This window comes from Oryctolagus cuniculus, chromosome 6, assembly GCF_051225735.1.
Source record: "Oryctolagus cuniculus isolate XC-2025 breed Fujian yellow rabbit chromosome 6, ASM5122573v1, whole genome shotgun sequence".
NCBI lineage: Eukaryota > Metazoa > Chordata > Mammalia > Lagomorpha > Leporidae > Oryctolagus > Oryctolagus cuniculus.
Window position 1 is genome coordinate 82705147 of NC_142872.1, and position 288358 is coordinate 82993504.

The 288358-nt window shown below is 40.1% G+C and overlaps 1 protein-coding gene and 1 pseudogene across 1 annotated transcript; one reads left to right on the forward strand and one right to left on the reverse strand.

Moving 5' to 3' along the window:
* The first annotated feature begins 74905 nt into the window (after positions 1–74905).
* On the forward strand, positions 74906–197068 carry LOC100358507 (52 kDa repressor of the inhibitor of the protein kinase-like; annotated as a pseudogene).
* Positions 197069–215152: 18084 nt separating this feature from the next.
* On the reverse strand, positions 215153–250384 carry BPNT2 (3'(2'), 5'-bisphosphate nucleotidase 2). The gene is made up of 5 exons (XM_002710504.6): positions 249716–250384; positions 234884–235046; positions 233487–233582; positions 221692–221853; positions 215153–220767 (listed from the first exon to the last, which is right to left on the reverse strand). Exons 1-5 carry the CDS (start codon positions 250100–250102, stop codon positions 220496–220498), a joined length of 1080 nt encoding a protein of 359 aa, XP_002710550.3. The 5' UTR covers positions 250103–250384; the 3' UTR covers positions 215153–220495.
* Positions 250385–288358: the final 37974 nt, after the last annotated feature.

Below are 288358 nucleotides of genomic sequence, written 5' to 3' on the forward strand. Positions count from 1 at the left end.
AGCAATTTCTGAATTTACAGTGCCACATTATGACTTCAAGAGGTAAGGTATATTTATTTCTGACTGGAAAAGAAAGTGGTACTTAGGGGTAGGTATAATTAAGAAAGTGTTTTAGGTATAGACAAAGTAATTTAATTTCCATAAACTATAAAAGCAATTCCTGAGTCATTATTCCCTCAGCCACCAAGAAAATGAAAATGTATTTTACCAGCAGTGTGAAGTTTGGTTCTTGATGGCCCTCAGTGTTTTGTTTCTGTTTAAGATGTGCTTTTGATTCATTCATTTTCTCCTTTTAACCATAAGAGTTTCCTCTTGACAATTGTGGAGAATTTTCCTACATTTTCTGCATAGCGTACCTAATCCCTAGTCAGTCTTTTAATACCTCCACAGCAAATAATCTCTTTCTGAGGATGGTATAGACAAATAGGCTCAGCAGGATTATAAAAGGGCATTATTATTCAAGATATGAATATCATCAAACATTCATACCGGGGCCCACATTTTGGTACAGTAGGTTAAGATACTGTTTGCAATGTTGACATTTGACATTCCATATTGGAGAGCCAGTTTGAGTTCCGGCTGCTCTTATGATCTAGCTCCCGGCTAATATGCCTGGGAAAACAGTGGAAGATGGCCCAAGTAGTTGGGCCCCTGCCACTGATATGGGAGATCCAGATGGAATAATTGGCTCCTAGATTTTGTCTTGTCCCAGCCTTGGCTATTGCAGCCATTTGGAGGGGTGAACCAGTTGACAGAAGATCTGTTTCTCTCTCCCTCTCTCCCTCCTTCTGCCTTTTAAATAAATTAAATCAATTCTTTTTAAAAAGTTCATGGAAAATTTAATTAAAAGATAAGTGCATATTGGTGAAAAAAGTTTTGAAATTTATAAAAAGTTTCTTTAATAATATATAGTCCATGAAGTTTTTGAAGACCCCTTATATCAATAAATAAAGTTATGATTCATTTATTCATTCAACAAACACATATTTATCACCTAATATGAAGTAAATACTGTAGTGACCCTGAGGATATCTCAATCAGCTAATTGAAGACAAGTATAAAAAATAAAATCTCAATGAATGTGGATTGACAAATCCAACAATAAAAGAATGGCACCGTGTTAACATGGAATCAGGCATGATGCAGTATTCCAGAGGGACTGGGACAGTGATAACTGAGTGAGCTAGGCAGTGACCAGTTTGTATAGGTATTCACTGGGTAAAGACTGCGCAATAAGCACATGTAAAGATAGGGCAGCCTGCATCACAGGTGTAGATGAAGAACTGGAAAAGTTTTACGCAAATCAAGGACCATAAGAAAAATTCCTGAAAACATGAAGAATTTTATAGGTTGAATTGTGTCCTTTTAAAAAATCATATGTTGGGGCCAGCGCTGTGGAATAGGTGGTAAAGCCGCTGCCTGCAGTGCCGACATACCATATGGGCACTGGTTCGAGACCCGGCTGCTCCACTTCTCATCCAGCTCTCTGCTATGGCCTGGGAAAGCAGAAGATGGCCCAAGTCCTTGGGTCCCTGCAGCCGTGTGGGAAGGCCCAGAGGATAATCCTGGCTCCTGGCTGCAGATTGTCACATCTGTTCGTTGCAACCAACTGGGGAGTGAACCATCTGATGGAAGACCTCTCTCTCTCTCTCTGCCTCTCCTCTCTCTGAGTCAAAGTTCCAACCCCCAACACTTCAGAATGTGACATTAGGAAATAAGACTTTTGCAAATGTGCTTAGTTAAGATGAAATCATTAGGACAGGCCCAGTTCCCAGAGAATTGGTGTCCTTATCAAAAGGGAGCACTTGAACTGCACAGATAGATGTGCACACAGGAAGTACATCACACGGTGATCACAGTGACACTGTCACAGCCAAAAAATAGCCTGGAGGTGGAGAAAGGCCTAAGGTGGGTGCTGCACCGGAGACTTTGAGGAAGCATGGTGCTGATGACACCTTGATTCTGAACTGCAAACCTCTAGAACTGTGGGACAACACAAGCCTCTTTTAACCCACCCAGTGTGTGCTACTTTGTTACGGCAGCCCTGGCAAATGCATCCAAAATTTAAAAATGGTGATTTTACAAGTTGGATCAGACTCTGCAGAAGTCTTTCCTGATAGAGAGTAGAGAGATTTAAATTAACAAAACGTTCTCAAAAGAACTAAGAAAATTTCAATATTTTTACATCAGACCATAATGTGCATTCTACCTCGTTTCTTCTAAATTATCTTGAACAGTTTTGCATGTAATGGAGTGCTACTGGCAACATTCACTAAAGTTATCAAGTTCCTTTCTAATATGTTTGCAAAATGCCACACTTGCTTTTTGAAAGAGTGGAATAATCAAAAGAACAGAAAAGGAAAGCTTGCATATTTTTCATAAAGCTGTTGAAGCAGAGAAGGCTTCCTTCACACACTATTTCAATGACAGCATCACCAAACCAGGCTCAAGTAGTCAATGTCAGCCACAAATACTTTATGGTATTCTGACTCCCAAAATACCACTCCTGCCCATGTGCCTAGAGACGCATAACAGGGCACAAAACCAAGCCGATACAAAAGAAGTGAGCAGTTTTCACTTACATAAGGCAGGATTCCAGCACATACCTCATCTGTATCTATCACCAACATGTGTTTAGTTTTAACTGCTCTTGGTAAGATATGTGACTGCTAAAATGAAAGATTATAAAAAAAGATTACTTTGTGATAACCTCAACTTGAGGGTCAGTGTAACTTAGCACATTTTTTCTCAGTTCAAAATCAATGATTTTTTTATTCTCTGCTGTATTGTTTAAACCCACTGGCAAACACACTGTCATTTCTCCTTACAAACACTCCTTCTTTGACAATGAGAAATATCCTAGAAAGTAGAGTTACAGGATGAAACTCTAACTGTGGAGAGATTTAGAGACAACCATGGGGACAGGGGAGAAACTCAAGATGAGATGGAGCACTACTGAGAATTTTTATATAAAAAAAGATTTGACAAATAGGTGGCTTATTTGGCTTTGAATTTCTCCCCTATCATCCTCCCTCTATGAATAGTACTTTTCAAAATTACCTCCGTGTTGCTATATCTAATGATTCTTCCTGGTTCTCTTCTTACTTTGATCAGCTAGCATCAATTAACAGAGTTTGTTCTTCCTTATACCTTTAAATTCTCTACCCCTGGCCTGCAGAATGTCACATACTGCAACATACTGTCTTCTGTGCTGGATATTCCTTATCCCCTCAGCATCTAAATCCTGGCCACTATAAATCACCAAGAAAATGATGGCACACACAGAATGGGAAATTAGGCAGACTAATAAAAGATTTGTTCTAAACGTGTGGAGAGCTCATGGAAAGATGGGGGCGCTAGAAGCTCTTAACTGCCTTGGGCCTTAGGAGACAAAGGGAGGGAGAGCTGCTGGAACTTGTCATGAGCTGTAGCTATAAGAAAGGTTGGTCTTACTGAAGATTTTGGTCATTAGAGAGGTACATAGCCTCAGCCAAACCAGACTTGTGGGGAGAGAACTCAGAGCATCAATCCCCAATCACACTTTTCTTCTGCACTCCATACACCTGATTTGCCTTCTACTGCCTGTACACAATTGGAGATAAAGGGCAAAGGAGTGGGGTTGTAGAAGTGACCTTCGCAGAGCACAGAAAAAAATGGAGAAGGCTGGGAATGGGCTTTGAGGGAGAACAGAGGATCTAGTACCAGGTGGCCCATGTGGGATGCAGTCATCCTCATTTCCTCTCTACTCACATGCTCCATTGGTGCTCTCTTTAGTCTCATGATTTTACACTTCCATCGGTACACCAATGCCTCCCACATTTCTATCTCTCTTTCAAGTCTCCCCTGAACTCAAGTACATCCAATGGCCTGCTACATATTTCTACCTGGAAATCTAGTAGACATTTAAAATATACATGTAACAAATGTAACGAAGTCTCTCCCATTTTTCCCATAGCTGTCTCCAGCAATTTATATTTCAATTGCATGGATGAAAATGCCAAGACTTATCTTTGACTCCTTCTTCCCTTCTCACAACTTATCAACTTATCACCAAAACACAAGTTATGTAGCCCATCAGAAAGATATATCCACTCTTTGACCACATCTACCACCCCTACCTGGTTCAAAGCCATCATTTATCTCATGCCCAGTGGCTACATTTTTTGTCACCTCCGCTTCTAGTCTTACTTCTGTAAAACTATTTTCACTATACTAGTCATATCCAATTTTTAAAGCTTAAGTTAAATCATGTAAATTCTCTGCTCAAAATCCTCCAAATACTTCTCACCTCACTCAGAATGAACACTGCAGATAAATGGCCTATAAAGTTTTATATGAGCTTCTATAACTTCTCTCTTACTTACCACTCATATGCATGGATTTCAAACTTTTTTGCACCAGGATAAACCTGTCTTTATATTCAACTTTCCACAAACTTTTTGAGGTAACCTCATATCACCCAGCCACACTGTTTCAGAAATGTACTTTTTTCCCCCAGGTATGCCCCCAACTTTTACCTGCAACATTCTTATGCCCCAAGTCAATGCCTCACCATTGCCTAACTCACTTCCTTCAGTTCTCTGCTCAAACACCACTTTGGACTCCTCAGTCTGCTCTAGATCCCCATTCACTATCACTGAATACATTGTGATATTTTATTTATTCATTTTAATATCTAGTTCCATTTTTTATTTCTCTAAGCACCTAAGAATACAGAAAGACCTTGTTTACCAGTCCTGGGCAAGCCACTTACAGGGATCCATGGCTGAGAGGAAATTCAGGAAGTAACTAACTAGAGACAGAAGGGACCAATCAAGACAACAGCATCAAAGCATGGTGAGGGATGGTGTGTCACCACAGACTGTGCCAAAAATATTTTACATAGGAATTAACAATGAGATGGGTAGTCCCAAATGGACATTTGGCTTACGGGTGTTGCAGCCTAATGAATATCTAGCTACACTCCATCTGTTTGCTAATTGAAGCAGAATATTGGTGAGAGTATTCTTGACCAGAAAATAGAAAAAAAAAGTTTCAACACAGAAACTCCAGAACCAAAAGCAAATCTGAAGAAGAAACTCACACAGGAAGATGTGGCAAGTGAAAATGATCTTGTCTGAGCTTGGTGGCCAGCGAAAATGGAGAAAGCACTGAATTTTTGGCATCAGTGAATATCAAATGGAAATAGAAAAGTTACCTTTGGTTGGTTATGAAGTTCTTACTACTGGCTCAATGTATATTTTTTTTCAGGCGCATTTGACACAGATATTTGGGCAAACAGGTACAAATAGTTCTTACCAAATTATGTGAGAATAAGAAAATAGCTATTGTCATATCCACAACATTTGTGGGTACAGAATACAATGAGGAGAAACAGGAAAGTTGACAGGGACTGTGAAGATGATGGGGAAATAAGAGTCAATGGGTGTCATCACTATTGCAGGTAGTTTTGAACAGGAGGGATGTTATGGTGGCAGTATCACACTGGTATGGAGGAATTCTACTAGAATCAGATTGTATGTTACTAGTAGCTATCAACAGGACCAATAATATGTCAGTGGGTAAATTCACCAGATGACTCCTCTAAGCCTTTGGGAGGGAGTAAGAAACAAGAAGAAGCAACAACTTGGAAGTATTTTTCTTGTTATTATTGTCATTAAGGAATCCAAATATGTTGGGGATTCTACTATGGTAATAGGACACCTGTAGCATGAGACCTATGGCAGCAGAATGATACAGGTATAAACAGGTACAGGCGGTGTACCATGAACTGGATACCCTGTTCCATCACTACTATAGCCCTTTGTTCAATTCCATGATTTTGTGTAGTGTAGAAACATAACCTTTGTTTCAAAAACAAAGAAAATCCCTCTTAATTTCTAAAATATGAAGCCTCACTTAATATCAATTTTTTTCTTCTATCTTCATCTTCAAATTGATTTACCTTGAGCTGATTAGGCAACAAAATTATGTTTGTGATATAATAATAAATGATTAACTGTTTCACTTTACATGTGATGGTAATCTTTGTTAAGATTTTTAACAACCTACTTTATACCTTTTAGTATTTTTTGTTCTAATTAATACTATTGGTTGAACTCTGTAATTAACACACAATTATTCTTAGGTGTTGAAATTTAACTGAAAAGCGATCCCTGTTAAATATAAGAGTGGGAATAAGAGAGGGAGGAGATGTACAGTTTGAGACGTGCTCAATCTGACTTGCCCTAGTTGGTAGAGTTAGAAACGTGCCAGGGGATTCCAACTCAATGCCATCAAGGTGGCATGTACCAATGCCATCTCACTAATCCCAGTGATCAGTTTCAGTTCAGAATTGGTCATAATGATAGATCTAAGAGTCAAAGGGATCACATAAACAACACTAGTGTCTGCTAATACTAACTGATAGAATTAAAAAGGAGAGAACAATCCAACACGGGAAGCTGGGTACACAGCAGACTCATAGAATGGCAGATGTCCTAAACAGCACTCTGGCCTCAGAATCAGCCCTTAAGGCATTCAGATCTGGCTAAAAAGCCCATGAGAGTATTTCAGGCATGGAAAGCCAAGTACACTCTAGCAAAAAAAAAAAAAAAAAAGGGAGACCTAAATGGAAGATCTCTGTGAGTGACATCCCAGTGGAAAGAATGGGCCATCAAAGAAGAAGGTACCTTTCTCTGAAAGGAGGAGAGAACTTCCACTTTGACTATGACCTTGTCTAAATAAGATTGATGTCTGTGACTCAAGAGGCTTCCATAGCCTTAGCAACTCATGACAAGAGCCTTGGGTGATTACTGACGCCGTAAATGAGCGTCAGTTGTTAAATCAACAACAGGAGTCACTGTGCACCGGCTCCCCATGTAGAATCTCTGTCCTTAATGTGTTGTACTATGTCAATTAATGGTATAACTAGTACTCAAATAGTACTTTATACTTTGTGTTTCTTTTTGGGTTCAAACTGTTGAAATCTTTACTTAGTATATACTAAATTGATCTTCTGTATATAAAGGTAATTAAAAATGAATCTTTTTTATTTTATTTATTTATTTATTTATTTATTTTTTTGACAAGCAGAGCGGACAGGAGAGACAGAGAGAAAGGTCTTCCTTTTGCCATTGGTTCACCCCCCAGTGGCCGCCACAGCCGGCGCGCTGCGGCCGGTGCATTGGCGCACTATGCTGATCCGAAGCCAGGAGCCAGGTGCTTCTCCTGGTCTCCCATGGGGTGCAGGGCCCAAGCACTTGGGCCATCCTCCACTGCACTCTTGGGCCATAGCAGAGAGCTGGTCTGGAAGAGGGGCAAGTGGGACAGAATCCAGCGCCCCTACCAGGACTAGAACCTGGTGTGCTGGTGCCGCAGGCAGAGGATTAGCCTATTGAGCCATGGCACTGGCCTAAAAATGAATCTTGATGTGAATGGGATGGGAGAGGGAGTGAGAGATGGGATGGTTATGGTGGGAAGGAGGTTATGGGGGGATAAAGTCGCTATAATCCAAAAGCTGTACTTTGGAAATTTATATTTATTAAATAAAAGTTAAAAAAAGATTTTTATCTGATCACAATTTTATTTAGAATTCCCTCTGAAAAGGAGGGAACAGAAGTTAGGGGGTAATTTGGGACAGCCCTGGAGCAAAGAAAGCCACAGAACAAAAAGACAGGTGGATGTTTTCCTCTATTGTCTCATGTTTTACTTTTAACAGCCAATATCCTGACTGAATGTTTTTAATTGGAATCTAGCAAGTAGTATTACACTGGGATGGATTCTGAGAAATAAAACCTAAATTATCCTTGTTATAAATGTGTCTAATATTATTGGTTACTGAGTCACACACATAGACAAATCATTCAGGCTAAAGGAAGAATTTGATTATGAACATCATTTAAGATGGCAAAATAATACCAAAAGACCAATGAGATTCCCTTTTTCCTTAGACAGCATGTCTTACATGATAGATAATATTGTGCATTCTATGATAGCTCGGGATCAACAAAATCTTTAGATTACATTTTTCCTTATGGTTGCAAACAAGTGCGCTGTTTTACTGTAATTTAAGACAAATGTGGGCCGGCGCCGCAGCTCACTTGGCTAATCCTCCACCTGCAGTTCTGGCACCCTGGGTTCTAGTCCCGGTCAGGGCGCCAGATTCTGTCCCTGTCGTTCCTCTTCCTGTCCAGCTCTCTGCGGTGGCCTGGGAAGGCAGTGGATGATGGCCCAAGTCCTTGGGCCCCGCACCCACGTGGGAGACCAGGAGAAACACCTGGCTCCTGGCTTCAGATCAGCACAGTGCGCCCACCGCAGCGTGCCGGCCGCAGCGGCCATTGAGGGGTGAACCAACAGCAAAAGGGAGACCTTTTTCTGTGTCTCTCTTTCTCACTGTCCACTCTGCCTGTCAAAAAAAAAAAAAAAAAAAAAAAAAAAAAAGAAAAGACAAATGTGATATCGTTTTCCATTACATTTTCATCTCAATGTCTATGTTTCATAATATCTTTGGAAAATTTGGTAAAGAGTTATGAGAGGAGAAAGTGAATTTATTTAATATAATGCCACATATTTTAATGTACTTTTCATGCACAAACAGATTTGGGCAGTCTCCCCCATTCTAGTAGAGAACAGGACTTCAAAGACTTCCCATTGTGATGTTTCATTTTTATGGACAGAGGGAGAAAGGACTCAGATATGTCTCTTCATTTGAGATGATAGCACAACAGAGTAGACTGAGGACAGTTCCTGAGGTCATTCCTTCCTTTGGGACAGCCTAATGGAACCAGAGCCCACTGCAATTAGAAACTGCTTTATTAATTTTTCGTTACATCTTCTGGTATTTGGCAGAGTGCCTGTCATGTAGGAGTGTTTGCTAATGGATGAATGGATGAATGATAAGTAAAGCAGCCACCAAACAATTCCAGTCCTTTTTCATACCGTGCTGATACCAATACTCCAAACCCTGTAAGGCATGTACAAATATAGAGCTGTTTCGAATACACGACAACCTGTGAGTGTCTACCACAGCTAGCCAGGTGGCGAATGGGTCATGACCACGTCATTTTACCCACCAAATCCTTAGCTCTCTCACCTAATGGAAGAACGAGACAGAAAGACTGTTGGAAAGAGTGTAAAAAGACTGAAAGTTCCAAAGAGGTTAATGGTCATAGTCTTTCCCTCCAGGGTGGATTTACATTTGCAGGGATTTTAATCACCATATCCATGGCTCCTAAGGTCAGCCCCTAATTTTCAAGCATCTCCAGGCACTGGATTAAAGACTATGATTTTTCTTCTTGAAGCATTTAGTTTAAAAAGAAATCACTGTGTTCCTTCCTAATTTATCAGAAAATACTTGAGGAGAGTCTCGCCTTGTGGCCCATGAGTTATGAGGCCACTGTCTTGCTTAGCTAAAACGAATTCCATTTTCTTCTTTTCAAGCTGTAGTATATCTTCTTTCTCACATGTCAAATTAATCTTGTGCCTTAAAATTATGACCACCAAGAGGAAACTTAACTTGTTTTTATAAAGAACTTGCTGGACTAAACAAAGCGTATGTTTTCTTTGACATTCTATTCTGCTGCAGGATTGAGGATGCTGATATTTTCAAACCTATAAAACAAATTGTCACCTCCGTTTTAGGAACCTGTCATTGAGAGTAATGGCTCTGATTCCCATTTCACAAACAATGGTCCCAGCTAACTGGACCCGCTTATACACTGAGTATTGCCTTATACACTGAGTATGGCTTCTTTATATGTTGGAAGTGCTAGCTAGAATGTGTGCTGCTGAATTTTGCACAATGCAAATCACCTAGTGGTTTGGTTCTGTTAGCCTTATTTATTTTTATCTTTCTATTTGAAATCCTTGCCACCATCTATCCATTTTTTGTTAAGCGGTGCTTTAAAACCATTTTTTGTCCTGAACTCCTCAAAGATTCCAAAAATATTGAGTATGTCTTGCCTGAGGAAGAGTTTGACTGCTTTTCTACCTTTTATTTTTCAATTCTATAAGTGAGTAGATCTCATTGTAATGATGTATGTGACAGGAATATAAAAAAGAAAAGAAGACGAGTGCTCCTTCAGAATCCCACTCCATCACAGCCTCTCTCATAGTTAACACTTTGATACACAAACTTCCAAAGTATTTTTTTAAATTACATTAAATATATACATACTGCTAGCTTTTTTTTGGTTTATTTTTCAAATTGTATGCTTTACCCTATACTTTGTATAACTTACATTTCTTACTTCCATATTTATGCCTTGGAATGATCTCAAGTCAGACATGTATATCTATCTAATTTTCTTTAAGCATTTACTAGTATTTACTGGAATGAATGAGAGATATATCATTAAAAATACACTCATTTTCTTACTAACACATACTTTGCCCTCCTGCATGATTTTGCTATTAAAATATGCACACATCTTTACACACACACACACACACACATCTTTATACACATTCACATGTATTTCTTTGTCTTTTCAAAAAATTATTTTTAATTTTGACAAAGAATAATTATATGTATTTATGGGCATAATGCAACGTTTTGATATATACAAGTGTGACTGTTGGGTTTTTTTGCAGTCTTTTTCTTTCTAACATATAATACTTGTATGTTTTTATGAGATACAGTGAAATATTTCAACAACTCATAAGTGGTGCACACTGGTCAAATTGGGTAATTAGCCTTTCCATTTCCTTATAATTTCTTTGTGTTTGGAGCCTTCCACCACATCTCTGCCCATGCCTCATACAGTATGTGATACGCTGTTGTGAGCTGTTGTGTCACTGTGGGGTGGAACACTAGGTTCTTGTTTTTGATAGACATCATCTAATTGCATTCCAAAAGGCCATGCTAATTTATACTCTTATCGGTAGTATATGAGAGTGTCTGCTTTTTCATTTCCTTGCTGACACAGGATATTATTAATCTTTTAAAGTTTTGTCAATCTAGTGGGGGAAGAATCATCTCATTGTGTTTTAAATTGAATTTGAAATTAATAGTGACATCGATGATATTTTCATACCTTTATGAGACATTGTTATATTCTTTTTTAAAACAATTTATTTATTTATTTGAAAGTCAGACTTACACAGAGAGAGGAGAGGTAGCAAGAGAGAGGTCTTCTACCCGCTGGTTCACTCCCCAATTGGCTGCAACAGTCAGAGCTGTGCCGATCCAAAACCAGGAGCCAGGAACTTTTTCTGGGACTCTGATGTGGGTGCAGGGGCCCAAGGACTTGGACCATTTTCCACTGCTTTCCCAGGCCATAGCAGAGAGCTGGATTGGAAGTGGAGCATCCGGGACTCAAACTGGCACCCATTTGGGAAGGCAGCACTTCAGGCAGCGGCTTTACCTACTACGCCACAGCACCAACCCCAACATTGTTATTTTCCTTTTTGTAAATTGCCTCTTCATAATGTTTATTTGGTTGGTCCAAATGTTTTTTCAGTTAATTTGCTTTTAATGTTACCCATGATATCTTTTGAGATGTCATGCCAGTTGTTTCAAAACTAGGCAATATTGTAAGTCTTTTTAAATATTTTTAAATTTATTTGAAAGGCAGAGTTATACAGAGAGAGGGAAAGACACTCGGCAAATGACCACATCACATGGGACTACATGCTAGCCTGCCACTTTGGGTGACAGGGGCCCAAACACATGGGCCATCTTCTGCTGCTTTACCAGGCACATTAGCAGGTAGCTGGATTGGAAGAAGAGGAGCCAGGACTTGAACGGTAGCCCATTTGGGATTCCAATTTCCCAAGAGACAGATTAATTGGTTGCACCACAATACCAGTCAATGCTGTTCGACATTTTCTTTTTTATTTTATTTTTATGTTTATCAATACAAAGAGAAAATATTTCATATATTTCATAAGTACAATTAGTTTTTTCTAAGCCTAACTTATTTTTAAAATTCTCTTATATTCATTTATTAATTTATTTGAACTTACCTTTTTTGTGTACAGTGTTACATAGATATTTAAATATATTTTCCTTCAAAGCACAGCCAGTTGTTAGCCATTTTCTTTGAACAGTTGATCTTTTCCTCACTGATTTAAAATTTATCAAAGACATTGCATATTTACAAGAATCTGTTTCTTCATTTTCTACTATTCTCCACTGATATATGTTCTACTAAAATAATATATGTACTTTTTTTTTGACAGGCAGAGTTAGAGAGAGAGACAGAGAGAGAGGTCTTCCTTTTCCGTTGGTCCACCCCCCAAATGGCCACTACGGCTGGCGTGCTGCGCCGATCCAAAGCCAGGAGCCAGGTGCTTCCTCCTAGTCTCCCGTGTAAGTGCAGGGCCCAAGCATTTGGGCCATCCTCCACTACCTTCCCGGGCCATAGCAGAGAGCTGGCCTGGAAGAGGAGCAACCGGGACAGAATCCAAATCCCCAATTGGGTGCTGGCGCCGCAGGTGGAGGATCAGCCAAGTGAGCCACGGGGCCGGCAATACGTACTTTTAATTAGCGATTTCAAGTGTGTTCTTATACTTTCTGAATACATTTTTGCAATATTCATAAATTTTTGTCTTAGAAAAGTTCAAATAAAACATATCAAATTAAAAATTCTTTAGATTTTTTACTGTATTTAGATAAAACAGACATTTTATGAAAATTTGGGGGGCCAGCATTGTGATGCAGCAAGTTAAGCTGTCACTGGCCATGCAGAGATCCAATACTGGGGTACCAGTTATAGTCCTGGCTGCTCTGCTTCTAATGCAGTTTCCTACTAATGTGTCTGGGAAAGCAACATATGATGGAACCAATACTTTGGCCCCTGCCCCCAACATAGGAGATGTGGTTGGAACTACAGGCATCTGGGCCTGATGCAGCCCTGGCATTGTGACCATCTGGGGAATGATCCAGCATATGGAAGATTTCTCTGTCTCTCAATCTCTCTCTATCTCTCTTTCTGTCACTCTGCCTATCAAATAAATAAATAAATCTTAAAAAGGAAATTTTTGAAATTGGAATTGGAATCCCCTGGTATGATTCTATCTCTACTGTTTGGGGCAAGTCAGCTTGAGCATGTCCCAAATTGTACATGTCTTCCCTCTCTTATTCCCACTCTTATATTTAACAGGGATCACTTTTCAGTTAAGTTTCAACACTTAAGAATAACTGTGTATTAATTACAGAATTAAACCAATAGTATCAAGTAGAACAAAGGTGGCATGTACCAATGCCATCTCACTAGTCCAAGTGATCAATTTCAGTTCACAATTGATCATAATGATAGGACTAAGAACCAAAGGGATCACATAAACAAGACTAGTGTCTGCTAATACTAACTGATGGAATCAAAAAGGGAGAGAACGATCCAACATGGGAAGCTGGATACACAGCAGACTCATAGAATGGTGGATGTCCTAAACAGCACCCTGGCCTCAGAATCAGCCCTTAAGGCATTCAGATCCAGCTGAAAAGCCCATGAGAGGATTTCAGGCATGGAAAGCCAAGACACCCTGGCAAAAAAAAAAAAAAAAAAAAAAATCTAAATGAAAGATCTCTGCCAGTGAGAGAGTGAGATCCCAGTGGAAAGAATAGCTCATCAAAGAAAGAGGTACTTTTCTCTGAAGGGAGGAGAGAACTTCCACTTTGACTATGACCTTGTCTATATATGATCTGAATTGGCAAACTCAAAAGGCTTCCATAGCCTTGGCAACTCATGACAAGAGCCTAGCTTGATTACTGATGCCATAAACAAGAGTGTCAATTTGTTAAGTCAACAACAGGAGTCACTGTGTACTTACTTCTCATGTAGGATCTCTGTCCTTAATGTGCTGTACATTGTGATTTAATGCTATAACTAGTACTCAAGCAGTATTTTACACTTTGTGTTTCTATGTGGGTGCAAACTGTTGAAATCTCTACTTAATAGATACTAAACTGATCTTCTGTATATAAAGAGAATTAAAAATGAATCTTGATGTGAATGGAAGAGGAAAGGGAGTGGGAGAGGGGAGGATTGCGGGTGGGAAGGAAGTTACGGGGGGAAAAAAGCCATTGTAATCCATAAACTGTACTTTGGAAATTTATATTCATTAAACAATAGTTAAAAAGAATAAATAATTAAAAACAAACCAAAAAAAAAACAAAAAAGAAAGTGGTGATGAATTAAAATATGATTGTATTTACATCTACCAAGATAATCATATTTTTTCTCATTTAATCTCATAATATGGGAAATAGAATTAACACATTCTACAAATGTAGCATCTTCACATCCCTCAGTTAAACTCTCATTTGGCAAAATATACCATCACTTTAAAATATAGCTATGCTTAAGACTTTGGTTTTTATTTTTGATTTATAAAGAAAACTGATATGTTTTCCCTTTTATGCTTTCTTTTTATTTAATTTTTTTGGTTTCAGCTCTAATGATTATTCTAGATTCAGAAATGAGGTAGAAAATTCTGTCATTTTCTGTCTCTGGAATACTTAAATTACCAGAGATTTTCTGTTTCTATTCTAATCCGATGGCCTATTTTAGAAGTGAAATGATTTTCAGTCTTCTCTAATTTGTATTCAATTTCTACTTTCTATTGTTTCAAGAGTAAATTTCATCTCATAATAGAGCAATAACTATTTTCCTAGGAAATAATCCATTTGTTTTAAGCCAAACTTAATTGAAGCTATAATGAGGGATTGAATAAGTGGACACCTAGTATTCTTTGAAACTATATTATTGTGATTTTTACCATGCTCATGCTGAGCTTGTAGCAAAAATACAACTCAAAGATATAAATGTTTTCAAACTAAAATAGTTATAATAACTCAGGGTGTATTAATGTTGATAGAGTAAGTTAAATGTTGTGTCACTGCTGCATAATAGGAAAGATTCTTCATTTTTCTTCATGTATAAAATAATATTTTTGGACCTAAAACTCTATTTATTTAAAACAAAACCTTTGTAAAAACATTTATTTATTTGAAATTCAGTTACAGAGAGAGAAGGAGAGACAGAATTAGAGAGTTCTTTCATTTGCTGTTTCACTCCCCAAATGGCCACAATGGCCGGGGCTGGGCCAGACTGCAGCCAGGAGAAGGAACTTCTTCTGGGTTTCCCATGTGGGTGCAGGGGCCAAAGCACTTAGGCCATCTTCCACTGCTTTCCCAGGCTTATTAGCAGGGAGCTGTATCAGAAGTGCAGCAACCAGGACTAGAACTGGTGCCCATATGGGATGCTAGCACTGCACATGGAGGCTTAACCCTCTGAACTGCAGCCAGCCCCAAAATAAAACCTTTAAAGCCATGTGAGAATTTCTTATATACAGCAAGCAGTCATGTAAAAGAAATTTGAGAAAATAGAGTTACACAACATCCCAATTAATTTTGGAATTCAAAGATAAATCATATACATGATAAAAAAATCTAAACTCTAATATTGAGAGAAAAAAATTCACTCTTATAATGTTGAATAAAAATTAATAGCATTAAGGGGCTGGTGTTGTGGCATAGCAGGTTAAGCTGCCAGCTGCAATGATGGCATCCCATATGGGTACCAGTTCCAATCCAACTGCTTGCCAATGAGCCCAAGAAAGCAGCAGAAAATGGCCCAAGTGCTTGGGCCCCTGCACCCTCGTGGGAGACACAGAAGAAGCTCCTGGCTCCTTGTTTCGGTCTAGCCAGCTCTGGGAATTGCAGCCATCTGGGAAATGAACCAGTGGATAGAAGATCTCTCTGTCTTTCCCTCTTTCTCTGTAACTCCACTTTTCAAATAAAATAAATAATTCTTTAGAAAATTAGCATTAAATCTTAAATTATTATTTTTTCCACAATGAAGAATATTTTAACAGCCTGGTCTCATACTACTCCTGGTGCTTAATTTCCAAGTTTCCATTATAAATACATACATATATATATATATATATGTATTAAACTAGAGTAAAACTAAAAATGAAATACATTTTTAAAAGATTTATTTATTTATTTGAAAGGCAGAGTCATAGAGGGGCAGAGGCCGAGAGAGAGAGAGAGAGAGAGAGAGAGAAGTCTTCCATCTGCTGGTTCACTCCTCAAATGGCCACAACGGCTGGAGCTGTGCCAATCCAAAGGCAGGAGCCAGGAGCTTCTTCTGGGTCTCCCACAGGGGTGCAGGGGCCCAAGGACTTGGGCCATCTTCTACTGCTTGCTTTCCCAGGCGACAGCAGAGAGCTGGATTGGAAGTAGGGTAGTCGAGATGCGCCCATTAGGGATGCTGGTACTGCAGCAGCGGCTTTACCCGCTAGGCCACAGTGCCAGCCCTGAAATACAACTTTAAAGAGACACCTATCTCTTCCATGATTCAGTCATCCTCCTGAGCTCCATATAAGGCAGAAATGTTCATATATCATTTTATACTCAGAAAATGATTAATTTATAAGACTATAATGGAGATTCAAATCAATCTTATTCATTAAACCTCACTCATTAACAGGAAGTGTTGGCAGAGTATAGAAACATAAATATGGAGCATACCTAGAGGGACTCACAGTCTGAAGGAGAGCTAAGTACATAATTCCCAATTTTAACACCTATTATATTTCATGGGCTTTTGGTTCTATAGGGAGAGCAGAAGCTCCTGCCATATTGCTACTAACTAGGATGGAATGCTTATTATCATAGCATAATTTCCATTAGCACTTGATACCAGGTTTAGTAATCATCACCAAGTTCCTCTTAGGGCCTGCATATGCACAAATGTATTCATACATATAGCCAGAATAATAAAACACATTGTGTTAATCATTATTTTGAATGTATAATTTATATCACAAAAGGAAACAGAAATAAATATTATCTTATATTGGGAGAAAAATTAGCATTTTAATAGAGATCAAGCTCGAGTTATTTTAACTTGTAGTTATTAACTTATGTGACTCTAGAAGTTAAACATATTAATTTTTAAGTGCAGTTTTACATATGTACAAATCATTGTCATAAATGGTGCATTGGCAAGATCTCATTCGATCCTGAAACCATCCTATGAAACAGGTATCCTTATTTTCAGATAAGGAGACCAGGGATTTATGAGACCACATTATCTTTTCTGGGATTGCATAGTTATTAAGTGATGCAATGGGATTTTAACCAAAGCCTAACAACTAAGGCTTTCTACTTAGCATTTCCCTCCCACAAAAACCTGCTGAAGATGATTAGAACTGAAAACCATGTGAGTTGATCAGGGGTGTAAGCAGGGAGCTATGGAAGTCTATGGAAAGCAATGGAAAACAGAGACAAGGCTAAACCATTGTAGCAACCCCTGGCTCCAGCTTATGGCCTCAAATGAGAGATGTTGGTAGCCAATCTGATTGCTCTGTTGGATCATCTGTTCTCAGGCCACATCAGCCAGCAACCAAGCCCCTTTATTTTGGCCCTGGCTGAGTTTATGGAGCCTTGATAACACACAGATTCCTCCAAATAAAATTTCAAAGAACATTTCTGTTGCCTCAAATACACTCTAAAATCCAAAAATCCCTATGGCTGTGTTTTCTATGAGGGAAGAATAAACCAGTTTCAGCCAATGGAAGCCATTACTGAGCACAGGGCAGAAATAGAAAAGTAATATTCAAAAAGATGCTGGTAATTAACACAGTGTCTTTGGTTGAGAAAATAACATTGGGTATCTTGGAATTTGTTAAGAACATAGAGCTTAGGTTAAGTGTTCTAACGAAAGACAGGCATGGGAATAAGGAAATATGGGAAGGAACAGCTGTCTATTACAACCTGATTATAGTGATGGCAGCAAGGGTATTTGCAATGTTCAAACTCATTAAATTCGAAATACTAGACATTTGCAGCTCTTTGCATATCAATTATTCCTCAATAAAGTTGTTTTAAAAAGATGCAAGTGAGAGAATTTGATGCGGACTGGACTAAGCCAAATGGACAGTTTATTAGGAGAATAATCGCTCTCTTCATGGGTCTCAAGCAAACCTCAGGGAACAGGTTGCAGAATTCCTCTGCAGAGCATTCCACTGATGTGACTGCTGCAGTGCCATGCACACTCTGTTCTCTCTATTTCCTGGTTTAAGTTCTGCAAGAGAGAATCTGGGTGCCCAGGACCCCTGAGTACTGAGACCATTTCCCAAAAGGAGGAATTTATTTTGATTGGAGAATAGCTCCCAAGTGATGTCTACAACATGAGCATTTCTTCATTATCTTGAGGATTTTTGGTAAAAATTACTTTTTTTTTTTGACAGGCAGAGTGGATAGTGAGAGAGAGAGACAGGGAGAAAGGTCTTCCTTTTCCGTTGGTTCACCCTCCAATGGCCGCCGCGGCCGGCGCACCATGCTGATCCGATGGCAGGAGCCAGGTGCTTATCCTGGTCTCCCATGGGGTGCAGGGCCCAAGCACTTGGGCCATCCTCCACTGCACTCCCTGGCCACAGCAGAGAGCTGGCCTGGAAGAGGGGCAACCGGGACAGAATCCGGCACCCCAACCAGGACTAGAACCCGGTGTGCGGGCGCCGCAAGGCGGAGGATTAGCCTAGTGAGCCGTGGCGCCGGCCAAAAATTACTTCTAATCATGCAAATTTTAAGAAGAAAAATTCCTTTCTTATCAGATTACTAGTTATTCCAGACCTTGGAATAAACATGGCTGAAGCTCACTGCAGGGCATTTAGGTGATTTAAGGCAGCATGTCTGTGTGTCTCCTTTTGTCAGGTCATGGAATGATGTCCATGGAGGCTATTTCCACATCTAATTTTTCATAATTAACAGGCAATCTTAAAGTCACTTGGATCATTCAAATTCATTTGGGACTTCAACATCTGAGTCACCTAACCCACTAAGTAGGCTAAGTAGGACTTTTAGGTTGAATGGAGAGGTCACCATTACATTTCAGGAGATGCAAAATGTGAGGAAAAAGAATTTCTCCTCTTATCTCGTTCAAAGGATTACCCTCCCCGGTGCACAGTCAGACCTCCTAGAGATTCCAGAGTCCAGACCTACTTGGACTCATTCTGTACACATTTAAAATCTATGTTATGTGTGTTATAAGAGTAGTTGTTGGCAGGACAATACATAATAAGACAGAGTCTTGAACACAGATACCTTGCAGTCTAATAGAAAATACCAACACATGGACAGATAATGATGACACAGAAGCATATGTATTATAAAGGAACCCAAGGTAGTGAAGTCCAGCATACGGTGGGAGAAGGGATCTCCATGAACACTCTTTCTAGTGAAATAATAAATGGATAAAATTATACAACTACTATTTAAATTGTCTAGAAAAAGGCTTTAATAGTATATAGATAGTAGAGAAATATTTACCCAAGAAAATTCACTACATTGCATTAAGAACAGTAGGAATCTGTGGCATTTGAACCTTGATTTGTCCCTCCTCTGCCAGCTTGGTGTGATAGAAGCTCTACTGCAGACAGGCATGGTCAAGAGACAGTGCTCCCTCCCCCACAGCTTGTACTCCACAGTTACAGTTTCTCCCTGGGAGAAGTCCATCAGCAACTCAGATCCTTCCCTCAGCTGCATGATACAGAAACTTTATTCCAGGCAATCCCCACCTTGAGATCTGAATCTCCACTTTCCATCTGTTTCACTTCATAGGAGAGAAACTCTAACTTCAGAAGGCTGTGAATATTGTGCCTTGTTTACCTCGTCCCCAGATCGCTGCCAGAGCAGAGTATTCATACTGGGAATAAGTCAACAGGACTAAGAGCTAGAATCTCCACCTAGCACCCCACTCCTAAATCAGGGCTGTCACTGTAGGAAGAGTGGGCCTCTGTCTCTACCTGCAGCCCCTGAGCAAAGGTATAGAGATTAAAGTTAGAATAAAACTAGAAATAAAGAACAAAAGGAAATTTTATAAAACACAAAAATATGTAAATTAAACAACAGAATATTTAAATAGCTGGCATATCAAACGCATACATACATATGAGAAAATATTTTGAGATGATAGAAAATGTATATGCAGTGTGTCAAAACTAATGGCACATAATTAAAGCATGCCATAATTATGACATATAATAGTGGCACGTAATTCATAGCTATAAATACCTGTCTTCATAAAGAAAAGTGATTTAAGTCAATAATCTCCTCTCTACATTAAAACAAAAAAAATGAAAAGCACAGTGAACCCAAAACAAACAATAGGGAAGAACGAAATGAAAAAAAAAGAGTAAAGCAGAAATAAATGCATTAGAGGCTATAAAAACAGGAAACAAAACAACAAATGAATAATTAGAATTTGTTGTTTGAAAAAAAATCAACAAAATTTATTGAGAAAATTTTAACTAGGCTGACCTTCTATTCTTCACCCCCAAAAGCAACATATTTAAATTAATAAAATCAGGAATGAAAGAAAAAACACCACTACATACCATATAGAAATAAAAAGGCTTATGAGACTATACCATGTGGGCCAGTTTTCTGGCATAGCGGGTAAAGCTGCCACTTGCAACGCCGGAATCCCATACGGACACTGGTTCATGTCCTGGATGCTCCACTTCTGATCCAGCTCTCTTCTGAAGCACCTGGGTAAGCAGAGCAGGATGGCTCAAGTACACGGGCCCCTGCACCCACATAGGAGACCCAGATGAAACTCACGGCTCCTGGCTTCTGCCTGTCCCAGCCTCAGCCATAGCAGCCATTTGGGGAGTGAACCAGAGGATCAAAGATCTCTCTCTGTCTCTGCCTTTCTGTCTGTAATTGTGCCTTTAAAATAAATAAGTTTTTTTATTAAAAAAAGATTGTATTATGAATAACTCTATGCCAAATTTGAAAATCTAGATGAAATGAGCTAATTCTTAATAAACACAATTAAAATTAAATCAATAAAAAATAGAAAATCTAAAAAGAGATCTGACAATTACAGAGATTGAATTAGTAATTAAAAATACTTCTCACTAAGAAAAGCCCAGGCTAAAAAATTTATTCTATTAAGTCAGTATTACTCTGATTCAAAACCAGAAAAGTACATTAAAGCAAAAGTTTATTTATAGACCATGATTTGTTATGCAAAAATCTTGAACAGAAAGATGATAATACACTAAGTTCAGCAACATATTAAAAGGGTTATATGCCATAACCAAGTGATATTTATTCCAGGAATTCAAGGTTAGTTTAACGTAAACCATATAATAATATTAGTAAATGCAGAAGGTGTTGGGCAAAACCAACATTTTTATGATAAGACAACATAAAACAGGTTAAGAATAGAAGATAAATTCTTCCTCCTAAGAAACCACTTCTACAAAAAGAATCCACAGAGAAGAGACTTTCTCCCTAAGATGAGGAAAAAAAGATGTCTACTCCAACCATTCGTATTCAATATTATTTTTAAATGATTTATTTATTTGAAAGTCAGAATGACAGAGAGAGAGGGAAAGACAGATAGAGAGAGAGAGAGAGAAAGAGAGAGAGAGAGAAGAGACAGAGAGAGAGAGAGAGAGAAATCTTCCATCTGGTGGCTTGCTCTCCAACTGGCTGCAACAGCTAGATTATGGCCAAGCAGAAGCCAGGATCCAGGAACTCTGTGCTGGTCTCCCACATGGGTGACAGAATCCCAAATATTCAGGCCACCTTCCACTGCATTAGAAGGTGCATTAGAAGAAGCTGCATCAGAAGTGGGACAGCAAGAATGCAAACAGGCACTCAAAAATAGGATGCTGGTATCACAAGCAGTTGTCTAACCCACTGAACCAGAACATCAGAACTTCTAAAATCATAACTTACCATAAACCTGCAGTGGTTCACAGTGTGATACAGATATGAGTACAGATCAGGGGAACAGAACTAAACGTCCATTGAAAATGCCTTGCACTTAGCCCATTGACTTTGACAATGATACCAAATTAGTTCAAAGGAGGAAAGAGTAGTTTTTCAACAGATGTTGGGAAAACTGAAATTTCCCATTAAGGAAAAAAATGGAATTGGATTCCTGTCTTGCCTACACATAAAAAAAAAACTCAAAATGGATCAAGGACTTAAATTCATGGATAAAAACTAAAATTTCAGGATTCTTTAAAAAACATAGGAGTAAATCTTCGTAATCTTGAATTAAGCAAAAAATTTTCAGATACAGCACTAAAAGAAAAAGAAACTAAAGAAAAAATAAACGTTTTTGCTGCACAAATACAACTGATAGAATAAAAGAAAATATTAGAAAGCTATACACTGATAAAAGCTTTGTATCCATAATATGTAGAGAACACTTATGTCTCAGTAAGTAAATAAAATAATTCAATTAAAATTTTGGCAGAGGATCTGAATAGACTTTTTTTTAAAGATTCATTTATTTACTTGGAAGATAAAGTTACAGAGAGGGCGAGGCAGAGGTCAAGAGACAGAAGGAGATCTTCCATCTGCTACTCCACTCCCCAAATGGCTACAATGGCAGAAGCCAGGAATGTAGCTAGGAGCTTCTTCTGGGTCTCCTACATGGGTGCATGTCCCCAAATTAAGGGTGTAGAGGTGGTTATCATCCATCACACCAGACATCACAGTTAGGTGGGTCATCTGATATAAATTTACTTCCAATATGAAACTTACAAGACTGATTATAAACTTATATATACCTAAGTCATAAGTGGAAATTTTTCTGGCTTTCATCTGTATAAATAACTATTATAGGTTTTATTTATTAAGTTTTGTGATTAGGAAGAATGGGATTCTTATATTCTGACTTTGAAATATAAAGCATGATTCTAAAAATGTTCATTCTAAAGCTAGTCAGACAAAAATTTCAAACTGCACTTACTGTGGCATTGAGTCTAATGAGCCTGCCCTCTAGGATACAGAAGGGATACATTTGGAGAAATGGATGGCACACCAAGGGGCCTCTGAAGTCAGATGGATGATTTGATTCCTATTAACTGACTATTTGTGGTGTTTCAAAAATAGCTGTTATACCCAGAAGGGGAAAAAATTCTATTTAGGATTAACCTATGGTCATTTTAGTGAAATTACAACAGGTGGAGCAAAGTATCATGCCAATTGAAGTAATATGCAGCATTATTCTTTAAGTTATACTTCATTCAACTAATTATTAATGTGTATGAATTAATAAACTATATGATCCTAACTTTGAAGATTATGTATGCATGAATTAGGTAGTTTATAGAAAGCTTGCTGTTGGTCAAGGACTAAGTCTTAGAAGACAAGTGTCTAAGAGGCCAGCTGGATTTTCTTAGGGGCTTGGAATCCTGAAGCCCTGTCCAGCTGACAATGGTTTCCCTATTTGTACTATCTTGCAATGGGGATTTGTCGAGAGTTCCTGCAGAGTTCAAACTAATTGAAGAATTAAAACTTTAAGAAAATCAACCTCTACATGACCTCTCATCCCTTTTACCTCTCAGACACCATCCCTCCTCCAAACCCAGTTACGATGGTTTCCTTAGAGAAATGTTTTCTGATCACCCCATGCCACTTCCTGCTGTGGACACCTTGAGGATGTGCATCTCTGATTGCAGGAGAATGACTGGCCCCATTGGGATATCTTCCTGATGACCCCCTTCCCAGATGCTTATCCCAGTCAATGACAGAAGGCAGGGAGATGGAGCCTCCTCTGACAGGTTACTCTGGCCTGAGAACTATTGAACCAACCCTCCTTCCCTTTCTTCTTCACTTGGAGTTAGACTTATATGTCAGTCTCCTAATTCTCCCCGCTCCTCCTTTTTCCCAGTGAGGCTTTTGGAGTTTGCCTGTTGGAAAATCTAGATGGACACATCTACTGTAGATCTAATGTAGACTCTGATGGCCATGTTCTTCTCTGGCATCTAAAGTACCATGCATGTCAGTTTGCAATCGTATTTATTTGCATAATCGTTTGATTAATGTCTGTCTCTTTCACTAAGCTGATAAATCTAGAGGAGTGAAGACTGCGTCTGTTTTGCTGTCCAGTATATTCCATACATCTAGTTCAGTGCCTAGCACATACCAGTTGCTCATAGATATTTGTTCACATGAACAGAATCAAGTTAAGTATGATGGTTTATGGGACAGAGTGCAAAGGTATCAAACTTAAAGAGTCTGATCATCGCCTTGCTGTGATCATAGAAGGAAAATGAGTGAATAGCATGGTGAACATATCATAACAAATCTAATAAAAACACAGCTTTACTCACATTTAAATTTTTTTCAAAAATAATCTTTTCCCCCTTACCCCTCTTTCCTCTTTACCATGTGCTATTTCTTGTTCTCTCTCACTCAGATAGACCTTGATTTGAATCACAGCTTTGCTATTTTCCTTAATCTGTTTGAGAACTAATCCGTTATTTTATAATACTTTGGTTAGCAACAATGTAATTAGCAATGGTATATAGTATCTAACTCACCAGTTAAGACATAATGAATGCAAAATACTTACCACATGGCCTAACATAAAATTTTTGCTCAATATATGTTATGAGTACTTTTATTATCATCAATAGCATTGTATTAATAGATTACCGCATGCTCACACCTAAACTGGAATAACATTGATGAAACTTTAAGTTTGAAATTAACTTCTCTTTTAAATATTCACTGGTAAAGAAAATTCTTTGTAATTCATGAGCTGAGAATAAGAACATGAATTTACAAAGTAACGAGAGACTATCAGTTAGAAGATGAAGATAAAGGTCTTCTGATCACTCTAACTTCCAAAAAGGATACATAATATATCTTTAGGATCAAGAAATGATATATACAGCTCTCCCTTTCCTCAATCCAAGCATTCTTTTATTTAATTGGTTGTCCTGATATTATATCATTAGTATGCCATCCCCGTTAAACCTAAATATTCCTGGGAGTAGCAGCACTTTGAGCTCCTGGTAGCTGGAAAAGGGGCCATTTCCATCTGAGTCCTACAAGGGCTTCCAGAAACATCTCTGGACTGTGCCCATCTTCACCTCTTAAGGGGAATTGATTCTGGTTCTTACTAGTTCTGTGACTGGGATAACTGATTATAGCAGCAGCTCAGAAGTGATACTTGCAATAGAAAAGCTCATTCCTTAAAAAAAAAAAAAAAAAACAAAAACAAAAAAACTGTAGCCGGTGCTATGGCCTAGTGGGTAAAGCTGCCACCTGCAGTGCCAGCATCCCATATGGGCACCAGTTTGAGTCCTGGCAGCTCCACTTTCAATCCAGCTCTTAACATAGGTTCCACTAAGAGGTACAGATAAATTACCACTTAAAAAAAACCAACTATATCATTCAAGTAACCCCAAAATTAGAAGCACAGATCTATTGCAGTGTCAGACTTCTTAGAGTTGGCCTATTTCAACCACCTAACAATTCAGAGTCCTTTCTGTTGCATTGCAGTGCTGTCCCTAGGCTGTGGGAGGGCTTTGAACAGAAACACCTGTAAACACAAGTCCTGTCCCTGCCAAGGCCAGGTGTTTGATCCTAAGTGTGATGCACAACTGAAAGGGAGAATGTGTGACAGAAATTTCCAAAGGCTCCTTTGACTTTAGCATTGCTATGATTTTGTCCACCCAAGTGAATGTGAACTCACTACCGTCTTCTCCGGAGAACTTGGATTGCTGACAAGAGCATTCATTACATTGAAAACAACACATTTCCTCACTATTCCCTATGCCTTGATTTTACTTGTTGGAGTTACTCAAAACAAAATGAAATATTCTTCAATTATTTGGATACTGTTGCTATGACCCTCCCTCCAGCCATTCCAAGCCTTTTCTTCTCTTCCTTAAGCTAAACAAATCCAAGGAGTGCCGACATGTTCTAGCTGACTGATCCGCACATCTCTGACATCTGCCTGGGGGCACATCTTTTTTGCCAATATATTTTATTAAATGTACTTCTGAGAACCAAACACAATTCCATACATAATAGATAAATAAAAGTGATCAATCTCAATGGCAATATAGTTTTACAATGCATCTCTGAGCACATCTGTCAGTTCTCAGTTCATTGAAACAGAGACCACATAGATGATCAGCATCAGGTTAGCAGAAAGTCTGGCTAATTGCTCAGTTAGTGACTTACTCACTTTTTCTGTTTCCTGAGAAGGCCCAGATTCTGAGTCACAGCCAGACTGAACTACTTCCCGAGTGATTTCTCAGGGTGTTTTCTAGCAGAGATCTGGCCATGCCTGGAAACTTTAAACAAACTCATGCAGACATATCCAAATGAATTTTCTATAAGTTCAACAAATGAGTTGTAATTATTTAAACATATAGACCAACAGATAACATTGAAGCAGTCATTTATATCATGGTGTAACTGACATGCTTATATTGAGTACTTTGGGTACAAGGATGGGAAAAATTTTAAATCGCACACAAGAGTATTAATGACTATTACGCAAACTTAGGTCAAAAAGAAATTTCATACTTCACAGTTTCCATGAGTGGAAAAATCTCATATACCCTTACTATCCCTAACAATATTGATCCCTGTATAATAGATATATTGGATGAAATTGATGCACAGAATCAATTCTATTGATATACAAAGATAAATGCTCAATCAACATTTTCTGAATTGAGCTGTAATAGACAAATCAATCAGTTAAGTCATATTTACAAAGGATATTCAAAAAGGTAACAGAAAATGTATACTACAAAAATATGCATGAATTACAAATGGTTTTTCACCAAAATAAATTCATTTTAAAATTCTAATTCCATGAACTTTTTGAGGTACTCTAGTTATCAATCATCTTTAGAGGGAATTCACATAAATCTTGGAGATATGAAGCAGAAACAGATACTAGGTGAAAACACAGACCTTGAGTATGAGAATCCTGGCTTTATAAAAATATTTGACTACTGTGCGTTCTTTTCTATAAAATGAAGCTAATACGTTTCACTTATATTGACTGTTGTGAGGATTAAATTAGTGAGATGATTTAGCAAAAGCACTTAGCCAAATGCTTGGCAATGAAAGATGTTTAATAAACTGTAAGTTTTATGTGCAGTGAAACTGCAAATAGACAATCTGTTAGACCATTGATATTTTGATGAGAATGCTAAATAAACTCTTACTATATTTATCAAAAGAAAAAAAATCCAGCCAATTTTCCACTGGGAATTTCCTATGCTTACCTTAAGATGTTAAGAAAAACTATAACAATATGAGTAGTAAATAACTAATTTTACTATATGCTAGATGTTCCTCTAAGCCTTGCACATTTGATAATCTGGTTAGCCTAGGAGAAAGAATTCCTTAGTTATACCACTTGACTACTTCAGCTAATGTATAATAAAGCAAGACACAAACAGATACTTGATTTTTGGATTTATTTACTTATGTAGTGCATCTTGGTTTTATCTATTTAATAGTTTAGTAATTGTGCAGTTGCCCATTTATTTACCAATCTATTTAGTAATTTTATTTGTGCAGTGCATCTTAATTTTGTCTATTTATTAATAATGTGACTCTGATCTATGATACTAGAGATCTAATTGCTCATCGTGTGATCTTCCATATATATGTATATATATAAATCTTAATATTCTAAGATAAATTTGAATTAGATAGATGTAGACTATTTCTTGAGGAAAAAAGTATCTACTTATGAGATATCCAAAATGAGGAAAGGAAATGGGATTCCTTAGGGTCCCTGTACAAGATGAAATGATTCTTCATTACTTTTCCAGGGGATACTTCAGACTTTCAGATGCAGTCCTCATGCTGAGCCTCCATGACCAATCTTTTCTAAGAAGGCAAAAATATCACTAACAGGCAGGGCAGTCATTTCATTTCCAGCAGAGGAACATAAAGATAGTGTACTTGGAGATTACTTCCCATCCTGCTATAATTCTATTTTTAGTTATCATCAGGATTACAGAATATTAGTAGACCGAACTCAATGCTTTTTTCCTTCATTAAAAAAAGTTAAGCTTTTAAGTGTACAAAAGCATTTACTGTCTAAACGAATTCAAGTCCTGACTGTCCTGATAAAACATTCTATTACTGTATCCTTGTACCTAATGCTCTGCCTCCAGGCTAGACAACAAATTGGACAAACCACATGGATGATTCCAATATATGTGTCCAACAGTCCATATTCATGAATTCAAGGCATGAGAAATTGATAGATTCTGGAGGTAGCTTGTTCTAGTTCTTAATTAATCTATGGTTAAGATGCTTTCCGCTGCTTCTTGACAAACCTTATTTTAGGATAATTATTTCTCGTTCAGAGTTTCATTAACTTCAATACCAGTAGCTAAGTATTGGATGTCACTCTCTCATCCCTTCTCCTTATGCCTTCTCTATAGCAACCCGTCCTCTGAGATCAAGGCAATCTGTTGCACACCATCTTAGAGCTGCTTCCAATCTCAACTCTGTCTTACAGATAAGGCATTAGAATTTGCTGACCATATTCCACATAAAGATGAGAGTCATTGAACAGAGGAGTTTAAAATTAAGTGTGAAGTGATATGATTATGATAGCCTTGGTTCAATTATTACTAGCAAACCTACTGCTTCCTACAGGACAAACTTAATAGTATTCATTATCAAAATAATCCCTTGAGTCAACCCAAAATGCTTTATGAGTTTTGAAATGCTATATATCCTAATAGTGTCGAAATAGAACAGAACTCTGTAATGTCCTGGGCATTGGTTTTTGATATATTCAATGCTTTCAGAAAAGATGTTTGTTGAGGATCTATTACACCCTCAGCTTGTGCCAAGAAGAGGGAAAGCAATGACTAAGATGATCCCTGTACTTGAAGAGCTTGTCGAGATCTGGAAGAGGAGAGCAAATAAAGATATAAATAATTATACCATTACAGGACAAGAAAGTATCAGAAATGGTATAGTCACAGAGAATTTGGGAAGCCCTTTGGGAGAAGCCTGGTACTGCCTGAAGACTGAGTCAAAATCAGCCAGGCAGAGAGGGGAAAGCATCCCTGCCTGGGCAGATTGCTTGGGCAAAAGGCAAGGGCATATAAATGGCATGGAGAATGGGAGGAATCCAAGGAGTTGAATGGTACTTCTTTCATTTTCATTGTGATAGCTGCAGGGAATTATTGCAAATAGAAGAGGTCAAAGAGGGCTGAGTTGGTGATCCACTTAGGATTGGGTAATGAGTAAGGAGGAACTGAGACTGCTTCAGACTTCTACAAGTGTCTGGTGGTGGTGTGGACTTAACTAGAGAATATGGAAGCAACATATTTGGGAGGGAAATGCTTTCAAAATATGTTTATAATAAGGGTGGTACCCAGAAGACAAAAATATATATTCTGGCCGGCTCTGTGGCATAGTGGGTAAAGTCACTGCCTGCAGTGCTAGCATCCCACATGGGCACTGGTTTGAGTCCCAGCTGCTCCACCTCCAATCCAGCTCTCTTCTATTGCCTTGGAAAGCAGTAGAAGATGGCCCAAGTCCTTGAGCCCCTGCACCCATGTGGGAGACCCAGAACAAGCGCCTGGCTCCTGGCTTCAACTTGGCCCAACTCCAGCAGTTGCTGCCCTCTGGGGAGTGAACCAGAGGATGGAAGACCTCTCTCTCTCTTTGCCTCTCCTTCTCTCTGTGTAACTCTGACTTTCAAATAAATAAATCGGTCTTTAAAAACAGTATATATAACCATACGTTTGGGGGAAAGCTGTACAGAATTAGAGTTGTCAATGGATAGGTAGTAAAAGTGAAAGTGGGTGAGTACATGAGTGATGAGTAGATGGACCCTCAAGGGACCAACAAAATCTCCAGATTAGGTGCATGTTCACTTGTGTTTCAAGGACTGCCAGAGTTTCTTCAATAAAAAGACTTGTAGTAGAAGGACTTTGTGACTCCTCACCTCCAAAGATGTGCACATCCTAATCCCTAGAACCTGCAAATATGTGTAGGGTAGATTGTATGGCAAAGAGGAATTAGACTTGCAGATGAAATTGTAGTTGCTTGGGTTGGCATTGTGGCATAGCAAATAAAGCCACCACCTGAAACACCAGAATCTCATATGGGCACCAGTTGGAATCCTGGCTGCTCTACTTTCTGTTCAGCTCCCTGGTAATGGTCTGAGAAAAGCAGCAGAAGATACCTCAAGTGCTTAGACTCCTGCACCTATGTGGGAGACACAGATGGAGCACCTGGCTCCTGGCTTTGGCCTGGCTCAGCCCTGGCTGTTGTAACCACTTTGGAAGCAAACCATTGGATGAAAGACCTCTCTCTATATATATCCCTCTCCCTCTCCCTCTTTGTCTGTAACTCTTTCAAATAAAAATAAATAAATCTTTTAAAAAGAGAAGAAGAAATTGGCCATAGTGAAATTATTTACAACATGGGAACTGGCAACTAGTACAAGCCAGCATCATATTCAAAGAGCTGGTTGTTAACCAATTACCTCCACTCCCCATTGGAGAATACATGAGGGTATAACAAGTTAATGCCAAGTCAGTTCTGTTTTGCAGAAGCACAGTTAAAGCATATGTATATACTGTTGAGGCAAATTAAGATCTAGAATTTCAATGAGAATTTGTTTCAAATTGTTCTACTTGCTGTCTTATTTTATTTTTTAAAGATGCATATATTGATGAGAGAAAGGGAGATAGATAGAGAGAGAGAGAGAGAGAGAGAGAAATCCTCTATCTGTTGGACCTGTCACCAAATGGCTGCAATGGCTGAGGCTGGTCCAGACTGAAGCCAGGAGCCAGGAACTCCACCTAAGACCTCCAGCAGCCCATATATTTGGGCCATCTTCCACTGCTTTCACAGGTACATTAGCAGGGAGCTGGATTGCAGGCAGAGCAGCCAGAACTCAAACTAGCCTCTCAGGATAAGGGATACACATATTGCAAGTTGTAGCTCAACCTACTGTGCCACAATGCTGGTCACTTGTTTTCCTATTTAAATGAATGCCTCCATAAAGAAATAACTCTTTCAGAGCAGTTTTGATATTTTCCTTTAAAACAAGTTCTTTAGGAAAAGTAATAAATTAAACCACAAGACCAATTTGGTTCTAGCCAAGGCTAGATTTGTTTAATTTAGTAGTTTGTGATTGTTGATGGATTACCAGATCAACATCTCCCTGCAGCTCCAAAGAGAATCATTTTCTTGGACTCTATTTGTTGGTCTTTTTTTTATTGCTTTTAGCTAATTCTCATTCTAACTCCTTCTCTAAGAGACCTGATAAATTCTTCATTTTGTTTTTCTTTTTGTTAATGACTGTAAAGCAGAAGTCTAAAACCCAGTTTAGGGAATATAAAACTGGGAGTCTGGGGACTTTGGTGATAAATTCTACTGTGGCCCTAAGCAAATTAATCTATAATGTAATGTTTCCATCTCAAAAAATAGAAATAAACATTTTATCAAGCAATTATTTTATTTATTATCATCAAGCTATTTAGGAACACATTTTGTACTACATTCCTTGCAATATGAGGCAAAAATCAAATTACATATGACCTTAAGATGTATATAATATACTAAGGTAAATAAAATAAAAATAACGACACGAGCAAGGACACCTGGCACATAGTAAGCATTTAATAAATTGGAGTGCCTCTTATTTTATTGCTGTGATTCCAGTAAAGACGTATTTAACACTAGAAATGAAATAGATGTAGAATTTCCATTAATGTGATGTGTTATGAAATACGTGAAACTAACAGGTTGAGCAACAAGATCTCAATCTTGTTTTGTTACCAAAAAGCTGTTTAGCCTGGGACAGTTCATGATTTTAGGACTCCCTTCACTCAAGAATAAAGTGATTGTGATGGAAAGCAAAAGGGGTATGCTGGATATTCTCTTAAGTGCCTGTCATTGCTAACAGTCACATTTAGACTGACATATAGCTTAATATAGCAACTTGGTAAAGAACAATGGCCTCAACATCAAAGGACAAATGATTGTTAATTACTTAAATTATTACAGGCTACTTTACATATCCATGACAGTTTAATATAGTATCACTGTTAACTCTGTTTCCACAGAAATCTGGGGAGGGATGCATATGTTTCACAGGGTTTTGCCTTGGAGCATTCCTGGGCCACTTGCTGGATGGTTGTGATCAGTGCCTGAAGGTTGTGGTGTTAGAGTTGTCATTGAAACCAGCTATGTACACCTTCAAAGGTTTTCTGTTGGACAGCAACTTGCTGTTGAGATGGAGTAACAGTGTTTCATCCTGCCTCAAATAATTTTGAAAAGACACAAGATCCATGAAAGAGCAATTTGCAATGCACTGCAAGTAGGCAATGAATGATGGTAATTCCTGAAATGGGAAAGCAATGAGGCACATATTAACAATGCCCAACTTTACAACTGGAGAACCCTGGCAGGCTATGGTGCACAGAGAGGGAAGACAGAGCCTGGCTGACTCCCTGAGTAGAGATGGAGCTATGAACCTGGCAGAAAAGGCAGCTGGAATTGATAGGACAGACATAGAAGAGGAAGGAGAGAGAGAGGCTCAATGGCTTCCCCTGAAGTATTCAAGAGTGTTATGAACACTCAAGGCTGTGAAAAGAAACATCTGGAAGGATTGGAGGGAATATTACCCAGCCCAGCATCTAGCAAGTGTGGGAATAGTGAATAGTATCTGAAATGTGTGAGACTGCTAACCCTAACTCAGCACATTGACATGAACACTTGGGGGGTGGGCCCTGACACTCCTGGGGGGCCCTGACTCATCCATGATGAAATATTATTGTCATCCTGCCCAAGATTTAGGCAACAACTTTCCTACTCCAGCTAGAAACCATACAAAGGAATGAAACCCTTACACCAACTCTGCCTCTGTCCCCAGCAAAGACTGAGTAGAGAGTCTAGCATTCAACCTGCCCAGTCTGTAAGGAGAAGCCCAGAGCTATCACCACAATGGCATCAGAGGAAGATGAGAACTCTCAGCAAAAAACAGAAAACATAAAGATAAAAAAATGAAAAGTTTGTTCACAAAAAGTAAATCTAAAATTTAAAATGTTAATGGATGAGTTCAACAGCAAGGTAGAGAGGAAGGAGAAGAGAAACAGTAAAGAATCAAAGAACTAGAAGATGGAAAAATAGAAATGAATATGAAAAACAGAAAGAAAATAAACCAAAAAATTGAACAGATTTTCTATATGTGTATGTATATATATATATAACAAAATATATAACATTAATTTGTCATTAGTGTTGTGTTGTACCATGTTTGAAGCAGAAATTGAAAAGAAACTAAAAGGAGAAAGATAACAGGTGGGATTGAAAATATATTTGAAGATATTTCCCAAATATGGTAAATAAATAAGCCTACATGATGAAGAAAATGAATTTGTCCCAAGCAAGATTAACCCACATAAATACATACCAAGAAACATAGTGAAATTTCTGAAAACTAAAGACAAAGAGAAAAGGCAACCAGAAAGACATAATTTATAAGAAAATATAATTTGAACAAAAGCAGATTTCTCATCAAAAACCATGTAGTATAGAAGGAAGTAGCATATTTTTAAAATATTGAAAGAAAAGACGTTTCCAGTCCTAAATTCTACATCTAACAAAAATATCCTTCAATTAAGACAAGTTCAAGACAATCTTAGTCAAAAGTAATTATGAGAATTCGTTACTGATAAATCTGTAGTATAAAAGATGAAACGAATTCTACAAACAGAAATGAAATGATAAAAGGAAGTACCTTGAAACACAAGAGAAGAAGAAAGAACATAGACACAGCAAAAATATCTATAAATGCAATAGATTTTTCTTCTCTTCTTGAGTGCTTTAAATTATACTTCATAGCAGAAGAAAAATTACAGTACTATGTAACATGGTCTTGAGTACATGAAGACAGAATGCTTAAGATAATTATATGACAATGAGTGGAGGAAACATAAAGGGAATAAGGTTTCTGTGCTTCACTTAAATAAGTCAAAAGTCAATACTAGATGACTTTGATTAGTTGTGTATATGTAATGTAGCATCTAGTGAAACATCCAAAAAACTACACAAATAGATATATTCCTAAACACCACAGGTAAAATGGAACATATTTTTAAAAGTTTCCATCACACACAGAAAAAAAACAAGGAAAAAACAGAAATAACAGAAATTAATGGAAAAATAAAATGACAGTCTTAAGTCCTAATATTTCAATAATTACATGAACCATAAAGAGTTAAACTGTACCAATTAAAAAACAGGCATTGAAAAAATAGATGGAAATAAACATGACCAAACTACATGCTGTCTACAACAAAATCACTTCAAATATCACAGGTATGGGTTAGAAGAAGAGGATAGGAAAAGATATACCATGTAAATATTAACAATAAAGGAAAGCAGAAATGGCTCTATGAATATCAGATAAAGTAGACTTCAGAGCAAAGAAAATTACCAGGGAGAGAGAGGGGCATTATATAATGATGAAAGGGCCAATACACCAAAAACACTGAAGCCTAAATTGATGTGTATCCAAGCAACAGAACTTCAAGACCTGTGAAGTACAAAATGCAAAGAGACTAAAGGGAAAGATGGAAAGTCCACAATGATAATTAGAGACTTCATTCCCTCTCTCAACAATGAAATGAACCACCAGATGTAAAATCAACAAAAATAAACAATTCAACAATCAGCTTAACCAATAATCAATATTTGTGGAACACTCCATCCAGGAACAGCAAAATACACATTCTTTTCAAGCATTCACAGGACTTGTATAAAAATAATTAAAAGTGGTCAACCTAAAAATTTTTAAATGCATTTATTTATTTATTTGAGAGGCAATGTGATACACACACACACACAAGAAGAGAGAAGGAGAGAGAGTGAGAGAGAGTGAGAGACTCTTTTTGCTGAATCACACTCAAAATATCTGCAATGGCCAGACTGAGCAAGACTGGACCCAAAGCTGGTGCCACAAGCTAGAAACTCAATCAAAATCTTCCCTCTTGATGGCAGGAACCCATTACTTGAACAATCACCACTGCTTTCCAGGGTCTGCATTAGCATGGAATTGGAGTAAGGAGCTGGAGCTGGGTGTCAAGGCCAGGCACCTGGATATGGCATACAGGCATCTTAACTGCTACGGAAAACACCTGCCCCAACCCAGACTTCTACAGTTGGCAAAAATCATCTTTAAAACTCAAAAGTTGCTTAGAGAATTTTCAGGCATACAGAACCTGAAAGAATTTATCACCAGGAAACGTGTACTGTATGAAAGAATATACCACCAACAGCCTTTCAGTATTGAAAATATTAAATGAGGCCGCGTTGCGGCTCACTTGGCTAATCCTCTGCCTGCGGCGGCGGCACCCTGGATTCTAGTCCCAGTTGGGGCACCGGTTCTGTCCCGGTTGCTCCTCTTCCAGTCCAGCTCTCTGCTGTGGCCCGGAAAGGCAGTGGAGGATGGCCCAGGTCCTTGGGCCCTGCACCCACATGGGAGACCAGGAGGAAGCTCCTGGCTCCTGGCTTTGGATCAGCACAGCGCTGGCTGTGGTGACCACTTGGGGGGTGAACCAATGGAAGGAAGACCTTTCTCCCTGTCTCCCTCTCTCACTGTCTATCTCTGCCTGTCAAAATATATATATATATATATATATATATATATTAAATTAACCCTTCAGGTAGAAAGAAAAACCTGAATCTTCATAAAGGAATGAATGACATAAGGAAAGGCAACTATGTTAGAGTAAGCATTTTTCACCTATAATTTTAATCTAATTCAAAGATAATTATTTAAACAAAAGTATTAATGCATTATGGGGCTACAGTACCTGTAAAATAAATCATATGACAAATAGGATGGAAGACCTCTCTCTCTCTGCCTCTCCTTCTCTCTATGTATGACTTTCAAATAAATAAATAAATCCTAAAAAAAAAATAAACGATCTCAGCACCTTAAAAAATGACACAAATTTACAAATAAAATACAACATCCAAAATTGTGCCATGTGGAAAATGTTAATTTTAAAGAAAAAAATGCAAAAAGGTTAAAAGAATGAAATAATATATAACATATTACTATGAAAGGAAAGCTGAAACAATTATATTTATATCACTCCAATAGACTTTAGGATGAAGTTTTCAAGAATAAAATGGAGCATCCACTGTTCAAAAGGTCAGTTCATTAAGAAGACACAATGGTCCTAAACACTCATGCAACTAATAGTAAAGATGCAAAATAACTAAAGTAAAACTGACAAAACTTTCAAATGAAATGAAACATTGAAAACTTGAGTTGGAAATTTCAGCACCTTTCTCTCAATAACTGATAGAACAGGGATAGGTAGCTGGTGCAGTGTTTAAGATGCATCTCGAGACACCAGCATCCCATATGGGAGTGCTAGTGTTGAAGTCTTGGCTCTTCTTCCAATTTCAGCTTCCTGCTAATGTGGACCCTGGGAGACAGCAGGTGATGGATCAACTATGTGGGAGACCCAGATTGCATTCTGGGCTCCTTAGTGCAGCCTGGCCCAGACCGAGTTGTTATGGACATTTGAGGGATAAAGCAGGAGATGGAAGATTGGTCTGTTTGGATATATTTCTCTCTGTGTGTCTCTCTTTCTTTGACTTTCAAATATATAACATTTTAAAAAATGATTACTAGAACAAGTAAACAGAAAATCAGTAGTAATATAAGGAGCTTGAGCTACACTTTCTATAAACTGAACTTGTTGATAAACATAAATCATCTCATTCAATAACAGCAAAATAATCATAGTTTTCAAGTGTGCACAGAACACTTACTAAGAGAGGTTTTATAAGAAATGTTAACAAAGCTAAAGAGATTCAGGCTGCACAAAGATGTACTCTGGTTACAACAGAATTGAATTAGAAGTCAATTATAGAAAGAACTCTGGAAATCTCCCAAGAACTTAGAAACTAAATGACACACTTCTAAATAATCCATAGGTCAAGAAGAAATCAATAGGGAAGTTAAAAATAGTTTTTGAGTTAAGTGAAAACGAAAACATAATGGATTGTAATCTATGGGTTGTGTTCAACAGTTTAGTTTAGTTAGTCTGAAATCTGTAAAATTTGCTTAAACTCTTTGTAAAATATAGGCTAAAGTCTGTATTAGAAACAAAGAAAGCTTTCAAATTGACAACTGAGTGTTTGTGTCAGAAATTAGGAAAAGGAGAACAAATGAAATCCAAAGTAAGTGGAATAGAGGGAAAACAAGTGCAGAGGGGAGATTCATAAAAAAATAAATAAATAAATAAAAGCCAGAGAGAAGAAAAGAATAGAGAAAACCATTAAGATCAATACCTGGTTCTTTAAGATCAGTAAAGTTGGCAACTTTTAGTCAGAGAAATCAGAAAGAAAAAGAAGAAAGAAATTATCAACATCAGCTGTGAGTAGGGCGTCATCATTACGTATTCCACAACTATTAAAATGATAACTAATTAGCATGAAGAAATTTATGGGAATAATTTAGACAATTTAAATGAATCAGACTTGTTCCTTATGGTATAAATTTGCCAAGACTTCTCACAAAAAAATAGGTAAACAGAACAGCCCCCACATCTGTGAAAGTTGAATTAGAGGAAAAAAAAAAACTTTCCACAAAGAAAACTGTGAGCCCAAATGGCTTCACTAGTGACTTCTATCAGACATTAAAGGAAGAGGTCATACGAATTTCACATGAACCCTTCCAGAAAACTCAAGAGAAGGAAGTGCTGAGCGCATATTCTAGATGGCAACCATCGTTCTTAGACTCAAGTCCTGGCAAAGAGATAAGAAACTACAGTTCAATATACTTCATGAACATACAAGCAAATATAGTAGCTATTTTTAGTGAAAGAAACATAAAAATGTATACAGTTGGGTGGGTTGAATATTTTAAAACACCAATCAATGTAATCCACAGACACATACATTTATGTTTATGAATATCTTAACAGGTTCAACATAAACACTTGACAAAACTCTACATGCATTCCTAATTTAACAAAAAATGCTCATCAAATTAGTAATAGAAAGGAAGTGCTTCAACCTGATTTGTTTTGTTTTGTTTTTATTTTTATTTTATTTTATTTAATGAACATAAATTTCCAAAGTACAGCTTATGGATTACAATAGCTTCCCCCCCCACCCCATAACTTCCCTCCCACCCACAACACTCCCCTTTCCCACTCCCTCTCCCCTTCCATTCACATCAAGATTAATTTTCAATTATCTTTATATACAGAAGATCAATTTAGCATATATTAAGTAAAGATTTCAACAGTTTGCACCCACACAGAAACACAAAGTGTAAAATACTATTTGAGTACTAGTTACAGCATTAATTAAACACCTAACAGTAATTGTGTATTAATTACAGAGTTCAACCAATAGTTTTAAGTAGAACATAAAAAATACTAAAAGGGTAAAGCATTAAGTTCTCTTTTTTTCTTTTTTTGTTTGTTATATAGTTATTTCTTTTTATTTAATAAATGTGAATTTACAAAGTGCAACTTTTGTATTGTTGTGCCCACCCAACCTCCCTCCCTCCCGTGGCCCTCCCCTCTCCCACTCCCTCTCCCATCCCGCACTTCATCAAGTTTCATTTTCAATTACCTTCATATACTGAAGATCAACTTAGTATATACTAAGCAAGGATTTCAACAGGCTGCACTCACACAACCGCACAAGGTATAGGGCATTGTTTGACTAGTAGTGTTGTTTTTAAGTTTCATAGTAAAACACATTAAGGACAGAGATCCTACGTGGGGAGCATGTACCCAGTGACTCCCATTGTTGATTTAACAATTGGCACTCTTATTTATGACGTCAGCAATCACCTGAGACTCTTGCTATGAGCTATCTAGGCTATGGAAGCCCCTTGAGTTCACCGACTCTGAACTTGTTTAGTCAAGGCCGTATCACAGCGGAGGTTCCTTCCTCCTTTCAGAGAAAGGCGCCTCTCTCCTTGATGGCCAGTTCCTTCTGCTGGGGTCTTATTCACCAGGATCTTTCATTTAGATTGTTTTTTGCCACCGTGTCATGGCTTTCCATGCCTGTGAGACTCCTATGGACCTTTTAGCCAGATCCAAATGTCCCAAGGGTTGATTCTGAGGCAGGAGTGCTGCCATTCTATGAGTCTGCTGTGTGTCCTGCTTCCCCCGCAGGATCATGCTCTCCCTTTTAATTCTATCCTTCGTTATTTGCTTACAGTGGTCTTATTTGTGAAATCTCATCGACACATACCCTATCTTTTTGATCGGTTGTGTATTTATACTTATCACTTTACCAAGTGCGCTGGCATTGGTACCTGCCTCCTTGGTAACACTGAGTTGAAATCCCCTGGCACATTTCTAGTTCCACCATTGGTTGTAAGTCCGAGTGAGCATGTGCCAACCTATATATCTCCTCCCTCTCTTATTCCCACTCCTATGTTTAACAGAGATCCCTTTTCTGTTAATTTTAAACGCCTAAGAATGATTGTGCATTGATTACAGAGTTCAACCAGTGGTCTTATGTAGAACAAACAGAGCAACAACAACAACAACAACAAAAATACTAAAAGGAATAAAATAGTAAGTTGTTCCTCAACAGTCTAGACAAGGGCTGATCTTGTCATTGTCTCTCATAGTGTCCATTTCACTTCAATGGGTATCATTTTAGATGCTCGTTTAGTTGCCATCAATCAGGGAGAACATATGATATTTGTCCCTTTTGGACTGGTTTATTTCACTCAGCATGATGTTTTCCAGCTTCCTCCATGTTGTTGTAAATGCCCAGATTTCATTGTTTTTTACTGCTGTATAGAAAGGAAATGCTTCAACCTGATATATTTTTAAATCTACATCTAGCAACACACTTAATGGAAAAGGAGAGTGCTGTGCTATTCCTCTGTAATCAATAACAATACAAAGATATTTGCTCTTAGCACTTATATAAATGCAGCACTGTACAGCAGGTTCCAGTCAATCCAATTAGTCAAAATAAAAAGGAAGGAAGGGAGAGAGGAAGGAAAGGAGGGAAGGAAAAATAAAAGCATCCACATTGGAAAGGAAAAAGGAAAATTGTCTTTTTTTACAGAGACATGATTTGTATGTAGAAAACATGACAGGGTCTACAAAAAAGCTACTGGAACTAATAAGTTTCTAAAGTTGCAGAATGTAATATGACAATATAAATGGCATTTATATGTACTAGAAAGAATCAATTGGACTTTGGAAAGACAAACAATAGTATTTGTAATATCATGCAATAAGAATTCTTAGTAATAAATCTGGTAAAAGATGTGTAAGAATAAAATTTATTAATAGATTGGATGCAATTCCAATTAAAATACCGAAAAGTATGTTAGTAGAAAATAAAAAGCTGAAGCTAAAATTCACATGGTAATGGAAAGACTTATAATAGGTAAGACAACTTTGAAAAAGAAGAATAAAGTTGGGAAGATACTGCCTAATTTCAAGGTGTTTTATAAATGACACTAACCAAGACTAATTGTATTTCATGAAGATAGACTAATAGAATGCTGGAATGGAATAGAGAACCCAGAAATAGATCTATGTCTGTCTGTCTGTCTACCTATCTGTATTTTATCTATTATTTATCTATATATCTATCCATACATCCACATTGATAGCTGATTTTCAACAAAGATGCTAATGCAAAATTCAATTGAAAAATAATGTTTTAAATAAATGGTGTTGGGATTACTGGACTTCCTTATGCATATTGAAAAAAAAACAACAAATACTTTGATCAACTCCTCACCATATGCAAAACTTAAAATAGACCATACATATGAATGAATCTAAAATTATAAAATTTCTAGAACAAACCATGCAAAAATCTTTGTAATTGTAAGTTGGACAAAGATTTCAGCAAAAGACAAAGACATCTAAAGCATGGAACATGACATAATAGATTGATAATCTGTACTCCATCAAATTATTGACTTGTGACCTTAAAAAAAGTAAAACTAAGATAATAAGCAACAAAGCACAGTCTGGAAGAAATTATTTGAAAATTATAAGTATGATAAAATATTTGCATTTGATACCTAAAAAATTTAAAACTACAGAACATGAAAACAAATAGCCAATAAAAATGGGCAAAAGATTTGAACAGATATTTCAATACAGATTATATATATATATGTATATATACAAATATACAAACACATGAATATAAAAACAGATGAAAAATGTTAAGCATCATTAGTAATTAGGGAAATGCAGGAAAAATTAAGTAGACACTATCATTTCTCTTTGAGGATGACTAAAATTAAATTATCTATCAGGTTGTCAAGTAACTGAAACTCAGATAATTACGGTAGGAATGTAAAATGGTGTAACCACTTTGGAAAAGAGTTCGGTAATTTCTTTCTTCAAGATTTATTTATTTATTTAACAGGTAGAGTGACAGAGAGAAAGGGAAAGAGAGAGAGGAGCTGTATCACCCATCCTCTGATTCACTCCCCGATGGCTGCAAAAGGCAGCCTTTGGCCAGGCTGAAGCCAGGAGCTCAGAAATCCATTCAGATCTCTGTATGGGTAGGCAGCAGCCCAAGCCCTTGGGCCATCCTCTTCTGCCTTCACAGACACAATAGCAGTGAGCTGGATCAGAAACAGAGCAGTCATGACTCAAACCAATACTCCAATATAGGATGCTATGTCACAAGCAGTGGCTTCATCTGCTGTGACACAACACTGACCCCAGCAACTTCATAGACAGCCGAAAACACATCCGTCATATAATCCAACCATTCCATACCTAGGTATTTACTCAAGAGACATGAAAACTTGGAGCCACACAAAAACTCATACAAGAAATTTCATTCTAGATTTATTTGTAACTGATAAAAGTTGGAAATCACCCACATAATTCATTGACAGATGAATGGATAAATTGTGGTGTAATCATACATGAAACATTGATTAGTAATACAAAGGAATGAACTATTAATGAATACAATCATGTGGATGAATTTCAAAATCATTATTTTGAAGGGAAACCAGCTAACCTGAAGCCTGCTTGCTATATAACAATGTTTATATAAATTTCTGTAAAATGCAAACTAATCCATAAGAAAAAAGGCAGATCGATGTTTGCACTGTGATGATAGAGACGGGAGGAACAGTGAAGAGCTACGTTAGCAAGGAATTACAAAAAGTGGGTATGGATATATTCATTATCTTGATGACGGCAATAATTCTACATATATATGGAAACTATAAACATCATTAAATTTGTACCGTTTCTTATACATGTATTAGATTTGCTTAAAGTCATTTTATCAAAACTTTTTAATTAATTTAGTTGCTGACTGTAACTTTATTTTCCTAGCACTCTTGACAATGTCAAGTGGATTCAATAATGCTTATTAAAAGTCTATGATGTCTCAAGCACAATAAAGCCCAACAGATGGGATCCTCCTTTGGGTTTTATGGCTGCCTTTTCCAAATTGGATTTGAATCCTAGAGAAAACAATAATTAAAATTAATACTTGTTGAAAAGTCATTATGTGCTAAGAGCCTTTTAATCCTAACTTCTTTAATCCTCATGTCAACTCTATGAGGAATCAGTGCTATGAACATGGTACTTCTATTAACTTTGAGTGTTTTAACCCATTTTCTATTACAGTAACAAACTACTTGGAGTTGGTTACTTTATAAAGAAAAGATGCATAGTTAGCTCACAGTTTTGAAGGCTGAAGATCCAAACATGACGTAGTCTCTGGTAAGAGCCTCCTTGGCTGTGTCATAACATACAGATGGTGTCATGGTGGGCACACATGAGCAGTGACAGGGTGAGATCTCGGGAGAGACAGGAAGCCAGAACATGGGGACAGCCCAGGCTCACTCTTGTGTTGCGACTCACTCCTATGAGAACGACACTGATTCCCTGTGAGAGCAGCATCCCCAGTGACCAACCCTCTAAGTCCCACATCTTAGGGATCCTACTGGCTTGGTCACATTGAGGGCCCAGCTTCCAACATGTGAACTCTTGTGAAATGAACTCAAATAGCATACAAGCCATAGCATCATGTAGCTGACGAGTGAATTGAAGCACAAACAGGGTAAAATGCTTTTTTCAGGTCATAAATCTTATCCCGAGAAGAAGCCTGGCTCTGAAATCTGTAGTAGGTATTATTACAGTACTTTCAGATCATGGTTTGCAACAGCATATCTCATGTTATAGATCGAATTCCTTTCTGCTTATTTTTATATAAAGTTTTGCCTTTTTGTGTAGTCCCCCCAACACACACACACTTTGAGGAGTGAGACTATATTTTACTAATGAATTTGAAACACGTGGAGCTTTTTTCTGGCTATAAAATCTAGGAAATTGTTCTTTTTAAAGTTTATTTGTTTTTGCATATCTGAAAGACAGAGAGAGGAAGAGAGAGAAAGAGAGAGACCAATCTTCCATCTTCTATTTACTCCCCATATGCCTTCAACAATCAGGGCTGGACCAGACTAAAGCCAAGAGCCAAGAACTCAATCAAGATCTCCCACTTGGGTGTCAGGGACCCAAATCTTTTAGCCATCATCTACTGCCTCCCTGGGTGTGCATTAGCAGGAAACTGGGTAGGAAGTGGAAGTAGGCCTCAGTACTGACACGCCAATAAAAGATGCAGGTAATCCATGGGGGCCCTGTTGTTGTGCAGCTGGTTAATGCCCTGGCCTGAAGCGCTGGCATCCCATATGGGCACTGGTTCTATTCCCGGCTGCTTCTCTTCCGATCCAGCTCTCTGCTGTGGCCTGGGAAAGCAGTAGAAGATGGCCCAAGTCCTTGGGCCCCTGCACCCATGTAGGAGACCTGGAGGAAGCTCCTGGCTCCTGGCTTCGGATCAGTGCAGCTCTGGCACTGTGACCATCTGGGGAGTGAATCAGAGGATGGAAGACTCTCTCTCTCTGCCTCTCCTCTGTGTAAATCTGACTTTCAAATAAATATATACACCTTTATAAAGATGCAGTAATCCAAACTGTGGCCCTTGCTATACCATAATACCCTCCCTGAAACTGTTCTTAAATAATAATACAAGCATTTCAATGCTACTTGGTTTCCATGCTACTTGGTGGTTCCATGCTACTAGGATATTGTAGGTACTGATGGGGCACCTTATAGGAAGCCCCATTATCACAGAGTCCACATGGTGTACACTATAATCAGTTTTGATGCTGCCTATTGAATTCTTTATCTAGTCGATGTTAAGTATGTGATTATAAAGTAAATTGAGGGCCGGCGTCACGGCTCACTAGGCTAATCCTCCGCCTGCAGCACCAGCACCCCGGGTTCTAGTCCCAGTTGGGGCACCAATTCTGTCCTGGTTGCTCCTCTTCCAGTCCAGCTCTCTGCTGTGGCCCGGGAGTGCAGTGGAGAGTGGCCCAGGTCCTTGGGCCCTGCACCCAAATGGGAGACCAGGATAAACACCTGGCTCCTGGCTTCGGATCTGCGCAGTGCGCGGGCTGCAACGTGCCGGCCGTGGAGGCCACTTGGGGGTTGAAACAATGGAAAAAGGAAGACCTTTCTCTCTGTCTCTCTCTCTCTCTCTCACTGTCTAACTCTACCTGTCAAAAAAATAAAATAAAATAAAATAAAATAAATAAAGTAAATTGAAAGTATGTCACAGCAAAAATTAAAAGAAAAGTAAGAAAAGAAGGAGGGAGGGTGGGAGTGAGGAAGGGCAGGGTGAAAATTATCATTATGTTCTTTTTTTTTCTTTTTTGAAGTTTTCCTGAGCTTATTTGTCCCCAGTAGTAGTGACCATGAACTATCCAGAGCTCCACATTTTTTTCACATTTCTAAACTTTTATTTAATAAATATAAATTTCCAAACTACAGCTTTTGGATTACAGTGACACCCCCCCCCCATAACTTGCCTCCCACCCTCAACCCTCCCATCTCCTGCTCCCTCTTCCATTCCATTCACATCAAGATTCATTTTTAATTATCTTTATATACAGAAGATAAATTAGTATATACTAAGTAAAGATTTCAGAAACACAAAGTGTAAAGTACTGTTTGAGTATTAGTTATACCATTAATTTACATTGTATAGCACATTAAGGACAGAGATCCTACATGGGGAGTAAGTACACAGTGACTCCTATTATTGACTTAACAATTGGCACTCTTGTTTCTGGTGTCAGTAATCACCCTCGGCTCTTGTCATGAGTTGCCAAAGCAATGGAAGCCTTTTGAGTGCACTAACTCTGATCTTATTTAGACAAGGTCATAGTCAAAGTGGAAGTTCTCTCCTCCCTTCAGAGAAAGGTACCTCCTTCTTTGATGGCCCGCTCTTTCCACTGGAATCTCACTCAAGAGATCTTTCATTTAGGTGTTTTTTTTTTTGTTTTGTTTTGTTTGTTTGTTTGTTTGCCACAGTGTCTTTGCTTTAAAGTTGTGTATATGAAATACATGAAATCTGTTCCCTTTATATAAGCAAAAATTTTTAAAACGGTTATATTTGAATGAAATTTCAAGAAAACTGAAGGCTACTCCTTCTAGAGTTAAGCTCTCATAGCTGGATAATAAGTGTAGACAGAACTAGAACCCTGGTTTCTTACAAGAAAAAAAAAAAAAAGAAGAGAAGACAAAGATAGGAGAGGGGAGGAAACCTGGAGTCATGTTTGCAATGAAACATAAATACTAAGCTTGTGGAAAGAGCCCAGTAACAGGCAATGTGATATACCCTTGTGATGCACATCAACTCTGTTGGCTGCCATCACATATATATCCCATTTGATGCAAGAGGAGTTACATGGCTCTGTATTATATTCTGCTGTTATTGACATTAACTGAAAATCCGACCTTTAGACACGGAGCAGGATGTGCTGGTAGCAAATCATGTTTTGGTGAGTCAAGTTTGGCAAAAGAAATAGTTTATGCAAATTGGACATGTGCAAAACCTGGCTACTTTGTTTTTCATTTTAAACTGCACATAGGAAATATTTCCTAAGCAAATGTTTTTACAATAATGGTTTTTAAAGAATGCCACTCATCTTGTCTGAAAAGATCATTAAATATTAGATTTTTCTTACTGCTTAAATTACTAATATTGTTTTTTATGACTTTAAATCACACTTCCTGGTTCTTTATTTGCATCATTATTTTGTTTACAAGCATGCTCGCTTCCTAGAGTCATTTAAAATAAACACTATTAAATATAAGATATTGTTTAAGGAGCATGAAGAGAAAATAAATTGTTGTACAAAAAGTATAGTGTTTAGTATGTGGAAACAATTATTATATAATTTTGGATAGAGTAATAAAAATTAAAATTAATTTTAAAAATATACCTGGGGAAATCTGAAAGTCATGTGCAGAAACTATGATTAATAAATATTAGTGCTTATATTCAAATGTATGTAAATTATAAAACCAATGTGTTGTCTAAATATGCTTTAGGGGATTTTTACTATTCTTACTTTAATATTTAAAGTGGTATTCATTTGCAAATAACTATTTCTTTTGGAAATAAAATGAAAACTGAAAATCATCACTTTGTTTTGTAGTTCCAGAAAGTCATTCACTGTCAGCAAAGTTATTGGGTTGGCAGAGTATCCAGTGCTCATTCATTCTCCTTGACTAACTCCATTAGAAAGTGACACAGTGTTTTACTGCCAGATTCCTAACGTAATTCCTGGAGCACTCCAGGCAACCAAATATTTTTTAAGCAACCAGTACATGGTTATGAATGAGCATTCTTTTTTCATAAAGACATAAAATATTGAAGATGCAAATAGGTTTTTATGTCTTCTTTCAAGCTGTGTAGTTCAAGGTTTATAGCTTTGTGAAAGAATAAATTAATTTGTTAATTAACTTAAGTGTGTTACATTTTAGAGGTTTTAATATCTGTTTGCCTTGCCTGGGAGGGCCTATTGCAACTTGCAATTCTGTTTTCTGGTCTCAGCATCAAACAATTTCAATGCTCATTTGCATTATGAAACTAGGAAAGACAACAGCAAAACTGTCAGCTTGGTAATAAATAAAAAATCTCTGTATATGTATGTGTGTGTATATGTGCATATGTATATAAAAAATCTAGGATTGTAGGGATCTATGGAAATTATGGACAGGGGATGAGATAGATTTGGTGGTGTATGGAATCCCTAGGGAAAACAAATAACTGTTCTCTAGTCTTCTCCATGGACCAGCAAATATGGCTAGCATACAGACAGGAAATACTTAGAAATAATTTACTACAGTAATATCCAGAACATATAAAGAAATAAAAAATAACAAATGCTGGCTATGTTCAGATAAAAGGGTACCCTAACACAAATTACATGGGGATACAAATTAGTACAACTGTTATAAAAGACTGTTTGAAGATTCCTCAAAAAAAACAAAAATGGATCTACCATATGATCTAGCTACCGCACTTCTGGGAATATATCCAAAGGAAATGAAGTCAACATATGAAAGGAATGCCATGTGTTCTTTATCTGGTCATCAGTTGATGGACATCTAGGTTGATTCCATACCTTTGGTATTATAAATTGGGCTGCAATAAACATAGGAGTGCAGGTATTTCTTTCAATAGCAAGAAAGTGATGGAAGACTATTCAGCCATAAAAAAAAAAGAATGAAATCCTGTCTTGTGCAACAAAATGGATGCAACTTGAGACCATTATGCTTAGTGAAGTAAAGCATACCAAAAAAGATAAATATCATGTTTTCTCTGACTTGTGGTAGCTAATATATAGAGAAAAAAAAAAACCTTAAGGTACATGAGGGAAATTCATCTTTTGTAATTTGATTTTTGTTTATAGCCCTTGTTGATTTCCTGAAGAACAATGTTTTTTTTTTTTACTATTTACTAGTTGAACTCATTATTTAGTAGAGGTAAACTGAAAGTATGCTATAGCAAAAAATAATAGAAAAAGTAAAGGAAGAAGAAAGGAGGGGGGAGGAACGTGCCATTATATCCTTAGAATTTTATCTATGAGGGTCTGGCACTGTAGCATAGCAGCTCAATGACCCAAGTGTTTAGGCCCATGCTCCCATGTGGGAGACCTAGAGGAAGCTCCTGTCTCCTGGATTTCACTTGGACCATCCCTGGCCATTGTGGCCATTTGGGGAGTGAACCAGTGGATGGAAGATCTCTCTCTGTCCCTTCCATTCTCTCCTTATTCCTCTCTCCCCCTGACTCTATAACTCTGACTTTCAAATAAATAAGAAAGTCTTAAAAATTAGCCAAACAAGGAGAACAAATATGACAAAATTCCACTTACATGAGTAGTCAGATTCATAGACAGAAAATAGAATGGTGATTACCAAAGTTTGAGGAAGAAGGAAATAGAGAATTATTGTTTATAGCGTGTAGAATTTCAATTTCAGATGAAAAAGTTTAGAAGTTTGATTGTTGTGAAGATTGCGCAGCAAAGGAATATACTTAATGCCCAAAACTGTGCATGTAAAGCATTGCTAAAATACTAAATACTTTATAATATTTATTTTACTACAGTAAAAGATGTCTGTCATAGATACAAATTCCCAGGAATTTTTAATTCATAGTGGTCTTGAGAATTGCTGGTTTAGAGCAAATACTCTTTACACTTGAATATGTCAGTTTGAAATGAAAGGTTCCCAATACTTTGTACCAGTAAATTTCCTTTCAACAGTATTTTCCTAGGCTTTCAGTTTCTATCTGTGCATGTAAGGAACTTGAAAACTACCACCCAGTCCACACAACATACAAAAGCCTGAACAGACTGAAAAATTCAAGAGATCCCTTGTGATCTGTTAAGACAGGCGATGACCAAGGGCAAGCCACTGTCCTAAGATTGAACAGATGAGTAGATACAGGATGTCATGGTTAGCGGAGCAGAGCTTCATGAGCAGTAACTTCCCTAGGAACTGGGCTTGGGGAGGGGAACCTGAACTGTAATTGATGAAGAGTTAAAAATTTCACAAGACCCATTCATCGGGGCTACATCACCATTTTTGTGATTTTTTTTCCCACCAGGCTTTCTCATTAAATAGCAGAGAAAAATACCCTTGTTCCTGCTGCACACCGAGGGGAAAAAGAATGAATTTTAAAATATCAGACTACTCTGTTTTTCTTAACAAGGTCTGTCCTTAAGAGAAACCAGTCTACTGGACCAAACCTCATAGAGTATTAATGGATCCTAGCCAGCCCAAGGAAGGAAAAATACCCACCTCCAGACATTTGGTGCCACGGGAGGGGCACAAGCTAATGGGAAGCACACATGAAATCAGAGTTCAGGGGCACAGGCTCAATATGTGATTGATGTTTAGTCACAGGACTGTAGAATGTCTCCCTTCCTCCTAAACCTTGCTACCACGTTGTTAAAGATCTGGTTAGAGCAGTTTCTTTTACCCAAATATATCATGTTATGCTTTCACTAAAAAAGGAGGAATAGAATATCATCATGTTTTAAAAGGGTATCTACAAATCACACTGAATCTGTTAAAAATGAATTAAAATTTTAAAAAATTTTAAAAAGAAAAAAAAAAAACTTCCAGCCATACTAAAAGTCAAAAAACAGTTTCAAGACATACAAACATTGGCCAGTGCTGTGGCTCACTTGGCTAATCCTCAGCCTGTGGCGCCAGCACCCCAGGTTCTAGTCCCGGTTGGGGTGCCAGATTCTGTCCCAGTTCTTCCAATCCAGCTTTCTGCTGTGGCCCGGGAAGGCAGTGGAGGATGGCCCAAGTGCTTGGGCCCTGCACCAGCATGGGAGACCAGGAGAAGCACCTGGATCCTAGCTTCAGATCAGCACACTGTGCTGGCCGCAGCGCACCAGCTGTAGCGGCCATTTGGGGAGTGAACCAACAGAAGAAAGGCCTTTCTCTCTCTCTCTCTCTCTCTCTCTCTCTCTCTCACTGTCTACTCTGCCTGTCAAAAAAAAAAAAAAAAAGAAAAAAGACATACAAACATTGATTTGACTGTGACCAATAGACCTTCTTGCAAGAAATGTTAAAAGAAGTTCATGAAGGAGAAAGAAAATAATGGCAGTTGAAAATTTTAATCTTCATAAGGAAAGGAAGTCCATGGAGGGAGAAATAAGTGAATATAGAACAAAAACACTTATTTTTCTTATTCTTAATTGATCCTATAAATAATAATAGCAACCATGTATTCAATTATGCTTCTATGTAATTCAGTATGTATATTAAATTTACATATAATTATGTATGTTCACATGTAAGTACAGTGAATTACAGCAATGATACAAGGGACAGGAGGAAAGATGTAGTCTTACACTGAGTTTAAAAGATACTTACAGTATCTGTAAAACCACATGGTGTTATTTTAAATTGATATTGGATTTGTTGTCAATGTATATTGCAAACTAGAGAAATCATTATTTAAAATATATAACTATATGTTAAGAAATCAAAGAAAATGATATCATAATAAATGGTAATTTAAAACCACGAAAGATTGAAAAGGGGTGGACAACAAAAATAAAAATAATGAAAAAGGGAAACAAGCACCAATCTATAAGAAATGGACAAATCAACAGGCAGGAACTCAGTAAAAGCATGATTAAATCAAGTGTTGTCAACCACATGAATGATATCTATAGACTATTTTATCTCAAAAGAGCACCTTGCTACTGAAGTTCCCAAACATGGATTTCAGCTTTATTATTTATGATAAAAATGACATTAGGCCATTTGGAATGCCCTTTGTCTTATAAAAACTTAATAATCCCTAAAGTTTCTGGTTTTTATAATACAGAAGATAGGCATTCAAACATTTTTTTCTACTTCCATTAATTAAATTGACTCAGTCTAGCTTAGTGAAACAGGCAAAGGCCTTGTGAGTTAATTGAGCTTGCATAATATTTGGGAAAAATAAACTTGGGTTCTAGTTGTGAGTTTTCCATGAACTTCCTAGTAAATCTGTGCAAATCACCCAGTCTTCTTATCAGTTTTCACAACTATCCAAGAGAAGGTTGTGTAGAGTAGCACATTTCAAGTTTCAGTTTTCTGAGTACCCACCACTTCATAATTTTTGCCAGAGATATGTCTTATGTGTAGTATTATTTATTTAAAAGCTTCCTCAGAAATCTGAATATAACCCTACCATACAACCCAGCCATCCCACTCCTTGGAATTTACCCAAAGGAAATTAAATTGGCAAATAAAAGAGCTATTTGCATCTTAATGTTTATTGCAGCTCAATTCACCAATAACTAAGACATGGAATAAACCTAAATGCCCATCAACAGAAGACTGGATAAAGAAATTATGGGATATGTGCTCTTTAGAATACTATACAGCAGTAAAAATAAAATGAAATCTGGTCATTTGCAACAACATGGAGGAATCTGGAAACCATCATGCTGAATAAAATAAGCCAGTCCCAAAGGCACAAATATCATATGTTCTCCCTGATCGGTGACAACTAACTGAGCACCTAAAAGGAAACCTGCTGAAGTGAAATGGACACCATGAGAAACAATGAATTGATCAGCCTTTGTCCTGACTGTTGAGGAACAACTTACTACTTTATCCTTTTTAGTATTTTTTGTTCTATCAAGTGATCAATTTCAGTTCATAATTGATCATAACAATAGGATTAAGAGTCAAAGGGATCACATAAACAAGACTAGTGTCTGCTAATACTAACTGATAGGATTAAAAAGGAAAGAACAATCCAACATGAGAAGCTGGATACACAGCAGACTCATAGAATGGTAGATGTCCTAAACAGCACTCTGGCCTCAGAATCAGCCCTGAAGACATTCAGATCTGGCTGAAGAGCCCCTGAGAGTATTTTAGGCATAGAAAGCCAAGACACTGTGGCAAAAAAAAAAATGACCTAAATGAAAGATCTCTGTGATTGAGATCCCAGCAGAAAGAATGGGCCATCAAAGAAGGAGGTACCATTCTCTGAAGGGAGGAGAGAACTTCCACTTTGACTATGACCCTGTCTAAATAACAGCAGAGCTGCTGAACTCAAGAGGCTTCCATAGCCTAGGCAGCTAATGACAAGAGCCTCGGGTGATTACTGAAGCCATAAATAAGAGTGTCAATTGTTAAATCAACAATGGGAATCACTGTGCACTTACTCCCCATGTAGAATCTCTGTCCTTAATGTGTTGTACTATGTGAATTAACAGCATAACTAGGACTCAAACAGTACTTTACACTTTGTGTTTCTGTGTTGGTGCAAACTGCTGAAATCTTTACTTAGTATATACTAAATTGATCTTCTGTATATAAAGATAATTAAAAGTGAATCTTGATGTGAATGGGATGGGAGAGGGAGCGGGAGATGGGAGGGTTGCGGGTGGGAGGGAGGTTATGGGGGCAATAAGCCACTATAATCCAAAAGTTGTACTTTGGAAATTAATATTTACTAAATAAAAGTTGAAGAAAAGGAAAAAGAAAATAATAAAAAGTTTTCTCTATATCCATACATTCTGCTTAGCTTTGTTTTGAGAGACAGCATTCCTATCCTCTGCTTCACTCTCCCATATGTCTACAAAAATCAAGACTGGGTCAGGCCAAAGCCGGGAGCTAGGAACTCAATCCAGGTGCCCCAGAGTGACAGGGACCCAACTACTTGAGCCAACACCACTGCTTCTGGGGATCTGCATTAACAGAAAGCTGGAATTGGTAGCTGGAGCCAAAACTTGAGCACAGGTACTCTGATATGGAATGTAGACATACTAACGGCCATCTTAACTGCAAGGCTAAAGCCCAATAAAAATTTTAATTTCTTCTTTAAATGGATAATGATGTAACATCTTAGATGGTAACTAGAAAATATTTATTTTTAAATCAATGCCAATAAATCTTGATTAGCTTCTTATATCTGACAAATGCTTTGAGGATAAGATCTAATTTATTTTTATAAAAGAAGTTACAAATGCTGATAAAGTCTTTAGGTTAGCTCAAAGAACTTATTTGTGTCTTATATGAAAGATTAAAAATGAATAGCAAAGGAAATAATTTTTTCACTCTGTTTAAATGTTTATAATAGTAGGCCAGCGCTGTGGCTCACTTGGCTAATCCTCCGCCTGCCGTGCTGGCACCCTGAGTTCTAGTCCTGGTTGGGGTGCCGGGTACTAGTCACGGTTTCTCCTCTTCCAGTCCAGCTCTCTGCTGTGGCCCGGGAGGGAAGTGGAGGATGGCCCAAGTTCTTGGATCCCTGCACCCGCATGGGAGGCTGGGAGGAAGCACCCGGCTCCTGGCTTCAGATCCGTGCAGCACCAGCCGTAGTGGCCATTAGGGGAGTGAACCAAAGGAAGGAAGACCTTTCTCTCTGTCTCTCTCATTGTCTATAACTCTCTCTGTGTCTCTCTCACTGTCTAACTCTGCCTGTCAAAGGCAATAAATAAAAAATGTTTATAATGGTGGTTTATGTTTCATACATTGGGTGACCATTAACAATTCATTCAGCTCTAATGTTCTATCATGACTGTAGGGTTCAAATTCAGGCAAAGGAAATAAGAGAATGAAATGTTTTCCAAAGATCAGAGAGATCCTTTCTCCCTATCCCAATGCTGTCAAATGATACCTCAGACAACAAATTTAATAATGTGAAAAGAAAAATGTTGGTAGACATACAGAGAGTATGTTAAGTTTCTAATGATGTAAAAGATTCTGAAAGCAAAACTTCTTGCTGAGATGTTACGGATGGCATGTGGAATTAGCCTATCTACATGATGGTCTACAGCCAGAGCGTTTTCCCTAGGTTGGTTGAATTCATATATATTTCTGTGGTTATCTGAAATACTTTTTCCTTACAAGGAGAGGTATTTTTTTTTTGTTTCACATTCTTTACCTCTCAAAGGAAACATGCCAAAATCATTTACCCAAAAATGGACAGAAGTTGCCATTTTACTAGTCTCCAAATGTTATAAATGTAATCTGCTAAGGAGTAAATCAGCCAGGTTTTCTCTCATTCAACTTTGGGCCTGTTTCATGGGAATTGGAAGTCAAAACTCTCAGATTACTGATTTCTCCCTATTATTGTTGTTTTTGGTGCTACATTCTGGGAGTTGCTGTCTATTTGGTGTATCTCCAGGGAACAACAAGATGTATTTCTTTATCAGCCAGTACCTTGAGGAAATCTCATTATTTAACTTATTTAAACTACCAAATGTATATTTAATTTCATACTGACCTTTCTTATCTATTAATAAAGCTAAGAGGGGATTCTGTCATAGAGGCCAATGCAGGCCACTATTAAAAGATGATGTGCAGCAGAACCGATGAGTTCTCTGCGATTCAAGGCCTGAATCTGGATATTCTCAGAAAAAAATCAATCATTTACTCTTAGAATTCTGTGGAAATAGAATATCTGTGCAAATAGCAAATCTGCTATTTGCCACATGCAATATAAAAATTGCTTAGCATTTTCTGCAAATCAAAATGTTACAAATATATATAGACTTTATAATTATCTGTTTTAATCTAAACCTTGGGGGTCCTTGTACTATTACACTGATCAATCTTTTAGAATCTAATGTCACCTTTACCTGTTTTGACTCTCCATAATTTGCTTTCTCAAATGCCATGTAAGACCTTGTGACAAATTTCATTTTTTTCAATTGTTTCAGTTTATATAAGGTGAACAAAGTTCGTGTATTTCACATATACAGATTTAGGAACACAGTGATACTTCCCATCCTACCCTCCCTCCCTCCTGTGTTCCCACCCTCCCTCCTCCTTCCTTTCTAACTCTTTTAATTTATTTGATGATATACTTTGAGTTTATTTTATAATCATAAGTTTAACCTTCCATCAAGTAAAAATTCAACAAATAGAAGAAAAAAACACTGTTTCTCAACAGTAGAGACAAGGAGTGAAAACAGTAATCAAATCTCAAAATGCCAATTTTGTTCATATAAATTGCTTTTTTGTACTCTACTAATTACCACTGACCAGGGAAAACCTACCACATTTGTCTTTTTGAGAGTGGCTTATTTCACTAAATATAATGGTTTCCAGTTGCATCCAATTAGGAAAGATAGGGTTTCATTTCTTGATATGGCTGAGTAATGTTGCATAGTGTGTGTGTGTGTGTTTGTGTGTGTGTGTGTGTCTATATATATATATATATATATATATATCACATTTCCTTTACCCAGTCATTTGTTGGTGGGTATCTGGGTTAATTCCATATCTTATCTATTGCAAATTGCACTGCAATAAACATAGGGGTACAGATAACTCTTTCATATGATGATTTCAATTTGTTTGCAGAAATTACCCAAAGTGGAATCGGTGGGTCATATGGTAGATATATTTTCCGATTTCTGAGGAACCTCCATACTGTCTTCCACAAAGGCTATACTAGTTTACATTCCCAGCAAGAGTGAATTAGGATACCTTTTCCCTCACAGCCTTGCCTGCATTTATTGTTTTCTGATTTCTGTATGAGAGCCATTTTAACTGGTGTGAGGTGAAACTTCTTTGTGATTTTATTTGCAATTCCCTGATGACTTGTAATCCTGAGTATTTTTTCTTTATTTTTAAAAACACTTTTATTTAGTAAATATAATTTTCCAAAGTGCAGTTTATGGACTACAATGGCTTTCCCCCCCATAACTTCCCTCCCACTACCAACCCTCCCCTCTCCCACTCCCTCTCCCATTCCATTCACATCAAGATTCATTTTCAATTATCTTTATAGACAGAAGATCAATTTAGAATATATTAAGTAAAGCTTTCATCAGTTTGCACCCACACAGAACATAAAGTGTAAAATACTGTATGAGTACTAGTTATAGCATTAATTTACATTGGACAAAACATTAAGGACAGAGATCCCACATGAGAAGTAAGTGCACAGTGACTCCTGTTGCTGACTTAACTGTTTGACACTCTTGTTTATGGCATCAGAAATCTCCCTAGGCTCTAGTCATGAGTTGCCAAGGCTATGGAAGCCTCTTGAGTTCACTGACTTCGATCTTATTTAGACAAAGTCATAGTCAAAGTGGAAGTTCTCTCCTCCCTTCAGAGAAAGGTACCTCCTCCTTTGATGGCCCGTTCTTTCTACTGGGATCTCACTCACAGAGACCTTTCATTCAATGTTTTTTGTTTGTTTGTTTGTTTGTTTTTGCCACAGTGTCTTAGCTTTCCATGCCTAAAATACACTCATGGGCTCTTCAGCCAGATCTGAATGCCTTCAGGAATGATTCTGAGGCCAGAGTGCTGTCTAGGACATCCACCGTTCTATGACTCTGCTGTGTATCTGACTTCCCATGTTGGATCATTCTCTCCCTTTTTCATTCTATCAGTTAGTATTCGCAGACACTAGTCTTGTTTGTGTTTGACTCTTAGACCTATCAGTGTGATCAATTGTGAACTGAAATTGATCACTTGGACTACTGAAATGGCATTGGTACATGCAATCTTGAAGGGATTATATTGGAATCCCCTGGCACATTTCTAACTCCAACATCTGAGGCAAGTCCGATTGAGCATGTCCCAAATTGTACATCTCCTCCCTCTCTTATTCCCGCTCTTATATTTAACAGGGATCACTTTTCAGTTAAATTTCAACACCTAAGAATAAATGTGTGTTAATTAAAGAGTTCAACCAATAGTATTAACTAGAACAAAAAAATACTTTATGACCTAGTATGTGGTCAACCCTAGAGTAGGTTCCATGTACTGCTGAGAAGAATGTAAATTCGTTAAGTGTAGGATGAAAAGTTCTGTAAATATCTGTTAGATCCATTTGGGCTATAGCATCATTTAAATCTGTATCCTTGTTGATCTTCTGTCCTGTTGATCTGTCTATTTCTGAGAGTGGAATATTGAAGTCCCCCAGTACTATTGTATTGGAGTCGAAGTCTCCCTTTAAATCCCTTAACAAATCGTTTAAATAAACCAGTGCCCTGTAACTAGGTGCATATACATTGATAATCGTTATATCTTCCTGTTGAATTGATCCCTTAATCATTATGTAGTGCCCCTCTTTGTCTCTCTTAACAGTTTTTGTGTTAAAGTTTATTTTGTCTGATATTAAGATGGCTACACCCGCTCTTTTTCATTTCTGTTGGCATGGCATATCTTTTTCCAGCCTTTTACTTTCAGTCTGTGTGCATCTTTGTTGGAAAGATGTGTTTCTTGTAAGCAGCAAACAGATGGGTTTTGTTCCTTAACCCAATCAGCCAATCGGTGTCTTTTAACTGGACAGTTCAGGCCATTAAGGTTTAATGTGACTATTGATAAGTAGTAACTTTGCCCTGCCTTTTGCCAAAGATAAGTTCTAATATATGCTTTGACTTCCCTGTGATCTTTTGCTGTGAGGTTTCCTTCCTTTACCTTCTTTCATATTGATGACCGTGTTTCAGTGTTTCTGTGTGTAACACATCTTTAAGCATCTTTTGCAGGGCTGGACAAGTGGCAACAAATTATTTCAATTTCTGTTTGCTGTGAAAGGTCTTTATTTCACCTTCATTCACAAATGAGAGCTTAGCAGGATATAATATTCTGGCCTGGCAGTTTTTCTTTCTTAGTATCTGGGCTATGTCGATAGATTGGGTCAAGTTGGCGGAATAGGAAGGGAGCACACTAATAGTCTGGGAAGAGACAGTTTAATAAAAGTGGAGATACTGCCGGTTCAAGGAAGAGTTGGGGAAGAAACAGCAGAGGAAACTCTTCCGGAACTAGAGATTCATGGTGGACCTGCGTGGAGGGCGTGGGAGCCCATGGCTCAGGACACCAGCGGCAGAATCTACACACCAGTGCTGGAACACGAGGTGAGCCGAACCTCAATAGCTCGAGACACCGGCAGGAAAGCAGAAGGAGCCTAGAAGGAATGAGGCTTGAAGCCCCATGGGGGAAAGTTCACCAGGCTAACTAGAGGAGAGAGGAAAAAAAAAAGGGACCAGTACGAACATGAGTTTCTCTCTTTCCGCTCACCTCCCAAAGGTGAGTAAGACAAAGAGCAGGTGCCATTTTGGTCATACGTAAAAGCTGTGTGACCTCAGGGCTGTGCCTGCCCACAGCAAAGCAGAAAAACCTGACTCGGGCGGGGGGGTGGTGAAATAACAGATTAGTACCTAGTGAATGTGTGGAGCTAATGAACTGAGACTGTGAAAATAGAGACGGTGGGTGAGAGAACTCACAGAGTTCGTGTGAGTACTCTCCAGAGACTCTACAATTCGGTAACCTTGGCAACCCAGTGAGAGACTTCAGGAGAATTTGAGCCCACACTGAGGGCAGAACAGATTCCCTGTGTGGTCCTTGGAAAAGAGAAGACAAATATTATACCCACAGGAGCCAGAGATTGGAAGCTGACTACCTTCAATTACGCTCAGCTGTGTGGAATTACTTCCCTTCTGAATTAAAAAGAAAAAGAGAGAGAGCAATTTACCACACCTAACCTGGGAGTGTCACCTTTGGCACACCCTTAACCCTGAGGAACCGAACAGAGCTCTCTGGCCACACCCATCTCAAGCCTCTAAGGCTCCATCAAAAGCAGGCAGTCCACTTAATACATTCATAGTATAACAAGGAAAAAAAACACCACAGTGAGTATTTTTTCGTATGTCTGTTGGCCATTTGAATTTCATCTTTTGAAAATGACTGTTCATGTCCTTTGCCCATTTCTTAACTGTATTGTTTGCCTTGTTGTTGTTGAGTTTCTTGTGCTCTTTATGGATTCTGGATACTAATACCTTGTCAGTTGCATAGTTTGCAAATATTTTCTCCCATTCAATCTGTTGACTCTTCATTTAGTTGAATGTTTCCTTTTCAGTGCAAAAGCTTTTTAGCTTGACATAATCTCATTTATCTATTTTTGCTTTTATTGACTATGCTTTTGGGGTATTTTCCAAGAAGCCTTTGCCTATTCCAGTCTCTTACTGAGTTTTCCCAATGTTCTCCTCTAGCAAATTTATGGTATCATATTGCAGATTTAGATGTTTGTTCCATTTAGAACTGATTTTTGAATAAGGTATAAGGTCGGGGTCTTGTTTCATACTTCTGCACAGTGAGATCCAGTTTTTCCAGCACCATTTGTTGAAGGGACTTTCCTTTCTCTGGGGATTGATTTCAACTCACTTGTCAAACAATTACTTGATTGTACATGCATGAATTGATTTCTGGGATTTCTATTTGTTGCATTGGTCTACATGTCTATTTCTTGGCAGTACCAGGCTGTTTTGATTCTAATTGCCCTGCAGTATGTCTTGTAATATGATATTGTGATGTCTCCAGCTGTGTTTTTATTGTTTAAGATTGCTTTAGCTATTTGAGTTCTCTTGTGTTTCCATACAAATTTCAACATAATTTTTTTCTATATCTTAGAAAAATGTCCTTGGTACATTGACTTGGATCACATTGTTTTTGTTATGCAGACATTTTGATTATATTAATTCTTCCAATTCAAGAACATGGAAGATTTTTTCCTTTTTTTGTTTTCGTCTATTTCTTTCATTAATGTTTTGTGATTATCATTATAGATATGTTTCACCTGCTTGGTTAAATTTATCTCAAGGTATTTAAACTTTTAGTAGCTATAGTAAATGGTACTGATCTTATAAGTTCTTTCTTATCCATGGTAATGTCTGTGTATAGAAAGGATGTTGGTTTTTGTGTGTTGATTTTATGTCCTGAAACTTTACCAAACTATCTTATACATTCCAGTAATCTCTTAGTTGAGTCTTTTGGTTCCCCATATATATTGAATTTTGCCATTTTCAAATAGGGATAATTTGTTTTCCTCCTATCCCATTTGTATCCATGTGATTTCTACTTCTTGTCTAATGGCTCTGATTAAAACTTCCAGAATTATACTGAAAAACAGTAGTGAAAGTGCACATCTTTGTCTGGTTCCAAAGCTTAGTGGATATACTTTCAACTTTTCTGCATTCAATATGAGCTGGCTGTGGGTTTGTCATTTATTGCTTTGATTGTGTTGAGGAATGTTCTTTCAATAATAAATTTACTTAAGGTTTTTACTTTGAAAGGGTGTTGTATTTTATCGAAAGCATTCACTGCATCTATTGAGGTACTAATCATGTTTTTATTCTTCAATTTGATCTTGTAATGTATTACATTTATTGATTCACATATATTAAATCGTCCCTGCATACCAGAGATAAATCCCACTTGGCCTGCATGAATGAGCTTTCTGAGGTGTTGTTGGATGCAATTAGCTAGTATTTTGTTGAGGGTTTTTTACATGTTTTCATCAGTGATATTGTCTATAGTTCTCTTTCCTAAATCTGTTTCTGGTTTGAAAATTAAGGTGATGCTGGCCTTGTAGAAGGATTTTAGGGAGATTCCCGTTATTTCAATTGTTTTGCATAGTATGAGAAGGATGGAATTAGTTCTTAAATGTAACGTAGAATTCAGTAGTGAAGCCATCCAGGCTTGGATTTTTCTTTGTTGGGAGGGTCTTTATTACTGATTTAGTCTCCATCTTGGTTACTAGTATGTTTAGGTTTTCTATTTCTTCATGACTGGATTTTGATAGATTTTATGTGCCTAGAAATCTACCAATTTCTCCTAGGTTTTCCAATCTGTTGACAGATAGCTGTTTCTAGGTAAGTAATTCAAGGTGATTCTTTTTTGTTTCTGTGGTATCCATTGTAACAGCTCCTTTTTCATCTCTGATTTTATTTATTTATCTCCTCTCTGTTTTGGTTAGCTGGGCCAATAGTGTATCAGTTTTGCTTTTTTTTTTTTTTTTTCAAAAAATCAGCTCTTCACAGAATATAAAATGCTTGGTATTTTTAAAGTTTAATTTTGTTTATTTCTTCTCTTTTTAATTATTCCTTTCTTCTACTAATTTTGGGTTTATTTTATTGTTTTTTTTTCTAGGTCCTCGAGATGCACTGACAGCTCATTTATTCAATGCATTTGGATTTTCTTGAAGTAGGCACTAATTGCTACTAACTTCCCTCTTAACACTGCTTTTGCTGTATCCCGTACATTTTGATATGTTCTTTTGTCATCTACATTCATTCATAATCAGGGACTTTTTGATTTCCCTTTTAATTTCTTCTATGACCCATGATTCATTCAGGAGCATATTGTTCAGACTCTAAGTGTTTGCATATGATCTAGAGATTCTTGAGTTGTTGATTTCTAGTTTCATTCCATTGTGGTCAGAGAAGATGTATGGTATGATTTTGATTTTTTGAATTTGCTTAGAATTACTTTATGTCCTAGCATGTGGTCTATCCAAAAGAAAATTCCATGCACTGATGAAAAGAATATGTATTCTTCAACTGTGTAATGAAATGCTCTATAGACTTCAATTAGGACAATTTGGTCTATATTGTAGATTAGGTCCATTATTTTTGGTTGATTTTCTGTCTAGTTGCTCTATCCATTGACGAAAATGGGCTGTTGAAGTCTTCCATTACTATCGTATTGTGATTTATGTCTCCTTTTAGATCCATTAGCATTTGTTTTAACTAACCGGGTACCCTGGCATGGGGTCCATACACATGTATTATAATCACATCTTTCTGTTGAATTCATCTCTTAATCATCACTTAATGCCCTTATTTATCTCTTACAACAGTTTTTGTGATAAAGTGTATTTTGTCTGATATTAGAGCAGCTACACCTGCTTGTTTTTGTATTCCAGTAACATGGAATATCTTTTTCCAACATTTTACTTTCACCCTGAGTGTATCTTGGTTGGTGAGGTATGTTTCTTAGTAGGCAGCAAGTAGATGGGTTTTGTTTTTTAATCCATTCAGCCAGACTGTATCTTTTATTTGGAGAATTTAGGTCATTTACATTCAAGGTTACTACTGATTAACAAAAAATTGACCCTGCCACTTTTCCATAAATATTCCTACTGTTTGCTTTATATTTCATTTGTACTTTTACTAGGATTATTTTCTGCCTTCACATTCTTTTTTTAAAAGATTTATTTATTTATTTGAAAGGCAGAGTTACAGAGAGGCAGAGGCAGAGAGAGAGAGAGAGAGAGAGGTCTTCCACCTGCTGGTTCACTCCCCAGATGCCTACAATGGCTGGAGCTGCACTGATCTGCAGCCAAAAGCAGTAGCTACTTCTGGGTTTCCCATGTGGGTGAGGGGCCCAAGGACTTGGGCCGTCTTCTACTGCTTTTCCAGGCCATAGCAGAGAGCTGGATTGAGAGTGGGGCAACTGGGACTCAAACTGATACCCATAAGTGATGCTAGCACTTCAGGTGGCAACTATACCCACTGCACCTCAGCACTGGCCCCTTCATCCTTTCATAATGATGACTATCATTCTATATTTTGTGGGTAGTGCATCCTTAAGAATCATTAGTAAGGCTGAAAAACTGGTGACTAATTCCTTCACTGTCTGTTTGTTTTAGAAGATCTTTTTATCACCATTATTTATAAATGAGAGCTTTTCTGGAGACAGGGTTCTGGGTTGACAGTTTCTTTCTTACAGGACTTGGACAACATTTCTCCATTCTCTCATAGTCTATATGGTTTCTAATGAGAAATCAGTTGTTAGTCTAATTGGGGATCCACAAAACTAATCTGATGTTTCTCTCATGCACATTTCAGAATCATTCTTTTAAAGTTGGAAGTTTGACTAAAATGTGTTGTGGTGAAGATCTTTTCTGATCATGTTTATTAGGAGTTCTATGTGCTTCCTGTACTTCAATGTCCCTCTCTCTCCATGTTAGGGAAGTTTTCTGCTATTATTTTGCTGAATAGGCCTTCTAATCCATTCTCTCTTTCCACACCTTCAGGTACTCCTAATACTTGGATTTTGCTTCCTTTCATAGTATCCCATAAATCTTGAAAAGTCTTTTCAGTTTTTCTATTTTTTTCTTCTTTTTTGGGCTCTCTGAACTATTTCAAGACTTTGTCTTCTAGATCAGATATTCTTTCTTCTGCCTCACCAAGTCTGTTGTTGAAATTTTCCACTGTATTTTCTATTTGGCATTGTGAATTTTTCATTTCTTCTGTTTGATTTCCCTTCAATATCTCAATCTCTCAGGAAAATTTCTCATCTATGTCATGTACAGACTTTTTTATCTAATGAATTTGCTTCTGTATGTTCCTGAAGAATTTTGCTGTCATTCTTTTGAATTCATTTCCATACATCCCAGATATTTCATCAATCTCTTTATCTTAACATTCTTATAATGAAGTGTTCTGTTCCTTTGGGTGGAGTCATGTTGGCTTCCTTGTTCTTGTTTCCTGTATTTCTGTATTTATTTTTAGGCATTTGTGGAAACAGTTGACAATTTTCAAATAGAGAAAATACTGAATGAAAAAAGGAATGCTAAGAGTTAGGAGCTCAAGAACATAAAAAAAAAAAATCACTGAGCTAGGCCAACTAAAAATGCTCAAAGAACCCACAGAGCCATGATTAGTTGTTGTTGCTTTATTTCTACTGAATAGAAAATAACATAAGATGTATCCTTCCCATAATCTTCTTCAACTAAACCCAAGAGACCTGTCCTCAGGTGTTTTTATCCTCAATATTCATAGATATGCTAAGTGACATGGTCAGTGAATTTAAAATTAGCAAATTAAATAAAAATGTCCTTCCAGTTGTAGTAGATTCAACTCAATTTATCTTTTTTATTTACTAATTTATCTTGCAAAATTCAGTAAGCATCCCTCACATATCATTGCTGTAATTTAGAAGGGGTATTTTAATGATCCACGTGTTCTTTTTTGGCACATGTAAATGGCCTGCATAATTTCCAATTACACTTAAATTTATAATTTTATGGATATTTGCTGAATGCAAACTAATTAGCATAATAGCTCAAGTTGTCCATAAAATTAGAAATTATACTATCCAAACTTTTTGAAACTTGATAAAAGTGTTCATTTCTTCCAAATTAAAAAGAAATGATCTATGTCAAATAATGTGATGTTAAACTTTTCAGATCAACCCTATTCTGAAACCAAATTGAAAAACAAAAATAAAATCTATTTTTTTATTTCTTCTTTTTTTTTTTTTACAGAAGATCAGTTTAGTATACATTAAGTATGGATTTCAACAGTTTGCACCCCCATAGAAACACAAAGTGAAATATACTGTTTGAGTACTCGTTATAGCATTAAGTCTCAATGTACAGCACATTAAGGACAGAGATCCTACATGAGGAGTAAGTGCACAGTGACTCCTGTTGTTGACTTTACAAATTGACACTCCTGTTTATGGCATCAGTAATCTCCCTCTGCACCAGTCATGAGTTTCCAAGGCTATGGAAGCCCCTTGAGTTCTCCAACTCTTATCTTGTTCAGACAAGGTCATAGTCAAAGTGGAGGTTCTCTCCTCCCTTCAGAGAAAGGTACCTCCTTCTTTGAAGACCTGTTCTTTCCACTGGGATCTCTCCCTTTAGGGCTGATTCTGAGGCCAGAGTGCTGTTTAGGACATCCGCCATTCTATGAGTCTGCTGAGTATCTCGCTTCCCATGTTGGATCACTCTCCCCTTTATTTATTCTATCTGTTAGTATTAGCAGGTACTAGACTTGTTTATGTGCTCCCTTTGACTCTTAGAACTTTCATTATGATCAATTATGAACTGAAATTGATCACTTGGACTAGTGAGATGGCATTGGTACATGCCACCTTGATAGGATTAAATTGGAGTCCCCTGGTATGTTTCTAACTCTACCATTTGGGGCAAGTCAGCTTGAGCATGTCCCAAATTGTACATCTCTTCCCTCTCTTATTCCCACTCTTAGAAGCATTGAATATACAGCAAAAGAAAAAAATCCTAGACCAAAGAAGAGTGGGAAAATGGAATTGTGAGAGATAATGATAGGAAGAATATTTAGTCCGCAGGGCATTTCAAATGGAGGAAAGGGATTAGTAGAATCTGGGGTCTGTGTTAGAATGAGAGAGAAATCCTGGAAGATATACAAAAGACCCTCCCCACAGCTGGCTGGGATAATACAATACTTTTCCCCAGGGTGAAGGAGGATAAAAAGTGGAAATAAGCACATGAGCAGCCAAGAAGAAACCAACTGTCTCAAGTCTCCACCTTGGTTTATAGTGGATCCATGATCCAGACAAAAATCTAATGCAAATTCATGGAGAAAAGTATCTTCATGTTAAACTTGAAGTTATCTCTACATATCCTATTCTGAACATTTTCTTAAGAATAATGAGTAGTCCTAAGAGGAAATCTCATTACTGAAAACCAGCAAAAACAACAGAAAGACTTAAAAAGTTCTTGAGAAATTGTAATTATTAGGCCCAGACTGCAATGATAGTTGTGAACAAGAAAATTAAATGCAAGGTTCAAAATGTTTGCGAGAACATCTTGAACCAAGATTCTACTAATCCCTTTCCTCCATTTTGGGATAGTGGGTGAAGCCACAACCTGCAATGCCAGCATCACATATGAGCACCAGTTTGAGTCCCATCTGTTCTACATCCAATCAAGCTCCATGGTAATGCACCTGGGAAAGCAGCAGACGATGACCCAATTGCTTGATTCCCTGATGCCTATGTTGGAGACCCAAATAGAGTTCCAGGCTCCTAATTTCAGCCTGGCCCAGATCCAGCAATGGTAGTCATCTGGAGTGTAAACCTGCAGATGGAAAATCTCTCTGTGTCTCTCTTCCTGTGGCTCTCCATCTCTCTCTGTAACTCTGCCTTTTAAATAGATTAACAAATCTCTTAAAAAAGATGTTTACAGAAAGAAGATAGTGATAAAGAGGGGTGTACTACATTAGGAAAATACACACAGCTCTTAGGAAAATACTTAATAGGGAATAGCATCAGTCAAGATGTAGTAACATGGACTGGATTTATCATCTTGGATGAAACAACAACTTGACATAATATAAAAAATTCGATTGGCAGGTTTGACAGTAGACAAGCCCAAGTGAATGAGCTGGAAAATAAACGTGAAGAAATACTTCAAAGTGTAGTAACAAGAAATGAAAAGAAGTGAGACACATAGAAGCAGGTAAGACATGTAATGTAAGGAAAACAAATGTTTAATCATAATCCCAGCGAGCAGAGAGGAAGAGACGCAAGAAAAATCACAGTGCATTTTATAAAAATCTCTTTTAAAATTAAACTTCCTATTTTGAGAAAATTGTAGATTCAGATATAGTTACATCATAATATAGATAGATCCCCTATATAATTTTCTCAGATTATTCCAGTAGTTACATTTTACAAAACGATAGTACAATATCAAAATGAAGACATTTATACTGATACAGTAAAGAGCAGCTCCATATCACAAGGATTCTTCTTATTCTTTTATAGCTATCTTTACCTCCAGTTTTCTGACTTCCTGCAACAACTAATTTATTCTGTTTCTATAAATTGGTCTTTTTATATAAGTTTTATATCAAATATAAATTTTATACATGATGTTTTGAGGTTGGATTCTTTTTTCATTTATCATTACTCCCTAGTGTTTCTGTATATCAGAAGTTCATTCCTGGGGCCGGTGCCGTGGCTCACTTGGTTAATCCTCTGCCTCCGGTGCTGGCAACCCATTTGGGCACTGGGTTCTAGTTTCAGTTGCTCCTCTCCTACTCCAGTTCTCTTCTGTGGCCTGGGAGGGCAGTGGAGGATGGCCCAAGTGCTTGGGCAACTGCACCTGCATGGGAGACCAGGAAGAAGCACCTGGCTCCTGGCTTCAGATTGGTGCAGCGCCAGCTGAGGTGGCCATTTTGGGGGTGAACCAATGGAAGGAAGACCTTTCCCTCTGTCTCTCTATCTCACTGTCTATAACTCTACCTGTCAAATTAAAAAGAGAGAGAGAGAGAGAAGTTCATTCCTTTTTATTGCTAGGTAGTATTCCATTGTGTAGATGTACCACTGGCTGTTAACCATTCATCTTTTGGCTACCACAAATATACATGCTATGCACATCCATAAACAGATTTTTTGTTTGGATACAAGTTTTTATCTCTCTGTGATAATGCTTAAGGGTGAAATGTTATGGCATTTCCTTGTTTAGTCTTATAAGAAACTCTAAATTGTTTTCCAGACTAGCTATATTATTTCACATTTGCACCATAAATTTTGGTGTATCTTCACCAGCATTTAGTGCTCTCACTGTGTTTTTTTTTTTTTTTTAATTTTGGCTATTCTGATAGATATGTGATGATTTCTCATCCTGATCTTAATTCGCATTTCTCTGATGACTAATAATATTTTTGGAAAACAAAAAATTTTAGTTTTATTAGGTTTTACTTATCAAATTTTCTGATTACATCGTCTAGAAATTATTCACCGTTTGATTCATATTGAGTGGAAGTTTTTATAAGATATGAAGTTTGAATTAAAGTTCTTTTTGTTGTTGTTGTCTGTAAAATCTAATTCTTCTAGAATCATTTGTTAAAAATACTATCATTTCCTTCTCCCATTAAGTTCTTTTTGCACCTTTGTCAAAAATTATCTGACCATACTTGTATGGCATTTTCTTATTTCTCTATGCTGTCTCATTAGTCTTTGCATATTTTCATGTGCATCATCTTGATTACTCTAGATCTATACTTAACATCAATTTTAGATTTTATCTACTTTATTCTTCTTTTTCAAGTTTTTTTTTAGCTCTCACAAGATATGTGCCTTTGCATTAAAATGTTAGATAAAACATATGTGTAAATCAAAATATTTTCTAGAATTTAAAAGGGAATTACACAAAATTTATAGATTAATTTTGGGGAGAACTGACATCTTTACTATGTCAAAACTTCTTATTCATGAGCATGCTATGTCTCTTAATTTGCCTAGACATTCTTTGATTTATATCATCAACTTTTTATACTTTTTAGCATATCAGTCCTCTAACAATTTTTTTCAGATTTATATCTAAGTATTTCATGTTCTTTCATGTGACTAAAAGTGTATTGCTTTTTTTTAAAAAAAAAAGATTTATTTATTTATTTGCAAGTCAGAGTTACACAGAGAGAGGAGAGGCAGAGAGAGAAGTCTTCCATCTGATGGTTCACTCCCCAATTGGCCGCAATGGCTGGAGCTGTGCCAATCCGAAGCCAGGAGCCAGGAGCTTGTTCCAGGTCTCCCATGTGGGTGCAGGAGCCTGAGGGCTTGGGCCATCTTCTACTGCTTTCCTAGGCCATAGCAGAGAGCTGGATCATAAGCAGAGCAGCTGGGACTTGAACCGGCACCCATATTGGATGCTGGCACTTTAGGCCAGGGCGTTAACCCACTGCGCCACAGTGCTGGCCCCTAAAAGTGTATTGTTTTAATTTTGTTTTCCACATATTCATTATTGGATACAGAAATGTGATTTATTTTCATGTGTTAATCATATATCCTGTAAACTTGCCAAACTTGGTAGTTCAAAAAGTGTGTGTGTGTGTCTTTTTGGTAGATTGTTTGAAATTTTCAACATAGGCAATCATATCACTGACAAATAAGGAAAATTTTATTTCTTAATTTTCAATCTGTAAACTTTAATTTCTTTTACTTGCCACGTTGTTATGGTCAGATTTTCTAGTATTGCATAGAATAGGATGGTTAAAGCAGGCATCTTTGCTTTGTTCCCAGTACCAGTAGGTGTGATAATAGCTATAGGTTTTTTTGTAGATATTTTTTATCAAGTTGATGAATAGCCCTCTATTCCTGCATTACTGAGAGTTTTTATCATTAATGAATATTAAGTTTTGTCAAATGTTTTCCTTGTATCAAATTATATAATCAAATGAATTTTATTCTTTAGCTTGTTGATATGGTGGACTTCACTGATTGACTGTCCAATAAACTAGCCTACATTTATGAAATCCTGCTTTATCATTATGTGTAACTCTTTGTGCAAACTGTATTGAGTTTATTAATATTTTGTTGAGAATTTTTACATATAACTGCATCAGAGATATTGGTTTGTCTTTTTTTCTTTTTTTTCTTTTTTTGGTAAGGTCTCTGTCTAGTTGAGTTCAATGTAATAAATATTGGCATCTTAAATTAATTGAGAAGTGTTTCCTCCACCTCTATTTTCTGTAGAACATTTAAAAATTTTTTGTTAAATTTTTCCCAGAGTGCCAATTAGTCATTTCTGGGACTTGTTCATCTCCTTGACTTTGGGTGGTTTTGAAGATTTTGCTCACCACTTAGCCTTACTGCCCCAGTGATAGGACACAAAGGCATATTTATTAACTTCAACCAGTGCAACGTTGCTCAATTTACTTGATGTTGGTTGGAAGTACAGACTCAGTTGCACCTGGACCCTGGCAAGGATACAGAATGCTGCCTGTTTTTACAGGACCAGTAATTGAAGGTCAATGGCACACTTCCCCAGTAGATGCCACTAGTCAGTAAGTTACAGGAATGACCAGTCCATATATTACTCTGTAGGATGGGACTAGCTGTTAGGGTAGGCCAGAGGATCAACTTAGCTCTCACTTGGCCCTACTAAAATCATGGAGGTCATGGGGGTTATTCATTGGTATTTGCCTGGAATAGAATGAAAGAAATAATTAGCTTTTAATTATAGGAATCCTGACTTTTGCAGGAACTAATATTTCACTTAGAGGAGAGCAGACTGTGCCCAACATCTTGGCATCAGATGCAGAGGAGAAATTATTGAGTCATGCAATGAGACCCCTAGCACCAGGGGCTCTTCGAAATTCATTCATTCATTCATTCATTCCTCCAAGCACTCACTGCTGTAGTGCCATGTAGGTAATGGTAAGTGGATATTGTTCTAAGAATTCAGACAAAGTAGGGAGCAAAACAGAAGAAGCTTCTGTCTTAGTAGTGTTGAAATTCTGGAGACAGACTGTGAAAAAAGTAAATCAGCCAAGCAGGTAGCATGCTGGATGAATTGAAAGATGGAGGAAATGGAGGTAGAGATGGTGCTTATGAGAGGACTCACTGAGAAGGGAACATTTCAAAAGAAACCTGAAGTTGCTCAGGAAGAGCACTACTAGGTTGCCTGTGAATGAGCCTTCCGGCCAAAGGAATATGCAGGTGCAAAGGTTTTGAGATAGAAGCAAACCTTGAACATTGGAAGCATATCAAGGAGCCCAGGGAGAGTTGATTAGATGAATGAGCAGAAGATTACATGAGGTAGGTAACGGGAGGCCAGCTCATGCAGACCTGAGACTCCAGCAGGGAACTTGGATTTTCTTTGTAAAATGGAGAGTACCTTAAAAATTGTGAGTGGCCAATGGGTAATTTGCATTATGATGGGTTTACTTTGCAGTATTAACAATAGACTGAAGCTTGGGATGCTCCTGAAGGAATCTAGTGATAAGCAGTTCAGAGTGATGACAGTGGAGGTACTGGACTTGGTTAGATTCTAGATATGTTTGAAGGCAGAAGGGACAGAATTGGTCACTAAATGAAGGATTAAAAAGATTACTCCAAAATTTTAGGCATGAGCAAATGGGTTGCCATAAACTGAGGTGCAAAACATCACAGAAGAAGCAGGTGATGGAGGGCAGGTAGGGAAGAGATGAAGTCAGGTATCAGGGTGGACGCATCTCAGAAGTTCATTAGCCAATCAGGTGAATGAGTGGATACACAAGCTTGGAACATATAATATCCCTCTGTCTAACAGTGAAAATATAACTTCAATTAAAATGAATGCATTTTCTTTTCTCTTTTCTCTTTTCGAATCCTGCTTAAGAGAAGTTAATGGCTGACATGACTAATCAGACCTACATTTAACACAACAGATAAGTAATGCTTGCTTCAGAATTCCAGGGACTTACTATAGAAAAATGGCTAGAATTGCATACCTCAGATAAGGAAGGAATTTGTGACTACTAAGCACAGCACGAAAGGGACCACCACCTGGTCAGGAATTCATGGTCACTAACTGTAAACAGTTAAGCCTTAGCCAAATGGTCCACCACTAATTGTTTTTAAAATGGCTATGGGAGCAGACCTTGGGAATCTGCCTGACAACCAGCTCAGCCCATTTTCCTCCCTAACCTTCCCAAGGTCCCCTTTCTTCCAGTAAGATGTCCTGATAACTTTTAATTGGAGAGAAGCCATTTTTGAGACAGAAATGTCCACTTTTCTGCTAAGACAGCTAGCCTCCTGAGTAAACCTGGTTTCCTTGCACCAATTCTTATCTCTGGAAAATTGGCCTTCAAGCACGGAGCAGTGCAGACCTACTTTTCCAATATCAAAAGCTTTCTCCACTCAAGTGACACTTTGCTAAGATAACTTCAGCATATTTTAAAAAGTTACACTTGGGGACCGGCGCCATGGCTCACTTGGTTAATCCTCCGCCTGTGGCACCGGCATTCCATATGGGCACTGGGTTCTAGTCCTGGTTGCTCCTCTTCCAGTCCAGCTCTCTGCTGTGGCCAGGGAATGCAGTGGAGGATGGCCCAAGTGCTTGGGCCCTGCACCTGCATAGGAGACCAGGAGGAAGCACTCGGCTCCTCTCCTGGCTTCAGATCAGCGCAGCACGCCGGCCATAGCAGCCATTTGGGAAGTGAACCAATGGAAGGAGGTCCTTTCTCTCTGTCTCTCTCTCTCTCACTGTCTAACTCTGTCTGTCAAATAAATAAATTTAAAAAAATAAAAAAAGTTCCACTTGAATATCACAATGGGAGAGAATACTAACAACACAAATGTAAGGAAGTTTCAACTGTCACCTGGGAGATTTAATGTTTTATCAGAGCTGGATGGCTCTCAGTCAACCTCAGAAGACTGAGCAGGGCAAGGTCCCCTGGAAATGCTAGACTTGTGTCTGTTGGCTAATTTGCCGTGTTCTGAGTTTGTGACCAAACAGACTTTGAAATGAAGTTGGTTTTAAACCCTGTTTTATTGTATAATTATTGTTTGGCTTCCTGCTTTGAATACTACACCTGTCTCCCAAGACAAACTGGATGCAATTAGCCCTGAAGTTACTGACAATGAACACAACTGTCACATTCTCCATTCACTGAACACTGAGTTGGCAGGCTCTGCTACAGCAGGATAAGTTAATGTGTTAGTATCTTCAAGAAGGAAGAGGAAGCCTGTGAAGCAATTATCATCAGCTATGAAGCCCCATGTCACAAAAGAGAGATAACGAGGGGCTGGCATTATGGGGTCGCAGGTCGAGTAGCCCCTGTGACACTAGGATTCCTTGTCAGGGTGCCTGTTCACATCCTAGCTTCTCTACTTCCAATCTAGATCCCTGCTAATGGCACAAGGGGAAGTGGTAGACAAAGGTCCATGTAGTTGTGTTCCTGCCATCATTGCTGTTATGCTCATTTGGGGAGTGAACCAGTGGATGGAATATCTCTGTCTCAGTTTCTCATTGATTCTGTTTTTTCAAATAAATAAATAAGTAAGTAACTAAAAAAGAATAAAATTCTGACTTATGTCTGCTGAATTATTTCTCTTCTGCAGTCTGAGCAAAGGAGAGAAGCCCTCTGATTCCATCGCAAGTGTGCTGATTGTGATAGCTGAGCATTAGCAGAGATTTCTAAGATATTTTGCAGCGGGCAGTCATCATTGTCTCCTCATTTAACATCTTGATCTTTCCCCTTCTTTTGTTTTCCAGTGGAAATTGCTTTTGGAAGATGCATTAGTGTTCTATTACTGCCTTAGGAAATTAATTCTGACATAGTAGCTTAAAACTGCTCACATTTATCATCTTGTTGTTCTGTAGTACAAGAGTCTAAATTTTGTCTCACTGGATGAAATTCAAGGTGTTGGCAGTGCTACATTCCTTTAAGAAGGCTCTAAGGGAGACTCCATTTCCCTCTTGTTATAAGTGGAACTGCTTCCTCCCCAAATGATATGTTAGTCTTAATTCCGTATACCATTATCACAGAACATTACATTACTTAAGAATAGAATCTCTGTAGATGATCAAGTTAAGATGAGATTATTAAGATGAGCCTAGTTCAATATGACTACAAGCAGGTTCAAGGCAGCAGTGGTAGAGTAAAGTTGATACTCACAGGCAGAGCTGGGTTACCTGGAGGCTATCACTGGTCTTCTCTGCATTTCAGTTTTCTTGTTAGTTATAAAGGAACATCAGTTACATTTTGAGAATATCATCTGCCTTCCAGAGCTCTTGCAAAATACAAATTAGATAACAAGAAATGCACATTTTGAAAGATGTTTTGTATGTTAGACATTACATGTGTCATCGTCCTGTAAGCTCTCTAATAATGACAATAGTATTGCCCCTTGGTCCTCAGGGAAAACAGGAATTCCAAAGGAAAGGGAAGATACTCAGAAAAATGCAAACTCTTACTCTTTCAGTTTTTCTTAGAGTCAATTATGGTATTGAGACCCATTCTAGGAAAAAAAAGAGAAAAGAAGCAAGGTAATTATCAGTCAAGGGAGTGGAAGCTTCTTGCCCATGTTTTCACATCCACTCTTCGTGCTAGACAGCAGATGTGTCACTAATCATGTACAGTGGAGGAAGCCAAGTCTTGAAGTCTTGAAGTGTGCAGTGCAACAGCAGAGTCTGTCTGGCCCTAAACCCTTTGTATCCATCTCACTCCCTGGATAGCCTAGGGTAATCTCCGCATAATAAAGCTAAAAGTACACTCAGAGGAAAGCACCAAAACACTACCCTTGCCCAGAAAACTGAGTATGAACTCATAGCCTAGGAAGCCAGAGGTGTTTTTTTCAATGATCATTATCGGGTCTCGAATATTTAAAGATAGTGTATAATTCCCACATAAATGATCAATTCTCATATTCAATATTTCCACAGTGTTCCTCCTATAGTCAATAGACAAATGTTCCTTTCAGATAGACAGATCCTTTCACACACAAAAGAGTGCTATTGAAGCGTTCGTTCAAGCCAAATCCACTTTCAAGAAGAATGTTGATGTCTTCTGATGAGCACATATTTTTTCTTCTTCCTTTCATAATTAGAAGAGAATTTTTGACTCTCAGCCAAGACATGAGTACAAGGCAATGGAAATGCACCTAATTAAAATTCTCTTGGACCCAATCCATTTTCTTGGTCTGTTGCAAAACAAAGTATAAGTTGCAAACAACGTATCTTCCTGGTGATAGTGTTGCATCTTTTCTTCCTTTATATTGAGGGGATTATTTGCTTATGAAGCAATTTGTTTCTGATTTGATCAACCATAGTCTTGATAGTCTTGTAACCTGAACCATTTAATAAACTTTGCAAAAGCTTATCCATTTCACCTGAGACATGGTTGTTCTCAGTTACATATTTTTCATGAATTATTTTGGCATAAATAATTTTAGATGTCTCCAGAGAACAGAACTTCTCCTTAACTTTTCTCACTACATCTGTTTATATCCTGAATACCAACCTTAACAGTTTTTCCCTTTTCTATTTCACCCTCCTCCTCCTCCTTCATCCCCTATCCCATATACATGTTGCTGTCACTCTTCCCTCTTAATTCAGTTTCAGATACAGGCATTCTCTTTAGAGAACCCCATAGCCACTCCTCTTGTAGACTTCCTAAAACATAATGTTGTTTGTCACCACCCACATGCAGTCCACACCAAGTGCACCAACTGACCATCTGAATGTTTCTCTAACTCTGCCTCTATTCCATTCCTCCCACCAATGTTGTCATCGCTCATCTGTCATTGCAATCACCCCCTCATCTGTCTCTCTTTGCTCTATTATGATCTTCTCAAGTGTATCCCCATATTTTCCACACAGAGTTATCATCTAAAGAGAAAATCTGTTTAATTCACTCAATTGTTAAATCTGTTAGTCGACGTGTCACTCATACAGTAATAGTTTAAATGTTTGGAACCCTAAGACGAATATTCTGTGGAGGATGATGAATATTCTTTAAATTTTCAATTTGCTTTTTACAATTAATATTTTTCCAATTTAGAATATCTTTGTGTGTGAAATAGTTGTATGAAATCTACTTTGGAATACTGGGGGAAATTAAGATAGCTGTATTTCTTCATTCTTCATTTTACAAAAATCTTTACTATGTGTCTTTCAGGTTTATTATATCACTCTAATATCACCAAGTCTTTATAAAATCAAACTGGTTATCATCCAAAATCTTTACCACATTATTAAAAGGCTGCATCGAGTCCAAATACTCACTGATTCCTTTAAATCCTTCTGTACCTTTTGGGCCAGCCCATCGCGCTGATCTGAAGCCAGGAGCCAGGTGCTTCTCCTGGTCTCCCATGCAGGCGCAGGGCCCAAGCACTTGGGCCATCCTCCACTGCCTTCCCGGGCCACAGCAGAGAGCTGGACTGGAAGAGGAGCAACCGGGATAGAACCGGGAGTGCCGGCGCTGCAGGCAGAGGATTAGCCAACTGAGCCATGGCGCCGGCCAAGAAGTGAAGTTTTGTTTAGTTCATGGCTCTGAAGGCTGGGAGGCCCAACGTCAACAAGCTGCATCAGGTGAGTGTCTCCTTGCTGGTAGGGACTCTGCAGAGTCCCAGTGTGGCACAGGGCGTCACTTTAGCAAGTTTAGTAGATAGATCTCTTCCATTCTTCTAAATCCATAAATGACATTCCTAAGGGCTCTAGTCTCATGATCTCACTTAATCCCAACTGCCTCCTAGTGGCCCGGACTTCCATCATTAACATATGACCTTGAAAATTAAGTTTCCAACACAGAAATTCTGGGACACATCCAAACCAGTGCAGAGGCCGAGTTGGTCAGTCAGAGTCCAAACCAGGAAGCCTGAGATCCTGGCTCAATTCCTTTGTGAAAGGCAATCATTAGCCTAGCCAGAGAAGTTGTGCAATGTTAATGTCTGGCATTGTTCTTGTCCAAGGCACAATTGCTGACTAACACATTTTTTGTGACTGAGGTGACAATGTTGGCTGTTGTCCAAGCATTATCTAATGACTGTCTAGGTTCTGCTTTTCAATATTTTTTCTACTGTACCTCACAAACAGCATCATCATCTGAATCATAATTGTTGTTCTTTGTTTTGTCTTAAAAGGTGAGGGAGGAGGACAGGGTTCTGAAGATGACACAAAGTTTATAAACAACAATCGCACTACAGTGGATTTCTTGTTTAATCATCTAGCACATCATATCAACCACAACACAAGCAGCTTAGTGGAGGCAGGAGGAACATGGATCTTAAAAGGTAGAAGGGAATATAGCTTTATATGCAAATAAGAGAAATTTCCAGACATAAAACATCACTGAAGTGATGAGGGTATTTTGTCTATAATTTAAGTCAAAAATTTTGTTTAGGAAAAAGAGTTTAAGTAACTTTCGATTTTATTTCATGGATGCTATGCTCTCTTCCAATAAGCCCAAAGAGATGTCAGTTGAACTTTTTATCACAAACAGAAAATGTCCCCTGTCAGCAGCAGACAGTGACAATATTTCATAAATTGAATTATGATAACTACACATTGTTTATTTGCTTTCATGTGGTTTGTGGCTTTCCAAAAATTCTCACTGTCCCCCGGCTGTCCTTCGCACTGCCAGAGGCCATCCTGGCATCTGCGCTATTCTCTGAGTCTGCTGTAAGATGTGTTTCCTGGCCTTTCACCTGAAGAACATCCTCCTTCCACAGAACTTCGAGAATAAAGGAACCTCTTCACCAAGCTCTAGATGATTTCTTGAAATCTTTTCCAATCACATGGAATAAAAAACAATCTATGCCCCCATGACTCCAATTTTTCTTTTAATGTATAAAATATACAGAATTGGATGGTTTGGATTTTTTTTTCAAAAGGATTTTCTGAAAACATGTTTTGCATTAAAATTTGCTTTAATTTCCACATGAAGTTATAAAAATTTTAACAGTGCTTTATGACTGTCCTGTTACAGGAAATATAGGGTCAAATAAGAGATAGTACTGGAAAACTAAAAAAAATGATGTATTAGAGAATTTAAAACAGTTCTTTACAGGTAAGACTTCAATAGCTGTGGGATTTAAGTTCATTTTTAGGATGCAAGGGGTGGTATGGTGCTGCAGTCATGGCAAGGCCACTTGGAAGAGTCATAACTCTATTAAATGAATGCATTTGTGAATCTTTCCATTAATATCATACATTTAGTGTAGAGACTTATGACATAAAATACTTTACATGTACTTGATAGTTTATCATTCAGAACTGAAATACAATTATCACCATTTAATAGAAGCTTATCAAACTCAGCAATGTAGTTAGGCAGTAATGGTGCTGACACTGTGTGCAGGTCAGACAGCATGGGAAGCACTTCGGGCAGGGTCTCTGCAAACCTCACGGCTCCCTGCAGAGGGAGGAGCAGGTGTCACTCTCACCTCAGCCAAAGAAAGGCCCAAAAACTCACTGAGGTTATAGTGGTGGCGACTGTATGCTTGTTCCCACTTCAGTTTTTGTTCAGAAGTAACACGGAGGACAAAACATGGGAACTACGTCAGATTAATCTGTATTTGAATCTTTGCTTTACAATTTTTAAATTTTGTGGTCATAAGGAAATAGTGTGAATGCTCTGACCTTCAGTTTTCTATAAAAATAAAGAGAGCATTACCTCCTGTAAATATTTTATGAAGCTTAATTAAAATATGTTATTCTTTACATAACAAATATTCTTCATACAGTGTCTTTGAGATGTAATAAGAGCTAGCATGTCTTGAAATTTTACCAAGCATCTTACAAGATCATATCATTTAATATTAATAACCACCTCATGAATTGTATGTGGAGACTTCAAAACATGTGTGGAAAAATAGAATTAAAAGATAACAATTAAAACATAAGCTTTATTTCTCAATATAATCTCCATCAGGATCAACACCCTTTTATAGGCTCTGATGACAATGACTGAGTCCATCCCTGAAGAATTAAGGGTCCTGGAAATTTAGCCATCCCAATGCAGTCTTTTTTACATTACTAATGGAAAACTGAAAGCTCTTTAAAGATTTTTACAGATTGGAGAACAAAAAAGAAGTCAGAAGGAGCCAAATAAGGACTGCAAGGGAGGTACCTAATGACCTTCCATCAAAACTCAAAAAAATTGCTCTTGTTTGATAAAAATAACATGCAGGAGCACTGTCATGGAGAATGGCTCTCTGTTGACATGACCGGGTGACTTTCTGTTAAAGCTTTGAGTGACTCTCTAAAACACGCTCCTAACAAGCAGAAGGTATCATTCCTTGGCCCTCCAGGAAGTCAACAAGCAGAATACCATGTGCACCCAAAAAACAGTTGCCATGGCTTTTGCTTTTGAGTGGTACACTTCTGTTTTGACTGGTCCACTTCTCCCTCTTAGTAGCTATGGATTTGATTTTGATTTGTCATCTGGATTGTGTTGGTAAAGCCCTATTTCATTGCCTGTTCCAATTCTTGAGAAATAATGCTTAAATGTTCTTGATCCCACTTGCTGAACACTTCCACTGAAAACTCTGTTCTTGTCTGCAGCTAACCTGCTTGCAACTGTTTTGACACCCACAGAGCAGAAGGTTTACTCCACTTCAGGTTTTCCGTTAGAACTGTATAAGCTGAATCAATTGAGAAGTCTAGGGTGCTGGCTACTTTTTTTCTAATGTCTATTCATCAGTTATATTCAATAAGAGCATGAAAAGGATCAGTTTTTCCCTTGAAAATTATGTGAATGTTCTGCTGCTGCAAGATTCATCTTCAACATCATCTCATCCCTTCTTAAATTGAGCTATCCAGTTATAGACCTCTGATTTCTTTGGGGCATTGCTCTTACAGTTTCTAAGAGGAAAGCAATGATTTAAATATTCCTTTACCCAATTTTACCAGAGGTATAGTATTTATTCCTTCTTCAGCTTTATCAGAATTCATGTTGCTCTGATAGAATTTCCTTTCAAATTGATGTCTTACCCTTCTTGGTGTCTCAAAATAGATCCTCTTCAGACATTTCATAATTCAGTATAAGTTTATGTTGGTAAAATAAATTTTGAAATCCATGCACAAATTTTCCATGATATGCATTTCCATGAATATTTAAGGATTTATCGTATTAGCCTATTCAGGCTACTGTAAGAGAATATCACCGGCTATGTGGTTGAAGCAATAAATATTTGTTTCTCACAGTTTTGGAAACTAAGAAATACAAAATCAAGGTTCAGGAAAATTTTGTGGCTAGTGAGGGTCTATTTCCTTGTTTGTAGATGGTAATCTTTTTCTGTGTGTGTGTGTGTGTGTGTGTGTGTGTGTGAGAGAGAGAGAGAGAGAGAGAGAGAGAGAGAGAGAGAAATACAAGAAAGGTCTCTTTTTATGTAGACATCAATCCCACCATGAGGGATCTAACCCCATAACATAATCACCTCTCAAAGCCCTACATCTTAATACCAGCCATCACATTGTGGGTAAGGATTTAAACATACAAATTTAGAAAGTGGCACAAACATTCAGTCCATAACATCATTTTACAAGCAGCACCTGTGTTTTCCAGACACAGGATACCTAGACATACAGAGATGATGTAATTTGCCTAATTGTTCACACTGGTTTTTGTGGTAGAGACTTGTTTGAATCCCACTACATTCCAACACCCACGTGATGTATGCTCACACTACTACACTGTCCAGTTTCTACAGGGTTTGCATGCAGACTGGGGTGTTGGGCGGCATATCCTGGCTTTTTCTCTCAGTAGCTGCACAGCCAAGGGTAAGTTACTTAGATTTCTTGAAGCTCAGTATCTTCATCTGGGAACAGGAGAAAAGCATCAAATCTACCTTGTGTGTCTTAACTGGAGTAATACACATAAAATTATTAATGTAGTACTTACTTCATCATATGTGATAAATTAAGGTGAGACAACTAATAACATAAAATCAACAAAAAGTAGCAACCACTGTTGCTGGGACACCATACATTTTTCAAATTAAAGTCTTGCCTTTCTAGCTTACCCTACACTTCTTTGTAATAACTGGGAAAAAAAATAAAGTTTCCCAAAAAGATACAAAAGTTAGTATATATATTTGAATAAATGTACTCAAATTGGTGAGTTAATTTACATTCATAATTCAATACACAAATATGTGTATTATTCATTGTAAAATATTCAAACAACATATACACAAGCGTTGCAAAAGGTGACACTATCCCTTAACCACCCCGGCTTCCATTTTCTTTCCTAGCAATAAGAACTGTTCATTATGGAATATGATTAATCACAATTTGGGGGAAAGTGGAATATTGTCCTTTATAGTCTTCAAAATTTTTTCAAGATAACTTTTCAAATGATTACTCAAGTATAGCCAGCTAATTTTTTTCAGAAACTGACATTCAGCCTCCTGGTGAGTCAAAAAAAAAGGGCAGAAATAGAGGTTTCATTTTTCTCAAGGATGTACAAAATGTTCTCTTAGAGTTTCTTGTGAAAGTAATTCCATAAGTAGTCAGGAAGGCTCACATACAATCCAAACTTAATCATTATTGTTTCAAAGGCAATCCCATTCAAAGTCACTCAAGTTAAGATCACTTGCAACAGCAAAATCAAGATGAAATACGTGATAATCAAGGATGGCATTCTGAATGCTGATTTGCAAGATGAGCAGGTCTTCTACAACCCAACAAAGAGAGATTTCACTTCTGGTTTGAGGCTATAATCAGACATCATTGGCAGTATATGTGATGGGAGCATTAGTAGTGATGAAACACGAGAGTATTTACAAAAGTCCATGGAAAATGCATGAAAATAACATGTGTTGTGCAAAAATTTTCAAAACTAAAGTTATATTGAAGGCCTCTTCCACCTGGGTAGCAGGAAGGAATCTTGTGCCTGACTCTCCTTTGTTTCCCACTTTATCATCACTGGTGATAAGGCAGACAATTGTAATATAAATACAGAAGCAGCAACTATACTGGCATATTACACATGGGCGTTATGCTATGAAAGGCAGACTGTTAGCAGCAGGTAAAAGACTCATTTGTGTTTTAGATTTGCCTCACTGATGATTAAAAGATATACTAAGAGTCTAGGGATGCCCTTTCTTCTTGTGTCACACACCAGAATCAAAATGATATGAGGACAATTCCAAGTCACTGTTGAGCTGGAGCTGGGACCCTGGAGAGAGGATCAAACCATAGAAGAGATAAGAGCAGAAGAGGATGAGAAGAGGAGAAGGAGGATGATGAAGAGACAAGGGAGCACTGAACATATGAAAGGCATCTGAGATGAGGAAAAAATTCCAAACACTCCTGTGCCGCCCTCTGGACTTGGAGCACTCAGAGCCAGTTCATTTTCTCCCAGGAGTGGACTTGACCTCAGAGCATCACCCAAGAGCTAAATATATAGTATCCTTGCATCCATGATCCCTGTGGTCTGATCCTTAGACTGAAATGAGGGACAACTGATCTCTGTGTGTGGTAAAATGTAACAGTTTTTGGTGAGAAGACAAGGTTGAAAATTTGAAAGTATTGAAGAAACAGGCAAACCTACAACCATCTGGGCAAATATTTGCTCCCCAGTGATGGTTTATGTTACAGACACTTGATACTTAAGAAGAAAGAACCATGCTTAAGATGCAGAACCAATGGTACAAATAAAAGGCAAATGCATTGCTCATGGCTAAATGAGGTATAAGCTGCACCCCACTGTGTGGCAATGAATTGGGACTGTTTCCTATTAGAAGTCTAGTGAAGCATTTGCTGAGACACTATGTGTGCTGAAGGATTAGCATAGCCGGCCAAACTTCTCTCCTTAGAAAGGCCACTGGCAAGGTTGGCCCTTGGCTGGTGTCTAAAAACTTAGAATTGGGAGTGGTCCCATCTCTCCCTAAGTGACCATAAGAGATTCACGGTGCCTAAAGCATTTGCATAAACAAGGTGGTGTTTGTTGAACGCCTGCACTCCTTTTAGAAGTCTGAAGTTTGTGTGTATCCTAGGCAAGGGACCCACAAGATCATCCTCCAATAACAATCTTAAACTCTGAGTCTCTAATGAGTTTCCCTGATTGGTGATATTTTGCATTTATTGTTAACAGCTCATTTCTGAGTCGCATTCTATGTGACTCTACTGGGAGAGGACCCTGGAAGCCTGCACTTGGTTCGTCCTGACTTTGCCTCTCACTCTCTTTACTTTGATGACTGTGTTTTTTGTGCTTCTACTTTACTAAATCTCAGCCATGAATGCACCTAGATACTGAATTCTTTGGATCCTCCCAGTGTCTCACCAAATCTGGAGGGTAGTCTCTGGAAACCCTATAGCATTTAATCAGTAGAGGCGCTATATCTTCACAGCAGACAAGAGCATCTTTGGAAATGTGTACGAAAGAGTTTTTTTTTTTTTTTTCTTTCCTATCCATTTCCCCTTCCAAGAGACTGTGGTTCTACCTATGGATCAGCCAGTGTTCTCCAAACAGACAGAATCAATGTACACATGGGTTCATCAGGTTGGTTCACACCATTGCAGAGGCAGGAAAGTTCCATAGTGGGCTTGTATGACCTACAAGCTCACAAAAACTGGAAGCCTCAGAACCAGAAAAGCAACAAAGCAAGTTTCTCATCCCAGGCTCAAGGCCTGTTAGCCCCCTGGAGGGCTGCGGGTACAAGGCCCAGAATCCCAAGCCAAATTTTGATGTGCTGCAGCAGCAGCAGCAGCAGACAGGAAGAGTCCAGGAACAAGAGTTCCACCCTTTCTCCAGAGTCCTGCTCCACCTGGTCCACCAGTCAAGGGGGTGGTTCTCTCCCACAGAGAAGGAAGGCAGGGTTGATCAGATTTTCATATGCTAACTTTGAGGATATCTGTCTCCTGCTGGACTAAATGGCTCAGTTTAACTCTCTTTGCCTCTGAAGAGTTTCACTGCTCATGAAGAGTTAAAATTGTATATGTACAGGTGTCAAAAGTTAAGCTTAAGCTTACAGGTTTAAACCTTCCTAGTGCAGCTGTAAAAATAAAATAGTGAAGTAGCACCTTGACAGTAGGGACTCCATTTTGGAGCACTTGAGACTGCATTCTGGGAAAGCACCCCCCCCCCCCACCGTGAGACTCTGGTCTGAAACTATGATCTCAAATAGTCGGACAATAGCAGTGCACTACATCACCCTTGGCAACGCACAAAAACCCCCTAGCATGATTGCTCAAGCTTAAAAGTAGAAAGGTTGCACCTGGGTTACCTGGGCTAATAATGAAGATGTGATTTGTCTATGTCTTAAGATCATAATTGCTGATTGTAAGACTTTAGCAACCGCTTAGCAACCGTGTATTCTCTTCCCCTTCCCGGTTTTGCGGTTTTTGCCTTTATAAACCCTAACCTTTGGTTATTCGGGGCTGCTCTGTTCATGTATGATCAGACAGCCCCAGCATGCTGGATAATCAATAAAGCTTCCCCTTGCTGTTTGCATAAGAGATGTCTCTTGGTGACGTTTTTCGGGCAGTCGACTCTAACACTCAGACACAAGCCTGTGTCCCCCACTGTACAGAACTGCTCTGCCCCATATTTGATCTACTATAATAGTCAGCACACACCCACCATTAATCTCTGCAAATCACTAGCTCCCTCTGTTCTCTCCAATAAGGCAGAAAGGTGCCATGCCTAGTTTGTTTGTCCTTGGACTTCTAACATCAAGCACTTGCCACATTTACATTAGGAACTAAATAAATACTCCTGGAATAAATGATTATATAATGCCTTACTTCATGACCTATTACTGGCTGAAACCCTTGCAAGGTTATTTATTTATTTGCTACCAATAAAACAGAATCTCAAGATTGATTCATCATTACAGTCAGTCTCCTACACTGAGGCATTTTTTTTTTTTCACAGAGAATTTTTGAAGGGCAGATTGAAGGTTTGAATACTTTTTCAGAGAAACAAAAGTGAGCTGGAGTCTGTCCACAAAACTTACACTGTGAACATCATTTATTTTAACTAATTACTAGAGAAAGTCAGCATTGAAGATTTTCAGCTGTGTGAAGTCCAACTACTAATTTTTAAAATAAATGAAATAAGAATCTATTACAGTATGTATTAGTCTTACATTTAAAGGGAGAAGGATTTAGCTTTCAGTAAATTTAAGTTCTGGAGTTCTTTTTTTATGCCTCTAATGATTACAATTGAATGGCAATCAGTCTTTACAATGGGCCAGGCTCCCCCTGGAATTAACTCTGCACCGGGATCTAAGTCTCTGGTTAATAAACAGGATTGGCTTGTGGACCCAAGGCACTTTTTGAACCAGACAAACAGGACATGCATAGAAACATCACCTGTAGGGCCTTATCTATTCTCATCAGGTGAATTGTACTTGCCACCACTTGGGAAAAGCCTTGCCTTCTAACTCACCATACTGAGATATGGACAGAGTATGTGACATAAACATCTTTTATAAACCTATACCCAGTTCACGCAAACCTTACTCTGTGGGTTATTTCAGTTCCCTTTTGCTGTTTCATTTCTTCATTCAACATTTATTGGGTTCTGGTTATGACCAGGCCTTACCCTGGGCACTAGGACATAGTAATAAACAAGATAGACACTTTCTAAATGTAATGAGGCTTGCTCTGTAGTAGAAAGGACAAAGTAATTAAGTGGAAACTACACAAATGAATTTATAAAGAAAATTAAATAGTGTGATGTGAAAACAACATGACTTCTAAGATGAAACTTGAAAAAACAGCCACTTCACACAATGTACAGAGGAATACAGAAGAGGAACTGGTGCCCCCCTTAGTATCATTGTGTCCATCTCTTCCGAACATAATATTCCTATTAAGGTCTCATGGCTTCTACAGTAACAGAGAACAGCAAATTATACTCTAACCACAGGGAAAATTAAGTTAACCAGGCTGTGATTGTTAATCTTCTCAAGCAGTTGCTTAAGTATTAATTGATGGTGAGGGATCAGAATACAGAGTCGTGTTGCCCAACTCCAGGGAGAACAACCAGTAACTTAATAGCAATTTACAATCTAATAAAATTAAGTTTGATTTTCTATTCCAGAACCATAGTCAAATAATGCCTTCCTTTGCCACATTTAATGACATGTGCCTCAGAAATCCTGTTTATCATTACTGAGTTATTATTTCATAAAATTTATTGACATAACATTTCCCTAACATTGAACACAATCAGTTATAATCATGTAGGTTCTTCCTTCATATAGAGCCTCAACATTTTAGCTTGCATAAAATCACACAATCAATACATCAACAGTAAGATTATACAATACCTTGTTTCCACTGAAATAAACATTGTCATGAAAATCGGAATACATTATCTGTCATAATTTAGTTTTTTTCTCTGTTAGGAAACTTTTTCAAGAATAACCCCCCAGACTTCCAATTTTTATTTTATTTTTCTTTGGTGTAAAATGTGCAGTAAGTGCTGAGAACAGAAGGATCATACTCTCTTCCATCCTGCAGCAAGATACACTTCACTTTATGCCCAGAGGTTTTTCCCCTTATATGACTAGACTCATTTATATTATTTAGTCTATGAAAGAAAGGTAAAAATGAGGTTACTCTCCAATTTCTGTATTGTTTCTGTCACCTCTAACATTTTACCAGTCTTGGAATTTGTATCAACATCATTTTCTACTCAAATCTGCCTTAATATCTTAACACATTTGTTTTTTTTTGTTTTTTTTTTTTTTTTTAAGAATTCAGGAAACAAGTTTATTGGGGAATTCAAGTCTTTTTTTTTTTTTTTTTTTTTGAGGGATAAAAGTTTCGGCTTTTTTTTTTTTTTAACTTTATTTAATGCATATAAATTTCCAAAGTACGACTTATGGATTACAATGGCTTTCCCCCCATACCGTCCCTCCCACCCACAACCCTCCCCTTTCCCACTCCCTCTCCCCTTCCATTCACATCAAGATTCATTTTCGATTATCTTAATATACAGAAGATCAGCTTAGTATACATTAAGTATGGATTTCAACAGTTTGCTCCCACACAGAAACATAAAGTGAAAAATAATAGATGATTTTTTTAAATGATGATGAAATCAGAGCAGACCTATTGTCATGTTTAATCCCAGTGAGAGTCAAGTTGGGAATTGATAATTTCTTTCTTTTCTTTTTTTTTTTTTTTTTTTTTTTTTTTTTTTTTTTTACAGAGGATCAGTTTAGTATGCATTAAGTAAGGATTTCAACAGTTTGCACCCCCATAGAAACACAAAGTGAAATATATTGTTTGAGTACTCGTTATAGCATTAAATCTCAATGTACAGCACATTAAGGATAGAGATCCTACATGAGGAGTAAGTGCACAGTGACTCCTGTTGTTGACTTTACCAATTGACACTCCTGTCTATGGCATCAGTAATCTCCCTATGCTCCAGTCATGAGTTTCCAAGGCTATGGAAGCCCTCTGAGTTCTCCGACTCTTATCTTGTTTAGACAAGATCATAGTCAAAGTGGAGGTTCTCTCCTCTCTTCAGAGAAAGGTACCTCCTTCTTTGATGGCCTGTTCTTTCCACTGGGATCTCACTCGCAGAGATCTTTTGCCAGAGTGTCTTGGCTTTCCATGCCTGAAATACTCTCATGAGCTTTTCAGCCAGCTCCGAATGCCTTTAGGGCTGATTCTGAGGCCAGAGTGCTATTTAGGACATCTGCCATTCTATGAGTCTGCTGAGTATCTCACTTCCCATGTTGGATCACTCTCCCCTTTATTTACTCCATCAGTTAGCATTAGCAGGTACTAGACTTGTCTATGTGCTCCCTTTGACTCCCAGTCCCTTCACCATGACCAACTGTGAACTGAAACTGATCACCTGGAACAGTGAGATGGCATTGGTACATGCCACCTCGATGGGATTGAATTGGAATCCCCTGGTATGCTTCCAACTCCACCACTTGGGGCAAGTCAGCCTGAGCATGTCCCAAATTATACATCTCTTCCCTCTCCCATTCCCACCACCATGTTCAACAGGGATCACATTTCAGTTAATTTTCAACACTTAAGAATAACTGTGCATCAATTACAGATCTAAACCAGTCATATTAAGTAGAACAGATAAAAAAACTACTAAGAGGGATAATGTATTAAAGACCTAAATCTACGACCTGACACCATCAAGTTACTAGAGAACATTGGAGAAACCCTTCAAGATATTGGCACAGGCAAAGAATTTCTGGAAAAGACCCGGGAGGCACAGGCAGTCAAAGCCAAAATCAACTATTGGGATTGCATCAAATTGAGAAGTTTCTGTACTGCAAAAGAAACAGTCAGGAGAGTGAAAAGACAACCGACAGAATGGGAAAAAATATTTGCAAACTATGCAACAGACAAAGGGTTAATAACCAGAATCTACAAAGAGATCAAGAAACTCCACAAAAACAAAACCAACAACCCACTTAAGAGATGGGCCAAGGACCTCAATAGACATTTTTCAAAAGAGGAAATCCAAATGGCCAACAGGCACATGAAAAAATGTTAAAGGTCATTGGCAATCAGGGAAATGCAAATCAAAACCACAATGAGGTTTCACCTCACCCCGGTTAGAATGGCTCACATGCAGAAATCTACCAACAACAGATGCTGGCGAGGATGTGGGGAAAAAGGGACACTAACCCACTGTTGGTGGGAATGCAAACTGGTCAAGCCACTATGGAAGTCAGTCTGGAGATTCCTCAGAAACCTGAAGATAACCCTACCGTTCGACCCAGCCATCCCACTCCTTGGAATTTACCCAAAGGAATTTAAATTGGCAAACAAAAAAGAGGTCTGCACCCTAATGTTTATTGCAGCTCAATTCACAATAGCTAAGACCTGGAACCAACCTAAATGCCCATCAACGATAGACTGGATAAAGAAATTATGGGATATGTACTCTTTAGAATACTATACCGCAGTAAGAAACAACGAAATCCAGTCATTTGCAACAAAATGGAGGAATCTGGAACACATCATGCTGAGTGAAATAAGCCAGTCCCAAAGGGACAAATACCATATGTTCTCCCTGATCGGTGACGACTGACTGAACACCAAGAGGGAAACCTGTTGGAGTGAGTTGGACACTATGGGAAATGGTGGCTTGATCAGCATAGCCCTGACTGTTAATGAACAACTAAATATCGTAACACATTTGTAATACACTTGGGGACCTGGAGAGGGGAAGGAGGAGACATTTGTATTAATCAATTAATTGTGTATTTATTTGAAAGGCAGAGAGGCAGAAATATAGAGTTATCTTGCATGTATTGGTTCACTCCCCAAAATGCCCATAACAACCTGGATAGACCAGGCCAAAGTCCAGAGCCCAGAACTCAATCTAGGTCTCCCATGTTGGTAACAGGGACCCAAGCACTTGAGCCATCATATTCTGTCTGCCAGAGTGCATTAGCAGAAAGGTAGAATTGGGAGCTGAGCCAGCACTCGAAGCCAGGCACTCCAATATAGGATGTGGTGTCATAACCCTATGGCAAATGACTGCCTTTGGAAATACTTTTTTTTTCTAATTTTCACCCATTCCCAAGGATATGAAGGTAATTCCAGTCTTTCTGGTGAAGATATTTGAACTATCCTTGGTTCTCCCTCTTCTGCTCCTGTTCAGTTGTCATATACTATTCCCTCCCTGGCTGTCCTCTGTTGCCTTTTTCCTGTCTCCAATATTTCTCCTGTTCTCACACCTGCCATTGTCCTATTACAGTGTACATATGCCCCAGCTTCTCCTCTTTTTGCCTTCAATCTCCCCTTCAAGTCCCCTGCACATGATGGGAAAAAGGGCGAGTTAGGCCAGGAAAGAAGCAGCAAGATGTTGCCCTTCATTAAAAAAAAGAGTTGTTCTGAGAATTCAGGCAGAAGCAGAACTTTGAACCACATAAAACCATAGACATTCTCTTCATTTGTGAGTAAGTGAATGGTTAATCAAGAGGCTGTAGATGTCCCTCTCCAGCCCATTGACTCATTCTCGTTCTTTAAGATGAAAAATTCCAGTAGAAATTAAGTCACTTAAATTTGAAGCACCAAGTAATCCTATCTGGACAATCACACTGATATGTCACAATCCACAAAAAAATTAAGAGATCTTTGCAAAGGCAAGAGGAGAGCAATATTACAGCATTCATTCTAATTCAGACTGAGCCCAAATCAACGTTCTTAACCTTCCTTCTAAATCTTAGTGATATATGCTTCTTCTAAGGTTAGAGAGAACTGTACCTACAATCAGTTCTCAAACATGGTGGAGGTTGATTTTTCAGGCCATTTTCTCGACCTGTTTTTGTCCATGTCACTATTTGTATACATCTTACAAAAATATATAAAGCAGGAAATGAACATATGATTCTGAAAGATTTAAAGGTAACATAAGATAGGAATATATTGTTAAATGAATATTTGGAATAATTTACAGCCACTCGTCTTTTATTCATATTCTTCTTTATTAATGATAATTAACACTGGTTCAAAGTAATAAGTCATCAAATATATTTGAAATAATCAATCAGTTAGTTTTCCTTTTTGACAAGTTGTGTGGTTCAGGGCAACTCATTCTCCATCTATTATGTCTCTGTGATAGTGAGAAGAAAAACCATCTCTTTAAAAAAAAACATTTGAAAGGGGGAGAGAGAACGAGAGAGAGAGAGAGAGAGAGAGAAAGAGAGTGAGCTGTCATGTCAGCTTATTTACTCCCTAAATACCCACAACAGTCAGGGAAGGGCAGGGCCAGGATGAGCAAGGGGCTAGGAACAAAACCAAGGTCTCCCATGTGGTTAGAAGGAAGCTAATTACTTGAGCGTGACCACCGTTCCAGGAATCTAGAGTGAGGAGCCTTGGGTAGTATCAAACCCAAGCACTCTGATATGGACGTAGACATCTTCACTGGTATTGTTGCCACTAGGGCAGACTCCCACTCCAAATCTCTCTCTTTAAAGAGGAATTTCTGTAGATTTAAATATATAGAATATATTTAAATAGAACTTGGACAATTCAACTCTATAGATTTTTCTAGAATGCTAACATGAGAGTTGTAAATTTGCCAGTCACAACTAGGAAATGAGCTTTACCTCTTTTCAAAAAAGGAAGGAGATCTTAATTAGTTGCAGTTAGATGATGTAAAATTAGAGAGGAAAATTTTCTGTTAAAACACTGCTACCTGTCTGGGGAGCTGGGAGGTCCTAGTTCTGTGTGAAGGAAACTTATTTGTGTCCTTTGCCATTGAAGTTGGGGACATGTGCATAGGATGCTTAGGATAGATTTAGACAAGGCTGAAGGCAGAGGCAAGGTTGATGCTTCAAACCCCAAGGTGACTGTATGGGGGGATGGATTCTTTAAGGAGGGAATTCAGTTAAATGAAGTTATAGAATGGAGCCCTGTAGTACTCTGGTTGGGCTAGTACAACAAATTACCACTGAATGTGTGGTTTAACCACAGACATATTTTTCTCAGTTTTGAGACTGGAAAACCCAAAATCCAGGTGCCAGTTAATTAGGTTTCCAATGAGGACTTTCTAGCTTGCATGTGGCACCTTTGCACTATCTATCTCCTCAGAAGGTGAAGAGGGTGACAGCTCTGGTGGCTCCTCTTCTTCCCATAAAGACTCCAGCCCCAGTGGACTGGGGTCCCACACTTAGGATTCCACTGAACATTAATTGCATCCTTTCAGATTGAGTCTTCAAATCTAGCCATATTAAAGAATGTTGTGGTGGATTCGTTCTGAGAGAAGGAGCACGGCGGGCAGGGGGCGGGGTAGCAAGAGGCACGGAGTCACCACACAGACACGGGGAGTGGGTGAAAGCGGGCCTGAGGTGAGCAGCCTGCAGACTTGTTTATTTCAGTTGGTGCAGCAGCTTATATAGCTGAGGCAGCCAATCTGGTCAAGGGGTGGTTTATGCCCTAACAAATCACTGCCTGTTGCTAGGCAGGCTCCTTTGCCAGGTGGATTCCAAAGCCATTCCTGAGTAACTGACGCTCACTTGCCAGTGGCCATCTTGGCATGGCCTTCTCATTCTACCACAAAAGGATAGGACTTCAACAAGTAAATTTAGGGAGGGACACAATTTAATCTGCAGCAGGATCTGAACTGATAAGGTTCGTATTCTATTAAGAAGAGACAATAGAGAGTCAGTTCATTCTCCCTCCTCTCTCTTTCTCACCTCCTCCCTACCCTGATGCTATGTGCATGCTTTGAGAAAGGCCACATAGGAGTACAATAGAAAGCAAGGAAGAGAGCCCACACCAACAACTCAAATAGCCAGAACCTTGATCTTGGACTTCTATCTTCCAAAACTATGAAAAAAAAGTATCTTGTTTAAGCCACTGAGTTCATGGCATCTCATTGTGTTATCCCAAGCAGACTAATACAGATTTGAATGATATTTTTGTTGCTAGTGTTGAGTGCTGGCCATAGCTGATACTCCAGAGCTGGGCCATCTGTAATGCTAGTGCCCTCCACTCTCTAAGGTTCCTCATGGAGCACAGGTCCATCAGCCTCTCCTTGCTCTCATTTCCTGGCCCTTCCACACTAGCAAACACTAGTCCCTGACTCCACAGTCACCTGAGTCTCATTACTCTTCATTTCCCACTACCTAGGATATCTGATTTTAGGGCATTATGTTCTGATTAACACTGATCTATTTTTCTCTAAAGAGATATTTTTCTGTAATTTGAAATACCTCTGCGATATATTGTCTCTGATATGGATATTGACTTTCTGTGCTTCTGTTAAAACAGAAATGTTTCTCTTCAACCGAAAGGGTACCTGCTGTGAAAAGGGGGGAATGTGTTAGTCAAGAACACTTGAATTTAAAAATACTTCAGGGCGGCCAGCACTGTGGTGTAAAGGGTAAAGTCACCCCCTGCAGTGCCAGCTTCATGGACGCCAGTTTGAGTCCCGGCTGCTCCACTTCTGATCCAGCTCTCTGCTATGGCCTGAGAAAGCAGTAGAAGATGACCCAAGTCCTTGGACCCCTGCACCCACGTGGGAGGCCTGGAAGAAGCTCCTGGCTCCTGGCTTCAGATAAGCACAGCTCTGGCTGTTGTGGCTAATAGGGAAGTGAACCAGTGGATGGAAGACTCTCTCTCTCTCTCTCTCTCTCTCTCTCTCTGTGTGTGTGTGTGTGTGTGTGTGTCTCCTCTCTCTGTGTAGCTCTGCCTTTCAAATAAATAAATAAATTTTTAAAAAAAAATACTTCAGTATATTTTGAGACATTATCTCATTTCTGTTACCCATAAATAAAATCTATATGATTTGGAAAGGCCAGAAGAGACAACAGCATACAAGCATAGAAATAACATTGGTGTATCCGGACTGTGATTAATGCTAAGTTTCAGGGCCGGCAACGTGGCTCAATAGGCTAATCCTCTGCTATCCTCTGCCTTGTGGCGCCGGCACACCGGGTTCTAGTCCCGGTCGGGGTGCCGGATTCTGGCCTGGTTGCCCCTCTTCCAGGCCAGCTCTCTGCTATGGCCCGGGAGTGCAGTGGAGGATGGCCCAAGTGTTTGGGTCCTGCACCCACATGGGAGACCAGGAGAAGCACCTGGCTCCTGCCTTCGGATCATCTCGGTGCGCCGGCCACAGTGCGCCGCCCACGGCAGCCATTGGAGGGTGAACCAACGGCAAAGGAAGACCTTTCTCTCTGTCTCTCTCTCTCACTGTCCACTCTGCCTGTCAAAAAAAAAAATAATAATAAGTTTCAATTACTCTAAAACAGGAAACTAATTAAGACAAAGAAACATGGGAAATGTTGAACAGGAAACATGTTTTTTAACTGATACTTTGAAAAATGAATAGGAGTTTGAAAAAGGAACATAAGATAAGGTATCCTAGGGGAAGCAAACAAATACACCCATTCCTCCATTATCAGTGGGTCTGCTTCCTCAGATTCAGCCAATAGCAGATAGGCAGCATTTGGGAAAAATCGAATCTGCACTGAGCATGAACAGACTCTCTTCCTTGCTATTGCTTACTAACCAATACAGAACAAGTATACACATATCATTTATATTGTAGTAGGCATTAGAAGCAATCTAGAGATTTTCAAAGTATAGAACAGGATGTACATTTGTTACATGCAAACTATGCTGTGTGATGTATGGGTCTTGAGTCTGCAGGAGTCCTGGAACCAATTCCCTGTGGATACCTTGGGACAATTGTATAATTAAAAAACCAAAATGAGAAAATTAAAATAATTTCTTAAATATTTTAAGGAAAATTTTCTATATATGATCTCATCTTAAACATGCCTTTTTTTTCATTGAAAGCATTGATATTCTACTTGGGAACAGTCTACTAGTTATGTTACCAGAGAAGCAAGGGTTCCTGTCTTTGCGCAAGAAAGAATTCAGTCATGAGATAGAGAGTATTTGGAAAGCAAAATAGCAAGGTTTATTAGGATAGAGACATCCGTAAGAACGGATGGGCACCTCTGCAGACAGAACCTGAGAGAGAGCGCCTGGTTTACATTTAGGCTGGGGTTTTTAAGGGGATGGATCTTGCCTTCCTGCTTCTTCTCCTTCTTCTCTTCCTGAACAAAGGACTTGTTGGATGTAAATATGAAAAATTCCTTTCTGAGTTTTCCCCTGAAGTTATCAGACAGGGGAAGCCTGGCTGGCATTGGCTGGGTTAGAGGAAGGACCCCCTGGAAGGTCAGGATCCAGGCAGGATGTTTGAAGTGCAGATACTGGCCTGCACCTGGAAGGTTATCAGGATGACTTTGAGATGTGGATGCTGGACCTAGATGTCAATTCCTTATGCCTCTATCACACACATAAGCTCATTTCTGACTTCCTACCTAACAGTTACTGTCTATGTTACTTATTGCTTGCACTTAGAATTTTAGAGAAGGTTCTATATTTATTTAAAATATTCTTCTTCATGCCTTGTGCCACCCATATTTCTTTTGCTTCTATGCTCAGGAAATAAAAGTAAGGTTTTACATCACCAAGAAAGAGGTGGTTCCATTTGTGTTCAAGAAATTCTGACACCTGCTCTTGTCTTTGCTATACAATTGAAAATTCTTTTGATTCAAAGTCTAGAGAGACCTTGGCAAACTGTCTTAAATAATGGGAAGAGAAGGGTGCTTACTGTGAGAACAGATGACCACCAGACTCAGGGAAACGCTAAACAAGGTCCTAAGAGGAGCATGTCTTGCTCCACACTGGGAGGCTCCAAGGCCATGTGACTCAGCTCCTCCCTACTGGGAGGAGGCAGTGCTCAACTTCTGTTCAGGGCTTTTTCTGGTTCTCATGGCCTTTGCTTCCTCTAACTTTAGTTTCTACATTATGATATCTATGGCCTTTGTCTATGTCACCACTTTTTGGTTCCAACAGCCTTCCTGTTGATTTTAACTTGAATATTGAGAGTGAAAATCTGGCATTGCTTTTCATGTTTCACTAGGTCCCATCTTGTTGACTGTCCCCACTCCAGGGGCTACAGATGCTTGCCCTTTTCTGGTGCACTGAACTTGACTGTGGGTGGTAGGGAGTGGGAGTTGCCTGGCCTCAGAGGGTTTTCTCTTCAGCAGGGGCTCAAGAAATTACTTCACATGACAGGAGTATAGTCTGAAAAGTATCATGATTGACACCTTAGGGACAGGGACAGAAAGTGTAAATAATTAAGAGCTAAACTCAGGTTTTTGTCTCCAGGGTCTTAATTATAGAAGCCCAAGAGTTATCTGAAGAAAAATGTCAATCTACTCATTTATGTGCAAACTTCTAGCATCCTAACAGGATCACTTTCCAATTGAAGCTCTTTTAGATTTAAATTGAAGGTGTCCTGTGTCTCATTCTTAGCTGTAAATCTTAGCTGATATCAAGGACAGAGTGCTGGGTATCTGTGCTCTTTGCTTAAACCAAACTGTTTTTCTTAAATTTCAGAGGAAACTGTAGCAGTCCTTTCTTTTGCTATTCACCATATGTAGCAACGAGAGAACTTCAAGTTTATAGAACACATAATTAAGGCCGGCGCTGTGGCTCACTAGGCTAATCCTCCGCCTTGTGGCGCCGGCACACTGGATTCTAGTCCCGGTCGGGGTGCCGGATTCTTTCCTGGTTGCCCCTCTTCCAGGCCAGCTCTCTGCTGTGGCCAGGGAGTGCAGTGAAGGATGGCCCAAGTACTTGGGCCCTGCACCCCATGGGAGACCAGGAGAAGTACCTGGCTCAGATCAGCGCGGTGAGCCGGCCGCAGCGCACTGGCCACGGCAGCCATTGGAGGGTGAACCAACGGCAAAAGGAAGACCTTTCTCTCTGTCTCTCTCTCTCACTGTCCACTCTGCCTGTCAAAAAATAAAAAAAAAATAAAATAAAAAAAGAACACATAATTAAGTGATGTATATTTTGGTGCATACAAATTTTGAAATTCATGCATATAAAGAGTCTTTAAAAAGCTCATAGGAAATGCATATTGGGAAAAAAACTACATGTGGATTTCTAATTTCTTTTACACCAAAATAAACTTATCTCCTAATTTCATTTTTCTATAAACTTTTTTAAGTACCCTGGCTTGTTTTTGTTTTAATCTTTTTAATGGTTTAGTTTTGTTTTATATTTAAATTTAAGAGGAAGCCTACTGAATATATTAGTAAAGCAAACTATTTTTCATTTTCATTTTAGAAGCTTTGCATTGCTATGTAGCTGTGAAATTGGACATGAGCCCCTAAAATTTACACAAAAATGTGGCCCCTTAAAGTTCCCCAGAATTGCTATCTGGGATGCTACATGTGCTATCAGAATTTGGGGTGCCATAAGATTTCACCATATGCTTACTAAAAATCCACAATGTTAATAGGCCCAAGAGGGTTCTTGCTTAATATTTAGAGAAGAATTCTAAATACTGGCACAGATATACGAGGCAGCATGGTACATTTTAGGCTTTTATTTAGTGCGAGAGGTATCTAGGAAAGTGAGGGTTTAGTTCCGGTTGGAGAGAGGGGAAAGTCTGGAAACTGGGGCAGCGTCCATACCAAGCAGGGAGCAGGCCGAAAGCCACATGCAGCAAGCACCTTGAGCTGCTATCCATTTTAAGTTTTTATTTAGTGAGAAAAATGCATAGGAGAGTGAGTGCTTTATTAAGAGAGAGAGGTAAATCTGGGTTTATACGGAGCACCAGGAACCAGCCATGTGGAGGAGCATCTAGTCCAGGAAGCCTAGGGTGGTTGTCCCAAAGGCCATGCGCCCTGGAGGCGCAGGGGTACAGCAAGCCCCCTCCTGGCAAGAGGCCAGGGAAGAAGAGAAGGCCCTGGATACATCATGTCCTAGGCTTTTAACTCACTTCCAAAGGGGAGTGGTTAATTAATCTGATTGGCTGGTTGGCACCCAGGTGTGGCCAGATGGGGGGATGAGGTCACACAGCAGCGTGGCGAAGGCATGGTCTTCCAGCTCACAAATCTAACCCATTTTAGCCTGTATGCCTGCCTACTTCTGCTGGAAGTCCAAAAAATTCCATTTGAAATGGTAAGCTTGAATTCCCATACTGACTCTGCCACTAACATCCCCAGTTTCCAGGGCCACTCCCTGAGCCTAAGCTCCCTCAACTCTAAGCTTTTAGGAGTGGAAGATTGTAAATTCACTTGCAGCCTGGAGAGAGGAAATGGGAGAAAAGGAAAAACTATATAGTGCTCACCCTGTCTTCTTTGCAGTTCAGTTCCCTCACCAACATATAAAGACAGGGAAGACTTCATGCTCAGAAGCCTAGTAACTATTTTATAGGACACACAAAAAAATTTTTAAATCATTGCTGGATTCTGAAAACTACCAGACATAAAAGCTACATACTACAGTGGGTGTTTGGCTTAGTGATATACACAGGTTAGGATACCCATGGCCCACATCAGAGTGCTGGGTTTAATCCTGGCTCCAGTTTCTGACTCCAATTTCCTGCTAATGCAGACCCTAGGAGGCAGCCATTGTGGAAATTTGGAGAGTGAATTAACAGATGGGAACATTCTCTCTCTCTTTCTCTCTCTCCTTCTCTCTTTCCTTCTCTCTTTCTCTCTCATTGTCTCTTTGTCTCAAATAAACAACTTTTAAATAATAATAAAGTAAATAAGACCTATACCTTATGATGCTATTTATATTATAATCTGGGAAAGGCACAAACAGGGATAGATCAATGTTTACGATCATATTTAATTGGGAGATATTTAACTCCAAATGGTGAAGCATTAAGGAATTCTAGTGATAAGAAAACTTTTTTTAAAACAGTTTTTTGTTTGTTTTCTAGGATTTATTCATCTCATCTGAAAGGTGGAGTAACAGAAAAGAAGACCAAAAGAGACACAGAGGGATCTTCCCTCCACTGGTTCTTTCCCCAAATGACCATAATGGCTGGGACTGGGCCAGCCTGGTTTCCCACACGGGTGGTAGGAGCCCAGGCAATTCGCTCATCTCCCTTTGTCTTTTCAAGCATATTAGCAGAGCTAGATCGGAAGTAGAACAGCCAGGAATCAATCTGTACTCATATGGAATGCCCACCCCACAGGCAGCGGTTACCTCATTGTGCCACACCACAGCCTCAGGAGAACTTTTCTCTCGATGATGGTGACAGTTACATGGCTGAACACATTTGTCAAAACTCACAAACTCATACCCAGTAAGTACATTTTTATTGTATATTAACTATAAAGCTTAAAAACTCATCGCTGATCACTGTTTTTATTGTCTCTTGCTGTCAGTATGTTCAAATTCTTAATAGAAGCAAGTGTTGTGCAGCAGGTTAAGCCACCACTTGTGACGCTAGTTTGAGTCCAGACTTCCTGCTGATGCATCCTGGGAAGCAGCACATGATGGTTCAAGTGCTTGGGCCTCTGCCACCCATGTGAGAGACTTGGATATACTTGCTGGCTCCTGCTTCAGCCTGGCCCAGCCCCGGCTGTTGTAGGCATCTGGGGGGTGAACTAGTAGATGGCAGATCTTGCTGGCTTTCTCTCTCTCTCTCTCTCTCTCTCTCTCTCTCTCTCCCCTGTATTTATTTATTTATTTTTATTTGAAAGTCAGAGTTACAGAGAGGCAGAGAGAGAGAGAGTTCTTCCATCCGCTGGTTCATTCCCCAGATGGCGGCAACGGCCAGAGCTGCGCTGATCTGAAGCCAGAAGCCAGGAGCCTCCTGCAGGTCTCCCACGCAGTTGCAGGGCCCCAACGATTTGGGCCGTCTTCCACTGCTCTCCCAGGCCATAGCAGAGAGCTGGATCGGAAGAGGAGCAGCCGGGACTAGAACCGGCACCCATATGGGATGCCGGTGTTTTAGGTCAGGGCTTTAACCCACTGCACTACAGTGCCAGCCTCTCTCTCTCTCTCTCTCTCTCTCTCCCCCTCTCATTCTACTTTTCAAATAAGTAAGGAAGTAAACAATTAAATAACTAAATAATATTTTAAATTATTATTAGCACCCCAGTTTGGATGCACAGTGCCATGCAGTCAGTAATATCACAGCTAAGTTATTTTTTCTTTATCTTCAGCCAGATGGTTTCATATGTAGTGCCCTTTTATGCCCCCAACACTGACCTAATTTTTAAGACAGAATTTGCAATTCCTGCTGTTCAAGATAATGAAGTGGAACATGTCGCTTCTCAGGGTGCAAGTCTGGTTCACCAATGAGCATGCCCTTGGATGGCTGGCAATGACATGTTAACCTCAAGTGCTGCCAGTTTCCACTTGGGCACAGATTGGGTGCTATTACCACTGGTAAAACTGCTGATTAGCATGAAAAAGTAGCAAGACAGTAACCAATCAAAGGAAAGTTCTTTTCAGTATAAGTGAAGTAGGAAGACTCTTAAACTCACAGGAGAGGGTAGGAAACTTCCTTTGGGATACTGGCATTGTTCATCTGCACGTCTTCAGGGTCTCTTTGGTGAAGCACAGAGAGTGGATGCTGATTTTGCTGGGAGAAATTAACCACTCCCTGGAAAAACAGAGGGTAAAGGTTAACCATAGCTTGTGTTCTATCGCTCTACATAGCTGGCTTGTATTGAGTCAACGTGTTCATCATGGTGTTCTTCCATGTAATCAGCTGGGGCCTCTCTCCTATGTGTGGTCAAATCATGCTTAGATTTCTATCCTGATTCATCATGGGATGCTTGTGGTGATGGAGGGAGGAAGAAATGGAGGGAGGGAGGGAGGGAGAGAGAGAGAAAAGCTTATGACAATACAAATGAATATTGTTATTGGGCCCTAACCAGGAAACATAGCCCTTTTTACAATTGCCCTGATGAAGATGTTTGTCATAAAAATGGGTTTGCGGGTATTTTGCTTCTTCTAGATGTTTATTTCTGAAAGAAGTTTTCCCAGCAAAATGAAGTTGTGTGTGCTCTCCTACCATTTTTGACAGTTACATTAAGTGAAAATGACAGTGTTTATTAACCCTCTGGCCTCTCTCGGGGCTGTCCTTTCTGAATCAATTGCCATGATTTGCCAGGAGAACATTATCCTGATTGTCTGCTTTTCCCTGATTGTTCTTGCAGCACCAGTGAAAGCCTTGCCTTTGTGGGAGATAACAAGCCTCCGGGCAGTCCCTAAAACTTAGACCATTCAAAATTAATAGGATGACTAGAATACCAGCTTTTTCTCCTGCCCACCCACGGCAGAGGGTTCTAAAGACCCATGTAAATTTCAGCTTCTCCTCTCAGATTTTTATATAACAGATTTATTACTGTGACCCACAAACTGAAGAAAATCATTTCCTTTTAAATGACATTTACTTAAATAACTGAAATAAACCGTTTTCTGACTGCATTTGAATGGGCTTATTGAAACACAGCTGGTCTGAGGATGAATCTGACTTTTTGTTTGTTTTTGAGTTTTCATCTAAGTGATTGGGAATTCTTTCTAGTCCACCGTGGAAATGAGAGATTAATGTTTCACTTCATGCTGTGCTGGAATTGGTTGTAAAGGTGTCCCAGTTGGCAAAGACTAATGTGATGTGTCAGCTGAGGTCCTCTGAGAAACAGACATGAAGGCAGAGCTGGATCTGCAAAGCCTGTAGAAGGAACGCCTGGGAAAGAGAGAGAGAGAGAGAGAGAGAGAGAGAGAGAGAGAGGTGGAGTGAGCAAGGAGACTGATGTGAGCCTGACACCCAGGAAACATCAGACGGTAATGCTTCCCTGAAAAGCTTCAGCTAGGCTGATGGGGAGCCCTGGCTTAAAGGGATCCTGTACCAGGAGGAAAGGACCTGGCTCAGCCATTATGTCTTGTTTAGGCATTTGCTAGGAGCAGTTTATGGGAAATGTGAATTTGGCAATAGATCATGGCAAGTTTGAAGGGATGACAGCCATCAATATTGCAGGAGATCAGAGACAGCTGTCTATGAGCCAGAAAGGTCACATGCTATGCCATCATTTGAGTTAATCTAAGATGTTTCTGTGATATTCTTCCTTCATTAGTTGAACATGTCTTAATCTAAAGGCTCCAAGGAATCAGCTTAAAAGAAACAATGCTATATCTGGCTTAAAGCAAATTGGTTTTTTGTTCAAGGATTTAAGCCACATTTCAACAGAAACTAATTCTCAGGGTAATCAGATAGATCCATAAGCTTGAAGCATATTGACTACTTCAACCTTAACTGAAATCTATAGAGTTTATTGAACACAAGTTCTCTATGTTAGGGTATGTGGGGGAGTGAGGTTAATGCAGGTACTTAATATTGTTTCAGGTTTGTTTTATTATAGTTTTATCCCATTTACACAACAGTTTTGGGTGGGAATTCAGACAAATAACTCTCATGATTTGGGCTTTTACTCAGGACTGACAAGAATTAGAGTGGAGGATGCTTACATCAACCAAGACCAACTTGTTGGGTTGGAGAAATGGGCCGTGGGAGGAAAGAATGTCCAGATCAACCAATAACAAAGGGGTCAGTGAGGGGACTAAGGAGAGACCCATGTGCTAAAACTGGGGTTAGAGTGGGAGTTTAGTCACAGTCCAAGTACCTCATTGTCGCTCCCCCTCTTCGTGGAGGAATGACCCAGGACCCTGCGTTGTTCTTTCGTCTGCTCTGCCCTTCCCGGGTTTGCTGCTGGTCCTTCCCAGGTTGGCTGCTGATCCTTCCACCTCCGTGGAAGGGCGGCTCCCCCTGCCACTTTCCCCACTTCCGCGGGGGAGCGGCACACCACCGGCCGGCTCTCTCGGGGGCTGCTCAGATGTTATCTGGATGTTCCCTTCAGATGTTCCCGGTGCATGTTGTCTCTCTCCTTTATAGTCCTCTTCCACCAATCCCAACTCTGCTACCCACATGCCGAGTACGCTGCTCTCATCCAATCAGGAGCAGGATCAGCTCCTGCAGGTTATTGGTCGAACTGGAGGCAGCTGTGTAAAAGTTGTTTACTCCTCTCCCAGCGCCATATTGTGGGAGAGCAGATGCATAGAATAAGTCTTAATTCCAATAACTTAGTCTAGTCCGAGTCATGGCAGAAGTCGATTCACTGCATCAGATAAGAAACAATAGCAAACTACCCTAATGTGATACAGAGGGCCAAGAAGCCTGTTGTCTAAAGCCAAGGTCCATCTCAGTTTGCATTGGAGGGTACTTGGCAGAGCCATCCAGAGATGTCAGAGGAAAGTAGAATGTGGGAGAGGAACCAGAAAATCAGCACCTAACTGGATGCAGCCATCCACTCGTTAAGGTTACCAAAAAGTGTCCGTGCATCTTGGGATATGTCAGCCTTCATATATTACAGGGGTTTTTACAAGACTTGACAGGTGAAATTCTATTTATCCTAAAGACTTCAGCTTATTTTCAGTGCTATTGAGCACTTGCTGTGTGTTTCAATTGTCACAGAAATGAGTGATATATAGCATGCTTCAGTTACATGCCTGCCAGGTAGGCCAGACACATCACAGGGACCATGTGAATTTCATCATGGTCCCTTTTGCAGCAACCACCTGGCAAGGCAGAAAGGGCTTTGCCTAACAGTGTAGGTGCCAAAAGGGTTTGGGGGTAGGGAGTCAATAGGGAATTTCACAGAAAGGAAAGAATAAGGATTAAATCTAGAAAAGATTTTAAGTCTGGCGTGGGAAAAAAAAAAAAACTATGTATCATCTATCTCTTTTTATTTGGTATCTGAAAATTTTTAAATTATGTTTATTAACAATAACTCATACATATTTTTGAACGTAGTACAACATTTCCATACACATAGATAATATTTCCCATGATAATCATTTCCCTTTCTTTGACAATACTTTCAGAATAGATTGTGCATTCATAAGTTTAAGCTTTTCTTTTACTCCCCTGTGGCCCAAGATTGTGGAATAATGAGAGTTGAGTTATATTTGTTGAAACCAAATAATTAAAATTTATAAAGTTCTAATCAAAAACACAAAAGTTAAGTCTATTTTCCAAAAGGACATTATTTAAGGGATTCCATTTTTTTTCTGAGTATTCAGTGCAGCAGAAAAAAGAAAGAAGCAAATAACTATAAAATCATCTCATTGGTGAAGACATAAACTGGGTCTGTTACAACACTAACAAGAGGAAAATGGCCGTGCCCAAGAACTAATTTTCCAAAAGGATGTAAGAAAGATCTATGTGTGTAATGAATGCTTTAATAGAGTTAAAATACATATCTAATGATTCTCAGACTATAGTTAACCGAATTTGACCATATTATAGCAAAACCAATACGAAGTGGAAAAACAAAGGAAGCAAATTAATCAATAGAAGTGAAAAAACTACCTGTTATTGTTAGCTTGTATATTTGAAACTCAAGGAAACAATTGGTTGGACTGCATTGGGTGTGGCTATACCTGCTGGTTTAATATCAGAGTCTAATATCTTTTACAATGACATACATTTAAGTTTTCTTTAATATCCTTATCTCAAATTGATGTGGCATTAAACATTTTTAGTTTCTTATTAAATTAGTAAGAAATGGATTGATGGAAAGAAAGCAGAGTGTGGTAGGTCCAGTATTCACTGCGTAAAAGATGAGAAGGCAACTTTAAATGAAATAACAAGGGTTTCCTTTTGGTCTTAGATTCAATTACAGCTCCTCCCTCTCAATTCTAATGAGTTCTCCCAAGTAGATCACAGCACTACATAACATTATTTTCTTTCATTTGATATAGTAGTAGGTCCCTGTGCTACTAGGAAAACCTTAAAATCAAAAAAGTTCAAATGTATATTAAGTGTGTGTCTTACAGTAAACTTGACAGCACAGTTTGCAACAATGCAAATTCAGTCTTTCTCCCTCTTGGATTGTCATACCCTTTATTACATGAAAGAGTGGAGTAAGTAGAGCTGCCTAAAGGATGACATGCAATGCAATTCCCACTAACATCAACTCGTTGGACTTTGTGAAATCTATCTTTTTAGAAAAGGAATCTCTAAACTTTTGTATGATACAAAAGTACATGGGGATCTGCTGAAGATGCAAATAAGTGTGTCCCTTTCTCTCTTTGAGGACTCCTGCATCAAAGAGAAATTAGTCCTGGAATTGAGAACTCAGACAGTCATACACACACACACACACACACACACACACCTGCTCTGGATTAGAAAGTCTACACAAATTCCCTTCCTTAGTAAATTCCCTCATGCTTTCCTTAAACCCTAGACTAGGCTTCAGCATAGAAAATTTGTAAGAAACGTGCAAATTATCTGGAAAGACAATAAGACGCATTGTTTGGACTTCCAGTCTCCAGGTTTAAATAAACAATATAGAGGGCATTGTGATAGCTGGCAGGTGCAGCCCCAGAATCCACTTTGGAGATCATTTAAAGAGCATGAAACCTGGGAGAGATGCCAAGATTGAGAAAAAAGCAAATATCTCCCAATTTCAGGAGGGAAAGCAAGGGATCAAAATAGAAATCTCAGGCTGATGAGTTGAGCATATAATTTTTAAAACAACAATTAAAGAAAATGTTTGTGAGGAGTTAAGGAGGATGTGGAATCAATATGAACTCAATAAGAAAAAGATATGTCAAATAATCTCACCGTTTCTTTTTTAAGTTAAAAAATGAGAAGAATATACTTCTATTCCTGACAAAATGGCAGACTAGATGAACAAGAAAACTCTTCTAAGAACTAAATGCCTAAAAATACATGGACACTTCAAAAAGTTTGCGGAAAAAATGCAAGTAAAATATGTGCATTCCAGTGCAATTTTTAATCCATGCATAGTTTTTTCCACAATATTCATTTTCCATGAACTTTTTAAAGATGCCATGTATACAGATTTCAAAAATTTTTGCACCAAAACAACCGACAGAATGGGAAAAAATATTTGCAAACTATGCAACAGATAAAAGGTTAATAACCAGAATCTACAAAGAGATCAAGAAACTCCACAAAAACAAAACCAACAACCCACTTAAGAGATGGGCCAAGGACCTCAATAGATATTTTTCAAAAGAGGAAATCCAAATGGCCAACAGGCACATGAAAAAATGTTCAAGGTCATTAGCAATCAGGGAAATGCAAACCAAAACCACAATGAGGTTTCACCTCACCCCGGTTAGAATGGCTCACATGCAGAAATCTACCAACAACAGATGCTGGAGAGGATGTGGGGAAAAAGGGACACTAACCCACTGTTGGTGGGAATGCAAACTGGTCAAGCCACTATGGAAGTCAGTCTGGAGATTCCTCAGAAACCTGAAGATAACCCTACCGTTCGACCCAGCCATCCCACTCCTTGGAATTTACCCAAAGGAATTTAAATTGGCAAACAAAAAAGAGGTCTGCACCCTAATGTTTATTGCAGCTCAATTCACAATAGCTAAGACCTGGAACCAACCTAAATGCCCATCAACGATAGACTGGATAAAGAAATTATGGGATATGTACTCTTTAGAATACTATACCGCAGTAAGAAACAACGAAATCCAGTCATTTGCAACAAAATGGAGGAATCTGGAACACATCATGCTGAGTGAAATAAGCCAGTCCCAAAGGGACAAATACCATATGTTCTCCCTGATCGGTGACGACTGACTGAACACCAAGAGGGAAACCTGTTGGAGTGAGGTGGACACTATGGGAAACGGTGGCTTGATCAGCATAGCCCTGACTGTTAATGAACAACTTAATACATTATCCCTCTTAGTAGTTTTTTTATCTGTTCTACTTAATATGACTGGTTTAGTTCTGTAATTGATGCACAGTTATTCTTAAGTGTTGAAAATTAACTGAAATGTGATCCCAGTTGAACATGGGAGTGGGAATGGGAGAGGGAAGAGATGTATAAGTTGGGACATGCTCAGGCTGACTTGCCCCAAGTGGTGGAGTTGGAAGCATACCAGGGGATTCCAATTCAATCCCATCGAGGTGGCATGTACCAATGCCATCTCACTGTTCCAGGTGATCAGTTTCAGTTCACAGTTGGTCATGGTGGAGGGACTGGGAGTCAAAGGGAGCACATAGACAAGTCTAGTACCTGCTAACGCTAACCAATGGAGTAAATAAAGGGGAGAGTGATCCAACATGGGAAGTGAGATACTCAGCAGACTCATAGAATGGCAGATGTCCTAAATAGCACTCTGGCCTCAGAATCAGCCCTAAAGGCATTCGGATCTGGCTGAAAAGCTCATGAGAGTATTTCAGGCATGGAAAGCCAAGACACTCTGGCAAAAGATCTCTGCGAGTGAGATCCCAGTGGAAAGAACAGGTCATCAAAGAAGGAGGTACCTTTCTCTAAAGGGAGGAGAGAACCTCCACTTTGACTATGACCTTGTCTAAACAAGATAAGAGTCGGAGAACTCAGAGGGCTTCCATAGCCTTGGAAACTCATGACTGGAGCATAGGGAGATTACTGATGCCATAGACAGGAGTGTCAATTGGTAAAGTCAACAACAGGAGTCACTGTGCACTTACTCCTCGTGTAGGATCTCTATCCTTAATGTGCTGTACATTGAGATTTAATGCTATAACGAGTACTCAAACAATAATTTCACTTTGTGTTTCTATGGGGGTGCAAACTGTTGAAATCCTTACTTAATGCATACTAAACTGATCCTCTGTAAAAAAAAAAAAAAAAAAAAAAAAAAAAAAAAAAAAAAGAAATTATCAATTCCCAACTTGACTCTCACTGGGATTAAACATGACAATAGGTCTGCTCTGATTCCATCATCATTTAAAAAAAAATCATCTATTATTTTTCACTTTATGTTTCTGTGTGGGAGCAAACTGTTGAAATCCTTACTTAATGTATACTAAGCTGATCTTCTGTATATTAAGATAATCGAAAATGAATCTTGATGTGAATGGAAGGGGAGAGGGAGTGGGAAAGGGGAGGGTTGTGGGTGGGAAGGACGGTATGGGGGGGAAGCCATTGTAATCCATAAGTCGTACTTTGGAAATTTATATTCATTAAATAAAAGTTTAAAAAAAAAACAGACTTTTAGGTCTTTCAATTTCATTTTTCTATGAAGTGTTTGGTGCTTCCTTGGAGTATCAGATTTCATGTAAGAAGGAAAAAAAGGGCCATTTTTAAGTTTGGCTAAGCTAGGAGCAATAGAGAACAACTCAGAAGAAATAATAGGATTGCATTCAGCTAGAGACTGTAGGAACTGTGTTCATCTGAGGACATGTGCCTGGGTTTGGTGGCCTAAACTTTAACTTTAGCAGATAAACTACAGGTGAGCACTGATATGAATCTCAGAACTCAAGCAAGGAGGGAGGTCTGAGCAGACACTGCTGGTATGTGCCTCTTGAGATTCCAGGGAGAGATGGGAAAATTTCTGGATTCTTAATCACAAGGCAACTCTTGGGTTAGAATTCCAACTGCCTGTTTGACCTAAAATTCCCTCTATCAGAAATCTTGTGGAAAGTGTCCCTAGCCTGGGTGTTATACCAGGTGTCACTGGAAGCCAGAATTTCCCACTAGAAGCAATTCTAAACATAAATCATAGGAATTTTCAAAGGTAAAGACTAATCCTTTTTCTCTCTCCATGCCTTCAGGAACTCCTAGAACAGGGAAATCTATCAGAAATGAATAGATTCCTGGACACATACAACCTACCTAAATTGAGCCAGGAAGACATAGAAAACCTAAACAGACCCATAAATGAGACAGAAATTGAAACAGTAATAAAGGCCCTCCCAGTAAAGAAAAGCCCAGGACCAGATGGATTCACTGCTAAATTCTACCAGACATTTAAAGAAGAACTAACTCCAATTCTTCTCAAACTATTCAGATCAATAGAAAAAGAGGGAATCCTCCCAAATTCTTTCTATGAAGCCAGCATCACCTTAATCCCTAAGCCAGAAAAAGATGCAGCATTGAAATAAAATTACAGATCAATATCCCTGATGAACATAGACACAAAAATCCTCAATAAAATTCTGGCCAATAGAATGCAACAACGCATCAGAAAGATCATCCACCCAGACCAAGCAGGACTTATCCCTGGTATGCAAGGATGGTTCAATGTGAGCAAATTAATCAATGTGATACACCACATTAACAAACTGCAGAAGAAAAACCATATGATTATCTCAATAGATGCAGAGAAAGCATTTGATAAAATACAACACCCTTTCATGATGAAAACTCTAAGCAAACTGAGTATAGATTCCTCAATACAATCAAAGCAATTTATGAAAAACCCACAGCCAGCATCCTATTGAATGGGGAAAAGTTGGAAGCATTTCCACTGAGATCTGGTACCAGACAGGGATACCCACTCTTACCACTGCTATTCAATATAGTTCTGGAAGGTTTAGCCAGAGCTATTAGGCAAGAAAAAGAGATAAAAGGGATACAAATTGGGAAGATAAAGATCCCAGAACACTTAGAAAATGCAGCATTGAAAAAAAACACATTTTAAAAATGGCACCAAAAGATTTGGTGTCATGGCATAAACCCAGTCAAAGTTGTTCAAATGTTTCCGAGGAGAAAGTACATAATTTTCTTGAAAGACATTTGAGGCATTTTGTGTTCATTGATGGGAAGACTCAATATTGCAAAGATTTCAATTCTCCTCAAACTGATGAGTCAATGAATTTTGCAAGCACAATTCCAATGGCATTTTCCATGGAACTGGATAAGCTGATTCTATTAATAAGGAAAAGCAGAAACCCCTCACTCTAAGTAATCAAAGCATTCTTTAATAAAGAAAATAAAGCATTCTTTAATAAAGAAAATAGGTGACAGTAAGAATGTGCTTTCTAGAAATCAGAACTAGGAATCAAGGCATTGTGATACTGAGCAAGGGACTGGCCAATGGAGGAAACAGAGAGGCCAAAAATAGACCTCCAGATTGTTGAATTTGGATATATGCAGAGCTGCTGACCCAGCTCTGTAAAAAAAGTGATGCTCAGATCTACTAAGACAAAAACCTGAAATAGGAGTAGGTGTTTGGCACCTCCCTGCACTCAGGGAGACAGCAGATGATGGTTCAAGTACTTGGGTCCTCACCACCCAGACTGAGCTCTTGGCTCCTGGCATTACCTTGACTCAGCCCCAGATATTATGATGTTGTGAGCATTTGGGTAGTGAACCAGCAGGTATAACATCTCTCTCTCTCTCTCTCTCTCTCTCTCTCTCTCTCCTCTCTCCTCTCTCCTCTCTCATCTCTCTCTCCCTCTCTTTCTCTCTCTGTAGCCCTGATTTTCAAAATAAATTTAAAAAATATTCAACGAAAATAAACTAGTATCCAGAACAACTGCAGAACTTGTAAAAACTAAAAAGAAAACCAGACAACCCAATTGGAGAATGAGAAGCACACCTGAAAAGGTATTTCACAGAGGAAAAGCTACAAAAGACCTATCAACAAATGCTCAGTCCTATTAAGAACCCAAAACACACAAATGCACAAAAACAAAACAAAAAATGAACACAGTACATTTTACATCAGTCCCACTGGCATAAATTTAAAAACTAAAGTTTGGTTGGGTAGTAGGGTAACATGAACTTGAAAGCTTTACTATTAGAATGTAAGATGATACAGTCATTGTGAGATACCATCTGGCATTCCTTAGTAAGTATGAACATAACAATGCACCATAACCAGCAACTCCACTCCTAGTTATATTTGAAAAAAAAAGAACCTTCTTGTATGACAAGACATATATGTGACAATGTTTTTAGCATTATTCATAATAGCTAAAAATTAGACAAGTAGAATGCTAACCTGATATAATATATATAAATATATGGATATATGAAAAAAGCAAATACAACCACAAGCATCTGTACAGATGGTTCTAAAAATGTATTGGGTGGGAAAAAGCAAATCACCTAAAAACACACAGAGTATTGTGATCCCATTTCTGTAAACATTGAAAAATGCAACAATATTGTTTCTGGATGCAAACATAAGTAGGTGGTAAAAATATAATGTAAGTAAAGTTAATAATGAATACTGCATTCAGGATAGCAGTTCCCTCTAGGTGAGGGGGCGGGGTTGAGAAATGAAAGCATGAGGGCATCAAAGGTACTAGAACTCTTCTGTTTCTTACACGTGATGTCTGTTTACTAGTACTTCTTCAAAAAGTACCTCTGTGTTAGGTGCACTTTTTGTTTATGGCATTGCACAACAAATTTTAAGTATTATGTAGATGGTTAATATGTGAACATGCAAAAGGCATAATGCATGTTGGTGCTATTACAGACAAAACCCAGCAGTTGGATATATTTAGAGATAATAGGATTACTGACCTAAGAATATTATTTGGACAGTTTCAATTGGACCACAGGACTTTGTTCTGAGGCCTGAAATCCTCTCTTGTTCAGAGCTTGTGTTGGTGCTTTCTTGGGTGCTCTGCTCGCACCATTATCAAGACATTTACCTATAACACTGCAAATCTATGAGCTCTTGCAGAGATGAGTTTCCTTCCAGGACTGCTGAAATGTCCTCTGTTGCTTCATGTTGCAATCTAAGGCCAGGCTGAGGAAAAGGAGAGTAGAACATGCTATTGCCATTGAAGACCTAAAGCCATAGCAGAGGGTGCAGACCAGCTGGCCCATGTGCCTTTCAAGGCCTGCAAATCTTTTTTGTCTGGCCCAGCCAAGGCAACCATAAGCAGGACTCAAAATTCAATAAATATATGGCAGGCTAATTTTTAAGTTGATAATTATGTATGGCCAGTGAATGGTGTTATAAATATCCAACAATCCTTGGAAGAAAAAAGGTGTCCCATGACTGGGTGGACAATAATATGCATGGCGGTGATCTCAAATGTTTGAAATCAGTTGAATGAAAAGGCAAGGAGATTTATTCAGGTCTTGATACATTTCAAGGAGGCAGAACACAGACAATCATCAGAAAGAACTTCACCAAAATCTCAATTATTCAACGAAACTGAAAAAGGAGATGGTGAGCTTTCTAATAGTTTTATTTCATTCATGTTGACAACTCCATTGTGCCTAATTTTAACCCAGACTCTCAAAATTACCATTTTTGTCTCAGACTGGGAGTTTCTTGAATACAAAGGTAAAGTTTTATTTCTTTGTCATGTGTCTCAAGTTAGTATCCTGTGCAGCATATCACAAGTGCTCCCCATGAAACAGAACTGATGCAAGGAGTTAAGTTGATGCTGAACTACTTTGCTGCAGGAAACAATGTCATTTCTTCTCTTTTAGTGAAAATACTTATCCTTGGCTTATTCTGCTTCCAGTTTCTGCATTATATGCATGTGCCCTGATCACAATCTGGAAATTGTGCTGAAGATTGATAGAGAAGCTGTCTACTCTACCAGAAGAATTGGAGAAAGTCTCTCAGGGCTGCTAGAGAGACAGATGATAAAGAGGTTGGACAATTGCAGCTGCTGAGAAAGGAAAGATGATAGTTTTCAAAAGTGTTACCAAATGATGTCACTCTAAATGTTAGTGTGACATAACACATACATATTATTTCTCTAGCTCAGGATACAAATATGACATCATTTCTTACATCTTCAGGTTATTGTTCAAGTTGCCTATATTCTTAGTAAAAATTATAAAACCTTTTTATGCCCTCTCCTACCCTAATACCACAAGCAAATGCCAATGGAAAACAAAGCTACCTAGGAGCTTACATTGTGCTAATTGGGACTAAGGATGACCAGAAAGAGTCCTGTTTCTGAATAGAAGTTGCTGCTTTTTTTCCAACTTCTTGTTGGAAACTACTTCTGTGCAGCGTTGCAAAACTGTGTTCCTCTGCCTCAATGGTTGCTGGCCGGCACTGCGATTCACTTAGCTAATCCTCCGCCTGTGGCACCAGCACCCTAGGTTCTAGTCCCAGTTGGGGCACCAGTTCTGTCCCGGTTGCTCCTCTTCCAGTCCAGCTCTCTGCTGTGGCCCGGGAAGGCAGAGGAGGATGGCCCAAGTGCTTGGGCCCCTGCACCCACATGGGAGACCAGGAGGAGGCACCTGGCTCCTGGCTTCGGATCGGCGCAGTGCGCCTGCCATAGCAGCCATTTAGGGGGTGCGCCAATGAAAGGAAGACCTTTCTCTCTCTCTCTCTCTCTCTCTAACTCTGCCTGTCAAAAAAAAAAAAAAAAAAAAAAAAAAAAAAAAAAAAAAAAAAAAAAAAAAAAACTGTGTCCCTCTGTCTCAATGGTTGCTTACACTTGAATCTTCACCCATATCAGATGCTGTGCACTGTCTCCCCGAATGACAATACCATGCCAGGATACCTAAAGCCTCAGATGTGTAAGACTCTGCAGCATTCTATGCCAAAACCAACCCTGATCCTCTAACCTTCAGGACCATGATTGAGAATCAGGGTCTCTAGTTTAGCTGTCTGCCATTTATTGCTTTTTATTTACTTATTGTTATTTGAGAGGCATATATATATATATATATATAGAGAGAGAGAGAGAGAGAGAGCTCTCATTTATCAGCTCACTCCCAAAATATCAGTAGTAGCCAGGGGGCCAAAGCCAGGAACTAGAAACTCAATCCAGGACTTCCACATGGGTGACAGGGACTCACTATTTGATCCATCACCTGCTGCCTCACAAAGCACACATTATCAGGAAGCTGGAGCCAGATGCCAGAGCTCAGGCACTCTAATGTGAAATGTGGGCTCTCAACCAACATTCAAATTTCTAGGCCAAATGCCTGCCCCTTGCCCTGACATTTTTAAGCATATTTCATTCTAACCCACTTGGTGTATGCTATTCTATTGCTTCTTTGGTAAACCCAAAAACATAGTTTTCTGACTTTGAATCACAGGGAGCATTAGTTAGAGTCCAAATCCATTCCTTTTCAGAAAGCATGTACTCCCTTTGATATCACATAGAATATTTATCTTCTGGGACTTCTCCTTCATTTTCTCCAGGGCCAAGAGACTTTTTTAACCCACAAGCAACAAAGACATCAACTATAACATATCTTTCAGAACCTAAGGAGTACTGTTGGGCCAGGTGCCCCATTTCATCTCTATCTTGATTGGTAAATAAAGCTCAATGTGGCCATAACCCACATGAATAGGGTTTTTTTTATATGCTATTCTTGCCTGGTACCAAATGGGTGTCACCAAAAATAAACTCCATGAATTCAACTCCCAAAATATGGAATAAAGCGAATCAGGACTGCAGCTATCTTGGCTTGTGTTATCCCTAACAGTACTCCACACAGCACTTAATTTTTTTTCTCTAGCCTGAACATTCTTATTTTATTTTTCCAACCTTTAATTTTGAAAAATGAAATCCAACAGAAAATTTAAAAGAAAAGCATGATGAAAACCCATATGGCCTTCATCTAGATTCACTTATCCCTCCCCCAACTCTCTCCATCCCTCCCTCCCTCTCTCCCTCTCTCCCTCTTTCTCTCTCTCTCTTTCTTTCTCTTTTTCTCTCCCATAAATGTCTTTACTCGTACTTGAAAAAGTATGAGAAAAATGGAATTAAAAGACGTTTATTTTCATACAAAAATGAAATACAATAATGATTTTCATAACATTTATGTTTATGAATCTTTGGAAGAATCCCTGTAGGTATTGGTTTCAAAATCTTTTGCACCAAAAGAAACTTATCTTTTCATCCATTTTCCATGATCTTTTTGGTTCATATTTCCATGAACTTATATAGATAATGTGCATATTATTTATTATAGATATTCTTGCATAGGTTTGAGCTGAATCATTTGAAAATTAATTTCAAACATTAAAATATTTCATCTCTGTATATCTTACCTTATATTTTTTAAAGATTCACTTCTTTACTTAATCCAAAATTCAGAGCATTAGAGAGAGAGAGGGAGGGTAGAGAGATCTTCCATCTGCTGGTTCACTCCCCAAATTCAGACAATAGCCTAGGCTGGTCCAGATCAATGCCAGTAGCCATGGAACTCCATCCAGGATTCCTATATGGGTGGCAACGGCCCAAGTACAAGTGCAATGTTCTTCTGCCTTCCTAAATGTATTAGCAGGAAGCTGGATAAGAACTTGAGCTGCTGAGTCTCAAACTAGCATTCTTATACAGGATACTCGTGTAGCAAGTGGCAACTTGGGCTGCTGCACCACAATGCTGGCCTCTCTCATGAATTTCGTAAGACTCAGGATATAAGGCTGTAGAGTTGCTTCTTTCAGGAAATTAACATTGATAAATATCTTTACAGTCCATATTTAAATACCTTTGTTTTCATTTTCTCTTATATCCAATGAAGAACTTGTCTGCATTTATGTCTCAGGTTTCCCTAATCAACTGCACCTGTTATGAAATTCACATTATTATTATTACTCCAACTATTATGTAGCTTCATTGTTCATATTTTGAGAGCTTGGGGCTATTTTATAGAATGTCACTTTGTTTGTATTTGTGTAAGTATTTCTTGGTAATGAGATTCAGATTAGATATGTTTGACATATTGATGATATTGTTTTGGCAGTGCTATTACATAATTATTAAACATTCTCTTTAAATATCTTTTTCTCCTTAAATATCTTTAAGGCAGCTTTCATATCTCAGTAGATCCTTCAAGGATCTCATTAGGACTTTAGTGGGCCCTGGGCATTTTTCCCATTGTGGACTTCTTCCTCTATAAAAATATTAAAAATTATATTATACAGTGATATTGGTATAAATACTAATGTAGTCAGCCTCTCTTTGTTACTAGATACTAATTATACTTTTTTATTCTGACTTTAAAGAAATTAAATTTTTTTAAAAGATTTATTTACTTGAAAGGTAGAGTTACACAGAGAGAGAAGGAAAGAGAAGGAGAGAGAGAGAGAAGTCTTTCATCTACTGGCTCACTCCCCACCTGGCCGCAACTGCCGGAGCTGTGCCAATCTGAAGCCAGGAGCCAGGAGCTTCCTTCGAGTCTCCTACGTGGGTGCAGGGGCCCAAGGACTTGGGCCATCCTCCACTGCCTTCCCAGGCCACAGCAGAGAGCTGGATCTGAAGTGAGCAACCAGGACCTGAACTGGCATCCACATGGGATGCCAGAACTGCAGGAGGCAGCCCTACCTGCTGCACCACAGTGCTGGCCCCAAGAAACTAACATTGATGCACTATTTTGGGAAGGGTATATTCATATCATTTGACCATTTTTCAATTGGATTATTTGGAATTTTTTTACTGAATTTTTAAAAATTATTTTATTTATTTATTTGAGAGAGAGAGTTACAGAGAGTGACAGAGAGAGAGACAGAAGGTAAGGTCTTCCATCTGCTGGTTCACTCCCCAAATGGCCACAATGACCACAGGTGGGCCAATCTGAAGCCAGGAGCCAGGAGCTTCTTCCAGGTCTCTCACGTGGGTGCAGGGGCGCAAGCACTTGGACCATCTTCCATTGCTTTCCAAAGCCATAAAGAGAGAGCTGGATCAGAAGAGGAACAGCTAGGACACAAACCAGCACCCATAGGGATGCTGGCCCCTCAGGCAGAGGCTTAGCCAAATACACAACAGCACCACCCCATTACTGAATTTTTGAGCTCCTCATATATATGGACATCAATCGTATACCAGATGAATAGTCTCAAAAATTCCAATGTACAATGTCTCTGACTCTTTGCTGTGCATCAGTTTTTTAGTTTGATACAATCCCATTGGTCCAGTTTTGCTTTCATTGCCTATGATTTTATGAAACTCATTGCCTTAAAGCATTTCCTCTACACTGTCTTCTAGTAGTGTCATTGTTTTAGATCCTACATTTGTGTCTTTGATATATTTTGTATAGGGTGAGAGGTGAGGGTCAAGTTTTTATTATTTAGCCATGAAAAAGCATGAGATGCTATCATTTGCAGCAAAATGGATGGAACTGGAGGACATTATGCTAAGTGAAATGTTAGACTCGGAAAGATAAATACTGCATATTCTCTCTCATATGTGAAGGCAGTCAGGTAAGGAGCCAACCTCTTTCTCTGGATGACATCGGTACCCGAAGTATGGTCCCACCACCACTTGTCCTCCTCTATCGGTATAACCTACATCACTATTAAAATACGGACTTTGCAGGAGAAAATCAGCCTGCTCACAGTAGCAGAAGACTGCAGTTTGGCACAGAGCACTTCTCCTCAGTCAAGGCTTTCAGTCTGGAAATGATGCTAATGAATGCTGTTTGCCAACTGACTCTGTGAAGCCTTCCACTGGGGAAAGTACAGATGCATTGTATGGGATGGTCTGAAGCCTGTTTCCTCCCGACCTCATCTGAGCTGCCACTTGCTTAGCACTCCTCATGCCCCAGACCCTTGCAGTGCATTGTGTATCCGGTCATTTATCTCCACACTAGTTCCTGCTGGAGGGCTACCGTCATTCCTGTTCCACAGGGGAGCCACGTGCTGGAGACTGAACAGGGCAAGAGTGAAGAGGGCAAAGGATCAGGAACTTCTGTGTGCGAACTTCTCTTACACACACACGCACACACATACAGAAAGACAGAGAGAGAGAGAGAGAGAAAAACAGAGAGAGAGAGGAAAAGCACCATTCAACTTGTTTAATCCATTTCCTCATTTCAGGTGCTAGCACATATAAGGTCCCTAGAGATTCTTAGGGTAAATTTTCAAAGAAAAAAAAACTCTTCATTCAGTCTAATTCCATTACCTAAACACAACCGTCCCCTTCTCATTCTCAAACTTACCTGCAAAACAGTATGTTCTTACAGAATAGATATTCACAGGGCAACCTCTGAAAGCTTAATATATGCCTCTTACTGTCAACACTAAGTAACTTATTTAGTATGGGGCAGCATAAGCTAATGAAAATCACTTAAAAGGAACAGGAAGGAAACCTTGAAATACAAACAAATCTATAGCCTTAAAAATAATGAAGCACTTTTGAAATTGTGATGGGAAGTTGAACACTCCCATCATTATTTGACAAACTGCTGTTTCTTTGGGAAAGTGACCTATTTGTGGACTTGGGAGTGCATTTTGCATTCCCTGTGAGCCGTGGACTCAAAGCCAAGGCTGCAGTGCTTCATTCTCCAATCAAAAGGAGCAGGAGAGGCGAGGTTGATTCTGTACCAGGCGTGCGCCCAGGATCCGTCGTGAAGCTGAGATAAGAGCTGAGCCCACTCTGTAGCAGCAGCCAATTCATTAATCGGCTGCGGCTGTGGCTCGCCAGCCAACACACAGCAGCAAGTAATAAAAGAAAGGCTGTGTGGGCTGGCGGTAAAAGGCGTCTGAGGGAAAGGCTGTGACTAAGGCTCCACTAATCGATGGATCATCAGTGGAGCTGGGGCCGGAACGTGTGCCTCTCTGTGGAGCCTGCCGCGGTCACGCTCGTCGTCCCACTCCAGCTCCACAGCTCTGCCCCAGGACAGCATTTGCTCCACTCAAAGGATGGGGGCTGAGTTTGAGGACATCTAAGTAACGTTTATTTGGACCCCACGGTCTGAAGTACATGTATATGGTATGGATAAATACTGAAATAAATAATTTATATCAGATGACTCTCCCTTACACAAAACTCTCAACTAATACCCTCCCCAGGAGGTGGAGTTTAATGCCTCTCATTCTCCACTCTCTGCCGATGAGTTAAACCTAGTGACTCATTTCCAATTAAGAGTCAGGAAGGGAAAAATAGGAACTTTGCTGTGGAGAGACCTGGCAGACACTCGCTTCACCAAGGTTAATATCATCAGTGATGTCACACGGACCTCACGTAACCCCTGATACGATGCAATGAGAAGGGGACTTCACCTCTGTGAGATTCTTTGCAAAACCCTATTATCCCAGTCTAATTGCGAGGAAAACGTCAGACAAGTCCAGGTTGTCTGGGTATCTGGCCTCTCTAAGAATGTCAAGGTCAGGAAAAACAAAGAGATCTAAGAAACTACCCCAGACCAGTGGAGAGTAAGGAGATGTGACAACCAAATGCACGGTGGTATCCTACTGCTAGAGGATACTCCCAAACATTGTCAGAGTAACTTTTGTAGAACCAAAAACTGGATCTGTTCTACCAACATGCAGCAAGCCAGTTACCGGCACTGGAGTGATGGGAAAGAGTAGGAGTTTATTTGCAATGCACAAAGCAAGGAGTTAGGCAGCTATCACCCATTTCCTAGATTTGCTGAGGGTTAAAGGCAGTGAATTTTATCATTTAAAATAGAGGTTGAACAGTGAATGATCATTTCACGTTTGGGACTCTGGTTTGGGCCACAGCTTACATAGTCTTCCTGTGATTGGTCACTGATAGGGAGCAGTGTGGTTCCTTTGAATTAGCCTCTGTTGGCCTCTGGTCTATATTGGTATGTGTAGATAAGGTATTATTTTGTTTGCCCAGGGCCTGTGAGTTCCTGTGAAAGTCTCAGAATAGAGGCTGGCCCTGAGATGTTAACTAAAAGGACCATTTGAGTGTTTATGAATCAGGGTCTTGGCTCTGATTTTACCCTTGTGTCACTCTTCATCTAATGAGCAACTTCTTACAGAGAAACTGCAAGTTGAGAGAGATACTGAGGCCAGATAAAATCAAAGGCATTGAGGCAGGAGGTTCAATGCACAGGATCCTGGAGCAAAAAGAGGAGAGTCGTAGAAAATCTAGTGAAACCTAAACAAAGTCAGGAATTTACTTAGTAATGTTGTGGGGTAGGTAATCCCTGAAATACATTGCAGGGATCAAAAGCCCAAGCTGGGCTCAGAGAGACCCCCAGCTAGAATTAATCTAGGTTCTTGTATCCCCACATATAAGAATATAACCAGCAGACATAGATAGAAGTGAACAGAAAACCAAGATTCATGGAATGCAAAGGGATAGTACACACCCAGTTATTAGATGTGGGCAACCTCAAGAAAAGAATTGCCTCCCCCCAGGCAGAAGGCATCATTTTCATAGTAAGGATGGTGCTCAGGGCAGGGCCTAATTGAAGATCCAAGGAGGCAGGGTTGGAACGGTACACATGGTGGTCTCCAGGAATGTGTCATGGCATTAGGAGCATGATGGAAAGGGAGGCTTAGCTACGTGATGAGGGTGGGTGTGCCACGTCCTCAGCCGTACTGAATTGATGTGGAGGATGCCAGGATTCGGGCAGTGTGCATGGCTTGAGTGCTGGCAGTCTTCAGGGGCTTGTCCCTCACTGACTCCCTGCCTACCTCATATCAGTGGTAATACACAGGGGCAATGTCTTAGTGTTGATTAGTGTACTGTGGTAATGTTAGATCTTTCAGGAAGTGACCACGCAGAACTCTTTGAAGTATCATTTCAACTTTTCCACAAATGATAGAGGAGGAAAACATAACTTCTCCTGTATCCTTCTGAGTTCTCAGCTGGGACCCTGTAACAAAACATGGATTAATAACAACAGATGGCCAGAGCTGCAGCTCACTAGGCTAATCCTCTGCCTGCGGCGCCGGCACCCCGAGTTCTAGTCCCGGTTAGGGCACCGGATTCTGTCCCGGTTGCCCCTCTTCCAGGCCAGCTCTCTGCTGTGGCCCAGGGAAGGCAGTGGAGGGTGGCCCAAAATGCTTGGGCCCTGCACCCACTTGGGAGACCAGGAAGAAGCACCTGGCTCCTGGCTTTGGATCCGCGCAGTGCACCGGCCATAGCTGCCATTTGGAGGGTGAACCAACGGAAGGAAGACCTTTCTTTCTGTCTCTCTCTCTCACTGTCTAACTCTGCCTGTCAAAAAACAACAACAACAGAAAACAAAGGAAAGATTGTTAACGTGTGTACCTCACAAGTATGCATGAGATGTACCTACAGAAAATAAGTAAATCTCAAAGAGATGGCTTCAAACTCCAGTTTATATCACATCCACATTGAATAGTACAATTTTGGAGAAGTGAGAAGACCAAGAAAAATGACTTCAGGTCTCTGCTGTGCACAAATTATGAGAAGGCAAATAAATAGGAAACAGATGGTAGATGAAGGTCATTTAGTAAAGTTTGTTATGTTGAGTCCCTTCCCACAGTCTGATCAGGGTCTATAGGTGCCTCCTGTGACCAACCTTTGTCCTTCCAGGTAGTGAAGGGGGGAGAGGCACCTTTATAAATCTATGTTCTGCCTTTAGACAAATAGGCAGAGGATACAAGTTTGCCTTTTATCTGCTTTTTCTCAATTTCCTCTAGCTCAACCTAGCCATTATGCCAACATGGCATATCTCTTAACCTGAAAAATCCAAATTGATTCCCAAATAAAAGTATTTAATAAAAAAAAGAAAGCAAAACCTTACTAGTCTCTAAAAAAAGAGTATGATATTATGGCTGTTTATTTTCTATAATTCAAGATGTATTCCCCTCCTGACATTTGACTCATGTTTGCAAGATGCCATTTTAGTTTCTAGAGTGTTGAAGCTGTAATTCTTCCACAATAAAAATGTTTGCTCAAGCAAGTGACTATTGATAATCTTCAAGCTGCTAAGGGCTGCACAGGCATGAGATTGGAAGGCAAGCTGAATGAGCCTGCAGAGGGCAGCCTAGGCAACAATATCCTGACAGAGGCTGGTGGTCAGGAAGGCAGGAGCAGGCACAGGGCCACATAATGCTAGCCTGTTCTGGCCAGCGGACTGTCTCCATCCTCCCAAGTAACCTCAAGGGACAGAAATAGGCTAGGGGACAGGTAAGAAAAAAATAGGGAAGGCAAATTGGTGTTCCCAGTTAGCACATCAATCTCATGTGCATAGAAAAGATATTCACAAAGTTCATTAAAACTGTATATTATGAAAAAATTCTGCATCGATTTCAAAATTTTTGCAGCAAAATAAACTTAAATTTAATTTGTATTTTAAAAAGTAATTTTGTTTAAAACTCTGTGTTTCAGCCGGCGCCGCGGCTCACTAGGCTAATCCTCCGCCTAGCGGCGCCGGCACACCGGGTTCTAGTCCCGGTCGGGGCGCCGGATTCTGTCCCGGTTGCCCCTCTTCCAGGCCAGCCCTCTGCTGTGGCCCGGGAGTGCAGTGGAGGATGGCCCAGGTGCTTGGGCCCTGCACCCCATGGGAGACCAGGAAAAGCACCTGGCTCCTGGCTCCTGCCATCGGATCGGTGCGGTGCGCTGGCCGCAGCGCGCCGGCCGCGGCGGCCATTGGAGGGTGAACCAATGGCAAAGGAAGACCTTTCTCTCTGTCTCTCTCTCTCACTGTCCACTCTGCCTGTCAAAAAAAAAAAAAAAAAAAAAAAAAAAAAAAAAAAAAAAAAAACTCTGTGTTTCTTTTAGAAATATTTATTTACTTATTTTCATATATTTAGGATGCAGAAAAAGATAGAGATCTCCTTTTTTGGCTGATTCACTTTCCAATGCTCAAGAAAAGCCAGGGCTGAGCCAGACTGAAGCTGGGAGTGCAGAAATTAATCTACGATGGACCCAAGCACTTTAGCTACAATATAGTGTCTCCCATAGTCCACATTAGCAGGAATCTGGATCAGCAGCAGAGCAGATGAGCCTCGACTCAGCCAATCCAGGCACTTGCAGGTCTCCCAAGTGGCAAAGTAGCTGCAGCACCAAATGTTCCTTCCTAAACTTATTTTTTAATTCAATGTTTCCAAGAATACTAGTCCCCTAGTAAAACCTTCCCTGCTCACCTACCCCTAACATCTTGACTCTCCCAATTCCCTGGAAGCCTGTTTGTCCACCATGCAGACCTGCACAGCCTCCTGCCTTGAGAGTGGCCACCAATGTCCTAGCAAAGAAGGAGGTGTCAGGGTTTGCAGCTTCTGCAAAGGCTGTTGGATGAGTCTGATTCTGCAGCTGATACTGAAGTGAGTTTAGCTTCTTGGGCACTTTAATGTAGTACTGTACTTTATCACATATCGCCAGGTTAATTTGTGAAGGTTTAGCAAAAGAAGCACCATTTTAGAGCACTATCTGTCTGTAAATTGGAGCTACCGATTTATAGTAGATGGTTTAGAACATTTAGAAGTTGGGAATTGCTTGATCATTGAAATGATGAGCTCTGGTAGCTGAAAAATGGAATATTCTGGCTTGGGTTTATATTATGAAAACAAAAAAGCAACTCAATTTGTATACGAAGGATTTAAAATGAAAAATGAGAAGGAATTGAAATCCAACTATAGTAAGCCATGTGACTTAAGCTCTTGCTAAGTGTAAATGCAGCACAAGTGTCAGGCACTGCTTGCCATAAAGGACATCCCAAGGCAGGGACATTGCTTGGAAGAGCACATATTTTCTATAAGTATAATGATATTGCAGGAGGTTAGAAAGCAAGACTGAGATATGAAATAATTTGGCACTTTCCTATCATGGAGTCCTCTTTCAAAATGAAAATGTCTATCTTCATTCTCCCTCATGGATTCCAGTAATGAATTATACATTTTTCATGAGAACTGAATAGGTATACAGATAAATATCTTCCTAGGGTGCAAGTGAAAGAGTGGAACTTGAATTGCATTATGAGTTTTCTCCATAGGAAACTACTCTAAAACAAGGATTCTGATGATCTTTATATGTACTTAGGAAGGCAAACATTCTTGAATAGCATTTTCAAATTTGTCAGGAGAGAACAACTCAAAACTTATATAAGTTTCTTTTTCATTTAAATAACTCCTTTTGAAATTACATTGGGTCTGTGCGTCTGAACAATTCTTTTGTGTGGTCAATGGATTAGTATTTTCTGGAAAGCTATGCAATAAAAATACCATCAGTGTATGACACTATTGGAAAATTAAAAAGTAGGACTTTGGTATCCTGCAAAGAAACAGGTCACAGTTTCCTATCCCGAGAGGAGGATGTGAGTCAGAACACCTCCATTCCAGCCATTCTGTTTCAGAGCTGTGGCACTGGAGTCAGACAACAATTAGGAAGCAGAAAGATATGACAGCTTGATCTGTCATTTCCTTTGAGGCAAAATTACTGCTTCCGATATTGGAAAATCATTGTGTTTGCTTCTCTTCCCTCTGGTGTTCAGAGGGTCTTTAGAGCAGTTAGCCTACCTCAGTGCACAAGAGGTTGGACCAACATACAAAAGAGAGAATCTTGGTTTTGCATCTCAGGCAGTGAAGAAGTCAATTTCTAAAACTCTTAATTAAATCACAGTTGGACATTACAATGTGAATTTCTTGTCGCATTATACCCAATAGAAGGAATAAGAAATCCAGTGGAGGGTGGGTATTTGGCTTAATGGTTAAGATGTTTGCATCTCATATTGGAGCTGGTAGTTGATATCTGCTGCATGGCTCCTGGCCCCAGCTTCCTGCTAATGCAGACCCTGGGAGGTAGCAGTAATCCACATGTAATTGGGTTCCTGATACCCACTTGAAAGATCCAGATGGCTCCTGGCTTTGGAATTTGGGGAGTGAATCAGAGGGTAAAAGAGCTCCAGTTCCCCCTATCTCTCAAACAAAAACACAAACACAAACAAAACCAGAAAAACAAAACACAAGAAATCCAGTAGAAAAATTTCTCCTTTACCTATCACTACCCTTGACTCTTTTGTCTACTAGGTAAACTCTTGAGCTGTTGGTGCTCCTGATGTAAGCATCTCCTCAATAAGTGTGGTTTTACTGAGATCTGGAGTAAAATGATGTAGTTAGAGCCTGCTTGAATGGAAAAGTTTAATCAGAATTCATGAACATCATCATGCCCACTAGCATTACACAGATAGGGAATTAAATATCTCAAGTTCAGGTCACAATGGAGCTTTTTCAGTTTTATATGAGTAAAGTCTCTCTCCACAATGCAACAGATTATTCCCTCTCCTTTGTCATATCTCACCATGAACAATCCACTTCTTATATTTGGGAATACAAACTACTAATTGGAAAATAAAGTAAGAGCACATTTTTGTCAGTTATTGTAGTATTTATTCTGGTAGTTACATCTACCATGGGAGACACTGACTATGCAAAATTGTGCATATGCATATAATTTTTATTCCTTTTCTCAGGATCATTGATTCTGTGACTCTTCTGTGTACCAAAGTTTGTGTAAATGAAAATTTTTCGGCACAGAAGATCCAACTAATTGTACAGATTTTCAGAAGGTCCTTACATCAAAGTTCAGGAAGTATTATTTTCAGATATACCTATAATTGTAATTTGCTTTGTGCCTATGTATGATATGTGACACACACATGTATGACATATTGGCATATGTATTTTAATGCTTATTTATTTAATTTATTTGAAATGGGAAGAGAGAGAGAGAGGTGGGAGAGAGAGAGAGATCCTTCATCTGCCAGTTCACTCCCCAAATGCCTACAACAGCAAGGGCTGGGAAAGGCTGAAGTCAGGAGCCCAGAACTCCATCCAGGAATTCCACATAGGTGGCAGGGACACAAACACTTGAGTCATCATTCGTTTCTTCCCAGATGCATGAACAGGGAGCTGGATTGGAAGCAGAATACCTGGGCCTCAAATGACACTCCCGCATGGATGCAGGCATACCAAAGTGGCAGGTCAGCACTCTGTGCCACAACACTCGCCCCAAGCTAATTGTTGAAATCCTACATATCCCATTCTTCATACTGATTTCATTCTGAGTTATTCTCTTTATTCCTTCTGAAAGTTCATAGTTAAGGATCCACTTTAGGTACATTTGGGGAGTAATGGCTTACCCGTTACTTCAGGAGAAATATGGAGGTTGAAACAGACTAGGACTACCGCTAGTGTTTGCACCCTGTTGGTTCACTGTGAAACACCAGACACAGTGCCTGCATTCGGCAGTTGTGGTGATCTGAAGATCAACATTCAAAGCCAAGCTGCTGCTCTGTGTTCTAACTGGGACACAGCAGAATGTAGTCAATAACAGGAGTGGGAGCCTGGCTGCCTTTTCCTAGCCATCTTCAGGGGACACACTTTTTGCTTGTCCTGACCTACAGGGGCTGCCTGTCTTCTTAGAAACCCAGACAAACCCAGTCAGGTTCTGATCTGGTATCTTCACAGAATAAGCTCTTTGTGAGACACAGAGCAAGCATTCTTACTCTGCTCCCAAACCACACACTACTCAGTAGAATACATATGCAGAGTATTTACCAGAAAACAAAATATAATTAGATAAAAAGCATTATTATTTGACAGATATTACTGGTTTTGCACAATATTTTATCTAACATGGACTATATTTCTTGGTCTAAAATTCCTTCTGTTAGTGACATTTATGATATTTTCTGTAAGAATTAAGAAGAAACTTGCAGCACAAATATAAAATATTGGTTGGGCAGTTGGCCTAGTGGTTAGGACATCTGCATTCTGTATCAGAGTAAATAGGTTTGCTACCTGACTGTGGCTCCAGATTCTAGCTTCCTGCTAATGCAGACCCTGGAAGGTACCAAGTGATGGTTTGAAAAATTGGGATCTTGTCACCCATTTGGGACACCTGGATTGTGTTCCTGATTTCTGGCTTCAGCCTCCATCCAGAAGATAGAGGCTTTGTCTGTCTCTGTATCTGCATCTGTCTCTCTCATTTTGTTGTTCAAATTAATAAATTAACTAGTTAAATTTTACAAGTATAAATTGAGACAATACTAAAATGAACATATAAATAAATTTAAATACAAGCTCTGTAAATATACTAAACTTAAAGCTAATTTACAATTACTTCAAAAACCCTTTTAACTGAACTTAAAAGACAGGATATTCATGATTGGAGCCAACTGCAAATAGCATATAAATATATAATTAAATATATTTAAAAGAATGCATTTCAAATTTATAGACTCCAACCCAGCAATCATCCTTTCTAAAGCATAATTCAACCCTATTTTTTATAATTCTTGGAACTGTCCCTCATTATATATGAATTGTTCCATAAATTACATTCAGTGATCCCAAGCCCACTCTAGAAGGTCTAAAGAGGAATTAGCAATTCAAATGGTTTTGAGTATATCACATATAACTTTGATGTCAATTACATTTATGTAGAAAGGTATTATAATCAAAATACCTTTGAGGAAAAAATGTTCTTGGCACAATACTAAACACATAAGAGCTGTTCTAATTGTGTTTAATATTTTTGGCATGGTATCAAATTCCTGTGGTATTGAAAAATTACAGTGGGAAATCTTTATTCCAAAGTGGTTGCTAAAACAAATAAAGCCTATACACAGCAGACTTGCAAGTATTGCTGTACTTAGATGTGGAACAAACTGCTTCCTCAGCCAGAGAGGAAGATAATGATCCAAGCTAAGCTCAGCCCCCAGTTAAGAATCAAGGGACACTGCTAGCAGGACACCCAGTACCCAAAGGAAGCTGCAAAGTCAGGTGCAATGCAAGCTAATTGTTCCCCCTAGGAAACAGTAAATGTGTGGCATCAACATCAGGGAACACAGCTGATAGTAACACTCCAGAACCAGTTATTAATTTGTTGGTTGAATTATTTAGTCACGCATTCAGCAGATGTCATTTGAAATCTTACTGTTTACCAGACATTATGTTGATGCTGAGAGATATCACTATTTGCCTTAGGAATATTTCAGTGTAGTGGGAGAGAAGACAGCCTTCAAAATATGGAGTAGGCCATTAAGATGCCACTTGGGATGCCTGCAATCACATATCCAAATGCCTGGTTCAAGTCCCAGCTCCACTCCTTTCCCAGCTTCCTGCTGATGTGCACCCTGGGAAGCCAACAGATGATGGTTCAAGCACTTGGGTCCTTGCTATCCATATGGGAGACTCTGATGGTGTTCTAGGCTCTTGGCTTTTGTCTGGCCCAACTCTGGCTGCTGTGAGCATCTGGGGAATAAACTAGCAGTTAGAAGATCTCTCTGCATTTCTATCTTTCTCTCTGATGGCTACATAAAATGAAAATCAATAAAAAATTTAAAAACCTACAATAATATAGAGTACTAAGTACCATGAAAAGACATTGCTTCAAGTTGTAGCATCCATGCCAGCATGAATGTCCTCTCTTAAACCTGGCAACAAGCTGTAAAAAGCAATGATTCAGGCACCTACAACTTGGATCCAGGTCTGACTGGCAGTCAGACCATTCAAGGAGCAACATAAGAGCCTGTCTTAAAGTACTGCTTTACCTCGCAGCTCTAGCAGGCTGTGGTCTAAAGTTCCCATAAGAATAACAAGGGCTGCTTGCTGAAATGCCAGCCACAATAATTGCTACAATTTTTAAGCACTGCTTGTGTATCAGGAATTAGGCTAAATGCTTTAAAAGCATTATTTCACCTCATGGCAAAACACTGTATGAGGAATTTATCATACATGAATCTTACTGCTAACAATCACCCATCTTCATTTTCTAGATGGGAAATCAGAAGATAGATGAGTTTTAATAATGTGCTCCAGCTTGTACATGGCAGATGCAGGATTCACCCTTGGGCCTGTCAAGTGGTAAATTTCCCTCGTTAGATTGCATTGTGTAGCCAGATAGTCCTGACTGAGATGATTAAATCAGAACCTGGGGTTATAGAGCCAACTGCATTCAACTTCTAGAGAATTCAGGAGAAATGAGGCAAAAGTAGATATAGCATGTGTTTAGCATCTCTGATTCAATGAATAATAATAATAATATTAAAGGGGGTAAAATAGGCTTTACATAGCAGCACCAACACAGGTCAGTATTTTAAAACCTGTTGTTATCATTTCATATAAAATTTAAAAATGTATATTTTGAAACAACTAAGAAGAATATTGAGAAAAAATGTTTCCATATAGAACACCCATCCAGTAATGTTCCTACTCTGAGTAGATTTGAGTTTAGAAAATGCATTAATAGAAATAGAACAACATGGCATAAGAGTAGTGAAGAAAAACCTAGAAGTTAATACCAAGTTTTAGCTCTTTGGGAGAATATTTATCTGTGTTGTTCATTCCCACTAAGGAACAAATACAAAATAGGCAAACCAGGTGAAAAAAAAACCTGTTAGCTCAATTCCATACAATAATTTGATAATGAACTTTTACCCTGTGCTAAACAAAATGCTAAATAAGATACTTAAAGCTCCATTCCAGTCTTCCAGGTGCAGAGGAGCCCATGCAGGTACAATCACCTGATGTCTCCCAGGGTTTGCATCAGCAGGAAGCTGTAACTATGAGTAGAGCCAGGTATTGAACCCGGTCACTCCAAGAAGTTGCAGATATCTTTAACTTTTTTTAATATTTATTTATTTGAAAGGCAGAGTTACGGGGGAAGGGGTAGAAGAAGGAAGAGAGAGAGAGAGAAAGAGAGAGAGAGAGAGAGAGAGAGAGAGAGAGAGAGAGATTTTCCATCTGCTGGTTCACTCTCCAAATGACCACATGGCCAAAGCCAGGAGCCAAGAAGTCCTTCTAGGTCTCCCACATGGATGGCAGGAGCCCAAGCCAATGGGCCATCTTCCCCTGCTCCATGGGGCAACAGAGACTCAACTACTTGAGCTAATGCTTGTTGCTTCCTAGGGTCTACATTAGCAGGAAGCTGGAATTGTTAGCACAGCCAAGACTCTAACTCAGGTACTCTTACATGAGATGCAGACATCCCAAGTGGTATATTAACCACTAAACCAAATATCTACCCCCAGGTGGTTTTTTTTTAAATTACTATGTTTACTCTCTATGGTGGAACATGACTATAAAATTTAAAACAAACATAACTAGTTTATTTGAACAAGATAATCCATGTTTACAAATGACTGGTCTCAACAATGAGGATAACAAAATTAGTTGGATTTTCCTACCAGCAAGCAGCAGGAGTGAATTAACTGTAGATTAAATGATCCATATTATTCTTGTCTCCTACAGCCTACCCTAGCAAGCAGTCATTCTCATTAGATAGTTGCTTGATTGATTCTCATTAGATAGTTGCTTGACAACTATGGCTGACTACCCTGTTGGCCAGGGTATCCAACCTTCCAGAGCATGTCAGTCATCAGTTATGACTTGTAGTTACACTGGGGTAGCAATCAACCTCCAAATCTCAGTAATTTAAAACACTCATGTTTATGTCCACTATAGACCTGCCAAAGGCTCAGCTCTGCACAGCCTTTAGTACAGGATCTAATTTGCTTCAGTAGGCACTGTCTTGAAATGTGTTATTCAGCATTAGAGAAATGCAGATCCCACACTGGCACTTAAAGCTTTGGTCAAACACTTTGGTCACACTATTTGGTCAAGTAAGTCACACAACTACACCTAACAGGATAGAAAGTGCCACCCTACAACACTTCTTGAAGGGGAATCAGAAATATCTAGTGAACTGTGTAAGTAACTACCACACGGAGTGGAATCATTTCCCCCTCACTTTGAAGTGCATTCTGGGATGATCTAGCTTAATCTCCTCCCAGACCTAGAATTTGTATAACAAATGATGCTGTTTTCTATTTTCAAGAGAGTTTGCTCCTTCGGCCTGAAAACCTTCATTTCACCACAAAACACACCAAACGATTTTAACTCCTCTTCGAGCATAAGGAAACAGGTCACCTCCTCTACCAGGAGATCAGAGCGTTGCCAGGGAAAAGGATTCCTTTCATTCTTCCATGATTAACCCATGAATTAGAAAACAAACACAGTTATTATCTCACAGGGATATTCTGCCATAATAAATTCTCTATAAACCTTCTGAACAGTTTTACAAAAGCTCCACAAGATACCATATGAAGCTTACCAGTTGTCATCAATACAAGACAATTTTAATTTAAAAATAATTCTCACATCCTTATCAGTGAAATACAAAAAAGAATCTTATATTTTGGATTTCATCAACTCATATTTTCACATATAAGAACTAGTGAATATAAACATATTCTGTTTATTTGTTTGAGGCTTGTTCTTACTTGAGGTAGTATATACTGTCGATTTAGTCACATACACTCAATTTTAAATCCCTGTTCTGTTCCTTAATAGCTAACTTAGCTTTCAAAGTTACTAGGGCACATTGAACCTCATTTTCTTCCCTCAGACAACTGGAATAATAATCCTTTCCTAGAGGGTTTGAAAAAATTAAACAAAGCGATATTTGTAAGACTGTTGGCACCATGCCTGGCCCAATTCACAGTCAACATTTGGACTTCTCTCTCTTTCCATTTGCTTAGGCAAGACTGTGCTGCCCTGTTCAGATTGCATCCTGAAATAGGATGCCTAGGATGTGTACTTCCTCTTTCAACTAATCATGCAGAATAATGAGTAATTAGGGAATGTAAGATTAGAATAAACAAAATTCCTGAAGACATTTGGTTTCCAGAATGCCAGTAATTCAATCCAGAAATTACTTCTGTAGCTTGTAAAGTCCCACGTTGTTTGTCTGGAGTTCTTGCACTGCGTGCGTCCCCTCAGATCTTCATAAATGACAACCCATAGGAAGGTCCAGCTTATGAATCAGGACTCTGTAATGACCTACGTGGATTCCTACTGCTCTTTCTGTGTGAGGGGTGACCAAGCGCCCTGAACACCCAGGGAGAGCTCCATAGTGCTGAGCTCCCTGCAATGATTGCTGTTTCTTATGCCTAAGTCCAGCTGTGTCTTTACCCTGTCTCACACCATTGGTTTATATTCATTCATTCTTCCTCTCTTTTTCTATCTCATTTTCCGTTTCCTTCTTATCGCCTCTTCTTTTCTGGTTCCTAGTTAAGTGTGTTCTCTCAATTTTTTCTCTTGCCATTTATGCTTCCATAAACTATTGGTCACATATTCCACAGCATCGTCTACTCACCCCTCTTCCCACAATGTGCTATTTATCACCTATTGTGACTGTCAATATTTGCCTTACCTTTCAGTTTTATATAATCCCAGAATCAGAGGCCATCTTCTATCCTGCCTATGTGAACCTCCTACAAAAGCCTTCAAAACCAGCCTTCTTTCCCTGAGAGTCTGTCCAATGGGGAGAAACTTTCTTCAGGGTGCCATTCGTGGCATTGTTAGAGAAATCTAATATTTAGGAAGATGTTCTGTACATTCTTTTGTAAATGTGTCTCCCCGTTACTTCTGCTGACTGATCTCAGTTGCATATTTTGGAGCCCTCATTTTCATGACAGTATTCTCAATATCTGAAAATAACAGTATCACTTCCATAAGTCCCCTGGTGCTGGGGAAATGCATATTCATTTTTTTCTCTTACTACTTTGGCTTCTAATGATAACTGATCTAACTTTTCCTTATAAATTTGTTTTTCCTTGGCCCTACTTTTTCACCCATGTTCCATTCTCTGGCTCCCCACACCACATGCTGAAATAATTTATAATGTGTGTCTATCATCCAGGAAACTTAATATGATTTCAGATCACAAACAACCCAAGTCCAATGCTTTTTGACTGTTTCCTCCAAAACAGAACATTACTGTACAGGTATCCAAAGTCTGAAGACCAAAATAGACAACAGACAGATCATAGATAAAAATAGAACACTAGTGGCACAGTGGTTAAGCTTCTGGTTGAGACACCCCCATCCCATATTGTAGTGCTTGGGTTTGAGGCCCAGCTCTGCTTCTGATGCAGCTTGCTGCTGATGTGCACCCTGAATGACAACCTGTAATGCCTCATGAACTTGGGCCCCTGTCACCTTCATGGGAGACCAGATTGGAGTTCCTGCTCCTACCTTTGGTCTGGCCCGGCACTGACTGTTGTGGGCAGTTGGGGAAAGAATTAGGACATGGAAAGATATCTCTCATTCCACATCTCTGTTGCTCTTTCAGATAAATAAGTATAAATATATATATGTACATATGTATATAGATAGAACTCTGACTCACAATCTGCAGCACCCAGCCTAGAAAACCAATCCATTATCTACAGTAACCACGTCAGGAAGTACTGAGCAATGCACAAGTCTGACTTGTAAGAAGTCAGATGTCTTTCTCTATCTAGTAGTCATCCAGGAAGCCAAATCATAACATCTATAATAATAGCAGCAAATAGCCAAAATATGATCAATAATTGGCAGCTTCCCTCATTTTTGCCCCTGTGTACAATTCAGGACCAAAAGACAAGCATGCTCCCCTGCCTGTCTGTGTGATGTCTACTTCTAGTGAACCACTTTCAGTTTCCTCTGGCTCACAACCTCTACTGGAGACACATGTGAAACAAATCCTTTCTCTACTATGAACTATTGTCCCTCCTCTGACTGACTTTTGAGCCTGAAGTGCTGAGATTTGAGTCCAGTTCAGCTTGTATTCCTCAATACAGGGTACACTATGCTTCTGTTGAGTCAACAGTGTGGGATTGACCCTGAGAAGGCAGCCTTGGAATTCTGCATGGATATAAGTGGAAACTTGGATTCAAGGACCAGTATCAAATTGGGAAGGCAAGAACCAGCATTAACACCGTGTGAAAAACAATAAAAAAAACAATGAGGTTGATCCTAATTTTTAACAGCACTAAAAAAAAAAAAAACCTTTGGTATTTATGCTATCACGCTGAAGGCACGACTTGCAGGTGTATTTACATGAAGAATGTCATCAACTGCAGAGTCCTTATCCTTTATTTTTGCCTCCCCCATCAAACAGAGTACTGTCTGAGCTGTGTTGAGCTGTGGCAGTGATGGAAAGGATGCATGGCAGATAAAAAGCATGCACTGTTGGTTGACAATAGTTATCTAACATATTTTCCAGATGCGTAGGCAGAAAGTAGTTAAGTGACTTACCAGTTTTCATAAAATAAGTCAGAGACAGAACAAGGAAGAGAACTCAGACACTTTATATTGTCAGGACTGGTTTCAGGTTTCCTAGGCTGCAAGATCAACGTGACAGCAGATAACCGAGTCAAAGGAGAAATATTAAATGGCATCACTTTAAATTACTTTTAAATTTATAAGGAAGCTATAACAAATGAATCTTTGTGACAGAAACAAATTAAAATTATTAAAAGAGAATAGCTTTTATCCTTCCACAGAATTAAAGTTTCACTGACAGCAATGTTCTCATAGAATTTTCTATTTGATTTTTGGTGACTTAATGGAATGAAGTTATGATGTCAGTCACAACAGTAAATGCAAAAGATAATTAGAGAAGATAAGTATAAAGGCAATTGCAAAGATGAAGAAGTGTAGCCCAGCAAGGTTTCCATAAAGCAACACAAAGAATTATAAATACAATGAAGCAAATTTTTCATTGTCACCAATAGAGTATGCAGGTGAGATCTTATACTGGAACATAGCAAGTCATTAAGCATCCAGGTTTCAACATCAGACTATACCTCCAAGTCTCTTAACTCATTCCTTCATCACCAGCACTTCCTCTCATTTCTCCATATAACACACAGTTACAGGTATGGGTAGATATAGTATTGATTGAAAGTATACAAAGATTCTGTAGAAGCCAATAACATTCCAAGCTAGAGGCGCCTGTTTAGCTGTGTATACGTTTCTGTCTGTACCTGTGAGAAGCCCTAAGTCCTTGACAATAAGGTCATCCTGTGAACTTCTAAGTGTAAATCACACAAAATGGATGTCATTGATGACTTGCATCTGCAAATACATCCCACAAGCTTGGGAATATTTCAGAATTCAGGTCAACAGAACTGAGATGCAATTATTCAAGAGTGACTTAATTAAGTTACACCCATCTTGGAGAAAGACTGAACAGATGGAAAGACGTTAGCTGGGTAGAAATGGCAGCCCAGAGATTCAACTCAATCACTGAATGGGACAGAGGATGGTGGCTGGGGAAGTATGGAGATCCCAAGTTAACTGTCTTCATGGGCACAGTGGTTTTAGAACCTGACACTGTTCAGCCTTTGAGTCAGGCAACAAACTATCCCAATACCCTCCAGGAAGATTGCTTTGATCTTAGCCTTTCAGGTACTAGTCAGGTCAGGTCAAGCCTCCAGTTCAACAGCTGGTGGTATTTCTCATTGAACATTAATACATTCCATTTTGGTGAATTTCGTTAGTACGAACTAGCACCTCAAAGTCAATTCGTTACTGGAATATTGACAATATCAAGCTTTTCAGCCTACAATACTAAGAGCCACATCTTTGCACAGAATTGAACTCACTAATTTAAAGCCAAATTAAAAGTAGTGCTTGGGGCTGGTGCTGTGGTGTACTAGGTTAATCCTCCGCCTGCGTGAAGAAATGATATTGAAGATCTAGAATGAAACACATCAAGTTCAAATCCTAATTACATCATGTACCAGATATAGGATATCAGGCCAGGTGTTTAAATAACCCAAGTTTCAGGTTTATCATATCTAAGATAATAGTTCCAATAGTATCAACTTGGGACCTTGTAAATATTCAGTGTGTATCAGATTACTCACAAATACCTCCTAAGCTTAAAATACTATTTGTCTACACCGTATTGCCTATCTGTAGTTAGTTTGGCAGCATGAACACTGCCTTCTGGTGTTCATGCTCTTGTCTTGGTCATGAGCCCTTTATGTTTGGGGCATGTTGTTAACTGCAGCCTAGCCCACCCTTGACTAATCACAAATCAATTTCAAAATCTCTGAGTCCCAGTAGTCCTCTTTATAAGACTCTACATGTTGAATGGCACTTCATAATCTTTTGTAATCACTCATGACTCAATTTTATTGACTCTGTTTCCAGAGCAACAGTACATCTGCACCTTCTCCAGCCCATACCCCTACCTTGTGTTGTACTTATCTGATTAGCTGTATCCTTCCAACATCTCTGGTTTGGAACACAGCTCATTGAATTAGAAGCTGTCTCATTCATTTTAGTACCTCAGTCCTGCCTTGCATATCATAGGGTCCTGAATAAATGTATTGAAGAGCTGAATAAGTGAACGAATGCCCGTTAAGAATATTGTTGGAGGCCAGCGCCACGGCTCAATAGGCTAATCCTCCACCTAGCGGCGCCGGCACACCGGGTTCTAGTCCTGGTCGGGGCGCCTGATTCTTTCCCGGTTGCTCCTCTTCCAGGCCAGCTCTCTGCTGTGGCCAGGGAGTGCAGTGGAGGATGACCCAAGTGCTTGGGCCCTACACCCCATGGGAGACCAGGAGAAGCACCTGGCTCCTGGCTTTGGATCCGCGCAGTGCACCGGCCATAGCTGCCATTTGGAGGGTGAACCAACGGAAGGAAGACCTTTCTCTCTGTCTCTCTTTCTCTCACTATCCACTCTGCCTGTCAAAAAAAAAAAAAAAAAAAAAAGCCGGCACCGTGGCTCAATAGGCTAATCCTCCACCTTGCGGCGCCGGCGCACCAGGTTCTAGTCCCGGTCAGGGCGCCGGATTCTGTCCCGGTTGCCCCTCTTCCAGGCCAGCTCTCTGCTATGGCCCGGGAGTGCAGTGGAGGATGGCCCAAGTCCTTGGGCCCTGCACCCACATGGAAGACAAGGAGAAGCACCTGGCTCCTGGCTTTGGATCAGCGCGATGCGCTGGCCACAGCGGCCATTGGAGGGTGAACCAATGGCAAAAGGAAGACCTTTCTCTCTGTCTCTCTCTCTCTCACTGTCCACTCTGCCTGTTAAAAAATAATAATAATAATATTGTTAGGTCATCCAAATTCATTGTGAAATTTTAGAAAGTTTGAACTCATTCTGGTTTTGGAGATTCTTGCATGTATTTTTAAGTGCAGTTTATGCTGCATACGTATTCATTTTTCTCTCTTACCGTTTGGTTTTGTGATTTTTCTTCCTAGATTTTATGTAATTATTATAAATGTAAGGTCATTTATATGACTTTCCTAGGGTAGGCATCTGACCTAGAAGTTGGCATCCTTCCTGGGACACCTGCATCCCACATTAGAGTGCTTAGTTTTGAATTATGGGTCCATTTTTGATTCCAGCTTCCTAATAATGCAGCTTCTGGGAGGCCATGGCGATAATTTAAGTAGTTGTGTCCTTGCCACCCATGTGGAAGACTTGGATTGAGTTCCCAGCTCCTGGCTTTGGTCTGGCCCAGCCATGGCTATTGTGGTCATTTGTGGAGCGAACCAGAACACAGTGGAACTGTGTCTACCTCTGTCCCTCTCTCTCCCTCTCTCTGCATATGTGTCTATGTGCCTCTCAAATAAATAAAGTGAATACATTGAAATTTTTTAAATAAAAATAAAGTTTACTTTCTTCAGCTGCCTATGCTGTTTCTGTGCAGTTCCAGGCACTGGTGATTATAATTCCGTCTCAATAACGCTCCCTTCCTCTTAGATATTTTCTACAATGTCCGTGCCTGGGAAGCATCTGGGATGAGCTGTTTGGGCTGTTTGGAGGACCAGTGTCCCTTCCTCCTTCCCGGACAGAGGAGTTTCTTGGGTGAATCGGCCTCTGGCAATGCATAATGGGAGCTTGAGAAGGCTAAGGTTATCTTTTTCACTTACTCTAGACTGCCCGTCCTGCTGCCTAAGGGAGAAGTCCAGACCTTTGAAACTTGAAACCACCCTTCTAAAGACTTGTGGTGGGCAGAAACGCAATGTCTGCTTCCCCCTAGCCCATCCTTCTCCCTGACTGTGCCTTCTGTGTCCTTCTCCCTGACTCTCTCCTGTGTGCATGGGTCTCTGTGGGTCTGTGTCTCTCTCTCATCATTGTCTATTTCTGTCTGCCTCTCTCTCTCCATCTCTGTCTCTCTTTCTGTTCTTTCTTCTCATGCCTCTTTAATATCCATACTTTCATTCCTATGTTCCTTTAAATAATATGTTTCTGACATCTTTTGACTCTTGTATTCTCTTTCAGAGTCTCTCACCATAGAATCATGTCAGCCTTTTTATAAACTTTGAACAATCTGTTTTTCCAAAGTTTAGACTGCACATCTGACTAAGCCCACTGTTTCATTTCTTCACTGTTAGGGATTCCAAGATGACTTGCATTCTCCAAGGTTCTGTATACCTTTTACTCCAACAGTAAATACTTTCTTACTGGTTAGGATTAAGCACAGAATACAACTTTTTCTTCTTGCTTCCACTACCTGCTGAGAAATGAAATTGTCACTAAAGAATGACACACATTCTACTTTCTGTGGAAAGTCTTAAGAGTTGGAGCTATTCCTCACCACTATTTCTTGCTTTTGAAGCAGTTGTTTTGGGGGAGAATAAGATTCATTCTCTAGAATTTCTAGCTAGCCAGGGGGGTCTGTCTTTTTTTTTTTTTTTTTGACAGGCAGAGTGGACAGTGAGAGAGAGAGACAGAGAGAAAGGTCTTCCTTTGCCGTTGGTTCACCCTCCAATGGCCGCCGCGGCCGGCGCACTGCGGCCGGCGCACCGCGCTGATCCGATGGCAGGAGCCAGGAGCCAGGTGCTTTTCCTGGTCTCCCATGGGGTGCAGGGCCCAAGCACCTGGGCCATCCTCCACTGCACTCCCGGGCCACAGCAGAGGGCTGGCCTGGAAGAGGGGCAACCGGGACAGAATCCGGCGCCCCGACCGGGACTAGAACCCGGTGTGCCGGCGCCGCTAGGCGGAGGATTAGCCTAGTGAGCCGCGGCGCCGGCCAGGGGTCTGTCTTACATATTCACTTGGTCACTAGTTTCTGCTCCCTTTTTTCTACAAATCAATGTTTTCTATCCTTAATTTATGACTCTCTATAAGTTATATATATATATTATTTGAGAAATATGGTTACTCCATTCTATTGCAGCTGTTTCTTTTGGCTAAATTTACCCGTTAGTTGTCTTATTTCCATCATGAATTTCATGCCATCATTAGTTAAAAATGTTTAATTTCTAGATTGTGAAACTACTTGAGGTCAGGATCCATGTGATCTTTATTTTCATATTTTCAGAGACTGGAATGGTGTTGAAACATATGCAATGCGAATTCATTAAACTGAACTGGAGTTTCTGGGTATACTCCCAATTCCAGATTTCTTCTAATACAGACCCTGCGAGGTGGAAGTGATGGCTCAATTACACGGGTCCCTGCAACCCATGCAGTGGCTTAGATGCAATGCAGGGCTCATGACTTAGGTCTTGCCCAACCCCAGCTGTTGTGGACATTTAGGGAGCAAAACAGGGAAGTGGTCCCTTTCTGTCTGATTCTCTGCCTTTCAGATAAGTAAACAAAAATAAAATAAACTGCACTGATGTTTGTTTTTCCATGTTTAATTAAGTCTCACTACACACTGTGCATAGATATATAAATACTTGAGATTTTAAGTATATTTCAAATCTCCTGATTTCTCCTGAAAATGATTTATTTCACATGTATTGTGATTTCTAGTCCACTAACATGATGAAAACTGAATTGTAAAAACTCTGCTCTATTCCATACTTTTCTTGGGGCTGTGTCTGAGTGTCCAGGACATACACACAGGACCAAGGTTGGAGTTGGACATTTCCCTGTTTTCTGGCCACATCCACCACCTACTTGATCCTGTGTCAGCAGTGTATGCTACAACATCTCCCCAGGAAACCATTCAGATGTGGAAGTCCCTGATAGCATGTGCTGCCCATGGGTACTTGTGATTCATTCTGCTGCTCACAAACGTTGCTTCCAGAAACTCTGAGATTTCCTGAAAACACAAGGCAGCCCCTTCTTCTGCACACCTGGGAAACAGGCATAAAATCTTCTGCTCTCAGATATCAAAAGCATCTTGGACTGAATGTTTTTGCCTTAGGACCCCACCAAGCCTGGTTTTCCCTAAGTCTTTCCAGCTTTTCCCTCTAGCTCCAGAAAAAATTTCCTGGTCTTAAGACTCAAAGCGTTCAGGGTTTCAAGGAAGTACATGAAAATTTGCTTCTTTATATGATCTATATGATCTTCTCTCCCAAATGTTTGTGTTTTCTCTATTTCCCTAGATGCTTAGGCTTGAGATATTCAAATCTATGAGGCACTTCTTTTCCTTAGCTCTCTACTGTCACATTTGTCTTCTCAGGTAATAAACTGAGGACGATCTCACTGCATGCTGGGAAGAAAAGGCAAAGTGGAAAATGAAGACAGCTGGAGGGGGACATAATACATAAGTGTTTTCAAAATTATCCTCTTTTTCCTGGCTCACTGTATCTGCCCAGTGGTTTCAGGGCCATGGTGGGATCCCAGTAGATAGTCCCTTATAGTCCTGACCAAGAAAGATGATGTGAGCAGTGCTTGCTTGATAGTTAGGTAGACTTCAGTCCTCATGGACAACAGAGCAGTGAATAAGGCAGCAGTATGAAAGGAGTGTGAAGGAGAAGGAGTTCCACTATTCGTAGCATGTGTCAGTCTCCAAGATTAGCAGCTCTGACTGTCACGGAGTAGGTGTCACCAGATCTACTTTGTCTTTCTTCCTTTATCAAAAATGCTTAAGATCCAATCTGATAGTCTTAAAAACTACCTATTTCTAAATAGGTATTTCTAAATGCCAAATACGACACTTCAATCACTGTTTTTAACGATGTTCATTGCATGTCGAATGCAAGGCATAATATGTACTCAGTTCTCAGCATGTGGGATAATGAGGCAGACTGAGGAAGGGAAAGTCTGCCTTCTCCACACTCGGAAGGGGGCAGAGAATAGTCATGACAACGTGGAGTGAGAGGAGCTCCGAGACAGTCTGACCTGTGTAGGAACATATCAGGTAGACTAAGAGAATATTTCCAATCTTCATCCCAAGGGTAGTGCAAGCCTCTGCATCATTTAAGCTCAGATTAGTACAATCACATGTAGATTTCTAATAGCTGATCTGGCTGCCTGCAGAAAGCAGATCGGAGCACAGCACCAGCACAGGGGATCTGAAGATCAATCAGGAGGTAATAGCAATGTCTATGAGGAAGGGTGCTGGCCAGTCAAGGGTGGAGAGCCAAAGATATTTGGGAGATCAAATAATCAGGATTTAATGTTTGAGGGATACAGAGAAGCTTAAGGAGGGAGAAGGAGTCCCTTTGGGAATCACTCTTTTTTTTTTTCTTTAACAAAGTTAGACAATGAGAGAGAGAAACAGAGAGAAAGGTCTTCCTTCCGTTTGTTCACCCCCCAAATGGCTGCTATGGCCAGCACACTGTGGTCAGCATGCTGCGCTGATCCGAAGGTGCTTCCTCCTGGTCTCCCATGCGGGTGCAGAGCTCAAGCACTTGGGCCATCCTCCACTGCCTTCCCGGGCCACAGCAGAAAGGTGGACTAGAAGAGGAGCAACCGGGGCAGACTCCAGCGCCCCAACCAGGACTAGAACCCAGGGTGCTGGCGCCGCAGGTGGAGGATTAGCCTAGTGAGCCACGGCGGCGCCGGTGGGAATACTCTTTTTTTTTTTCTTTCTTCGACAGGCAGTTAGTGAGAGAGAGAGACAGACAGACAGAAAGTCTTCCTTTTTCCATTGGATCACCCCCCAAATGGCCGCCACAGCCGGCGCGCTGCGCTGATCCGAAGGCAGGAGCCAGGTGCTTCTCCTGGTCTCCCATGGGGTGCAGGGCCCAAGCACTTGGTCTATCCTCCACTGCCTTCCCGGGCCACAACAGAGAGCTGGATTGGAAGAGGAGCAACCGGGACTAGAACCCAGGGTGCCGGTGCCACAGGCGGAGGATTAGCTAAGTGAGCTGCAGAGCCGGCGGGTATCACTCTTTTGTTATGTGGTTTACTTTCCTATAGATCATGCCCATGGCTGCACACAATCAAACAAGCACAAGAAGTCAGTGGTTTATAATTTAGGAAGATAAAAGGACATATATTAAAAAAAAAAATCCCTAACATTTGTTGAACAATTAGAAAGTTCTAAGAAGCTTTGCTTCTTAAAATTATCTCAGGAAGTCGATACCATGCTAATATTCATTTCATAAGTGAAGAGACTGAGACAAAAGGAAATGAAATAACCTAGACAAGTCATACTCCAAAATTCGCAACATGTAAGCAATATGAGGCAAGTGGATTTACATTGGGATGTTACAAAATAGGAGAAAATCCATTCTAACTGGAATGAATGGTGGAGTGACAGCTAAGAAACCCCTAATAAGATAAGAAAACTTTGAATCCACTCTTGAAAAACAATGGCATCCACAGTAGGGAAATCACCTGTTTCTTTCACAAAGCTGTTGGTCTAAGAAACGTTTTTTGAGCTCTACGTATGGAACAAATGAAAGACAAAGTGGTAGGAGACAGAGATTTCCAATTCAATTTGCCTCTGATGGCTGTGCATGTGTGGATGAGTCACAGGTCTGTGGTAATGAAAAAGTTCTTGAAGATTAACTAGGCTGTCTACAGTAATAGTGAACCAGGAGCTGATGTCTAAATAAGCCCCTTCACTGTAATTTAAATAATAGCAGAGCAAAGAAGAGAAGAAGAACATTATTTGGGTAAATGTGACAGAGGAGTTAGTAGTTGTCATACTGGTCATGTAAATTCATTGGAAAGTGAAAGAGTGTGGTGAGCAGTTTGCATATTCATTTTATTACCCTGTATTAGTTTACTAATTGTCTCTGGAACATTAGCAAGCATTAGCTTTGGCTCTATATGGCCTAATGAACACTATGGTGTCATTTGCATAGGATTCAATTATTTATTAAATTCCCTAAATTCCTCCCCTGACAATGTTAACAGCAGTGACATGGAATGGAGGTGCACAAAAGAAGTTAATTGGAAGGAAACTAATATGAAAGACATTCGTCCCAGCTTCTTCCTTCATGGACTTCCTGTCTTCCTTTTCCCTTTACTGTAGTTTTCAGGATGCATTAGATCTTCCCTGCTGTTGCCTTTAAACCCACTTTGGTCTAGTTCTTCAGGCTCTACCATTCTCTGTTATTGAAGGGTACTGGGAACCTGAGAACAATCCAATGAAATAGCCCTGGTCAGCCACATGCTAACAGGAAGTCCTGTTGCTATCTTCAGTGGTCTTTCCCTAGCATCTAAAAGAAGGCTGGGTATGTGGCAACATGGCAAGATCTTGATATTTATTGCATGAATCAATAATGAATGAGTTTTTCTCTCTTTTTGAGTTTCTTTCCTTAGCCTCTCTTTTTTGAATTTCTTTCTTTTTTTTTTTTTTTTTTTTTTGGTCCTCTCTTCTTCCATCTTCCTTTAAATAGAGCCTTGATTTCTTTGTGGAGCTGCAACCCACACTAGCTGAACATTTTACATGGTTCTTTCGGCAGTGCCAGGTCTCAGCATTTGGAGAACAAATCCCCCAAGCTTCTCTCTCTCTCTCTCCTTGATGTTATTATCACTATCATCATCATGATAATTACTGTCATCTTTATACTAGTAATGCCATTATCATCTTTCAAATTGCAAATGTCTGGTATAAGGAGTTGTCATTAGATTCCCATTCTACCTGACACCAGATCTCATCTGTGCCCAGATTTTGCCCAGTCCTTCCTTTACCATCGTGGGACCATCGTTTCAACTTCTTAAAAATAATTCTGTTTTCTTTATTTAGAAAACAGAGAGACAGAAAGAGAGAGCTTCCCACTCACTGGTTTACTCCCTAAATGTCAGCAACAGCTGGACTAAGCCAGGCCAAAGTCAATAGCTAGGAGCTTAATTCAGGTTTTGCATGTGATTAACAGGGATTCAGCTGCTTGAGCATTACTGCTGCCCCATAGGATGTACATTAGCAGGAAGCTGTAATTGGAAACAGAGTCAGTACTCCAACTCACCAATGTGGGATCCAAGTATCTAAATGACATCTTAACCACTGCAGCAAATACCCAGACCTCCATGATTCATCCTCACATTACCCTTGCCCTTGCCTACATCTTCAGTAAGCATTACTGGTACAAGCACACTAAGATTTTAACAAGTCTCTGGTCTTTCCATTCCATATTCCAGGAATTACTTCTTTCTAGAAAATTCCCTGAGTTACAATATTTGGTTGATATCAATTGAACATAAAGTGAATTTCTAAGTCCTTGATGTGATATTCAACATCTTAGCGGTGACTCAAATGTCTACCTTTATTTCCATAACTACAACATACCACTCTAATTTTACAGCTCCCGAAAATGTGTATTACAGTTTTCTGCACCCTTTATTCAGATTATTCCTTCCATATTGAAGATGACATATCATATAATACGCAAGTGGAGTGCAAAACTCTACCAGGTAGCAATTAGACCTCATACAACTCTGTCCCTTCTTGGTACTAATACAATACTTTATATGGAAGAAGAAATTTGTTTATTAAGTTGGACATGAAGAAAATAAATAAAAGGAAAGTAAACGTGGAGAGCATGAGCTTCTATCAAGGTATCATATTTTATGTTAAAGATGACAATTTCAACTTTTGCAAAAGATTAAAAGCAATAACTAAAGAGCAATAGTCAAATCAGGTGCATCTACTTACATCAGGACAAGTTTAAGCTTTACAATCATTTAGCATGACAAACTCAGGCAAAGCTAATTTCAACCTGGATGAATGTTTCCATTTCAGAACTTTAATCTAATCAAGCAGAGTAAATTAATCAGAAACATCTGCCTTGTATCAAGAAATGCCTTGATCACTAAACTAGCTTTAATGAGACAAGCAACTAATTATATTATTCCTCTGATACAAAACAAGGAAAGGTTAGGCTACAAAAGGGATAATTTGCTTGAGTGTGAGAAAACACAGATAATGTGCAAGGATAATTCAACCATCTAAAAATTTACAGATGACCTTTATAATTAAAGGTATAACATAGTACTCTTTTAGTTAATTTCCCTCTTTATTTTATAAGACAAAACCAAATCAAACAAAAAAATGCTTCTTCTGGAAAGTTTAGACAACACAAGCAAGCCAAACTAGAAGCACAATAACAATCCCACTGCCCAGAGAAAACCATGCTTTAGATTTTGTTGTAGTTTTGCAGTTGTTGTTTGTCTTGTCTTTGGGTGCAGTGTGTGTATGTTGTATAATTGTGCATTTATATGGTCATATATTCATTCTGTGTATATAATAGATCATATTATAAAAGAATAGTTCATACTCTAAATCTTTCCCCCAACTTTATTGAATCTTTCCAATCATCCCTCCATATTTAGGTTTTTATTCTCTTAAGCTGTATTATATGACCCATAGACAACAAACTCTTCCTTCCCTCAAGTCTGAGACTACTGCCTTCTTCCCACCTCTGGAACACATGTACATTTTATATTACCACAATCCATGTAGATATTTTTAAATCTGCAGATTATAAAATTTACATCAATTACATATATATATATCATTTGACAATTAAGATCAAAAGATTAAAGTCTAAGTATATATACATATAATAGACATAAATTATATAGCATATATATGAGTATTGTTAACAATTGAGTCACATATGTTATATAAAGAGAAAAAATAGCTGACAGATTTAACTCATTAACTTGTAACATAAGATTTTGCAGCTGTGAAGATACTTCAACAAGTTCATGAAAAAATGGAATTAAAACATGAGTTAATTTTGGTGCAAAAATTTTGAAATCCACAAAGGGCCTTCAAAAAGTTCATAGGAATTTGCATTATGAAAAAAACTATGTTATTTATATGTTATTTGTTCATTTTCAAATGGTTATCTTCTAGCACTATTTTTATTTTTCATCTTAACAATTTATCCCAGGATTGTTTCAAATTCTTAGTTTCTATTAAAAGCTGGTGATCTCGAATAATTTTTCCCAAAAGTTTTACTAATTATTCTAACATTAACTTTTAAATTTTTATTCCACAATAATTTTTACTGAATTTTATTGATATTTGTCTCAATCTATTTGAATTGCTTTATCTGTCCTTTGAATTGCTTGTCCCATTGCTTTTTTATCATGATACCTTATAATACATTTTCAAATGACAGGAAATTATGCCCTACCCGTTTTTGTCTTCTGTAAAATTATTTGGCATTTTAGACTCACATTGTGATTCTTTTTATACTCTCATGAAATTTTTTAGAATGTAATCCAACTTACATTAAATAGGTTGTTTAAAATGCACATAGAGTAACATTTTTATAGAATTAAGATTTCACATTTAAGAAAGTAGTATGTCAAAGATTCTAAGATGGCAGATTTGAGAGTGACATGCTATACTGGGGTAAGGACAAATAGTGAAGAGAAGAGTGTAGGAAGTGCACTCTCACGCGAGAACTGGAGAGAAAACCACACTGGAAGTCTTGCAGGAAGAGAAAAAAAACAGTGTTGACCTGTGTAGAGGGTGTGGATTTGAGCAGATGCTGTGGCCAAGAGCCAGAGTGGGAAGCAGTTCAGAGATGGAGTTGAGACCAAGCTGCAGCAACCCATGGTGATAGACCAGGAAGAAGAGCATTGTGTGGGTCTGGACTATAGCCCTTAGGGCTGGTGGTTGCTGGTGGTTACCTGCATACAAAAATGGAAGAGGAAGGCGACATTTGTTTACCTTCAACTTCCCCAAAACAGTGCCCGTTGCCCAGCTGAGAGAGAGCAGGCACCATTTTGGGTTAGGACAGCAGCTACAGAAGCCTTTGTGCAGACACACAGCATCTGATTGAGATGGGACACCTAATCAGCAGTGCCAATGGCAGTGGTGGGCAGGCAGCAATGTTTGGCCAGTGGCTGGTGTGTGCACGTGTAATCTGGCGATTCTAGTGGGAGAATGGTCCTCAGTCCCCACTGACTTTGAGCCTAGCTGGAAGGTGGCTAGGCAGCCGCGTGTTATGGTGGGGCACCTGTACCCTCACAGGATCAAGACACTTAGGCGGAGCTTCTCTGGGGATATCTGCCACTCTGTTGACTGGATAGGCTGGAGGAACAGAGAGAAATATCTGGACCTGGTGAATCTGGGAGCTTTGTGTGCTGACAGTATAGGGATTTGGTGGTTACATGAGAAGGTACAGGGTGTAGCTAGGTACTTATATCTACCACAACCAGTTTGGGTGTTACCCTAGATTCTCACCCCACCCTGGATCATTGATCAGAGCAGCCCGGCCACACACACCACACACTTCTTGGCATTTACTAAAAGTGCAGACATTGCACTAAGCCACAGAGGTATAACTCAAAGATAAAAGCCATCCAAAGAAAAAAAAAAAAAAAACAAAAATAAATTGCACAAATGCCTAAAACCAACACAGAAATTCAAGAAATGAGAATAAGGAAGACACCATGATCCCCCAACCAAAAAAAAAATAACAATATTTCCATATTAGAATACAAGGATGAAGAGATTGAGGAAGTTCCATAAATGGAATTCAAGAAATTAATCATAGGATTACTCAAAAGCAATCAGAAGCAAACCCATAATCTAAAGAAAACCATATATGACATGAATAAAATTTTACCATGAAATTTATATTTTAAAAAGAAATCAAAATGAAATATTAGAAATGAAGAATTAAATAAATCAAATTTTAAAAAATGTGATGGAAAGCCTAAACAGTAGACTTAGTGAAGCAGAAGAAAGAATATCTGAACTAGGAGACAAATCTTTGGTAATCTTACAGTCAGAAAAAAAAAAACATAAAACAAACAAAAAAGCCAAGGAGAACACAGAAAACTGAAAAACACTATGGGAAACCTGTGGGACAATATCAAATGACTCAACATATAGGTCTTAGAAGTTTCATAAGATATGGAAAGAGATAAAGGACCAGAAGGTCTATTTAGTGGAACAATTACAGAAAATTTCTCCAATTTGGAGAAAGAGACGTCCAAGTAAGGAAGCATATAGAACTCCTGACATGACCAGAAAAGATACTCACCACAACAGATTATAGTCAAAATTTCCACAGCAAAACATAAAGAAAAGATTCTAAAATGTGCACAAGAGAAATGCCAGATTACACTCAGAGGATTTCCAATTAGACTCGCAGCTGATTTCTCATAAGAAACCCTACAGGCTAGAGGCCGGTGCCATGGTGCACTAGGATAATCCTCTGCCTGCAGCACCGGCATCTTAACATCTTAACATCCAAGCCATCATAAGGGATAGCTTAACATTTGCAAATCAATCAATATGATACATCACATTAACCAACTGAGGAACAAAAACCATATGATTATATCAATAGCTGCAGAGAAAGTCTCTGATAAAATACAACATGCTTTCCAGTAGAAGATGGCCCAAGTCCTTGGGCCTGTGTGGAAGACCCAGAAGAAGCTCCTGGCTCCTGGCTTTGGATTGGCCCACCTCCAGCCATGGCAGCCATTTGGAGAGTGAACCAGTAGATGGAAGACCTCTCTCTCTCTCTCTCTCTCTCTGCCTTTCCTCTCTCTGTGTAACTCTGACTTTCAAATAAATAAATAAATAAATCTTTAAAAAAAATAAAGTAAAATATTACATGCTTTCATGATGAAAACCTTAAGCAAATTGGGTCTAGAAGGAACATTCCTCAACATAATCAAAATAATATATGAGAAGCCCATGGCAGTACCCTATTGAATAGGGAAAGCTGGAACCATTCTTGCTAAGATCTGGAACCAGACAAGGATGCCAATTCTCACCATTGTTATTTGATGTAGCCCTTAAAGTTTGCCCAGAGCCATTAGGCAAGAAAAATAAATCAATGAGATCCAAACTGGAAAGGAGGAAATCAAATTATCCCTATTTGCAGATGACATGGTCCTATACATAGGGTATCTAAAATACTCCTCTGAGAGACTATTGGAACTTGTAAAAGAGTTTGGTAATGTGTCAGGAGATAAAATCAACACAGAAAAATCAATAGCCTCTGTATACATAGACAATGTCATGGATGAAAAAGAACTTTTATGATCAGTCCCATTCACAATAGCTACAAAAAAAATTCAAAGGTTGGAATAAATTTAACCAAAGATTTCAATTATCTCTACGAAGAAAATTATAAAACACTAAAAAAGAAGTAGAAGTTATTAACAAATTGAAAAATCTTCCATGTTCAGGGATTGGGAGAATCAACATCATCAAAATGTCCATATTAGGATATTCTTGTCTCATAAGTTATAGCTATGACTAAGTGCTCACATTCTTGAGTTCTTCTTTAAAATTAATTGTTTCTCCAAAAAAGAATGCTTAAAAAAAAAAGAAAGTGAAATTAACTTCAAGATGTAATTATAAGTTGAAACATACTTCCAAAGGATCATGAGGAAAAGAAGCTAAAATATTTGATACACAATTTTTTTAAAATTTTTCCACGTTTTTATATTTATTTTTCATCAGTTTTTTTAACTTTTATTTAATGAATATAAATTTCCAAAGTACAGCTTATGGATTACAATGGCTTTTCTCCCCATAACTTCCCTCCCACCCACAACGCTACCATCTCTTGATCCCTCTCCCATTTCATTCACATCAAGATTAATTTTCAATCAACTTTATATACAGAAGATCAATTTAGTATAAATTAAGTAAAGATTTCAACAGTTTGCACCCACACAGAAACACAAAGTGAAAAATACTGTTTGAGTACTAGTTATAACATTAATTCACATTGTACAGAGATCTTTCATTTAGGTCTTTTTTTTTCGCCAGAGTGTCTTGGCTTTCCATGCCTAAAATACTCTCATGGGCTCTTCAGCCAGATCTGAATGCCTTAAGGGCTTATTCTGAGGCCAGAGTGCTGTTTAGGACATCTGCAATTCTATGAGTGAACAGGCCTTTTTAAAAAAAGAAAATTCAAATGATCAGCAAACACTTAGGAAAATGCTCAGGATCACTAGCCATCAGGGAAAAGCAAACAAAAACCACAATGAGGTTTCACCTCACTGTAGTTAGGATGGCTCTCCTACAGAAATCAACAAACAACAAATGCTGGCAAGGATGTAGGGGGAAATGTACTCTGGTCCATTGTAGGTGGGAATGTAAACTGGTAGAACCACTGTGGAAGACAGTATGGAGATACATCATAAATCTGAATATAGATGTACCATATGACCCAGCCACTTCACTTCTGGGAAGTTATCCAAACCAAAAGTGTCAGTACGTGAAAGAGTACCCCCATGTATCCCCATGGTCACTGCAGCACAAATCACAATAGCTAAGATATGGAATCAACCCAGCTGTCCATCAGCTGCTGGCTGGATCAAGAAATTATGTTATATATACATTATTGAGTAATAATCTGCTGTAAAAGAAAATGAAATCCTATCTTTTACAACAAGATGGTCACAACTAGAAACCATTATACTTAGTGATATAAGCCAGTCCCCAAAAGACAGATATTATATATTTCCTCGATCCAAGGTAACTAATAGAGTACCTGAAATATAGTGTATTGGACTGAAATAGACATTTTTAGAATTGATGTTTGTTTACAGCCCTTGTCTCCTCCATTGAGGAACAGTATTTTGTTTGTTCTTTTCTCTTTCTCTTCATATTATTTCTTTAACTCTTCTACTTAGAGTAGGGTTAGTATACAATCACTAAGTGTACTAAAAATAGAGCATTATAAAAATTAAGAGTGGGAACCTGAGTGTGAGTAGGAGCAAGGGTTGGAGCACAGGTGGGAGGGAGGGGGTAAGTGCCACTAAGTTACTAAATCTGTATATATGAAATATATGAAACATACATAACAAATAAAAAAGAAAGAAATATGTCCTCCACATTCATTATAATTTACTTTTTAATATTTGTTTAGTAAAATTTACCATTTTATTTATAAATATCAGTTTTCTGTTACATTTATTCATGTATATATATATGTGCATATATTCTAATTCTTGGGATTAGAACTGTTTCTGTTTGTTCTCACCCATTTTCATATGTGTGCCGGGTACTTCTTTTCTTTCAGGAAAATGTGAAATGATTGCAAATACTTGTTGATATTCATTCTCCAGCCCCATTAAATTAGTTGGCATGAGCTTCTAGCATATGTTGCCAAAATTCAGCTATGGCAAATTTTTCATTTTCAAGTAGTTTTGTGGCTTTAATAATGGTCCCCCTAGCTGAGTCTTGGGTTCCTGAGTAGCTGGGCTCTTTGTTAAGAGGATTTCCCACCCTTCAGCCACTCAGTTCAGACATAGCCCCAAGTTCAATCCTGCGTTCCTCGTCCCATGCCAATGGTTCTATATACTTTCTCTCATCTTGTCCTAAGAACCCTGTGGGACTGGAATTAATGTTGTCATTCTAAGGAGAGCAATCTTTGATTCAGGAGATTCTTAGGATCAGAGTTTTTTTTTTAAATAAGATAATTTGGAGATTGTGTTCATTGTCTCAAAAAATAGGCAGAAGCACTAGGAGATTAAGAGTACCTTAAGTTCTTTCATGGGATTTGGCTTTACTTAAAGCAGATAGCTTATTCCTAAGAGAAGTTTGAGAATTGTGTGTGTGTATGGGGGGGGGGGGTTCTAAATTTAGGATGTGTTCTCACAGAAAATATGCAGCATAAATTTTGCCAGTTAACAATGGCATCTAGCTCAAGTGCATTATAAAGAGGTCTCTCACTCAATTACAAACAATTGGCATTCTATTCTTAACTGTGATATTTGTTTATTGAATAAATAAATACTGAAGCCTATTGATCTTCAGTAAAAACCATTCTTGTAAGTGGCAAATTATACTGCTGTATTCACTTTATATCTCCAAAGCTTAGTGAATGTGTTTTTAATATTTTATTTTATAACACTGTGTTTTGTGTATCATATTTTAATCATCATCACCAGAGACTGAGTATGAAGGATTGGAGGACCCAGTTGTTAGCTTAGAAATAGACAAGCTAAAATGTTCTAAATTCATGAATATACAATAGAAGAAAAGGAGTCAGGAAGGGTTTAAACTAAAGATACTATTAGATTTCATTAAACATCTATCAACATTAATAATGAAACATCAAAGCGCTTGGAACAATTGGAGAACAAGGAACAATAGGCTCACCTACATCATGTAATTTCAGGAGCTGATGACATCTATCTAGTTTTTCTAAATTCTTATCATACAGATATTGATATCTGCCATTTCTGTTGCTATGAAGCAGTAAGTTAACATAACTGAGTGTCTCTGTGTATTAGAGGCTCTCAACATATATGTCCTCCCTAAATGACTTGGGATCTAAACCTCACATGACCCTTCTCTGGGAGTGGAGAGGGAAAGAGTGAGATACCTTTTTGATTTTGACATCCCATTAGTCTAAATGCAAGACAGGGATGCCAACTTTAGGACCAGCCATCCTGCCCCTTTTCCATGTTTGTGAAAAACAGAAGTTCTTTGTTTAAACTTCAGCTAAATTGCAGAGAAACTACTTATCAAGATAAGCCCTGAAGTTCCATTTCCAAGGGAAGGCTGGGCTCACGTTGGAAGACCAAAGGTCTCATCCATGGAAAGCTCGTTGTTGAGATATGAGCACCCATCAGATTATCCAAGCTGGTGACTCAGCGGTGTCTGAGCCACTCAAGTAGGTGATTACCACACTCACCAACATGGCCATAGTCTCTAACTGCTCTGAAGGAGCCTTTGTAGAGGGGGCTAAGGTGCAAGGGAAAGTGTATAGGCTGGGAAAGATGGAGCTCCAGAGGGATGTCCAACATCTCTGAGCTTCCCTGGGCTCCCAGGGAATGAGAAGAGCCAAGTGTTGCCTGAGAGACTGCATCAATGGAGAAGTGGCTGAGAATCAGCTAGGGAAATATTTGTGCACAAGAACAAGGACCCTGAGACAGAGGCTCCAGAGTTCCAAGGCCTGCCAGGTTCCAGGCAGAGGACATCACTACACAATGCAGGTGGAGATGAGGACCAAGTCCAAAGAGGGACCAGAAAGAATTCTCTATAGTTGCCCGCATAGAGAGAACAGGCAATGGACTACACTGACACAGGTGGCTGGGTGAGCCCCAAGCCATGGTTCCTCCATGCCACTGGGGTCATATACAAAGGGGTATAGGGAAGAGGCAAGAGAGAAGTTTTGCATTGAACTGAGCATTGAACTTTCTTTGTTAATAAAGACAGTTTAAACCTAAAATGATTATCTTGAAATGGCAAGATTGACTTTTACCATTAGAGGAAGTGGGGGTTTCTGAGCTAAATTCAGTTCTACTAAAATGAAATTATAAAAGTTATATGTTTGCTCTGCATTTTGGTCATGAAATTGTCCTGACTACACCAGATCAGAACACTCTTTCTTTAGTGGAAAAAGTTCTATGATATTTCCAACTCATCAAAACCACATTGTTGAACTTCAACAATCTCTTTCATTCCCTTATTCGACAAATATTTCTTGAGCAATTGTTGAGTGTAAGTGTTTGCATCCTCAAGATTAGGGACATGAAGTTGACAGAAAAATAAATAGTAGGTCCTGAGAAGTCCAACTTAAGAAGGTGCAACTGAGCACAAAGGAAGAGTCAGTTAAACAACAAAGAGGTACTATTCAGAGAAGGCTTCTGGAAGGATGATAGGCAGGAGAAGAAGAAGTGGAAAGAAGAAGCAGAAGAAGAAAACAAGATGACAACTGGTAGTTAGCCAGTGGGCACTCATTCCAAAATAGCATTGCAACTGTTGAGAAGTGGGCAAGGCAGAAGCAGAGGTGGGGAAGTGAGGTGTTTGGGGGAATAAAAGAAGCATAGAACAGGGCCCAGAAAGCAGAGACACTGCTTGTGATGTTCTCCAAGGAGATAGCTGTGTAGTGCCAAAGGGCAGGGAGAGTAATAAGGAGCTGGGTACATACACAGATCTCTCATGATCCTTACCCAATATTTAGGAGTTTGACACTTTAAATAAAGGAATAAAATGAGCCATCCTCAGGCAATGTAGAGTATGAATCAGTAGCTATTTTAAGGCAGTAAGGAAGACTATTCAAGGGAGTTTTCTAGTAGGGCAGAGATTAGGTTCAACTCCAAATCCAACAAGAGGAAATTGATAGACAAGGAGAAAGATGTGGGTCAGAGGATGGAAAATTACTAAGAGGAAGCATCAGGAGTTAGGAAGAATCTACCTAAACAGACCTAAAATAATTTTTCTAAAAGGAGGCCAGGGTGAACAGACATCACCTGAAGGATGGAGCAGGGTAAGAGACTTTGACAGGTGCAGAGGATGATCAGAGTTAGAGGTGAGAAGTTCCAGCTAAACAGATTTAGCAGGATTCTGGCTAGAGATACCCCACAGAAGGAAAGACACAGGAGTCCAAGGTGGGGCCTAGTCAAGAAAGGAGTTCAGGGGCCATCATTGTGGCATAGTGAGTTAAGCTGCCACCACTTCCAATCTAGCTCCTTACTAATGCACTTCAGAAAGCAGCTGAAGATGACTCAAGTGCTTGGGACCCTGCAAACATGTGGGAGACCTGTAAGAAGCTCCTGGCTCCTGGCTTCAACCTGGCCCAGTCCTGACTGTTGCAGCCATTTGGGGCGTGAACCAGTAGGTAGAAGACCTCTCTCTCTCTTTCTCTCTCTCTATCTCTCTAACTCTGTCTTTCAAATAAAGAAAATAAATCTTAAAAAAAAAAGAAAAAGAAAAGAGATCAGAAGAATGTGACTAGTTAGGTTAAGGAAAGAATCTCATTACTACAATTATGCCCCATGTCATGTTCTTGCTCCCAGGACAGGAAATATCACTTTTGCAACAAGCATTGGCTGCCATAAATGGGCACTCACAGTTCCTGCCCCTTTATTTATTTTGGCAGAAACTCTTTGCAGACAGATCTTGCTGTTTGGGCTTGTTTTATGAAAATGGTCTATTTTTCTTTAGAGATATTTAGTTCATTTCCAATTACATTAACAAAATTGTACAAGGTTTTTTTTAAAAAAAAAAACTTTTTGTTTGCCTCGAGGAGTTTTGAGACTCAAGTTTTCTAGTTTCTTACATTGAAGCAATCCCAAATATTGGTAACACAATGGATTGCAATGTCTAGTTTCTAAAATAGAGAGTAGTTGGAAAATTGTCAAAAATGGTTGTGGAAAGTTTGCACTGTTTCCGCATCTCATAAACTGGCAATTAACTGTGCTGTGCTACAAGGTGCTAGTAGACTCTAGAATGCTTGGATTGTTTCTTTCATATCTCTTGTCCTTGAGAAATAAATAAACTTAGCAAAAAGAAAAGCAGCCACCCTAAAATAACTGGGAATAAACTAGGAAAACAATATTCTCCATGTGTTCAAAGTGGGGAGAGTAATAAAGGGGCGAAAGGAGTGGGTTTGTCATTTTTGACACAAAATCCAAATATATATTCAACTTGGTTTCTTTTAAATATGGCAGACAACCTCATTTGTTTCTAAGAACTTTCTAAATCAGAATTTGAAATAACTCTGCTAATAGGACCAAAGAATACCTCTGCACTTTCTGTGAAATGAATAGCTTACAAAGCAATCTAAAAATACAAGCAAGGGAACTACCTAAGGTTCAAAACTATTTTAGGATGATTTAGAAAACCACTTTATATGTAAATTTTGTTCCTAAACACTGAATAGACTCATAAATTATCCACTTCCTGAAGTATTTACTTGACATAGGGTTTCCCCTTCTTACACTTTTGCATCTTTGCAGAATGTGTTTAAGGTACTTTCATGTAATTAAATGAAAATTCTTAATATTGTAAAATCGGAAATTTTCCCTTATCACACTGATCATCATCAATTTCACTTTGCAAATAATCTGCTGCAATAGCAAACTAGGCTGTAGAGGAGTAAGTAAAGTCAGGTGAGTAAATGAAAACTTGCCCAGGTACCAAAGGATTCTATTGTGTGCCTTGAAGCAGGTGGTCAAGGAGGCACCAACTACAGCATGGCACTGGCCAGTTTTAAAATAAGTGCCATGGTAATTGTTTTGTACAGTGGTCAAGATGCCACTAGGCACACCTGCATTCCGCATGGTGGTGCTCTTGATTGCAGTCTTCTGCTAAGGTGTTCCCTGGCAGGTTAATGGCTCAAATAGTGGGACTCTTGCCACCATGTGAGAGACCTGGATTGAGTTCTTGGCTCCTGATTTTGTCTCAGCCAAGCTCCAGCTGTTCCAGGCATTTGAGAAGGGAACTAGTGAATGGGAGCCTGCTTTCTCTCTATGTTTCTCTCTCTCTCTCTCTCCTCCCACTCATTTGTCTCTTTGCCTTTAAAATAAATTAAATAAAATAATTTTAATTTTTTAAAGATTTTATTTTATTATTTATTTGAGAGGTAGAGTTACAGACAGTGAGAGGGAGAGACAGAGAGAAAGGTCTTCCATCCACTGGTTCACTCCCTTGCTGGTTCACAACAGCCGGAGCTTTGCTGATCTGAAGCCAGAAGCCAGGAGCTACTCTCTGGTCTCTCACGTGGGTGCAGAGGCCCAGGCATTTGGGCCATCTTCTGTTGCTTTCCCAGGCCATGGCAGAGAGCTGGATCAGAAGAGGAGCCGCCAGGCCTAGAACCGAAGCCCATATGGGATGTAGGCACCACAGGTGGAGGATTAACCTACTGCATCACAGGGCTGGCCCCAATAAAATTATTTTTCAAATGTCAACAGATGTAAGCTATTCTTGTTGAAAATAAACTCCTTTATTCTGTCAAATTTTGGACTTTTGATAAGTGATAATAGTTTCCCACATTGCAATCTACTGGTGAATCACAAAATGTCAGTGCTGAAAGGAACTGTGGGTGGAGATTATTGGGTAATGTGTTTACTTTGTGGCATGAATGGTATCCCCCCAAGGAGATATATCCACGTTCTGATCATTAAACCCATAAATATTTATGCAATATGATAAGACAATGACTATCACCATATATATACAAAGTGTAATTAAATTAAGGATCTTGAGAAAAGCTTATTATGTTGCCCCCTAAGTTAAAACACAAGGGTCCTAATAAGAAGACAAAAGAAGATGATTATACAAGCAGAAGAGGAGGCCATGCTAGAGCAGAGGATGGGAGAAGTGCAGATGCAAGCTAAAGAATGTGGCAGCCTCCAGAAGTGGAAACAAACCAAGCACAAGGTACCTTCCCCTAAAGCTCCTAGAGGGAATATGACCCTGCTTCCATCTGCAGCTCTGACTACTGCCCTACACGAATGTAAGAGGATTAATGTGCAGTGTCCAAAACACCAGTTTGTAGTAATTTGTTATAGTGGCTTTAGGAAACTAACACTATGGTCCATTTCACAGGAAACTGAGGCTTAAAGAGGTCACTGCCTCAAGCCATGCACCTACTTGTGATGGATCAGTTGCAAACCTGGCTCCCTCCATCCAGGAGCTCTGATCAGCACCTGGAGGCACCTCCTGCACTCCCATGACAGCTGTCCTCCCTGACTTTTCAACCACATTCCACTCTATTGGTCTTGCCATCTTTTCTTGAATCCATGACATCTAGCTCTTAGATTTTTTTTCTCCTCTGACTTCTTTTTGTGTCTACTTGCTTCTTTTTGACTTTTTTGCTTTCTTTGCATGGGCATCTTATATGGTTCACCCCAAAAACGCTGCCAGTCTCCTCTTCCTGATCTTACTTTTTTCCAGAGTTCCTCATTTGATTTCAAAGTTGCATAGACTTCCTATAACATTCAGGGGTGTTGTAACAACCTTGATTTCTTGTTGGAGCTCTTATCAAATTCTGTAACCAATTACTGGATGGCTGCTGTTATTGCATGGATGTCACGAGACTTCTCATTTATAATATGTCAGAAACCTGCACTTCTTCCTTCTCTACTTCAATTGTCTGTTCCCAACCTGGAGATTTTATAATCATTGCTCCCCTAGCATCTGTAAGCTACCTCCCAGATTTTTAAATTTCTCTTCCTACTAGCTACTGCTCTAACATAAGATCCCACTAACTCTAATGCAGAAAACTACAGTAAATAACCTCTCTATTTTTTTCTCTCAATCCCACCATTTGTACATCTCTCAGATAAATGTCCTATATTAAATATTGCTGTTATAGTGATTCTCCACAAACAACACATGTTTTTTATTTAACAGTTTTGTGGTTTGGGAGTCTCACAAGGTGTGTGAAGAGAGTTGTGTTCCTTTATTGCCTTTTCCAGCTCCTAGGGGCTGCTTACAATCCTTGGCTCATGTCCCCTCCCTATAACATCTAAACCAGCAATGTTAGGCCAAATTCTTATGTTGCCATCTCTCTGGTTCTCTTTTATGCCTTCCTCTTCTATCAGATCCACTATGATAATCCAGGATAATCTCTCATCTCCAAATCAGCCAGTCAGAAACTTTAATTCCATCTGCAACTTTAACTCCCCTTTGTCACCCCCAGTTTCTGGGCTTAAGTCATGGACACCTTTGGGGGTCATTATTCTGCCTTCTACACCTTGTCTCTGTGCTCACTGCTTGCTGTGTTGTAGATATTGCTTGAGTGTGTCCCTCAAGGATTCATGTGCTGGAAACTCGACTCTCAATGTGGCATGCTGAGATGGTGAAAACTTTAAGAGATGGAGCTAGTGGTAGAAAATTACATCATTGTTGGAAGAGATTAATGCTGGTCTCACAAAGGGAGTTAGTTATTGTAAGAAAAGGTTATTATAAACCAAATGCTTTTTTTCTTTTTCCTGTCTTTCAAATGTTTAAAAAAATAAAGAAAAGCTTGTGGTCATCATTTGGCATATTGGTTAACATACTGCTCAGGGACGCCCCCACTCCTTACCAGAGCACCTAGATCCAAGTCTAAGCAATACTGATTCCAGCCTCCTGTTGCTGCACACCCTGGGAGTCAGCAGGTGATGACTAGGTCCCTGTCACTCACTCCCTGTCACTCATATGGGAGACCTGCATTGAGCTGCCTACTCCTGGCTTTGGCCTAGCCCAGCCCAAGCTATTGCAGGCATTTGGGGAATGAATCAGTAAATGGGAGATTTCTGTCTCTCTGTCCCTCCTCTTCCCTGTCTCTCTGGGACAGCAAGGTGACCCCACATGTTCAGCCCTTTCTGCATGTGGCTTTCTCCCGCCCTCTTCTCCATCACACTGTGACACAGCTGAAGGGACCTTCACAAATGGCCAAAATGATGAGACTACCCAGTCTTGGGCTTTCCACCTCCAATTCTGTTAACTATATAACCTCTTTTTTGAATAAAGTATTTAACCTCAGGTGTTTTGTCATGGCAACAGCAAATAGACTAGTATGACTATGCTGAAATAGTGTTGTCCATAATTTAATGTCTCTCACAAAAGCCTCTTCACCGATCTCTCTGATCGGGCTCTCCCTTATCCCCAGTCCTCCACTCTGCCACCTGTTATGGATAAGAAGCACAGGATTCATTCATCTACTTTTCTGTCTCTTCCCATCCATTGCTTAGGATTACCCTGAGTGCAATCTCATTGGCCTGCCAGACTTCCTGACTTCCTTCCACAGCCACTGGTCCTGCCACACCTCCTGCTACTCAGGTACACTTACTACTTCTCAAGCATATTACTTACTCTGAACTTTTTCTCCTTCCTGGCATACGTATCACCTGGTTCACAAGAAGTTTCACCTTAAAACCTACACACACTATGATCTTCTCTTTATGAATTTTTCAAAACCTCTCCCAAACTCACCATAATTATTTCCCTATAGATCATGCATTCCTTATTATTATATTTGCTTATCTATTTTAACAATGAGTACATTATTCATTCATCCATCCTTTGATTCACCTGTGTGAATTCATGTTAGTTCAGCATCTACTATTTGCTATAATTAAAAATAAGTAGATGACAAGATCCTTGCCATCAGGAAGAACAGTTTCTTGGGAAGGCAGACTTCTAATCCAGCAAAATTCATAATTCCTATGTTGAAATATGATAATGACAAAGATAAAGCAATTCTATTAACAAAAACCTCGCTCTGAGGTGGTAATAAAACACTACTACCCTGAAAAAAAATAGCATTGGCAGTACAGAATACAGACAGATTAATTTTGAGGGGACATTTAAGGAAGACTTCATAAAATCATGACATTTAGGCTGACCCTTAGAAAATAAATATTAAATTCTAGACCTAACTGAGGTGAAAAGATGTGCCTTTCACCCTTGGCAGGATTTTGTTAGATTGAATGTGGAATAAGAAGTTGGAAATTTGGAATCCGTTAGGGGGTGACCATTAAGTGGGAAATAAACTTGGAATTGACTAGCAAGTACAGAAGGCTGCTTTTCAAATATAGGATTTAGCCATGCTCAAAAAGTAGCATATAGACAGTCTACAATGCGTGTTGGAAGAGAGTCTATTGTGCAGGATCCTGGTCTCTATGTCTCACCCAGCAATCAAAATCTCTGCAGGTAAGGCTCATAAATGGAGCTGCTTGATAAACTGTAGCAAACTGCAGTTTCAGAGTCAGTGAATAGGAGTGAATACAGAGGAACACGAGAAGAAAGTTTAATTAAAACAAATGAAATGTTGCCTGAGCTACCCGTATTTGTCAAACTCATTCAATAAATGTTCATTTAATAACAGTGAGGTCATGGGCATCATTCTAGGCATTACCCTTGGCTCAGTTATGTGAATGATAAAGAAAGCAGTTCTCATCTCAGAAAGTGTCAGTTGCAACAGAAAAAAGCATGAAACAAGCAGCCATAAGGAACTACAAACTACAATGTCTTTGATAATAAGTGAAGGGTGGGTATTCTGTGAATATGCATCACTGAGATGTGACCTGACAAGGTTAAATGTGAAGAAAGCAGAGTATGATGGTTCAGGGACCAGAATTCATGCAAAGGGAAGATCAAAGGTAAAAACCAGAAGAAATAGCATTGGCAATGCAGCTTCTCAAATTTGCGGGGTTGACACAACGAGAGTAAGTGTAGCTAAATGCTAGAATGTAAGGAGCAAAGTGAAAAGAGATGATGCTATAGAAACAGGCAGGAGGCAAATTCAGCAGGGGTTGGGTTCCCTGGTCTCTTGGTTTGCAAGGATGAGGGGTTTTCCAGGATATGGGTCTTTCAACTCTAAACTCGGGAAAGTCCCAGACAAATCTAGACAGGTTTATCACCCTTAGCTATAGTAAAAGTATTTGAGTAATAAGAGCAATAGGCTTAAATTAAAGCATCCTAAGTAAACTCTAATATTTGATATAATTTAAATTTCCCAGGGCCTCCCATATTTCTGGAAGGAGACTTGATTGGTTGGGGGAAGTCAGAGAGGACATCCATAGGAGGGAACTGCTGTCCTACAGAAGATTGTGGTTTTTGTACATAGCTGGTAGCCATGGAGATGGAAAGAGGTGAGTAGATTCAAGACAAATCTTGAAAGCAAAAGAAGTTGCTGGTTCCTTAAATGTGGGAATGAGGGAAAGGGAGGAATCTGGGTTGAGTCTGGTGCTGCCTCTACTTGGGTGGGTGACAATCAGGAAGCCACAGTGTTAATTAAGGGAGAAAAAGCACTTTCTTGGGGCTCTCAGGAAGGCAATTGCAGAAACAAATCTGGAGCTCCGAAGGGAGGTGGGGCTGGACTAATCACAATGGAATGTGAGCAATTCTCTGGACTCAACTGCCAGCAACCACAGCCTCATGTCCCGAGCACCATTCTCTGCATGTGACTCCAGTACTTCATCCTTCTAGGATTCCTCTTGTGAACCATATCCATATTTTCATCTGCATTACCTGGCTGGGGCTGAACAACTACCCTGTCCAGCCTCACGTCCTCCAGGTCCACAGATATGGTGGCTCTTGCCTGGGGTAATACAAGTTTATAGGCCACCAAAGTAGGACATCATAATGAGGGCTCAGTAACCAAGATCGGAAGCCCTCCTTCACATTCTGTCTTTCAGCCTTAAAGAAGGACAGGGTAGAATGCAGCAAGAACTCATTTCTTGGAAATAGGCATTCGGCCAAGCAATTAAGATGCCTGAATCCCGTATTGAAGTACCTAAGTCTGAGTTCTGGCTCTGGTTCCTGATTCCAGTTTCCTGCTGATGCAGACTCTGGCAGCAGCGTGTGGTGGCTCAAGTAGTTGGGTCCTTGCCACCTATGTGGACGACCTGGATTGAGTTCCCAGTTTTGTCATGGCTCAGCCCCAGCTATTGTAGGCATTTGAGGAGGGACCCAGTAAATGGAAGCTCTCACTCTGCCTCTCTTAATCACAAATAGTAATAATAATAACATAATAATACTAAAGAGAATTCATTTGTAACTTTCAGAATTTTGTGATTTCAGTGTGACCCTAGGCCACAGGTGGATAGCAGGATACTGAAACTGAATGTGCATGTGTGTTTTATGGACTCTCCAATCATCATTCTTATGCCTAGTTTTCCACCAGAAAACACAGATGAATATGATTTTTTGGGGGAGGGGAGGTTTGCATAGAAACAGAATGGAAGCATGTCCCAGCCTGCTTTTGGAGACCAACCTCATAGTACCAAGGAAAAAATAATTATGAATTCTATCGCCTCCTAGAGTAGCTGGTATTTTAGATACCAGCTCAAATAATACCTAAATGGTTTCCAAAATAGTTGTGTAGACATAATCCTAACCCGAATCTGGTTCCTTTCCTCAAAGTCTTCTCCTCTCCCCATCCCCTTCTTCCTACTGCCTGTGTTTTGCTCGAAACCATGATCACCATGGTATCCTGGAATGAAATTAATTTAATCAGTACCCATTTGTGCCTACTTCCTGATTCTTCTCCCTGTCTCCCCTATAAGGTTTGTCAGGGTACAGACAGAGAAGCGGAACTCCTGATAAGAGCTGCCTGAAGACCCCATTCTTCAAATGAACTTTCAAGTCCAAAGGTTACCCTGTGGAAATTTCAGCCAGAAGAAGAGCTTTCTGACTAGTGAGATAGTCTCCATGTTTTTCAATTCTAACTTCAGGTTTTTCTAATTCAATCCGAAATGCAATGCATGGCTTTTCTGGTTGAGTATAGGAAGAGCGATGCTTCCCCTGTGTGGTGGAGTTTGATATTTCACTCTGTAGAATCCAGATTTCCATGAAGCTAGGGTCTTTTTGCCTTTTTACTAGTCAAACATCTTATTTGGTGAAGCAGTAAGCCTTTTCACTGTTACATCATTTTAAAATATGTTATCTCAAAAACTAAAAATAAGAGAAAGGGAGAAGGAAAGAGGATGGGAGGGAGCAGGGAAAGTGGGGAGGGAAGAAGGGAATATCATTATGTTCTTAGAATTGTGTCCACAATTCACACTGAATCTGTTAAAATTAATTTAAAATTAAAGTAAATAAATCAAAGAAGTATTTCACCATTAAAAAAAGAACTCAGCTTCACAGGCACAACATAAGGGAGGAAGCAAACAATGTCAAGAGATTTACATTTTTATTTTAAACTACGCTGATCATAATTTTATCTTTTAGGCAAAAAGTTCAATAGTTATTTTATAAAGGCCTTGGAGAAAAATTTCATTTGCTTTTCTTCTGAATTTCAAAAGTCAATGAGCAAATTTTTATAATTAAAAAAATAGACAGTGTTTTTAAAAAGTTATATATTAGTCATACAATGCACCAGGGAAAGCAATTATAAATTCATATATTACTCCAGATCTTCTATTTAATGAAATAATTATAATTAAAATAATATTAGCTATATAAGTAAAATGAAGTTTCCACTCATTGGAAATAATGTGTTCATGCTCCTTGGTTTATGGTGAGGTTATGTCCCAATAAGCCCATTATAAACTTAAAGTATTATAAGTTAAAGTTACACTGACTCCATCTAACCCATTTCCCATCTGAGCTGAGCAGCACAGTGCCTTGTAGAGCACGGGTTGTTTCTCTCATGATCACGTCACTGAGTGGGAGCTGGGATCACTGCACTACTCAACATCATGAAAAAGGTTTGGATCACACAGAGACAGCCCAGAGATAGCCTAGGAAAAGACTACATTTAAAATTCCAAGAATAGTTTTTACTGAATGTGTATTGCATTTGCACCATCATAAAGTCAAACCACTGTAAGTCAAGGACATCTGTATGTGACTCCAAAAAATGAAGCTGAGTGGTCCTGGGAATGAGGCCAGCATCCACTAACAAGGAAGTCCTCCTTCAGAGCTTCTGGGACTGACAGCAGGATGGAGGGCCTCTCAGGTGACCTAACCTAAGACACAAGTTATGTGACAGGAGCAATGTTAACCAGGGTGGGAGAGGGGATTGAGGGAGAAACACAGAGAGACACACAACTGTCTCCGGCCTTGCTTTCTGGGCCAGCAACACAGGAGTCCCCTGGGAACTTGTTGGAAATGCAGTATCACAGCCCTACCAGGCTCTCAAGACTCAGGTATGTATTTCAACAAGGTCCCCAAGTGATTCACATGCAGTGCAGTGTTTAGGAAGCACTGGCCAGAACAGCTGAAATAACGGATGCTAACTGTCTTAAGTCTATTTTCTGTTGTCAATAACAATACCAAAGATTGGGTAAGTTATAAAGAAAAGAGGTTTATTTGGACTTACTTTTCTGGTCCAAGGTCAAGGAACCATAGTTGGTGATGGCCTTGTTGTTGGCAGAGTTCTGAGGTAACAATGAACATCACATGGTGAGGGACAGGGAGTGCACACATATGTGTGTGGATTTGTTCTAATCTCTCGTTTCTTATAAAGACACTAGGATTCAAACATAGGGGCTACACTCTAATGAATGATCTTATCTAATCCTAACATATCCTGAAGACTTCTCCTCTAAACTCCATCATCCAAGCCGGCGCCGCGGCTCAATAGGCTAATCCTCCACCTTGCGGCGCCGGCACACCGGGTTCTAGTCCCGGTTGGGGCGCCGGATTCTGTCCCGGTTGCCCCTCTTCCAGGCCAGCTCTCTGCTATGGCCAGGGAGTGCAGTGGAGGATGGCCCAGGTGCTTGGGCCCTGCACCCCATGGGAGACCAGGAAAAGCACCTGGCTCCTGGCTCCTGCCAGGATCAGCGCGGTGCGCCGGCTGCAGCGGCGGCCATTGGAGGGTGAACCAGCGGCAAAGGAAGACCTTTCTCTCTCTGTCTCTCTCTCTCACTGTCCACTCTGCCTGTCCAAAAAAAAAAAAAAAAAAAAAAAAAAAAACAAAAAACAAAAAACAAAAAAAAACAAAACAAAACAAAAAAAAAAACTCCATCATCCAATTAAGTTGCCACTATTAATATTTCACTTGGGTATTAAACCCCAACATTAGGTTTGGAGAGGACAAATCATATTGAAACCATAACTCCTTGTGGCAGGTCTTCGGTCTATGATTGAGACACTGGATAAGATGCCTATGTTCCATATTGAAGTGCCTGGTCTAAATTCCCTGTCTGGTTCCTGATTCCAGCTTCCTACTAATGAGGCTGCTGTTAGGCAGTGGTGATGGCTCAAATAACTATATCCCTGATACTCATGTAGATTTGGATCGAATTCCCTTCCCCTGGCTTCGGCCTTGGCCTATTCCCAGATTTTGCAGGCATTTGGGAATGAGCCAGCAGATGGGAGAGTGCTTTCTCTCTCCTTCAAATTAAAACAGAAAAAAAAAAATTGATACTGAGGCAAATCCTTATTAAAAACAAGGAAAAAAATCATAGCACCCATCAACTGGCAAAAAGTGGTCAAAGTAAACTACCATGGTTAAAATGTGAGTCATAGACTAAAAGAGATAAAAGTAGGCACGCAAGCTGCAGGTGAGATGGAGTGCAATATATTTCCCAAGGAAAACATGCTGACTTTTTTTTTAAGATTTTGTTTATTTAATTGAGACTTAGAGCTACAGACACAGAGAGGGAGAGACAGAGAGAAAGGTCTTTCATGTGCTGGTTCACTGCACAAATGGTCGCAAAGGCTGAAGCTGGGCTGATCCAAAGCAAGAGGCCAGGTCTCCCACATGGATGCAGGGGCCCAGGGATTTCTATTGCTTTCTTAGGCCACAGCAAAGAGCTGGATTGGAAGAGGAGCAGCTGGGACACAAAACGGCACTGACATGGGATGCTGCTACCACAGGTGGAGTGCCAACCCAAAGACTTTAGGAGTAGCAGAAGCAAGGATTCATTTACTTAGTGAGGATTTATAATTCTCCTAAGCAATCCTATAAGTCATGATAAGAGTAATAGTAGGAATAGCGGTAAATATCCTAATATTGATAAACATACACTAAGCACTAAACACTACTGGACCCTACACTCACGGTTTTATGCACATTGTTTAACTGAGCTCTGATAACAGCAGTGAGGTAGTGAGAGTAGTACTATGCCCCAGACAAAAAGCTACTAAGTAGAGAAAGCAGAATCTGAAGCCAGGATTCTGAGTATAACATGGGCTAGGGCAAGTCTGTGCCAGAGACACATTAAACTGATGAAGCAATTCTCAAACTTCAGTCTATATTTGAAATATGCTGAGAGGTTTGCTGAAATACAAATCGTGGGACCCCAATACTGAACTTCTGAATCTGATGTAAGGCTATGAGTCTTTGTCTCTTTGTCTCTTTTTGTTATTCATTTATTTGAGAGAGAGAGAGAGAGAGAGAGAGAGAGCGCTCCCATCTGCTGGTTCATTCCTAAATGCCCTCAATAGCCAGAACTGAGCCAAGGCCAAAACTTGGAGCTGGGAACCCAATCCAGGTCTCCCATGTGGGTGGCAAAATTCAACCAGCTGAGCCACCACCACTGCCCCCTTGGATCTATTTCAGCAGGAAACTAGAGTCAGTAGCCAGAGCCAGGAATCTAAAACAGCCTCTTCAATGAGGGACGTGGAAATCCTAACCAACAATGTGAAATGTCCACCCCAATGACCATATATCTTTTTTAAAAAAACTTATTTTTTTTTTTACTTTTTTTTTTTTTTTTTTTTTTTGACAGGCAGAGTGGACAGTGAGAGAGAGAGACAGAGAGAAAGGTCTTCCTTTTGCCAGTGGTTCACCCTCCAATGGCCGCCGCGGCCGTCGCGCTGCGGCCGGCGCACCGCGCTGATCCGGTGGCAGGAGCCAGGAGCCAGGGGCTTTTCCTGGTCTCCCATGGGGTGCAGGGCCCAAGCACCTGGGCCATCCTCCACTGCACTCCCTGGCCACAGCAGAGAGCTGGCCTGGAAGAGGGGCAACCGGGACAGAATCTGGCACCCCAACCGGGACTAGAACCCGGTGTGCCGGCGCCGCTAGGCGGAGGATTAGCCTAGTGAGCCGCGGTGCCGGCCAAAAAAACTTATTTATTTATTGAAAGGCAGAGTTACAGAGAGGCAGAGGCATTGAGAGAGAAAAAGAGAGAGAGAGGTATTTCATCTGCTGACTCACTTCCCAAATGTCAATAACAGCCAGAGCTGGGCCAATCAGAAGCCAGGAGCCAGGGGCTTCTGCCTGGTTTCCCACATGAGTACTGGGGTCCAAGGAGTTGGGTCATCTTCTACTGCTTTCTCAGGCCATTAGCAGAGAGCTGGATTGTAAGGGGAGCAGCTAAGACTTGAACCAGCACTCACTTGGGATTCAGGCACTGCAGGTGACAACCTTACCTTCTACTCCACAGCACCAGCCCCATGATCCTATATCTTACAAATTATTTCCAGGTGTTTCTGAGACACAGGAAATACTGCCTCAATAATAGGAGAGAATGTCAGTTTGAATGTATCTCGTAGATTGAGTTTACAAGGGAGTTATTATTTGCACAAAAAGTCCTACAGTTAAAAGATGTTTGATGGGCCCTGTGCTGTGGCACAGTGGTATAAGCCACTGTCTGCAGTGTTGCAGTGCCAGCATCCCTTATGTATATTGGTTCAAGTCCCAGCAGCCCCACTTTTGTTCCAGCTCCCTGCTAAAATGCCAGGGAAAGCAGTGGAAGATGGCCCAAGTCCTTGGACCCCTGAACCACCTGGAAAACCCAGAAGAAGCTCCTGGGTTCCTGTCTTCATCCTGGCCCAGTCCCAAACATTGCTGCCATTTGAGAAGTGACTAGCAGGTGGAAGATCTGTCTCTCTCTTTCTCTCTCTCTCTCTCCCTTCCTCCGTCCTTCCCTCTCTCCTCTGTACTCTATCTTTCAAATAAATAAATAAATCTTTAAAAAAATATATTTAAACATTGGTCTTAGCTTAACATTCAAAGTTCTTCACTCTCTACTTCCAGGTCCCACCTTCTATCATGTTTAGCTTAGGACACAAAATTACACATGACAGCTCTTGTTATCCTGAGATTTGAGAAGCAAGGAGGGAAATTCGAGGACTTAATGATATTGTGTGTTGAGACTTTTGCAGCAGCCCTCTGTTAACATTCATTATTGTCTATGTGGGTTTCTTTTATGGAAAGGAACATTCACTATCATTTTTCTAATATTCAATTTCTCATTTTTAAATTCATTGAAATCATTCCAAATCCACTCATACTGTTTATAAAAAGAATACACAAGATATATGACTTTAATAAATAATACATCTTGAAGTATTTAAAAAGCAACTGAAACTTACATTTCTCAAAAGTAAAATATATCAGTTGCTCATACATGCTCGTAATTTCTTAAAATCAAAGGAAATACTCAAAAGATACTATAATAACGAAACACTTTAGTTGCACTAAAACTATCTCCAAAGTGCTGCTATCATCAATTTACATATTTTTTCACAAATCTATTCCATTCTTTCCAAAGGTGCTGTGATGAGTTATGCTGTATCTCTTCCAAAATTCCTAGGTGGAAGTCCTTGCACCCAGTATTTCACACTGTGACCCTGTGTAGAAATAAGGTGGTTACAGATGGAATTAGTTATGATGAGGTCACACTGGAGTAGGGTGGCCCCTTGTCCAGTATGCATGGTGACCTTATGAAAGTGGGACATTTGGACATAGGAGGCATGCAAGGAGGACACGGCTGATTCTACCACAAGGCTCAGGACTCCACAGATTTCCGGAAAGCCACCAGAAGCCAAGAGGCCTGGAGCTGATTCTTCCTTGTAGGCCTCTGTAGCAACAAACTCTGCCAACACCATTATGTTGAACTTCTTACCTCCAGACTGTGAGACAATGCGTCCCTACTGTCTAAACTCCCAGCTGATGGTACTTTGTTAAGACAGCCTGAAAAAACTGGTGTAACACTTGACTCAAGTTATCCAGAGGAGCCAGGGGCCAGGACAGAACAACCAGAGCATTAGGTATTTGTTGACAACTGATGGATGAGTCAATGGAAATGAACAAAATATTTATTTCCAAGCAGTAGATGATAAGGAGATCCTCTTGGAAATATTGGATATGTACATGTGACTCAATGTGATTCTACATTTTGGAGGTCTCTCACCTTAGAAACTACTGACAGAGAAGGCAACAATAGTAAATAAACAAATGAGTAACTAGATTTTAAAAATGTATTTTAATTTCTCATTATAATGAAAAAATATTTTGATGGGGATTTTTTTCATCTTTTCTAAAATTTTTGTATTTTGAAAGCAATGAAAACTTCTTAAATGTTTTAATTGCTTGCCAACTTCAAGGACTTCTTTCCTTTTTACCTTGGTGAATGGCTTTTCCCAGGAGTGTCCTCTTAGAGTTCTCGAAGTGCTACACATGAATTCATGTTCTCCTAAAGACAGGCTGGGCTGCCTCTCAGGAATTTTGGTTTCCTACTTCCCCTACTTGATATGGGCCTGTGTATCTTAATTTTTATTCCAGGTCCTTGCCTCCACAGAGATAAGAATTCAAAACAGAGGCATCCATTTATACATATAGCATAATAAGCGAGAATATGATTTATTTAACAGTGAGAGGAAATACTACATTCACATGTATATGTGTGCCACAGCATGTGGAGAAATGCCCATGAGTGGATCAGAGGGTTACTTAAAGAGAGACAGAGAGAGAGAAAGAGAGCAGTACCTCCAAGTATGGTCTATGGTGAAATGAGACATCTTCTTAATCGCATAAACATACAGAGTGAGTCTTAACATGTGTCCTGGTCCTGGATGAGGCACAGGTGCATCCTGGAAAGGTGGACATATGAAGCTGACAGTTAAAGAGATAAACATTACATGACAGGGCTGCAAGAATTCCAGCTCACCTCAGCCTGTCTAGTTACCACATACCATACTTACAGCTCCTTCTGTGATTATTTTTGCCTTTAGATTAAAAATTGCTAAATCAATTTGGTCTGAAAAGTTATGACTTTTTTTTTATAACCTCAGTCTTCCACTAATAGTGACAATCATCCCAGGTGTCTCGTCATCCTAATACAGTAAATTTGAAGCATAGCCTTTTGCTGACAGAGGTCAGGTCAGATGGAGCTCAATCTAAACCTTTTATTTATTTGGTTCACTGAAATCAGGCTGTTTCTTTTCATCCCTAAGATTTACAGCCAGCTAGAGTACTTGGGGCTTCACATTTTGCACTGGCCAGGGTGGGGGTTGGGGGTGCTGGCACACTCACACCCATACTACAGATAAATACAAAAACAATGGACCAAGTTCTCTGCTCACAAGAATCATGCAAACCTGCAGTGTTTGCCTTCAGTGTTTCCCATTACTTTCTGCAATGCATCTGCTACCATCAGGCCCCAAATGCCAGTAGGATGCACAGTAGATTGCTGCTTGGGATAACAGAAAAGTAGTTTTGCTTTGATTCCTGGAGGCCCACAGAAGACAATGACTCAAGGAACTTGGTAAGGATATATGTTCTGAATGTAAAAGGTGCAGTGCAATATTTGAAAATGGATCTCTTGCCTTCTGCAGGCCAACCTACCGCAGAAGAGCGAAGACAAAGAAATGGCCTGCAGGTGAAGTTGAAGATGCGAAGCTGTGGCTGTAGAGCTCAGATGTGATTGAGATCTAGGATTCCACTAAAGAGGAGCATGTGAGAACACTCTGGCTGTCAGGTAGTCTTCAGAGATGGGCCCTGACTGGTGATGGGTGAGGTCTCTCACCTCACCTCACAGGTGAGCTCTGACTGGTGATGGGTGAAAATCCCTCACCTTGCTTCATAGATGAGCACTGATTGGCTATGGGTAGTGGACGCTATGCATTGAATATGGTTTAAATGTTTCCCCCAAAGGTTCATGTTTTGGAAGCTTTATCCTCAGCATGGTGTTGTTAAGAGGTGGTGGGACCTTTAGGCAGTAGGGCCTTATGTGAGGTCCTGAGGTCACTGGGGTTGTGTCCTTGAGGGATTATATAGTCTTGTGGGACCCAAGTCAGTCCTTGATGTCCCTTTCTCTCTCCAGCTTCTTTTATCACTTTATGATTTCTCCCTCTTACACCTGCTCCTACCATGATGTCATTTTCCATGTTGTTCTCACAAGAGGTAAGCTGATGATGGCTCCATATTCTTGAACCTACAGATCATGAGATAAATGAGCCTCTTTTCTTTATGAAGTACCCTGACTCAGGTATTTCTTCATAGTCACATAAAAGAATACAGTTCATCTCATTGTCACATATGAATCCTTGGGTTTTACCAGCTACTGTTTCCTCTGCCCAACCTCCTTGCTTCTTCCCTTAATAGATGCCCCCTTGTCTACAGATGAGAACATATAGGTAGAAACCAAACCAACTTCAGTTCTTTCCATGAATGTTCTGTAAAGTTCCAAGGGGAAGCCATTCCATGCATGTGCTGTCTGTTGTAAGAATGTGGATCTGGACTCACTGACAGCCATTTTGTGTGTAAAGACAGTCTATGGAAGCAGAGAATGAATGCACACAGCTTTCATTTTCATAGCTTTTCACTCACTGCCAGTGAGTGAGCTAAGGGAGAGAGAGTGAAGGAGGAGGGAGATGACAGCTTCATTTGAACAGTCAAGTCTCTCATTCCTAATCTCATCTTTCTCAGACACTTCAATGAATCCTTTCCTGTTTATATAATTTGAGTTAATTTCTGTCTTTTGAAAGCCAGAGAGTCCAGTCTAATAAATGCAGCATTAGATAAAAGCCTTTGGATCAGAGAAGCACTCTCAAGGATTCAGAGAGAGGAGGGAAGAAAGAGTACATCTTTCAGGCTTATGTAACTGGTCCAAGATTGTTCCATATTTTATCCTCACAATAATGCAATGATTGGTGTTGCTATTAGGCCTGTTTATAACTGAGAACCTTGCCTAGACCACACAGTTAATAAGAGACAGATGGGTATGAACACCCTCACGAGAAGCCTTCAGTGGACTTCCAGATTCAATACCTTGCCCTTGACTCTGAAGACTCCTGACACCTGCCTCTGACACGGGTCAGTAAGGAGCTGTTCCTTGAACTATTGAATTAGATGTAGGCCACTGGTTTTGTGGATCCAACCCATCACTCATCAGGCTCCAGGTTGAGGGCACCCCACCATGATCAGAAATCCAGCTCTTGCTGTTTGAGGAAGTATCATCTTGTTGTCCGACAGACCTTGCCATTTTGAATGTTTCCTTTTTTTGAGATAGGTTATCCGCTGAGGTTTTCAAGGATGCGTGTGGTTTGCATTCCAAAACAGCTGTCTGACATACTGAAGAGCATTTTATCACTGCTGTGGAGAGAAAAAAGTGATTTTGATAAAGATCCTGCTGCTCTTGTCCTATGCCAACCTATAGCCCACCTCCCAAAAACAGCTGCTTTAGGCCAAATTACATCCACTTTTAAAAATATTTTCCATGACAATGTTCTCTTTGAAAAAACAGGTCTGGTTCTCTGCCAACTAGAAATTTGATGTAACCAAAGATCTTAATCCAGCCAGAGACCTAAATTCGCTACAGAGAGAAAAACTGGGGCAAATGTGCTGTTTGCATTCCTACTGTGAAATAAGATCTGCCCCAGGGCAGGTCTGGGAAGGACTCCCACCAGAGCTTGGAAATCTTGTTTCAGGGTAGGAAATCCGGTGTGAGAAAGAGACCACTGTTTGTCAGTGTGAGGAGATGGAATCCTTAGTTTCCTGATGTTCTCATGTTAATCTCCAAAGCTTGACTGGCAGGCAAACAGCAGGGACGACGGGGAGGGGGAGGAAGGGCTGAGAGTTCTAGGGACTAAGTGAGATCACGTGAGGTGCAGGCTGCCATCAGCAAATTCCCTGTGATTCATAGTTTTTCCCCATGTGCTCCAAACTCTGAACAACTTGAGCAAGAGAAGTTAACATTTTTGGAATTTACAAAAAAAAGGTCAGATATTATCTCTGAAATACCAACTTGTATCCATGTTGAAGCTCCTTGAAGATGCTGAAATTATCTTCCTGATAAACAGACTTAAAGGGGAATAAGAAAATAGTCCCTGAAGTTATTAAAGAACCAAGGTATTTGAAAACTGTTAGTGTGATGGGCACTGGGTTCTAGTCCCGCCTGCTTCTCTTCTAGTCCAGCTCTCTGCTGTGGCCCAGGAGGGCAGTGGAGGATGGCCCAAGTGCTTGGGTGCCTGTACCTGCATGGGAGACCAGGAGGAAGCACCTGGATCCTGGCTTCAGATCGGCATAGCTCCGGCCATAGTGGCCTTTTGGGGGTGAATCAACAACGGAAGGAAGACCTTTCTCTCTCTCTCTCTCTCTCTCACTGTCTCACTCTATCTGTCAAATAAAAAAAAAAAGAAGAAGAAAACTGTTAGTGCTTTCAAAATACTAAAATTTTAGAAATAATTTTTAAAATAATGGTCTACATATTAATGCTCCAGAGGTTACATCTCTAATGCTTTATTTGGATGTAGAATAGAATTCTCTGTTATACATATAATTGAATCAATTGGATGAATTTTTTAAAATCCAATTATATAATGTCCTCATTTTGTGTATCAATGGCTTCTAAGATTATAAATCTCCAAAATGGATAATCATATTTAGTTGAGGTGCATGTCTGTAACTGATAAATTCTGGGAATGATCCTTCATGTTTGCTGCTTAGAAATAAGAATTTGGATTACAGGGAAGCAGCAATGAAAGTGATCTCAGTTCTTGTCTCACACAGAATTTCCATGCAGACAGGTACCATCTTCATGTTCCATCTTGTCTTGAGGAGCTTCTTTTCCAGAAACTCCAGGCCCTGAGCAACGACCACCTACAGGTAGCACCCAGTCTAACTGAAGACCACTTTGCCATCATCAACGTTCCCTAAAGAACACAGTATCACTGACTAATAGAGGGAGGGCATTGAGCACTGCACACCAACCAGAACCAGCAACTTGCATGGGAAGATAGTAAAAGGAAAGCAGAGGAAGTGTATTCCACAGGGAGAGTAGGAGAGAAGTTTGCAGTGGAAATTCCACAGAAAGAAGAGTGATGCTGGGTCGCACTGTGGAAACTGCAGATGTGAAGTAGCAAACAGGGACACCACACAGGATTCCTGTAGCCCTGGGCTGGAGGAGATGCTAGGTTCTGAGAGTGAGGTGAGAGCAGACTGCAGCAGCACATGCTACAGGTGACAATGCATGAGGAAGAAACTTACAGACCACACTGACTGTATCCAGCCTAGAGTCCTAGCAGTGGCAGAGGATCCACCTAATCCAATGAAGGAAAAGCACATTTCATTCTCCCCATCCCGCCAAAAGGGCACCTGGCAACCAGAGGAGGAGAAGGTACCATCTTGACACCAGTAGAGGTTGCAGCAGCTCTTGCATATGTAACCACAGGATTTTATCAAAGGGAAAAATCTGTATTTCCCGCTGACTTTGAGTCTGACTGGGAGGGTTGGCAGGGGCTGGGCACTCCTTTAGGGTTGTGAGGTGCTCCTATATTCTCAACCTATCAGGCTCAAATCTCTAAGGTGGAGCACTCACAGAAAGCTGACTCTGGGAACATTTCCACTTTCTCCATAGATGGGGCAGTATCACAGGCTGGAGAGAGGATCCTCTGCACCCTGTGACTGTGGGAGCCTTGCAGGCTATTGCTGTGGGAATTCTATGACTGCATAATAGGACATAGGGTATAATTGGGTTTCTGGGCAATCACTATGTCTGGAATCAGAGGAATGGAACTCCCTAACTGCCTGGGGTGGGTCATTGCAGGGGATTCCCAGCTCATGCTGAGGTCTGCACAGATCCTTTGTGTAGTATAGTTCATGAGCCAGTGTGGTTGAAGGTTGTATCCTCGGTAGGCTAATCTTGGGCACTGATAACCTTGAAAGAGTGTGGTTGTGATGATGGCAACAGATCTGATCAGACACTTCCCACTGCTGACAATAAATTTACAATGCCTAACTTCACTGTCACCCTGGATTCTAGTCCCACCTTTGAGCACTGACCAGAGGTCCCTGGCCACATTCAGCACGCACTTTTGGGTACTCATTGAGGAGCAGGCACTACACTAAGCCACAGAGGCATAGTTCAAAGATAAAACCCATCAGTGGAGAAAAACAACTAATGTTTCCAGAATGTCTTTTAAAAATGTAGAAATGTGAAAAACATGAAGAAGGAAGACTGCATGACTCCCCAAAAGGAACATGACAACACTTCAACATTCGATTGAGAAGACAAAGATTGATGAAATGCCTGAAAAGGAATTCAAATGAATGATCATAGGATTAATCAGAATCAATAAGAAGAAAATTCATGAGTTAAAGAAATCCATACATGGGAAGTGAGATACACAGCAGACCCATAGAATGGCAGATGTCCTAAACAGCACTCTGGCCTCAGAATCAGCCCTAAAGGCATGTGGATCCGGCTGAAAAGCCCATGAGAGTATTTCAGGCATGGAAAGCCAAGACACTCTGGAAAAAAAAAAAAAAACTAAATGAAAGATCTCCGCTAGTGAGATCCCAGTGGAAAGAATGGGTCATCAAAGAAGGAAGTACCTTTCTCTGAAGGGAGGAGAGAACTTCCACTTTGACCATGGCCTTGTCTAAATATGATCAGAGTCAGTGAACTCAGGGGGCTTCCATAGCCTTGGCAGCTCATGACAAGAGCCTAGGGTGATTACTGAGGCCATAAACAAGAGTGTCAATTTGTTAAGTCAACAACAGGAGTCACTGTGCACTTACTCCTCATGTAGGATCTCTGTCCTCAGTGTGTTGTACATTGAGATTTAATGCTATAACTAGTACTCAAACAGTATTTTTCACTTTATGTTTCTGTGTGGGAGCAAACTGTTGAAATCTTTACTTAATGTATGCTAAACTTATCTTCTGTATATAAAGAGAATCGAAAATGAATCTTGATGTGAATGGAAGGGGAGAGGGTGTGGGAATGGGGAGGGTTGGGAGTGGGAGGGATGTTATGGGGGGGAAGCCATTGTAATCCATAAGCTGTACTTTGGAAATTTATATTCATTAAATAAAAGTTAAAAATAAAAAAAATAAAAAAGAAATCCATACATGACATGGATCAAACATGTTCTCATGGGATAGAGATTTTGAAGAGAAATCAAACTGAAACATTAGATATGAAGAATTCAGTATGTTAAAAATACAGTGGAAAGCCTTAACAACAGACTAGGTGATTCAGAAGAAAGTATATCTGGCTAGAAGACAAATATTTGGAAATATCTGTAAGACTATATAAAAGAAAAGGATATTAGAAAAATTAAAGGGATCGGTGCTGTGGTATAGCAGGTAAAGCCGGCACCTGCAATGCTGGCATCCCATATGGGCACTGGTGCGAGTCCCAGCAACTCCACTTCTGATCCACCTCTCTTCTATGACCTGGGAAAGCAGTAAAAGATGGCCCAAATCTTTGGGCCCCTGAATCCGCATGGAAGACCTGGAAGAAGCTCCTGGCTCTGGCTTTGGATCAACATGGCTCTGGCCATTGCAGCCAATTGGGGAGTGAACCAGTGGATGGAAGACCTCTCTTTATCTCTCTCTGTCTGCCTCTCCTTCTCTCTCTATGTAATTCTGACTTTCAAATAAAATAAATAATTCTAAAAAAAATTTAAAACAGTGTTTGAGACTTATGGCTTACTATCAATCGACCAACATATGGGTCTTAGGAGTACCAGAAGTTGGGCCCAGCATCATGGCTCATTTGGCTAATCCTCCGCCTGCAGCACCAGCATCCCATATGGGCACTGGGTTCTAGTCCCGGTTGCTCCTCTTCCAGTCCAGCTCTCTGATGTGGCCCGGGAGGGCAGTGGAGGATGGCCCAAGTGCTTGGGCCCCTGCGCCCTCATGGGAGACCAGGAGGAGGTGCCTGGCTCCTGGCTTCAGAGCGGTGCAGCACCAGCCACAGAGGCCATTTCGGGGGTGAGCCAATGGAAGGAAGACCTTTCTCTCTGTCTCTCTCTCTCTCATTGTCTATAACTCTACCTGTCAAATAAATAAATAAATAAATAATCTTTAAAAAAAGTTTTACCTGATGTTGAATCAGAGAATAGATTCAAAGGCATAATCAGTGAAATAATAACAGAAAACTCCCCTAATGTGGAGAAAGAAAGGAACATCCAAGTCCAGGAAGCACATTAAATTCCTAATAGACATGACCAGAAAAGATTTTCTCCATGTAACATGTTACAGTCAAACTTTCAACAGTAAAACATAAAGAAAAGATTCTAAAATGTGCACAAGAGAAACATCAGACTACTTTCAGAGGATCTCCAATTAGACTCACAGCTGACTTCTCATCAGAAACCCTACAGGCTAGAAAATAATGGAGAGACATAGTCCAAGTCTTAAAAGAAAAAAAAAACTGTCAACCCAGAATATTGTACCCTGCAAAGCTCTTATTAATGAAGGAAGGTGAAATAAAGATCTTCCATAACAAACAGAAATTGAAAGAATTTATCACCACTTGCCCAGCATTAGAAATTATGCTTAAGGATGTGCTACACACAGAAACACAGGAAGATAGTCATCATTACGAAATAATGTGAAGGGAGAAAAACTCCTAGTAAAAGTATAAAGGAAATCCACCTCCAAAATACAATAGGAATATTTATGGGAAAAAGTCAGGGCCAAGTAGTTACTTATTAATAGCAAACTCAAACTTAAATGGCTAAATATTCCAATTAAAAGACACATACTTGCTGAATGCATTAAAAAACAAACCCATCTACTTTCTTTCTGCAAGAAACACACCTCACAACAAAAATACAGGCAGAATTAAAGTAAAAGGATGGAAAAAGATACCCAATCTAATGGAAAACAAAAAGAAGCAAGAGTAGTAACCATCCTAAGATCAGAAAAAAAAATAGACTCTAACATAAAAACTATTGAAAAAGACAAAGAAGGACATATATAATTTTTTAAAAAGATTTATTTATTTACTTTAGAGGCATAGTTAGAGAGAGGTGTAGTTACAGAGAGAGACAGAAAGGTCTCCCCTCCTCTGGTTCACTCCCCAGTAGCCATAACAGCCAGAGCTGGGTTAATCCAAAGCCAGGAGTCAGGAGCTTCTTCTCAGTCTCCCACATAGGAACAAGGGCCCAACCACTTGAGCCATCTTCTGCTGCTGTCCCAGGCCATTACCTGGGAGCTGGATTGGAAGTGGAACAGCCGGGACTCAAACTGGCACCCATATGGGATGCTGGAATTGCAGGCAGATACTTAACCTACTATACCATAGCACTGGACCTTGCATATGTAATTATTAATAGATCCATTAAACAGGAAGATGTGACGATAATAAATCTATATGCACAAAATGCCAGGGTAGCTGGCCCACTTTCATCATTGGACAGATAAACTAGAGAAAATCAACAAAGAAGCAACACAGCTAATCTACACTATAGACCAAATGGACCTAACTGGGAACATTTCATCTCGCAGTTGAAGAATATACTTTCTTTTCAACAGTGAATGGAAATTTCTAAGGGTAAATCATTTGCTAGGACATTAAGCAAGTCTTGGTAAATTCAAAAAAATTAAAATAAAGCCATGTATCTTTACTGACCACAATGAAATGAAGCTGGAAAATAACAACTTAAGAATCTCTAGAAAACATTCAAACACATGGAGACTGAAAAGCATGCTCCTGAATGATCAGTGGGTCATAGAAGAAATAAAAATCGAAATCAAAAAATTTCTGAAAATTAATGAATATAATAACATACATTATCATCACTTATGAGATACAGCACAAGAAATGCTAGGAGGGAGGTTTATAGCAATTAATTTCTACATCAAGAAATTGGAAAGGCATCAGGTAAATGATCTAAACATGCAACTTAAGGCCCTAGAAAAATAAGAACAAACCAAACCCAAAGCTATTAGGAGGAAGGAAAAAGTTATAATTAGAAAAGAAATAAACAAAATCAAACCAAGAAAAGATACAAAATACTGAAGAAATGAGGAGCTATTTTTTTTGAAAAAAAAATATTGGTACACCATTGATCCAACTACTTCCTAAAAAACAGGGGAAAGAATACCCAAATTAGTAAAATCAGAGATGAAAAAAGAGATGTTATAATGCATAGCAAAGAAATTAAAAGAATCATCAGAGTTATTACAAACAGCTACTTAGAAGAAAATCTAGAAGAAATCAATAGATTTTAGAATACATAAAATCTACCAAAATTGAGTCACGAAGATGTAGAATACTTTAACAGACCAATAACAAAGACAGAGATTGATATAATAATAAAGAACCCCCCAACATAGAAAAGCCTGGGACCAGATGGTTTCTCTACTGAATTCTACCAGACATTTAAAGAACTGATTTCAATTCTTCACAAACTATTCAAAACAATTAAAAGGAAAGGAATCCTCAAAAACTCTTTGTATGAGGCCAGCATAACCTTAATACAAAAACAAGAAAAAAATACAACACAGAAAAGATTTATAGACCAATATTCACAATACATAGATGCAAAAATCCTCAACAAAATACTAGTTAATTAAATTCAACAACATATCAGAAAGATCATTCACCCAGATGAAGTGGGATTTATCTTTGGCATATAGGGGTGGTTCAACATATGCAAATCAGTAAATGGGATACATCATATTAACAAATTGAAGAACAAAAACTATATGATTATCTCAACACATGCAGAGAAAGCATTTGATAAAAAAAAATCTTCTCATGATAAAAATCTTAAACAATTTGGATATAGCAGAAAGATTCCTCAAAACAATCAAGGCAATATACTCAAAGCCAGCATCATATTGAGTAGGGAACAGTTGGATGCATTTCACTAAGATCTGAAACCAGACAGGGATGCCCAATTTCATCATTGTTATTCAATATATTCCTGGAAGTTTTATCCAGAGCTATAAGGTAATAAAAAGAAATCAAAGGGACCCAAATTGGAAAAGAAGAAGTCAAATAATCCCTGTTTGCAGAACATGATCGTATTTCTAGGGGAACCAAAAGGCTCAACTAGACACAATTAGAACTCATAAGAGAGTTTGGTAAAATTGCAGGTTCTGGGGCTGGCATTGCCCTCAATGACCACTTTGTGAAGCTCATTTCCTGGTATGACAACGAATTTGGCTACAGCAACAGGGTGGTGGACCTCATGGTCCACATGGCCTCCAAGGAGTAAGAGCCCTCAAACCACCGGCCCCAGCGAGAGCACCAGAGGAGGACGAGAGGCCCTCAGCCGCTGGGGAGTCCCTGCCCCCACTCAGTCCCCACCACGCTGAGAATCTGCCCCTCTTCACAGTTTCCATCCCAGACCCCCTGGAGGAGGGGAGGGGCTTAGGGAGCCCTACCTTGTCATGAAACCATCAATAAAGTCTTCTGCACCCAGAAAAAAAAAAAAAAAAAAAAAAAAAAAAAAAAAATAAAAGCAACACACAAAAATCAATAGCCTTTATATGTACTGACAACACTATGTCTGAGAAAGAATTTGTAAGATCAGTATAATTCACACTAACTACAAATAAATTTAAATACTTTGGAGGCCAGAGCCGTGGCTCACTAGGCTAATCCTCTGCTTTGTGGCACCAGCACACTGGGTTCTAGTCCCGGTCGGGGCGCCGGATTCTGTCCCGGTTTCCCCTCTTCCAGGCCAGCTCTCTGCTATGGCCTGGGAGTGCAGTGGAGTGTGGCCCAAGTCCTTGGGCCCTGCACCCGCATGGGAGACCAGGAAAAGCACCTGGCTCCTGGCTTCGGATCAGTGCCATGCGCCGGCCGCAGTGCGCCGGCCACAGCGGCCATTGGAGGGTGAACCAATGGCAAAAGGAAGACCTTTCTGTCTCTATCTCTCACTGTCCACTCTGCCTGTCAAAAAAAATTTTTAATACTTTGGAATGAAATAAAAAAATCTTCCATTTTCATGGATTAGAAGATTTAACATCAACAAAATATTCTTACCACCTAAAATAATTTACAGATTCAATGTGATCCCTATCAAAACATAAAGGACATTCTTCTCAGATCTAGAAAAAATGATGCTAAAATTCATATGGAGGCACAGGGGATATTGAATAGCTAAAGCAATCTTACACAACAAAAACAAAGTTGGAGGCATCACAAATACTAGATCTCAAGTGTACTATTGGGCAGTTATAATCAAAATAGCCTGATACTGGCACAAACATAGACATGTAGACCAATGGAACAGAATAGAAACCCCAGAAATTAATCAACACATATAAAACCAAGTAACATTTGAGAAAAAAAAGCTACTCAATCCCTAGAGAAAGGACAGTCTCTTCAAGAAATGGTTCTGGGAATTCTGGATTTCTGTGTGGAGAAGTATGAAGCAGACCCCTACCTTACACCTTATTCAAAAATCAACTAAAAATGCATCAAAGATCTAAATCTATGACCTGAGATCTTCATTGGGGAAACTCTGCAAGACATTGGCCTAGGCAAAGACTTCTTGGAAAAGACCCCAGAAGCACAGAAAATCAAAGTTAAAATAGACAAATGGGATTACATCAAGCTTAGAAGCTTCTGAACTGCAAAGGAAACACTCAAGGAAGTGAAGAGGCAATCAACAGAATGGGAAAAACTATTGCAAACTATGCAACTTATAAAGGATTAACATCCAGAACCTATAAAAAAAGCTTAAGAAATTAAAAAACAACAAAATAAATAATAAAGTTAAGAAATGAGGAAGCATATACATAGATATTTTTCAAAGGATAAAATTCAAATGGCCAACAGACACCAGAAAAGATGCTCAAGATCACTAACTATAGGGAAATGCAAATCAAAATCACAATGAGGTTTTATCTCACCCCAGTTAGATAGGCTATCATCCAAAACTCAAAAAATAATAAATGCTGGCAAGGATGTAAGTGGAAAGGTACCCTAATACATTGTTGTTTGAGAATATGAATTAGCATAACAATATGGAAGACAGTATGGAGATTCCTCAGAAATAGATCTACTATATGACCCAGATACACTATTCCTGGAAATTTACCTGTATGAAATGGAATCAGTATATGAAAGAATTATCTGTACCCCATATTTATTGCAGCTCAATTCACAATAGCTAAGGTATGTGGGTGATATAGGCTAACACCTGAGAGGATGAAAGGATTAAGACACAGTAAGCATCAGTCAAGTCAAGAACTCTGCAGGTGCACACAAAATCCATCCAGCCTCACAGCTGCAGCTTCCCTGCACAGCACCAAGGTTGAGTTGTTCATGAGGAACTATGGACACAGCTTTGTAATCACTGAACACTACGATTAAAAGAATCAAATAAGCTTTTGGGAACCAATGTGTTCTCCCGTTGGCCACATAATAATTGAAGGAAACCCGGTTCTCTCATTTTCACTTTTCTTTCAGGTGAGAGTTAGTTGCCGATCTGCATTGCTGCCCTCTAAGAGACTTTAGTTAGCAAACATCCGTATTTTTTCTTGTGCTGAGAAGAGCTATTCTTTGGGGAATAAACATCATGAGTTTCAGTTTGGCAGACACTTGGACTGCTTTGCTCACTCTTACTTTTCCCTCACTTTTTTTTTTTTTTTTTTTTTTTTTTTTGGACAGGCAGAGTGGACAGTGAGAGAGACAGAGAGAAAGGTCTTCCTTTACCATTGGCTCACCCTCCAATGGCCGCTTTGGCCGGCGCACTCCGCTGATCTGAAGCCAGGAGCCAGGTGCTTTTCCTGGTCTCCCATGAGGGTGCAGGGCCCAAGGACTTGGGCCAGCCTCCACTGCACTCCTGGGCCATAGCAGAGAGCTGGCCTGGAAGAGGGGAAACCAGGACAAAATCCGGCGCCCTGACTGGGACTAGAATCAGATGTGCCGGCGCTGCAGGTAGAGGATTAGCCTATTGAGCCATGGCACCGGCCCTCGCTTTCTATATCATGGTTCTACAACTTCCCAGCAGTGTGACCTTGGTCTTCATGTCTCAATTGTTTTTTTCTCTACAGTAAGCCAGCAAGCATGTCACACTACTTCCAAGGGCTATTGAGAAGAGTAAATGAGACATAGAATGTCCCAAGCTTGGAATAGGGTCTGCCATGCAGCAAATACTCAGTTTTATGACTCCTGGAACCAGACTTTCCTCAAGTACCCCACAGCAAGGTACCTATATTGAAATACAGAACTAGCAGAATCTACGTTCCCTTGCCAGATGCTTATAAAATGTGCCCAATGGATATTTCTCAGGATCTGAGGAAAGCACACACATTTTCCAGATCAGTTCTTATCATCAATTACTGTCTCTTGCTCCAGCCAAATAAACCCAGGTTTGGGACACTTGCTCTTATCTCATGGCTGGGTAAGAGATTAGGGCTCCTTGTACTTCATTGCTTTGCCCAAGATACCACCCTTTTAAGGCAGTAACCTGGAAGATGGGGAGCCCTTTCATAATGAATATTTGATCTACCTGTTTGCGGGAGACACAGGGATCCTGAATGGCAGATTAGCAATTGTTGGGAAAGAATTTAAAAAGGATTTTTAGCAGAAAATAACTGAACTGACCTTAGCTACGCCCAATCCAAGAATGTATTAAGTTGGGAACTCCCAGTACCTCAAGAAGGGCAAAAACAGAAGCCAGCAACAAGGCACAAATTATCCTGTGGGACATTGAAGAAAGACCCTGGAGCTACTGTTGATGGTGGCACAGGCACACACAGTCCACCAGAGACTACCTTTCAGAATTCTGCTGGGTTCATGTATAGTGGATTGCTTCACTGTCCTCTTCCCCTTCTATTCTTGGATACCATGCTAGCTTGTTATGTCACTGCTCTCCAGGTTGAAACCACATGTGAAAGCTACAGAGTCCAAGCCCTGTTCAGTATCCTGGTGGCAAAGAAGACTGGAAGCAAGAGTTTCTACTCATGTGAAGGCAAAGCAATAAGCAGAAAAGGTGTGATGCATAGCTCCAGGCAGCAAAGAAGCAAAATAAATATCAATAAAACGAATGGGCCCTAAGACAGCCTTCCAAAGTCCATTGCGTAGCAGTAACATAGGTAGAAATATGCTCAGAGTCTTATAAGAAGTCTCCAAGTGGGCACCGAAAAACTTAGGGGACTGGTGCCCCAAAGGACATAGCCAGAAAAAAAAAGATTGCGACAACCTAACTCATAGTGGGATTTCAGGACACTTCAGGCAAAGATGTAATAAGAACAAAGTCCAAGTGGTGCAAGTTTGGTGCAGCAGTTAAGATGCCACTTGGAATGCCCACATTCTGTATCCGAGTACCGGGGATTGACTACTAGCTACCCCACTTCCAATGTAGCCTCCTTCTAATACACACCCAGAAGGAAGCAACTGATGGCTCAAGTACTTGGACCCCTGCCACGCACATGGAAGATCAGGATGAAGTTACATTCTCCTGATTTCAGCCTGGCCCAGCACTGGCTGTTGTAGGCATTTATAGAGTAAACTCGCAGATGGAGCATCTCTCCATGTCTGCCTCTCTGCCTTTTTTTTTTTTAATTTTTAATTAGTTTTTAACATACTCACTGTGCTTTGTGGATACAATTCTTTTTTTTTTTTTCTTGACAAGCAGAGTTAGAAAGTGAGAGAGAGAGAGAGAGAGAGAGAGAGAGAGAAAGGTCTTCCTTTTTCATTGGTTCATGCCCCAAATGGCCGCCACGGCTGGCGTGCTGCAGCCAGTGCACCATGCTGATCAGAAGCCAGAAGACAGGTGCCTCTCCAGGTCTCCCATGCGGGTGCAGGGCCCAAGAACTTGGGCCATCCTCCACTGCACTCCCAGGCCACAGCAGAGAGCTGGACTGGAAGAGGGGCAACCGGCACAGAATCTGGCACCCCGAGCGGGACTAGAACCCGGTGTGCTGGTGCCGCAGGTAGAGGATTAGCCTATTGAGCCATGGTGCTGGCCAGAGATAGCACTATTTTTAAATTTACATTACAGTGAAAAGGCTTAATACTTCAACAAATAAGAAACTGAACAAGTGAAAAACAAAAAGATCCTAGTTTAGTGAAAATATAGACAAAGGCTATAAACCATAATAGAATGGGAAAATGACCATTCCACCCATATATAGTACATTTTAAAATAATCACAGATAAGGGGGCCAGCACAGTGGCACACTGGGTTAATCACTGTGGCGCTGGCATCCCATATGGGCACCGGTTCTAGTCCCGGTTGCTTCTCTTCCAGTCCAGCTCTCTGCTATGGCCTGGGATAGTAGTGGTAGATAGCCCCTGCACCCGCATGGGAGACTGGGAAGAAGAATCGGGCTCCTGGTTTCAGATCGGTGCAGCTCTAGTCGTTGCGGCCATTTGGGGAGTGAACCAACAGAAGGAAGACCTTTCTCTCTGTCTGTCTCTCTCACTGTTTGTAACTCTACCTGTCAAATAAATAAATAAAATATTTAAAAAATAAATTAAAAAATAAAGTAATTAAATTAACTGAAATGTGATCCCTGTTGAACATGGTGGTGGGAATGGGAGAGGGAAGAGATGTATAATTTGGGACATGCTCAGGCTGACTTGCCCCAAGTGGTGGAGTTGGAAGCATACCAGGGGATTCCAATTCAATCCCATCGAGGTGGCATGTACCAATGCCATCTCACTGTTGCAGGTGATCAGTTTCAGTTCACAGTTGGTCATGGTGAAGGGACTGGGAGTCAAAGGGAGCACATAGACAAGTCTAGTACCTGCTAACGCTAACTGATGGAGTAAATAAAGGGGAGAGTGATCCAACATGGGAAGTGAGATACTCAGCAGACTCATAGAATGGCAGATGTCCTAAATAGCACTCTGGCCTCAGAATCAGCCCTAAAGGCATTCGGAGCTGGCTGAAAAGCTCATGAGAGTATTTCAGGCATGGAAAGCCAAGACACTCTGGCAAAAGATCTCTGCGAGTGAGATGCCAGTGGAAAGAACAGGTCATCAAAGAAGGAGGTACCTTTCTCTGAAGGGAGGAGAGAACCTCCACTTTGACTACGACCTTGTCTAAACAAGATAAGAGTCGGAGAACTCAGAGGGCTTCCATAGCCTTGGAAACTCATGACTGGAGCATAGGGAGATTACTGATGCCATAGACAGGAGTGTCAATTGGTAAAGTCAACAACAGGAGTCACTGTGCACTTACTCCTCATGTAGGATCTCTATCCTTAATGTGCTGTACATTGAGATTTAATGCTATAACGAGTACTCAAACAATATATTTTACTTTGTGTTTCTATGGGGGTGCAAACTGTTGAAATCCTTACTTAATGCATACTAAACTGATCCTCTGTAAAAAAAAAAAAAAAAAAAAAAGAAATTATCAATTCCCAACTTGACTCTCACTGGGATTAAACATGACAATAGGGCTGCTCTGATTTCATCATCATTTGAAAAAAATCATCTATTATTTTTCACTTTATGTTTCTGTGTGGGAGCAAACTGTTGAAATCCTTACTTAATGTATACTAAGCTGATCTTCTGTATATTAAGATAATCGAAAATGAATCTTGATGTGAATGGAAGGGGAGAGGGAGTGGGAAAGGGGAGGGTAGTGGGTGGGAGGGACGGTATGGGGGGGAAACCATTGTAATCCATAAGTCGTACTTTGGAAATTTATATGCATTAAATAAAAGTTTAAAAAAAAATAAAGTAATTACAGATCATTAAAAATATAATAGTGTATATAACATTTTAAAGCAATTGTTTGACAAAGATATAAAACAAAGTTTTACAAAACTATATTTGCAGCAATACTGATACACAAAGATGTTTCATTTTTTCTTTTGTCTTCTTTTGTTTTTTAAATTTTTGCTCCCACATATAAGGGAGAACATATGCATTTGTCTGTCTAGTTTCAGCTTATTTCACTCAACATGATGTCCTGCAGTTGCGTTCATTTTGCTGCAAATCATAGAATTTCTTTTTTATACCTGAATAATATCCCATTGTGTATACATATCACATTTTCTTTATCCATTTATCTGATGATGGACACCTTGGTTGATCCCAAATTTTGGTTATTGTGAACAGTGCTGCTATGTACATGGTGGTACAGGTATCTCTTTGATAGACTGTGTTCATGTCTTTTGGGTGTATACCCAGTAGTGGAATTGCTGGATCATATGCGAAGTCTATGTGTAGTTTTTGAAGAAATCTCTACACTCTTCCACCGAAGCTGCACTAATTTACCTTCCCACCAACAGTGTATGAGTTTTCCTCTTTCCCCACATCCTCACCAGCATTTGATCCTCTTTGTTTTGGGTATTAGCCATTCTGACAGGTAGGAAGTGATATCTTATTGTGGTTTTGATTTGCATTTGATGGTTAGTGATATTGAGTATTTTTACATTTTTTTTTAGCCATTTGTATATCTTCTTTTGAGAACTGTCTACTGAAGTTCTTTGCCCATTTCTCAACTGGATTGGTTGCATTTTTATTGTTGAATTGTTAAGTTGCTGATGTATGTGGGATATTCATCCTTTGCCAGATAGGTGGTTTGCGAATATTTTTTCCCATTCTGTTCAATGTCTCTTCACTCTATTGATGATTCCCTTTGCTCTGCAAAAGCTTCTGAGTTTAATATAATCCTATTTGTTTAGGTTTGCTTTTGTTTCCCATGCTTTGAGGGTCCTGTCCAAGAAGTCCTTCCCTAAACCAATGTCTTGGAGTATTTCCCCTTTGTTTTCCAACAAGTTTTTAGTCTCAGGTCTTTGATTCATCTTGAGTTGTTTTTTGTATATGGTGAGAAGTACGATTATAATTTCATTCTTCTACATATATAAATCCAGTTTTGCCAGCACCTTTTGTTGAAGAGATTACCCTTACTCCATTGTATGACCTGAGTACTTTTTATCAAAAATCAGTTGGTATATGTATGTGGTATTCTAGACAGTTCCATTGCTCTATGTATTGGTTTTATGCCAATACCATGCTATTTTATTTACTACAGCTTTGAAGTGTGTGTTGAAGTCAGATATTGTGAAGCCTCCAGCTTGATTTTTCTTGTTCAGGATCTCTTTGCCTATTCTATATCTTTTGGGTTTCCATATGAATTTTGGGATTTTATCCTAGTTCTGTGAAGAACATCATTGGTATTTTGATAGAGATTTCATTGAATCTATAGATGCTTTAGGTCATGTAGATATGACTAATCCATGAGCAAGGAATATCTTTACGTTTTTTGGATCCTTGATAATTTCTTTCATCAATGTTTGATAATTTTCATTGTAGAGATCTTTCACTTTTCTAGTTAAATTTATTCCTAAAGATTTGTGGGTTTTTTGGCTATTGTGAATGGGATATCTTTTGCTTTTTCTTGTGTGTTCATCATTATTATAAAAAAGCTACTATTCATGGTTTTTGTATGTTCATTTTATAACCTACAACTTTACTGAATTGGTTTTTCAATTCTAGCAGCTTTTTGGTTTCTAAGGTTTTCCATGTACATCAAATATGCAAATATGGATAATGTGAATTCCTCTTTTCTAAGTCTCTCTGCCTTTCAATTAAAATGGGAAAAAAAAATAACAACAACAAAGGTCAACATCCAAAGGTCATAGGCATGAGTTGCCTCAGCAAAGATAAGAGTGAGACAGAGAATAACACTTAGACCAGATGGCTGTTAATAGTGTCAAGATGAAAGCAAAAGGAGAAGCGGTGTGCTCTGAGTGTAACAGCACGTAAGTCCCAACAAGCCCCAACAGAAGACTGGCAAGTGTGGAAATAAACAAAGGCCCACCAACTGAAAAAAGTGAAGACCATCAATTCTGCCATCACAAAGGAGGAATCCACCATCACATGTGTTTTGGCAGAGAGTCAAAACAGGAAGAAAATGTAGACAGCTTTGTAGTGCAGAAAAAGGAAGATTTCCAGGTTTGAGGTTTTTGGCCTGAGGAAGCTGGAGATGGCCAACCAGAACTAGGGCATCCTGCTTGACTGGATGGGGGTACAGGTACTCAACCCCAGATACTCTGATATGGAATGAGGGCATTCCAAGTGGCATTTTAACTGCTTTACCAAACTCCCACCTCTTGGCCTCCATGTTACATTTTTGTTTGCAGTATCCTTATATTCCACAGTGAGCTATGTTTGTCAGGGTCTTCCTCTGGTTGCTGGTCCTAAATTGGAAGTAGGGACAAAAATTAAGCAAGTTGCTAATTATCAATCAAGACCTGGCCATTTGGACCTAACTGTTAGAGACTTTATTGTTTAGAACCCTGGATTGTTACTAGAAAAACAATCTAATCTGATTTACAGCAAGCTAGCTTCCCGGGTTGTTTACTGTAGATAAGGGGTTGGTTTCCTGGGCAAGTTGCTGTGGATTGTGCTTTCTATATTTGGTCTGGCTATTGTTCATGTGTATATTCAGTCTCTCACCAGTTTAACCTTTTGTGAAAAAAAAAAGAAAAAGAAAAAAGCTTTAATTTTTTCACTTAATAACAATTATTATCAAAAAAGACACTCAATATTCCTATTCTTTTAAAATTTTTGAGACTTGTTTTGCAATCTATCATATGATCTATTCTGAAAAGTGGTATATGTATTTTTTAAAAGATTTATTTTATTTATTTGAAAGACAGAGTTACAGAAAGAGATAGAGACAGAGAGAAAGAAAGGTCTTCCATCCACTGGTTCACTCCCAAGATGGCTGCAATGGCCAGAGCTGCACTGATCCGAAGCCAGGAGTCAGGAGCTTCTTCCAGTTCTCCCGCATGGATGTAGGGGCCCAAGGACCTGGGCATCTTCTATTGCTTTCCCAGGCCATAGCAGAGAGCTGGATTGGAAGAGAGGCAGCTGGGACTTGAACCAGCGCCCATATGGGATGCTGGCGCTTCAGGCCAGGGATTTAACCCACTGTGCCACAGTGCTGGCCCAAAAGTGGCCTATGTGTTGTTAAGAAAATTTGTATTTTGCAGTTATTGGATAAAAACTTCTGTAGATGTTTGTTAGGTCCAATTGATCTAGGATGCAATTTAACTCTCCTGCTTCTTTGTTGATTGACAGGATGATACATCAATTTCTAAAAGTGGGGTGTTTAAGTTCCCAACTATGACTGGACTGGAATCTATCTCTCCCTTTAGGTCTATCAATATTTGCTTTACATATTTGGGTGTTCCAATATTGGGGACGTTTATATTTACATGATTTATTTCCTCTTGTTAAAGTAAATCCTTTAACATTATATAATGACTTTCTTGATCCCTTTTTACTACCTTTGATTTAAAATTATTTTATTTGATAGAATTATAGCTATTCTTGCTTTTTTCTTTTAAGATTTGTTTATTTGAAAATCAGAGTTATAGAATGGCAGATGCCCTAAACAGCACTCTGGCCTCAGAATCAGCCCTTAAGGCATTACGATATGGCTGAAGAGCCCATGAGAGTATTTTAGGCATGGAAAGCCAAGACACTCTGGCAAAAAAAAAAAAAAAAAAAAAGCCATCAAAGAAGGAGGTACCTTTCTCTGAAGGGAGGAGAGAACTTCCACTTTGACTATGACCTTGTCTAAATAAGATCAGAGTCGGCGAACTCAACAAGCTTCCATAGCCTTGGCAACTCATGACAAGAGCCTAGGGTGATTATTGACACCATAAACAAGAGTGTCAATTTGCTAAGTCAACAACAGAAGTCACTGTGCACTTACTCCCCATGTAGGATCTCTGTCTTTAATGTGTTGTCCAATTTGAATTAATGCTATAACTAGTACTCAAACAGTATTTTACACTTTGTGTCTCTGTGTGGGTGCAAACTGTTGAAATCTTTACTTAATTTATACTAAATTGATCTTCTGTATATAAAGATAATTGAAAATGAATCTTGATGCAAATGGAAGGGGAGAGGGAGCAGGAGAGGGGAGGATTGCGGGTGGGAGGGAAGTTATAGGGGGAAAAAGCCGTTGTAATCCATAAGCTGTACTTTGGAAATTTATATTTATTAAATAAAAGTTAAAAAAATCAGAGATATAGAGAGAGATGGAGAGGAAGAGGGAGATGAAGGGGGGTAGAGAGAGAGAGAGAAAAAATAGAAAGGTACATATTCCATCCATTGCTTCACTCCCGAGATGGCTGCAACTGCCCAATGCCAGAAACCAGGAGTTTCATTCAAGTCTCCCATGTGGGTGGCAAGAGACCAAGATCTTGGGCCATCTTCTGCCATTATCAGGGGGTTGGACCGTAAGTGGAGCAGCCAGGACATGAACTGGCACCCATGTGGGATGCCAACAATGTAGGCAGAAGCTTTACCTGCTATGCTACAATGATGACCCCTACTCCCACTTCCTTATAAGTTCCATCTGCATTGAATATATTGCTCCATCCTTTAATATTTGGTCTAGAAGTGTGCTTTTAGAGGTGAAGTGAGTTTCTTATAAACAGCATATACTTAGAATCTGTTTATTAACTCATTCAGTCACTGTCATTTAATTGGAAAATTTGATCACTGACATTTAAGGTAATAATTGACAATCATTGATGGGAAAAGTATTACTATTGCCATTTTGACACTTTTTTTGTTTTTAATGTAATTCTTGTACTTCTTTTTCCCCAAAATATAATCTTCCATTGTGATTAACTGATTTTTCTCTAGAGCTGTACTTTGATAACTTGGTTATTATTTGTGGTATTGGTATGTGTAGATTCTGTTTTGTGGTTACCTTGAGGCTTAATAAAATCTTTTTGTGGCTATAACAAGCTATCTTGAAATGATAGCAACACTGATTATATAAATATGAAAAAGACATAGAAAAAATAGATAAGAAATCCAAACAAAACATTCGACATCTTTGCTCTGTCCCTCCCCACATTTTGAATTTTAATGTTACATTTGACCTCTTTTTATATTGCCAATTTTTTAATATTTTAGTATAGTGATTATAATTTTAGTCTTCACCATAAAGATATAAATGATGTACACACTGAATTTATAGTATTATAGCATTCTGAATTATTATGTTAATATGGTTCCTCTTACCAATAAGTTTTCTACCTTATGATGTTTATTAGTGGCTCTTTCTTTTAGTTTCAAGAACACCCTTTAATATTTCCTGTAGCAAAGGACAGGTGCTGATAAATTATATCAGCTTTGGTTTGTTTGGGAATGTCTTTAACTCTTCCTCATATCTGAAGGATAGCTTTGCTAGAACAGTACTCTTGGCTGGCAATATTTTCAGTTCAGTACTTTGAAAGATCGTTCCTATTACCTCCTGAACTGTGGGGTTTCTCTTAGGAAGTCTATGGTCAGACAAATTGAGACTTTTTGTAGATTTGAGAATCATTTCTTTATCTTTAACCTCGGAGATATAGTTTATAAAGTGTCTTGGGGGAGACTTGATTGGGCTGAATTTAATTGTTGATCTTTGACTTTTCTTTTCCTTATATAGTTTTATCTTTCTTTAGGTTTGGGAAGTTTTCTGCCATTATCTTTTTGAATATACTTTCTACCCCCTTGGCATTCTTAAGTCCCTCCTTGAATTCCAATAACTCAAATTCTTGATCTTTTCGTGCTGTCCTGTATTCCCCATAACCTTTTTTCATTCTTCTTGATTCTTTTTTCTCCTCCTGCTCTGTATTTTCAAATAGCAAGACTTAAAGTTCAATGGTTCTTTCTTGTATTTGATCTATTCTGATACTAATGCCTTTTATCATGTTTTTAATTCCACTGTCTATTTTTCAGCTGAAGGACTTCTGTTTGATTTTATTTACTGACTTCCCTCTCTCTATCAAATATCTCTGTTAGACTATTGAATCATTTCTCTGTGTTTGCTTGAATTTTGAAGAGTGTCCTTAAATCTTCTATTTTTGAAATCTTCACCCAAACGCTTAAAATTTTGATTCCTAGATGGGTGGTTTGTGGCATTTTATTTTGCTCCTTAGGTGAGGTCATGGTTCCTTGGAAATTCTAACGCTGTTGTAGTATGATGTCATGTGCACATTCCTGGATTAGTTCTAGTGATCTGCTCTTATTTGTGGTCATCCTTCTAGAAATTCTGAGCAGTGTGTTCTGCTGCTGAGGTGGGTTCACTGTTCAGTGAGGTACCTACTAGCCACCGGAGGTGCTGGCTAGGATACAGGACTGCCCAACCAGGACCATGGGACTCCACTGGGCACTGACTCAGATCCGGAGACTTTCTATTCAGGCCTTGGGAAAGGGACCATTCAATTCTGCTTGATGCTGGGTTTTATCAGCCTGACAATGAGTTCCAAAACAGTCTGTTGATCTCTTGTTGTCTGTCTAAGGTTGTGGGAGGGTTGGAAACGGCAGCTCCTCAGTTGAGTTATACCTGGATCTCACAGTCACCAGGCTCTGTGTAATCTTAGGTGGGTATACCAGGCTCATGAGAGGCTGGTGGTGATACATGCAAAAACAAATATGTAAAGCAGGGCACTAGTCTCTGTCTGATATTGGATCAAACCCAGAGACTCCTCCTAAGATCCTGGCATAGGATGGAAATTGTTGGGATCTTCCTGTTATGGGACTTTACCAGTCCAATACTGTTGTCCAAGATGCAGTGTCTTTGCTGCTTCCTACCTGCTCAAGGCTGGAGGAAGGTGATAGACAGCCTCTCGGCCCTGCATCCTCTGCAGCCCTCAAAGATCTGATAAATACCCTCCAGAGTCACCAGAGGAAATTTTAACTCCTTCATGGTTTCTAGCACTTTATTTTGCCAAAATGAGCCTGATCCATCCAAGGACAGGTCTCCACCTGATGCCGGGCAGATCTAGATGCCCAGTCAATGAGAACCAGGTGGGTGCTAGAAAACTTTGGGCTTTCTCAAGTGTTGGAACCAGTGCAGTGGGTCTGGATTTGCTGGATTTGTGTCCCAGGGCATAGTCCTAGGCTTCCTCTCCTAGCCTTTCTGTCAGACTGCAGTTTTGTTTTTCTGGTTTTTTTTTTTTTTTTTTTTTTTTTTTTTTTTTACAGGCAGAGTGGACAGTGAGAGAGAGAGACAGAGAGAAAGGTCTTCCTTTGCCGTTGGTTCACCCTCCAATGGCCGCTGTGGCCGGCGCACCACGCTGATCCGATGGCAGGAGCCAGGTGCTTATCCTGGTCTCCCATCGGGTGCAGGTCTCAAGCACTTGGGCCATCCTCCACTGCACTCCCTGGCCATAGCAGAGAGCTGGCCTAGAAGAGGGGCAACCGGGACAGAATCCGGTGCCCCGACCGGGATTAGAACCCAGTGTGCCGGTGCCGCTAGGAGGATTAGCCTATTGAGCCGCAGCGCCGGCCTCAGTTTTCCTTTTTGTCAGTGGGTGAGGAAGAGGTGGCAGAGGCTGCATGGCTCCATATTCATTTCCATATCCATATTCATGGATAAGGAAGGGCCTGAGAGCAGGGTGCTAGTCTGACTGAATTTTTTCTCTATGGGCCTGGTACTGTCTTCCTCTTCCTAGTGGCAGGCATCTTTCTACACTGTTTTACTTGGAGCTAGGGGATGGGTGATACAGGCAGCTCTTTCCTTCTTGCTTTCTTCAATGTGACTTTTCTTCTGATGAGGCACTATGGTCTTGTATCTGGCTTCCACAGCTCTTGGGAAGGTGACTTGGTGTGTGTATAGCTGTTCACATTGGTGTTTCCACTGCAGAGGTGTTGCTGGATCCACTTATTCAGCCTCCATCTTGGCTCTGCCTCTACTCCTTTTATTCTTTTACACTTGGTTCCCAGTGTGGCAATGCTGAGGCAATGAAAACCTTTAAGGGGTGGGGCTGTGTGGGAGGTGATCAGGTCACTGGAGGCACTACCCTCAGAAGGGAATAATGCTGTTCTCATGGGATCCTAGTTTGTTCCTGTGAGAGTGGGCTGTTACAAAAGAATAAGCCTGGCTCCTGAATCTCCCTTGCTTTCTCTCTGACCACATGCTCCCTCCCTCCCACACAAGCTCCCATCATAATTCCATGTATCATGTTGTGACACAGCCGTGAGCTGAGGAGATGGCCAAAATCATGTTCATGGACTATAACTTAAATAAATCTCTTCTTTAGAAAGTACCCAGCTCCAAGCATTTTGTGACATCAACAGGTAAATGAACTAATGAAGTTGGAAATAATGGAATCCTGAAAATCAGAATAGAATCCTATTAGCTGATTCTATTGAAAATACAGATCATGTACCCCAAAATTCCACCAAGATTTCTTTGCCAGTAGAAACATCCTTATGATTGTTGCAAGAAGAGTTTAACTTCTCCTTACCTGAAGAACCAGTAATGACCTTCACTAAGTCAACTGCTTTGCAAGGGACTGCTAATGTTCTCCAGGACATACTCCCACCATTTCCCTTTGCTTCAAAACCTGTAACTACATTCAACTACTTGGAGCCCCCAGAAGATGAAACACAAAGTATGATACATGAGGAGATGCAACACATGTGAACCTAATTTGCTAATTTATATTGACAGAAACCTGTCCTACTCTTACCCTTTAGTTTTTATCCTCAATTACTTATATGGATTATAATTCTATATAATGACTTTTCTTATAATTTAGACTAAACAAATTTGGGTGTCTTCTATGACGATGTGTGTGAAATGATTAAATATCAAACTTGGCTGAACTTCAGCAAGCAGAAAGGGCATTTGTTCCCTCTACAGAAAGCATCCACATTTCTTCCAAGACAACAGCAAACTTGAACCTAATGTGAAAGAATTGCTGCCACCCAGGAAGCTGGGAAATTCAAGCCTCCGTTTTGTAACAACTTAAAGCTGAAAATGGATCCTAAAGAATGAAGGAAGACAAGGAGAAACAAATGCTGCTGCAAGGCTGAGAAAAATGAAAGGAAAGGAAACCATTCCAGGGGTGGTCAGAAGCAGGCAGCAGGTTTTTCGCTGGAAGAAAGCAACCTCCTTTGAGTAGTGAATGCACACTCTGAAATGATTCGGCTACCTACACTCTGAGAAGCTATGAACATTCTGCAGTCAATTAGGAGGCAGGAACTTTGGGAGACAAGTGAAGCAATTCTGACCCCTGTGAGATGTGGACCAAATGGAGTGCACAGATGAGGCTTCATGGCGTCAGAAAACTTAAAAATGTTAACAATAGCTAACTTTTATGGGTGATGCCCGACGTCGTGATTAGGCTTATGGGAAAACAAAATTATCTTCATTTTTCAGTTAAGAAAACTGAGGCACATGGCAGATAAATCACGTGTTCAATGTTACACAACTGTAAGTGAAGCTACGTCATCTGATTTCTGTGCTGTGTCCACCACTGCAACGCAATGCCTCCTCAAAGAAGAAAAATGTCCCTGCACTTCCCCAGAGGTTTGCTGTTAACAGTTCCTTAAGAGATAATTAAGAGTTCCTTAAGAATAATAATTTTAATTAGAATGCCACCAAATAGCACTCGTGGTTGTGGTACATAGTAACCTACACTGCCAAAAGCTTGTGCAATTCCTGCTTCATAAGGTGGAGAGGATTCCAAAGTTATTGTTGTGTTCATGAATTCCCAGATGGACTCACTTCTCACTGTTGTGACTTATCAGTATCTAGATGGTGCACCTCATGAGAATGTTTTGGACTGATCCAGTGCTCTGAGTCTCAAGAGCAGAAAGCAGTCTCCCTTCCAGAAGGGAAGGGATGTGAGCACTTGGCAGGTTCAGCACATAACTGGTATGTGCTATCCTTCGTCTTGCTGCCCAGAAGTCATTATGTCTTGATTTTTTTTTTTTTGACAGCTTTCACCTTAATCTTTGCTTTCCTAAGTATATTTTCTATGTCTAGTACATCCTAGACTTTATTATTCACTCTCTCTATTTAAGCAAATCTTATTTCCCCAAAACTTTCCTTCCCCTCCCCACCTCCTCCTGGCAGCCCAGTTGCCTGTCAGGGGGAAGGAAGGAGCCAGGCCAGCCCACCCACTCAGCAAGACTGTCGCACGGGAAAAATGTATTATTAAAATACACGTGATTTAAAATACTTAGTCATTTGGAGTGTAAGGAAGATAGGACATTTTAAACTCTAGACTTCTGTTTCCTGAAGATGAACCTCTTCTGCTTTAATAATTTGTGTGAACTTAAGTTGGACAGCGAATTTAAATGCTCCTTACAGAGTAATAAAAGGTAACAGTCAAGTTAGAGCTTGAACTCTGACATTTGTGCAGGTAGAATAAAAGTATTTCCAGCCAGAAAAGAATAAATTTATTTTGTCAAGAAGGAGTGCCACTGTTCCCCTTCAGGTCACCATAAGTCTTGCAGTTTGTCAGTTACTGAATTCAGGGGGAAGAAAGGAAACAAAACAAAAAGTCTTCTGTGAATGCATCAGGGCAAAGAAGCTGAACTTCCGCGCTGCCCCTAACTGCACTCAGAAGAACTCGAAGTCCGATCGGGCCTTCTTCAGATTCCTGCGGGATCCAGCCAGATGTCCAAAGAGGGTGGAGAATTATAGGAGAGGCAACTTAGAAGATAAAGCACCTGATCACTTAAACATCATGATTGTGTGCCAAACACTTTGAGACCTCTGTGATCTGTAGAACTATATATTTTGCAGAGACATCAGAAAAGGGAAGGATGATTGAGTTATTTTATTTCTCAAAATTAATTGAAGCAGGTACTTGTGAAGTCACTGGGAGTCCTTATGGAACCGTTCTTTGAGACAATGCAATATTAACAACATTTGATCTACCAGTCATGTGAACAATCCTCACAGTAGACACAGAAAACAAACAAAAGAATTGAATGAAGATGAAATCAGGACACTGAAACAGAAAAAAAAAATGATGAAATTTCTGAACAGGAGCAAAAACATAAAGAAACAAACAACAGCAATGTCCAGAACTCCAGTGCAGAAGAAGGGGGTGATGAGCAAGATGAAGACCTTGTACCTTTAACCTTGAGGAGAAAGAATATTTCAAATCTTTATTTGAAATTTTGATTCCTATGGGCAAACAAAATATACCTCTGGATGGACACGAGGCTGATGAAATCCCTGAAGGTCTCTACTCCTGATAATTTTAAGGCTCGGGGGGAGTGTGGGATGAATTCTGGTAATGAGGTCCTGAGGAAGTGCTTTGGAGCACAGACCTTAACTTGCTGTTTTCCAAGGCACAGCAGAAGCAGATGCAGGAGGGCTGTGAGAGCTACCTTCCGGAAGAAACACCCGGGGAAGTGAGGGACTCACTTCTTTTCCATTATCACCGACGATGTAGTGGACATAGCAGGGGAAGAGCACCTGCCCGTGTTGATGAGGTTGGTTGATGAATCTCATAACCTGAGAGAGGAATCTGGGGGCTTCCTGCCTCATGAAGCTGGTGCAGAAAATCTGGCTATGAAATTGCACACTATGATGATTGCAAGTGGGGATTAAATATGGAATACTGCCATGGCCAGGCTTACATTGTGTCCAGTGGATTTTTTTCGAAAATGAAAGTTGTGGTTTCTAGACTTAACAGAGAAATATCCCCAAGCTATCTACACACTCTGCTTTTCCTGTACCTTAAATATATGGTTGACAAAATCAGTGCCTGTTTTGGGAGTATCAGTTGCATTGGGAAAAACTAAGGAAGTTTGTTCTTTTTTTTCCATGGATCACTGTCGCTCCCCGTCTTCGTGGAGGAACGACACAGGACCCTGCGCTGTTCTTTCGTCTGCTCGGCCCTCCCCGGGTTTGCTGCTGGTTCTTCTCGGGTTGGCTACCGACCCTTCCACCTCCGTGGAAGGGCGGTTCCCCCTAGCCACTTTCCCCACTTCCGCAGGGGAGCGGCACACCGCCAGCCGGCTCTCTCGGGGGCTGCACAGGTGTTCCTTCAGATAGATGTTCCTCTGAGATGTTCCTGGTGCATGTTGTCTCTCTCCTCCTTTATAGTCCTCTTCACCAATCCCAACTCTGCTACCCACACGCCGAGTACGCTGCTCTCCTCCAATCAGGAGCAGGTCCTGCAGTTTATTGGTTGAACTGGAGGCAGCTGTGTAGAAGCTGTTTCCTCCTCTCCCAGCGCCATATTGTGGGAGAGTAGATGCATAGAATAAGTCTTAATTCCAGTAACAGTATAGTCCAAGTTGCTCCCCACAGATCACCACAACTGATTCTAAAACTTGACAATGTAATTCCCTTTCTTTTTCAGAACAGTGAAGAAAAAAAGCAAAGAACTGAAGGAAATTTGCTATTCTCAGTGGACATTCAGGCATGATGCTTTTGAAATTCTTGTAGACCTTCTGTACATATTTATTTTATGCATGGATGGTATAATTAGTGACACAAATATTAATAACTGTACTCTGTAGTGCAGTCACAGATTTTGATTTCATTGTTAGCATTGTTGTTCTTAAAGCTGTCTTATCCTTTACAGGAGCTCTTGGGAAAAATCTTCAGGGGCAAACCTCGATGTCTTCTTTGACCGCAGTCCCGCATTCACTGAATGAAGTGATGGAAAGTATGATAGTATATCATGAATTTTGGTTTGAGGAAGCCACAGACTTGCCAACCAAGTTTGATATTCAAAAGAAACTCCCTGGGAAACTCCACAGGTCTCAGCAAGGCAACCTGGAGTCTCAGCTAACTTCTGGGAGTTACTATAAAGAAACCCTAAATGTTCCAATAGCAGAGCTCATTATTCAGGGACTTACAATATATTCTCAGAGCAGCACCTCAAAGCTCTTAAATGGTTATCTTTGGTACCCTTGGCCATGGGACAGCTGAAATTCAGTACATCAGAGAAGCAATATGCTGACATGTACAGAAGTGACTTACCCAATCCCAACACTCTCTCAGCCAAGGTTCAGTGTTGGAGAATAAAATGGAAAAACAGAGGCCAAGAAATGGAGCTTCCGTCCACCATTTATGAAGCTTTCCATCTTCACAACATCAATGTTTTTCCTAATGTGTATTCCTTACTGCAGGTGTTGTGTATTATTTCTAGGATGAAGGTGGAAAATGAGCACTATGAAAATGAACGAAAGCATCTCAAAGCATACTTAAGGAATACTTTAACAGACTGAAGGTCAAGTAACTTGGCTTTGCTTTATATAAATTTTGATATAAAACATGATCTAGATTTAATGGTGCATCCATACATCAAACTCTACACAACTAAGTTTCCCACAGATAATTTAGAACCCATTGGAAATACTTGAGACTTTAAAAATAGACCTTCTCAGGGCCGGCGCCGTGGCACACTAGGTTAATCCTCCACCTGCGGTGCTGGCATCCCACGTGGGCTCTGGTTCTAGTCCTGGTTACTCCTCTTCCAGTCCAGCTCTCTGCTGTGGCCTGGGAAAGCAGTGGAAGATAGCCTAAGTGCTTGGGCCCCTGCACCCGCATGGGAGACCAGGGAGAAGAACCTGGCGTCTGGCTTTGGATCTGCATAGCTCCGGCCAGCTGTTGCGGCCATTTGGGGAGTGAACCAACGGAAGGAAGACCTTTTTTTTTTTTTTTTTTTCTCTCTCTCTCTCTCTCACTGTCTGTAACTCTACCTTTCAAATAAATAAATAAAATCTTTAAAAAAATAGACCTCTTGTATTTGATATGTGTGGGCCACTGAATCAATGAGTATCTTTGTCTGTAAGCCTGCCATTTAATGTGTTAGCCATTGATAATCTAATTATTGAATGGCTCCTGTTAAACTCCTGTGTTTGGATGACCTCTTTGTTCTTCCAGAGGGTAGCACTGGAAGTGCCACATTCTACTTCTGTGTCTGGTAGTGGGACTCTGGAATTATTTCAGTTAAGTCATATTAGACATAACATTTACTACCGCTGTGGATCCAATTATCAGGTTTGCATTAGCAATGTTTTGAAGAAATAAATTTTCAGGATGTGTGGGAGGAAGAAAAAGATTTTAAGAAATTTGCAATGAAGGCCACAATTAACCTTTGACTAATAAGAGTTCTGATTAATATGAGTTGAAAATCTGAAATGGACAATTACCCAAGAGAAGTTAGTGATCTTGCTACACAAGGATTTAAGTGTAAATTTTGTCTTGATCAAATGATTCTGAAGGGAATAAGTTAACACCATTATTGCTCCACTTCTGGATATTGCTGTTTAAATTCCTTTGTTGCACCTACATCTTTTTTTTTTTGACAGGCAGAGTGGACAGTGAGAGAGAGAGAGAGAGAGAGAAAGGTCTTCCTTTGCCATTGTTCACCCTCCAATGGCTGCCATGGCCGGCGCGCTGCGGCCGGCGCATCGCGGTGATCCGATGGCAGGAGCTAGGTGCTTCTCCTGGTCTCCCATGGGGTGCAGGGCCCAAGCACTTGGGCCATCTTCCACTGCCTTCCCGGGCCACAGCAGAGAGCTAGCCTGGAAGAGGGGTAACCAGGACAGAATCCGGTGCCCCGACCAGGACTAGAACCCGGTGTGCCTGTGCCGCGAGGTGGAGGATTAGCCTAGTGAGCCTCGGCGCCGACCTGCGCCTACATCTTTTTAGCAGGTTTATATTGAACATTTGTCAAATGGTCAAGACATTGCCCGAGGCCATGGATACTGAAAACTGACCTACCTGTATTCTTCTTTTCCTGTGACTCTATTGCCTAGTCTTGATTTATAAGCAAAACCTGGAAAACCTACGAAAAGAAGTGCTTTATGGTTTATCTAGAAATAATACAGAAAATATTGCTTTTTTTGCAGAAAATTGATTTTTCATAGTTTATTTGAATCTAAACAAAATGTGAATTTGGTTTAAAAATACATTTTATTAGATTATATATGCCTAATCTCAAAATGTGCATTAATTCTCAAAATCATGATCATCAACTTTTAGTCATATAACATTCTTCATCATGCACGGCCTTAAAGGAAAACAATAGTGGAAATTGTTAAATGGCCACTATATTTGTAGATCATGTAAGTTTTTCCTTCTCCTTTTCTCATGTTTCTTGATAGCCAAGTAATAAAAGATAAATGTTTATAAAGATGATTAAAATAAGAATAAATGTTACATCCTAGAGAATGTGAGCTCTCTTAAACTAACTTAAAATTTTGTTGAGATGATTTTTCATTGCTCATGATGCTTATTTTTAAAAAAAAAAAAAAGATTTATTTATTTATTTGAAAGAGTTACACAGAGAGAAGGAGAGTCAGAGAGAGAAAGAGGTCTTCCATCTGCTGGTTCACTCGCCAGTTGGCCACAACAGCTGAACTGGGCTGATCTGAAGCCAGGAGACAAGAGCTTCCTCCAGGTCTTCCCACACAGATGCAGGGGCCCAGGATTTGGGCCATCTTCTACTGCTTTCCCAGGCCATAGCAGAGAGCTAGATTGGAAGTGGAGCAGCCAGGACTCAAATTGGCACCCACATGGGATGCCAGCACTGCAGGTGGTGGCTTTACCCGCTACGCCACAGAGCCGGCCCCGATGCTTATTTCTTGAAATCAAAATGTACAACACCTGCAAGGAGTCAGGAAAACAATGTTCATAAATAAAAGAAAAAATAAACCAAAGAAAATTTGCAGAAGTGACAAAGTTAATGAAATTATCAGATAAGACTCTGAAACAGGTAGTATAATATGTTAAAGGGTTTAAAGTAAAACAGGAATAAAATCAAGAGACAAATGGAAACTATTAAAATATAACCAGTGAGGGGGCCAGCACTGGGGTACAGTGGGTTAAGCCACTGCTTGTGATGCTGTCATCACATATGAGAGAAAATTTGAGTGCCGGTTACTCCATTTCTGATATAGCTCCCTGATAATGTGGCTTGAAAATCAGCACAGGATAGCTTAAGTGCTTGGGCCCCTGTGCCCATGTGGGAGACCTGGATGGAGTTCCAGGCTCCTTGCTTCAGCCTATCTCAGCCCAAGTCATTGCAATAATCTGGGAAGTGAACTAGCAGATGGAAGATTGTGTGTGTGTGTGTGCGTGTGTGTAATTCTGTCTTTCAAATAAATAAATAAATCTTTAAAAATAACCAATGGAAAAAATTAGAGCTAAACATGGCAATGTTAGGTTAAAGAATTCTTGGATAGATTGAGCAGTAGACTCAATACTACTATAGGAGCAACAGAGGGCAACAGAAATAAACCAGAGTGCATGACAATAAAAATTATCTAAACTGAACCACACAAGCAAAAGATTGAAAAAAGTAGTGAGAAGAACTTCAGTGACCTCTATTAATCAGTTTAATTTAAAAGTAATGGCAGTATCAGAAGGAGAGGAAAGAAAGGACTATTACTTGAAGAGAGGATAAGCACAGGTTTTCTTATCATAAATCCTGAAAGTCAACCAAAGTCAAATGAGACATATAGAGATAAACTAAACCAATGCAATTCCATGATAAAGAGAACACCATCAAGCATCCAGAAAAAAAGGACAAGTTACATATTGGGGATTATGTCAAGCAATACTCTCAGCTTCCTGTCAGAAATAATGCAAACCAGAGACCCATAAAAAGAATACAAATTTTTCACCAAAGTAGCTATTACTTGATTCTTGTTTATAGCCTTTGCCTATTTTTCTGCTGATCTACAATCTTTACTTTTTATTTGTTGAACTCTTTATTCAGTGAAACCGTTAAGTTTTTGATTGTAATGTAAATTTTTTTAAAGATTTATTTTATTTATTTGAAAGACAGAGTTACAGAGAGAGATAGAGACAAAGAGAGAGGTCTTCCATCCACTGGTTCACTCCCCAGATGGCTGCAACGGCCGGAGCTGCGCCGATCTGAAGCCAGGAGCCAAAAGCCTTCTCCGGGCCTCCCACTCAGGTGCAGGGGCCCAAGGACTTGGGTCATCTTCTACTGCTATCGCAGGCCATAGCAGAGAGCTGGATTGGAAGAGGAGCAGCCGGGACTAGTACGGGCACCTGTATGGGATGCTGGCACTTCAGGCCAGGGCTTTAACCCACTGTACCACAGGGCCAGCCCCTGTAATGTAAATTAAAAATGTTATCTCAAAAAATTTCAAAATTCCATGTATTGCATATTCTCTCAGGACTCTGTCAGCTAAGTGCCAGTGACCCCAGATTAATATATCCCTGCTTTAAATGTCTCCTATGCTTTAGAGCTACGTTTTGAAATCCATAACTTTAACTGAATATGCCACATGCTCCTCAAATTCAGTACATTTAAATCTAAAGCAATTCCATTTTAATACTCAGCTGCTTGTGAGGTCCTTAGCTTAAATAACTTCTATCCCCAAATCTACCAAACAAGAGAACAGATATTCTCATCACTCACTCTTTTTTTTTTCACACTATTTCTGAAAATTTATAACTATAGCTACCAGGTGACTCTTCAATGTCCCTTTTTCCATTTACACTGGACAGTTTTGGACTCTATCATGAAATTCTATAAAGAGACCTTAAACTTTGTCATGTGGTGGGACTAGAATTCTCTTTCAAAAATAAGTTATCTTCCTAATTGTAAACAGTACATACTCAAAATGAGTAAAATACCTATAAGAGGTTCAAGAAGGGAACCCTGCAAACCCAAGGAATGGATGGTGACACGGAAACTGAAAAGTGATCGAAGTGTTTGAGGAAAAGAAGAAATAACAAGGGGAAAAGAGTTTCTGGGATGGATTAAACAACACAGCAAAATCTAGCCACGTAGGCATTTGGACATGGCAGTTCAGTGAGGCTGAAGTAAGAAACGTAACAATATTACATTATCTAACTCTCCTCAGATGCACGTAATCTGATTCCTCACTCTTAAGTACACACATCCCATTTACCTTCCCTGGAGCCAGATGTTGAAGAGCCACTGTGTTTCTTATGCCCCTTTTACCGCCTTACCTTCCCCAATCTTGACTCTTCCAAGGACTGCTTGCTTTCCCACAATCCGGGACAAAAGCTGATCCAATGCAAGCAGAGACGTATAGGAGCACAGGGGACCACAGCAAATGATGCTGTGAGTTGAGCTTATGTTTGATTTCAAAGAACAGGAAATCTTTATTTCACATCAGGGTATATGACAGCCACAGCCACAGAATCACCATGGGCAAGCCACAGAGTGATCTGTACCTCCAGAACTAAAGAGTACTGTGCAATCAGCCCCCACCCGCAGCCACGGAAATGCTTGGTATTTTTTGGGTTGATGGCATGGATTTCAAATGGATGCCAGGGAGTTAAATTTCCCTCATCATGTCAACAGAGGTTAAAAAAAAAAAAGGCAATGGGAAATTAGATAAAAAAGTATACCACTCACTCACTAACTTTTCCTGAATTATGTATTTAGAATAACAAATACAATTATGATATATTTTAATGTGATTCCACTGCTATGAAAAGGCCTTAAGACAACATAAAACCACCCATCTCAAAGCCTAAAGCTTAATTGGTTGAACTCTGTAATTAACACACAATTATTCTTAGGTGTTTAAATTTAACTGAAAAGTGATCTCTGTTAAATATAAGAGTGGGAATAAGAGAGGGAGGAGATGCACAGTTTGGGACAAGCTCAAGCTGACTTGCCCCAAACAGAAGAGTTAGAAACGTGCCTGGGGATTCCAATTCAATCCCATCAAGGTGGCATGTACCAATGCCATCTCACTAGTCCAAGTGATCAATTTCAGTTCACAATTGATCATACTGATAGGTCTAAGAGTCAAAGGGATCACATAAACAAGACTAGTGTCTGCTAATACTAACTAATAGAATAAAAAAGGGAGAGAGCGATCCATCATGGGAAGCGAGATACACAGCAGACTCATAGAAGGGCAGATGTCCTAAACAGCACTCTGGTCTCAGAATCAGCCCTTAAGGCCTTCAGATCTGGCTGAAGAGCCCATGAGAGTATTATAGGCATGGAAAGCCAAGACACTGTGCCAAAACAAACAAACAAACAAACCCTAAATGAAAGATCTCTGCAAGTGAGATTCCAGTGGAAAAATGGGCCATCAAAGAAGGAAGTACCTTTCTCTGAAGGGAGGAGAGAACTTCCACTTTGACTATGACCTTGTCTAAATAAGATCAGAGTCAGTGAACTCAAAAGGCTCCCATAGCCTTGGAAACTCATGACAAGAGCCTAGGGAGATTACTGATGCCATAACGTGGGAGCCCACAGTTCGGGACATCAGCGGCAGACTCAACACACCAGCGCTGGAACGCGAGGTGAGCCGAACCTCAATAGCCCGAGACACCGGCAGGCAAGCGGAGAGAGGAGACTAGAGGGAACGACCCCCGGGGGGGGAAGTTCACAAGGCTAACTGGAAGAGAGAGAGAGAGAGAAAAAAGGGTGACTAGTACGGACACGGGTTTCTCTCTCTCCGCTCACCTCTCAAGGGCGAGCAAGACAAAGAGCAGGCGCCATCTTGGACATACGTCATAAGCAGAGAGACCTCAGGTCTGCACCGGCCCTGAGCCTAGCAGAAAAACCTGACTCTGGGCGGGGCGAATTAACAGGAGATTAGGACCTAGTAAATTTGTGGTGCTACTGAACTGAGACTGTGAAAAAAGAGACGGTGGGGGAGAGAACTCACGGAATTCATGTGAGCACTCTCCAGAGACGCTACAATTCCATAACTTTGGCAACCCAGTGGGAGGCTGAAGGAGAATTTGAGCCCACTCTGAGGGCCGAACAGATTCCCTGTGGGGATCTTGGGAAAGAGCTTCTGATCTCTGGCTCCTGTGGGTATATCATTTGCCTGCTAACTACCTCCAACTTCGTTCAGCTGTGCGGAATTACTTCCCTTTTGAATCAAAAAAAAAAAAAGAGAGAGAGAGAGAGATTTACCACGCCTAACCTGGGAGTGTCACCTTTGGCACACCAAACAGAGCTCTCAGGCCACACCCATCTCAAGCCCTAAGGCTCCATCAAAAACAGATAGTCCACTTAATCTAGAGTCATAGTATAACAAGAAAAAGCACCACAGTGAAGAAACCAAATATCTCCAATATGCCAAATAACAAACGCAAAAACCGAGGTAATAAAAACAAGGAAGTCACCATGATGCCCTCAAATGAAAAAGACACCCCAATTCAAGATTATGAAGATGATGACATAGAAGAAATGCAGGAAGCAGATCTCAAAAAATTGATAAGAACATTAAGAAGTTCTCAAAAACAAATTCTGGAACTACAGAAATCCTTAATGGACAAGATAGAAAATCTCTCTCGTGAAAATGAAATATTAAGGAGGAATCAAAATGAAACGAAACAACTAGTACAACAGGAAACTGGGATAGTGACTGAAGTGAAGAATTCAATAGATCAAATGAAAAACACAATAGAGAGCCTTACAAACAGAATGGGTGAAGCAGAAGAGAGAATATCGGACTTAGAAGACAGAGAACAGGAAAGGATACAGTCAGACCAAAGAAAAGAAGAGGAAATTAGAAATCTGAAACATATTGTCGGGAATCTTCAGGATACTATTAAAAAACCCAACATTCGAGTTCTAGGAGTTCCTGAAGGCATGGAGAGGGAGAAAGGATTAGAAGGCCTTTTTAGTGAGATATTAGCAGAAAATTTCCCAGGTTTGGAGAAGGACAGAGAAATCCTAGTACAGGAAGCCCACAGAACCCCTAATAAACACGACCAAAAGAGATCCTCACCACGACACGTTATAATTAAACTCTCCACAGTGAAACATAAAGAAAAGATCCTAAAATGTGCAAGAGAGAAATGTCAGATTACTCTCAGAGGATCTCCAATCAGACTCACAGCTGACTTCTCATCAGAAACTCTAAAAGCTAGGAGGGAATGGCGAGATATAGCCCAGGTACTAAGAGAGAACAACTGCCAGCCCAGAATATTATATCCTGCAAAGCTATCATTTGTGAATGAAGGTGAAATAAAGACTTTTCATTGCAAACAGAAATTGAAAGAATTTGTTGCCACTCGTCCAGCCCTGCAAAAGATGCTTAAAGATGTGTTACACACAGAAACACAGAAACACGGTCATCAATATGAAAGAAGGTAAAGGAAGGAAACCAAGGAAGGAAACCTCACAGCAAAAGATCACAGGGAATTCAAAGCATATATTAGAACTTATCTTTGGCAAATGGCAGGGCAAAGTTACCACTTATCATTAGTCACTTTGAACGTGAATGGCCTGAACTGTCCAGTTAAAAGACACCGATTGGCTGATTGGGTTAAGGAACAAAACCCATCTATTTGCTGCTTACAAGAAACACATCTTTCCAACAAAGATCCATACAGACTGAAAGTGAAAGGCTGGAAAAAGATATACCATGCCAACAGAAATGAAAAAAGAGCGGGCATAGCCATCTTAATATTGGACAACATAAACTTTACCACAAAAGCTGTTAAGAGAGACAAAGAGGGACACTATATCATGATTAAGGGATCAATTCAACAGGAAGATATAACAATTATCAATGTATATGCACCTAACTACAGGGCACCAGTTTATCTAAAAGATTTATTAACGGACTTAAAGGGAGACTTAGACCCCAATACAGTAGTACTGGGGTGTCGCTCCCCCTCTTCGTGGAGGAACGACACAGGACCCTGCGCTGTTCTTTCGTCTGCTCGGCCCTCCCCGGGTTTGCTGCTGGTTCTTCCCGGGTTGGCTACTATCCCTTCCACCTCCGTGGAAGGGCAGTTCCCCCTGGCCACATTCCCCACTTCCGCAGGGGAGCGGCACACCGCCGGCCGGCTTTCTGGGGGGCTGCACAGGTGTTCCTTCAGCTAGATGTCCCCCATAGATGTTCCTGGTGCATGCCGTCTCTCTCCTCCTTTATAGTCCTCCTCCGCCAATCCCAACTCGGCTGAGTACGCTGCTCTCCAATCAGGAGCAAGTCCTACAGTTAATTGGTTGAACTGGAGGCAGCTGTGCGGAAGCTGTTTACTTCTCTCCCAGCGCCATATTGTGGGAGAGCAGATGCATAGAATAAGTCCTAATTCGAGTAACAGTCTAGTCCGGATTGCTCCCCACAGATCCCCCTTTCTTTTTATTTTTTAGCGTTGATACGCGCCTGTCTTCGGTGTCCCGCAGCACACACTCTGCTGTACTTGCTAGAGTTGCCACAGGCTCTTATAAGTCCTATCAATCAGGAAAACCGAATCCGGGTCCTCTCTTCGCCATTGTGAGGAGGTTTTTAGGCGCTGATGCGTGCCTGTGTTCGGTGCCCTGCAGCGCATGCTCTGCTCTGCCCGCAGGGGACTTACAAGACCTATCAGGCAAACCGAATCCAAGCCTTCTCATTGCCTTATTGTGGGGGAGACTTATTAGTGTTGGTTCGTGCCTATCTTCGGTGACCTGCAGCTCATACTCTGGTCGAGCTTTGCTGGCGCTTACCGCCTTAAATCAGGCAGACCGAATCCAAGCCTCCTAATTGCGGTATTGTGGGGAAGCTTTACTGATGTTAATTCGTGCCTGTCTTCGGTGACCTGCGGCTAGCCGCCCAGGTACTCATCGCCTCACTAATCGGGCAGACCGAATCCAAGCCTTCTAATTGGCATGTTGAGGGGAGGCCTTATTTTTCTCTATTTCTCTATCTCCGGGCATTTCTATTTCTCCCATTTTACTTCTATCTTCCAGCATTCCTATTTCTCTCACTTTACTTCTAAAACTTCTGTTTCTCTTATCCCCGCAGCTTCCCGGCACCTCGCCCTGCCGGCAGCTTCACGGCTCCGCGCAGCTTCCCGGCGCCTCGCCGCTTCCCGGCGCCTCGCCCTGCCAGCGGGCTCCGCCCCGAGGCTGCTTCTCCGCGCCTCGCCGGCTCTGAGCCGCTTCAGCCCGCGCCTCATCTGCGCGGCTTCCCGGCTTTGCGCGGTCCGGGGTCTCCACGCTTAACCCTTTCGCGTCTGAACCACGGCCTACGCCAGCCCCGTTCCCTATCTACTCACGCCCCGTGCTCTCTCTGCACGCGGCGGCTTCCGCGAGTAACACAGCGTAGCTTGCGTCTCCACCACTAGGATTCAATCCAAGTTCCCCGGGCTAGCCTGGCGAATTCAACCCAGCGTACGTCTCCGCCCCACGATTTGGCTTCCCGTCCTTTGCTCCCCGGGCTAATCAGACGGATCCCAATCTGGCTTACGTCTCAGCTTCTGGTTTCAGCTTTTCGCCCCCTATTCCCGGGCTAACTTGAGAACCCCAAAGTGGCTTTCGTTTCCGCCTTGGCCTGCCCCCCGCGGCTTCAATTTCCCTAACATTTTTCTCTACCCGGTATGTTTCCCTAAGTTTTCTTCCAACAATATTCCTCCCTCATTTCTCCTGGCCTCTCCCCACAGTCCGCGTCCGAGTCTGTTTGTTCTAGCTTTCACTTTCGCTTTCGACCTTAGAGATTCCTCCCAGCTTCCCCCCGTAGTCCGTATCCGAGTCTATGCCTAGGCTTTCAATAGCTTCTTCCGGCACCCTTTTCGTCCGGCTTTTCCCTAGGCTGTTTGCTAGTCTCTCTCTCCGGTAATTTCCCTAGGCTGTTTGCTAGTTTCTCTCTCCGATATTTTCCCAATTCTTCCCGTTTCTTCCCTCCTAAGTTTGCTATCCGTCCTAGGTTTCCTATCCGAGCTAGGTTTCCTATCCGTCCTGTGTTTTCTATCCGAGTCAGGTTTCCTATCCGAGTCACGGCACCATTATGTCGCTCCCCCTCTTCGTGGAGGAACGACACAGGACCCTGCGCTGTTCTTTCGTCTGCTCGGCCCTCCCCGGGTTTGCTGCTGGTTCTTCCCGGGTTGGCTACTATCCCTTCCACCTCCGTGGAAGGGCAGTTCCCCCTGGCCACATTCCCCACTTCCGCAGGGGAGCGGCACACCGCCGGCCGGCTTTCTGGGGGGCTGCACAGGTGTTCCTTCAGCTAGATGTCCCCCATAGATGTTCCTGGTGCATGCCGTCTCTCTCCTCCTTTATAGTCCTCCTCCGCCAATCCCAACTCGGCTGAGTACGCTGCTCTCCAATCAGGAGCAAGTCCTACAGTTAATTGGTTGAACTGGAGGCAGCTGTGCGGAAGCTGTTTACTTCTCTCCCAGCGCCATATTGTGGGAGAGCAGATGCATAGAATAAGTCCTAATTCGAGTAACAGTCTAGTCCGGATTGCTCCCCACACTGGGGGACTTCAATACTCCACTCTCAGAAATAGACAGATCATCCGGTCAGAAGATCAACAAGGATACAGTAGATTTAAACGACACTATAGCCCAAATGGATCTAACAGATATATACAGAACTTTCAATCCTACAGCTAAAGATTTTACATTCTTCTCAGCAGTACATGGAACCTTCTCTAGGATTGACCACATACAAGGCCATAAAGCAAGTCTCAGCAAATTCAAAAGAATTAGAATCATACCATGCAGCTTCTCAGACCATAAAGGAATGAAGTTGGAAATTAGCAACTCAGGAATCCCTAGAGCATACGCAAACACATGGAGATTGAACAACATGCTCCTGAATGAACAATGGGTCATAGAAGAAATCAAAAGAGAAATCAAAAACTTTCTGGAAGTAAATGAGGATAACAGCACAACATACCAAAACTTATGGGACACAGCAAAAGCAGTGTTAAGAGGAAAGTTTATATCAATAGGTGCCTACATCAAGAAATTGGAGAGACACCAAATAGATGAGCTTTCAATTCACCTCAAGGATCTAGAAAACCTACAGCAAATCAGACCCAAATCTAGTAGGAGAAGAGAAATAATTAAAATCAGAGAAGAAATCAACAGGATTGAATCAAGAAAAACATTACAAAAAATCAGCCAAACGAAGAGCTGGTTTTTTGAAAAAATAAACAAAATTGACACCCCATTGGCCCAACTAACTAAAAAAAGAAGAGAAAAGACCCAAATCAATAAAATCAGAGATGAAAAAGGAAATGTAACAACAGACACCACAGAAATAAAAAGAATCATCAGAAATTACTACAAGGACTTGTATGCCAGCAAACAGGGAAACCTATCAGAAATGGATAGATTCCTGGACACATGCAACCTGCCTAAATTGAACCAGGAAGACATCAAAAACCTAAACAGACCCATAACTGAGACAGAAATTGAAACAGTAATAAAGGCCCTCCCAACAAAGAAAAGCCCAGGACCAGATGGATTCACTGCTGAATTCTACCAGACATTAAAAGAAGAACTAACTCCAATTCTTCTCAAACTATTCAGAACAATCGAAGAAGAGGGAGTCCTCCCAAATTCTTTCTATGAAGCCAGCATCACCTTAATTCCTAAGCCGGAAAAAGATGCAGCACTGAAAGAGAATTACAGACCAATATCCCTGATGAACATAGATGCAAAAATCCTCAATAAAATTCTCGCCAATAGAATGCAACAACACATCAGAAAGATCATCCACCCAGACCAAGTGGGAGTTATCCCTGGTATGCAGGGATGGTTTAATGTGCGCAAGGCAATCAATGTGATACACCACATTAACAGACTGCAGAAGAAAAACCATATGATTATCTCAATAGATGCCGAGAAAGCATTTGATAAAATACAACACCCGTTCATGATGAAAACTCTAAGCAAACTGGGTTTGGAAGGAACATTCCTCAATACAATCAAAGCAATCTATGAAAAACCCACAGCCAACATCCTATTGAATGGGGAAAAGTTGGAAGCATTTCCACTGAGATCTGGAACCAGACAGGGATGCCCACTCTCACCACTGCTATTCAATATAGTTCTGGAGGTTCTAGCCAGAGCTATTAGGCAAGAAAAAGAAATTAAAGGGATACAAATTGGGAAGGAAGAACTCAAACTATCCCTCTTTGCAGATGACATGATTCTGTATTTAGGGGACCCAAAGAACTCTACTAAGAGACTATTGGAACTCATAGAAGAGTTTGGCAAAGTAGCAGGGTATAAAATCAATGCACAAAAATCAACAGCCTTTGTATACACAGACAATGCCATGGCTGAGGAAGAACTTCTAAGATCAATCCCATTCACAATAGCTACAAAAACAATCAAATACCTTGGAATAAACTTAACCAAAGACGTTAAAGATCTCTACGATGAAAATTACAAAACCTTAAAGAAAGAAATAGAAGAGGATACCAAGAAATGGAAAAATCTTCCATGCTCATGGATTGGAAGAATCAATATCATCAAAATGTCCATTCTCCCAAAAGCAATTTACAGATTCAATGCAATACCAATCAAGATACCGAAGACCTTCTTCTCAGATCTAGAAAAAATGGTGCTGAAATTTATATGGAGGCACAAGAGACCTCGAATAGCTAAAGCAATCTTGTACAACAAAAACAAAGCCGGAGGCATCACAATACTAGATTTCAGGACATACTACAGGGCAGTTGTAATTAAAACAGCATGGTACTGGTACAGAAACAGATGGATAGACCAATGGAACAGAATTGAAACACCAGAAATCAATCCAAACATCTACAGCCAACTTATATTTGATCAAGGATCTAAAACTAATTCCTGGAGCAAGGACAGTCTATTCAATAAATGGTGCTGGGAAAATTGGATTTCCACGTGCAGAAGCATGAAGCAAGACCCCTACCTTACACCTTACACAAAAATCCACTCAACATGGATTAAAGACCTAAATCTACGACCTGACACCATCAAGTTACTAGAGAACATTGGAGAAATCCTTCAAGATATTGGCACAGGCAAAGAATTTCTGGAAAAGACCCGGGAGGCAGAGGCAGTCAAAGCCAAAATCAACTATTGGGATTGCATCAAATTGAGAAGTTTCTGTACTGCAAAAGAAACAGTCAGGAGAGTGAAAAGACAACCGACAGAATGGGAAAAAATATTTGCAAACTATGCAACAGACAAAGGGTTAATAACCAGAATCTACAAAGAGATCAAGAAACTCCACAAAAACAAAACCAACAACCCACTTAAGAGATAGGCCAAGGACCTCAATAGACATTTTTCAAAAGAGGAAATCCAACTGGCCAACAGGCACATGAAAAAATGTTCAAGGTCATTAGCAATCAGGGAAATGCAAATCAAAACCACAATGAGGTTTCACCTCACCCCGGTTAGAATGGCTCACATGCAGAAATCTACCAACAACAGATGCTGGCGAGGATGTGGGGAAAAAGGGACACTAACCCACTGTTGGTGGGAATGCAAACTGGTCAAGCCACTATGGAAGTCAGTCTGGAGATTCCTCAGAAACCTGAAGATAACCCTACCGTTCGACCCAGCCATCCCACTCCTTGGAATTTACCCAAAGGAATTTAAATTGGCAAACAAAAAAGCGGTCTGCACCCTAATGTTTATTGCAGCTCAATTCACAATAGCTAAGACCTGGAACCAACCTAAATGCCCATCAACGATAGACTGGATAAAGAAATTATGGGATATGTACTCTTTAGAATACTATACCACAGTAAGAAACAACGAAATCCAGTCATTTGCAACAAAATGGAAGAATCTGGAACACATCATGCTGAGTGAAATAAGCCAGTCCCAAAGGGACAAATACCATATGTTCTCCCTGATCGGTGACGACTGACTGAACACCAAGAGGGAAACCTGTTGGAGTGAGGTGGACACTATGGGAAATGGTGGCTTGATCAGCATAGCCCTGACTGTTAATGAACAACTAAATACATTATCCCTCTTAGTAGTTTTTTTATCTGTTCTACTTAATATGACTGGTTTAGATCTGTAATTGATGCACAGTTATTCTTAAGTGTTGAACATTAACTGAAATGTGATCCCTGTTGAACATGGTGGTGGGAATGGGAGAGGGAAGAGATGTATAATTTGGGACATGCTCAGGCTGACTTGCCCCAAGTGGTGGAGTTGGAAGCATACCAGGGGATTCCAATTCAATCCCATCGAGGTGGCATGTACCAATGCCATCTCACTGTTCCAGGTGATCAGTTTCAGTTCACAGTTGGTCATGGTGAAGGGACTGGGAGTCAAAGGGAGCACATAGACAAGTCTAGTACCTGCTAACGCTAACTGATGGAGTAAATAAAGGGGAGAGTGATCCAACATGGGAAGTGAGATACTCAGCAGACTCATAGAATGGCGGATGTCCTAAATAGCACTCTGGCCTCAGAATCAGCCCTAAAGGCATTCGGAGCTGGCTGAAAAGCTCATGAGAGTATTTCAGGCATGGAAAGCCAAGACACTCTGGCAAAAGATCTCTGCAAGTGAGATCCCAGTGGAAAGAACAGGTCATCAAAGAAGGAGGTACCTTTCTCTGAAGGGAGGAGAGAACCTCCACTTTGACTACGACCTTGTCTAAACAAGATAAGAGTCGGAGAACTCAGAGGGCTTCCATAGCCTTGGAAACTCATGACTGGAGCATAGGGAGATTACTGATGCCATAGACAGGAGTGTCAATTGGTAAAGTCAACAACAGGAGTCACTGTGCACTTACTCCTCATGTAGGATCTCTATCCTTAATGTGCTGTACATTGAGATTTAATGCTATAACGAGTACTCAAACAACATATTTCACTTTGTGTTTCTATGGGGGTGCAAACTGTTGAAATCCTTACTTAATGCATACTAAACTGATCCTCTGTAAAAAAAAAAAAAAAAAAAAGAAAAGAAAAAGAAAAAGAAATTATCAATTCCCAACTTGACTCTCACTGGGATTAAACATGACAATAGGTCTGCTCTGATTTCATCATCATTTAAAAAAATCATCTATTATTTTTCACTTTATGTTTCTGTGTGGGAGCAAACTGTTGAAATCCATACTTAATGTATACTAAGCTTATCTTCTGTATATTAAGATAATCGAAAATGAATCTTGATGTGAATGGAAGGGGAGAGGGAGTTGGAAAGGGGAGGGTTGTGGGTGGGAGGGACGGTATGGGGGGGAAGCCATTGTAACCCATGAGTCGTACTTTGGAAATTTATATGCATTAAATAAAAGTTTAAAAAAAAAAAAAAACCCTGAGTTAAACAGGAAAAAAAAAAAAAAAAGAGTGTCAATTTGTTAAGTCAACAACAGGAGTCACTGTGCACTTACTCCCCATGTAGGATCTCTGTCCTTAATGTGTTATTCAATGTGAATTAACGCTATATCTAGTACTCAAACAGTATTTTACACTTTATGTTTCTGTGTGGGTGCAAACTGTTGAAATCTCTACTTAATATATACTAAACTGATCTCCCATATATAAAGAGAATTGAAAATAAATCTTGATCTGAATGGAATGGAAGAGGGAGCAGAAGATAGGAGGGTTGCGGGTGGGAGGGAAGTTGTGGGGGGGGAGCCATTGTAATCCATAGGCTGTACTTTGGAAATTCATATTTATTAAATAAAAGTGAAAAAAATTGTAAAAAAAAATGTTACCCTGAATCCTATAAATATGTACAATGATTTTTAATAAAAATGTTTAATGTTTAAAAGTAAAAAAATATTTTTTAAAATGGCCTTGATATGTACCATGATCTTCAATAAAAACTGTAGTGAGAAAAAAAAATTAGTCATATGCTTCCTCCAGCATTCAAACAGGTCTTTTGTGCCTCTGTATGTACCAGCAGCCTAGAAAGGGAGGCTGTGTGTAGGAGTGCTAGTGAACTCCAGGCTAGCAACACACACACATTCCCAGCTGGCACAGGGATCCTCTCCCCATCCCACCACCTTCACACTCAGCTCTGTCAAGGGGCGAATGTCCATCTATAAAGCAGACAAATACTTTTTCTGGAAACACTGAGAAAATTTAACAGAATTGCAGAGAAACCATGTAGCCTCTGAAAAGATCAATTTATTTTGTGGCTTGAATATCTGTCCCCTGAATTCAAAGATTTAGCTCTCAACATCTTGAAGGGGTGGAAACTTAATCCAACTATCGTGTTGAGTTAGCACTGGGGCTTTTGCTAAGTGAGTAGATTGGATTGTTAGATTCCTGGTGGCCTTATGAGCCCACACAGCCATTCACACTGCCTGTCTCTTACTGTATAATGCTCTGTGCCACTTTGTGCCTCTTTGGAACTCTGACAGCAGGAGACTGAACCAATGGGACTGATGGGGCCTGCCTGGTCTTGGACTGTGCACCTCGGGAACCATAGATAAATAAACTTCTTTCCTTTATCCAGCCAGCCAGTCTCAGGTATTTCATTATAGTAATTAAAATTTAAGTAGGGAAACAGAAGAAAGATATTGTGGGCAACAAAGAGCAGTTGTCAACAGCAGTAGGGAGACAATTCATTTGCCAGTGTCAGAATGAAAGTGTCTTGCTATTCTGAAACTTGCTCTATTGATCCTCAGAGGAAACCAAAATAAAAACTATCTTGAGATTGTATGATGTCCATTATCTGCAAAACTTGATTATCATTCTCAGACATTTTATATTACTACCTCTCTACAATTTCTTTTCTTTTGCTCTCATTTCCCTATCTCCATCTTGCTTTTAGAAATCTAATAAAGGGCTCAAATAATAGTTGTACTATTTGTCATGTAGATATCTGTTCTCAGACTACTTATGTACATTGAGAAGCCCACAAAATTAAGAGTTCAAAGCAGATGCATCCACAGAGACACAACACAGGATACAGGGTACCAAGGGCTGGGAGTTGAGGAGAGAATGGGGAATCACTGTTTCAGATGTAGTTTCTGGGCTGGCATTGTGCCGTAGCAGGTAAATTTGCTGCCTGTGACATCAGCATCCTGTATTGGCACCAGTTCGAGTACTGGCTGCTCCACTTCTGATCCAGCTCCCTATGAAAGGCCTGGGAAAGCAGCAGAGAATAGCCCAAATGCCTGTATCCTTCTGAGAGACCCGGAGGGAGCTCGTGGCTCCTGGCTTCAGTCTGGTCCAGCCCTGGCCATTGCAGTTGTTTGAGTGAACTAGAGGATGGAAGATCCCTGTCTCTGGTCTCTTCCTCACTTTTTAACTCTGCCTTTCAAATACAATAAATCTTTTAGAAAAATAAATTTTAAAATGTTTCTTCTTGGAAAATGGGTAGTAGTAATGGTTATACATCATGAATGTACTTAATACCAGTGAATTGTACATTAGAAAATGTTTAGAATAGGGGATGCCATCATGGTGCAACAGGTTACACTCTGCTTCTTCTCTCCTTCCCACCCCCACTCCAGTGGCTCCGCTTACAATACAGCTTCCTGCTAACAATAACGTGCCTGGGAAGGCAGAAGATGGCCAAAATCCATGGGCCCTTGTCATCCATGTGGGAGACCAGGATGGAGTTCCCGGCTTCTGGCTTCCAACTGGCTCAACCTTGGCTGTTGCAGCTGTTTGGCAAGTGAACTGGAAACTGGATGATGTCTCTTGTCTTTCCCTCTCTATGTTGTTCTGCCTTTCAAGTATAACTTTAAAAAAGAAAATGGTTATAGTAGTAATTTTTTGTGTCTTAACATAATAAAAGGAACAGGGAAAAAAACAGATGCAGCACACCACCTCTCTCAGACATGACCAATTTATTCATAGAATTCAAATTTCATTTGGCAAAGTTTAACCAGGGTAGAGTTTGGGACAATTATGTTATTGTAAGCAATCACAATTTCTACAGTTAATTGACCAAGGGGTAGTACCTGAAGGAAAACAGAAATGTATCAAAAAAAAAAAAAGTGTACATGGTGATAATCACAAGATAAATATTTGCAAATGAAACAAAAGAAACCACCAGCTCCTATAACTGAGGCGAATCAGGACACTGCTAGTAGTCAACCTTCATGCAATTTAGTTCCACACACACTAAGCACCTAAGAAAACCCGGTCTAAGTAAGTATCGGGAACAGGAAGGCTCTAGTTCTATCACTTTAAATGTGTGAAAAATGTATCCTGATTTCAATTTCTCCCATCTTTGCTGGCCTAAGAAAAGAACTCATAGGAAGTAGGGATAAGTTTGAAGAGGAAGGGACACAGGAAACACAATTTCATAGTTTTCTTTTAGAGTTTTGTTTATATACACGTGGAGCTGCTCAACATTGCCATAGGGGAACAACGAGGCCACATAGCGCCAGTGTTCATCATGGCAGAATAGGGCTCTTCTGTTAGGCTAAAAATACTAGTTTTGACTACTGCCAGTAGAGGGCATTAAAGAGTGGTTGGAAATTAAAAGTTTATGAGTGCTCCTTTAATACTACATAAAGGATGAAGAAGGCTATAACAGCTAATCTAGGGAAATAAGAGAAAATAGTTTTTGTAGGTTAATTGGTCTAACGATGCACTGGGCTTTTTTCCTATTTAAAAGAACACAGGGGGTGGAATTTATTCCTAGAGAAAAATTTACTATGTGTATATATAATATACACCTCAAAAATAATTTTAATGGACATACTAACCAAAAATCATTTTCTTTTTTATAATTCACACAAATTACATGAATTCTACCACTTCAGGAAATCCTTACAAACACAATACATAAAAAGTTTTAATATTATTCATCATTAACTTATAAAAGTTTGGCTTACATTATCTCAAAGAAAAACTTACAAATCTCATTTTCCAACAAAATTATTTCACCACCCAACTTTAAAAAGAAAAAAAAGTTAACCAATGGTCAATTGGAATGCATATTATCTGCCAGGCTTTGATGAAACAAAAAGACACAACTTACAAAACCATCACATCATAAAACCCAAACTTCATTTCGAAATATATAGCTTGATCTCCTTGCCCTTCCACACCCAGAATCCTCTACCCTCTTAGAAACCGTTTGTACACAACATATTGTATTTTTAACAGTAATAAATAATTCATATAGTCATGAATAAATACCAATTTTTAAAATCCAAATGACTCTACATGACTGGGGAAAAGGTACGGCATCACATACTGAAATTATTTATTTAAAAGTAAAATTTGTAAAGATGTGATCAATCCTAGTTTTATTCATTGAAATTAACAATCATGATATGGAGTATCATTTCAGACCTATTTACATCAAGACGCCAGTTCTTATAAAAATGTACTTTAGTTGAAAATGCTAGATTATGCAAAAATAATTTCATATCAATTTTATTTAATATTAATGAATTCCCAACTCTAATATTAAAAACATTAAAACAACTTAAATTTTAATGGCAAAAAGTTCCTATTTTCCCCACCTATTAAAAAAAGGTTTTGTTTTCCCTTATTAACATACAATGCCCTATTGTTAAGGCACAACTTTTTTTAAGATAAAAACAGAAATCATAGATTATGTTTACTTTACACAAGGGTTACAAGACAAACTTTCTGTGGGCATATAAATAAATACATCTTAAATTCAACCAAGATCTAAAGTAAAAAATGAAAATTCATTGTTTCTATCTAGAAGCAATCAACACACAGCCAAGACAGGTGGCTGCAGTTAGGATAACGCAGAGAGTTCCTGTTTTAACCTGTAAGACTGTCTTACAAAGGACATCTTCAAGGTCTAATCCAAGACAGGAAAACTGGAGTTTCTTTTCTGCAGTGGCACTCCACCTTCTGCACTTGGGTTAATCAGAGATATGTCATCTTCAAAGCCTGAGTAAAATCCAGATTTTGAATTTATACTGAGACAAGAGCAGGGTGCTGATGCTAAGGGTTAGGTCAGATGCTTCTTCTCATCCTCCCTGCCCCCCTGCACCCAAGCTCCTCCATCTTCCTTCCCAACTCTTTCTTAGCCTTGGCCCAAGCACCCTTCCTGGAGTGCAATTTACAAAATACTCAAGGAAAGGACTCAGCAAATGAGAATCTGCACAACTGCTACTTTACACATGTAAATCAAGATGCTTTTATAACTTCATTATGCATTATAGACAATTCACTAGAATATTACTGGTTTAAGATTAAGATGGACTAAAATTGGGGTAAGGATACAATCACATACCAAAGACAAGTATGACCATCTTGTAGGCCCTTGTAAACTTAACTAAAATGGGGGATATAAATATGAAAACAAAAGAAAAAAACAAATTTCCTCAAGCAGGCTTACCTATCCAACTCTAGTTTTTATATTTACATTCGTGAGAGATGCGTTGGAAAAAAAGCTTTGTAAAGACCAAAGTACTGGATTAAACTTGAAATGTAAAGGGTCATTACTCTGAAGCCTATCTCCCTTCACAAGCTTTGAGAAGACAGTCAACTAGCCATTTGCCAGGAGCTTCATCAAGGCCTCAGTTCTACTTCAACATTTCAGCAGCCAATCACAAAGAAATGGTTACATGAAAGAATCTGGGGGTGAGCATATGGGCTGAGAAAGAGAAGAAATAAAAGAATATTAATGAGCAAGGGAGATGTTTGGACCAGGGTAGAGGGGATGAAAAGGGACTAAAGATGGGGCACTCAATGGATACCAAGGTTACTGATGGCACTGATTTTACGAAATGTGATGCAAAAAACTCAATTTCAAAGGAAAATTAATCTTCCAAATAAGAGCAAAGATGAATGAAAGGAAAAGGGAAGAGCAGAAATTGGGGTGGTGGAAGTTATTAGTAAACTGTACCTATTCTGCAGCTTTAGAAATAGTTTTATATAATTTCAGGAGGTATTATATGCCTCACTCATGAAGGTGTTTTACTGGTATGTTCTGTCATAATGTCTCATATAAATAAATATAAATACTGTTTCTTGTACTTGAAATAATTCTGTAATGTTTACTGGCTCTTACAAATAAACAAAAATTTAAAAATGAAGTTTCTATAAAAGCACTGATAAATCATTAATAACTAGATTATCCTAACAAATTGTAAAAATAAGTTATTTAACTCTCAGGCCAATAGCTTAATTTTTGCACACAACACACATCCTTCACATATTTAGTTATATAGATTAATGAAATTAAAAATAAAACCAAAGCAACCATGCTTGCTCATATGAACTATTTTTACCTCCACTAAATCATAAAATTTAAATATAATATTAAAAAAACCCTTCCAATTAAATTCCATTTCCAACTTGCCAGTCTCATTTCCCTTTGATTGAACTACAATTAAAACAAATGCTTACACCACAGGACTTGGATAATGGAATTTGTCTTTTGCTCTCTCTCCTGGGAAAAGGATTTCCTCATCTTGCTGCAAAGTAGAAATGAGATTCTTGATATTCTTTTCAAAAAACCCCATGTCTGTTTAGATATCAAGTGTTCTAACTACCCAAACTGAATGTTCAAAGGCCTATTGTAACAAAGCCTCTGCCAATAACAAATTTGTGATCCTTTGCTAGAGACCAGAGGAAACCTTGGCATCATACTAACTTTAGTTCAATAATGGGGAACTGAAGGGCATTGGACAGTGTAACACACAAACGTAAAGTATGCACATGCTACCAAGCTAGAATGTGCACTCTTCAATCAATTTTATTTCCACAATAGAAAAACAAACGGAAAGTCGTTTTAGGGTTCAAATAAAAAACAAACAAAAAAAAAAAAAAAAGAAATCATTAGAAATCCCTCTCCTTATCGGTGTATTAAGGAATATAAAGCCATTAAAGTCATAGAAAATAATGGCATTGATTTTATATGAAGCTTTCAGATATCATATTGAGAGAAACCACACATCTCAATCAAAGATAGCTCATCAAGATAAGTTCTCATCACGGCAACACAGGAATATTTCATCATCTTTTTTTCCAGATTCTTCAGGCTTCACAGAAAAAAATTTCACAAGAAAGTAACTTTAATTTTCATTACTATAATCTAAAGGAAAACTATGGAGTATCAAAAGTTACTACTTTGAGAGTTTCACTGGGTCCTAAACATTTATTAGTAGTAAAAGCAACCATGGCAAAAGCAACTATACTCACTCCTGATAGACAATCTTCCACATACAAACCTGGCAATTTTTTAAAAAATTACTACAACAAATTTTCTGAAAATAATAAAAGCTAGTTCAGTCCACATTGTGTCAAATAACTTTCAATTATAATAGAATCATTTATAATCTTACAGTGTCTTATAGCATTATTTTACTCCTAATGAGAAATGTACCAAAATTATAACCCTGAAACTTTAAACCAAACCTTCCAAGTTAAATATTAAATGCTGGTTAGGAGGGGAAGGATAGAACCATGCATCTTCCATAGGGAAAACAAAAACCTATAGCAAGATGGCAGAAATGTTGAGCCCATGGGTACAAACACATTTTTTTCTTTATAAAACAAAACACATACATACACACATACATAGAAATTATGATTACAATGGAAATCATGTCTATATTTTCTACAAGCTGGTGAATTTGTTATTAAAATTTCAAAGAAAAAATGATTTAAGCTTTTTCTATTTTAATCCATAGAAATATTCAGTAACAGATACAGCATTTGTTGTATATTAATGAATGTGTGGTTTCTTGTGCTTTCTATCCAAATTAGGAATAAAATTCCCCAATTACCTTATTGTCAATGAGATATAATTGTAAGTTATATTAAACATCTACACAAAATCAATCCTTCCTTCAGCCCAATTCTGTATGAAAATACTGACAGAGTGAAGAATCATGATGTTGTGTGAAAATGGTGACTCAGAACAACGTAGACTCAGCTATAGATTTTAATTCACAAATATATATATATTTATATATATATGCGCCTTGTGTATGACAACTGTACGAAAATAGTCTCAAAAATAAAGACAATACTTGAGACACGAAGCAACCCATTTTCCCTGATCTTTCATCCTATTATAGGGAAAATAAGTCTCTGATGCTTCATAAATACTTTAAAAAGTCCGAGATGGCCTTAACCATGCATAGTCTCCACATATCCCTTGATGCTTCCAGTGTGTTTCAGGCTAGCCTTTTCCACTCTGGAAGAGTTGTACCCTGTAATCAGTTATGCTTATTTATGTCCTGTCTTTTCTAGATCTGGTAGTTTTCTGATCAGAGCCTGGTGGTTCATTCTGATGCTAGCAAGCAGTCCCCCTTCAATGCCGTCTGAACCGGTGTAACTAATTTCTTCACCATTCAGAGTGGTCATATGCCCCCCAAGGGCTTTTAAGATGGCATTGCCAGCACATATATCCCACTTTTTGATGTATGTCACATGGATATATAGATCGGCTTTTTCTTGATTCTGGTCAGGCACATCCAACAGTGCTAAAACTTTATAACCTGAAAGATAAACATAGGACTTGGGTTATTGCTCAAAAGAGCAGGAGCTCACTGCAACTGCTCCCTAAGTTTAAAATTATTTCCATTTAAAAGCATTTTTTTTACAAGTAACTGTAGAAACACTAAATTCAAAGAACAAAAATGTACTGCAAACTAACTTATTTAAGCAAGTCTCAAGCATAAGCTACTATATGCCTATAATTTTATTTTAAAAATATGTTATGGTTATTTTATATGGAATGCCACATTCAGTATGTGCCATTTCCTATGGAATGACATCTTATACAGAACTATGGAATGACATGTTATACAAAAGCTAGACATCAGTAAGTTTCACTAAAACCTCTAAGCAGGTCTGAGTTGAAATACGAGAGTAAAAATTAGTACTATCACCCTAATTACTTTTTATAATGAGGTAGGATTTAAACTTTTCCTTTTTTTTTAAAAAAAAAATAAGGAAGGTAGATACATGCAATTAGCAATTTAAACTGCTGGGGCTAAAAGTTAATCATCATTACTGCTCCCTTTTTTTACTGTGCTGAAAGATGTTCTAGCACAAGTGTTTTCTGATCATAATTTGGTATTTTCATGCAGTAAAACGCTTCTGACCACTTGAGTCAAACCCAGACCTTAGGTTGTTTTTGTATGGGCAGATCTTCTCTAGTATTTGAGTATGGGAAATTACTGTTGTGAGATTGCTGAGTGTTTTTACCTCTTTTTTTTTTTTTTTTTTTTTTTTTTTTTTTTTTTTTTCTGAAAAGATAATCAGTGTCACTGAAATCCCACCCCAGAGATTACCTACTTTGAAGTACACTATTTCTTTTCACTTTCTCCCAAAGCATGGGACAAACAGAAGAGTCCCCTGACATAGCCCTGACCATGCCGGGAATATCATCTGGGAATCACCATGCAGTAGGAACATACCAGCACCACCAGCAGCGATAATTGTAGTCTGGTTTCCAAAAGTCTGAAGAGCAACTTGCTTGACCATCCCTGCATGGGAGCGAGACACAACAATCCTTGGCGTCTTCTCATTGTAGGAAGACCGGGCTTTTACATTTGAACCACCATCTACCATTGCCCAGGCTGAAAAGGAAATATCATAGCCATTAATAGTACTGAAGGTCTAAAATACAAGTTGTTCTCTTTGGAATTCAAAGTACCAAGTGACTGAAAACATGTCCTCATTTATGGAATTATTTTTTTCCAAAACAGAGAGTATTCCCAAATAAATATCCTGCACGATAACCTCTATCTCGAAGTCTGATCCTTGGGGAACCCAACATGTGGCATAAGCACAATGAACTTACCTGGATAATTCAAACTTGAAATTTGTTTTTTCTCCTTTACTACCTCTACTTCAGATACACTCATGGCTTCCATTATGTGCCTACTGGCTCAATCTAAGTGGCTTTATAAACAACAACAACAAAAAAAGTTATATTTACATATCTTTTTTATTAAGGAATAGAAAAGGAAAAATAGAATAAAATTTTGCAAGGAAGGAGACCCCAGAGATGGCTTGAGATGTTTTCCTGGATTTGGAAGTTTTCTTCCCTATCAAACTAGACAACAAAACAAACAACTTAGAATTATCCCAATTAGATTGTTCTGCTAGCAGTCACTCACTATGGGACATAATATAATCCACTAATACTAGTCATGAAAGCAGGCACATCACCAGCTTATTCCTGGCTGCTGAAAAAAAGCTACGCACCATCTGGGTTTCTAAGTTCCCCAAGGATGAATCTCCTAGTCTCCTCTCCTATCTCCTGAAAATCATGTACAGCAATAAGGAGAGCCAGTGTACACACCCATGATCCATACCTACAGAGAAAGCAGGAGACAGAGGAAAACTAAACACAAATAGGTGAGAAAGGAGGGCAGGAAATACCACACACCAAGAGAAAAGAACAGTGCTGACCCAGTGTGCGGATTACAGCATGGGCTTCACAGAGGTGCCCAGAGGTTGGAGAACTCTTAGCGGTGGGAAAACTCAGACAATATCGACCACGATTTCTTCCCAGAAGAAAAAGGTCCCATCTAAAATGGGAACTACTGAAAGTAGGCCCAAAACCTGGCAAAGCATTCAGAGGCTTGGAGAAGACCTGGGATCAGTAGTGTGGGCTAAGATTCAGGTGATGATACAGGCCATCCTTTGGGGTAAGGCAGCAACCAGAGCTGAAGAGAAGAACGGTTTGAAGCTTTGAGCCTTAGTGAAATGAGATTTGATCAAAGACAGAAGAAATCCGAAAGCAAAACAGGATGCCTGATAATCAGATAAAGTCTTCCCCACACTAATAGAAAAGAAAGCTCCTGAAAGGCGAATTATCCAAATCCCCTTCTTGCTCCCATGTAACAACCAATCCCCCAGTAATTGGCCCAAACACGAAAAAGAAGTAAAAAGCTACAATGTCCACTGAAAAATATAAACATAAAATGCAGATTAAAACACTTCAGGATAGTCAAAAATTTCCACGAAGCCGAGAAAAACTATGAATTGCTCAAACAAATAAGCAGGGAGGATATTTGGTGTAGCAGTTAGGACATCTCTTGGGATGCCTGCATTCTATACCAAAAGCCTGGGTTTGAGTTCTGGCTCCACTCCTGATTCCAGCTTCCAACTAAGGAACACCCTGGAAAGCAGAGAGCTGTGGTTCAAGTGGCTGGCCTTCTGTGATCCATGTGGGAATTCTGGATTGCGTTTCTGACTTGGCCCAGCTCAGGCTGTTTTGTATATCTGAGGAGTAAACCAGCAGATTAAGGATACTTGTTTTTCTTTCTCCCTGTCTTCCTACCCCTTTCTCTCTCCTCTTATTCTCTCCTCTCTATGTCCCTGCCTTTCAAATAAAATAAAATTTTTAAATAAAAAAAAAACAAGCAATATGAAAGAAAGCAGCAAGACTTAGAAAAGTTGGCCAAATTTGATAGGAAGATGTGAAACAGGAATTGATATAACACACACACACACACACACACACAAAAAGAATTAAAAAAAAAGGACAAAATCACTGTAGACTTAGCACTAAATTACAGGATAAATAAAGGACAAAAGACCTGTTCAGAAGTAAAGCAAAGAGAAAAGTAAAAAGTGAAACAATTAAGCAGATAAAAGAAATCAGACAGAAAGTGATGGATACGCAAGCCAGTGAAAGGGTCAACATATGTATGTAAGCAGTTCCTGAAAAAGAAAATGAAATTTATACACGGAACTAATCTTTACAATTACAGCTCCAGGAAATGTCCCTGTAATAAAAGAGGACCTAAATGTTTACACTGAGAGATGTACTGGGTATCTGGGAATCTGCCCAAAATGTCAATTCTTGTATTCTTGACAGAAAAATTCTGATGTATCTCATAGTTTTCGCTATTTAAATTCTTTGCCATTTTTTCTGTGCAAAAAAACTAGCCATTCAGGTTGATATTAGCCTTTTTGCCAACAAGATTCAACACACACACATATATGCAAATGCACACACCAGCTCAACAGTTTCTACAAGTTAATTAAGATAAAGGAGTGTACAGTGGGTTGAAGAGTGTTCTACTGAAATTCATGTCCACAAAGGACCTTCGCAGTTGACCTCATTCAAAAATAGGGTTGTTGCATATGTAATTAGTTAAGTTGAAGTCACACTGAATTAGGGTGGACCCGAAATCCAATGACTGATATCCTTATAAAAACAGTATATGAGATGAATATGTGAAGACAGAGGCACAAGAAACTGGAATAATGTGACTACAGACCAAGGAATGACAAGCATGTCTGGGGTGCTTTCTTTTCCTCTGTCTCCCTACCACTCTGCCTTCCAAATAAATAAACAGTCTAGAGCCACCACAAACTGAGAGGAAAGGTTCTTCCCCTAAGCCTACAGAAAGATCCTCTGGATACCAGATTAAAATTCTGTTGTTTATGTCACACACTAAGACACTAATACATGCATGCCAAAGACTATGTAATGAGCCAAGTTGTCTTTCAAGACTCTCGAAAACAATTTTTAACATGTACTCAGGTAGTATTTATGCCCATAAGCTAGGTCTCCTGAAATGACTGATTAATCAGTTGGAGGGCAAGCTTTCGCTAACCAAGTGATAACTGAGAGAGCCTTAGTAAAAGCAGTTATTTACATTGAATAAATCTGTGGATCTAAATGGAAATCAAAGATGGGAACTAAATGGAAGAATGAAATGTGATGTCATCTCATGGTTGATTGCTATGAGCAAGAAGATACCATTTAATTGTTGCTTATAGTAAAGAATCAACAGATAATGTCAAAAGGAAAGGATTATACAACAGTATCAAAAGAAAGGATATAAAAAGTTAATGTGTTAATAAAAGTGAGCAATAAAAAGAACAAATTTAACTTCAAAATAATAACTGTATGCTGTTTGAATATATAAAAACCTTTAATTCATATGGATATTTTTAAAAAAAGTCTTCAGGGCTGGTGCTGTGGAGTAGCGGGTAAAGATGTCACCTGCAGTGCTGTACTCCATATGTGTGCTGATTCTAGTCCTGGCTGCTCCTCTTTCAATACAGCTCTCTGCTACGGCCTGTGAAAGCAGCAGAAGACAGCCCAAGTCTTTGGGCCCCTGCACCCGCGTGGGAGACTCAGAAGAAGCTCCTGGCTCCTGGCTTTGGATGGGCGCAGCTCTGGCCATTGCAGCCAATTGGTCAGTGAACCAGTGGATGGAAGACCTCTTTCTTTCTCTCTCTCTCTCTCTCTCTCTCTCTCCCTTTGCCTCTGCCTCTGCCTCTGCCTCTGCCTCTAACTCTGCCTTCACATAAATAAATCTTAAAAAAAAAAGGCAAACTCTTCTCTGAAAAAACATTTGTTTCCCCTAGAGGTGGTTTACATCCCATCTTCTTACTTTGAAAACTGGTAAATAATGGAAAAATTAAGCATTTATACTGCCTTTTTAGAAGAAATAACATTTCAAAATAAATTCATAACTCCATCTGATGTAGAAATTTTTCTACAGAACTTCATCTAATATACATAGAAAACACAACAGAATTAGAAAAATCTCATTATACAACATCTTTAATAGATATTAGCACTATCTCATGAAAGGTTTTATAGAAAAAAGACTTCAAATGACACCAAAATATTTCTCCAGATTGCCTGCTGATAACAAGAAATCAAACAACTTATTCACTTGAAAGATTTGGTCATGACCACATTAACCATCTGAGTACCATTAATGAATGGTGAGACAAAGATATTCTTGTATGTCACATAACACACTGCAGCAGGAAGTACATAATGCACACCTACAACGTATTCTTGAGAGAAAAATTCATAAACTCAATCCAATCAAAGCTTCAAATCTAATTTGCATATTTTAGGAAAAAGAGGATATAAAACAAATTAAATGATACCCTGAGGAAACAATCACACAAATCTAAAAGGCAGAACATTCCACAGGAGAAACAACCTGTTCTCAAAACGTGAATCTCATGAGAGGAAAAGTGGTCCTGGAGGATGTTCTAGATTAAGAAATTTAAAATAATCAAACAACTATAAGAAATGTTTGTGTCTTGGCAGCTCATGACAAGAGCCTCGGGTGATTACTGACATCATAAATAAGTGTGTCAATTGTTAACAACAGGAATCACTGTGCATGTATTCCCCATGTACGATCTCTGTCCTTAATGTGTTGTACTATGCTAATTAATGGTAAATCTAGTCTTCAAACAGTACTTTATACTTTGTGTGTCTGTGTGGGTGTAAACTGTTCAAATCTTTACTTGATGTATACTAAGTTGATAACTAAAAATGAATCTTGATGTGAATGGGATGGGAGAAGAAGTAAGAGATGGGATGGTTTGCGGGTGGGAGGGTGGTTATGGGGGGGAAAACCACTATAATCCAAAAGTTGTAGTTTCAAAATTTATATGTATTAAATAAAAGTTCTTAAAAAAATAAATTCTCTTTTAAAAAAAAGGGGGGGGGGCCAGCGCTGTGGCTCACAAGGCTAATCCTCCACCTTGCGGCGCCAGCACACCGGGTTCTAGTCCCGGTCGGGCGCCGGATTCTGTCCCGGTTGCCCCTCTTCCAGGCCAGCTCTCTGCTGTGGCCAGGGAGTGCAGTGGAGGATGGCCCAAGTCCTTGGGCCCTGCACCCACATGGGAGACCAGGAGAAGCACCTGGCTCCTGCCTTCGGATCAGTGTGGTACGCCGGCTGTAGCGCACTGACCGCGGCAGTCAGTGGAGGGTGAACCAAGGGCGAAGAAAGACCTTTCTCTCTGTCTCTCACTGCCCACTCTGCCTGTCAAAAAAAGGGGGGGCCGGCACCATGGCGCAGGTTAATCCTCCCCCTGCAGCGCCAGCATCCCATATGGGCACTGGTTCTAGTTCCGGCTGCCCCTCTTACGATCCAGCTCTCCGCTGTGGCCTGGGAAAGCAGTGGAAGATGGCCCGGGTGCTTGGGCCCCTGTTCCCGTGTAGGAGACCCGGAGGAAGCTCGCAGCTCCTGGCTTCGGATTGGCGCAGCTCCGGTTGTTGCGGCCCTTTGGGGAGTGAACCATTGGATGGAAGACCTTTCTGTCTCTCCCTCTCACTGTCTGTGGCTCTACCTCTCAAATAAATAAAATCTTTAAAAAAAAAAAGAAGAAAGAAATGTTTGTGTCTTAACTGAGTCTTAGTAGTAACTAACAGCTAAAAAATGCACTTTAGCAACAACTGGGAAATTCTGAGTATCAAGTGCCTTAGGGAATAATTTTTAATTCTTATGTTAACAATACTATTATTATGTAGAAATATTTCCTTAATTTTTAGAGATGAATATTCAGTATATAGGAATAAAATTTTATGAGCCTTGTTAATTGTCTTATAAGTACATGGGCATTTTAAAAAGCAGCACAAATATAAAAACATCATCATCTGTTACAGCTAAAGAAATGTGAGATTATTCATAAAAGGTTTTTTTTTCTTTTGGAATGAGGAAGACAAAAAACCCAGAAACCCTAACATTGTTTATATATGTTCAAAATACAAGGTTTTACTAAGAAGTGAATTTACAATGCTTTATCTGTAGAGGTCAGTCTTGTGCAAGAAAATGAGTACTTAGATACTACTAGAATAATTTTTAGATAAGAATTACTAACTTAATGTTTTTGAAAATGTACTTCTTGTTATATAAATTCAATGCATTCATCTGTAACATCTGGATGGACAAAGTTATTTCAAGTGCCTAAAATAAAATTGCCAATAGTATGCACTTAAATGACTACTGATGATGAGGTAAAAGTGGTAAGGTCAACAGCAGCCATACAATGTGTTTATTTTATTGGTAAGATATGCTAAAAAAGCCAAGTGGAAAATAAAAAGTAGTTGGCACACTGCTGCACAGACTTGACACCATAATTTATTTTTAATAGCTATAAATTTCCACTAATACATTATACTTACTTTATACATTGTTTCTTAAACAGTACTGTTACTGTATAGAAAATGTCTTGAATTTATATACTACTTCATTAAAATACTAATTGAGTATCTCTTGCTTCCAAGAATTTTAACTCAGGCAATTCATTCTAATTAAGTCTGAAGAGAATTTTGATCAGCTTTACTCCAATCACTGCCAACAACAATACTATTTAGTTCCTATTGTAGTCAAGCATAGCTAAATTCTGGTAAATATGCAATACTGTTCCACTGGTACTCTGCCAGCATCAATACAGAGTCTGAATCTGCAAACAGTCCAAAAGGAGGGCACAAGGCAAACAAGTCTTCGATTCAGGGATGGAAGGTCCACCCACACAAACATTTATGGACCTACTTACTCTTTTAGAATGTTTGCTGACTAGCAAGCATTTGTATGTTCCAGCATACTAAGCAAGCAAGCTGCATCATAGAAAAATGGGCACTTTATTACCAACTTGGAAAGACATTTTTGGAAACAACTTGTTCCTAAGTGCTTATTTTAAAGTGTGTAGCCTAGAGGTACTGGGCACATATTATTACAGAATAAGGTATTTTAAAAATGGGCATTTTATTATCCTTATTCTGCCCCCTTCATATGATTAGATGTGGAAAAAAAGACTTAAATGATGTGAAATCTATTTGCCTGCCTAATATCAATTTCTTCTTTATTTTCTTCATCAAGTTTCTCAATTACCTTTGGAGTAGCAGGCTCCATTTGCCACGTGACATCCAGTCAATGAGATGATATAGAGATTCAATGGGCGAGCTTCAACTTACTCTTTTACTTTGGGAAAAAGTCATGATGGCTCTCTACCACTCACATGGTAGACCAGGATATGAGTCCTTGGCTCCTGGCTGACACAGTCTTTTGGGAAGTAAACCAGTATATGGGAGGGCACACATTTGTTCTCTCTCTCTCTCTTTCAAATACTTAAATAAAGTTAAAAAAAAATTATCTGCTGGACCCATCTGCTGATCTAAAAAAAAAGGATAACATCTCTTCCTGTCATGTAGCTATCAAATTCAAATAAGAAAACATTAAATATTGCAAATTGTTGAATACGACACAAAAATTAAGAATTATGGAATTCTTAAGTAGTGTGATACACTAATCTGCATAAAAATCTTGGGGCTGATTCCGCCACTAATTTACCTGGATGACTTTGAGGAATGCACTAAGTTCTTCCGTATCATTTTCTCATCTGTAAAGTGGACGTACTAATTTTAAGTATGAGTTCCTCCCTCATAAGTGACACTGAGTTTACAAGCAAAGCCATACTTCAATATCAACTTTACCCATTTTTCTTGAGTGACAGAAATCCTGAAGTTTAGTCTGCATGAGCCACTATTTCAACAAAGTCTACATTTCCTAGTGTCACTTGTGACTGAGTTCTACCTATGTTTTGATCAATGGGATGTGAAGTGAAGTAATGCATATAAATTACAATTCGAATCCTTAGTGGACATGACCCCCATGTCTCCCTTTCTACCCTCTCAATTGGTGGAATACAGAGGATGTGCCGAGCCATCCTTAATAGTACAGAGAGGGAAGAAAGAGCACAGCAAAGAACCTGCATGCCCAGGGGTCAGGGAGCTGACCTGGGCGGCTCACATACAGGACAGAGAAATAAACCATTTTGTTCAACTTCTTATACATTGATATACATTACAATCAGCTTAAATTACCAGCCTAACCTGTACCCTAACCCTGTCAAGATCAAAGGAAAACATGTGAAAATCACCCATAAGTCATAAAAGGAATTATATGCATATAATTATTTTATTTTTTTAAAGATTTCATTTATTTATTTGAGAGAGAGAGCTACAGACAGTGAGAGGGACAGACATAAAGGTCTTCCATCCGCTGCTTCACTCCCCAAATGGCTGCAATGGCCAGAGCTGCGCCTATTCAAAGCCAGGAGCCAGGAGCTTCTTCCCAGTCTCCCACGTGGGTGCAGGGGCCCAAGGACTTGGGCCATCTTCTACTGCTTTCCCAGGCCATAGCAGAGAGCTGGATCAGAAGTGGAGCAGCCAGGACTAGAACTGGCACACACCTACTGTGCCACAGCACTGGCCCCTACAATTAATCTTAGGGCACAGTATCATAGCAATGTTATAAGCCCTTCATAGCTTTATCAAACTGTCAGCTTCAGAAACTATCTGAGGGGCAGATGTTTGGCATGGTGGTTAAGATGCTTATATCCCACACTGGAGTGTCTGGGTTCCATTTCTGCTTCAGATTCCTGACTCAAGCCTCCTGCCAGTAGACCCTGGGAGGCAGTAATGATGGCTCAAGTAGTTGGGTCCCTACCATTCACACAGGAGATCAGAATTGGGTTCCTGACTTGCAGCTTCAGCCTTGGACACTCCCTGGTTGTCACAGGCATTTGGGGAATGAAACAGCAGATGGTATCTCTATTTGTCTCTCCATCTCTCTGCCTATCAAATAAATATTTTTTTAAAAAAACAGCCATCTGAATTATGAAAAGGAGATACAGGTCAATTAGCAGATATGAGTCTGAAATGCAGAGTCAATACTTAAGTATATATTTAGCCCATCTCAGAGCAGCCTGCATTTGGGATCCACAATTATTTGGCAGAGCAAATAATCTTACAGCATTCAAAACTTAACCTTGTCCCTCTGTTTCTTTCCAACTTGACCACTGGTCTTTTGGTGCAGTGTTGGTCACACCTGAGAAACAATGGGGATGGCTGGAATAAATGACAGCTGAACAGGATGCCAGGTGTGTTAGTTTCCTAGGGCTGCCACAGTAAGTTACCACAAATGTGGCAGCTAACAACAAGAGAAATTGTTTTCTCACAGTTCTGAAGGCCAGAAGTCTGAAAGCCAGGTGCTGGCAGGGTTGGTTCCTTCCAGAGGCTCTGAGAGAGAAGAAATTCTTTTTATTTATTTATTTATTTTATTTTTGACAGGCAGAGTGGACAGTGAGAGAGAGAGAGACAGAGAGAAAGGTCTTCCTTTTGCCATTGGTTCACCCTCCAATGGCTGCCGCACCACGCTGATCCGAAGCCAGGAGCCAGGTGCTTTTTCCTGGTCTCCCATGTGGGTGCAGGGCCCAAGGACTTGGGCCATCCTCCACTGCACTCCCTGGCCACAGCAGAGAGCTGGCCTGGAAGAGGGGCAACTGGACAGAATCTGGCACCCTGACCAGGACTAGAACCCGGTGTGCTGGAGCCGCTAGGCAGAGGATTAGCCTATTGAGCCGCAGCACCGGCCAAGAGAGAAGATATTCTAATACTTCATGCCTAGTTTCTGGAGGCTGCTAACAATCCTTGGTTTATTAAAGGCACTAATTCAATCCCTGCTTCTACCCTCATACTGTCTTATCCCACCTATGTATATCTGTGTTTTTCCTGTTTAAAAAACAGGACACTCATTGGTTTAAGGGCCTACTTAAATCCAGTGTGATTTCATTTTGAAACTTACCTAGCTTTCTGTGTTTTGTTCTACAGAAAGATACGCTGAAGTATTAACCCAGAACCTCGGAATCTGACATTAATTGGAAACAGGATCATCGCAGATGTAATTGGTTAAGATGAAGTTATACTGGAGTAGGGTGAACCCTTAATCCAAACATGACTGGTGTCATTATAGTGAGAGAAGAAACATAGATGAACAAAGACACACAACACAGAAAGAAAGCCATGTGGTAACAGAGGCAGAGAAGCGATATGTTCAAAAGTCAAGGAACTCTATGGGCTGCTGGCCAATTAACAGATGCTAAAAGAAACACACAGAAGGATTATCCTTTAGAGTTTCAGAAAAAACATGGCTTGGCCAACACCTTGATTTTAGACACCTACCCTCCACTGTGAGAGCCTACACTACTGCAGTTAAAGATACAGAGTTGGGGCTGGCATTGTGGTACAGTGGGATTAAGCTGCTGACTGTGATGCCAGCATCCCAAATGAGCTATGATTCCAGTCCCATCTGCTCCACCTCCAATCCAGCTCCATACTAAAGTGTCTGAGGAAGCAGTGGAAGATGGCCCACATGTGGGAGTCCTGGATGGAGTTCCAGGCTCCTGGTTTTGGCCAAGCCCAGCTGTGGCAGCCATTTGAGGAGTGAACCAGGGATGGAAGATCTCTCTCTCTCACTAACTCTGCCTTTCAAATAAATAAATAAATCTTTAAAAAAGTGTAGTTTGAGGATTTTGTTTTTGATTTTTGGTTTTTGTTTTTTAAATTATGATGGCAACCATAGGAAATCAATACAGGGATGGACGTGAATTTGGAGAGGCATTACTCAATCAACTATAACGGGTCTTTAGAGCTGTTTTCAACACTGGCAAAGTGGATATTATTATTTTGTCATCTCAGAAAAGAGTGGAGCCAAGGGCCACATAATCTTTACCCTCTATTACTGATGGGAGTTACCACTTAAAAGTATAACAATTCCCTTCAGATTGTCAGCAATGCTGCTTACACTGCTGTTTCCCTCTCCCTCACAATCCAAATGGAGTGAACTCTTGGCCAGAACTGATCCTATCACTGCTATCTGAAAACCATAGCTGTCCTCTCTGCCAAACTGCAATGTAACAGCTGCAGTGATACCAAAATGGTGTCCCTGTATCTGCTGACATGGGCAAGGCTGTGGGCAAAGCTGCTCCTGAGCTGAATGGGAAGCTCCTTGGCATGGCTTTCCATACCTTCACTCCCAGTGTGACCACCCTGGATCTGAAATGCTACCTGGAGAAAGCTATCGAACATAACTGCATCAAGGAGTCTGGAAAAAAGGGTCTGAAGAAGCTCTGGAGGACGTCTAGGCCTATCCGACGAGTAAGCAGACTCCTGAGGCTTTTTTAGTGAAACCCACTTCTCCAATTTTGATACTAACACCCTTAACTATAATAAAATCAAGCTCATTTCCCCATGACAACAATTTGGCTAGGGCAACTCAAGAGTGGCTCTCAGCAGCCACAAAGAATCCAAAGTACAAGAGCCCTGAACCTCATCCCCAGCAAAAACATTAGATAAACAGGAATTCAGCTATAGGGCAGTTTGTGCCCACTGGTGCCCTCCCACACACTACGAATGTCTCACTTCTTTCAACAATATCTGTTCCCTAAACAGAGTTCAGAAAGCTCTGCTTTGTCATGTATTATCAGTACACATCAGAAAATCTTCACTGTATCTTGGGAAGAGGTGGGGTTAAGGTAATGGAACGACTTCAATAATTAACAAGTTACGCATGTGACTCTGATATGATAGCAAATTGTATCAATAAAATTCAATAACATTAACTTCTGAACACTATTGCCTATGTCATACCTGTATATTCAGAAAAGGGTTTATGTATGACTCCTAGAACAGGTTTACCATTTACAGCTACGCACACCATAGTAGTGACATACTTTCGCAGATCCTCTGTAAGTAAAACAAAACAACACACAGACAAATGTCAAGTAATGTGCATAAATTCAAGATACAATGTTATACCTTATTTCATTCAAATTTTAAGTGCAGGAAGTTTCAGGAAAACAATATCCTCAAGCAAACAATGTTTAGGCATAATAGCCAGTTTAAGGGAGTAGCTAGCAGGTCTCATTCTATAGGCAGATTACCTACATTATTAGCAGCATGTCTTTGGGAAAATGACTTAAATTCAATTTCCTCATCTGTATAATATAAACAATAATTAAGTATTCATCTTTAGGTATAAATTAATTTTTAGTTTCAGTAGTAAGTTTAAAAATCAGATTAGGCAGCTAAAACAGTCCCACTTCACTAAATGTTATAATATGACCAGGCCAGTCTAATTTAGGGAAAAACTTTTTATAAACAAACTCCTTAATATTCCATATTTTTATTATACACTTCTGTAATGCATTACTTATAATTTCAGTTACTTTAAGATATATATCTCTTACATATATATACAAATATATTTCTTACAAATATATGTACATATGTACATACAAATACAAATGTATATATATCTTACATATATATGTATATACAAATACACACACACACACACACACATACTACTTGTGCCTTCTCCTTGATTTCCAGATAGTTGACTACTGATGAGTATTTATGATGGTTCAAGTTCAGTGCATAAACACTAGAACGTAGGGAGCTTACCATATAGTAGAACAAACAAACAGGTAACTTTTACATATTTACCATGAGAAAAGAGAAAACACAAGAATTAGATATCTCAGGGTAAGTAACAACAACAGAGAACTCACAGAAATTAAAACTGAACTAGGACTAGCTAACAAGAATGGAGAGGGGAGGTAGAGAATGTAATACTATTTTCTACCTACTTGCTTTCTGAATACCCAGGATTTACTACTGTGAATTTCAAGGCCATACGGACATGCGATAACCTAAATTCTCCATACCTGAGGTAAATATTATATTCTGGCTGAATAAATTTTCTCAGTAACAGGTATCTAATAGAAAAACCATTTAGTTGCTACTAATAAAAATGTTCCTTCATTTAAGAATCAGTGAGCCAGAAATACCCACAGGAGTATGCCATAACAGAGTGGTCTGAGGCTTAAAAAGGTTGCATTTATCAAGGTTTCTGTCGCAAAAATCTAAGTGGAAAAATTTTCTGATACTTGCAAAGTATCTACTACCATGTACATACTCTGCTTCAGTTCTAATTTTCTAACATGAAATGGCACTCTAAAGTCTGAGATTTCTTTTAAAATCACCTGTATATTCCTGTGTGGCATCCAGTGGGTCAATCCAGACAGTAACACTTTCTGCAGGTACCTCTTTAGAGGTAGTTATTTCCTTCAGTATATCCTCAGGAATCTTACGATCCCACAAGATAACCTCCTGATCAGTTGCATCCACATGTTCTTCAGTATTTATCTGCATCGAAAAAAAATCAGTACTTGATAAAACATTAAAGAGAAAACATTTCAGATAAAATCACATAAATGGAAAGTAATTTCTCATTTTTGTTTATTTAGAGGTACTTTATGGTCATCTAAATTCTACTTTTGTTCCATAAGGAAAAAGAAACCTGGAAACGACCAAACAGTAATCAACACTAGCAGATCATCAAATCTAAATACAGATGAAAGAAGAAATCAAAAGGGATGAAAGAAGAAATCAAAAAGTACACAATGTACTCAATCTTCTTTTTTCCTATACTCCAAAAATGTGTCACAGGATCAGGCGGTGAGGTCACATTGTCTACTTTTCACTTAGTAATGAACAAAATTAAAAGCATACACAATCTGACTTACCATAAAGATGAGTACTTTTTATTAGCATCCTGTCTACAAAAGAATAAACTGTATATTCCTTTAAACTAGAGATTTCTCAGCCTGGACACTAATGACAGCTTGGACAGTACAGGTCCTCATTGTAGGGCTGTTCTGTGCACTGCATGATGTTTAACAGTATCTTCAGCTACATGCCACTAGATGCTAGCAGCACCACTCTTTAGAAGTGACAACCACAAGCATCTAGACTGCCAAATATGCCCCTGCTCCATGGAAAATCACCACTTTAAACAGTAGGCTTCTTAATGCATACTTTAAAATGGCAGCTTTTACTCTGAAACCTCAGAAAAAAACAGCATATCTCAGAATGGACTTCAGTTTCTTTTTTTTTTTTTTTTAGATTTGATTTTTTTTAAAGATTTATTTATTTATTTGAAAGACAGAGTTACAGAGAGAGAGGAAAAAAAGAAAAATCTTCCATCCACTGGTTCACTCCCCAAATGGTCACAATGGCCAGAGCTGGGCCAATCTGAGGCCAGGAGCCAGAAGCCTCTTTCGTGCCTCCCATATGGGTGCAGGGGCCCAAGTACTCCGGCCATCTTCTGCTGCTTTCCCAAGGACTTTAGCAGGGAGCTAAGCAGCCAGGACTCAAACCAGTGCCCATACAGGATGCCAGCACTGCAAGTACCCACTATGCCACAGCTCTGGCTCCAGATTTTTTGATTTGAAAGGCTGAGAGAGAGATCTTCCAACTGCTGGTTCATTTCCCAAATGGCTTCAATAGCCAGAGCTAATCCAGGCCAAAATCAGAGGCCAGACCTCCATCTGGGTCTCACACATGGGTAGCAGGGGGCCCAAGTACTTGACCCATCCTCAATTGCTTTCCAAGGCACATAGCATGGAGCTGGACTGGAAGTGGAGCAGCCAAGCCTATGAGATGCCAGCACCACAAATGGCATCATAGTGCACTGCACCACAATACCAGTCCCGATGGCACTTTATTACCTTATTTGGACACTGCCTCATCAGAAAACTTCATTTATCAGATCACAACACATACACACAAGAAAAATGTCCCCGAAATGTAGGCTTCACTTAGGAACTGACAGCCTAAGCAGGACAAGCCTCCTTCCAGGACAAGTCATCATATCGTATGCCAAGTGATGCCATGCCTAGACCATATGATGCTGAGCCAGAGTAATCACTGCACTGACAGTGAATGAGGAAGCTGCCACCAACAGGACAAAACCCCTACAACTTACAGTAATCTCTGGAATGCTCCCTGAAACATCCCGAATTCTCACAGAGAAGGTTATATCAAACCATTTAAATCATAAACTATTTCTTAGCACAGAGCACAGTAAATACCCAATTCATCAAATGCTGCCTTTATTAATTCAACAAATGTTTATTGATTGCCTACTATATACAGACACAGTCCCAGGATCTGAAGTTTGAAACAAAAGTATCTGCTGTTGTGGAACTTAGATTCTGGTGGAGACAAACAATACACAAGATACCTAAGTAATACCCAGTATGCTGGATAGCAGTAGAGAGAAAAAATAAAGCAGGGAGGGACTTGGAAGTATATCATTGGAGAGGAGAGGAAGAGTAACTCTTTATGACACGTGGCTAGGATTATTCATAACAAAAAATTGCAAACTACCTAATATCCATCAATTGATGCATGGATTAAATATATTATAGTACATCCATATGATGGAAAGTTACTCAGTCATAAATAGCACTGAAGTATCGATTCATGGTCGAGCACAGTTGAGGCCCTTGCTTTGTGAAATCAGTAAGACATGACATAAACAGTATGAGTCTATTAATGCACAATACCCAAATAGGCAAATCTATGGACACAAATTAATGGTTGCCTGGGTTAGGTGGTGGGGACGAGATGAATAGCAAGTAGGTAAAGGTATATCACCAGAGTGATGAAAATGTTCTAAGGAAAGCCATCACTGCAAAGGTGGTATCTGAGTGAAGACCTAAAAGAAGGGAACCTGGCAAGAATCTAGAAGAAGTGCCCTCCTACTCACCAATAAACAAATGCAAAGACTGAGGTGAGAGTATACCTGGTGTGTTAGAAGGCCTCAAGGACAGGATGAGCCAAGGTGAAAGGCACTGGAGGTGAGGACCTTGTAGGCCAACAGACAGGTGCCATCCATCATCACCTCTACTGACAATGTGCAGCGGTGCTAGTCATTGCAATAAGCTAAAGGGGAATGGAGGGTGTGTCTGAGGAATATGAAGATCTGAAAGGAAGAAACGAAGCCATAATATGCAAGTTGGTGGACTGAGCACTGAGAAAATCCAAAAGAACTCACAGATAAATCATAGAATTAAAAACAAAGTTGCTGGATAGAAGATAAATATTTATCAATCAACTGATTATAGATTAGCAACCAGTAGTTATTTAATTCTCTAAAAAATAGGAAACCATTTAAAGGGCGAGCATTGTGGCTCGAGGGTTAAGCTACCACTTGTGATACTAGCCATCTCATATCTTTCTCTCCCTCTCCCCTTCCCCCCTCTTTTTCTTTCTTTCTCTGTTGCTCTTTCAAATAAATCTTAAAAATAAAAGAAAACCATTTGAAATAACAGAAAGAAAGTACTTGGGAAAAGATTATGCAACATGTAATACATAGAGAAAAATTAAACTATTAATAGACACAGGGGCCAGAGCTGGAACAGAGTGGGTTAAGCCCATATCTGCAGCACCAGCATCCCATATGGGCACCAATTCAAGTCCTAGCTGCTCTATTTCTGATCCAGCACCCTGCTAATGTGCAAGAAAGCAGCACAAGATGGCCCCAGTGTTTGGGCCCCTGCCACCCACGTGGGAGACCCAGAAGAAGCTTCAGTCTCCTGGCTTCAGCCTGGCCCATCCCTGGCATTGTGGTCATTTGGAGGGTGAACCAATGGATGGAAGATCTCTGTCTCCTTCTCTCTGTAACTCTGACTTTCCAAAAATAATTTTTTAAAGGTATGAACAAAAACCTTAACAAAAATCCCATTTTAATGGATAGAAAGACAAAAAACAGTAAAGGGGTTGATGATGTGGCATATGTGCTTATTATAGTACTGATATCCTATATCAGAGTTCCAGTTAGAGTCCTGGTTGCTCTGCTTCTGATTTAGCTTCCTGGTAATGTGCCTGAGAGGGAAGCAGAATATAGTCCAAGTACTTGGAGTTCCTGACTTCCGGTTTTAGCCTGGCCTAAACCTGGCTCTTGCAGTTACCTGGAAAAGATTCTCAGTGCCTCTCGCTCCCTTCTCTCTGTCACTCTGCCTTTCAATAATAATAATAATAATAATAATCTTTTTAAAAAGTAAAAATGCCAGTTTTATGATCAATAAAAATGTCAATTTTATCATCAGTAAACTATATTTAATCCAAATCAACCTAAATTCTTAATTTTTTTTTCCTTTTTTTCGGAATTTGGACAAGCTATTTCTTGTGTTTTTTTTTTTTTAACTATTTCTGAAATTTACATGGTAGAGTAAAAGCCAGAAGACCCACCTTTTGGAGGAAAGGAAAAAGGGAGAGAATATCAGGGTGTGGTGATTATCTCTACCATATTATTAACACATTTTAAAATTTTTACTTATTTATTTGAGAAGCAGAGACAAGAACACAATCCAGGTCCTCCTGAATAGATGGCAGAGACTCAAGCACTTGAGCTGTCAACGTGTGCCTCCCAGGGTGAGCATTAGCAAGAAATTAGAACCTGGAGAGGAACTGAGACTTGAACCTAGGCACTCTCATATAGGATGCAGGCATTCCACAGGCAGCCTGCTTATCCAAACATCCTCCTCTAGTATGACTTATTTTAATATAGAATAATTAAAACCATGGCACTGATGAAGCATTTTGGCTTCAGAGGTCACACTTTCAGTGATAACACTAGACTACCTCTGAAAAATGAAAGAAGCCGTGAACCTGCAGATGGAAGACCTTTCTGTCTCTCCCTCTCCTTGCAATTCTACCTCTCAAATAAATAAATCTTTAAAAAAAAAAAAAAAAGAATCTCAGAAAGACAATACAGTTCATGTTGGGCCTTGATAACTTCATTTTACAAAAATGATAGTGCCAAGTCTGACTGGCAACTACTGAGCCTTATTATTAGATTTTTGCTTATAATTCAAATCAACTTCACCATTTACTCTCAAGTGAAAAATAACTAACATGTTATAAACTTATTATTTGAAAAATATGCACTGGGAATGAGGTGAGGGAGAAACAAACAAACAAGAACATTACATAAATACTCAGTCTGCTTTTGCATACTGCTAGTTACAACCTGCCACTACCAAAAGACATCTGTAAATTTAATAAATCCACTACCCACCAATGTAAATGCCCCTCCACCAGCTGCTGAGGTCAAAACTAGGGTATCTTTCTCAGCCCTTTTCCATATTCCACATCAGACCAATAAGTCCTGGATTCTACCTCCAAGTTTTAAATATGCATCTATCAGGGCCTGCACTGTGGCATAGCAGATAAAGCCGTCACCTGTAGTGCCAGCATCCTATATGGACACTGGTTTGAGTCCCAAACGCTCCACTTCCAATCCAGCTCTCTGTTATGGCTGGGAAAGCAGTAGAAGATGGCCCAAGTCCTTGGGCCCCTGTACCTGCATGGGAGACCTGGAAGAAACTCCTGGCTCCTGGCTTCAGATTGGCACAGCTTCAGCTGTTGTAGCCATCTGGGAAGTAAAACAGCAGATGGAAGACCTCTCTTTCTCTCTCTGCCTCTCCTTCTCTCTCTGTGTAATTCTGACTTTCAAATAAATAAATATTTTAAATAAATAAACATGTATCTTCCAAGAAAATCCTACTTTAAGCCACCATCTCTCACTTGGGTTTCTACATAAAACCTCAGATTTTTCTTGCCTTCTATAGGGCACTCACCCATTCAACAACTATTGGATTACTACATACTTCATAAACAGCTTTGTGGACCTGCTTCAACAATGAACAAAACAGACAATATCACTACCCTTACTAAAGCTTCCCTTCTCAACTCAGTAAACTGTCATCTTTGTAAATCAGATCATTTTAAAACTCCCAGTTTAAAACCTTCCCATAGTTTTTCATTATACAAAGACAAAATCCACATTCCTTACCATCACCATCATCTACAAGGCCAATCCTAAAAGATCTGACCCCAGGAACTGTTATCCAGGGAACTCTTATTTATTTCTTCAAAAAAAAAAGAAGAAAAAAAAAAGGATATATTTACATTACTTGAAAGGTAGAAAGAGGGCAAGAATGAGAGCAAGAAAGAGAGAGAGTTCTTCCATCTGCTGGTTCACTCCACAAATGGCCATATTGAAGCCAAGATCTTTAACTAAGTCTCCCACGTTAGCAAGGGCCTAGGAACTTGGGCTATCTTCTGTTGCTTTCCCAGGCACATTGGCAGGGAGCTGGATCAGAAACAGAGCAGCTGGGACCCTAACAGGTGTCTATATGGAATGCTGGCATCACAGGCTGCAGCTTTACCTGCTGCACCACAATGCTAGCCCCTATTTGTTTCCTTTACTCTGCATCCTGGACTTAGTAGTTTTCTTATGGTTCCTTGGCCTGTCTAGCTGTACATTTGCCCAGATCTCTACATTTTAACCTGTTTCTTATCATTCAGGTCTCAGCTCAAATGTCATAGCCTCAGTGTGGCCTTTTCTGTTTACTACAGATAAACCAAGATCATAGTTACTTTCTCCACATGATTCTTTTTGGCTTCTTCAAATCCCTGATCAGTATTTGAACCACCTTCTGTTACATGTTTGCTGTCTATCTTGACTACCTAGAACACCAGCTCTGTGAGAGTACAAGGACACAGACACAGTTTTTTTTTTTTTTTTTCTTTCATTTTTGTAGCTCCAGCCCCATAAAGGGGTGGGGAACATTTGGCCCACAGGCTGTAAAAGGACCACCCAATCATTTGGTCTGGACCCTGCCAAGGCAACCACAGGCAGGACTAAAGTTAGTAAATCTACAGCAGGCTAATTTTAAGTTGGTAATTTTGTATGGCCCACAAATGAGGTTATAAATATCCAAATGGCCCTTGGCAGAAAAAAGGTTGACCGCCCCTGGAAGTAGGTGCTCAATAAATTCTTCTAGAGTGAAATACTATTTTTAGCCAGTGCAGTTTTCCATTTCTTCCACCATAATCACGTTCCACTCAATCTACCACCCTCCCTGCTCTCATCCCTCATCCCGACTGCCTGTTACAGACCTCAATAGGGAATTTAAGAATAACAAATGAGCTTCCAGCTCACATAGAGCCCATACCTATCCAAATAGCCTCAGTCAACCAATCCTCCTGAAGAAGCCCTCTGTGGTATAAATGGGGGGAAAAATACAGCTTTTTTTTTTTTTTTTAAAGAAAAAAGCATTTATTTTAAAGGCAGAGTTAGAGAGAAAGAAAGAGATCTTCCATCCGCTGGCTTACTCCCCAAATGGCCGCCAAGAGCTGGGGCTAGGAGCTTCATCTGTGTCTGTCTTGTGGATGCAGGGCCCCAAGGACTTGGGCCATCCTCTGCTGCTTTCCCAGGCATATCAGCAAGGAACTGGATTGGGGGTAGAACAGCCAAGACTCGAACTAGTGCCCATATGGAGGCTGGCATCGAAGGCGGTGGCTTAACCCATCATACCATGATGCCAGCCCAAAAATGCAGCTTTCAGAGAACCTATGATTTTAGCAGGATAAGCCTAGAAGGTTTCTGGAAATCTGAAAACAGACCTTAGGCTATGGTCTGACCTTAGGCTATGGTCACGCTTAATAACTCATCTTGCAGTTTTAACACATACCTAGCAACTATCTAAACATTCTCATATTCTGTGTTAGCCTGTATATGTAGCAAATATGGATTTCTTTATGTTAATTTGCCTCCTAAGCATTTCTACTGCTCACTTTCCAGTTATCATTAGTCTTTTCCTGGGTATACGGAAGACTTTATGTCCCATTTCCCTTGCAGTCAGAGGCACATGGCAGAGTTCTGGCCAATGAAATATGGACAAAGATGTAGACATATGAAACATGGACAAAAATGTGGCTGCATATCACTTCCTGGCTAAGCATGAAACCAGCGACCCTGCTCAGGTCTCCAATTTCTTCTCCTCCTCTTCCATGTTGACAGTAAGAACCACACATCAACAAACACAAATGGGTCACAGAGTGACTACATGGAAGACAACAGCGTGGGAGAACCAGGCTTCTGAGATTTGGGGTTGTTACCATAGCACTGCCTACTCAGTTCTTCCCAACTAATGCTTTTTCTCTTTTATAGCAAAGTAAATATTCCCAAGCAGTATAAGAGGCAGAAAAAATTTACATGTTTGATTCAATTTAGTTGATTCTCTTTCTCTATACTTGAACCTTGCACCAGCAACTCTGAGGAATAAAAATTGTAACAGGGAGGGAGTTAGGGGAAACACAAGCAATAATTTGCAGCATAAAACAGTAGGAATGATACATACATATCTGAAGGGGAAGCACAGCTTAAAGGCGGTATTAGCAATGAGAACAGAATCTAGAATAAGAGGGATGGTCCATAATTCAAAAGCATAAATTGTTCAGTCTCTATGTCAAATAATGCCTGATTTAGCATAGTCATGTTAGGACTCATACTTTGCAAATTCAAATATTTTTAGAACAAGCCTGTCTATTTAAAGATTATATTTGATTATATTTATATAATATATGTACATATAAGCATATACATGTATTGGGGCTCACTTGTACCTCAGGCAAAAGAAAGGGGAAAGAAACTATTTTTCATCGGTATTGTCCAAACTCAAGGTCCCAAAACATAACTACTGGTTTTAGTATGGTAGCTCAGCTACTTTAGGGTTTGAAGGGATTTTGGGTTAACTCATTAAGGAGGAATCAAACATTTACTGAATCTCTCCATAAATCATTATGTACTAGTAAGTTTTTGAATATAATATCTCAAATAGTGCCAACCTCACACTAAGGGTGATGGTTAATTTTATGTCAACTTGACTGGATCAAGAGGTACCTAGATATTTAGCTAAACATCATTTCTAGGTGTGTTCATGACACTGTTTCTGGTGAGTTTTGTGTTTGAACCAGTGGACACAGTAAAGTAGACTGCCCTCCTAAATGTGCATGGGCATCACATAATCCTTTTAGGGCCTGATTAGAACAAAATGGGGAGGGAGAGAGAGAACTCATCCCTTCTTCTGCCTCACCGACACATCAGTCTTCTCCTGCCACTGGACTGAGACTTCACATCACTGGCTCCCTGGTTCTTATGACTTTAGACCTGGACAAAATCATTGCACTAGCTTTCCTGGGTCTCAGCCTCCATAATCAAGAGAGAAATTCTTTGTTAGAAATCCCTATCGGTTGCTTCTCTGGATTATCCTGACCAATACAGTAGGCATGCAATCACTACTTTCTAAATGTACAAAGAAGCATCCCTCGGGGCTGGCCTTGGGGCATAATGGGTTAGGCTATCTCCTGTGATGCTGGCATCTCATATAGGCACCAGTTCGAGATCTGGCCACTCCACTTCCCATCCAGGTCTCTGTTAATGCACCCGAGGAAGCAGCAGAACATGGTCCAAGTCCTTGATAGCCGGTATTGATGTGGGAAACTGAAAAGAAGATCCTGGCTTTGGTCTGGCCCATCTCTAGCTATTGCAGCCAGTTGGGGAGTGAACCAGCAGATGGAAAGTATCTGTATCTCTCTCTCTCTCCCCCTCCCTCCCTCCACTTCTCTCTCTGTATAACCCTTTCAAATTAAAGAAAAAAAGGCACTAAAATGTTTAATTCAGTGTCTGCTACTAGTTAGAAGCAAAGCAAAATAAGCTGAGCATAAATGTCCCAATGCCTGAGTTTCTAGTCCTCATTTTCACATGCCCTATTCTAACACTCTCCTAACTAATCTCATTCACCTCCAAATGCCAAAAACCCAAACTAGGTCGTATCACAGACCTCAAGAAAAGTCAGTTAAGTTTGGCCACCTTTGGGTACTCCAGTATTAGCCTTAAGATGAGGTCCAAACTCTTCTGAGCTTGGAATATAATCTTGCCCATGCCTACCTTTTTTTTTTGTTGTTTACATTTTTATTTAATGAATGCATTTTTTCATAGATACAACTTTAGGAATATGGCAATTCTTTCCCCCATACTCACCCTTCCACCCCTACTCCCATCCCATCTTCTTCTCCCTTTCCCATCTCCTTCTTCATTATGGTTCATTTTTAGTTCGATTTTATATACAAAGGACCAACTCCATGTTAAGCACAGATTTCAAGTTTGCACCCACATGCCTACCTTTCTAATCTTCCACAGTAATTCCCTGAAGTTTATCTTACCCAAACTCATCAGGTTACTTGGATTTGCTATGCTATAGTTTTTCTTGGGCCTTCTCTTTTGACTACTGCTTTTCTCTGCCTGCAGTGCTTGTATCTGCACCTCTCACAAGTTACCCTGATCTTATAGAACAAACTGTGGCCCAAAGAAGATAAAGACTGGCCAGGATCACCTAAGCTGGTTACTGGGTAAGATGTCAAAGAAAGTATTCTTGGTACCAGATAAGCACATCTCAAACATTTCCAGTGAGTTCTTCCATTAAAAGAAATGAGCTTAATTCTCATCCTACAGGTCAAGGAAGGCAACCACCGAAGTTATTGCTGTCAGACTGAAGTACTATACTTTATCTTCAAATAACTCATCGTCAAAACTTCTAACAATTCAAGGACAGGAGTTCCTCAAACGGAGTCTTCTGTACATTAAATCAAAACCATAGGGGCCAGCACTGTGGCATAGCAGGTAGAGCTGCTGCCTGCAGTGCCAGCATCCCATATGGGAGCCGGTTTGAGTCCTGGTTGCTCCACTTCTGATCCAGCTCTCTGCTGTGGCCTGGGAGAGTAGTGGAAGATGTCCCAAATCTTTGGGCCCCTGCACCCGCGTAGAGACCTGAAAGAAGCTCCTGGCTCCAGATTGGCGCAGCTCCAGCCATTGTAGCCAATTGGGGAGTGAACCAGTGGATGGAAGACCTCTCTCTCTCTGTAACTCTTTCAAATAAATAAATAAATCTTTTTTAAAAAAATCAAAACCATAAGTCCGGGCAGGCATTTAGCCTAGCAGTTAAGATGCCTGTATTCTGTATCAGAGTGCCCAGTTTGAGGCCTGCTCTCTGCTGCCAATCCAGTTTCTTACTAATGAACACCCCACAAGGCAGCAGGTGGTGGTTCAAATAATAACAACAACAACAATAATAAAACAATAAAACCATTTACATCTAAGTTTATTCTGAGGTGGAAAACTCGCTCCACAAGTCTTCACACTTCACTGCCACCATTATCCACAAGGATATAACTGGAACCATGTCCCACAAATGGCTGCAGTTACTATTACTCTGACACAATGATATCAAACATTGCTAACATTTATGAAGAAGCAATCAGCTGCCCTGGGACTCTTCCAAGATCCCCGAGAAAAATTTAAAGACAAAAGGAAATCCAAAGACCCCAGACCAAACTTCACTTTTGTTAGGACCTCATTAATTTCTCTGGAGTATAAGTTTCTCAACCTGGGCACCAACTGAAAAATTGGACCAGATTAGTCCCTGGTTATAGGGGACTATTGTGTGCGTTATTTGAAAAATATTCAATAGATGCTAACAGCAGTCCACCCCTGGTTGTGACAACTAAAAATGTCTCCAGACATTGCCAAAAGTCCTTTGAGGGAGAAGGGGTCACGCTGATCTTGGATGGGTGCTCTAACATGACTCCTGGTATATCCTTTTACTGATGAAAGGCAGATGGGAAAACTCAGGCCTCAGATGCCAAACAGGAAAGTTAGGGAGAAAAGAAAATACACCTTTCTCATTTGCACAGGGCACTAGGTTAAAATAAAGGAGTATTTGCAGTTGCTCAAAGGTCACTTTCCATCAGGAAGTACACTGAGTGTGATATGATTTAAGTTTCTTATCAAAAAGTTTTGGGTGAGGTTTCAAAAACAACCAGGCATTTAAATACTCTGCTTCCAGGCACTGGGGGAGGGCAGGGTAGAGGGAAGAAATGCAGAGTTGAGTCTACTTTCTAGATGACGAGAACATCTACCATCCAGCCTAAACAACAGAGGAGTGAAAGGAGATGGCAACATGATGCCACCCCAACTTTGACAGTACATAAATGAACATAATTTTTGTATTCCACCAATCAACACCCAGCCTGAACACTAAAGATGTACACATAAACATTCAAAGTCTCAGAAGACGACAGTCACTTCACATTAAGGCAGAGACTTCAACATCTACAATTCCAGAAGCATGGCTTTTGTGTTTAATGAAACAGCTCACAATCTTTGGCAGTTATTCCCTTATTGTTTGCTAATAAGTGAGAAAAAGCACACACACACACAGATTGTTCTCAGTACTTCAGATATTTTTGTCTTTATCTCTCAAATAAGTTTTTGTTTTTTTTTTTTTTTTTTTTTGGACAGGCAGAGTGGACAGTGAGAGAGACAGAGAGAAAGGTCTTCCTTCTTCGTTGGTTCACCCTCCAATGGCCGTCGCGGCCGGTGCGCTGCGGCTGGCGCACCGCACTGATCCGATGGCAGGAACCAGGTGCTTCTCCTGGTCTCCCATGCGGGTGCAGGGCCCAAGCACTTGGGCCATCCTCCACTGCACTCGCTGGCCACAGCAGAGAGCTGGCCTGGAAGAGGGGCAACCGGGACAGAATCCGGCTCCCCGACCGGGACTAGAACCCGGTGTGCTGGCGCCGCAAGGCGGAGGATTAGCCTGTTGAGCCACGGCGCTGGCCCTCTCAAATAAGTTTTTCAACTCTGCTTGCTATATTTCACTGTTGTTAAGTGTCTACAATCGTATGTTTTTCTCAGGAGGACACACTATTAAATTTTATGTAGTCTCCCACAGATGCAGCTAAAATCAAAAGCTAAGATAATTTATATAAGCCATGGAATGTCATGAGCCTCAGATTTCCCATCTATGAAGTGGGCATTAACAAAGTTTACTTCTTAGTGTTGCTTATGTGTGGCCTGTATATGAGCATCCGGGATACACTGAATAAATGCTTACTATTAGCACGGATATAAACATTGTACATCAACTTCACTGAAACTCCTGCTTGTTTTATTAACTGGTGGGAAACATCCACCTTTGGGAGAAGACAAAGCAGTTATTCACAAGCACACCTTACATCTAGACACAAAGGAGGATAAGCATTATTCATGGTAACGGAGCAAGTGAGGTGAAAAGAAAAAGGCAAAAATATTATTTTGAGTACACATCTGAAAAAAATGCACTGATGTCAATTACATCTGATATCCACCAGCTCATGATAGAAAGCTGATATTCCTTTCTACTGTAACAAAAAAAAAGGAGGAGGAGGTGGTGGAAGTGGAGGAAGAAGAGGGAAGGGAAGGAGAGGCTAGGAGAGAGGAGGGAAGGGAAGAGAAATGAGAATAAAGCAATATGATAGATTGGAAGGAGACTTACACAAGATACATAATTGTACAATGACAACACTATTAACTTTTCCAAAAACAATACTAAAATGTCAAACACCTTGCAAAGAAGCCTGTGATATCACCATTAAATATTGAAATTTCACTAGAAACAAATTTTCTTCCCAATATCCAAAACTCACTGTTAGGTGAGAAAAGACACAGAAAGTATTGCTACACTACGCTGAACTCTTCCCCTGGAACTGCAATACATGTTATTTATTTATTTATTTATTTATTTATTTATTTTTGACAGAGTTAGACCGTGAGAGAGAGACAGAGAGAAAGGTCTTCCTTTTTCCCTTGCTTTACCCCCCAAGTGGCCGCTATGGCCAGCCAGCACATTACCGCCAGCGCGCTGTGCCGATCTGAAGCCAGGAGCCAGGTGCTTCCTCCTGGTCTCCTATGCGGGTGCAGGGCCCAAGGACCTGGGCCATTCTCCACTGCCCTCCCAGACCACAGAAGAGAACTGGACTGGAAGAGGAGCAACCGGGACAGAATCCAGTGCCCCGACCGGGACTAGAACCCGAGTGCGGGTGCCGCAGGCAGAGGATTAGCCTAGTGAGCCGCGGCGCTGGCCATGCAATACATTTTAAAAGCTTTGTAGGCCATTCAACAGCAGCGCCACTGAAGTGATGGATTCAAAAAATATTAACAAATCGACAATGTCTGGATTTTCCTAAGATAATGTCAACTCCTGGGGCAAGCACTGTGGCGTGGCAGGTAAAGCTGCCACCTGCAGTGCTGGCATCCTATGTGGGTGCAGATTCGAGTCCTGGCTGCTCCACTTCTGCTCCAGCTCTCTGCTACGGCCTGGGAAAGCAGTGGAAGACAGCCCAAGTCCTTGGGCCCCTGCAACCACGTGGGAGATCAGGAGGAAGCTCCTGGCTCCTGGCTTCAGATAGGCCCAGCTCCACCCATTGTGGCCATGTGAGGACTGAACCAAGGGAAGACCTTTCCTTCTTCCTTTCCCTTTTTTTTCTTCCTTCCTTCCTTCCTCTCTTTCTTCTCTGTCTCTCTGTAACTCTGCCTTTCAAATAAATAAATCTTAAAAAAAAAAGAAAGAAAGAAAAGAAAAGAAAATATCAACTCCAGAAAACGACCCATGAAAAGGTAAAAGTCAGTCCGCTCTTATTTCCTTGGAGGAAAAAGGGATCTCTAAGCGAGCGCCAGGTGACAGCGACTGAAATGAAGTTGCTGGGTGCACCCTCCCGACGCTTTCCAGAAGGGCCCCCAGATTCTGTGCCACGGAGAGAACTACAGGCAAACTATTTCACGAGCATAACCCTCCCGAAATGCCCTGCACACCGCCACCTCTGCAACAGGACTTTCACGGCTCTGGGCCTTCTGGTTGGCTCCTGGAAGTTCTGCCAGAAACCATGTACTCCAGTCCCACTAAGGAAAATCAGCTGGGAGAGAGGGGCTGCACGGGACGTTTCTAGTCCACATCCCCTTTACAGAGGAGCCTGTACCTGCGAGGCAACTCATTTTCTCAGCCTTTTGTCAGCAAAGCCCACCCAGAACCCAGGGCTCCTGACCCCCGGTACAAACAGCGCGCGCACACAACCCAGGGCAGCGTGGGCCCGGAGTCTGACAGCCTGCGACCTCACCCAGCTTTTCCAGGAACTGCCTGCGACCTCGCGCACCTTCACTCCGGCCTCTTTATATATGCACACATCTGCAAAATGGGAGCCAGAGGCCCCACCGCCCGGGGCTGTTAGAGCAGCCAGCGCCCGGAGCCACGTTCCCAAGGCCCGGGTGGGGGCGCGCCGCCCTCCCGCCGCCCGCGGCCCCCCACCTGCACGCTGGGGAAGGCGGTCTTGAGCAGGTAGAACATCTTGCGGTTGGACAGCACGTCGCCGCTGGTCATCTTGTCCTCGGCTCCCTCGCGCGTCTTCCCCTTGGACTTCTCGTGGAGGACGTTGCTCTCGCGGACGCGCCTCACCTCGTCGCCGCCGCGCATCGCGGCCAGCACCGACACCGCCAGCATCTCGCGCAAGTCCACGGTGCCCCCGTCCGCCGCGGCCGCGGGCCCCGCCGCGCCGCCAGCGGGCTCGCCGCCCATGCCGAAGACGCTAAAGCGGCCGGCCAGGAAGCCCGAGTAGAGGTGGTAGAGCACGCCGAGCCCCAGCAGGCAGAACACGGCCACCCCCAGCGGGGACAGGCGGATGCCCATGGGGGCCATGGCGCGCGAGGCCGGGCGCTCGGGGCGGCGGCCCTCACAGGCCTCCCCGTGCCCGCCGCCGCTGCCGTAGCCGCCGCGCTCGGGACCGGCCGCCGGGAGGGCTACACAGGCGTCGGCTCTCCGGCGTCCGCGCGCCCCATCATTCCTTCCCGGGAAACGTCGAGCCGCGCAGCGAAGACCCTCGTCGCCGCCTCGCGAGCTAGATTCTCCCCTCCCCGGGCAGCGCCGCTCGGTCTCTTCGGCCGGCCGGTGGCTCTGACTTCCACGTTAGCCACGGGCCGCGAGGTGAAAGGGGAGCGTGGGTGTGTATCCGGGTTACGCCGGGGGCGTGGCGAGGCAGGCTCCTCCCCCAGGCGGGGCGGCTGGCTCGGCTCCTCCTCCCGAGTCCCGGGGCTGAGCTGCCTTGTTTTGTTGATTTTGGTTTTCAAAGCGCTGCTGGGGCAAGCAAGTGGCTTTCTGCTTTGAGTTAAGTCTCCCTTTCTGCGGCCACGTATGGCTGAAGTGAAGCCACACTGGCGGTCTAGCGTTTCTCATCACTCTCAGATTAGTGAGAAACCGGGTAAAAACCGTTTTTTAAAGCGAAGTCCGTAAGCTTTTCTCTCTGGTGCTTGTGTACACGGAGTCTAGTTTTAAATGGTCTTTCAGGGGCTGGGCAGAAAGGGAAGGACTTGCACCAGGGTGTTAATTCTGTGATCTGAAAGTTTATTGTCTGTATTTATAGATTTTCCCTTTTACTCCACATGCCAGAAGAAATATCCTCTAAGCAAGCACGCCTTGCTCTCTGGCTGTGCTACTGAGAGAAAACACAGTAAGCTGCCCGGCTTCTAGGTTTACTTTAGCCCTGCCTTGATCCCAGAAGCACAGGAGGGAGAGGTAGTTTTTTAACAGAATCCACTTGCTGTAAAGGTTGTCCATCTAGAATAGGTAATCTCTGACTCAGTATAAGCCCTCCAAAAGGCCTATAACAGAAGCATTTAACAGAAATAACTGCCTTCTCCCGTGCAATCATAACAGTGCTTACTAAATTTTAACAAATATTATAATATGTATTCTTAAGTTTATCTTTAATCCTTTTTTTTAAACTTTTATTTAGTAGATATAAATTTCCAAAGTACAGTTTATGGATTACAATGGTTTTTTCCCCCCCGTAATTTCCAACCCACCCACAACCCTCCCATGTCCCCCTCCCCCTCCCATTCCATTCACATCAAGATTCATTTTCGATTATCTTTATATACAGAAGATCAATTTAGTATATATTAAGTAAAGATTTCAACAGTTTGCCCCCACACGGAACACAAATTGCCAAATACTGTTTGAGCACTAGTCATATCATTAATTCACATTGAACTAATTAATCCTAAAAGTGAATAAGATGGGGGCCAGTGCTGTGGCATAACGGGCAAAACTGATGCCTGCAGTGCCTACATACCATATGGGCACCAGTTTAACTACCTGCTGCTCTCTACTATGGCCTGGGTAAACAGCAGAAGGTGGCCCATGTCCTTGGGCCCCTGCACCCATGTGGGAGACCTGGAGGAAGCTCTTCTGGCTTCAGCTATTGCTGCCGTCTGGGGAATGAACGAGTGTATAGAAGACCTCTCTCTTTCTCTCTGCCTCTGCCTCCCTGTAACTCTGCCTTTCAAATAAATAATAAATCGTTTTTAAAAATAGATAAAAATAAAATTTTAAAAAGTGATTAAGATGTACACTATGATTCTTAAATATTAAAGTATTTTTAGGAAATCAACTTAGGATGCAGCCTGTGTTACTGCTAATAGTTAAAATGCATTGGTTTTAAGTGGGTTTTGGTAGTAATCACCCTAAAAACTGTAAGTTCATGGAACATCTGAACCTCCATTGCTAAGCAAGTCAAATGAAGCCTGACCTTTACCTGTTTCCTTAGAGTCTGGGCCTCTGCAGATAAAATAAACACCGACTATTATTGTTTGCCTAGTCTCCCTGCCAGCAATCCATAACTAGACTGAAACTAATCACTGCATAAAATCAAGTACAAATATGAATCAATGAAAGAACGGTCCCTGGAGTTTTGAAAGCACCAGAGTTTAAGGAACTGGCACTGTCTTCCTTTGGGTAGCAACTTCCTAATTGAGCCAAGTGGCTTTGAAAAGAAAGGGCTCGAGTTACTATGGATAGCCGTCCCAGGGATATAGAGCAGAATTGGAAAACAGACACATAACTTGGGCAGAACCACAATGAGATCAACGAAAAGATTCAATTGCAGGAATCCATGAGCATCAGCTCGGCCCTACAAGAAATGCATGATTACAGAAATGCTGCGTTAGAAGTGAGAGGATGATAGCTGCCGTCATGAAAATGCACGAAAGTTAGGGCTTAAGAGCAGAGTAGGTGTACCAGAGAGAAAAGAAGAAAAATCCAATGATGCACATTTTATTTCTGCTTTTTTTATTATATAATTTGATGTATATTTAGTTAAGGTTTTTTTCTAACCCATATTAAATAGGAATATAATTCCATTGTGTCTTTCTTGTATTCATTATTTAGTGCTGTCAGGGTTATGCTTTTTTTTTTTGAGATATTTATTTGAAAGTTGGAGTTATACAGAGAGAGAAGGAGAGGCAGAGAGAGAAAGAGAGAAAAAAAGGTCTTCCAACTGCTGGTTCACTCCCCAGTTGGCCACAATGGCTGGAGCTGCGCTGATCCAAAGCCAGGAGCTTCTCCCTGGTCTCCCACGCGGGTGCAGGGACCCAAGGATTTGGGCCATCTTCCACTGCTTTCCCAGGCCAAAGCAGAGAGCTGATCAGAAGTGGAACAGCCGGGACTCAAACCAGCGCCGATATGGGATGCCAGCACTGCAGGCAGCAGCTTTACTCACTATGCCACAGCACTAGCCCCTATGCTGGTTACTTAAAATGAGTGGGAAAGCATTTGATTCTCCATTGTATGAAAGAGCATATTATCATGCTGCTATTCTTTAAACATGTAGTAGAATTTGCCGGTGAAACTATCTAGGTGTTTAGTTATCTCTGAGAGAAAACATTAAAAATGAATTCCATTTCTTAAATAGATGAGATTGCTTAAATAAATTTTCTTTCAGAAAGTCACTGGCAATCTAGCCTCTCCATTGCAGACTTCCCATTCAGCAGGTTTTCTTCCTATTTCTTTTCTAAATTCACGTTTTTGAAGAAATCTTGTATGTATATTTCACTTAGGTTGCCCCCAACTTGCCAGTATTGTTTAACAAACTTTAAGAAAAATAGAGATATTCATTATTCAGCGATCCTACTACTGGGTAAACACCCAAAGGAAATGAAACCAGTCTACCGGAGAGACACCTGCACACCCGTGTTTATTGCAATGGGATCCACAGAAGCCAAGATGTGGAGTCAGCCTAAGTGTCCATCAGTAGAAGAATGGATAAAAAAGATGTGGTATGTATACAGAGATACCACTCAACCATAGAAATGTTCAAAAGCCTGTCATTTGCATTCTCTCTGTCTCTTCCTCTCTGTCTTTCTGCCTTTCAAATAAATAAATAAATAACAAAATGCAGACTTTTTCAGAGACGACTTGTAATTTTTATTTTATAAATAAAATCAAACAATAAGAGAATAATGTAAATTTTTCCACATGTCATTTTGTATACTTTTTAAAAAAAGATTTATGTAAGAGGTAGAGTTACAGACAGTGAGAGGGAGAGACAGTGAGAGAGGTCTTCCATCTGCTGGTTCACTCTAAATGGCCACAATGGCAGGAGCTGAACAGATCTGAAACTAAGACCAGGAGCTTCTTCTGGGTCTCCCACGTGGGTGCAAGAACTTGAACCATCTTCCACTGCTTTCCCAGGCCAGAGCAGAAAGCTGGATCAGAAGAAGAGCAGCTGGGACACAAACCAGCACCCATGGGAGATGGGCGTAGAAACTTAGCCTACTATGCCACAGCGCCGGGCCCCTTTTTTGTATACTTTTTTAAAAAAGATTTATTTATTTATTTATTTGAAAGGCAGAGTTACAGAGAGAAAGGCAGAGAAAGAGAGATCTTCCATCTGCTGGTTCAGTCCCCAAATGGCCACAAGACCAGGGCTGGACCAGAAGGAAGCCAGGAGCCTGGAGCTGCTTACTGGGCTCCCATGTGGGTGCAGGGGCCCAAAGACTTGGACCATCCTCAACTGCTTTCCCAGGCACATTAGCAGGGAGCTGGATTGGAAATGGAACAGATGGAACTTGAATAGGTGCCCATATGGGATGCTGAAGCTACCGGCCGTAGTTCAACCAGCTGAGCCACAGCACTGGCCCCCATTTCATGTATTTAATATTAGCAGGCTCACTTGCTGACCTAAAAAGGATCAATAACAAAGCTAGTATTTTCAATTGCAAGACTCAATCTTTTTTTTTTAGCTTTTGTATGTTTGAAGAAAATTCTAACAACTCATTTGTAAAAAAAAACACATCCCAAGTGAATTATACATAAAGCCAACTTTCCCAATTTATTTCTTCATCTTGGTCCCAAAAGGAATAAAAAATATGTAGAGTTAGTCTTCCAGATCTATGGACAGTTGGTTCCAGGACTCCATAGCAAATGCTGTGGAAACAGTTGGTATACTGAATGGCTTAAGGAATGTCAAGAGAAAGAGTAGGTACATGTTCTGTACAGATGCAACCATCATAGGCTCAACTACACAGTTCATGGAGAAGCAAGGTGAGTAATGTTCAAATAAAGGATGCTGGAGAGGGATTGAGACCTGTGCATAGCAGAAGCCCACAACAGGGTGTGCCTACACATCCCTTGCATTTGCACAGTTTCATTGTCATTCTGAGCAAGCAGCAGATGTTGGAACTTCTGATTTATTTTTTCAGGCACCTGTGCTGTGGTTGGTTGGAATGTGTGAATGAAAGAGCATGGGAGCCTTACTCTAATTCTGCAGCATCAGTTTGCGTATGCTGTGTGAGGGTACATGGTTTCTTCCTAAATAACCAGTTCTTTTAGCCAAACAACTTTTCACTCTTTTGTCTTCATCCATGAACCTCATTCAGATAGAGACAGCCTGCTGCCTACCCCCAAGGTTTCCATAGTTAGAAAGATGGGAAACTCCCAGATCCCTCCACATGATGAGGGTTTATGTAAAAATGTTTTCATTATCGGGGAATGCCAGGAACATACTCAGCAAATACAGTTATTCTGTGTCTCAGCACTTCCCAAACTGTGATGTTCTGCAGGTCATGAAGTGTTTCACCAATGACTCATAGTCATGTAGAACACAAAAGCATCCCACTGACCTACTTTTTTATTTCATGTATTATGTTCACACCAGCACAAAGAGCTCTAATTGGGTCATTCATATGGCCTGGTTTCAGGCCAGTTTCCTTGCCATTGGAACTGCAAGGTTATTTCAGCCAAGAGTGGCAGGATTTTTTCCTTTGATATCCACACACATGGGAAAAGACATAGCAACTTGCAGAAAAAATAATTGCCTGATGTTGTTTTCCTTTGCAAAGGGCTGTGGCAGATATGGCCATCCTAATCCATCTATTTAAATGCCCTGTGGAGCATCTTAGCATCCTCATACTTCATAGTGAAGTTACCAACACATGCTAGTTGAACATTGAATCAAGAAATCTTAGCGAATAGAGAACTAGACAGAAAATTTAGCTCTACTTCTGGATTTTACAGGTGAGTAAATCAAGTTCCTCAAAAGCTAAGCCAGATGCAGAATCCTGATCTTTCACTTCCTATGTAGTGTGATTTCCAATGAATGCCTGGGTTTGGATGGCATAACCCTCCTGGGGAAGTCATCAAGTGTGTTAGCTTCTGAAATGCAAAGCCTGGTGTTTCAGGCCTGCCACCATGCCTGCTTCATGATGAAGGCATGTCTCTCTCTCTCTTTCTGTTATTCTCTTTCTTTCCCTCTTCTTTTTAAAAATACAGTTGAGTCACTTAAACTTGCATATGGTGTATTTCAGATTGCATTTTAAATTTTCTACTTGAGTGCTTCTGAATGATATCATTTATTATTAAACGTTCTTTTTCTACTTTGAGAATCACATATGACCAAGAACAATCCTGGCAAACAGATCCTCAGGTTTCATTCTCCTGATGGCTTTGAAATCGGTTTTAGATATTATAATCTCCAGGAAGGTTTCATGGCCACAAAACTGGGCTTCATGCTCTGTGTTTGCTCCTAGAGCAAACAGTGTGACTGTTGCCATTGTGTGGATCACATATCTTTGCCTGATTACCCGGCTATATCCCCTCCTGGACTCAGCTTGTGGGTAAGAGCCACTGTTGGGACTTGCTAGGCCATTGGAGCACTTATAGTTCATCTCCAGCCTAACAGTTTTACTGCCCGGTAACCTGTTGCCCCAGCTTTAACGGCTGTGAATGCCTCTTCCTGGACATACTGAACTGACACGCTCGTATATTGTGCATCAGGGGTCTTCTGCCCATTCAAACCCACCTTACTGCAGTGGATGTGGGTCTTTGCTCACCCACATGGCCCCCTCCCAGCAAACAGCATAAATAAGCTCTTAGCCACTGCCTGGAGGGCTACATCTCTTCTCATCCCCAAAAGTAAATCTTACTTTCCCCCTACCATGCTGTCCTGTCTTCCAGAAATCTTCTCTACTTTAGCTAGTTACATTCTTGTCTCTTTGAACCCTAAAAAATTCTAAACACCTGTATCTTATTCTAGTTTTGTATCTCAGAGCCCAACACAGTGGTTGGCACATGCTCAATAAGTGATTTATGATGCATTTTTTTCTCATTTCACCATCATTGTACTGCCATTGTACTCTGGATTCCTTACTGCAGCCTCATTCAATATTTTCTATCTCTTCTTGTTTCCAAAGGTCAGTAGAGTAAGGGTGACAACCTCTCAGACACAAAATCTTATCAAAATCTATCCAAAAGTAGTAAGAAAAGTCAAAGGAAGAGTTCACTATGTTCAGTTGCAATTGTTCATCTCTTTCTCTTTATATTCAGAGTGCTCTCTTTCAACCTCCAGGGCAATGTCAATTAACATGACATATCTTTGGAAACATGAAGCAGAGCAAATGTGTCTGTGATATACATGGAGGAAATCAACAAAGATGATGAGTTTGCTGGTAGCTCCTACTAAATGGGTAAAAGATAGATTTGAACAATTTTTGATTCTTTGGGATGCCAATTAGGAAATGGCCAGTGAAGTGTAGATTAAAAGCAAAAAATCTTAGGGTATATTTATGTGACTGTACTCTTTTAGACTGGGAACAGAACCCATCATATTTAAGACAGGAGTCAAGCTTACCAGGACAGGAATAGACAAAGGAGATTGATTACAAAATCACTTAGAGTTACAGAAGTTTCTGTACTGGAATTGCAGAGTGGTCACCTGACTCTATACATTTGTCAAAATTTATCAGATTAAACACTTAAAACTTGTGAATGTCAGGTTATAAATTATACCTTCTAACAGATTTTTTAAAGGAAGAAAGCAATACTAAAAGAAAAATTCTGGGATGTTCTAAGTTTAATGACAAAGGCCAGAGGGTGGAGTCAGGAAGAGATAAGGGAAGTTATAACATTTATAGGTGAAACTTAACAAAAGACTGTTTCATATTTTTGAATAAATATTGAAAGCTTGACCTACATCCTCTCACAGTGACCCCAGGACCACCTGGCATAAACTTTCCAGACTGTTAGTCCCACTCTATTACTATGCTTGTGGACTGCCCTCCTACCCTAAAGCTTTCCTAGCTTCCTCTTATCTTATCTCTCTTGTTTATATCTAAGATGGGCTCAGTGTAAACACCTGATGCTTTCATTCTCCCCAATTTTCCTCATAACAATTCCTAGCTCTAGCTCTAGAAGACATTTTTCCTAATGCTCTCCTGTTGGAAGTTGCAAAACTTATCCCAGGAACTGGTCTTTTTTTCAGATTAGTATCAGTAATGGCTCCATAAACATGTTTTTCAGAAATTTCTTATTTTCAAGATGTTTGGTTTACAGGAGACATAGAGAGGCAGGCAGAGGAACAGGAAGAAGAAGAAGGAAAAGAGAAGGAGGCGGGGTGGGAGGGAGAGAGAAAGAAAGGAGAAAAGGGGGCTGAATTGAAGAACAGATCTTGCATGTGATGTTAACATAACTCTTTTTTTTTTTTTTTTTTTTGACAGACAGAGTGGACAGAGAGAGAGAGACAGAGAGAAAGGTCTTCCTTTGCCGTTGGTTCACCCTCCAATGGCCGACGTGGCCGCTGCGGCTGGCGCATCGCGCTGATCCGAAGCCAGGAGCCAGGTGCTTTTCCTGGTCTCCCATGCGGGTGTAGAGCCCAAGGACTTAGGCCATCCTCCACTGCACTCCCTGGCCATAGCAGAGAGCTGGCCTGTAAGAGGGGCAACCGGGACAGAATCCAGTGCCCCAACCGGGACTAGAACCCTGTGTGCCGGCACCACAAGGTGGAGGATTAGCCTATTGAGCCACGGCGCCAGCCAACATAACTCTTTAGAGATGAAACAGAGGAGGAGGTGTGGAGTTGACATCTTCATTTCTGCCACAATCATGCTATAATTGCGTGTCCCAAAAAGATTGTCCAAGTACAAAAATTTTTAAAAAGATTTATGTCATTAGTTGAAAGGCAGAGTTACAGATAAAGAGAGAGAGAGAGAGAAACAGGGAGAGGTCTTCCATCCACTGGATCACTCCTCAAATGGCCTCAATGGCCGGAGCTGGGCCCACCTGAAGCCAGGAGCCAGGAGCCAGGAGCTTCTTCCGGGTCTCCTATGTGGGTGCAGGGACCCATGGACTTGGGACATTCTCTATTGTTTCCCAGGCCATTAGCCGGGAGCTGGGTCAGAAGTAGAGCAGCTTGGACTGGAACCAGCACTCATATGAAATGGCAACTTTACCTGCCATGCCACAATGCCGGCCCCAAAGTGCAATGCTTTAAGAAGGTATGAAATACTTTGTATTCCTGCCTAACACAATCTGCAAGCACATTCTTCCCATTGACTCTGGAAGGTGGAAATAAATAGTAAAATGAAGGCAAAAACATGACCCTTTCACTCAAAAAGCTAGAACATAGATGACTAGGGAATGGGAGAATCAGTATTCCTTTAGCAGAGGCACATGGTGAATGGATAGACATCTTGAGAGTGAATTAACTCCCAGGTCAGCAAGACTTACCTGGATAAGAAAACCTACAGCCATATTTAAAATGGAAGTCTCAGATCTCCATCAGTTCCAGCAAGGCTACAGCCAAATAGAAGGAGGAGATAAATGCACATGAAGGAATTTGGAAAGACTCTCTGCTTGCTTTCTCATTGGAGCATTAAGGTGGATTTAAGTCATGCTTGGGAAAGGCCCTTCTGAGACCAAGTCTACAGAGAGAACAAGGATACAAAAGAAATGTGGTTTTATTTTTTTCTTAACTGGTATAGGATTCTTAACTCTTTGGCTGTTCACCTTGGCTGCTTTTCTCTTCCGCTGTGTGCTCTCCCTGCCTTTCTTTGCTTTGTCAAATGTAAACTGTTCTCTAAGACCCAGGAATTTGGCTCCCTTCCTGTTCCAGGCTACTCTTACCAGCCTGTTGTCTGAGCTCCAACTAGCCTTCTCATCTTTATTGTTCAGCTGAATAATGCATCATTTTCCTAATTATTTACACATAACGTCCATAAGTCAAAGATGTTAACAAATGCCGCATCAAAGAAGCAACACAAATGGCAAATAAGTATACGATGCTCCATGTCCTATGTCATCAGGGAATTGCAAATCACAATGAGATACCACTATACCCCATTAGAATAACCCAAATCCAGAACACTGACAGCACCAAAAGCTGGCAAGGATGTGGAGCGACAGGAACTCTCATTCTTTGCTGGTGGGAATGCTAAATGGCACAGCCTCTTTGAAATATGATTGAGAAGTTTCTTACAAAATTAAAAACAGTCTCTCCATACATTCTGGCAATCAATTTCTTTAGGATTTACTCAAAGGAATTGAAAACATATATGTCCATGCAAAAACCTGCATGTGGATGTTTATAGCAGCTTTTTTCTAATTGTCTGAACTTGGAAGCAATCAAGATATCCTTCAGTAAGTGAATGGATATATGAACTGTGGTACCTCCAGACAAAGGAATATATTCAGTGCTGAAAATATGGGAAGACACATTGATCAAAACTTCATGGGGCTGGCGCCATGGCTCACTAGCTAATCCTCTGCCTTGCGGCGCCGGCACACCGGGTTCTAGTTCCAGTCGGGGCGCCGGATTCTGTCCCGGTTGCCCCTCTTCCAGGCCAGCTCTCTGCTGTGGCCAGGGAGTGCAGCGAATGATGGCCCAAGTGCTTGGGCCCTGCACCCTATGGGAGACCAGGAGAAGCACCTGGTTCCTGCCATCGGATCAGCCCGGTGCGCCGGCTGCAGCGCGCCGGGCGCGGCGGCCATTGGAGGGTGAACCAATGGCAAAGGAAGACCTTTCTCTCTGTCTCTCTCTCTCACTGTCCACTCTGCCTGTCAAAAAATTTAAAAAAAATGCAGAAAATCTAAGTTTATTTTTAAAAAATTTTTAAAAATACTGCTCAGAAGAATAATAAATACAAAAGAAAATGGTGAGTTTAAGAATGGTTGAAGCAGGGGCCGGCGCTGTGGCTTAGCAGGTAAAGCCGCCGCCTGCAGTGCCTGCATCCCATATGGGCACCAGTTCAAGTCCCGGCTGCTCCACTTCCGATTCAGCTCTCTGCTACGGCATGGGAAAACAGTACAGATGGCCCAAGTCCTTGGGCCCCTGCACCCACGTGGGAGACCCAGAAGAAGCTCCTGGCTCCTAGCTTCGGATCAGCACAGCTCTGGCCGTTGCAGTCATCTGGGGAGTGAACCAATGGATGGAAGACCTCTCTCTCTCTGCCTCTCCTTCTCTTTCTGTGTAACTCTGACTTTCAAGTAAATAATAAATAAATCTTTAAAAAAAAAGAATGGTTGAAGCAAAACACCCAGTTAGCATGTAAAACTCCTACATCAAGAAAATCCACTCCCTCCTTGGCAGGCAGACATGTTCTTTTAATCTTTCTGTCATCATCTTTTTTACTTAGGGATATTTATGCAAATATTTCTTTCAAAGAAATGTCTAAAATTTTCAGTTGTCTTTTCCTATTTTTACCATGCATTTATTCTTAAATAGGAACATTTGCTTGCCTTTGCTCTTGGTCTAGTAAATTGGCTTCTAGTAAAATTAGCACTTGCCTGGCTCAGTATAGGCACAGCAAGTCTATTCTGTCAGCACTAACAAGAAGCATCAGGAACTTCTGAACTTGGAAAATAAGAATGATTTTTTTTTTTTTTTTTTGGTCTGGTCACTGATGCAGAGAGTTGTCCTTCAAACAAGTCACATTACTGACATTTCATGAGACTAAAAGTCTAAGAGAATAGTATTACTTTTTGCAGAATCCTTCATGTTTTGGATGGCAAAAGCTACTTCCATGTGTCTTCTTGGCTACCCCTAGGGTAGTTGGACTTGGGAAATTCTACAACATTTCCCTTTGATTATAAGACCCTAATTGCCCTTCACACTTTTGGACTTGTCTTGGTCCCTGTACTAGGAACAAGAATGTTTCAGAAATAAAAGATTTTTATTTTGTTTTTTGATTGTTTAAAAATTTATTTTATTTATTTGAAAGCCAGAGTTACACAAAGAGAGGGACAAATAGAGAGAAAGAGACAGAGAGAGAAAGAGAGATCTTCCATCCACTGGTTCACTTCTCAAATGGCTGCAACAGCCAGGCCTGTGCCAGACCAAAGCCAGGAGCTAGGAGCTTCTTGTGAACTTCCCAGGCAGGCACGCAAGACCTTGGGTCATCTGCTGCTGCTTTCCCAGGCACATCAGCAGGGAGCTGGATTGGAAGTGGAGCACTAGGACTTGATGCCTTATGGGATGCCCGCATCGCAGACGGCAGCTTATCTGCCTCGCCAGAACACTAGCCCCAAAAGGTTATTTTTCAAAACTTCTTTCTGAAAAGAACTTTATGAGTGGAGGCCCTGGTGAAAGACAGAGTTAGACATAAATTCCAGTTTGCCATTTATTAGAACAAGAACATGAACATGCAGCTCAGTCTCTTGGAGTCTCAATATTCATATGTAGAATCACAAGGAAACTGTTGGGTTTTCTTTAGATTTAAATGAGATAATTAGATAATTGAGATATAGCTTAATATGATGTTTGGCTGGTTTGTTAATTGTTAGCTGCTGTTGCAAATTGGATTCGAGTTGCATTTCTTACCTCTGAGTCAGTAAAACCAGTCTTACCAGTAGCTCTGCACACATGGAACTAGAGACAGTCTTCAGAGATTACTTGGAGAGATCAGTTATAATCCATTTCATGAAAAGGGTCATAGGAATTTCTTGCCTCATGAACATTCTACATGTGAGGTATTTTCTCTCTCTAGTGCTGTCTCCTCTCTGGGTAGTCAACTCATCACCCTCAGAAAGTATTCAACCTGAATTTTTTCCCCTCCCCTTTCTCTTTCTCTCTGGGGCAACACTTTATCACTACCCAGCACATTGCTTCCTTCATCCTTACTAACACACCCCTCTTCTTTGGAGAGAGTTGACATATGCCTAGCCCCAAGTGGAACTCCATGCTCCTGGCTTCAGGATGACTGAGCTCCAGCTGCTGTGGGCATTTAGGGAGTGAACTAACAGATGGAAGTTCTCTCTCAGCTTCTCCTTCTCTCTGTCTCACTCTGCCTTTCAAATAAATAAATGCATCTTTTTAAAAAGCAGGCAGTGGAGGATGGCCCAGGTCCTTGGGCCCTGTACCCACATGGGAGACCAGAAGAAACACCTGGCTCCTGGCTTTGGATCAGCGCAGCGCTCTGGCCACAACGCGTAGGCTGTAGTGGCCACTTGGGAGGTGAACCAACGGAAAAAGGAAGACCTTTCTCTCTCTCTCTCGCTCTCTCTCTCTCTCCTCTCTCGCTGTCTAACTCTGCCTGTCAAAAAAAAAAGATTCATTTTCAATTATCTTTATATACAGAAGATCAATTTAGTATATACTAAGTAAAGATTTCAACAATTTGCACCCACACATTATTAAGTAAAAGAGTCCGTGTGAGAACACTACTGCAAGCATATAGTATAGTGAACATAGAGACATTAAAACTTCATATACACATATGCAATAACCTTCTAATAAGCATAAAATGTAAGCAGAGACTTTATGTACAATGGCAAAATTAACAATAGTAATAATAAAAGAATACCTAGACAAAACAAGAATATGTAATGCCTATAAGAGGAAAACTACAAACTATTCCTGAAAGACACAAAAATAGACTTTAGCAAATGAAATGAGGCATAACTTGTTTGGAATAGGAAAACTCAATTATAGGTATTTCAATTCTTCCTAAATGAATTTATAAATACAATGCACTCAAATACAAAAATAGTATTATGTTTTTTTCTAAACCAGGATAAGTTGATTATAACAAAGAAAGAGTCAAACCAACCAATCAATCTTGAAAAGCAGAAAACTTTAAGGGGATAAGAAATTTGGCAATATATCTTTCAAATTCCATCACGGCATTAGGTAAAGGTATTATCTAGTATAAACACATTTTTTAAAGATTATTTATTTATTTATTTGAAAGTCAGAGTTACACAGAGAGAGGAGAGGCAGAGAGGTCTTCCATCCATTGGATCACTCTCCAGTTCTCTGCAAGGGCCAGAGCCAGGCTGATCTGAAGCCAGGAGCCAGAAGCCAGGAGCTTCTTCCAGGTCTCCCACACAGGTACAGGAGCCCAAGGACTTGGGCCATCTTCTACTCTTTCCCAGGCCATAACAGAGAGCTGGATTGGAAATGGAGCAGCTTGGACTTGAACCAGAACCCATATGGGATGCCTGCACTGCAGGTGGTGATTTTACCCATTATGCCACAGTGCTGGCCCCAAGTATAAACACATTTTATTAAAACATTACATCATTCTATAAATGTAATTCTGCATTTTAAGAGAGCAAATAGCCTAATAAATATAGAAATAGAATTAATAGCATCTGGGAATTCAATGGGTGACAAACATGACATCTCAAGTCAATGGAAAAAATGGATTCTTTTTGGGGGGACTACATATTAGCCTTTTTCAAAAAGGTTTATTTATTGATTTGAAAGGCACTTAGAGACAGAAGGAAGGAGAGAAAGAGGGAGAGAGAAATATCTTCCATCTGCTGGTTCACTCCACAAATGGCCACAAGAGTCACGGTGGGCCAGGATAGCCTGAGGAGCCAGGAGCTCCAGCCAGATCTCCCACAAGGGTGGCAGGGTCTCAATTACTTGAGTCATCATGTGCTGCCTTCCCAGGTGCATTAATAAGAAGCTGGATCATAAGTGCAGTAGCTAAGACTTGAAACAACTCTCTAATATGTGATACATCACATGTGGCAATTTAATCCACTGTACCACAAGGTCTACCCCTGGTCACTTTTTAATCATAGTGGGGAATCCTTAATGTTCCCTCATTCAGAACAGTGAGCCACAGGTATTTTTATTCGTACCATTTCCTTCCCACCTTGCAGGGATTAGAACTAGCTTCCCTTTCTCATGTTGGTCCCGATGGCAGCTATCTCTAGGCTTCTGGAAGATGGATTTGGGGAGAAATGCCCTCCTCACCCTCTCCACTAGAAAGAACTGAAATTGGGGATCTTAACACCACCAACCACTGGGGGAAAGAGTACCAGTGCCCACATGCTCCTACAGAAGCACAACCACTCATCTGTCCTTGTGCTACTTACCGTCCCCCTGGCTCTTCCAAAACCAAACTTTTCAAAATTGTGTGTTAGACCGCTCTGTTCTAGTATGTTTTTTTAAGGCAACTTTTACAATTTTTATTTATTTATTGAGAGGGAGGAGAGAGAGAGAATCCCATCCACTGGTTCACTTGTCAGATACCTCAGCTGGGAACTGAGGAGATGAGTATAGGACGTAGTACTTGGATACAGGGTGTAGGTATCTTTTTTTTTTTTTTTGACAGGCAGAGTGGACAGTGACAGTGAGAGAGAGAGAGAAAGGTCTTCCTTTGCCGTTGGTTCTAGGGTGTAGGTATCTTAACAACTTGACCAAATGCCTACCCCCGCTCACATGTTCTTTTGCTTCATCTTTCTTAAGTTGGGTCTAGTTACACAAAATATTGTTACCTGAAATATTTAACATCCTCTCTGGATTCATTCTGTCTGCATCTTCAGCCTAATGAGCAGTCAGGGGACACAGGAACCCAAACATATTAAAACAATGAAAGTAAGCCTTTAACCTCAGTTTTCTCATGAACATGAATCCTGTTGTGTGAAAACCTCCGAGTTCTGGTGATGAGTATCATGGGTAGAACTCGGCAGCATCAACAACATGAGTCTAAAAGTAAATAGAGGCTAGCATTGTGGCGTAGCAGTTAAGCTGCCACTGGGACCCACATCCCTTATCAAAGTGTTGAGTTGAAGTCCTGCCTCTGATTGCTAGTGATATTGAGTGTGTTTTCATACATTTGTTGACCATTTGTATTTCTTCTTTTGAAAACTGTCTATTGAAGTCCTTTGTTCATTTCTCAACTGGATTTGCTGTTTTTGTTGTTGAGGTTTTTTAAGTTGTTGATGTATTCCAGATATTAATCCTTTGTTACATTGGTGATTTACAAATATTTTTCCCATTTTGTTGGATGTCTCTTCACTCTGTTGATCATTTCCTTTGCTGTGCAAAAGCTTCTGAGTTTTATATAATCATATTTGTTTAGTTTTGCTTTTGTTGCTTGTGCTTTGGGGGTCTTGTCCAAGAAATCTTCCCCTACAGTGTTTTGGAGGGTTTCCCCTACATTTTCTTCCAGCAACTTCATTGTCTCAGATCTTAAATTTATATTTCGATCCTTCTTGAGTTGATTTTTGAACAATTGAGAGATGTATGGATTTAATTCAATTCTATATATATACAATCCAGTTTTCTCAGCACCATTTTTTAAAGAAATTATCCTTACTCTACTGTGTAGACTGAACTTTTTTGTCAAAAATTAGTTGACTGCATGCATGTGGATTAATTTCTGGAATTCCTATTCTGCTCTGTTTATCTATATATCAATTTTATGCCAATATTATGCTGTTTTAATTATTACAGCTTTGTAGTATGCTTTGAAGTCAGGTATTATGATACCTCCAATTTGGTTTTTCTTGCTCAGGATTTCTTTGGCTATTCATGGTCTTTTGTGATTCCATATGAATTTTAAGATTGCTTTTTCTAACTCTGTAAATAATGAATTTTTTAAGCTTTGTTTTATTTATTTGAAAGACAGAGTGACAGAATTACATGGAGAAGTAGAGACAGAGAGAGAGAGAGGTCTTCCAACCACTGGTTCACTCCCCAAATAACTGCAATGGCTAGAGCTGAGCCGATCTGAAACCAAGAGCCAGGAGATTCTCCCGGGTATCCCATGTGGGTGCTGGGGCCCAAGAACTTGGGCCATCCTCTGCTGCTTTCTCAGGTCATAGCAGAGAGCTGGGTTGGAAGTGGAGCAGCCGGGACTCTAACCGGCGCCCATATGGGATACCAGCACTGCAGGTCAGGGCCTTAACCCACTGCACCACAGCACCGGCCCCAACGTTGCTATTTTGATTGAGATTACATTCAATCTGTAAATTGCTTTAGGGAGTATAGGCTTTTGATGATATTGATTTCATTAATCTGATTCATGAGCAAGGAATATCTTTCCATTATTTTGTGTCCTTGATGATTTCTTTCATTGAGATGATAATTTTTCATTGTGGAGATCTTTGGTTAAATTTATTGCCAAATATTTGATTTTTTGGAAGCTATTGTGAATGGAATTTCTTGATTTCTCTTTCTGTGAGTTAATCATTAGTATACAAAATAGCTACTGTTTTTTGTATGTTTACTTTCTAACTGCAATTTTACTAAATTGGTTTATCAATTCTAACAGCTTTTTGGTGGAGTGTTTAGGTTTTTCCACATACAACATCATGTCTTCTGCAAACATGGATTATTTGAGTAGGTATATACCCAAAAAACTTGAACACAATGTATCAAAAGAGATACCTGCACCACCGTGTTTATAGTAGCACTGTTCACAATAGCCAAAATTTGGAACCAACCAAGGTGTCCATGATCAGATGAATGGTTAAAGAAAATATGGTGTGTATACATGATGGAATACTGTTCAGCTATATTTAAAAAAAGAATGAAATTTTACCATTTGCAACAAAATGGATGCAAGTGGAGGATCATGTTGAGTGAAGTCAGACTTGGGGCTGCTGCTGTGACAAAGCAGGTAAAGCAACCACCTACAGTGCTGACATCCCATCGGGTACTGGTTTGAGTCCCGGCTGCTTCACTTCTGATCCAGCTCTGTGCTATGGCTGGGAAAGCAACAGAGGATGGCCCAAGTGCTTGGGCCCCTGCACCCATGTAAGAGACCTGCAAGAAGCTCCTGGCTCCTGGCTTAGGATCTGTGCAGCTCCGGCCATTGCGGTGATTTGGGGAGTGAACCAGCAGATGGAAAACACATCTCTCTCTCTCGCTCTCTCGCTCTCTCTCTCTTTCTCTCTCTCTGCCTCTCTGTAAATCTGTCTTTCAAATAAATAAAAAAAATTAAAAAAATAAAAGAAGTAAGCCAGATCCAACAAGACAAATACTGCATGTTCTCCCTTATATATGGGAGCTAAAATTGTAGAAGCAAACGAAAAAGAGAGAAAAAAGAAAAAAAAAAAGAAATGCCAATCTGTATCAGTATTGCTGCAAATATAGTTTTGTAAAACCTGCTTTATATCTTTGTCAAACTGATAGGTAAGAATGTTATACTACTACAGTTCTAATGATCTGTGGTTATTTTAAAATTTACGATATATGGGTGAAATGGTCATTTTTCCTTTGAATTATTGTTTAAAGCTGTTGTCTATATTTCCACTAAATCAGAGTGTTTTTCTTTTATGCTTGTTAAAACTTCTTATTCAGTGAAGTATTAAACCATTTTACTGTAATGTAATTTTAAAGAGTGTTATCTCAAAAACTAAAAAGAAACAATGAAAGAAAGAGGAAAAGGGAGAAGGAAAGAGGGTGGGAGGGAGGGAGAGGAAGAGAATATCATTGTATTCTTAGAATTTTATGTACAAATCACATTGAATCTGTTAAAAGGTAATTAAAATTAAAATATTAATTAAAAAAGAGTTTAAATTCAGTGACAATTTTTAATAGCATTTTTACTTTTATGCCAGTTTGCATATGGTCCTTTTGAGATTATTTAGCTCTTGAAGTACGTTCTCTAGTTCTAATACAGTGCTTTATCTACCATGTTTCTTTCTACCGGAGTGCTTTGTGTTTAATTCTATGCCCTGAGATAATTTGGGCTAATTTTATGGTGTTTTTATGTTGTTTTGTGTTGTTATTTATTTATATATTTTTAATGAGAGGAAATTGCAACTTAATTTAGAGCTGTTTAAAATTTACATAGATAAGACTTTCTAAAATTGTATATGGTAAAGAATTAATAAAAGTTAGTTGGAAATAAAAAAAGATATATCATAATAACTATTTTCAGAAATCTGGTCCAAAAAAAGAAATTAAGCCAGAAGATTTCTTTTGCCTTGCCTCCTCTATGGAAGAATCTACTTTTACATAAAGTAGCAGCTTCTATCAAAGAAACACTTTTTTTTTTATTTATTTATTTATTTTTTTTTTTTAAATTTTTTGACAGACAGAGTAGACAGTGGGAGAGAGAGACAGAGAGAAAGGTCTTCCTTTTGCCGTTGGTTCACCCTCCAATGGCCGCCACGGCCGGCCCGCTGTGGCCGGTGCACCGCGCTGATCCGATGGCAGGAGCCAGGTGCTTCTCCTGGTCTCCCATGGGGTGCAGGACCCAAGCACTTGGGCCATCCTCCACTGCATTCCCGGGCCACAGCAGAGAGCTGGCCTGGAAGAGGGGCAACCGGGACAGAATCTGGCGCCCCGACCAGGACTAGAACCCGGTGTGCCAGCGCCGCTAGGCGGAAGATTAGCCTAGTGAGCCGTGGCGCCAGCCCAAAGAAATACTTTTAGGTTAAATTTCAAGGGAAAGGGCTCAGGGTGCTCTCGGGTGGCTAGACATCAGCTCGTTTGTTTTCACGTGTCGGGGAGGCATTAAACTGTTCCACATTCTTCATATGGCTTTAAGTTCCATAAAATTTTGTGTTTAAGAAATGTTTGGTTTCTAAATATCTGAGGTTGTATTTTTTTATTCTAAGATTTGCTTATTTATTTGAAAGGACGAATGACAAAGAGAGAAAGATAGAGACAGAGATGTTCCGTCCACTGGTTTATTCCCCAAATGGCCACAATGGCTGGGGCTGGGCCACGCTGAAGCCAAGAGACTGGAACTCCATCTGGGTCTTCTACGTGGGGCCCAAGTACTCGGAGCATCTTCTGTTGCCTTCCCAGCACATTAGCAGGAAGCTGGCTTGGAAGCAGAGAAGTCAGGACTCAAACTGGCCCTGCAAAATGGGATGCTGGAGTCACTAGTTGTGGCTTAACCTGCTGCACCACACTGTTAGCCCTGTGGTCTTATTCCCCCACCTCCCCACCCCGACTTTCCAGAGTCCTTGATCATAAGCTGCTTGGACTTGAGGGGAGATGTAAAATGCCATTGTGAGGAACATCTCAAGATCTAAGCACCGAAGCATTTTCCCCACAGTTAGTGTGAGTTGGATCCACTTGTGCAATGCAATGCAAGTTCTGGCATGAAACACCTGACAGTCACATTCCACTTGCAGCAACAATGACCTTATTGGTGTGCAAAGTATTGGAGCTGGTGACTTACTGGGGTAAGGCAGAGTTCAAATTGGTGTGAGATTTTTATTATATGGTTGGAGAATACCTTTCAGGACATTAGGAGGAACCTGGGTGCTTAAGTAGTCAGAAAAATTGCCTTTCTCCAACACTTCACTTCCACTTGTTTTGAATGCACAGCTTTCATTTTCCTGATAAGTGCACTTTACCCTGAGATTCAATGGGCAGATCCTGATCACAACATTGAACTTAATCACCACACAAAGTGAGCTTTGGGGTTCCGAGTTCTGTGAATTAACAGCCAACAAAGACAGTTGTCATCCAGCACTGTCATGTAGGTTGCTAGGAACTTGAGACAGAACAAACAAAAGTCATTGTGCTAAATAATTAGATTTTCTGTTATCTTATTGCACAACACTTTGTGATTATTTACACAATTATACAGTAATGCATCATTTGAGGGACTTGGAAATCTTTGCAAATTACTTAACCCCTCACCTGTGGTTTTTGCTTTGCAAAGTTGAGACACTGTTCACTTGACAGAATGTGGGATCTGTCGCTCCCCCTCTTCATGGAGGAACGACACTAAGCCCTGCCTAGGCTTCATATCCGAGTCACGGCACCATTATGTCGCTCCCCCTCTTCGTGGAGGAACGACACAGGACCCTGCGCTGTTCTTTTGTCTGCTCGGCCCTCCCCATGTTTGCTGCTGGTTCTTCCCCGGTTGGCTACTGTCCCTTCCACCTCCGTGGAAGGGCGGTTCCCCCTGGCCACTTTCCCCACTTCCGCAGGGGAGCGGCACACCGCCGGCCGGCTCTCTCAGGGGCTGCACAGGTGTTCCCCTTAGATGTTCCTTGTGCATGCCGTCTCTCTCCTCCTTTATAGTCCTCCTCCGCCAATCCCAACTCGGCTGCCCACACGCCGAGTACGCTGCTCTCCTCCAATCAGGAGCAGGTCCTGCTGTTTATTGGTTGAACTGGAGGCAGCTGGGTAGAAGCTGTTTCCTCCTCTCCCAGCGCCATATTGTGGGAGAGCAGATGCAAAGAATAAGTCTTAATTCCAGCAACTTAGTCTAGTCCGAGTTGCTCCCCACAGGATCCAAATGATGGCATATACTTGAAAAAGCCAGCACTATATCTAATTGTGGTTTTATTTTTGTGTTGGTTTCTATTGTTCTTCTGGTGAAATTCCAAGAAATACATGGCCTGTGTCTGTGGGCTAGGAATCAGGAGACAATGATCAAGAGAAATCACATAGGTGGAAAATCATTAAAATTTGTATTTTTACTATCTTTAAGGAAGTGTATATACTTACAGGTTCTTAAGGCTTAAGAAACTCAAGTGATAACAGTTTTATTACCAGCAAAAACTTAATTATATGGGAGATAATAGTTTCATTAACTTTTTTAATTATCAACCCACAGCTGAAGTTCTTTTTTAAACTTTTATATTTATATAGACAAAAATCATAAATTTTATATACATGGTTTTAAGAGCATAATTATACCTCCCATCTTACCCTCCTTTTCTCACTCACTCTCACCTTTTCTCTTCCTTTTCTTATTTTTCTTTTAATTTTTATACTTTTCTTTATAATCACAAGCTTAATCCCCCACTAAATAAAAAATTCAGTAAGTAGAAAAACCACTATTCCTCAAGAATATAGGCAAGGGTTATAAATAATAATCAAATATTTCAAAATGTCAGTTTCACTCATATGCATTACTTTTTTGTACTCTGAGTTACCACAAAGCAGGGAAAATATATTTGTGTTTTTGGGATTCATTTATTTCACTTAGCATCCATCTTGCTGCAAAAGACAGAATTCCATTCTATCCTATAGCTAAGTAGTATTCCATAGTGTATCAATTTTATTTTTTCGAAAAAAGCACAGCCCTTCTTTTCACTGATATTTTGCATTTTTTGTTTCAATTTTATTTATTTTTCTATAATTTTTACTACTTCTTCCTACTAATTCAGGATTTGTTTTGTGCTCATTTTTCTAGATCCTCGAGATACATTGCTAGATCATTTATTTGATGCCTTTCCAATTTCTTGATGTAGGTACTAATAGCTATAAACTTTCTTCTTAGCACTACTTTTGCTGTTAAGTTTTGATATGATGTGCTGCCATCTTCATTTGTTTCAAAGATTATTTTGTTTCCCCTTGGATTTCTTCTATGACCTCCTGTTCTTCCAAGAGCATTTTTTCAGTCTCCATGTTTGCATATATTCTAGAGCTTCTTAAATCATTAATGTTCAGCTTCATTCCATGTGGTCAGAAAATATACAAGGTATGATTTCAATTTTTTTTCATTTTGTTGAGACAAATTACTTTATTGCCTAGTATAAAGAAAAACCTAGAGAAGGTTCCATGCAATGATGAACAGACTGTGTATTCTGTAGTTGTGGAATAAAATGTTCTGCAGATATCAGTTAAGTCCATTTGGTCAATAATGTAGATTAGCTCTGTTATTTTTTTATTTTTTTTTGTCTAGTTGATCTGTCCATTGAAGAAAGTGGGGCATCACTATTATTTTACTGGAGCCTATGTCTCCCTTTAGATTCATTAATGTTTGCTTTAAATAGCCAGGTACCCAGGCACTGGGGGCATCTACCTCTATTTTATTCACATCTTCCAGTTGAATTGATCCCTTTATCACTGAATAATGCCCTTCTTTGTCTTTTTTTTTTTTTTTTTTGACAGGCAGAGTGGACAGTGAGAGAGAGAGAGAGGGAAAGGTCTTCCTTTGCCGTTGGTTCACCCTCCAATGGCCGCCCCGGCCGGCGCTCTGCGGCCGGCGCACCGCACTGATCCGAAGCCAGGAGCCAGGTGCTTATCCTGGTCTCCCATGGGGTGCAGGGCCCAAACACTTGGGCCATCCTCCACTGCACTCCCGGGCCATAGCAGAGAGCTGGCCTGGAAGAGGGGCAACCGGGACAGAATCCGGCGCCCTGACCGGGACTAGAACCCAGTTTGCCAGCGCCGCAAGGTGGAGGATTAGCCTAGTGAGCTGCAGCGCCGGCCCCCTTCTTTGTATTTTTTAAGTTTTTGTCTTAAAGTCTATTTTGTCTGATATTGGGATGCATACTGTTGCTCATTTTTAAATTTCTATTAGCATGGAATATCTTTTTTCCATCATTTAGCTTTCAGTATGTTGTTAAGCTGTGTTTCTTGTGGACAGCAAATAGATGGGTCTTGATTTTAAGCCTTTCAGCTAGTCTGTATCTTTAAATTGGAGAATTCATGCCAGTTACATTAAATGTTATTATTAATAAGTAGTGACTTACTTCTGCCATTTTCCCATAAATATTCCTATTATTTCTTTTGGATTTCTTTTGTATTTTTACTCAAAGATTTTCTATCTTCACATTCTCTCATGATGCTGTTTTCCTCTGTCTCTGTGTGTAACACATCCTTAAGTATCATTTGTAAAGCAGGATAAGTAGTCACAGATTTTTACATTTCTGTTTGTTGTGGAAGGTCTTTATTTCACCTTCATTCATAAATGAGAGCTTCACATGGTACAGTATTCTGGATTGACAGCTTTGTTTTGTTTTGTTTTGTTTTAGGACTTAAGCAATGTCTCTCTATTCTCTCCTAGCCTGTGGGGTTTCTGATGAGAAGTTAGTTATGAATCTAATTGGAAATTCTTTGAAGGTAATCTGTCATTTAGGATCTTTTCTTTGTTTTACTCTTGTATGCTTGACTATAATGTGTTGCAGAGAAGGTCTTTTTTGATCATCTCTATTTGGAGTGCTATGTGCTTCCTGTATTGGATGTCTATATTTGTCCAAGTTTTTGCTATTATTTCACTGAGTAACTCTTGTAACCCTTTCTCTCTTTCCACACCTTCAAGAACTTCTAAGATACATATGTTTGGTTATTTGATAGTATCCGATAACTCTTTTTTTTTTTTTTTTGACAGGCAGAATGGACAGTGAGAGAGAGAGAGACAGAGAGAAAGGTCTTCCTTTTGCCGTTGGTTCAACCTCCAATGGCCGCTGCGGCCTGTGCACTGCAGCTGGCACACCACACTGATCCGATGGCAGGAGCCAGGTACTTCTCTTGGTCTCCCATGGGGTACAGGGCCCAAGCACTTGGGCCATCCTCCACTGCACTCCCGGGCCATAGCAGAAAGCTGGCCTGGAAGAGGGGCAACCGGGACAGAATCCGGCACCCCGACTGGGACTAGAACCCGGTGTGCTGGCACCGCAAGGCGGGTATCCTATAACTCTTGGACATTATTTAATTTTCTAATTCTTTCTTCTTTTGTCTGATTCAGATATTTCCAAGGATTTGTCTTCTAGCTCAGATATTCTTTCTTCTCCCTCACAAAGTCTGTTTTTAAGGCTTTCCACTATATTTTTATTTGATATATTGAATTTTTAATTTCTAATATTTCAGTTTGATTTTCTTCAATATCTCTATCTTCCAGCAGAATTTCTCATCCTTTCACATATGGATTTATTTAACTAATGTATTTGCTTCTCTTTGTTTTTGAGTAATCTTATGATCATTCATTTGAATTCCTTTTCAGGCATTTCATCAGTCTCTTCCTCTTCGTGTTCTAATATTGAAGTGCTGTGTGTTCCTCTTTGTTCTTGTATTTCTACATTTATTTTTAGGCAACTGTGAAAACACTTGTTGGTTTTCTCTTCTGTTGGCTTTTATCTTTGAAACATGCCTCTGTGGCTTAGTGGAGCATCTGATCCTTCAATGGTTATCCAGAAGCATGTGCTGCATGGGGCCAGGAAGCTCTGGCCAGTGTTCAAGGATGGGGCAAGAGTCCAGTGTGCCACACCCTACTTGGAAATGGCAGATCGCTTCTGTCAACAAGAGGTAGGATATGACTTCATCAGCTGGCATGATCACAGCCTCACCCCCTCTCTACTAAGGTGAACCATTTGCTCAGGGTGAATCCACAGTGGATACACATCCTACCTACTCAGGCACAAGAACCACACAAAGGATACATGGTGCTCCTCTGTGTGAGCACGGAATCCTCCGTGATGATCTTCCCCAGGCTCCCAGGGAATTCTGAAGCCAGAAACAGTGATTCTCAGAGACCCAGGAACACCCCATGCCCTATGGCACAGCCACAGAATTCTCACAGTCATAGCATGCAGACCTCCCACAGTGACAGGGAGCAGGGGATCCACCATCAGCCCCACAAACCTCCCCTGTCCACAGGCAGCTTGCAGCCTTCTCAGAGCCAGCTGCCTGCCCGACAGAAGTTGATCAGTGCTCTGCCTTGGCAAATTGAGTCCAGGCACCTTGATGGAATGAGGGTAGGGGAGCACTTGACAGGCTTAAGTGGACACTCCAAACCCTATTAACACTCCAGGCCAAACTAAGTTGATGGGAACCTTGGATCTATCCCTGACAAAATCCACCAGCCACACATGGGCCACAGCAGCCTCTATTTAACCTTATTAAGCTGATTCTTCCTCCTTACTAGTCTCCAGGTACCATTGTGGATGGAGGAGGAAAGCAATATGCTCTCTTCACGGGGTTGGATTGGCACCCTGCCCCCTGCTAGCACTTTAGGCTGGACTCAGAGACAATGGGGGCCTGAAGATTCTCCCTCAGACGATGTCACCAGTGGCACAGGCTGCCACAGGTTCTTTCTCACCTTGCTCCAAGAGGGTGGCGTCCTTCCCAGCTACTGCTGCAGGAGTCCCTGGTCGTGTCCTGCTTGCTGCTGCATGATTTCACTGTCGCAGCTACTCAACAGTATCTCTCTTCTTTCTGTAGAATTTCCTTTGCTAACTTCTCTCCAACTGTCCCCTAGGAGTACAGTTCCTCCCCTTTTCTTCTGTTTCCTTCTCATAGTCAGAATTAGCACATCTTTTCCCTACCTACTGATCTCTGTCTTAAAATCAAGACATCATGTTGAAGAGTATGTGAACACATTGCAGCAAATGTGTTGAGCAGATGTTGTACAAATCTGTCAACTACAGGGATCACTCCAGTCTTCCTCAGACTGGACAAGAAAATTCCTCCTTGAGAAGCACCTTAGAACCTCAGGGTGGAGGTGGGCTTTGTGGCACAGTGGCTTAAGCCGCTGCTTGTAATACCCAAGTCCCATGGTGGAGTACAAGTTCCACTTTTAAATGAGCTTCCTGCCAATGTGATCCTAGGAGGTAGCAAGAGATTGCTCAAGTGCTTGAGCCCCTGCCACTCATGTAAAAGACCCAGGTGGAGCTCCTGGCTCTTGAATTTTGCCAGGCCAAAGCTGTTATGGGCATTAGGGAGGTATACCAGCACATAGAAGATTTCTCTGTCCCTTGTCTCTGTCACTCTGCCTTTCACGTAGATGAAAATAAATAAACATTAACAAGAATCTCATGGAAAGGAGAACAGCATGGGAAAACTTGCTTGTCCCTCTGGACAAACTCAGTTTCTTCCCTGAGTAGTGTGTATCCTCATCCTGCTTAGAGTGACCAATCCAGAGTATGATCAATGCAGTCAGCAGTCTCTGGATCATCTCACTGTTAGTGGTTGAGGGATTTGAGCTGCATAAAGATTAAAGGCAGACATTATAGCTGTCAGCAGGGAGAGAAATTGCATTACTATGTATGGGTTCAATTAAAATCATTGGAGAGAAGTTATCCAGAGACATGTCTTTGTTCCAAATAAAATAGATTATGTCCAACAATGAAGTTTAACATTCTAATCATCTGGAAATACTGTAGACCCTTGTTCATCAAAAATATTCCAGGAGCAGCCATATGGTACCCCAACAGTGATATAGTAGAAGGAATTACACAGTAACTTGGAGACCGCTGCAACTCCAGGAAAGTGTGATTTTTATATTTTATATTTTATTTATTTATTTATTGACAGGCAGAGTTAGTGAGAGAGAGAGAGAAAGGTCTTTCTTTTCCGTTGATTCACCCACCAAGTGGCCGCTACAGCCGGTGCGTTGCAGCTGCACGCTGTGCTGATCCGAAGCCAGGAGCCAGGTGCTTCCTCCCGGTCTCCCATGCAGGTGCAGGGACCCAAGCACTTGGGCCATCCTCCGCTGCACTCCCGGGCCACAGCAGAGAGCTGGACTGGAAAAGGAGCAACTGGGACAGAATCCAGTGCCCCAACCTGGATTAGAACCTGGTGTGCCGGTGCCGCAGGCGGAGGATTAGCCTAGTGAGCTGCGGCGCTAGCCCGAGAGTGCGATTTTTAAAACTAAGTTTATTAATGCTATTACTCTTCTTATAGACACTAAACTACGGCTTTCCAGTCAAAATGTCATTAAATGTGCTTGAGAAATAATGCAGCACTTCACAACTACACCTTTGTGTAGTAAACATGATCTTATTGCAGGGTTTAAAGCTTCTGTCTTAAATTTCAGCAGACTAACTGCCCTTGAAGTGCAGATGGGGAAGCACTGACAAAGAAAAGAAGGCAAGTAAGAGTTAATCTTATCACTTCCTGGCATCCTAATTTATGATCATATCGACTTACTGCTGTTTAAGGGTCACTGACTTACATTCTCAATTTGACCTGAAAGCAGACCAAGTAATTTTTCCTGAAAACTTATCATCTCCTTTATGAACCACATACATCCTTAAATTATCAAAATATGATTAAATATGACTTGATTAGTGAACTCCATGAATCTTCTCTCTGAATTCTTAAATAATCAAAAAGCATAGTGTTACAATGAAAGAGGCAGTCCAGAGAGATGACTCATGCATTTCTCATGCAATGTGGTGCTTTCAAAACATCATATTAAGGCTACAGTTGTGGTTCAAGTGGATTTTTAATTAAATCTAACAGGAAAAAACAAGGATGTTGGATGGAAGAAACTATCAATTAATAGTGCAATTTGTGATAGAAATACTATAAAGCCCACTTTCTGCTTGAGCTGAACTGAAAACATTAGGAAATACCATACATCATAATCAGGTTTGATACAAAGCATAAAAGAATTTAGGAAAATCAATGAACTTTATCCTCTATAATGAGAGATGTAAATGAACATATTGAGTTTATAAAGCAGATGTCAAAAAGCAACAATTTAGCTATTTACTTGTGAACAGCTATTTTTTTTCCTTGTCCCTGAATAGTCCAGCATTGCATAAAATATAAGGGTTGCATATCCAAGTCTAATTTTACTAACTTTAACGCTGCCATTGGAGAGTTCTTCTCCCAGCTTTCTCTAACCTAGAGAAGGCTTACAGCAGAGGCATTCAATGCTCCTCACACACTCTAGTGCTGCCCTCCGTTTCCCAGTCTGCTTCACAGATAGGTTGGCACCATATGACTGGCGCTGGCCAATTGAGTGGGAGAACAGTGGTTTATGCCTGCCCTGGGACTTGGAGATGCCATTGGCCATGATGTGGCCTCCAGCTTTTACTTTGCCTGCTTTGTTGTTTGTGTGCTTTTTTTTTTTTCTTTTTTCTTTTTTTTTTTTTTGACAGAGTGGACAGTGAGAGAGAGAGACAGAGAGAAAGGTCTTCCTTTGCCGTTGGTTCACCCTCCAATGGCCACCGCGGCCGGCACATCGCGCTGATCCGAAGCCAGGAGCCAGGTGCTTCTCCTGGTCTTCCATGTGGGTGCAGGGCCCAAACACTTGGGCCATCCTCCACTGCCTTCCCGGGCCACAGCAGAGAGCTGGCCTGGAAGAGGGGCAACCGGGACAGAATCCGGCAGCCCAACCGGGACTAGAACCCGGTGTGCCAGCGCTGCAAGGCAGAGGATTAGCCTATTGAGCCACGGCGCCAGCCTGTTGTTTGTGTTTTCTACCATGGAGAAGATATGTCCGCGAGTGAAGTCAGCTTGTTATTACTAGTGGAAAATAAGCTACCCTACAACTAGTAGAATCCTAGTGGATTTTGAAAGAAAACTTTCCATTTTATAGGTTAAACTCCTGAGTAACTGTTTTACAGGTTAAACTTGGCTTGCTAGTGTAGCACAGACTAGGCATTCTGCAGGCCCACATCAACAGGGGCATTGAGGCCAGGTGATAGGGTGTTCATGTTCCTGAATGCCAGGTTACAATATTTCAAGGACAATTTGTATTCAGTAATACATGGACCTGCTTTCCACCAAGAAATGTGACTACTGATGTGACTACTGCTCAGTTATACTTAGGGAGAATCAAACACTCAATGTGCTTGTGGCGAATTCCTGAGGCTCCCTGGAATACTTCTGCCATAAAAACAGCAAGCAGGCAACAGGGTTTTCCTGCTTTATATTGCCCTTTGAAAAAAGAGTGGATCCAGGTGGCAGCTTTATCATTGCTTCCTGCTGTGGGAACTGTTGTCTCGGAGAATCAGGGTGGGCTTGGTTCAGGAAAGGCTCTGAAGTGGAAAACAATGTAAACTGAGAATGGCAGAAAGAGCCTGGACTTGGAAGCATTTCCAGCCTTTGTCAACAATACCAGTGGAAATATTAGAATGCCCAGAATAAGAGAAAAAAAACCATCCTAACAAACTCTAGGCTCCCAGTGAAACAACAGACCCAAATCTGCTCTCTCCCCACGACAAGAGATCTGGGTGATGTTTTTGGGATTCTTATCTGCACCTTATCTTTTAAGGAATGTATTGGTCTTCGATAACCACTTTATCTCTTATAAGACATCACATTCACACGGTAACATAACATAGACACCTAAATGGAAGGCCTGACTTCCAGGAGTGAAGCTAGAGTCTCAATAAAACTGTCCCATTTTATGTAGAGATTCTTAGTGCTGTCTTCTCTGATCACAAATGTGAACCTTATTTTCCAGTATCACTAGTGCAAAAATGGGTCAGGTAGATTTTATTGGTCAGTTTCGAAAACTCTTTCTGCCACTAAGAAGCCAAAAATACCTCCCCTCTCCTTGCATCAACTGTCTTGATGTAAACACCTTATAATTAACATAAGCAATTTCTTAATTCTGCTGTTGAATATACTCACTCAGAAGGGTTTAATTCTCCTTCTACACATTGTCACACTTCTGTTCATACTTGTTCCCAAAATGACCTTAGTTGATATGCTGCTTAGTGAAAAGCTTCAGGTCTAAGTGATTGAACTGCTCCGGTTACCTCTGGAAGTTGCATGGGAAGATATGCAAACAATTTTTTTCTCTTCTTGAGCATCCTTATGGCTCAAAGGAGTTTACAGACTACAAGGGATTGAATTATAAGGAATATTACATCCTTCAACTTTCCTTTGATGCTGGCTCCACCTCCTGGGCTTCCATGATTTATGGGCATAAGCCAATCTCACAACCCCTACTGGGTGACTTCCTTCCATCCCCACTGGAAATGTCTCCAGCTTCCCTCACCATTGTAAAGCAGTGGTTATTGTGGGTTTTGTGGTTTCCAAAATTTCATAACCAAGACAAGCTGTGTTTGCCTCAAGTAGGGCACCAGCTGTGGATTTTAGTGGAAACAAAAAACAATATCACATGTTACAAGGGAACTCAGTTGGAGAAATATTTGCACATATGTGGGTATCCTAAGAACTCATAAAGTTATGGAAAGGACACAGCTGCCAAGGCATAGCTGGATGCATCATGAGTGGGTCAGAATTGAACAACAGGTCCTGGGAAACCCCTAGTATAGCCCCACAATAAAACTTCAAAATCTTTCTTCCACACCCATCAACTTGGTTGAACACACTTTAAAATTGCCTACCTTCATTGAGGGTATCCCCTTTACCCTGAGTCATCTAAATTGGGAGAGTGTAAAAAATGATAAAAAGCCTCAGCTTCCTGTCACACCTGTAGGCCATTACCAGCTCTTTACAACCAACACCCACTGGGATGTTTGGAGTATATGCCATGGTCATAGCTGTTTAAAATTTTAAATATCATCTCTACTTAGAATGTTCTTTTATAAAACCCATCTGTTCTAATTCTCTTTAAAGCATAAAAAGCCAATTTAATTCTCTAACCTGAATTATATACGTGGAGTCCACTTAAATATTTAAAGAAAGGTATTTGGGGAGATCACTTTAAAGCTCTATTTTATGCAGAACTTCCAAAATAATGTTACAGATTCATTAAGTAATTAAATGCAAAATGAAATGAACAAACCACATAACATAACAACAACAAAAGTACTCCTAAAAAGCTGGAAGGAAATATCAATGTGTATTTATTTACCCTCTGAATTGGGACAAACATCTGAGATTAAAAATACAATGGAGGAAAATAGCAGCAATTAAATTAAAAACTAAAATTTCTAGAGAAATAATGAAGAATGATAAGAACAAAGACAAAGAAATTGGAAAAATAAACTTGACAAATACACTGAATGGCTGGAGTAATTACATCGTACAAATCAATAAGAAAAACACTAGGACTCTGATTAGACAGTGGTCAAACTATAAAACATAGAGGTGGGCATTTACTGTAACAGTTGAACCTCTACTTGGGAGTGGCTGCCTCTTGTATCGGGTGCCTAGGTTAGAGTCCTGCCTCTGTGCTGCACTCCAGTTTCCTGCTAATGGCACTCTTGGAGGCACCAGGTGATGGTTGAAGTAGGTGAGTCCTTGCCACCCATGTGGGAGACCCAGATTCAGTTCCTGGCTCCTGGGTTTGGCCTGGCCCAGCCCAGACAGTTGCAAACATTTGGAAAGTGAAACAGCAGATAGGCAATTCTATCACCACCAATCCCCCTTCTCCTCCTCTGCCTTTCATATAAATAAAAGTAAGTGAATAAACTTTAAAAAAATTCCCATGTTCACCAGTGTGAACATGGAAATGAACTTGGAAAACTGTTCAACCTCACTAAAAATCAAAGAAATGATGATTAAACAAAGAAATGAATTTTCTCTCTCATTCTATTAGGAAATATTTTTTTAAAGTAATACCAAATGCTAGAAAGAAAGTTTGGTGAAACATAAATTCTTATCCATTAACCACTGTGGGAACATAAAGCTTCATGGAAAAATGTACACTTATGACTAAACTGCATAGCTTTCAACATTTTTTTCATCAAAGTAAACATCTTTTAATTCTATTTTCCTATGAACTTTTTGAAGTATATTGTATTGGAAAGCAAGTTAGTGGATCTTATGAAGAGACTTTATGCATGTCAACAATACTTTGATTAAGAGAATTGGAAAAAGACTTCATTCTACAAACAAATCTGCATTCCAGGGATATTTATAACTGGGAAAACTTGGGAACAAGCGAAGTGTTCAGCAGTGAGTAGCTATGATGTATCGTCGCAGTGAATCAGTGAGTGCTGTTAAGAAATGGGTTTATGAAGAAATGGGTTATTTTGAGGTTTGTTAAAGCATGAGTATATGCTCGTGTCCTTCTAAGTAATCAACAGCACAAGGCAAATGAGAAAGGTCAATAAAATACAAGAATATGCTCAAATATTTGTCATGGATAATTATGGAGGAAATAGTTTAAAAAGTGATAACACTACTTATATTTGGGTGGTGGAAATACAGATAAAATGTATGTTTTCCCTTTGTAGTCAGAAAAATCTTTTTTAAAAATGTGTGTTTACAGACAGTGATGGTCTGTCTATTGATTTTTCTTGGCTCTCACCTGACTAACCTCCCATTCTGTTAGCTCCTATTTGTGTGGTTCTGCCTCCTGCTGTTATCTGTTTGTAAGTGTAATTCTCCACTCTTCCAAGGAGGGACGTTTGAGTGGCCGCTTTGCCAACAACTACCACAGAAATGTATTTGCCACTAATAGTATATCTACATTCCTAAAGAATAAGAGGTAACATGTGGAAGTGCAGATCCGTTAAATGACACTGAAGTGATGAACTGGTGGAGGTTGAAGGACTAGCTGTACCAGAAAACCTGGGCCAAGAGGAGTTAAAATAGCTGAGCACAAACTTGGCTTTCAGCTGTCTGTTAGCCAGGGGCCAAGGGAGCAAGGGGAATCGAGTCCTTGCCGGGTTCTAATTGGAATCCAGCCCTTTGACATGGCTTTCACAGTAGCAGGCCACACTCCTCAATCTCCATATTCTCTGCTCCCCTCCTTTCCTTTCCTTGACGCTCAGCTCTGAGACAGGTACTCCATGATAGGGAGGACCTTAGCAAGAGAACACGGGGAGAGAAACAGAGAATCCGGGACTCTAAAGAACAAAAAGCAAGGAAAATAGCAGGTGTACGTGTCTTAAGAAAGTGCACACGGAAACATTTTCCACACAAAGCGCATGCGTGCCTTGTGGCCTTGACCCATTCATAGCGTCCCCCTCTCCAGGAATGCTGCTTTTGCAGAGCCCAGCCTAACTCTTTCCCTTGCAATCCTGTTACGGTTGTCTTTTATCCTGAAGTTCATTTCCTCCATAGCTACTCTCAGTTAACGAACTCACCCATTCACTCTCTTGCTCATCCGCTGGCTCACATACTAGAACATGCCTAAGGATGAAGGCTGCAGCTCTCTGGCTGGAGCACCTAGATTCAAAACTTGCCCCCACTCAGTATTTTCTCTCTAACCTTTTCTCAGTTGCTTCATATGTAAAATAAAGTGAAAATATTTCTGCCACAGATATGTTGTGACTTAGAAATGTGTCAGTGCCTATTAAGCAGTTAGCCCGGTGCTTGGCACATGGTGAAACATTAGTGAGGATCAGTAATTGTTATTGTATTTGTTGTTGTATCTTCAGCCCCTAGAAAATTGCTTAGCTCCCAGTAGATTCTAAGTCAATTTGTTTTAGTAATGATGCTACTTAAATGTTGAATTAATAGATGTAATAATAACAATGAACACACATTGAGTACTATCTTTTGCAGATATCTTACTGAGCAGCAAAACTGCGCAAAGCTTGCTTTCCTTCCTCCTATTTTACTTCTGAGGAGTCTGAGGTCAAATAATCATGCAAGGTCACAAAGCTGGTACTTAGCAAAACCAAGGCACAGGTGTGTGATGCAAACATTTTCTCCACCATTGTCCTCTGTTGCTCCTTATTATGCTACATATTTAATAAAGAACACATAACTAGTGCTTTAATTCTTGAAAGAACAAAATGCAAAAATACATTATTATATTTTATTTGTTATTTATTATATTTTCTGTTTGTTCATTACAAGAAATTTAAGCCAAAAGAGAACGAATAAGGCTGGAAGTGTAAGATAAATAGCAACAGCATTTCAACCTGGTATAGCCTTTTATTCTTAGGTAGACTACTTGACCAGAGTTACCCCATCAGTATGCTTCATGAACTTCATGGAAAATGGAATTTCAAGATGTTTGTTTCAGTGCAAAATTTTGAAATTGACTTGCATCTTAAAAAAATATTTATTTATCTATTTGAGAGTCCGACATGGAAAAATAAAAAAGAGAGAATGCTCTCACCCACTGGTTCACTTTCCAAATACTGGAAATGGCTGGGGCCTTGCCAAGAACTAGGAATGCAATCTAGATCTCCCGCAGGAGTGCAGGAACCTAATCACTTAAGCCATAACTGCTGCCTGCCAGGATCCGCATTACCAGGAAGCTGGAATTGGGTACTGATTCCATGATATGTGACATGGGCATCTTAACTAGGCTGAGTGCCTGCCCCATATCCTATATTTCAGATTCTTAATTTTAGACACCTTATGTACATATATGGTCTCATTTAACCCTCCCAAATGACTTTTCAGTTGATGTCACTTTAAACAATAATTTGTGGGGAACACAGATGAAGTTCTAGACTCTTGGCTTCTGGCTCAAACAGTCCGGATGTTGCAGGCATCTGGGGAGTGAACTGGCACATGGAAGATCCTTCTCATGTTCCCTGTGTGTGTGTGTGTGTGTGTGTGTATGTCTATCACTCTACCTTTCAAGTAGAGTGGAAAATAAATATCCAGAAAGTAAAAATCATGACTCTTTTGTAAAATGAGCATGCATCAAATATTTTATTTAGCCCATTAATTAATAAGAGAACAGCTAATATGTAAAAACTTGTTCACGTTTGGATTTAACTTCTAGAGACATATATTCTCAAGCACAAAGAGTTGATTTCTAATGCTCTAAGTAAGAATAAGATGCACATCTATGGACAGAGCACACTCCTTCTGCATTACTCAGCAGTCCATGTTGTGGGGGAAAAGGAGAAGAACTTTTTCTATTGGCTTCCATCTGTACTGGCCATATTTGCTTCTCCTATGGGCCCTTGGTGACCTGGCCAGGAAATCTGAATCCTAAAGCCACTGTGGTGTTACTCAGGGCTGTGAATGTAGCAAGGATGACCAGTAGCACACCACGTACCAAGAGTTCCATGGGTGGTCCTCAACAAGAGTGGGAGAACTGCAGGAGCATGGTTGTGCATGGGGGGCTTGGGGGATGGGTGTCAGCCATAGGAAATACAGGAACTACAGGAGAAGACACGATGGCCTCCCCCCACGACAGAATTTGATAACCCTCATGAGAGTCTGAGGGTTATGTTCAGAGCTTACAAGAATGATGGTGAGAATGGGGTTGGAGCCAGGCCACTAGCTCATATGTTCTAGCGTCTAGATGTTCATCTTCCACATGCAGCCAGAAACCAAATCTGATGGACTCCAGGGAGGCAGACTGGAGCTGGCACCCTTGGGGCTTGGTCTTCCTGGGCTGTCCTTGAGTCCAAGGACATTCATCTGAATATAAGCCCTCCCCACCTTCACTTTCCTTTCATCTCCCACTCCCGTGAGTGCCACCTGCTCTCCCATCATCTGATTTCCCTCTCCTGCATTCTACCTTTTTTTTTTTCCAAAGATTTACTTATTTATTTGAAATGTAGAGTTACAGAGAGTGAGGTCTTCTAGCCACTGGCTCATTCCCCAAATGGCCACATAGGCTGGAGTTGAGCCAATTGGAAGCCAGGAGCATGGAGCTTCCTCTGGGTCTCCCACATGGATGCAAGGGCCCAAACACTTTACACCATTTTCCATTGCTTTCCCAGGCCATCAGCAGGGGGCTGGATCAGAAGTGGAGCAGCTGAGACTTGAACCAGTGCCCATATAGGATGCTGGCACCACATGTGGAGGCTTAACCTACATGCCACAGTGCCAACCCCTCTCCCCTGCATTCCTACCCACTCTCCCTGACGAATCTGTATATCCATCCCATCTGCCTAGAAAACACCAGGGTACCGGCATTTTACAACTTTCTAAGGCAAGTGTGACACTTTGCGGTTAATCAGTCTGCCTGGCTCAGTGAAGTCAGTCACCTTTTCTATCTCAGGGGTATCTCTTTGATCCAGGGAAGTGAAAAATATAATGAACGAGAGAGAGAGAGAGAGAAAGAGAGAGAGAGAAAGGGAGGGGAGGGGAGGGGAGGGGAAGGAAGGGAAGGGAAGGGAAGGGAAGGGAAGGGAAGGGAAGGGAAGGGAAGGGAAGGGAAGGGAAAGGAAAGGAAGGGAAAGGAAGGGAAAGGAAGGGAAAGGAAGGGAAAGGAAGGGAAAGGAAGGGAAAGGAAGGGAAAGGAAGGGAAAGGAAGGGAAGCGAGGCCCTTGGCAGCTTTCTAGGTGGAGGAAATCTTTGGCTTACTCCACCTTCTTCCCAACCATTTCCTGCTCTGTAGTCTAAAACAGCTGTGTATTGTGGTGGCTCCCTCTTTGAGGAGTCCTTTCTTCAGTGACAGGGCTGGTTGGGTGGGCACTGGGTTCTCAAGTGGTCATTTGAGCTTCCTCCTCGCTCACTTTCCCCTCTCTGTCCATCACAGGAATCTAGAAACACTCAACTCCTCAATTCTTACAGCCCCAGCCCTGGCTCCCATGCCATGCTTTGTTCTTCTGGGAGCCAGGTGCCAAGAGAGGATGAGGTCAGGCCTCCAACATTTAGGAAATACCCAAAGTGCTGAGTGTGGCATGGGGTGGGGATTCAGATGCTTAGGCAGGGTCCCTGTCCTTTAGGGCTGGGATTTACTGGAACAATACTATCTAAATAAGAAGGTGTAATAAAGAATGTGAGTTTCAATGACAAACATGTGGGGCATGTGAGTACACAAAGGAGGTAGCCATTAATTCTTCCTGGGAAGGAGGAGGGCTCCTGACCTAAATATGGGAAGATATGCAGGTCTTTTTCAAAAAGAGGAGAAGGAGGGGTTGGCACTGTGGCTTAGTGGATAAAGCTGCTGCCAGTGGTGCTAGCATCTCATATGGGTGCTGGTTCATGTCCCGGTTGCTCCACTTCCAACCCAGCTGCCTGCTCATGACCTGGGAAAGGCAGCAGAACATGGCCCAAGTGTTTGGGCCTCTGTCACCCATGTGGGAGGCCTGGATGAAGCTCCTGGCTTCCTGGCTTTGACCTGGCCCAGTGCTCCCTGCTGTGGCCTATGGAGAATAAATCACAGGATGAAGATCTTTCTTTCTCTCTCTCTCTCCCTCTGTGACTTTCAAAATAAATAAATGAATCTTAAAAAAAAGAAAAGTACAAAGTATTAGCAATTTTATAAAAAAAAAGAGAGAAGAGGAAGCAGGAGGCTGAGAGGGTCTTCAGAACACGAGGCACAACTGTGGAAAGAGTGCTGTAGGCTGTACTCCGCTGGAGAACCAGGGCTTAAAGAGGCAGTGATGCAGGGCTGCTCTTAGCCACCTGGCAAAGATGGGGATGTGTAGGTCCAAGACAGGTGCAATGCCACCAGACCCTGAAACCTTTGTGTTGGTTTTAGTCACTTTTGCAAAACCCCTGTTATATTTTAACGCTGTGCTCTTTAAACTTCAAGTTGAAAGCACTGACTCCTGGACTGTATCTTCAGTTTCTGGACCTACTGTGCCAGCGCTTGCTGGCAAGTGGACCATCTCCAACTTGAGAGCCTTAAACAGCTTGAGCTTGTCTACCAGGGTTTGCTTTTCACTTCCCTGCAAACATTGTCTGCCCCTAAGAGGCTTGACTTCTCTGGAGCTTGGTGAAAAACTCTGCTGTTGATCCTACCCCATCCCATGTATCAACACTGTAAGCTCCTGAAGGGTTGACCATGCTGATTCTGTCTGAAATGCCCACATCTTCACTGTGCACCACCCCCCCTCCCCCAACAGCCGCACAGTAACTCTCAGTTACTGAGCCTTCCCTCTGACTTGCAGGTGGGAACATAAGGATGATCATAGCTCCTGCTGGTGACAGCCACCAGGACACCTGGCTCATGCTAGGGGCACTGATGTAAACTGGCACGAGGTCCAAGGCTCCCAGATGGGATCCCCATAGCATCACCTGAGGGTGGATCTCCCTATCTGTAGCCACTGCTTTCACACTAGACCACCTTGAAAGAGCTCAGCATCACAGACAAACCTGCATTTTGTAAAAGATGGATGTGGGGAGATTAACTGCTGGAAGATACTCTTCAAATCCCACGCTGACCTCTCTCTTCTAAGTGTCTCTCTCTTTGGGGTCACAATCTCACAGAACTGCATGCTTGAAAATCTCCTCACTTCTCTCTAAACCTGCACCCTTCCACCCTCTGAGCATGTAATAAATAAATATCCATTCTATGGCACAGGTTGTGTTGCAGCAGTTAAGCTTCCGCTTGAGATGCCTGTATCCTATATTGGAGTGCCTGGGTTTGAGTCCTAGACCCACTTCTGATTCCTGCTTCCTGCTAATGAGCACTTTGGGAGACAGCAGGTGATGGCTGAAGT

Excerpts from the sequence above, each read along its gene's own strand:
- BPNT2 (XM_002710504.6), bottom strand. The coding sequence starts at position 250,102 with ATGGCCCCCATGGGCATCCGCCTGTCCCCGCTGGGGGTGGCCGTGTTC. Across the intron at positions 235,047-249,715 it reads CCGCCTTCCCCAGCGTGCAG|ATAAATACTGAAGAACATGT; the intron begins GTGGGGGGCCGC and ends TTTTCGATGCAG. Across the intron at positions 233,583-234,883 it reads TGCCACACAGGAATATACAG|AGGATCTGCGAAAGTATGTC; the intron begins GTGATTTTAAAA and ends TTTTACTTACAG.